Here is a 240,406-nt window from a genome sequence, read left to right on the forward strand (position 1 = left end):
ACCCCCTCCTCCTGCAGGCACACAGAACCGTGGGGCTCCCTCATTTGTCCAGCTCCCCCTTCTCCAGCCCCATCCACCTGGTAATGATTTCCTAGAGAGTCTCCCAGGGGTCTCCATGGGGACGTTTCCTGCTCCGATCTCCATGGCAACTCTTCAGGTTGCCATGGTGACACTTAAGTGATTATCTGGAGACCCTTAAATAAATCACCCGCCGTGGTATATGCTGGAAGTGCTTGGCTCCGGCTCTCCGGTTTGGGGCCGGGCTTGGGGCCCAGGCCTACAGGCGGGAGCGGGAGGGGAGGGGGGTGGCTGGAGGCGGGAGGCGCTCCGCCCGGGCCCCTGGTTCTAGTGCCGCCAGGGGCCCCAAAGATGGGGAGGCTTTGGGGAAGGGGGGGCAGTCGCCGTCCTTGAACAGAGGCGGCCAGGAGGGCATCCGAGGGCCGCCCTCCCCGCTGCTGAACACCAAGAGGGAACCGAGAGGGAATCCGGTTCACTGTGCGCCCCGCGGCTCTGGGGCTCCGGCTGTGATGGGTGCAAAGCCAACCACCCCCTCACGGAGCTTCCGTTCCGTTCCACGCGAGACACGGTCCATGAAGTCCCCACGATAGGCAGGCCGGACTTGGCCCTGGGGCTAGGAAGGGGACAGCGACAGCGGGCAGCGCGCTCCCGCCAGGCAGGGTGGCTACCTTGAGTCTGGGCGCCCGGCCGCCTCCCCCGGACCAGCGGACCAGCGGTCTCCAGCAGCAACCCGAACCCCGGTGCTGGCGGGTGCTGGCGGGGTCTCTGGCAGAGCGGGGAGTCTGTCGGGGGTTCTGGTGTATTGCATTCCTAAGGCCAGCCTCGGGTGGCTAGGGTATGCAGCCTGACTCGGATTTTTTTTCAGGATTTTATTTATTCGAGACCCGGAGAGAGAGGCAGAGACACGGGCAGAGGGAGAAGCAGGCTCTGTGCGGGGACCCCAACGCGGGACTCGATCCCAGGACCCAGGGGGGTCGCACCCTGAGCCAAAGGCCGGCGCTCAACTGCTGAGCCCCCGGCGCCCCTGCAACCTCAGTTGTTTGTGGAGAGTTGGTCAGACCTGTTGTTTGGTGGTGGAGCCGCCTGGAAGGGGCAGGGCCGTGACCCTCCTCACCTCGGGCTCACCCCGGACAAGGATCCCTCCTGCAGGAATGGAGTCTGGAAGCGCGCCCGCAGGCACGCGGCCTACGCAGCAGCTCCTACTCCAAGCCAAAGAGCTGCTGGAGGCCAGACTCTGTCTACACTAGGCTCTCTCTGCCTAGTGGGGATCAGAGTGCAGATCATCTACTTTTCAATAGGCCTGGGATTTGGAGCCAGGTGACAGGGCCACAGAACACGACTCCTGGACAGTCCAAGCCCCCGAGGTGTTCCCGGGGAAGTTCCTTGGACGGTGAGTGGGGGAGGCGGGTGGCCAGCCCCAGACGCTCCCTGAGCCCGGGCTTAGCAACCGTGGCAGTTGGAGGTGTCTGAGATGTGTCCTTTGGTGGCCCCTTCCACAGGGGCTCCCCGTGTCCCAGTCCCTCTGCCTGGAGCACCCTTGCTCTGGCCGTCCTCAGGTGTACCCTCCTCTGATGCCCGCTCCACGTCCTCAGGTGTACCCTCCTCTGATGCCCGCTCCAGGCCAGCCTCTAAAGTCTTCTCCACCACCCTAGCTCTTCCCTGGCTCAGCACCGGGTCTGATGGCCTAGTTAGGGCGCTCTCCCCCTAACCTGTGCTTTCCAATGTCAGCAACAGCCACTGGCCACATGTGCCTACTGCACTCACGGAACCTGGGACGTGGCGTGCAGTATAAAACATACACAGGATTTTGAATACTCCACGTCAAGCATGTAAAATATCTTTTTGATAATTCTTATACTGATTACACGCTGAGATCATATTTCGGATGTGTTGAGTTAAATAAAACATTGTTAACATTAAGTTTACCATTTTTTAAAAAAATGTGTGCATGCCAGAAAATTTAAAAGGATGCACATTTGTGCTGGACAGGGCTGTGCCTCGATGAAGTCCACAGGGTAAGGGGCCATGGACATTTTGTCCACACTTAATACCCGGCGCCTGGTGGTATAGGTGAGCAACAATCAGGGTTATCGGACGCGTGTTTGACAGTTACACTCTCCATCAGCCCAGAAGCATTCGGCACAGCCTGCTACAGGAATGCGTAATTTAAATGTCAGTTTATTAAAAAACAAAAAAAAAACAAGCCAAAAATAGATAAATAAAAACAAAGAAGAACACAACCACCAAGCCAAAACAAAAAGTCTCAGGCCTAAAATTTGCCAGAAAGGGAAAAAAGTGGGAATGAAGGGGTCAGGGTCTCAGCCTTTCTTCTGAGGGGCTGGGGTGGGGAGTAGATATTCAGACCTTTGTCAATCAGAACAAGGAATTAACAAAAAGAAACCCCAGGGCTTCCAGGTGGCTCACTGGTTGAGCATCTGCCTTCAGCTCAGGGTGTGACCCCGGGGTCCTGGGATCGAGTCCTGCTTGGGGCTTCTAGCTTCCCTGATGGGAAGCCCATGGTGGAGGCCTCGGGAGCTCTCCTGCTGGGCAGCAGAGCGGGGGCAGGCCGGGCCCAGAGCCGGCCCAGGGGAGGCTGGGAGCAACGCGCCTGCCTCGAGGCGCCCACGCAGGACTCGATCCCAGGACCCCGGGATCACCTCTCTTAGGCAGAGAAAGTCTGGACATTTCTGGCCACGTGGGCAGGAGGCCCTGTGGTCACCTCATCCCAGTAGGACATCCTCACTGCCGCACACCCGGTTTGTGCAGCCGAAGGGCCGCCGGCTCGGCTACCTGGGGACGCGGTGCTTGAGCGCTTGGAGGCCAAAGGCAGCTTCGCGACCGTCCGGCCGGGCGATTCCCCTGGGAGGACGACATCAGGCCCAGCGCACACGGCCGGGAAACACCTCTGTCCTCGAATGGGGTCTGTTGCTGGAGGCGACCATTATGACCAGGTTATTTTTTTTTTTTAAATAAATTTATTTTTTATTGGTGTTCAATTTGTCAACATACAGAATAACGCCCAGTGCTCATCCTGTCAAGTGCCCCCCTCAGTGCCCATCACCCAGACACCCCCACCCCCCGCCCACTTCCCCTTCCACCACCGCTAGTTCGTTTCCCAGAGTTAGGAGTCTTCCATGTTCTGTATGACCAGGTTCTTAAGAGTCTTTATGGACAACTTTTAAATGGTAACCTCTCTTATTTTTTTAAAGATTGAGAGACAGCGCGGAGAGGGGGAGGGGCAGGGGGAGGAGCAGACTCCCTGCGGAGTGGGGTGCCCGCTGCGAGGCTGGATCCCGGGGCTCAAGGATCACAGCCTGAGCCCAAGGCAGATGCCAGACCCAAGTGCCATAATCTCTTTTATGTATGTATGTATTGGCTTTTAAAGATTTTATGTATTTATTCATGAGGGACACAAAGAGAGGCAGAGACACAGGCAGAGGGAGAAGCAGGCTCCCTGTGGGGAGCCCGATGTGGGACTCCATCCCAGGACCCCAGGTTCACAACCTGAGCCGAAGACAGACACTCAACCGCTGAGCCACCCAGGCACCTGTAACCTCTCTTTTAAAGAGAAAAAAGGCCCAGCCATGGGATGGACACCTTATTATTTAATAAACGCATATAAGTAAATACACCAATATCCACCTCTCTAAAGACGCTGAGCCACCTTGGTCTTACTACCCACAACTTACAAGGTCACATTTACTTTATGGCTCAAATTAAAACGTTCAGGACCTCTGCCACACGACTGCCAACCGTCAGTCCCTTTCCCTAGCCTTTTCTCCCTGCTCTTTTAGTACCCAGAACACAGCAGGCCCGTATTAGCTGAATGAGCTGAAGAACAGTTAAGCAAGGCACTGGATGCTACTAGCTGGGTGGCACTTCTATCGCAGGCTTAGGAGACACTGCACTATGTCCCACTGGGTTTGCATCAGCTACACAGCAGGGGTGGGGCAGGCACTCACTGTTGACCCTCCAGCGCCCAACAGGCGGGCTGGTGGCAGGGGACATTATTCTAGCAGAGCCCATACGTACACCAGCCGCCTTGTTTCACAACCCACAAGGATGAACTGCTACCCCTATATATAAAGTAAGTTCTCCTCTTTTCAGTTTTCCTAAAAAAAAGCAGAGTTCTGTCAAGTGGCAGCAAAAACTCAAGAAAAATCATTATATGGTTTCAGATTCAATCAGGCATAAGCCAATGTGAATACACATGGATAAACCCTGAAACAGAAACACAGTGCCATGATTTGACTCCAACACAGACACCGAGAGACTCCAGAACGTCTCCCCCTCCAAAGTGAACAAGCAGGGGCTGTAACTGTGTCAATTGCTATTTTAATCTCCTTGTACACAAAGATGTAGAAAAGGCAAAGCACTGGAGAGATCACTGGTCAGAAATACAAATTTGCTAATGGATGAGACAATTTAAATGTATTTTTCTTATTTCTTCCCCCAACAGGCCCAGAGTGAAGTCCCAACCTGTACTGAGCTTACTCTGGAGACACTGCTCTCTGCGTCTCGTGTGTGAGTTCTGGGTTTGCACAAAGCCCGATGCCAGGGGTGCCTGGGCGGCTCAGTTAAGTGTCTGCCTTTGGGTCAGGTCGTCATCCTGGGATCCTGGGATCGAGCCTGGCGTTGGGCTCCCTGCTGCTTCCTCCCCCTCTGCCCTTCCCCACTGCTCATGCTTTACTCTCAAAATAAATAATATATTTTTAAAATATTTTATTTTATTATTTATTCATGGAACACAGAGAGAGAGAGAGACAGAGGAGACACAGGCAAAGGGAGAAGCAGGCTCCCCGTAGGGAGCCCGACATGGGACTCGATCCCAGGTCTCCAGGATCAGGCCCTGGGCTGAAGGTGGCACTAAACTGCTGAGCAACCTGGGCTGCCCACAAAATAAATAATATATTAAAAAAAATCAAAAAAAGCCCAATTCCAGGGCAGATTATCCCATTGGGGGGCATTTTATTAAAAGATTTTATTTATTTATTCATGAGAGACACAGAGAGAGGGGCAGAGACACAGGCAGAGGGAGAAGCAGGCTCCACGCAGGGAGCCCGATGTGGGACTCAATCCTGGGTCTCCAGGACTAGGCCCTGGGCTGAAGGCAGCACTAAACCGCTGAGCCACCTGGGCTGCCCTGGGGCGGGGGGGGGGGGGGGGGGGGGGCAGGCATTTTAATACCCTCCGACGGAACACACAGTAAGGTCTACCAGCCAAAGCTGCCCCCAGTGGTCCCAGCAGGGCTGCCAGTACTATGAGGACCCTTTCAGCAGGACACCTGGTCACAGGCTGGGTGGTACGCTCCTTCACATGACCCTTCTGTTCCCAGAATGCCACCCGCTGATCTACACGTGCCCCATGCCTGCACGCTGCACAATCACACCACCTCACCTGGGCTCGCTCAAGCGGGATGAGGCTCCTGGCGGGACCATCTTTATTACTCTCAGCAGCGCACACCAGCTCTCCTCCCCACTTCCAATATGTGTCACAGAGAGGAAGGTGGGCGCTGGTGCTCCCTCCTGTCGGAGCCCACCCTCACACAGCTCTCATGTGTGTTCTAGCAGTTACTTCCCAGGCAGGTTTTCAGGATGGCAGCTATGACATTCTGGTCCTCGGCAGGTTGTAGGAGAAAAGTGAGGCCCATGGTGAGGTTCCAGGTGGCAACCCTGAAGAGGTCTGTTAACAGGCTTAACCTTGGTTGCAAACCAGGCTAGCTCAGTTCAAAAATACTGGGTGGCGGTGGTGGTGGTGCAACGTGAAAAGTGACACTTTTTCACCCTAAGAGAAGTTTTTAAGTCAACCTTATGTATGCAGGGAGATCACAGGACCAAACTAACTTTAATAGAATTTTAAACCAGAGAATGGCCAAAGACTGAGGTCAGGAATTCTGAATTCAGAATCACAGCAGTAAGGGAGAGAAAGTATTCATTCTAACACAGACCCCAGGGCCAACGGTTACACGAATCTTAGCAGCTGTAACTCAGAACTTTGGAAATCAGCTAGAGAACGTCGGAAGAATCAAAGGGTGGTTCTATGCACTACAACTTGAGTGCCTCCCTACTCCCCCCAGCACCCACATCCTCCTCTTTACTCAGCCAAACCATCTTCTCCCTCAACAATAAACTCATATCTCTTCATTTGGGGCTGATGTTTCTCCCAGGGGCTGGACTGGGTGAGAGAAATCAGTGATGTCATTTCAGAAGTAGCACTTCTCAGGTGCATGGAGCCAGAAAATAGGGTCAAAACCCCACTTTCACTATAATCTCATTCCCAACTAAAAAGCCTTGGTTCTCCAGGGCTCCCTGGTGAAGAGGAAAGAGCCAGAGCGGTGGGACTTGGCCCTGGGTAGGGAAGGGAGGGGCAGGCTTCACGGAACATTCTCCAAAGGGAGTACAGGGGGCAGCCACACCAGTTCTCCATGGCCCAGGCCCAATCTTACAGAGCAAATTCAGTACAAAGAATCACAATCTCCAGCAGCACACCCCTTCCTTCCACTCTCTAGGATGAGCTATGCACATCTCCTTCCTCCGATGCACAGAGCCCCATCACATGCCCTGTGGGTCATCCTGGGATACCTGCTGGCTCTCCTCCTAGCCTGATAGGTGCTTTCGACTGTTATAGGAGAGCTACTCTTTCAGGAGCCTGCTCTTCCCCAGCGGGCACACTGCCAGCTCCAGGGGATTCTCCATCCTGTGGGCCTCCTCCCTTCCTGTCCTGCTGGCCCTTTCAACCCTTACAACTGGTGGCTGGCTGCCTGTGTGCTGGAAGGCCCCCACCCCACCACTGCCCCCAGGGCACTTTTTAGGCCATAGTTCAGCACCTGCAGATACCTCAGGGGCGTGTGGTCACCGCCCAGGCAGTGCAGGGGCCTGGACCAGCCTCACCCATCACCTCCACGCACACTGCCAGTCCCCTGCCGTGGGCTCCAAACTCCGGCAAGGCTTCTATCGGCCAGGAAGAATGGGACCCCTCTTGTCACAAGGCATGGTCCCCCACATGGAGGTCAGAGGTAGACAGAAAACAACGGGGTGGCCAGACATGTCTGTAAAAGATGTTTCAGAGCAGCTTGGGCTCGTGACGGTTTCAGCTCCGTTACAAATCCTAGGTGGTAGCATCTGCTTAACCAGTTTTTCCAGTGATACTTCAATGCTGGCTTTCTCGGTTTCTATAGCTTCTTGCTTTCAAAGTAAAGCCAAAATAATAACAACTCCAAATTCTTCAAAACGAACAAATAAATAATAGTGACAATATTTACATGAGTAGGCCATGTTTAGAGATTCTAACCTGACTGAGGAACAGAAAAACCAAGGCTATGCCCTGGTCTTGGGGCTTATAGCTGGCTCTGGGTCATGGTGTGATCCTCCTGAAAGCGGATGGTTGGAAGGGTGAAGTGAGAATGAGTAAAGATGCCTGGCCAGGGTCTCCTTATAAGGCTAGGGTTTCAAACAGACAAACCTCAGTCCTCCCAACCAGGGCCTGTGGTGTGATCAGGGGCCCGGGCGAGCTGCTCTCAGGGACACGGAGGCCTCCGCCAGCACAATGGGGATGTCAGGCCTTGTCGTGGGGAACACAAGCTCTCTATGTCAGATGTCAGTCTCGGCCTCTTTCCAGACGGGACAAGCTGCCGAGGTCAGGAATGGTCTCCTCTTCCCTGGACTATGTGACAAGAGGGATGTGGAATTCGTTTGTGTCGAAGATCAGGGGTCTCCTGGGAGGGCTTGGGTCCCTGTCAGCCTTGTGCAGCAGCTTGAAGAGCCCAGTTCCAATGTTCATGGGGATCCCCATGATGATGCACTCAGACACCCCTGAAACCAACCAAGCAGGGTATTAGATGGCTTTTCAACACACGGGGGGCTACCGGCCCAGCAGCTTCCTCTTAGTCTGAGCACAGCTGCTCTGTAGGCTCGCCTTCAAGAGCACTAAACGTAGCCAGCAAGGACACCAAGTGATGCTCAGGAAGCCCTAACTTCACTACCCAACGTTTAGGGCCCAGAAGAGAAGCAAACAGGCTGACTAGTAGAGGCCAATTCCCCCTTGGAAACAGCGGTAGAAACTTGTTCCCTGTGTTCAGGGGTCAAGGCTGGGTCAGGCTTAACAGCACGCCTGTGCCTTGGAAACCCACAGCCCTGAGGGAAGGCAAGGCCCCTGCACAGAGACTGGAGTATGGTGATGCGGAAGATTGTTTCTCCCAACTCCACTCCAGCTTTGGATCAGACTCACGGCTCCCAATAAGCAAGAGCTTGCCTATTACGTTCTGGGCTTTGTGCATCAGGAGACCAGAGACAAAGCACCAAGCTAAAGACCAACACCTACCGAGGGCTGACACGGAGTTAACAACACTGTAAAGGGACAAGAAGATTTCTGAGTGACTGTGCCAGGCCCCCGGGGAGCTCAGCAGTGGACACAGGGGGCAGCGGCTGTGGCTGTGGGGCTGGCTGTTGGTCCCACTGTCAAGGACACTCACTCTTACTTTTGCCTTGTCCTGTTATCCTGTCCTAATCTGTTCCCTTTTCTTTCCTCTGACCCTCATTATCTTAAAAGTGGCAGACCAATTTCTCTTTCCCTCTATTTGCAATCTGTGTCCCTTCTGGAAGGATAGTTAATCTTAGAACCTTAGAACAAAGTGGAGGTTCGTGCCCTGACGGGGGCTCCACCTGACCACCGCCTGGTGGGCAAGTCCATGTAAGACTCAGGGAGGAGGCAGGAAATGGCCGCTAGGAAGCAGAGCTCTGGTGGTGGGGACGGCGGTCAGGCTGGGAATCCCTACGGGGGCCTGATGAGAATGTAACCTGGGATGGGCTGCTGAGCACCCCATGGACCCCCACCTCAGGCCCGCAGGGTCTTGCATGAGAAAGGGTAGGACAGTGGGCATTCAGCTCGGGACCCAAGGAAGAGCTGGCCGGGCAGCAGCACCACTCTTGTCTCCCAGGCCGGTGTCCCAGATGTGCTGTGTGCTGTGGGGAGGAGGCCGGTGTGGGGCGAGACTCGTCCACAAGCCAGCCAGTCCTGTGTTCTACTCGTGCAAGGGTTTAAACCTGTCCCTTACAGATGTGCAGAGGTAAGTGTATGCACGGTGCTGGGCCCGGCGGCTCTTTCTTGGGGGTCACAGCAGCAGGGGCACTGGATGCTGTCCCTCTGCTGTCAGCCCTGGCACCATACAGCAGGGGCAGGATCTGAGCGGCTGTCAACTCCAAGGTTCAGAAACACTCCTTGATGCCCAGGGGTGATCTTTTCTTCGTGGCCCCAAAGCTGCCTGTACTGACAGAGAAGCCTCCTCACGGAGGAGGGGGTGCAGGGAGCCACAGCCAGGCTCTGGAGGGAAAAGATCACTTGCTTCCAATCCCATCATCTGTGACTTTATTCCTAAAACATAAGAGCTGTACCTATTCAGCGTCCTCACCTCCTGGGAAACCCTAGCCATGGTCTCAGCTGTGAAACACAAAGGCCCTGTAGTGAAGCTCCAAGAAACAGGCAACCTACCACACACGGAGTCCTTCTGCCCAAAGTAGGCGGCATCGAAGAGATGGTCAGCTGTCTTCTCAAAGGAGGCCAGCATGAGCACGCTCTCCTTCATCTTGGCCAGGCCGAACCTCGTAATGCCCAAGACTTCACCCTGCATCGGGGAGGGAGGAGTCAGGGGGTACTCACACTCCCCAGAGGCCCAGAGCTACGCACACCCCCTGCAGCCCCTCCACAGAATAAGCACAGATGGGCGAAGCAGCTGTTCAAGTCAGCCTCAGGTCTGGAGAGGACCCCAACAGCGGCCTGTCCCCCTGGGACGGCGGCTCCAGGGAGCCTCACACTTCCAGCCACATGCTGGCAGAAGGAAGAGTCACAAAATCAGAGCTAAAATAAAGAACCTAAGTTTTAAAAAAGAGAATACTTCTGAAGATGTTTATTACAGCTCCAAGAACTCCACACTCAAATAATTTAAAAGCCTCAGAGTAGGGAAAGAGTTAAGTAAATGTAGGTGCTTTCTTTCAAGCAAACGCTGCACCATCATTTAAAAAAGTATACCTATGGGACGCCTGGGTGGCTCAGCAGTTGAGTGTGGGGACTTTGGCTCAGGGCGTGATCCCGGGGTTCTGGGATTGAGTCCCGCATTGGGCTCCCCGCAGGGAGCCTGCTTCTCCCTCTGCCTCTCTCATGAATAAATAAAATCTTTTAAAAACAAAAACACCAAAACAAAAAAAAAAAGTATTCTTATAAAAACCATGTGACACGGGAAATAGTCATAATGTTAAATGAAACAGGATAAAACCCGCATGCCCACTACTCACTGTCGCTGCGTCACATGATACATGTGAAAAGACTAAGACCAGAAAGCCAGACTTAAAAGTGCCAGGCTTTACTACAGGGCAGAGGAAACGGGTCACTGTCCCACACGGTTCTGATCCGTCCGTCCTCAGGTACAGGTGCCTATGGGGCGGCCTCGTGAAAACCTTACGGCACTACTACGGGGAATGGGTTCGTTTCGTGGGAAAAGAGAACGAGCAGCCTCACTTCCCAGCTAGCTTCCCCTTCAGATCACGGTAACTTATCCTTCACCTGGAAATGGCTACAGAAGCGTGACGAATGGGTTCAATAGGAAATACACACCTAGGTTTGCCATGGACCTCCCTGGGCTTTTGGCAATGGCCAGATTGCCTCTAGGATGATATTTCTAATAAGGACAAAAATAATATCCCACCTCCTGCCATGAGGTTACAAGTGTCATACTGGAATGTCACCAGAACACCTGGCCCGACCCGACCACATGCTGGGTGGTCAAAAATCAAAGTTTTTGAGCGATGGTGACATCCAATGCCATTTTAGTGGTGGTTATCACAGCCGTGTGTGCTCCAGGCAGGTGGGAGACAGCCCAGCACGCTGCACCCTCCCCACGAACCTTGTAGGTCATCAGGTCAGACAGCAGCATCACGTGCCTCCTGTCAATGCTCATGCCGTGGTTGACCATTGTGTACTGGATTTCGTTGATGATAGTTGTCCGGGCAGCTTCGATGCCCAGAGTTTTCTCCACCTACAGAGAGCCAGGGTGAGTGGAAGCAGCCTCTTCCGGCTTGTCGCCCCAAGTCCTCCCTATGTCCTCCTCTGCCCAATCGCGATGTGACCCTGGCCATGAGCTGTACCTCATAGGTATTATTGGAGGTGGTGCGGGTGCCCTTCACACCGTGGGTGGCCATGACGGCCCGCAGGTTATCACCCTCCACCAGGAGTTTGTACTTCTCCTTTCCGCTCTGCTCGTCGATGTGGATGACAGCTCTGGAAACCTCTGGGATGCCCTGTACCACCACCTGGACTTGGAGACAGAGGAGTCTCAAGGCCCTGCAGGGCCCACAGCCCCCACCACCATGGTAGCTAGCCTCAGAAACCACACGGGCTGTGAGAACTGGGAACGTCATGCCTGGGTTGTCACCTTAACCATCCTGCTTCTCAGTGGGGTTTATCAGGAACAAACCAAACCTAAATAAGTGCCCGTGTGCCATTGGGGTTAGGGAGAAAGCACAACATCAGGGGACTGTGACACATTCGACCTCAGTTTTCCGACAGAACGGACAAGAATCTAAGAGGCAGAGTTGGTGCGTCAAGGCGAAGATGGGAAAAACCCGACTGATTCCAGAGGGATGTGGCAAAACAGAAGTCCCCATAGTGACATAGTCCTTAGGCCACCTGACACCTGGGTATTCAGTGGGGCGAGAGGTAAACGCAATCTTTCCCTCTACAAACCTCCAGGCAGTAGACTGGGTGGGGCCTCCAAGAGGGGACTTTGGTCTCACCTTGGGGAGATCCTCTTTCAGGAACTGCAGCACGTAGTACATGGAGCTCTTGCTGTTCTCTCTGGGGGTGACACACACCACAGCCTCGCCGTGAACAGCCACATCGCCAGGCTTCACGCGGAGCTTGGACATGCAGATGGAATACCGCACCGTCTCAGCGTTCACCTGCAAGGTGGCCAGACATGGGCCAAGTGCCCAGGACATTACTGACAGGTACGAAGGCTTTGATTCCAGTGTTTCTTGGCCTTTTTCCATCATTGCCCCCTGACAAGCCTCATTTTTTCCCCTAATCGCATTCCTCACCATAAAAATTTAATACGAAGATATTTTGTGTATTTGCTTATGTACCGCATATGTACACCTACCTCACTTACCAACAGAAGAGATGTTCTTCACAACCTCCCCTTACCCCAACGGTCTGCCCCCACTGAAAATGCATGTTCCATGCATAGCTACACATGCAGGGGCCGAGGTGGTTCCAGGAGGCGGGGAGGCTGGAGAGCAGGACAATTTAAAGTGTCAGCAAAGCCTCCTCTTTACCTGACCTCACCGCCAACTGCTCATATGCCACGTTCCTTGATACAACCTGGTCCTTCTGGTACAAGAGCCACAAGGCAGACGGCCAGAGCTGGGCTACAGAAGCCCCCAACCTGGAGACTTGGCTGCTCAATTCTAGACTCACAGTCTACGGGCAACACAAGCTTGGTACGTGAGGGAATGGGCTGAGACACAATGTGGCCAGGATGGGTGTCAACTGCCTGAGAGGAAGAGGAAGATGCCAGGAAGTTACTCAGTTTGCATCCTTGCCTCAGCTAGTCTGTGACAATGGCTGACAATCTTTGAATCTTTACCTGTCTGTGAACACCAGTAATACTAAGCCAGACTAGTCCACCTGGCCAACAACATTCATGCTGGGCGCTCACAGATGAGCAAGACACAGGCGGCCCTACGCTCCTGCCAGACCCTCTAATGTTGTGTCATAGCAAATGGGTATCACGGCCTCACAAAACTACAACAATTTTCCGTGTCTTTATTTATTTTATTTAAAAAATTTTTTTAAATTTTTTTTAAAAATTTTTATTTATTTATGATAGTCACAGAGAGAGAGAGAGAGAGAGAGGCGCAGAGACACAGGCAGAGGGAGAAGCAGAGTCCATGCACCGGGAGCCCGATGTGGGATTCGATCCCGGGTCTCCAGGATCGCGCCCTGGGCCAAAGGCAGGCGCCAAACCGCTGCGCCACCCAGGGATCCCTAAAATTTTATTTATTTGAGAAAGCATAAAAAGGGGGAGGAACAGAGGAAGAGGGAGAAGTAGACTTCCCGCTGAGCAGGGAGCCCAGGCCGTGGGATCACGGCCTGAGCTGAAGGCAGCCACTTAGACTGAGCCACCCAGGTGCCCCTCCTTGTGTCTTTAGATGGGAGTCTGTATGTCAGGGTCAGGTTCAGAAAGAGAATGGGAAGCGACGACAGACCCTTATAAAACAGAAACCCAGTGAAGCCTCTGCAATGCTTCTCATGCCCCACTTAGCTCCTGCCCCAGGTTATCAGTGACCATCTTGGGACTCAGAGAGGATGATCTCCTGCCCACATTTAATTACATGACTCACTTCTAGTCTCAGAAGTCTGATCCGTTCCAGGGAGAGCTTGACGAGGATAAAGCAATCATCTGGAAGAAATACTTCTTCAATATACTCCGAAATCTGTCATGTCAAAAGATCAGAATGTTACATAGTTGATCTCGCCTTTCCAAAGAGCACAGGCTACGTGGCCCTCCTGCCCGGTAAGCTCTCCACAGCTGGCGTGTACGAGCGCGTGCCTGACAGCTGCTGCTCCAGTGTTCGCGTCACCAAGAGGATTTCTCCTTACCTCTCCCAAGAGGGTTTTCTCAATTCTGCCCTTCACGAGGCGGGCGTAGTCCGCGTCGTCATCCTTATCCAGCTGTGCCGTGATGATCGGAGTGCTGAGAAAGGACAGGGGCAGTGCTTATAGCCCCGAGCCTGCTGGGAGGCCACTGCTGGGGGAAGTCCAGGCACTACTGGAATCCGAACATGCATAGCGACTGCCATTCCCAGCACATGTACTGGGGGCTTCGCAGACACTCTTAGCCAGACTATATTTAGAACTCATGAAGCAACCCACTCATCAGTGAAGGAGACAACTTTCACCCTGGATCCCTACAGTTGCTGCTCTAGATCCAAGCACCATGTTCCTTCATTGAACGCTATATGTAATCACTCTGGTGGATTCAGATCACAGGTGGTTCACAATTAGGTCACAGAATGCACTGTAATGTATTTTTATCTTTTCTAGTCTCAGACGACCTACAAACCCTACCACGAAATCACTAGGCAGTCACAGACTATGGCCACAGACTATGGCCAAGTGACAGACTCTCCAGTCAGGCTTCGGCTGGGAATGATAACATCTGAAGTTTAAATCTATGCAGACGTATTGATATGGCCTTTCCAGTCATTTTTTATGTTTCTTTCATGTTACCTGTAGCCATAAAGAACCACTGCCTCACTTCTGACGGTACCCAGTTTTGACTTATCTTTAAAACCCCAGATCTGATTAAGGCGAGCATGCCACCAGAGTTTAGAGGACTGCCCAGCAGAGTAGCGTCGTAAGAGAATCCCACGACAGGCGGCACAGGAACAAAAGGGAGATGGAGATGGGCACCTGATGGCCTTGGAAGCATTGATGATCTCTTTGATCCGGGGCACACCCAGGGTGATGTTCATGGAGGCCACACCTGCAAAGTGGAAAGTCTTCAGGGTCATCTGGGTGCCCGGCTCGCCAATGCTCTGGGCACACAGCGCGCCCACCGCAGAACCTGGCTCCATCTGTGCCCTAGAAGGTAAGCGTACAGAAGAATAGTTCTGCAAGACTGTCGGGAAGAGGCTGTTGGTTCTCTCCTTGCCAAAGAAAAAAACGCAGGTGTCATCAGAGTCAAGAGGGAATACGCTCTGAGGCAGGCTGTGCTTGTGACAGGAAAAACCTGGCACAGAACAGCCAGAGGTGCAGACGGGGGTGGGGGGGCGCAACAGTCGATGGGTCCAACAACAAACATTGATGCGCTACTTGTGGTCTGGGCTTAAACATCGACTGCCTGGAGACGCTCCAGAGCTCTGCTAACAAATGGTGCTGACGGAGCAGCTGGCACTGGCCAAATATACTGGTGGTCACTCCATGAGGGGAGGACACTCAGAAGTGTCCTCGCACTTGTTTCCACATCCCCGAGCCTCCAGCCTGCCTCCCCACTGGAGCCCTAAGCAGAGGTGAAAGACCCTGCTTAAATGCTGGCAGTGGCTGGCGGTGCTGGGGCAGGACCGCATTCCAGTGGGGAAGGGGAAGGACAGGAGCCCCCTGCGACCACCTGGCAGTCTAAGAAAATTGGCATCTGTACCTCATGTACTTGTCCCTGCAGGTCTCCAGGAACTTTTCGATTTGGGTGGGGGTGATCCTGTCCAACTGGTACAACACACGGGGCTGGAAGGACAGAAACCAAGTGCAGAGTCAGGCCGAGGTACCCGAGCCCAGGAGGGCACCTGAGCCGGTCAGGGAAGACAAGCGTTACCTCTGTTGTGCCGTTGTCATTGATGCCGTATTTATCTCTGGTCTTCTTGATCTTCTCAGAAATGCCCTTAACGAAATTTTTTATTTCCTGCAAGATTACACAGCAAACATCAGTTGTGTATTTCTTAGGGGTGTGGGTGGCTGTTTGTTTTACAAACTTTGGGAATGTGGTGAGCCTGCCAGTTTTGAGATGGCTGGTGACAGCCCTGCCCGTTCCGTGTAGCCCCCTGCACAGCCAGCAGGAGCGCCGCCAGGAGCCCGACACAGCCGCCTTCTCCACTGCTCTCTGAGCACCCGACACCCGCATTCACCCAGCTCGGAACAGCTGCAACTGTACACTTACAAACCTGCCGTCTCTAAACAGGCTTACCTTTGAGGCTTTCTTCTGAAGTTATGGTCAATTTAAGTGTAAGCTAAAGCATAGCTTTGTACAGAATATATACAAATGTATGGTTTCAGGATGCCTGGGTGGCTCAGTGGTTGAGCGTCTGCCTTCAGCTCAGGGTGTGATCCCAGAGTCCCAGGATTGAGTCCCATACTGGGCTCCCTGTGGGGAGCCTGCTTCTCCCTCTGCCTGTGTCTCTCATGAATAAATAAATAAATCTTAAAAAACAAAACTAAACAAAACAACAGAAAAACCCCGTGGTTTCAGCTTGCCTTCATTTCAGAGAAGACACTCCCAAATCCCTGCTTCTTGTTGTCTCTCTGACCCTCAACCTCTGCATCACCCCAACCCCCCGGTCTCACTTTCACTTCCCAACAATTCATAAGAATTCCTGGAAACCAGGCTGGGAAGAAGAAACCAGTGTGTCTGTGGTCCTCTCTGTATTTCAGAGTAGCACTCTAAGACCAGGATGGTAGCAAGGAAGGTGACAAGGACATCATGTGGAGGAAGCACAGGGCAAGGTTGGAGGCCACAGACCTATGTTTTCTGGCAACCGTTCAAAGGGGGAAAATCTATTTGTTATATAATTTGTGATGTATCTCTGCCTAAAAGCAGGCCTATGGGCACCGTTAGAACCAGGATCTAGAACCAGATTAACCAGCACTCACGGAGAACTTACAGAAGGGGTGATGGCCTTTAGTGAGCTATGCCCATCAAAGCCTTGCTCCCAGGGGCTCACACGTCAAGCGCTGTGATACTGACTCTAAGTGTACTTCCAGGTGAGTGGATGGCACACGCTATACAGTGACAGCAGGTCTTTGGAGGCCACTGTGACAGAGGCCTGGGGGCTGGCAATCTGCCACTCTAGTTTGATCCAGGATTATTTTTGAGAATATGGGAAAGAGTGATTAGACCCCACTTCGCCTCAACCGCTATCCTGGGAATATAAATTTTCCTCATTGACTTTGGGCAAATAGCAGGGGCAGTGAGCTTAACTGTCACTCTTGAATGCCGTTGCAGGCACCCAGCTGCCCTATGTGGCTGGCTGAGGGCAGATCTACATACGCAGACAGCCCAAGGGTGGAGGGCATATTGTGGTGGCTGTAAAGCTTCACGAAGTCCTGTTTCTTGATTCCAAGGCAGGCTGAGTGACCCCGAAAAGAAGACCAACATGTCCCCTACCCAAAGTCTACTCAGTCTATATCACAGAGCTGAAAATGTGTTTTGTCTGAAACAAATATTTTAAAGCAGATGGAATCAGAAGCCCATGCTTACAAAAGTAAAATCTGATGGACACCCAGAGAGCTTAAAACTTAGGAGAGTCCAGTTCTATCTTAACCTTGCAAAAATAAGTCTCTTTAGCCTCCCACAGACCACCTAGCAATTTCTAGCTACTATATTTTCTGAAAGCAAAAAAACCCTAATACTTAATGTTCTTATTTTAAATAGCCTTAGCATTATCCACATGGTCCCTGGCTCAGGGGCCCTTCCCAGTCAGCTGCTGCCTGGCAGAGTGAGGCCTCTCTGTGAGGAGGCGTGGCATTAACCCCATTGCTCTAGAGCAGCGGGCACTGAGGGGCTCAGGGAGGTCACGGGCTTGGCCAAGGCAATGGGCCTCTCCGTGAAGTCAGATGCTTTCTCTGAGGACTGCTCCTGGGCAGGGGTTTATGCAATGTCATCTTTGCCGCCCACTGGCACTTTCTGTCTCCTTGGAGCCCAGATAACCAAGGGCTGCTCGAGGTCCATCATACTCTGGCTATCTCTTGTGCATGAACGTGGCTCTCTCATGATGACTGCTCGTGGGCCAACTCTCTTCCTTCTCCTTGAGAAAGTCTGGATTACGTGTGAGGGGTACTATGCCCTTTAGTCATCAATCTACACAGAAAGGACTTTTTATTAATTTACGAGATCTTAAAAGTTTTCAAGAAACTCTTCTCAAAGAGAAGCTAAGCTCTCCGGGTTTACTTACTGATTGTGAGGTTGAGAGTACACTTTTAGTCAGTGACTGCAAACCAGAGGTGGGAACCAGACCGCAGAAGGCAGTGCAACAATCTCTCCTGGCACGGCTCTGCTCAACAGCAGGAATGCTCAAAGGCACTCGTACCTGCGGCCACCTCATTTTCCCTCTGCATCATTCAGTGCAAAGAGCCTCTTTCACATGAGTGATTTCCTCCCCCAGCCTACTCGTCTGGCTGCAGTTGTGTCCTTCAGGGCCAGCTGCTGACTGCCAGCTGTGAAAGGCTGCCCCACTGCTGGCCCAGCGGAACCAGAGTGAGAGCCTGTGGCGGTGTGGACCCAGGGGATTTTCATCCGAGGAACTCCACAGGCAAGAGTCAAAGACCACGCACCTAAAACCATTCCCCAGCTCAGGCACTGGAAATGAGGTCATTTAGCTACCACCCTAATGGACATGCTTCTAGTGGCTTTGCTGAAAGGAACAACTTTCCCTACACAAAAGTTAGGGCTGATTTTCTGAAAACTAGGTTAAAAAAAAACCAAACTCACTGTATAGAAATAAAAACTGAAATAAGCTACTAAGAATTCAGTTGAATAAACCCATGCATACTGAAAAGAACTCACAACATAGCAACTGGCAGGCTATTAATCACACGGTTAACCAGCAGTTAAGTTCTCACACTCACTCCACAGCACATCTGTGAGCATGGGCAGTGGCCTCTGGCGGGCCTCGGCTCTGGCACAGGCTGGGGATGGAGAACACAGAAGGGGCTCAGACAAATCTGTTCTGGCCACTGGATTTTGGACCTGAGTTCATTAGATTGTGAGCCCCTGGAAGGCATGGAAACATTTAGTCATCTTTATGTCCCTAGGACCCATGAGGCGTGTGACCTGTATTGAGGGCTAGAAGGAGTGCTTGCTAAGGAAGCACACGCTGCTGGTCAGGGGGGTACTCGTTAAACCCTGTCAAAGGCAAGAAAGGAGCCAGAATGACGAATAGGAAAGCCACGTGTGCCAGAAGTGGGACAGAGCCTGTGGAGTCTGGGGCTGGCCAACAGCCGGACTGCTGCACAATTCACCCCTATGCTCAGCATTCCCAGCATGCTCAGGGCGGTACCTCGTTATATTTCTCATAGCCTGTCTCAGTTAAGGTCTTTGAGGATAAACAGAAAAGTAAATAAGTGAATATAATCATGTATAAAAACCAAATCACAATTCTCATTTGTTTAAAAAGAAAAGAGTAAGAAAATCTGTAAAAACAAAACAGAGGCACTCAGCCCAGTCATAGTGTGGATTTTAAACTTAATAAAATCCGGAAAAGTCTCTTTCCCCTTTCATACTTCAACTTATGAAAAGAATCATGAGCTTCCTTAACTAAAACATTTTTACTGAAGTCTCACTTTACTGCTGTCATTTTTGATGTATGAAAGGGACAGATTCCTGCCGATTTTGTGCTGCACTGAGTCACTGATCGGTACACAAAGGCAACCATTGACTGGTTTCTGTATTCCTCTGCTTTTGATCATAACCATGATTATAAACAGGAAAGAGCTGCTTGAGTAGGTCAGCAAAATTCAAAAAACAAAAAACCAACAATCTAAAAAACCTTCAGAGACTATCAAGGTAACAGCTCCCTGGAAGGAGGCGGCGGTCTGGCTGACTCCATGAACTTCCGATCCACACTATGATCACAGGGAGAGCTATTTAAAGCACCACCACTAGGGGCGCCTGGTTGGCTCTGTGGGTAGAGCACATGATGCTTCATCTCTGGGTTATGAGTTTTGAGCCTTGTGTTGGTGTCGAGATTACTTACAAATAAAATCTTTAAAAACTAAAACTAGAAATAAAATACCATCACTAGAAAAAAAACACTAGGATTCACAATGACTGTGGGAAGGACTGGTCCCTCGAGATGGGGAAGTGGGTAAAGGGGCTGATAGGGACAAGGTTAAAAAAAAATTCAGTTCTCTAAAGCAATTATTTTTCTTCTAGCAGGGAGACGCTTGGGTGAGAGACATACACTGGGAAGGACATGACATAAATTCTTCATGTTGGCTGGTTGACATTTTGCCTGGGCCAGTCCTGAAATTGTTTTTTTTCAGTCCTGAAATTTTTAACGAAAAAACACCCTTAACACCCTCTCTCTCCCACCTCTTGCTCATAAAATCCACCTGCTGGCATTTGGCAACAATCTCTTGGTGATGGCCAGGCTGGGTGCACCCACCAGGGGCAGAACTCACCTGCAGGAAGCTATCCTGGCAGCAGAGGAACTCAGTCTTCTTCATGATTGATTCAGTGGTCAGGACCAGTTCATTTTTACTTAGTGCAGGTTCGCTCTGACACGGGAAGACTGCCTCGAGTATCAAAAACAGACAGTGTGATGTGTATGGCGGCGACCAAGTGAAATAATTTATAAGAAAATCATTTTTCTAAGAGCAAGCTCTTACTAACCCATGATTTTTTTTCTTTCAAAACGTCTTTTACATTCTACCTTTAGTATGGAGGTGGAAACAGGATAAACCCACTTCATCTCACACAAAGACTTGTGGAACAGTGGGTATTGTTCCATTACTCCTCAGCCTTCACCTCACCCCAGATTTGCATTAAAAGTTTGTATTGTTGTTTTTAAAAACACCCAAACATTTCGGGAGTGAAAATACTCTCCCACCCCCAAGCTCATGGGATTTTTCTCAAAGTTTTAATGGCTGCATATTACCCTAATATATGGTCAAACCACTATGTATCTGACCTATACTCTACTGATGGTTTGCCTTTACTATAAATGATGCTGGAAAAACGTTCTTGGCACATTTAGATAATTTCTGTAATGCAAATTTTTGTAAGTGGAACTACTGGGTCAAAAGACACACATTTAAATTCAGATCAGTATTGTCAAGCTACCTTCTGAAAAGGTTGTTCTAAATTATATCCCTAGTTAAGTATGTGCTTTAGTAAAAGTTTAAAGTAAAGCTTGCTTTTCAATACCCATGATTTTTAACACTGGACTGTAACATGCTTCACTAGACAGAGAGAAACCCAAAGCCCTCTTCTGTGCATTCAGTCACTACCAATGCTAGTCTTTGAAACTGAAAAAATACCTTCCCTTAATATTTGGGAAAATTACATAGAATAACACAAGAAGAAAAATACTAACCCAGTGCCTAGGTAGATACAACTGAGGCATTAACTGTGTCTGAAGCTCCAAAGGACACCTCCATTCTAAACACACGTCTTCAGAAACACTCTAACCCCAGATATAATGCTAAATCTTACTTTGATGTTGTCCAGAACTCTTTTGAACTCTAACGGTTCATCTTTTCCCTCCATTGCTGCAGGATCCAAGCCATCTCCCCCATAAATGAACTGGATAATATCACCCGTAGAGCTTCGGACTGTCAGGTCATACTGTGAGCAAAGATCTTCAAGGGACTTGACAAGCCTTCTCTAAAGGAAAAGAAGGAGAGGAAACAAATGCTCAGCCTCTTTGAGAAGACTAGTCATATGCAGAGGATGGGATCTGCAATGCTATAACATTCAAGGTTATTACACCTATTCAAAGTATTTTCAAGGTACCTTCGCCTATTAAAACATTTTATTAGAAATTTCTTTAAAAAGAGTCCCCTGACACACAAAACAACAAGCCCAAAAGTGGCCAGACAGCCTGTGCAGGGGGGTCTAGAATATGTTCCAACATCTTGCACTTTAGTACATTTAAAAAAAAATTTAAATTCCATTTGTCAACATATAACACCCAGTGCTCATCCCATCAAGTGCCCTCCTCAGTGCCTGTCATCCAGCTACCTCCCTCTGCCCACCGCCCCTTCCACACACTTTAGTGTATTTTAGAGTACATGCTATTTAAGCCCCATCACCCCCAAAGGACTCTGCAAATACTAGCTGTTATCCTAGGTTGTTTTGCCTTCCCTCTTTCTCCCTACAGTATAAATTAATGCAATGGCTTTGCATTTCTAAACACAACTTAATCCAGGACCCCTGTGGACTTCAATATGAATTACAGAGGATCAGGTGCAGGCCCTCTTCTGGGACACAGGGGGAAGAAGAGAGAACAGGGACAGCATTGTGTCTGAACCAGCAGGCAGCAGCCATTCCTCAAATCTGCTTAGGGAGAACCTTCCACTAGCAGAACACTCCAGCCAGCAATGGTGGTTCAGTGAATTAGAGAGAGAAATCTTCCTCTAGGCAACTTCAAAACAAAAATCCCTCATGCCAGAACAAATTTGTTCTAGGTTAACACACTGCTCTGGGAAAGTCATACTCTCTACTTCAAATAGGTAAAGTAAAAAAAATGAAGTCAAGACATTCTGGCAAGAGTGGTAAAAAGCACTTCACAGTCTGTTGGGTTTCTGACAAAAGCAGCACACTCCAAAATTGAAGGGCAATTTCCCATCCCAAGATAATGAAAAGAGAAGTATCGATGAAAATACACACGTACAGAAGAGATTATGGAAATCGCAGTCTACTGACTCAAGTCCGCTCCCACCCTCATCAACCTTGTTTGTTCTGGCTCACTCACTCACATCTCTGGTTTATCAGTCCTGCTCTCCCAGCCTGCAAAGGGCTGTGCTTTTCAAACTGGGGTCCAGTGAGGAGAAAGGGGACACAAACCTGCAGTAAGTGCATGGCCCAGCAACTGCGAGATTTAACTTCACCTCGTGTTATAAGACAAAAACATTGAAAAAATGTAAAAGCAAACACAGACCATAGAGAACAGTAGAAAATGATAGAGAAAGAAAAGAAATCCTTTGCTTGTGGTCTTATGGAAGAACAAAGTCAGGATGTGTTCTCACTCCTCTGCCATTAGGGGTATTTTTATGGCGGTTGGAGAAGCATAGGCATTGGGAAGCCCTCTGGTTTCATTCTGGCTGCCTGAGCCTATTATCCTGGAACTGTGCAAACAATAGAGAAAGAGCCATTCCTCCAAGTGGCCAAGCCCTCCTGTGGGCACTGGAGTAAGTTCTTGGTGTCAGTTAAAATTATACTAATAGTGGGTCACACAAAGAGCTGCCTAGTGAGAAGCAGAGTCCTCTCAGTGTCATCCCCATCTTCATGTATGAGGACACAGAGGCCCAGTGAGGCTCAATGACGTGTCCCTGAATGCACTTCCAGTCCATGTTCTCAGTAGAGCTTTGGTGTGTGTGGTTCTGGCCCGAGGCACATGAGATGAAGCGAACATGTTACCTTTTTATGTTGCTTATTTCTAGGGCACCCACCTCTCTCAATTTTCCCTTTTAAATACTAAGACCCGATACATTACAGCTCAAGTACAAAATATGTAAACACTCTGCAGTCAAAATCCTCAGAACCCTGTCCTGCTCCATTGTGAATGGCCTACATTTTCTCCAATTACCTGCATGTACCCTGTTTCTGCTGTCTTTACAGCTGTGTCGACGAGACCTTCCCGGCCAGCCATTGTGTGGAAGAAAAACTCTGTTGGTGTCAAGCCGGAATAAAAGCTATTTGCCACAAAGCCTTTGGCAGCTGGGAGCTAAAGCGGGGTGGGGGAAAAAGAGAAAAATCAGACAAAAAAAGAAACCCCTTTAACGCCCACAACCTCAAACCCCATTCAAATCAAAGAATGCCCCACCTTTAGGCTATAAATATCTGGTCAACGTGCTCTAGTGAAAGGGCAGACTTTACATGCCCTGTCCTAAATGAGAACAGCTTGGCATATGCTATCCTGCCCAGAGACAAGCGAGGGTGGGGTCCCAGTCAAGGCTGTTGCTGGTGGTGGCAGCAGGCAAGTGGACTAAGAAGTCTGGATGCCCCCAGCCTCTCCCCTACACCAGTCAGGCTCCCTTAGACCTGTGAGCCTGACAGGCACGGCAGGCACCATTCCAGTGACCACTTGGTTGTCTGACTTCTAGTGAATTCTGATCTTGGGCAGAGACCATAAAATGTTCCTGAGGCTGTGTGGATATAGAGAGTACCTATTCACTCTCAGTATAGCAGTCCTGTCTCCCCGGGAGGGGCTGGACGGAAACCCCGCAGTGCCATGGGACAGGGGCAGCTGGGGCATCTGTGCTTTAATGGGAATAAGAACTCCCAATCCAGAATCTGAGTGACCAAACCTACTTTAAGTTCCTCAACTAGAATAGCTGTTTGCCCCTGAGTTCCAGAGAAAGCCCAGCACAGATGTGTCGATCTTTGTCTGTCTGCTTACACTAGTGCTCAAGCCCCCAGAGCCAATGAAACCCAGAGGTCATTTAAAAACTGAATTTGAGGGGTACCTGGGTGGCTCAGTTGATTAAGTGTCTTCCTCTTGATTTCGGCCTAGATCATGATCTCAGGGTTGTGAGATCGAGCCCTGAATCAGGCTCTGTGCTGCATGCAGAGCCTGCTTAAGATTCTCCCTCTCCCCGTGCCCCCCCACTCTGCTCGCATGTGCTCCCTCCACCCCCCACCCTACAAACAAACAAACAAACAAACAAACAAACAAACAAACAAAACAACTGAGTTTGAGAAGTTGAGAGGAGAATCTGGAATTTCTTGGTGGTTTTAGGGTGGTTTCTCTTATCGTTATTTTTAAATCCCCAAACTTTGATGTCAGTGCCCCCTAAATAAGCATACAGACTGATCATGCATGAGATAACCTTACATTTTAATTACTGAATGTAAGGTGGCTAGGACCCTGAAATCTTCCTCCTTGGAGAGAAAACTCAGAAGTGGGCACTGATCCAGTTTTATAGCTGCAGGTCTACCAAGGCTCCTACGTGACTCAGTCTGGGATGACGAGGGAAGACCCCTGAGCAGCCCTGCCCTGACACACCCCCTCTAGGAGCGGCTCAGTTGGGGGCACCGGCTCTGGTCACTCTCGTGTGCCGTTGGTCGCCCTTCAAAGTTCTGTATGAGCCACTACACTTACCTTTGAGTGTTTCTCAAAGTGAGGCAACGACCTGTTTTCAAAGCCATCTGGCACTCGAGAGCCACTGATGGCCTGCTGTCCCACACAGGCAATCATCTGTGATATGTTAATGAAAGAACCTGGGGAAACAGTTCAGGAATGTAATGTTCATTAACCAAAGTAACATTAACCCAAGTATGAGCAGGTCTGTAGGATAAAGCAGAAACACAATATAGCAGGCTCACAGTCTAGGGACAGGAAAGGCCAGAATGAGAACACCACGGGCTAGGGCCCTCCATAACAGAACAAAGGCTGGAGGAGGGCTGGTGGTGCTCAGCCGGGAGCCAGCACTTGGGGGGTAAGGGGGTTGGAGGAAATACCGCAGGGCAGGGCAGCCCACAACCAGGCTGACCTTTTGGAAGGCACTCCGATTTGGACATAAAAGGGGCTGGAGAGGAATTCCAAAGTAAGTGGAAGAGGGGGAAGGAAGGACACAGGAATGAGGAGGGATATACGTATACCAGGAGCAGGAAGAATATTGGGGGGAAAAGCAGCAAACCTGGACATTATTTGGCGAAAAAAATTTACAGAGAGAGAAGCATGGAGGTTCTGAATCTGAGAGCAGTACCACCAAGCCTAGTGCCTTTAGGTCCTAAATAACTATGAAATTAAACTGTTTTGCCACATCACTAAATAAATATACTAATTAATTCAGAAAGTTTTTAAAAAATAAGATCAAGTTTGCCTGAAGCACCCTTGAGCTCAGAAATCCACATATATTATGCAAATTCCTCCAAATGAGTTAAATTACTAAAATGCAAATAATTAAGTCTTTTTCGATACATGTGATTTAAAAAGATATGCTTGGGCAGCCCCGGTGGCTTTAGCGCCGCCTGCAGCCCAGGGTGTGATCCTGGAGACCCAGGATCCAGTCCCACATCATGCTTCCTGCATGGATGGAGCCTGCTTCTCCCTCTGCCTGTGTCTCTGCCTCTCTTCGCTCTCTCTGAATGAATAAATAAATCTTAAAAAAAAAAAAAAGATACGCTCTTATAAACGACAGGTCTGAAGTTCTGATGCCTGCCACTTCCTGGAACAAAACCGGCCAGCCCCCTCAGCGCAGCCAGAGAAGCACTCACCTTTGGAGCCGCACAGAGCCATGGTGAGCGGGCTGTTGCTCTTATCCAGTTCCCGGAGGCAGGCGCTGCCAGCATGGTCTCTTATCACAGATAGCTCCTTCAGGATCAGAGCCTGGCAGGGGGGCAGTGTGTGGGGGGGGGAGAGGTGCATGGGGACTCTGCCACTTATCCATGGTTAAGCTGACATTTAATGAAATTTGAAAAAATTTAAGCCAGATGTCAGATTTCCAAAAGACAGATTTTTGAGCCTCTGAAGACCAATATGGCTTATCTATAAAGACCCATATCTTCCACAAGGTTCTAAAACCAGTGTTTAAGGTAAAAAAAAAAAAAAGGTTTTATTAGTAATAAAACCTTGAAACATCCTTGTTTTTAAAATCCTTTAAATGACCCATGAGGAAAAAATAAAAATAAATAAATGACCCATGAGATAGAACGCAAATGGTTTTGTATATAGTGCCCTATACCACAATACATGTGTACGTGTATCACTTTATAGACAAACATCTGCCTAAATCCGCGCATGAAGTAAGGTAATGTGTAGCACATGATAAAGCAGAATGGCTTGAACTATATATAACATTTACCGCTTGTTTTTTACTTTTCAAGCACACACGTGAATTCCCATAAATTGAGCATGTGATAAGGAGACTCTACAAGAATATTCTAGTCCATGAGCTCTTCCACAGGCTGTCCTTTCTCAACTCACAATTTAAGATGCTGAATCAGTGAAGGGCCACAGTTCCATTAAAACCAAATGCTGCTGGAGCCCCAAGTAACTTTCCAGGTAGTACCAGTGAGAAACCTTCATTTCTTTCTCTAAGACACAGTGAGATTAAGAATGAGCTAAGGGTGAATAGCGCTTACAACTCTGCTTTCTTTCTAGTTCACAAAAAGCCCTTTCATCAGAAAACTTCTGACTGCTAAGCTGTTCTTCCACACTTAGGTAAGTGAAAGCCCTGGGCCAGGGGCTGCAGGGAAGACAGAAGAGAGCCAGGAAAGATCCTGGTACGATCAGACCGCTGACCCAGGCTGAGAGAGAGCGTAGGGCTTCAGAGGCTGGTGGCCGTTCCCATTCTGACACTTGCTGGTCAAGTTCTCAGCTGACCTAGTTTCAAACGTGACAGGGGCAGCGGACAGGCAAGGGACTCTCAGGCATGAATCTTCCCTCTTCTGTGTCCAAGTTTCTTTCAAAGACCACCTGCTGATGTTTGTTTTGTTTTTTGAAGATTTTAAAGTAATCTCTATATCCAACGTGGAGCTTGAACCTACAACCCTATGATCAAGAGTGGTATGTTCTACCAACTGAGCCAGCCAGGGGTCCCATCAAAGATCATCCATTTAAAGAGCTGTGGCTGCTGGTCTATCCTCGAAAGATGCTAGAAACAGAAAGGGCAGAAGTGCTGGAGTACCAGTTACAGAAGGGTCTAAGTGTGATGGCGGAACAAGAGCAGCCCCGTGTGGTCGAGTGAACAGGTGGCCATGTTTCGCTACCTAGAACATGAGAGCTGCTGGGATGTAAAGGATCTGATTGAAGATCCTCCCCTAGGGCTAAAGCCATTGCATTTACTTCCCCCTCCCCTCTGTTACCTCCTCCTCAGGCTTGCAGCACAACCCCATGCATAGAAAGTGGCTAACCCACCTACAGGGCCCGACTCACCTCCAGAGTCTCCTCAGCGGTGCAACCAGGCTGCTGTTGCAGCTTGCCTGTGTTTAGGGCTTCGATGTACTCATCACATTTTTTATAGCCAGCATTCAGCAGCTCATACTTGGCCTTGAGCAGTCCTTGACCAGGTGTGACATCACCAATCCCAATTGAGAATCCACGGTTTGCTGCAGAATAGTTGGCAGGTAGAGCAGAAAGGATCGTGAGTGTTAGTCAACCTATTCTGTGGAAACAAGTTTACATCTTCAGAAAACATGTCATGGGATCCCTGGGTGGCGCAGCTGTTTGGCACCTGCCTTTGGCCCAGGGCATGATCCTGGAGACCCGGGATCGAATCCCACATCGGGCTCCGGGTGCATGGAGCCTGCTTCTCCCTCTGCCTGTGTCTCTGCCTCTCTCTCTCTCTCTGACTATCATAAATAAAAATTAAAAAAAAAAAAAAAAAGAAAAGAAAACATGTCATGACCCACTTAAATAATAACGTATCATGTCAGTCCCCACTGAATTATATAAAAATGACCAAGACTCACTGAAACTGGCCAGAGACCTTACAACCCAGTGGGGAGCAAGTAATGGCTCCAATTAACTACAATATAAAGTGGACTGATATTAATATAATACTGAAAAGCAGCCGGAGAAAGCAATAGAAAGTGAGTCACCTGACTTCTTGTTCTAGGACACCATCTCAGAGACCTTTCTGCCCACACCTTTTTCCCTCTTCAGAAATCATTCCAAAACACAGAAAAACCCCACCACTGAGGGAACTATATACCACCAATAATCCTACCCCTAATATGTAGAAAGAGAGTGGACGAGAGGCACCTTGCTTGGCAGTGTGAGGAAACGATGCCTAAGACTTGCTGTGGAAATAAGGACTCACAAGCCTGGAAAGGCTCAGAAATGGTACCACAAGCTTCTGCAGATGCTTGGAGATGGAGATACTTTGTGTGTTGGCAATAAAGAAACCTGGTGGAAAATCAGTATTTTCCTGTGAGAGATGGCAGTTTACTAATGGAATTAGAGAGCCCTGGACTGGGGATACTAGGTGCAGGCAGATGGGGATGACTGGAAAGCAGGGCATGAGGCAAAGTATATTTCATGGCTGTGATCCCTAAGCCCCTTTCCCTGTCCAGCTCTCAGAATCCTAGCAAGCAGGTCTCAAATACTGGGGGTTGGGAGGAGAAGCAGAGATTAGAAGATATGTTCCTGGAGAAACCAAGCTTCCTTGAGAAAAGCATTACTGATAGGGATATTTGGCAAGTTCCTCAATAAAAATGTTGACTTGAAGCTCAATCAAGGAACAGAGAAGCCTGTCAACCAATAGGCTCTACTTCCTATCAGTGTTTGGGGTCTCACTCCTAAAAGTAAGAATGGATAGCCAGAGACCACCAGATATTTGAGGAAAGCCTTCAACATGAAAGACTGAAGATAACAAATGCACAGAAAAATGAAACCAATGAGAAAACAAGAAAATTTAGGGAGCAATTAAAACTATGAAAAATATTGTGTCTGACAGAGAAGATATATCTGGAAATCTAGAAAAGGAAGCCTTAAAAAAAAAAGAGAGAGAGAGAGAGAGAAACAAAACAACCCAGAAAAGCAGAAAACTACCTGCAAGTAAGAATAATGGAGGGGCAGCCCAGGTGGCTCAGCGGTTTAGCGCCGCCTTCAGCCCAGGGCCTGATCCTGGAGACCAGGGATCAAGTCCCACGTCGGGCTCCCTGTATGGAGCCTGCTTCTCCCTTGACTCTGTCTCTGCCTCTCTGTGTGTCTCTCATGAATTAAAAAAAAAAAAAAAAAAAAGAATAATGGAGACTATGGTTAGAAGCTAAATAAATGATAGTTAGAAAAAAATCAATAGAATTACTTTAAAAGATAAAGGAATCAAAAAACAAAGAGACAACAGGGAAAAGAAGATAAGGAAATTAGAGAGTCAATCTAGAAGATCTACTTATACAATGAACAGGAATTCCAAGAATAAAGAACAGAAAATTGAGGTTAGAAAATTACCAGTAACCACCACCAACAAAAACCCCAAAACCAAATTGAACCAAAAATGAGAAAATTTCCACAACTGAAGGACACATGGCAGCATATTAAGAGAGCTCCCAGAGCTCCCAGCACAATAAATGAAAAAGACCCATACTAAGGGTCTACCACTGTGGACCTCCAGAACACCAAAAACAGAGGATTCTCAAAGCTTCCAGAATGAAAAGATAGATACAACAATGTGAAAATAAGAATAGAAATCCACTTTGACAGCAGCTTTGAAGGCTAGAGTAGGGCAGGACCTTCAAAATTCCAAGGAAAGATAAAATTCAATCCAGAATTCCATACCCAGCCAAAGAATCGATCAAGTATAGGAGTTGAATGCGAATGTTTTTGGGCATGTAAAAACCTGGAGCTAGAGCATGCACAAACACAAGCTAACTAAGGGAACAGAACAGTGCAAGGCGAGAGGGGAAAGACTTGAGGGACCTGGCAGAGCTGAGTCTCGAGGGCCCAGAGGGCTGCACCCAGAGCACGGGCACCTGGGAAGCAGCCCGTGAATGACCCTTGGTCTAATGACCCTGTCTGATGGCCAAGAGGGAGCTACCGTGCATGTAAAACAAGAAATCAAGAGCAAATTCAAATCTGAACCGGACCAGTCAGTACTGAGCTAATTTCGTGGAGCAAAGAACAGATGATTTAGCCTGGAGGAAGTCTCCTTTCCCGTGTGCAGGTATGTGTGTGGTGTGTGGGAGTGGGGGGCTTAAGGGAAAGAAGAAAACAGCACAAAGCCCCTAAGACCTCAGCAAGTACAACACAACAGTAAAGCGAGGATGCAGAAATACTCACAGAGGTAGACAGGAGCCAGCCTGGCAAGCCGCGACATTGCATCGGCCGCTTCGTTCTGCCCCCAGTCTCGCAGCAAAATGTAAAAAATGTTGTTCTTGGATCCTGACCCCAGTGTTCCCTTGTCCATGCTGCCACTCATCAACTCACTGTTCTGGATAGTAACATCTGCAAGGATAACGATGACCGTGCACTTAAACAATTACTTAATACTTAGCCTCGTTCCAAAACCAGTGTGAGGGCAGTTGAGAAAAACACATTCTCATATTGAAAATTATAGCAGAGTGAATAAAAATTCTCTTAAAAATGTTTGAGGAGGGATCCCTGGGTGGCCCAGTGGTTTGGCGCCTGCCTTTGGCCCAGGGCGTGATCCTGGAGTCCCGGGATCAAGTCCTGCGTCGGGCTCCCGGTATGGAGCCTGCTTCTCCCTCTGCCTGTGTCTCTCTCTCTCTCTCTCTCTCTCTCAATGTCTATTATGAATAAATAAATCAATCTTAAAAAAAAAATGTTTGAGGAGAAAAAAGAAAAATCTAGGGACTTTTAAAAAGCATGAAAAGCCCAGTTAGTTACCTTACAATCCTAACTCCAAAATGTACAACTTGACCCTCATTTTCAACTGTGAACTGAGAATGACAGTATTAACCACTTGTCATCTTTATGTCACAAGGATATTTTGAGCATCTGATGATATCATTTTCAACAAAGTACCCTATAAACTGTAAAGCACTTTGTTATTCACCCAAGAGAATGAAAACTAACGTCACCGTGAAGAGCCTATACAACAAAATGAAATTCACATCTAGGTAGAAACAAAATACAATCTAAAACAAGAAGCCAAAACATTTAAAAGGCCAGAGAGTGTATTTTCAAAGTAATGGTCAGAAACCTGAGATAAATCAGTGCCCTTCAAAACATTTACTCCTCATGACAGAACAACAGATATCTTGATCTTCTTGGCCTTCAGAGACTCTGCAGTTCAGTTCTTCAGTGCAGAGTCCTGGAGATCCATTTCTTGTCACAAGGCCTCGTTAGCAAAGCCCATTCCAAGTCCGTGCCGTTCAGACTAGCCTGCTGGGAACTGCTTATTAGTAGTAGTCTGGGGGGAGCAGAGGAGCTCACGCCACAAACAAAACGCTGCCTGAATGGCATTGGTCTCTGGACCATACTTTAAGTTGAGTTAGTCTGGATGACTCAAATGGTTTAACATTTAAATTCTCTCATTCATGGTTACACCTGATCTTCATGTTATAAAGAACTCGAGAGGCAGTAAACAGACCTACTAGTTATATTTTTAAGCCATGAACACATCTGGGGATGTAAAGTGACTAAATTATATTCCTTAAATACATTCCTTGCTGATGGCAAAAACAAACAAACAAACAAACTGCATTGATTTACAGAAACTAGTCACATCTAGAGCTCTGGAAAACATTCTAATCACTGGATCCCGTATCTACATGATCTCTATCTTTTAGAGAAATGGAGTCACATCTGAGAGGAAAAATATCAACTACATTTCCCCAAAGGATAAACTTCCTAAGAGAAACCTTGGATTTGCTTGCTATGTGAATATGTGAAGGTGGTCATTGGCCACCTGTTTTCCGCCCCTTCCCACTCTGCTGTCTTAACTCACAGGAATCATTGACACAGAGATCTTCTCCTTTGCCACAGTACTGCTTGCCCTTGGTTCGGAGGTTGGCCCTCACTGGATTGTCATCGCTAGGTCTGAGGATGACACTGAAGATCTGCTTTCCCGTCCACAGGGTGACAGGCTACAGGACAAAGGAAGCAACAGCATCAGTTGGCTGAGCCTGGTCTCAAGACTGCAGAGTGCTCATGGGCTAATCTGTCACCAGCACCTCCAGTTCCCACACAAACCTTTAATATCGTAGGGGGTGGGAGATGAACTTTAATTTTCTCATCCTTGCCAACCAGTATCGAAGCAATGATTTGGCAAGCCTTGGCACGGTCAAAGAAAGTGTCCTTAAGGGTGAGGAGATAGGCACCTACGAATGTTGGAAACAACACAAAACAAAGAAATGGAATGAAATTATGAGAGAATCACAAGGTTTCAATTTTAAAATGGATTTGGACTATTACTAAGAGTGATTTAAAACATACCACTGCTTGCTGGCTCCCTGTTCCCACTGGAATTGAAGGTCCACAAGGAGAGGGACCTTTCTGCCTCACTGCCGTATCTCTAGTGCTTAGAAAAATGTCTAGTGTACCTTACAAGCTCAACACATGCTTACTGATCCCACGCATAACCAGCCAATACTAAATCTCTCAAGTCAGTTCACGGTCACACTTGGCACACAAACAACAGAATTAAGTGCAGGAAATTAAACGGCATTTTAAATTGTGACATGATTCACCGTGAATGAGAATCCTGGTGTTCCAGTCTCCTTTCAAGTAAATTCATCAACACACCTGTTAGAAAATCCTGAATAGCAGCAATCAGTGGTTCTCCATTCCTCGGTGTTACCAGATTTGCTTTGGTCTGAAGGCAAAACAAACACAATATGTTAGCCATTCCTGGACGTTCTTCGGCTTGCGTGATGCAAGCCACAGAACTGTACCATAAAGACTCAGAACTGGTGTAAATAAATAAAGAATGGCCGGTGAGCAGAAAAAAAAGAGGCTGAGAAAGGTAAGCCAGGGGGTTCAATCCCAGCTTTGTCACCAGCATCCTCGTTCCTTTATCTGTTGAGGGGAAATAAGCAATGGGCCTCATATGTTCCTACCAACACTGAAATAAATACCGAGTGAAGTTGTTTTGGATTCCTTTTCTTTAAAGATTTATTTGTTCATGAGAGACAGAGAGAGGCAAAGACATAGGCAAAGGGAGAAGCAGGCTCCCTGCGGGAAGCCTGATGTGGGACTCGATCCCAGGTCCCTGGGATCACACCGAGTTGAAGGCAGATGCTCAACCACTGAGCCACCCAGGCATCCCTTGTTTTGGATTCCTACAAGAATTCCATATATGTAAGACTTCATAGTTATTAATAAATTCATTTCTCCAAAAAAAATTCACTTCTATGAATGATGAGTAGTAGCACTGTCATCTTTGAAGTCAATCAATTTCATACCTCTCCAAAATGATGGCAGAACTGCTGAACTTCTCTTGGCTTTCTAATAATAATAATTAACAACAGGATTTAATCAAAATTTAATGAGTGCCTACACTGAGCAAAAAGGGGGGCTGGGTGTTCAGGGCATAATTAACAAGTTTAAACATTCTGTGCATCAGAGTGCATTTGCTCAATTTTTGCTATTGTTGAGACATAACTGACATATAAATTTGCTCAAATCTTGATGTGAAGATACTTGTGTTATTTATGGGTTGTCTGGGCAATCTCACCTGGAGTGAAAGGCTATCCAAGGGAGAGACCTGCTCTCTCAGCACAGCAGTGATCCTCCAACTAGGGCTGGAAGACAGCTATTCATGCTTGCTTTCGAGAATCTCTGTGGTAAGATAAGGAGGTGGTCTGGGGGCTGAGCACATGAAGCGGAGATCTGCATATTTTGCAAGTCTCCAGGGTAACTTGGGACTACACTCAGGCTAGAACCATACCCACTCCATTGAGTCAGAACTGCTGAGTCAAGATAATTTTCTTACATGAAATTGAGGGGATTTGTCCTGATGGTAACTAAATATCCTTCCATCCCAATATCCTTGGAGCCTGTGTCTTATTGTCATTTGTAACCAATAAGGTATGTTATTTTGACAAAAGTCAATGCTAAAGTCCAACTGGTTGGTGACAGGATGTTATCACTAGCTATCAGTTACAGAGCTGTTATCACTAGCAACATTCTAAACATTACTTTTTATTACCAAAATAGTATGTTCTATATATAAAAAAAATAAACACACAAAAAAGGTGAAAAAATAAAAAAAATCCCAAAAAACATCTCTGCATGAACTGCCAAACCAAAAGAACCACTGTTATAGGATTTTGGTTTATAAGCCTTCCAACTTCCGGCTATAAACGTTTTTACAGAGAAGCTTCTCTTTACCAAACAAAGTAGGATCATGTCATATACACAGCCTGTTCTTTTAAATAAAAGATAAATCATAAATAGCTTTCATGTGAATAACTCTACAAACTGTATCATCATTTCTAAGGGCTGCACGGGATTCTGTGGTATGAATGGGACATAATTTAATCTTACTTTTTATTGGTGGACATCGCCTGTTTCTAATGCTTTACAACTCTTGATTATGTCCTCTGGAGAGCTTACCAGCAATGAGAGCACGAGACCAGAAAGAGCATCAACGCACCATTTGACAGTGGGAGCGCAGAACTGGATGGTGGCCACCCACTCTCCATCATCTTCTCTCTTGCTGTCCACCAGCACCCAACACAGCGCTCATCACAACTGCTACAATACTGAGGCTTAGGAGGAGACAGGCTAGCCTCTTGTCCTGCTGGGGAATGATCATACCACAGGGTCTTTGCACCTATTGTTCCTCTGCTTGGACTGTTCTTTTGCTGACAGCCATGCTACTCAATTTTTCACTTCCTTCAGAAGTTGGTTCAAGTGTTATCATTCCAACAGCCCTCCCTGACCAACCTCTATGGAATAGAACCCCTCTCATTTTCTTTCCTCCTTCTGTGCTTTGTTCCTTTCTTCTCAGCACTTACTGCCACCTAACCTACTTTATATTTATTCTCCACCTCTCCCTACTTGAAAAGGAAGGAGAACAAGAACTTTGATTTCCTTATTCTATGCTACATTCCTAGAAGAATACTTGGCACCCAGGCACTCAATACACATCAAACAAAATAATTTTAAAAGGCTGAGAAATAGTTCAGAAGAAAGACTCCAAATGCACAAAGATGGCCCTTGAGGGATTCATCCTCGTATTGAAATAGGGAAAATACCCTAAATTTTCAACAGAAGGGGGACACCTGGGTGGCTCAGTGTTTGAATGTCTGCCTTTGGCTCAGGATGTGATCCCGGTCTGGGGATTGAGTCCTGCATTGGGCACCCTGTGAGGAGCCTGCTTCTCTCTCTGCCTGTGTCTCTGCCTCTGTCTCTCATGAATAAAAGAAAAAAAAAAGTTCAACAGAAGGTAGACGAATCTTGGTGTGTTAACTTGGTGAAATACTGTGAAGCCATTTTAATGGATAATCATGAAGACTTTACAACAAATGGGGGCATTTTTAATTTTTTAAAAAAATATCTTATTTATTCATGAGAGAGAGAGAAAGAGAGAGGCAGAGACACAGGCAGAGGGAGAAGCAGGCTCCATGCAGGGAGCCCGATGTGGGACTCGATCCCAGATCTCCAGGATCACACCCTGGGCCGAAGGTGACACTAAACCACTCGGCCACCGGGGCTGCCCGCATTTTTAATTTTTAAATTTATATTATTAATCTTTTTAAAGCGGGGGGAGGGGCTGAGGGAGAGAATCTTAATTTTTTTTTTTTTTGAGAGAGAATCTTAAGCAGGCTCCATGTCCCATGTGGGGCTTGATCTCACAATCCTGAGATCACGATCTGAGCCGAAACCAAGAGTCATACACTCAACTGACTGAGCCACCCAGACACCCACAAGGGGGCATTTGTAATACATTAAGTAGTAAAAAAGGAAAACAGGCTATCACAAATCATGACCATAACAAATATCTACGTTCATGGATAAGGAACAAACAGATAAAAAGAGCTGGAGATAAAACAGAGTTGGGGGGGATCCCTGGGTGGCTCAGTGGTTTGGCTCAGGGCGTGACCCTGGAGTCCCAGGATCGAGTCCCACGTCAGGCTCCCTGCATGGGGCCTGCTTCTCCCTCTGCCTGTGTCTCTGCCTCTCTCCCTCTCTCTCTGTCTCTCATGAATAAATAAATAAAATCTTAAAAAAAAAAAAGTAAACCTCTTATGTTATTTAAGTAACTCCACTATGCTGGAACATTTGAATAAGTAAGAATCAGTGTTTTAAAAAAACTGAAGACCACAGTGTACTTCAGCCACGTGAATTTCTTAGTAGTTAAGTCCGTACACAAAATATGTACCACAGTACATACTCTGCTTTACCAGAAAAGCTGTATCAACTTCAGGCATAAAGAACCCAGGCAGAGGCCAAGAATGCAGCCCCTCCTGCCTGTCCCCGCTGAATACTCCTGTAGTGTAATAGATTTGCTTGTAGAACTTAATTGCCTTCACTTTAGAATCAATACTAACACCCTAAACTAAAACAGATTTAAAAAGAATGAATCAGAAATGGTGAAAAGTGTTTTGAACGTAGGAGCACTGACAGCTACAGACAAATCAGCCCGTAGCACAGAAAACCAGAATACTGGGGAAAAGGGAAGACCTAACCTCTACAAAATGATTTTGTGTCCTTAAGATTACCAGCAATCATGAAATATACTGTAGGAAGGTTTTCACTCAGAACATTCAGTAAAACATATCTGTACTTAAAAGAACCTTCAGGGCAGCCCCGGTGGCGCAGCGGTTTAGCGCCGCCTGCAGCCCAGGGCGTGATCTGGAGACCCTGGATCAAGTCCCACGTCAGGCTCTCTGCATGGAGTCTGCTTCTCCCTCTGCCTGTGTCTCTGCCTCTCTCTCTCTCTCTCTCTCTCTCTGCATCTCTATGAATAAATAAATAAAATCTTTAAAAAAAAAAAAAAAAAAAGAACCTTCAGCTACCAAAAAAAATCCACCTGTGTAGAACATCTACTTTTCCCACGCCACCCAACAGTCAAGATACTAGGTACACCCTTGTCTTATCTTTTCACAGCTGGTGCTTGGGTAGGTACTTTCCCTTAGAGATGCACATTATAGGTCAGAAAATACTCGACTCTCCACCAGTCGCAGACACTTCCTTACATGCTACAGGGTGCTTTCAAACAGGATCCACCCCCCTTCCCCTCCTTTTGGGCTGTTATATAAAAGTGAGGCTGCCATCCTACCTACCCCCATCAAAACAAGGGCCTCTGCTTTAGCTTCCTCTGTTTGAGGAAGATGAAGGTTCATCTCATCACCATCGAAATCTGCATTGTAGGGTGTACAGACACACTCGTTAAACCTGAAGGTCCGATGGGGCTTGACCTTGGCCTGTGGAATACCAAAAAAGAGAGAGAGAACGACTTAGTCATTTATCCAAAAACTTCATAGTTTTGAAACATTAATAAATGGCTTCCTGGAGAACTAGACACTTTTGGTGAAGGAAATAAATTTCTAGTATGTTCTGTCAAGTGATAATACGTCACTTGTGGATTTATTCAAGTAGCTTTATTAGATCGCAACAATGCAATGAGTTTAACACAAAGCAAACACCAACCTAGGAGCCACAAGAAAGGGCTCTGCTGGCCAATGATGTCACGGTTTGATATCAAACAGATTAATGGCAGAAGCTGATTAAAACACATTGACTAAATAAAAGTGCATGAGTTTATAATGACACTGAAAAAAGGAAAGCAAAACCAAACAAAAAACCCAAACCAACTCAACCGGAAGAAACTGAACACCAACTTTCTCCTCCTCAAAAAAACTGATAATAAAGGAAAAAGAATCAGGCATTTATGCTGCCTTTCCTTCAGGAATTGTATTTTCGGGTAAGCAAAAAAGTTCATAAGAAAAAATTCTTCATTATACAAATGGTAGATATTAAACATGAAAGAATAAATTAGGGCAGCTCCGGTGGCACAGCGGTTTAGCGCCGCCTGCAGCCTGGGGTGTGATCCTGGAGACCCGGGATCAAGTTCCACATCGGGCTCCCTGCATGGAGCCTGCTTCTCCCTCTGCCTGTCTCTCTCTCTCTCTGAATAAATAAATAAAATCTTAAAAAAAAAAAAAAGAAAGAAAAAAAGAATTAGAAAAAAGGTTGATAAAGAAACTTTCAAGGGAGGCACCAGGCTGAAGTATCTGATACCCTAACCTCAGCATAAATAAGAACGGGGCAGCCAACAGCATGTGCCTCCTGAAATATGACAAGAGGAAGGGGTGCCTGGGTGGTTCAGTGGGTTAAGCATCTGCCTTCGGCTCAGGTCATGATACCAGGGTCCTGGGATCCAGCCCCACATCAGGCTCCCTGCTCAGCGGGGAGCCTGCCTCTCCCTCTCCCTCTGCAGCAACCCCTCTCTCACACTCTCTCTGTCATATAAATAAGTAAAATATTTAAAAAAGCAGGCAAGCAAGCAGGCAAGAGGAAATAGCCAGCATCACCTGGGAGCTATTCTTGCCAGAAGTTGAACATGAATCTGATCCTGCCTTGAGAGCTACTGTCCGGTTTATAGGAATAAAAGGAAGAATGAAGAAACTCTTAATGCCATGTGTATACATATAGAGAACACGGGACATTCTTTAGGACAAATGACCTGAGTTTTTCAATAACAATGAAATCAAAGCAAGGGGCTGTTCTAGATCAAGAGTGAAGACATGTTATCAACGAAATGACATGTGCAGACTTTGCATCGGACAAACTAGCTGTGAAAAGACTGTTGAGATATGTGGGGGAATGTGAACATGGACTGGGTGCCAGACAATACCAAGCACTGAGCATTCATTTTGTGTGGTGCGGTCTTGCACTGTGGTTATGTGTGTCTTACTGAAGTAAACTGAATACACACGGAGACAAGACACGGCATCTGGGGTCATCAAAGACAAAAGGGAGAGAAAATAGCTGTGGCAAAATCTTGAAAATTATTAAACACAAAGAATGAGAATATATGACTTCCTCATATACTTTTTCCACTTTTGTATATATTTGAAAATTTTCAAACAAAAACATTTTTGAGAATGCCCCAAAGCCAAGCAAAGGTTTCCAGAAAGGGAACACTTTTCTTCATCTCCCCAGATCCCCGTAATTGTAACCCCCATTATCATAAATTGCTTCTTTGGTATTTCTACACTTAAGTAAAGAAACCGATGAAATGTGTTCATAGGGACGTCTACAGGAGTCAGTGGTTGAGTGTCTGCCTTCAGCTGTCGTGATCCTAGGACTCTGGGATCATGACCTGAGCTGAAGGCAGATGCTTAACCCACTGAGCCACCCAGGCACCCCTTCCTCTCATCGTATTTCAGGAGGCACATGCTGTTGGCTGCCCCACTCTTAGTTATAATGAGGTTAGGGCATCAGATACTTCAGCCTGGTGCCTCCCTTGAAAGTTTATCAACCTTTTTTCTAATTTATTCTCTTATATTTCTCTCCCCTGCGGGGAGCCTGCTTCTCCCTCTGCCTGTGTCTCTGCTTCTTTGTCTCTCTCATGAATAAATAAATAAAATCTTAAAAAAAAAAAAGACACGGGTTCTTAAAGTGAAAAACTGAATTCTAGAAAAACTATCCAAAAAGCCTGTTTAAACACTGTGAATGCTCATGGATTTAATGGCTTTAGAGATAGAATTTATGAATATTTAGCGAATTAAAGTTGCATCTCATTTCCATTTTAAATCTCCAGAAAAAGGAACTGCTACTGTTCCAAAACTACACCACTGAAGAAAATATGCTTGAAGGTTTTCGTTGGAGGGCCACTGCGACAAAAAACCTCCTAAGCGGTTTAGTTCCATAGTTAATATGCTAAGTTAAACCTGAAATCAACTTCCTGCCATATCTATTTTACATAAATCTGTGCACACACATATGTATATATTTTTGTTTGCAAGTGGAATCATGCCAGTCACTTTGATGCTAATTTCCAATTAGCTCCTTTCTGTTTCACTGTTGTGTGTGGATTTTGTAAGTATTAAAAACACTGAAGGGAAGCTTGAAATGTAAAAGTTGCACTCCAACTAAAAAGTGAGAGAAAAGAAAAATCAGAAGTCACAAAATTTTGAGATTACTGGCAATCTGAATTTTAAGGGTCGGGAATTTAGCATCACACACCCAGCAAATTCCCACCCGACAGAAGATAAAAACAGAAATCTCACACTCACCAGATGCGCCATAATGCTCAGTTTGTGCAGTGAGGGCTGCCGGTTGAACAGCACCACGTCTCCGTCTATGAGGTGTCTCTCCACAATGTCCCCGTACTTGAGCTCCTGAGCCATCTTTTCCCTATTTCCATACTTCAAAAACCTAAATGTGTGATAACAAACATGACTGGTGAGAACAGAGCCTCCTTACTAAGTCACTCTGTCTTCACATCAGGATTCAGACTCAAAAATGATCACATTTTACTAAATCAAAGGTGCCTCCACAAGCCTGTCCGTTAAACTATAACATGGTGTTAGATAAGTTTTCAGCTCATAAATGTTAAAATACGAAAAACGCTGTAACTTAGAATTACAGAAACGCAGTAGCAAGTCAGCTTCTCCCACAGTGCTATTGATATGATTTTACCTTATGTTTATCTCAAGAGATAAAAAGGCACCAGTGATCAGTGAAAAGCCAGCGCCAGCAGCGAGGTTGTAAGGACATTGAGGTAACCCCAGAGAGCTCATGCGACATAGAAAATGACTGGTTTTCATAACTCCATGCATTGTCTACCTAAGTCCAATAATAAATGCTAGAGAACAAATGGACATTTTGTGTATATGCAATGTGCAAACACAGCAAATGATGTACCTAGGATCATTGTGATTTAAACAGTATTTTCTAGAGGCTAAAATGTCACAAACGTATTTTGGACTGCATTCTGTGGCTGAGTATTGCGATCTTGGTCTAGAAAAGGTCGTTACATATAGATCAGGACAGCATTTACCTTTTCATCTGTGTATGTCTCTGCTGAATGAAATTGGCTCCTGGGTGAACTTCAGGGCCATTTCGAACCAGTTTCCTCAAAAAGTTGATGTTTGCTTTATTCACCTGCATGAACGCAAAAGAGGACACAAGGAGATACCGTTAGGTTTCTGTAAGCTAGTACGTTATCCTGAATTTCGCCTCAACCTTCACTTTCCTTGGGTGATTCCAGGAGAAAGAAAGGCAACTGCAGGCATCCTGCTGCCTAGGGTCTTGAGTTTAATGATAATAGGGGACTGGCACACAGGAGTTCAGGTTCCAATCTGAACTCACCACTGACAGAGTGAAACAGCAAAGTCCTTTACATTAGTAAAATGAGTGGACTACACTGAGCTATAGGGACCTTCTATACCCCAATTACTATAATTACCATTTTACACTCATGAGGAGTGTGAGTTAACTATAACGTGCTGCAGCCTTTATGGCTGTGCATCAGTAGCCTTAAAATATTCAAAGTATTTGACTCAGTGATTAAAAGGTTTTAAAAAATAATAATCCATCCCAAGAAAATTAACTGGGTGTGGTGCTTATCATTTAGTTACTTTAAAAACATAAGTTCCAAATCAACTTGGAAAAAAAAGTTGCAGAAGAGTGTATCAACTATATATATGAATATACGCATACAAAGCCAGACACACCTGTGGCTGTGCATGTTACAGATGTTGTATGTGGTGGCATATCTATGAAACCGGAAGATAACACATATACCAAATTGTGGGCTGTGTGGGTTACTGGGGATTTTCCAATCGCCTAGCGTTTGGAATTCAAAAATAAGAGACTAGATTTGAAATACAGAATTGATAGGAAAAAAAAAAAAAAAGAAACACAGAATTGAGTGGCTAAATGGTACTTACCTTTTCAGGAAAAGTAAGAATTTTGGCCACGTGAACTGGCACAGCTACCTCATCAATCCTGAGATTGGGGTCAGGTGAGATGACTGTTCTCCCAGAAAAATCCACTCTTTTTCCTGAGAGATTGCCTCTAAATCGACCTAAATCGATAAAGACACATCATAGGTCTCCACAGCACACACATGTGCTATTTGGCGATAGCAGGACCACAAAGAACTAGGAAAGTCCGTGATTTCCATTTAGATAAGCCAAACACTCCAGAAAAAGATAACAAAGGCAGCAGACTGTCTCCTGTACATTTTGTTGGAAACGTACCCTGCTTTCCCTTCAGGCGCTGGACAAATCCTCTAGTCCATTTCTTGGGTGCCATGTTGAGGGGAATGCCCGAGAGCTCGCTGTTGATATAGAGGGCACACTGCAGCTGTAGGAAGTCCCAGTCTTCCATGATCATCTGGGTCTTCGCTCCTGATATTCGATGCTAAAGTTGAGGAGAATGAAGAAAAAAAAAGAACCTGGGTCAACCTGACCTTGATGAAGAGTGTTTGCACAGATACACTCCTAAGAGGGCTTGGAAGTTCTGACCTTTTTGATAACGTCATTTAAGAAAATGATTTCTGTCAATTTCATTGTCAGATCATCTTCATTGGTGCCAGACTTCAAATCACTCACGACGGAGGGTCTGATACACAAAGGGGGCACTAAAAGTCGTGTGAGAATCAAATCAGACGGCTTTCCGGCTTCTGGGTTCATTAGAAGTAGAGGGACATCTTCGGCCGGGATCCGTTTAAATAAATTCAGTACTACTAAGGGGTTTAAGTTTTCCTATGGAGAGAAGAAAAGAAGAATGGAGAAGTGTTAACTTTCAACAGCTTTGGCAAAGGTTTACTTACCTCTCCATGCTCTCTACCCTACCCACCACTTACTTCAGAGTTAAGTATAAGCACTGACAGAAATTTCTGTTGGAAACATGCTATCATGCTATGCTAGCAGAGCCCTAAACATGTACATACCTTTTATTCCAATTAATCCAACTACTTGAAACAGTAATTCCACTTCTCCTAATTATTATTCCAAAGGGTAGGACTTCAGGAATCAACACAAAGATTCAGCTACAGGAATGTTCCCTACAGCTGTTGATAGTGAAGAGTTGTAAACAGCCTGATAGGTTGCTGGCTAGATAACATCATAGTAGATCTGCACGTGAGCAATTATTAATGTTTAAAAAATGATACTACACAAACGTACCTACGGTCGTGAAAGATGTTCATAAAATATTGGTAAATGAAAGAAGTGTGTATACAATATTATCTCATTTAGGGGAAAATGTACAGCTAAACAGAAAAGAGGAAACGTACATTTAGCAAGGTGTTAATATACTGTCTACAGGTGAATGGACTGTGTAAATTTTTAAGATTTTAAAGATTTTATTTATTTATTCATGAGAGACACAGAGAGAAAAAGGCAAAGACACAGGCAGAGAGAGAAGCAGGCTCCGTGCAGGGAGCCCGATGCAGGACTTAATCCCGGGACTCCAGGATCACAGCCTGGGTGGAAGGCAGACCCTCTATTGCTGAGTCATCTGGGTGTACCTGGACCGTATAATCTTTTCACTTCTTTGCTTACATGTAAATTTTCTGCAGTGAACAGACATTGTTTTTGTCTTTTAAAAAGATTTTAGGGCACTCTGGGTGGCTCAGCAGTTTAGTGCCGCCTTCATCCCAGGGCTGAAGGGCAGAGGGAGAAGCAGGTCTCATGTAGGGAGCCTGACGTGGGACTCAATCCCAGGATTCCAGGATCATGCCCTGGGATGAAGACGGTGCTAAACTGCTGAGCCACCCAGGCTGCCCAATAAAAAGATTTTAATATTCATTTATTTGAGAGAAAAAGAGCACGTGCATGCACGTGCACATGAGCGGGGAAGAGGCAGAGGGAGAAGCAGACTCCCTGTTGAGCAGGGAGCCAGGAGAGGGGCTCCATCCCAGGATCCTCAGATCATGACCTGAGCTGAAGGCAGACACTTGACTGAGCCACCTAGGCACCATAATATTGTCTTTGTATTAACTTTATTTTATAGAAGTGCTATACTATAACAACTTACTTATAAGAACTACACACATGATCAGAAATACTCAAAAGATAAAAAGTAAGAATGGCCAGCTTGTATCTTGGTGCTAAAAATTACATTTCTTCGGGCAGCCCCGGTGGCTCAGTGGTTTACCGCTGGCTTCAGCCCAGGGCGTGATCCTGGAGACCCAGAATCGAGTCCCCCATTGGGCTCCCTGCAGGGAGCCTGCTTCTCCCTCTGCCTGTGTGTCTGTCTCTCTCTATGTGTCTTTCAAGAATAAATAAAATCTTAGAAAACAAATTACATTTTCTTGAGATCAATGACTGTGTGACAAAAAATACATGTCACAAGCAGAACTTGCTATGCATAACTTAATGAGATAGGGAAAAAAATTAAAAAGAAATGTTTGAACAGCCACTGCCCTTAGGATACCGTCACAAGAGGTTTCTGTGGGCCTGCCCTGGAGATGGCAGTGGGGTTGGGGAGAAAGAAAGAATCCTGCTCGAAATTTTGCAGTCAGGGTCCCTGCCCACAGAATTACCTTGCTCAGCTTCCCTGCCTCCCAGCAAGGAACACCTCAGGGCCACCTGAAGCAGTCGAAGAAAATCTAAAACTAAGAGTTCTAGGGACAAGATGATGGCCAGACATTACTTCCAGCACCAAGATCAGTGTCATACAAGAATATCACTGAACTGAAGGCCATTGCAGGAGGACAGGAGGACTGACAGAGTATAGAAACCAGTTCCTGGACAGAGCTGTCACTCAAGAGTGAGGTAAATCAGCCTCCCAAAGGGCACAGGGGAGAGAGCCCTGACTTACTGGTATGTACTAGGAAACAGAAGTCAGGGACTGCTGGACAGATAGAAGGAAGGGCTGTTTGGTCCGAGGCACAATATCCAAATAGCCGAGGCTCCTCGGGGGACCATGGGCTGTCCTGGGTGGCAGAGAGCTCAGCCTGCCGCTCACTCTGTCCAGGGATGCTGTGGAAAGCATTTCTATCTGGGGGTGGGGGTGGGGCAAGACTGATGCCATTTATAGAGACACTTTTTTTTTTTTTGCTTTTTAAAAAATTTTAATATATCAAAAGGCCAGTTTTAGTGACATGCTAGTCCCATCAGAAAATAATCCCAATAACCCCTTGTCAGTAACATGCAAGTTGACCAGCCAACTCTTTATTTCTAAACCTCTGTGTAGAGACACTTTTTTAAAAGCAGGCTCCATGCCCAGCATGGAGCCCAATGCAGGGCTTGAACTCATGACCCTGAGATTAAGACCTGAGCTGATGTTTAGAGACAGACACCAAAGGGACTGAACCACCCAGGCATACCACTAAGGAGAGTCTCTTCCCTGCAGGTCCACCAACTCCTGGATTTGCATTTAAATGGGCAGCAGAGGGGCATCTGGGTGGCTCAGTGGTTGAGCGTCTACTTTGCCTCAGTTTGTGATCCCAGCGTCCTGGGATAAAGGCCCACGTTGTGCTCCTTGCATGGAGCCTGCTTCTCTTCTCCCTCTGCCTGTGTTTCTGCCTCTCTGTGTGTGTCTCATGAATAAATAAATAAATAGGGAATGGATATACACTAGTCCTCTGGAGATAGAGTCCAGAGTTTTTGTTCAGTGCCTAAAGAGATCTGTGACCCAGAAAAGGTCAAGAACCACTGCTCTAAGGTCTCCTCCAACTCAAGGATGATATGCTGCCCATAAAGGTACATGAGGTTCCATGTTCCTGGAAATTAAACGGGTAGGTAAACGTGTCAGGATGTGGACCATCCTGAGATTAATGAGCTTCAAGCCAGTATACCCACCTGCATGACACCCCTCTCCACAAAAGATAAAAGTTACTCACTGTTGCTTCGTTCACTAAGATGACTAAGGGGCCCTCTCTAAGGAAGGGCCATTCGGAATCAGGCAATAGTGAATTCCTGTTTCACCCCCTCCCTTCTTTGCAGCTGGTCTAAGAATCAGGATGAGCTGATGGTCTCTGATGATTTTGGAGGCCCTGCCACTGTTCCAAGCCTGTTTGAAAGGCCTCAAATAGGACCTCAGAAAAACGGATCTCGTTACAGACCACACTTAAGGAGAAGCCAGCAGAAATACAAGATGGAACACAGGTATTACATGAGGCACAGACAATAGACCCATGGCTGAGGAAAGGGTAAGATCAAAGGGTTGGGAGGGCGGAGGCTGCAGGAAAGAAGCTTAAGCAAGGGGGCGTCTGGTGAGGAAGGGGAGGTAGCAGAGTTGGTAAGCCAAATGGACAGATTCCCAGCATACATGTGGAGAGAAGAAACCTCATCTGTCTTTACTCTGACTGTGGTTCCTTATTTTTTTTTTTTTATAATTTTACTGTTGTAAACTAAATCATATAGTTTCACTAAAGAAATTTGTTTTTATTTATTTTTAAAGGTTATTTTTAAGTTATCTCTACACCCAACATGGGAAGTGAACTCACAAACCCAAGATCAAGAGTCCCGTGCTTTTCTAAGCCAGCCAGTGCTCCTGTCATTATTAAACCTTTTCTATTCTTTCTTTTGTTTTTAATATTTTATTTATTTGACAGAGAGAATAAGAACGGGGAGCTGCAGAGGGAGAAGGAGAAGCAGGCCCCCTGCTAAGCAAGAAGCTGAATACATGGCTCGATCCCAGGACCCTGGGATCATGACCTGAGCTAAAGGCAGATGCTTCACCGACTGAGCCACCCAGACGTCCCATCCTGTCATTATGATGATGTCAGCAGCAGTGCTAGCTACTGCAACTGGGTAATGGCGCCCTAAGCACTTGCTCTGCACCAGGCACTTTATCTGGAATTCATCTCTTAATCCTTACAATAGCCTTAAAGCAGATACTCTTGTAATTCCTGTTGATAGTTGAGGAAACTCACGACCAGGTTGGGTCACGTGTCTAAAGTCCTAGAATAAGTGGCAGAGCTGGGCTCCAATCTCTGATGGGACCACAAAATCAAAGCTTTTCACTACCTTGAACCACCCCTAGGGTGTAAATCTGGGTAGGGTGGTATGGGCTACACAGGGAAGTAGTGGCAGTGGGGGAATGCCTAGGATGCTCCAGACTCATGACTCTTAAACAGGAGGGGGTTACCTCCAGAGACGAGGCATTTAGGAGACTTATCCCAAACAAGATGCCTCCCAGGCCATATGGGAGTATTGTGCTATTGTGGACAGGGTGTGGACAGACAGTGGATGCTGGTCCTGGGCAGAGAGCTGGCAGGGAGTAGTGGTGGTGGGGTGTCATGGAGGCTGATCAGGAGCAGCAGAGTGCATGCAAGGGGCTAGCAAGTAAGGCCGCCCCTCGGAGAACCTGGGCACCCCTCAAGCTCACAACTGCGGCTGCTCCCCAGGCTTATTTATTTATTTATTATTTATGATAGTCACAGAGAGAGAGAGAGAGAGGCAGAGACATAGGCAGAGGAAGAAGCAGGCTCCATGCACTGGGAGCCCGACGTGGGATTCGATCCTGGATCTCCAGGATCGCGCCCTGGGCCAAAGGCAGGCGCTAAACCCGCTGCGCCACCCAGGGTTCCCCCCTTTTTTTTTTTTTTAATTTATTTATTATTTATGATAGTCACAGAGAGAGAGAGAGAGAGAGAGAGAGAGAGAGGCAGAGACACAGGCAGAGGAAGAAGCAATGCTCCCCAGGCTTCTGACAGCTTTCTGCACAGCCACCAGCCTGGAAAGTGGCCTTCTCATGGCTGTACAAGGGCAAGATCATCTTCCCCAGCCCACACTTTCACTTCCTCTGCAGGAGCTTCGCCCTACTTGCCCTGAAGACATTTCTGCTTGAATCAGTCACAGACACCTCTCTTCCCATTTCCAGGATCACTCCCATTTTCACATCTGTGCAGGCACTTGCTCACCCACTGCTGACTACTTCTCCTCCCACCTATCTACCTGGTGGTTGATCGTCAACTCCTATTCTTTCCTTTTTGAAGATTTATTGGGGGGGTGGGGTGGAGATGGATCACAAATGGGGGTAAGAGCAGAGGGAGAAGCAGACTCCCTACTGAGCAGGGAGCCTGATGTGGGACTCAATCCCAGGAGGCTGGGATCATGAGCTGAGCTGAAGAGAGACGCTTAACCAACTGAGCCACCCAGGTGCCTAACTCCTGTCCATTCTTACTGCACACAGGGACTCTGGTCTCTGGCTCCTTTTTTTTTTTTTTTTTTAATTTTTTTTTTAATTTTTATTTATTTATGATAGTCACACCACAGAGAGAGAGAGAGAGGCAGAGACACAGGCAGAGGGAGAAGCAGGCTCCATGCACCGGGAGCCCGACGTGGGACTCGATCCCGGATCTCCAGGATCGCGCCCTGGGCCAAAGGCAGGCACTGAACCGCTGCGCCACCCAGGGATCCCTGGTCTCTGGCTCCTTTATCACCTCCCAGGCTCAGCGTTTTCCTTGTAACTCTGCCTCCACCCTCCCTGCATTGAGGCAGAATTCACATATAGTAAATTCTGTAAATCCTAGAGAGACTGACGCATTTTTACACATACACAATAGTATTCAGATCAAAATATGGAATATCTTCATCTCTTCCTACAAGGACCCGGGTACTTCTTTTTAGTCTGGACCAAGCTCTCACCCCAGGGGTAACTGCTCTCCTGACATCTATCACCACAGATCACCTGGACTGTTCTTGGACTTGATTTACATGGAATTGTAAGCTACATATCCTCCTGTATAGAGTTCCTTGTTCTCAGCAGAATTTTGACATGTGACCAGGTTGTGTGTGTCAAGAGTTTACTTCTTTCACTGCAGGACAGTATTCCAACATGTGAATCTATGACAATTTGTTTATTCTCCTGTTGACAGGCATCTAGGCTGTTTCTAATTGTGGCTTTTCGTCATAAAGTTGTGACAAACGCTCTTGTACAAATGCACTCATTTCCCCTGGGTATATACTGAAGAGCAACACTGCTACATCACATGGTGAGTGTGGATGTCGTTATAAGAAATCATCAAATTGCTGTTCAGAGTGGTGATAACTTTTCACACTGCCACTGTCAACGTATGAGTGCCAGCTGCTTCCCATCCTTGCCAGCACATGGTCTTCAGTTTTTTTTAGATTTTAATTTTGCTAGGTGTGCACGTGTATAGTTTTAACTAGCATTTTCCTGATGACTAATAACATCGAGCAGTTTTTTATTAGCTGTTTGAATATATCCTTTTGTGACGTGCTAACTGAAGTTTTGCTCCCACTGTTTAAAATCAGGTTGTGGGGGCAGCCCTGGTGGCTCAATGGTTTAGCACCGCCTTCAGCCCAGGGCGTGATCTTGGAGACCCATGATCAAGTCCCACATCAGGCTCCCTGCATGGAGCCTGCTTCTCCCTCTGCCTGTGTCTCTGCCTCTCTCTCTTTCTGTGTCTCTCATGAATAAATAAAATTTTAAAAAATAAAAATAAAATCAGGTTATATTCTTCACACGGATTTTTAAGGACTGTTTCTTATATTCTGGATACGAGATTCCTTTGTCAGATCCAGACTCTGGATCCACTGTCAGATCCAGTCCAAGTAGTGACTGCTTTCTCCCAGCCCATGGCCTATCTTTTCACTCTGGTAATGGGGTCTCTAGAAGAGCAGCCAGGCGATTCCAGGATTTTGTCATCTATTCACCATGAACTTTCCTGCTCAAAGCCTTCCCTGGCTTTGCTCTGGGGAGTGCAGGACACGCTCTACAGTGACCTCTCAGTTGTCTTGTGTCCAGCTCTCCAGTTGCCTTGGCTAGAGTCCTCTCTGTCATCTGAGGCAAGGCGGTCTCAAGTGCTCCTGAGAACTAACTAGGAAGCAATCCATGTGGTGAGCTTGGACAGTGACTGTCCCTAACAGCAGTCGCCGAAGGCAGGGTGCTTTTATTTGCACTCCCTGGTCTTTCAGAGCCTCAGCTTTAGAAACAGTCTAGACACTGCTGCCTAGACATGCTGAGATCCCTGCCCTTGACTCGTAAACCCTGCTCATGTTAAAGACTAGATCACACCACACCTTTCTTCAGTCTTCCCTAAGTCCAAAGTGCCATCTTCCTCCTGATTTCCCAGTGAACTGTCTCTGCCCCTTGTGTGATGGTCAACACCCTGTCCTAGGATATCAGTTATGTTTTCACAGACCTATTGTCTTGCAGGTCCTGATGCTCCCCACAGCTGATTTGTCACTGTGGGAATTAAATACTAATAAAAATTGGAACAACGTAGAGAAGAATACCTCACAAAATTCTACTTATGTCTGTGCCAAGTAAAGAAATGGGAGTCACCTACAATTTCTAAGATCTCAGTACCCAAGTGAGAAACGGCATCTCTCAGCTTATGCTCGACACAGCCAGTCTCTTACGATAAAACTAAACACATTACCCACACAATTAAAAATGCATTAGTTACAAGGCCAGTCTATGTTAAACACTGCGTAACATAAGCACTGGTCCTGAAGTATCCCTAGAAATCTAACTTAAGTGAATTTCTCATTTTGAAAGATGTGTCTATGAGAGAGAGGAAAGGGTGAGAATGGGTGTGGGTGAAATCAGGGGGAGGCAGGCATGTGCTCTCAGGCTCACCTGTGCTCTTCCCAGCAGTGGTTCTACTTCTTTGTTATGCTCGATGGCTGTTTCAAAAGACTGAAGAAAATTCGATACGATAGGATCCACCACTTTTTTGTTGGTCTTGTATTTCTCGTGAATTATCTTTAGCAATCCACATTTCTTTACGGTACCTGTGAGGAGGGAATTTATTTACCAAGGTTGGACTATTGAGGTACTTGGTCAGGCTGGCCTGAGGTTGCAGTCCTGATAATGAGGTCACTGAAAATGCATCTGCTAACAGGACATGTTGCTAGGCTCTAAAGCCTAGTTTGCAAGAAAAAAACCTGACTTCCCAACACTACATAACAACTCATAAGCTAAATGGACCAGAGCGAATGGAAACGGCTTTCACTAAGCCTTTCACGTCTTCTGCTCACCATTAAAAGCGCCACAGTAATGGCAGATGTTCTTCTTTCGGCATTTATCAGAGATTTTCTTCTTTAGTCCACGTTTCTGGAGGTAGGTCAGGCCGGGCCTCTTCAGATAATCCAGAAACTGCTTCTTCTCCTCCTGGGACAGCATGATGTGGCAGCAGGTTTTACAGATCATCTTTTAAAAATTAAAACAGATAAAAGGATGAGAGAAAGAAAGAAAAAAAAAAGTCACCCCTACTTCTTGCCCAGGACACTGAAACTGAGTCACATGCCCAAAGATGCATGGACATGTTCACCAGAATGCTAGCTGCAGTCATAGCTGCCTGGTAGGATTTTGCTGATTTTTTAACTCTGTGCTGTTTTGTCCTGCTTGATTTATGGTTATTTCTCACAATGCTTATCTATCACCCATTCAAGGAAAATTAAAGAACAAACAATCCTGATGCAATTGAATTTACTGCAAGATGCAATATTCCATATGTAAGTAACATAAAAATTCTCCCTAGGTTTATCTCCAACCACTCACAATTGCTAAGCTCACCCCAATGTCCCTGACTAGTAATTCCTAAGTTTACGCCTTAGCACAAATATGTCTGTGCCCACCTGTAAGATGCCGATAACTGCTCTGAAGTAGCCCACGTGGAAGCATGGCAACTCCAAGTCGATATACCCGTAGTGGCCCAGACAGTCAGCCAAGTTCTTCCCACAGGTTTCACAAGGACGGTCCTTCTCACTTGTACCCTTTGGATAAAAGCACACCCAATTATTAATGGAGACCACTGGACAGGGAAGTGGGACCAGGTGACTCTGAGTCAGAATCACCTGGGAAGATGCAGAGTCTTCACATCCAACTGACCAAGGCTGGAGTCTCTGAGATGTGCTGGGGAAATCAGGGAGATTGAAAGAAGCTCTTGCTTCTTCCAATCTGACAAGTCACTGGTTTCATCAGTAAGTCAAAACACATGGAACTGGGAAGGGGTGGGGGTCTTACCATCCTATGGTCAAGCACACCGTACAGCAAGGGAGCATGGTTGTTGTCCTGGCTGTACAGGTTCTTACTCACAACCTGGATGTGGGCCTGCTGGCGCATCTCTTCAGGTGACTTCATTCCAAAACAGATGTGGCTTCTGGAATAAAAAGAAATAGGGTAGTTGGGGCGCCTGACTGGCTCAGTCCTAGAGCATGTGATTCTTGATCTCAGGGTTGGGAGTTCAAACCCTACGCTGGGCGTAGAGCTTACTTAATTAAAAACAACAAAAACCAGGGAAACAGTTACATCAAAACCACTTACCAAAAATAGAGATTACGCAGTGACCCACCATAACCAACCTTACTCTTCCAACTGTCTACATGCTCTGCTCCCCTATCACTAATGTTCAAATCTCTCCCATTTTTCCTTGGGATATTTAACATCCCTTCATCCTGCTGAAGTCATTTTCATTTTTACTATCAAATGAATGGTGTTCACCAAGGTCACCAATTCGACAAAATTGGTGCTTGTGGCTAAATTCGATAAAAATGTTCTCATTTCACCTCTCTGCAGTGCTATATGTTAACTCCCCCTTCCTTCTTATCTTGAAATATTTTCTTATAGCCTTAGTGACACCACAGACTCTTGGAGTGCCCCCACTCCGTGCCAGCTCTTCCCTCTTACATCTTCTTTTGTGGTGGTTTCTTCTACACCATCCCTTAAATATTCTGATCTCTCCTCACCTAGGGATGCAACCTTCAGGCCCTTCTGTTTGTCCTACACATCCCTCCTGAGTGACTGTATCGCTCAGGTACACATTAATGTCCATCTGTAGGCCAGCTACTGCTACTCAGAGGGAGACCGTAGAGACACCTGTTCTGCACAGCTGTACAGGCATCTCAAACTTGACACATCTAAAACAGAATCCAGCACTTTCTTCCTCAGATCTCTTCTTTCAGTCATTTGACCAACAAATTGGGGATTCACCATGTGCCAGGTACCATTCCGAGGGGCTGAGGATACAGATTAGGTGAGATAGACACGGGTCACTGCCAACATGGAGCTCACAGTTCTGGACTTATCGTCAAGATTGACAGTAAGCAGGTTCATACAGAAACATAAACAGATGTGGAGAATGAAAACGATGTGAAGTGGTGGAGAGTCTGAGGAAACTACATTGTGGGGTCAGAAAGCCCTTCTGTAAAACCGACATGGGAGCTGAATTCTGAGTAAGAGGGAGACAGCTATAAGACGGGAGGGAGGGGCGCCTGCGTGGCTCAGTTGGTTGAGTGTTTGCCTTTGGCTCAGGTCAAGATCCCAGAGTTCTAGGATGGAGCCCCGTGTCAGTGGGGAGTCTGCTTCTCCCTCTGCCCCTCCCCCCACTCGTGCTTTCTTTCTGTCCGAAATAAAATCTTAAAAAAAACAACAGGAGAGAGATGTGGTATTTATAGAATCATTAGGGCAAGGGTCCCAGAGGCAGCACAAGCTTGGCATTCAAAACCCAAACAAACCAAGCCAACAGGACCGAGTGTAGAAAACTATGGTACAAGGTGCAATCAGTGCAGTGTATGGGGGCCAGGTCATGCTGGGCTTCAAAACGCGGGTAGAGAATTTACATGCATGCTGGTGCAACGGAAAGGGGCTGGAAGGGTTTAAACTGAAGTGTCAGAAATCTGTTTTGCACCTTCATGGGTCTCTTAGGCTGCTTTGTGAGAATAGATTCCATCTGAACATGGGTGGGGTTTGGGGTGCACATGAGGGGCCAGGGTGAATGTGGAGAGACTGCTTGCAAGGACTTCTCCTAGTAAGACACTTGTTCCCCACGAATAGCAACCATCCAAGCAAGAAATCCTGTGTGTCACTCTCATCCCCACCACTGCTGTCAATGTTACATCCTAAATCCCTCTAAAATCCATCTCTCCGGGCAGCGGGCGGGGGTCAGCGGTTTGGCGCCTGCCTTCAGCCCAGGGTGCGACCCCAGGGCCGCGGGACCGAGTCCCATGTCGGGCTCCCTGCATGGAGCCTGCTTCTCCCTCTGCCTGGGTCTCTGTCTCTCTCTCTCTCTGTGTCTCTCATGAGTAAGTAAATAAAATCTTAAAAAAATAAAATAGAATCCATGTCTCCAACGACTCTACCACCCTCGTGCAGGACATCATCATGCCCCGCCCAGACCCCTGCAGTAGGGCTCAAGGTCTCCCTCTTACTCTGTTCCCCAAGAATCAACAGATCTCCCAGAAAGAGAACTCTTTTATCAAGATCTTCCCCAGCCTGGGCAGCCCGGGGGGCTCAGCGGCTTAGCGCCCGCCTTCGGCCCAGGGCGTGGTCCTGGGGTCCTGGGGTCGAGTCCCGCGTCGGGCTGCCTGCACGGAGCCTGCTTCTCCCTCTGCCTGTGTCTTTCTCTCTCTCATAAATAAATAAAATCTTAAAGAAAAAGAAAAGATATTCCCCCACTTGGGACGCTTCAGCCGGTCCCGGAGCAGAGCTCCGGGCGTCCTGGTCCTTCCCCTGCGGGTCGGCATTCCTCTGCTTCGAGTCCTGCGGGTTCGGCGCCCTCCGCGCCGCCGCACGAGCCCCCGCACGAGCCCCTGCTCCCCGCCGTCCCGCGCCTGCCTGCGCCGGCCCGTCCGCCTCCGCCTCCGCCTCCGCCTCCCGCCCGACCGCCAGGACGCGACGCCCCCTCCGAGGCGTCGGCTGCGAGAAGGGTGGGTCGCTTCCTCCCCGTGGAGACTCCTCGGTCCCGAGGCTGCTCCCGACACCAGGAACAGCTTCCCGCGGGCCATGCTCTCAGGGCGGCGGGGGCGCCTCCGCGCCCCACTCCCTCCGCGCCGCGGCCCGGGTCGCCGAGAGGTCCCCGCGCGGGCTGCGGAGGCCTCGCCGCCCGCCCCGCTCCACCTGCGCCCCATCGCGGCCCCCTCGGCGCCCCCCCTTCTCCGCCCTTTGGCCGTTCTTGCTGCTCCTCACATTTTCTTGGCCACGTCCGTCTCTCGGAACTGTTCCTTCACCATGGTGACGGCAGCGGGGCCCCCTCCCCGGGACGCGGGAGCCGGGCCGCAGAGACGCCGCCCCCGCGCCGCCCGGAGGAGCTCGCACCGCGGAGGCCCCGCGTCGGCCGCCGTCCAGCGCGCCCCACGTGGTCGCTTCCGCTTCCGCTTCCGCTACTCGCCGGCGTGCCTGTCAGTCAAGAGAGGCCTCCGACGGGCCGCTCTGTGCCCTCCGCCTGCACCGCCACCTGGCGGCACCTCCTGAAACTGCACCGGGGCGTCGGCTGGCTGGCGTTTCAAAAAAGTCCCTTTCCAGTCCAATTTTTCCGGCCGTCTGATCCCTGCGGAGACGTTGCAACAGCTTCCCGCAGAACGTTGAGGCCGACAGGCTAAAACTGCATACAATGGAAAATCGTCATTATCAACATCGATACCATCGATACCATCTTCATTATCTTCATTAAGATCCTTTAATTTTTTTTAAGATTTTATTTTTTATATTTATTTATTTTACTTATACTTATTTATTGTTTATTTATATATTTTATACTTATATATTTATATATTTTATGTATTTATATATTAATATTTATTATTTATTATTTATTTATTATTATCCACGCAGGGAGCCCGACGTGGGACTCGATCTTGGTCTCCAGGACCAGGCCCTGGGCTGAAGGCAGCGCTAAACCGTTGAGTCACCAAGGGATCCCAAGATCCTTTAATTTTTTAATTAAAAGTGGAGACTAAAATGAGTCCGCCATGGAGCAGACTGGACAGACACCAAAGGAATAAATAGGTCGGAAAACAGGGCTGTGTGTGCACCTCCAGTTTCCAAAGTTACTTTGAAAAGGAAATGAGGGATCCCTGGGTGGCGCAGCGGTTTAGCACCTGCCTTTGGCCCAGGGCGCAATCCTGGAGACCCGGGATCGAATCCCATGTCAGGTTCCCGGTGCATAGAGCCTGCTTCTCCCTCTGTCTGTGTCTTTGCCTCTCTCTCTCTCTCTCTCTGTGACTATCATAAAAAAAAAAAGGAAATGAATTGCACTTATTATTATTATTTTATTTATTTATGAGAGACACAGAGAGAGGCAGAGACATAGGCCGTTAATATGGGACTCAATCCCAGGACCCTGGGATCATGCCCTGAGCCAAAGGCCCACTGAGCCACTGAACCACCTAGGTGCCCCTAAACTTATACTATATTATTTATAAAAACATAAGTTATAAATCGATGAGAAGTTAGTCCTGGTGAGCAAAGGAATCAAGATGAGGGGAAAACAGGAACTAAAGATCATTTTTGAATTGAGGAAGCACACTGCTTGCCCATAGTCTGTGCCAGCCTGTGGGAGGGGATCCTAGTGTGACATCTCAGCACATGGGACTGCCAAGGAAACCACCACTGTAGGATTTAGTGCTGCAGAGCCTGAAACTTCTTTTTTTTTTTCCTAGATTTTATTTATTTATTCATGAGAGATACAGAGAGAGGCAGAGACCCAGGCAGAGGGAGAAGCAGGCTCCACGCAGGGAGCCCAATGCAGGACTCGATCCCAGGTCTCCAGGATCACGCCCTGGGCTGAAGGCCATGGCGCTAAACCACTGAGCTACCCGGGCTGCCCAAGCGTGAAACACCTTGACTATTTGCAAGAAACTCCAGATACAACCCAACCAAGTGATTCAACACCTTTGTTTTAATATTTTTTTAAAAAGATTTTATTTACCTTTTTCACACAGAGAGCATACAAGCAGGGGTGGCGGCAGGCATAGGGAGAGGAAGATGCAGGCTCTCCACCGAGCAGGGAGCCTGATGCAGAGCTCGGTCCCAGGACCCCGGAATCATGATCTGAACTGAAGGCAGATACTTAAACTGCTTAACCAACTGAGCCACTCAGGCGCCTCCTTTTTTGTTTTAAGAAGGAATGCGGGATCCCTGGGTGGCACAGCAGTTTGGTGCCTGCCTTTGGCCCAGGGCATGATTCTGGAGACCCGGGATCGAATCCCACGTCGGGCTCCTGGTGCATGGAGCCTGCTTCTCCCTCTGCCTGTGTCTCTGCCTCTCTCTCCCTCTCTGTGTGACTATCATAAATAAATAAAATTAAAAAAAAAAAAAAAGAAGGAATGCTATTCAGGGGCACCTGGGTGGCTCAGGTCGAGTTTTGGGGATCCTGGGATCGAGTCCTGCATTGGGCTCCCGCAAGAAGCCTGCTTCTTCTTCTGCCTATGTCTCTCTCTCTCATGAATTTAAAAATTAAAAAAAAAAAATCTTAAAAAAGGGGGGATGTGCAGCCCTGGTGGCCTAGTGGTTTAGTGCCTGCTTTGGGCCCAGGGGTTGATCCTAGTCCCCTGTCCTGCTCCCTGCAGGGAGCCTGCTCCCTCTGCCTGTGTGTCTGCCTCTGTCTCCCTCTCTCTGTCTCTCATGAATAAATAAATAAAATCTTTTTAAAAAAGTGGGGGGGATGCTGTTCAGACTCCATGGATCCTCACTAGCAAAAACACAAATGTAGCAAACACAAAAAAGCAAAGCAAATCTGACTTTACTCATTTCAGCAGTTAATCCCTTAAAATCCGGTTGGAATAACATAGACCGTACTAGGCTAACAAGATTTGATGAGTGATTTTTATCATGCAGAGATGAAAAACAAAAGTTCTGGAACAACCATGCCTCCGTGGGTACCACCACCTGAAAGTTGGGTGACTTTGGGAAAGGTATTTAGCCTCCCTGGGTTTTAGCTACCTCCAAGTTCTAAAAGGGGGTGTCTAATAAGTACCCTACTTCTTAGCGTTGGAGGGAAGGTCAAATGGCCCAAATGAATGTGAAGGCCATTAATAGGCGTATAGCAGTCACGAAATGAATATTAACTATTATTATTCTGAAAAATGTAGGAAAGCTGTCTTCAAAGCCTGTACCCTTGTCTCCTCGTCCACACTGACCTTTAGAAAGTTCTTTTCCTAGTGTCTCTCTCTCTCTTTTTTAAAGATCTTTAAGTTTTATTTATTCCTGAGACACACACACACAGAGAGAGAGAGAGAGAGAGACAGAGAGAGAGAGAGAGGCAGAGACACAGGCAGAGGGAGAAGCAGGCTCCATGCAGGGAGCCCGATGCGGGACTCGATCCTCTGACCCGGGGGTCACGACCTGAGCTGAGAGCAGATGCTCAGCCACTGAGCCCCAGGTGCCCTCCTAATGTCCCTTTTTGAACACGCAGGTATGTTCTTTATTTCTGTATGACCACGTCCCTTTAAACAACTAACAAATTTATGGAGCAAACAGAAAAAAAAAGGTCTTTTTCTTTTTCTTTCTTTCTTTCTTTCTTTTTTTCTTTTTGGTTATAAGGCCTAAGATTTTTCAGAAAAGCACAGAGTTTTTTTTCTTTTCTTTTCTTTGAGTTTATTTTCAATTCAGAAAAATCCCCGGAGAATCTCAGAAAAACGACCCTTAGAAATGAACTAAAAGGGTCCGTTTTCGGGTATTTGAAACAACCAAGTTTTGAGCTGGGTTCCCGCAGTTTCCTGCGCTATAACAAGAGGACGCTGGGCGCCAGGATCTCCCGCGACGGCTTCCAGCTTTACGAACCGTTTCACTCTCACTGAGACGATTTAAGCTGTAATTCGCTTTACCGTAATTCCAAGTACCGTAAATTCAAGACCATGCATCAAACTAAAATTGAAGATGCGCTTGCGGCGGTCAAGTCGGCCGAAGAGCCAGGGGGCGGGCCTCGGGCACTTTTAGTCCGGCACCGGCGGGGCCACCCCCGCGGGCCTGGCCACGCCCCCACGCCGGCGGCGCTCGGGGTCCTTCCGTACGCATTGATATGATTGGACGGCGCCTGGCGGCTCTCTTTTCCTCCCCGGCTGCTTGAAGCTCGGCCGCCATCATGGTGAGTCTCCACAGACCCGTGCCGCCATCCGGCGGGTATCCGAGCCATCCTTGGTCCCCGGGTCCTGCCGTGGCTGCCACGGCCGCCCGAAGCCCCGTCGCCCGTTTCCGGCTGTGTCTGACGGACGCTGGTCGCCGGGAGCCCCGGAGCCGTCGGCGGGGAGTCCAGGCTGCGCCGCCGCCCCAGACGCGCCGGGCTTCGGAGGCCGGGGCCCGGGGACTGCGGGAGCGCCCGCCGCGTTCGTCGGCGTCGCCCAGCCGCGCGGGTGGGGCGGGAGAGGCGGCTTGGCGGGGGGATGGCCGCCCGGCGGGGAAGCGGAGCCCGTGTGCGTGTCCTAAGGCCTCGTCCGCCGGATGGGACGTCTTGTGCCGTGGGGGGGGACACGGGGGCCCTGGGAGGGCTTAGGTCGGGCCCCGTGAGCCCCGTCCGCGCCGGTTCCTGGTTCGACGTTACGTGCGAGTCCCCTCCCCCCGCCCGCCCGCCCGCGGCCTTCTCCTGAGAGGACCGCGGTTCCAGTCAGCTTCCTCAGCTGTGGTTTTCCAAACCGAGATGGAGATCTAGCAACCAGTCGTTGCCACGAAAAAAGCCTCTCTTTCGGGTAAAGTTTCTATTCTGAGTGTAAGCGTGCAGCGTGCCCACGTTCCCGGGGCGGTTACCTGTGTAGAGGGGGGGGGTTCTGGTGGGGTGTGACGGGCAGTTCACGTGCAGGTAGTGGCGGCGTGTGTCACTCTCGTGCAGCACGTTACGAACGCGGTTGAGATGATGGAAGTTTGCACGAGTCCAAGGAGTTTTATTCCACAGAAACGGTTGTTGTGTGAAGGTGGTGGCGGCGTTTGTTTGTTTGTCTTTTTTTTTTTTAATTCTTTTTTGTCTGTGTGTCCCCCAAGGGGACATTTATTCATGAGACACCGGCCGAGGGAGAAGCAGGCGCCCTGCGCGGAGCCCGATGTGGCACTGGATCCCAGATCCCCCCCGGGTCACGACCTGAGCTGAAGGGAGATGCGCAATCCCTGAGCCACCCAGGTGTCCCCTCTGGAGACATTTGCAATCACGTCTGGAGAGTTGGGGGGGGTGCCCCTGGCCTCTAGTAGTTAAGAGACCCAGGGTGCTACCAAATATCCTAAAACGCACAGGACAGTCCCCACAGGGAACTAGCAGGACCAAAGTAGTGTTGAAATCGAGAAGCCCTGCCTTAAAGTGATTCCCATAGCAAAGTGAAGTAAGATTCCAGAAAGCTGTGGGGTGGGTTCTCTTGGTACTGACTGTGCTACACGAGTCCTAGGAATTAGGCCCTCGGTTTTTTTTTTTTTCTTTCCCTTTTCATTAAAAGTATTCCCGCTGCTACTAGCTCATGTGGCTCTTGCACATTTGAAATGTGGCTCCTGCACCTGTGGAATTGCATATTAAATGTGACTTAATGTGAATCATCCACCTGTGGCCAGTGGGTGCCCACTGGCAGTTCTAGGTCTTGGAAGATCTCCACAGGTCACAGAAGGCGGAGTGCTATTATTAACTAGTGTGTTATGTATGTTTTCAGAATGACACAGTAACCATCCGGACCAGGAAGTTCATGACCAACCGACTGCTTCAGCGGAAACAGATGGTAAGGAAGGGTACATCAGAGTTTCATTGTTTATTGCTTTAAAAGATATATTTTTTAATAATGAACACTAAAATTTGTTACTTCTTTTTAGGTCATTGATGTTCTTCACCCCGGGAAGGCAACAGTACCTAAGACAGAAATACGGGAAAAACTAGCCAAAATGTACAAGACCACACCAGATGTCATATTTGTATTTGGATTCAGAACCCATTTTGGTGGTGGCAAGACAACTGGCTTTGGCATGATTTATGATTCCTTGGATTATGCAAAGAAAAATGAACCCAAACATAGACTTGCAAGAGTAGGTATTCTTGTTTGTTCAACAGCTGCTGAAAACTGAATTTTTCTTTTTTTTTTTTTCTTTTAAAGATTTTATTTGTTCACTAGAGATGCAGAGAGGCAGAGAAGCAGGCTCCATGCAGGGAGCCCGATGTAGGACTCTATCCCAGGGCTCCAGGATAACGCCCTGGGCTGAAGGCAGGCACTAAACCGCTGAGCCACCCAGGGATTGAATTTTTCAATAGCAGTGTGTTGTGGGTGCAGTGGAATGAGCAACAGTGAGCAGTCTGGGGAGGGACGACCCTCAGACCTAAGGAACTAAAGGAGTTAAGAGAGGAGGTTCTTTGATAAATGTACCCATAGAGCACAGTACTTGAATAATGGGGTCTGCAGCTTTTGAGGAGGTGGCATTTGAGCTGAGTCTAGAAGGGCAAATAATGTAGTACTTGGGGAGATAGGAGTTGGGAATGGGATGAGTGAGTTTGGAGAGGTTGAGGAGGTTCTTTGATAAATGTACAGAGAGTACAGCACTTGAATAATGGGCTCTGCAGCTTTTGAGGAGGTGCTGCCTAACTTGGTCATAGTCCCTACCGGATTAGTTAATGCTGAATTGGTTGCTTGCAAGTCACTTAATAAGGTATGCCCTTCTCCTTTAGCATGGCCTGTATGAGAAGAAAAAGACTTCAAGAAAACAGCGCAAAGAACGTAAAAACAGAATGAAGAAAGTCAGGGGGACTGCAAAAGCCAACGTTGGTGCTGGCAAAAAGGTATTGTTCATCAAGGAGAATACAGAGATGTCAGTTGCAGGTCTTTAGTTTCTAGAAAGGAGGGATTTATTTCCTTAATAACCTTTTTTTAATGTTTTTTCTTTTCCCACTTCTTCTGGATTACAGAAGGTAACGTGTTTTGAGACGCTACATGATGTAGTATCTTAACACTTCACTAGATTAGCTTTGCCCACCCTTTGTCAGCTCACAGATCAGCACAATACAGGGGCCACATCGGTTCAGTGATCCTGGTGGGCTCGTTGCATGCCCTGTCAGGAAGTTTCCATTTTACTGCTGATTGGTTTGGACTGTAAAAAGGGAAGCAGGTCTACTTTCCTGAGATTAAATTTACTTGCTTAAAATGGATAACTGGTTTAAGAAGCAGTTGAATCAATGTGGCCCATGTTTTCCTGGCATGCTGGAGAGGCAGCTGAGATCTCACTTGCTTTCCTCTCCAGTTAGCCAAGACAAGTGATTTTAATGATAAGCAGCTTTTTACCAGCTTTGCTAGCTAACCGTAAATAATAGTTGAATGGAATTAAGGTGTTGGGTTGTCAAATTAACAAATAATCAAGTGTTCTGTGAACTTTTTTTTTTGGCCTTTTCCCTCTACTTGGATTTCTTGTTCATCAGAAATGAAGTGTCTAGCAGGTACTGAGATTGTGAGCACGGTGTGGGGATGCATCACCTTCACTGAGTTTGCTTTGATGCTTTTGCATGTTGGCTTTCAGACAACAAAAATTTTACATAGTATGATCTCTAATTTAAATGCTGTGTTTTAAAATGGTATATTATGAGGAAGGGAGAGAAGGTTTTAATTACATTTGTTTTGGAAACTAAAAAATGCATGTTGCAAAGTGACCTGGTGGAGGAAGATGGGTACTCTACTAAGTAGGCACCTTATAACTTGTATTTGGGAAACGCTGTGTCCCAGAGAGTTTCTTTTTTTTTTTTTTTTTTTTTTTTTTCTTTTTTTTTTTTTTTAAGATTTTATTTATTTATTCATGATAGTCGCACAGAGAGAGAGAGAGAGGCAGAGACACAGGCAGAGGGAGAAGCAGGCTCCATGCAGGGAGCCCGATGTGGGATTCAATCCCGGGTCTCCAGGATCGCGCCCTGGGCCAAAGGCAGGCGCCAAACCGCTGCGCCACCCAGGGATCCCTCCCAGAGAGTTTCGTACCCAGGGAAGCTTTAGTTAACACAGGGCTTGGGTCCTCTCATTTTGTCATCAGCAGTCTTCTTCCCTTGGGGACCCTGGGACTGGAACAGTTTTTGGCAGCTCTGGTAATAAACTGGTCTGAGAAAACTGGCAAAGCCTCTTATTCAGGAACCAACTCAAAGCTGCCTTTTACTGTTCCATTGTTTTTTACGGATTCCTAATTTTTCATCTGATGACTGTCTCTTAATTAAAAAAATTCTAACGTGATCGTATATTCATATCAAAGCCTTTGATAAGTATGTTTTTTTCCACACGTTTTTAGTTGGAATGGTCCACTATGCCATATTAAACACGGTTTTGCACACTTGAGCAGCTTAAATCGGCTTGTGAGGTGGGCCTAGAGGGGGTTGGGGTAGTAGGTTTTTGAAGCACTGGTCCCTGCCCCTGTGTGCTTCCTCTAACAGTGACTCCCCTGCCAAACAGCAAAGCTGGTAGACCTGCCCAGGCCTCTAACCACATTGTCTTTCCAGCCATGGAGTTAGAGCAGTGGATGAACTGCCAGAGGAACTACTTGCTGCTTAGAACTGTAGCCTGTTTGTGAGGCTTATACTATCAACAGAAGTTGCCGAGATTGCAAAAAGATTCAGTCGGTGGACTGATCTAGATCTGAAGGACGTTTAACTCATTCTTGTCTTCATTCAGCCTTTGAACCCCGTGTGTTAGTGCTCGGCGGTGACGTGCAGAAGGGCTCCCCATGGGGACCTGAGCCATCACTATCCCTGCTTCAGGTTGCACTGGTGCATTTCACTAGTATAGCTCTGGAAAAGTGGTGGGGAAATGAATGTGTAAATAAGCGTATGTGTTCTTTGGTTCAAACTAGCCAGGCTTACTAATATTACTTAAGGTTATTAGAAAGTGTGTGCGCACATACATGCACAAGCGTTGGGGAAGAGCAAGAGGAAAGGGATAAGCAAGGACCCTGCTTGGAGCCATTGCAGGGACTGGATCCTAGGACCCTGGGATCATGAACTGAGCTGAAGGTAGACGGTTAACCAACTGAGCCACCCAGGGGCCCACTAATGTTACTTTTAATTGTTTTTGTTTGGATGTCGGAATTGGTATGTGCTCTTACATTTTGGGTACAGTAGATTTTTTTTAAAGGCTTTATTTGAGAGTGAGCACGCGCTCTGGTTGGGATGAGGGGAGAGAGCACAAGAGAGCGGACTCCCCACTGAGCCAGTGAGCCTGACGCAGGTTTCCTGGATCATGACCTGAGCCGAAGATAGACGCTTAACTAACTGCCATCCAGGTGCCCCTACGATAGAGTTGATTTAGAGAATGGGTTTTTTTTTTTTTCTCTGTTTTTTAGATTTATTTATTCATGAGAGAGAGGCAGAGACATAGAGGGAAAAGCAGGCTCCATGCAGGGAGCCTAATATGGGACTTGATCCTGGGATTCCAGGATCACGCCCTGGGCTGAAGGCAGATGCTTAACTGCTGAGCCACTGAGCCAACTGCTGAGTGTCCCTAAATTAAGGAAATAGTCTTGTGTTTGAAGAATATATGAAGCATTTTCATTTTAGCCCAGTTCTGCCTTTTTAACTAATTTGCACTACTTGTGGTGGCAGTGAACAGTAGCTTTTAAAGTATTGAGCTGAGACAGGTTTTAAAAGACTTGTTTGATCCTTTAGAACTCTTTCTTTGAGGTAAAATTAGATTCTATTGTGGGATGGTTCCTGGGTCTGTTGATGGTGCTTATGTGCCTAGCATCATGTTACTGAGCAGAGCAGGAAGGCTGAGGCTCAGGTATGTGTACTTGATGTATGTGTAGGCAGTGGCAGCCTGGAATGGCACTGCTGTTGGCATGATCTCTTCATTGTGAAATCGTGCCACTTTGTTTACACATAAGAACCATAGTGATTACATGAGGTTTTTAGAATTGGGAAGCATAAAAATGAGTGTGTCTAAGGAGTGCTCTGTACACAATTAAAAAGAAAAGTTATTAAGGTATCTGATTGCATGCATGAAAATGCAGATTATTTTGGAGTTTTAAAAGGGACTATTAATGAAATGTTTGTTTTCCTTCTTCCCTCCTTTCTCCCTACCCTGCCACTGATTCAGTGAGCTGGAGATTGGACAACAGGTATAATTCAAGCTTTTCACGTGGATCATTAGGCTTTACTGATAACAGTAATTTAAAAGTCTAGAGCATGTGAAATGGTTTCGTTTTTCTGTGTTTTTTCTTTGCATGTGAAATAGTCTTAGACGTTGATTTACAAATGCTTTCAAGATTCGTGGCTTTTTAAATACTGATTGTGACGTTTTGTTTTTAAGACTAATATTTAACTCTGTTTTATTTCTAATGTGAATGTTTGCAAGTTTTATTTCTTGATGCTTTCATTGTGTCATCACAAATTTTAGGTTAATACTTGTTCTGCATGAGTGTGATTAATTTTGGAGTTTGCTGAAGATTTTGAACTTAAAAATTTTTAAGAGTTTTAAAAGTGGTTAACTAACTAAGTTTTTCTTTTTTGTTTCACAGAAGGAGTAAAGATTCTGCAGTGGCTTTATCTGTGGTGATTGTGCAGATTTTTCATGAGAGGATTAATAAACTAAGAACGTTAATGTGTCTGGTTGTTTGAAATGTATTTGAAGTTTACTGGGACTGTTACGAGATTACTCTGCTATTAGAGCAGATTAAGATTGCTGCCCCTAAGTTCACCTGTTCCAGTATGCTTTTAGTGAAAACTTGGTATGATTGTCATTCCCTTCAATAGCACAAAGATGTGGGTGTAGGGTATCAGTACCATGAGAACATATCGGGCCAGTCTAGTGTGATTTGCCATCAGTCTAGTTGGTCAGTCTCTGAAAGGCACACTTGAAATCTGAATTCCTTTTGGTCTTCCTAGAACCTACCATTGTTCTTATTACTGAAAAATTATTTGCTGATCTCAGTAGAGAATTACTAGATGATATTTTCATCACTTTATGAAGTATATAGCATCTGCCAAAATCATCTGCACTGTAGCTTTGTGCTTGAGGGTGAATGGGGTGTTATGAGTAGGGAATTTGAAAGAAGCTAATGAATATTTAGATGCAGTGTAGAATTGTTTGGTAAATCTGTACATGGTTTTGGTAAACATGGAGGGTTATGCAGTGTCACTTTATCTTTGCCGATGTCAGTTCGGAGTTTGGCTTTTTTTAGGCATCCAAGATTGAGGACTTGAGCTGTGGTTATCGGTCAGTTGTGTGGCCTTAAGAGATTTGAAGAACAGCTGTTTTAGGGTTACTGTGGGGGTTGGGTACCTTTTGATGACAGGGTAGGAAGTGTAGGAGTTGGGGGGCCTTGGGTATTTGGAATGGGGTGTAGAGATACTAATGGCTTAAGGGCTTGGGATGCTATTTTTCTCTGAAGTTGGGTGTAGAATTGGTTTGCACCCTATGTGGGTCCATCTGGGATTCAAGCTTATAAATACTGTTAGGAACCCTGTAAGTGGGTGGAAAGCACCAGAGAAACCTCAGGAGGTGGTAAAGGAGTGAAAGACCTGCTTGGTTGAGTAGGCGGAGGGATTTGGGAAGCAAGAATTGTGGTAGCAGAAGGCATGAAAGGGTACTGGAAGGAATGGTTGTGTGTTTCAGAGAACATGGTAAAAGGCCTTTCCTGAAGAAGGACCTGCAGACCCAGGGGCAAGGATGTTAGGCTGGACCTGCTGACTGAGGCCTGCTCATGTTGGATATAGTTGTTCTGCATGGAGTTAAGGTCAGACCGTGCTTTTGGGTTTTTTGGAGCAGCCCATGGCCCTGTGGGTTCCTTTGCTGGGTCAAAGGCATAAGTACTGGCAGGAGAGTGTGAAGGAGTGAGGGATTCAGGACTGCCAAGTGTCAGTTTTCTTCAAAACAGCTAACAGGTGATGTGTAGTGGATTTTAAACTAGCCGTGCAGAGGTCATTTGTGCCTGGCGGCAAATGTAGAGATGGGGTTCCTGTGGCAGTGAGAGGGAGGTAGCAGAGAACTGGTGAGCAGCAAGGTGCTGAAGAGAAGGGAGAGCACCTGGGCTGGCCTGGGAGGGGGCACCAGGTGAACTGGAGCTGGGAGAGGTGAGTAAGCCAGCGGTCAGTGGTTGAAAAGTTCAGGAGCACAGCTAGTGGAAGCAAACTGAAGGGTGGGTAGCTTTCATATTGAGGTGCTGAGACTGATATAAAGAGGGCACAGCTGCTGGGAGCCTGAGTGGAGGTGAAGGTTGATAGTCACAAGATGAAGCTTTTCTGTTGGGATGTGCTCAGGGAGGGCAGAGTTGGCAGTCATTCGGCCAGCGGAGCCTCTGGGGAAGGGAGTTAAGACTAACTCTGGCCCAGCTTGGTTTTCTAGAGGAGCTTCCTGGGCTGTACTATTTCAGAAGTCACTAACTGCTAGTCTTGTCTGTGAGCTCTTTCACAGGCACAACGTTTTGAAACTGGACAGATTACATGCAAAGATGAGATTTCCAGCCTCTTGAAATCCCAGGCACCAACAGCACTTCACTTTCCTGTGCAATGGTAGTTGGCAAGTCCACTCTGGCCTCCAGCACGGCCTTTGCTCTGTAGCTAGCTTGCACCCTTTACCTGTTCTTTGGTTTTGTTTCCATTCTGCAGTATCCTTCCATTTAGTCTAGGGGTGTCTGGGCAAGTCACTTGGTGAACTGATAGGTTAACTGGTTAAGTTGAAGAGTACTGAGTGCATGCACAAGGCGGGGCACGGGAGGCAAAGGGGGAGGGAGAGAATCTTAAGCAGACTCCTTGCTGAGTGAGGAGCTCAACAGATCATGACCTGAGCCCAAAACCAGGAGTTGGACCTCCTAACTGACAGAGCCACCCAGGTTGCCCATGGGTTAACTTTCTCTTTAAATTGGAGTATCCAAGGGGACCTGCTCTGCTGACCTGACTCAAAAGGCTATTTTGAGGCTCAAATGATGTGACATCTGAGAACAGTTTGGGAACTGCAGTGCTAAGCAATGTGTGATAAGAGGGAAGGACTTCCAGGAACTTTTAAGTTGTGGATAGTATGTGCTCTCGAACTTGAGGATTCTTAGAGATCCAACGTTGTCAGCCCTGACAGTAACCAGACCATGCTCTGCTGTCAACAGTTTTTCAAAGAGCTTTTGTAAAAATGCACAGTTGACTTAACTAAGAGCACCTTCCTTTTCTTCAATTTGGCTCTGGTGAGAGGCTGTGGCTTTCTGAGGGGTAGCAGGGATCTTTGAAGAGTGGTGAAAAGAAGCTAGAGGTGATTCTGAAGGGGGTGGTTTTCCAGTCCCCAATGAATGCTGGGGTGCTTGGGTGCTTATCGCTGCACCCAGGTTCCATTTTTAGCCAGCTGCGTGTGTCCAAGCAGTCAGCTTTTTACCAGTGCTTTGCTCTTCCTTTCTTTGTTCCCTGGCACGTTACTTTGGGTTCTTAAAAGACAGCATCTTAATAGGTCATACTTTTGGAACTAAGGCAAGTGCTGTTCTGATTCTCTAGAACATTTATCTCCTTTAACCTGTACGATAACCCTAAGCAGCAGATCTCGCTGGACCCACAGAGGAGCGTTAGAGCAGTTAAGAACTGCCAGTAGTGGAGCTGGGAGTAGGGCACAGTATCGGACTCCAGAGTCTTACTGCTGTGCCTTTATTCAGTCGAATACTAATTGAGCAGCTGTTGTCTGCAGGACATGTATGGGTTAAAGGTGAAAAAGGCTCCTGAATCGTATAAGCACTGTGCTCAACAAGGTGCCTATTGCCATGGGGTAATTGAAGTGATAAAATGCCAACTGAATTCCCTGTTGACTGAGCTGCTGTACACCCTGGTCCCTGTGGAGGAGAGGTGAATGAAGAAACTGTTCCTTCACTCAAAGCTCAGGAGGTTAAACAACTCCCCATAGTCTCATGGCCTGGTTTCTCACTGTGAAGCGGCAGACAGTGCATAATTGTGTTAAATTACATGATAGGCATCCAAAGGTGAGAGAATCTGCAGGATGACTGGGTCTTGCAAGGTTTATGACGGAATACTGTTAATGGACAGTCTGATCCAGATGCACAGGAGCAGGGTTTTCTGTTCTAGGGCTTTGAAAACCAGAAAAGAGCACAGGGAGGTGGGGACAAGTAGTAGCTGTGGGGTGAAGTGAGCCCAGTCCTTCTGCTGGGGTACAAGTGGGGATGAGTTGGGAGCAGAGTGCTTGTAGGTGAGTGGAAGATCCTGTGGTGACTTCAGTGGCTTCCAGCAGTTTTGCACAATGCATTTCTGGTCCCAGAAACTCCATTTCAAAAATAGGCTTCAGGTTGGCTCTCAGGACACAGAGGAGGTATGATGCTTGATATTCATTTGTGCTGGCAAAGCCCTGAGTTGTAGAGCTCTGTAGTGTGGGTCCAGGGTGTGAACACACCTCTACACTTTGATTTGTCCTTCCCCACCCACTACCCATTGACCTGGTAGGCCAGATATGGAAGTGAGATCCCCCCACGATAACTCTACGGTCTGGCTGGGGGTTAGGGTACAAGTGAGGTTCTGAGGGAAATGAGACTAGAGAGGCCAGCAGGGAGCAGGTTACAGAGGATCTTGTATGCCATGCTAAGGGTTTTTCTTGTTCAATATTTTGGTTAAATAAAAACTGCTTGATTGAGTGTCCTTGTCACATGCTGAATTCTTCTGCATGGGGGATACTTAAGCTGTTGGACTGTTCATCATGCATGTTGGAGAGGGGATTTGTGCCGCAGGCTAGGGGTTGAAGAGATGGCATCCACAATGTCTGGCTTGATGGAAAAGGACTAGACCAGAATCCAGAGACCTGGTTTCTTTGGATTCTCGCTCAGCCTCTAGCCACCTGGGGCTATGGAAGGCAAAGGAGTTTTCTGAGCCTCCATTTCCGTGTGTGTAGTTGAGATACAGGGCTGGATATGAGTAGTTCCCAAACTTGGCACCTGGGGCCTTGTTAAGAATACAGAAGTCCAGACCTTCTGCCCATTTTCTGAACCAGCATCTGAAGTGACAAATTTGTGGATGCTCCTCCTAGTGAACTGCATGAGGGGTATATTGGACTCCTAGGTCCCTTCTGCTTCTGAGAACTGTTGAGTAGGCAAAATGGTCCCTGTTCTCAAGAAGCTGGCAGCTAAAGAATAATACTACTATTGCTACTGCCAATAGAGTAATGTCAGAACTGACATTTGTTTTCTGCCAGAAAGCCTGTTACAGGAATTCTAAGTTTTCCCAGCTATCTGAAAGTAGAGTGATCCTGTGAAACCTTTCAGATCTTGAGAAGGTGTAAGGTGAAGAACAAAGTTATCCACTTTAAAAAAGATTTTATTCATTCATGATAGACATGGGGGGGGGCGGGGCGGTAGCAGAGACACAGGCAGAGGGAGAAGCAGACTCCATGCTGGGAGCCCGACATGGGACTCTATCCCGGGTCTCCAGGATCACGCCCTGGGCCAACGGTAGGCGCTAAACCGCTGAGCCACCTAGGGATCCCCAAAATTAAGTTTATATGGGAAGATTTTGAGTGTTCTCAGGCCAGAAAATGGCCTCTCAGACTTAGGACACACATCTCTAGGACTCCTCTTGCTAATGGATGCACGAAGTACATTGAGATAAAGCACGGGTGCTCAACGCTGTTCACAGCTATGGCATCTTGATGCTGAGTGTATTTTGGGGTCAGGGGTTTGGTGGTGCCTCTCGTTCCTCAGGGAGCATTGCAAAACAAACTCAATGCTATTTTTGCCTTTTCTGCAAAAGTGAAAATCCTCTGGATTTCTTTTGGTTAGCAGAAACGGGAGCTAACGTAGGTTTTTTGAGGGGTTAACTGTGTATCTCATTTACCCTTTATTCTGTGAGGGAACTAATATCCACATTTTATAGATGAGACAGGCTCAAAGAGCTTAAGGAACTTGATCAAAGTTACATAGCTTTGACATTGTATGATAGGCCTGGGGACATTCGTGGAACATCTCCAGGAGCTGGAATTTGTGCTGAGCCTTGATTGGTGCAGAGAGATTAGTGAAGGCAATGGTCTGAACAGGCTGTATCAGCATCACTGGAGAACTTGTTCTAAATGTGAAATCTTTTGGTCCCACCCCAGAGCTGCTGAATCAGAAATCTTTGGCCCCACCCCAGAGCTACTGAATCAGAAATCTTTGGCCCCACCCCAGAACTACTGAATCAGAAACTCGGTAGGTTCCCAGCAAACTGTTTTAACGAGTCCTCAAGGCCATTCTGATTGCAGGCTGAAGTTTGAGAAACCGATTTAGGGAAAGGGGAGGACATTACTGGGGTCAGCTGTGGAGACTAGGAAGGGTGTAGATAGGGACACTTCCAATCACTGGCCTTTCCCTTCTGTTGAACGAAGAAGTCTGATGAGCCACGCAGACTCCCACGAGGTGGCACTGTGGGCACAGGTTTGGATGCTGCCTGCTTTATTGTCCTGGCTGCTATCCTTGCGGAAGCATGAAAAAAGCTTGATGCCACATCAACTGGAGAGGTCACTCTTTCTTCTCGGAGAAGGTCTAATGGGGGTGGTAATCTTGTTTATAGGATTCGGCCCTCGTAGGGAAGCTGAACCTGCAGGGCTTTCTGCTGTTCACATGCGCATGGCGATGTCTACCCATCCGTGCTGCAGTGTCTCTGCAGATCTAGTGCAAATAACAGTCCTCCTTTGTAAGCTGTTCCAGCCACGGGGCTTGCGATTTCTTTGGGGAAAAGAACACTCAAACCCTAGTGGCCAGATTCTGGTTCACTGTTCTCCCCATAGGGCATCGCCTCCAACCAGTTCTTGATTGGTTTGGGTGGGGTGCCAGAGTACTGGGTCCTGAGACCTGTCTTCAAGCTTTAGCTCCCTCTCAACTGTACTTCCTGACCTCAGGCAAGTCCCTTTTCTCCTCTGGTCCTCAGTTCCCTACTCTGCAGATGAGGGAGTGGCACTGAGATTGGTGGCTTTCAGCCCCTTTCACAACATTATGCCTTGGGGAATTGAGATGGACTTGTCCTACTCAAGGAACTTGGGTTGCAGGGCAGCTGTTAAGCCCTGCTGTAAAACATCCATCTCCTGTATCCATTTAAATAAGCCTTGCCAGGGACTTGATGCAAGGCAGTAAGGTGGAACTTATCAAATTGGATTTTTTAAAAAGTAGAGATCTCTAGACATTAAGGATTTGCTATAGATTTCTATTCTGCGTTTCTTGGAAAGATTTACATCCTGTTCTCAGCTGCAGTGTGTACTCTGAATATACATTGCCTCAGAGGGAGGGGCTGGGACAGTGGAAGGGGCTTCAGGATTCACCTTATTAATCCAGGGACTGGCATACTTCAGCTCACTGTGCTGAGCTGCTGTGCCGGGGCAGTTAGTTCCTGGAATTGTGTTTTTGGAGGGCTGTAGACATGCACATCACAGAGACGTGGGGGGAGTCAAGAGGCTCTGGGTCTAGCCCTCTGCTGGCTCCCACTCTACGATGATATTCAGAGAGCTTGGTTAGAAATTGTTTTGACTCCTATGCAAACACCATTGAACTGCAGTTCTTGTTGGTGGAGGAGAGGTGTAAACAAGATGGATCTTTCCCCAGGCTTTCTTGGAGAAAGAAACTTCTTTAGTTGATCTGGCACCTCCATTTTGTAGGCAGAAAGCGCTGCATTTTCTTCTGTTCATGAATGAGGCCATGGAGGCACAGAGTGACTGTCCCCAAGTCCCACAGCTCATCAGTGGTGCCCAGAGGACTGAGCTTGGGCCTTTTCACCTTCAGCTCATTCCCCTCCCAACAGCAGAATGAGCTGTTTGCTACTCAGGAGTCATTTCTTTCTCCTCTAAGGAAAAGAAAAATTCCCTTCTTAGGTGGTTCCCACTTACCCATTTTATTGAGATGCTGACATCTAACATAGGATTAGTTTAAGGTGTACAGCACTATATTTGATATATATATGTATATTGTGAAGTGATCACCACAGTGAGTCGAGCTAAAATCCTTCACCTCCAGTTTATAAGTTTTCTTTTTCTTGTGATGAGAACTTTTAAGACCTCTCTTACTAATTTTCAATTACACATTACAGTATTGTTAATTATAGTCTCCATGCTGTCCATGACATCCCCAGGGCGTATTTCTTTTATAACTGGAAGTTTATACCTTTTGACTACCTTCACCAGTTTCCTCTACTCCCTACCCCTGCCTCTGGCAACCACCAATCTGTTTCATTTCTGTGAGTTTTGGTTTTTTTTTTTTTTAGATTCCACATATAAGTGAGATCATACAGTATTTTCTGGCTTTAATGTCACCATAGTCCCCTCAAGCTCCATCCATGTTGTCACAAATGGCAAGATTTCTTTTTTAAACGGCTGAATAACATTCCACTGTGTATGTGTATTGTGTCTTCCACACTTTCTTTATCCATTCATCTCTCTATGGACACTAGGTTGTTCCCATCTTAGTTACTATAAATAATGCTGCAGTGGACATGGGTACGCAGATACTGCTTCAAGAAAGTAATTTCATTTCCTTTGGATGCATACCCAGGAGTGGGAGTGCTGGATCATAGGTTAGTTCTATTTTTAGTTTTTGAAGGAACCTCCATACTTTTTTCCAGAGTGGCTGCACCAATTTGCATTCCCACCAGGAGTGCACAGAGTTCCCTTTTCTCCACATCCTTGCCAACACTTACCTCTTGTTTTTTTGATGATAGCCATTCTGCGAGGTGATCTGTCATTGTGGTTTGGTTTTGATTTGCATTTCCTTGGTGATTAGTGAGTTGAACACCTTTTCATGCATTGGCCATTTATGTCTTTTGGAAGAGTGTCTATTCAGTTCCTTTGTCCATTTTTAAATTGGATTTCTTTTTTTTTTCTTTTTTTTCTTTTTTTTTGCTGTTGAGTTGTATGAGTTCTTTATATATTTTGGACATTAACCTTATCCAATATGTGGTTTGTAAATATTTTCTCCCACCCCATAGGTTGTTCATAGCTGGGCAGAGCTTTTTTTTTTTTTTTTTTTTTTTAAGACTTTATTTATTCATTCATGAGAGAGAGAGGCAGAGACATAGAGGGAGAAGCAGGCTAGGCTCCCCGAGGGGAGCCCCGGGCGGGACTTGATCCTCAGACCAGGGACCATACCCCAGCCAAAGGCAAGATGCTCAACCACTGAGCCACCCAGGCGTCCCATGGGCAGAGCTTTTTAATTTGATGTAGTTGAACTTCTTTATTTTTGCTTTTGTTAATTTTGCTTTTGGTGTCAAGTCCAAAAAATCATTGTCAAGACCATTGTTGAGGAGCTTACTTACCCCCTATGTTTTCTTCTAGGAATTTTATGGTTTCAAGTCTTAGCATCAAATCTTTAATTCATTTTGAATTGATTTTTGTATAAGTGCATAGTGTAAGAGGTCCAGTTTTATTCTTTTGCAAGTGGCTGTCTAATTTTCTCAAGACCATTTTCCTATCTTTAAGGTTACAAAGCCCTGCAGTGTCATCTGGGGCACTTTTCCATGCTGTTCATCTTGTTACCCTCTGCTGTCTTGCAGAGTATCACTGGTACACAAGTGTTCCCTGAGAAGCTAAGAGTTGAGATGTCTACTACTGCTGCTCCCTGAGCTGGTTTTGTCTTTGATTTAGATGGTGTATAGGTAAGAGGCCTTCAGCTGCAAAACACCAAGAGCTCCACTTAAACTGCCTTGAACAATGAGGACATTTATTTGCTTACATAAGGAGCCATCTAGATGCAGAGAAGTGTTCAAGGTTGATTGATGCAGCAGATCAACAGTGTCATGAAGACCTAGACATTTCCTCTGCTTTGTTATTCACAGTGTTGGCTCCATTCTGTAAATGGTTGCCAATTAGGGTGGGGGTATTCCTGGTCAGCAGGAAGCTCTCCTCTGCAGGTGGTGCTTCAAGAACCCAGGCCCCTCCTATTTAGTGCATTTGTCATCTTTGGGGCCTCATGGTCACCTGCATCTGCCTGGCAGAATGGGGAAAAGGTGGCGGAGAGGGAGTCATTCTCCACAAAGTCCTGACCAGAAGCCACCCCCGTCATCTTTGTTCCTGTTGTATTGGCTGGGACTCAGTCTCCTGGCACACCTAATTGCAAGAGAGCTGGGAAATGTAGGCTAGCTCTAGCCTAGGCAAATGTGGGGAGAATGGTTTTAGGGGACAACTATCAGTCTCTGCCATGTCAGGAAGAAGAAAATGGATGCTTCATGGGGACTCTGAGCAGAAGCCTCTCAAGCAAAAGGAATTTACTGGAAAGCTAAGAGGTGTTTAACAAATCATGGTGTAGGCAGTGCTGGTGGCCTCCCTGGGATGGAGACTGGGAAAGTATTCCAGTACAAATCAGCCCTTCCCTCCTCCTTCCTTCCCCTTCTTTGAGTCCACTCCCTCTCTCTCTTGGCAGGCAGCTTTTTATGCTCTCCTGCCTTTCTCACAGCTGGCCTTCCCATTGTTTCCCATGCCAGGCAACCAGCACCATTAATTAGACCCTGTATCTTACTTACCCCTTCCCAGGAATGTGACACTGATTGGCGCAAGTCAGGATAGGGGTCTCTCGCTGGTCCTGCCAGCTCATGGATCCCAGTCTCCACTTAACTGGGGCAGAAGGGAGCACTTGGTGAGAGGGGGTAAGGACAGAGGGCTCCTGATGTGTCCATAGCAGCCACCCCTCATGTTGCCAAGACTTCTGCCTTTTTTCTGCATCACTCTCAGATCACCCTATGTTGCCACTTAAAAAAAAAAAAAAAAACAAAAACCAACTTTCTTTTTAAAAACTTATTTATTCATAATTCATATACCATAGTAGTCATCCTTTTAAAGTGTATAATTTGGGAGCGCCGGTGGCTCAGCGGTTTAGAGCCACCTTCAGCCCAGGGTGTGATCCTGGGGACCCGGGATCGAGTCCCACGTCGGGCGCTCTGCATGGAGCCTGCTTCTCCCTCTGCCTGTGTCTCTGCCTCTCTCTGTCTCTGTCTCTGTGTATCTCATGAAGAAATGAATGAAATCTTAAGAAAAAAATAAAGTGTATAATTCAGTGGGCTTCAGTATATTCACAGAATGTAGCACCTAATCACCGCTACCTAGATTTTGAATACTTTCATCATGCCAGAAAGAAAACCTTGTGTTCCTCAGCAATCACTCACTGTTCCTCCCAGCCTCTAGTCCCCAACCCTGGGCAACTACTTCTCTACTTTCTCTCTTTTTAGATTTGCCTGTTATGGACATTTTTCCTTCCTATAGATGGAATTATGTAATACATGATCTTTTGTGACTGGTTCTTTTTTTTTTTTTTTTCCACAGCACAACTCTGTATTCCTAAAATTCGGTGGTATGATGAATGTCAACAAGACTTAACAACAACAAAAAATATGGGATGCTTCGCGAATTTGCGTGTCATCCTTGCGCAGGGGCCTCTAATCTTCTCTGTATCATTCCAATTTTAGTATATGTGCTGCCGAAGTGATCACTGTGACTGGTTCTTAACATATTTTCAGGTTTCATATCGTAGCATGTGGCAGTACTTCATACCTTTTTAAAAACAAACACAGGTTTATTGAGATAATTTACATGCCTTATCAAGTGTACAACTCAGTTATTTTTAGTATATTCACAGAGAATATTTTCATTACTCCAAGAAAAAAGAAATCTATTATCCATTAGCAGTCTCTCCCCATTCTCTCTCTCCCAGTCCCTGACAACTACTCATGTGCTTTAAAGTTTCTGTGGATGAGACTATTCTGGACATTTTATGTAAATGGAATCGTGCATGATTTTGTGACTGGCTTCTCTCAGCATGATGTTCTCAAGGTTCACCCATGTGGTAGCATGTAGCAGTACTTCATTCTTTTTCATTGTCAGATACTAGTCCATTGGGTGGCTGTACTATATTTTGTCCTTTAGTTAAAGAACATTTGAATTGTTTCTACTTTTTGGCTGTTATGAATAATTCTGGTGCTGTGGCCATGCATGTGCAAATTTTTGCATGGACACACATTTTCATTTCTCTGGAGGTATACTTAGGAGTGGAATTGCTGGGTCACATGGTAATTCTGTGTTTAACATTTTGAGGTACTCCCAAACTATTTTCCACAGAGGCAGCACCATTTTATATTCTTCCCAGCAGTGTATGAAAGTTCTAATTTCGGGGGATCCCTGGGTGGCTCAGTGGTTTAGTGCTGCCTTCGGCCCAGGGCGTGATCCTGGAGTCCTGGGATCGAGTCCCACATCAGGCTCCCTGCATGGAGCCTGCTTCTCCCTCTGCCTGTGTCTCTCATGAATAAATAAAATCTTTAAAAGAAAGTTCTGATTCCTCTGTAACCTTGTCAGCACTTACTATTATCTGTACCTTTGACTTTAGCCATCCAAATCGGTGTGAAGTGGTATCTCATTATGGTTCTGATTTGCATTTCCTAGTAACTAGTGGTGTTGAGCATCTTTTCATGTGCTTATTGGCTGTTTATATATATCTTTAGAAAGTCTTTAGCTCATTTTAAAATTGGATTGTGTTTTTATTATGGTAAGCATTCTTCATGTATTCTAGATATAAGTCTTATCAGGTATATGGTTTACCAATATTTTTTCTCATTCTGTGGGTTGTCTCTTCACTTTCTTGATGGTATTCTTTATTATCTTTTTTAATTAAAATATTTTTAAGTAAACTCTACACCCAATGTGGGTTTCAAACTTAAGACCCTGAGATCAAGAGCTGCCCCGTTATACTAACTGCACCAGCCAAGTGCTCCTTGATGGTACCTTTTAAAATGCAGATGCTTTATATTTTGATGGTTATCCATTTTTTGTCACTTCTGCTTTTGCTGTTAAGTCTAACCATTGCTTAACCCAAAGGTCATGAAGATTTACTCCGATGGTTTCTTCTAAAAGTCTAATAGTTTTAGCTTTTACATTTAGATCTGTGATATATTTGGAGTTAATTTTTACAGATGGTGTGAGGTTGGGGCCTGACTTCATTCTTTTTCATGTGACTACTCATTTGTCCTAGCACCACTTGTTGAAAAGATTATTTTTTCCTCATTGAATTGTATGAGTTTCAGTCCACTGAAACTCAGTGGACTATGCTGTCACTTCCTGGGTTTTCTGTCCTTGGAAACTTCTATCAGGGGTCCCATGAGACTTTGAATATAACAATAATGCCTTTTATTGAGTACTTAATATTGAGTGTGCTAGGCACATTGTATATATTCTCTTGTGTCCTCACCAGACTTCTGCAAGGTGAACATTATTTTTCTCATCTCAGAGAGAAACAAATTGAAACTCAGGATTTTGGTCATTTGCTGAAGGTTGTTCAGTAAGTGGCAGAGCTGGGCCTTGAATTTACGTCAGTCTTGGGTCCCAAGGCTGCGTTCATGTGGTTCTCTGCTCCCAGGAGGCCCACCCACCCAGCTTGTGTATCATTTCTGGGGTCCTTTGGGGCCATCACTAGCCAGATATATGTATGTGTGGCAGAGATGATGGCCTGAAACCTAAATGGAGATTATATGACTTCATGGTGTGATTTGGATGCTAAAAAAAGCACAAATTGTTGCCTCCAGCTGCTCCATAGGAAGTAGGCACCTAGAGTGAAGTGAGTCCTCTTTTGCCCTGTCCTGTTGCACTGCTCCTTAGGGTTATGTTATTTTTGGAAGCTGTGAAGTGGAGCTTGTTCAGAAAAGAGTATCAGGATGGTAGCCTGCCTTCAAATGATGGCTTATGAGGCCTGTTTGAAAGGCCTGGAGGTATTTAGCTAGAAACAAGCAGAGATAGATAGGTTTTATTGGTCAGAGGTTATCACGTGGGAAAAGGGTGAGATTTGTCCGAGAGTGTGGAAAATATGGCACAATGGTTTGGCTGGACAGGAGGAAGTTTTTGAAACCCAGAGCTAATGGAAGAGGGCAGGAGCTGACTTGTGGAGTCATGAGCTTGCTATATCACTGGTGGTGTCCAGGCAGAGTCTAGCTGCTTACTTTATGGGATTGCTATAGAGGCTCTTTGGGCCTTCTGCAAGGTATAGACCTGGTGGATTTTTTAGGGTTTTCTTTGACCTCTAACGCCTGTATATTGGGGCTTCTGATTTTGTGGGGACTTCCTGTCCATACAGCTGGGATTGCTCCCAGCCCAGATCTGTCATGTCTCACTGATCCCGAGGGCTAAATTTGGAATTTAATAACAACACTTTGGATTTATGTAGCCCGTTTACTTGGAGGTACTTCATCTGTTATCCCATTAATTCTCATAACATCCCTGGGCGGAAGGTGAGGGCGGGCGAGAGAGAAGGAGTCTCTGGCTTTTCAGCATCCTGAAGGTGAGAGGAGATAGCCGGGTTCGGTGCAGGCCATGAAGCTGGGGACGTGGCCTGGATCACAGTCCCTCTGGCTGGTTCCCCACACAAAGACCAGGTTCCCTACTGGACAAAGGATGTTTTGCCCCGGCAGGAAACTCACATCTTGTGCAGACTATATTGGTGATATGTTTCCAAGAAAGGTTTAAGATACACCTGTGGTGTGTGAGGCTCCAAGTCGACTCTGTCAGGAACGGGAATGGGTGGGCCTAGAGGTGAGAGGGAAGAAGACTGTTGTGTCCACCACTAACTGGCTTGCAGAGGGGAGGGTCCAGAGTCAGCAGGGAGGTTTCCTCAGGGGATTTGAGCTGAGTTATACCAGGGGCTATGAAGGATGAGCAGGGGTGGAAGGGAAGGGTGTGGTGCCCCAGGGGGAGGGGCTCTGCTCGTGCCAGGGCAGGTTGGCTTTGGAATTCTTAACTACTTCAGACCATGTTGTTTGTTACTCCTACTTCTACCCAGGCTCTTCCACAGCCTTTCTATGTCCTTGCCCTTCAAGCCTTGGTGTCTGTACTTCAGACTGGCCCTTGGTGAATACCCCAGCCTGCCCTGGGAACACTCTTGGCTGGCTTCTGTTGCTGATCTTCCTGGGCCCAGGCGAGGGAGGGCACGGAAACTCAGGACCACAGACTGCAGCTTGTTGCAGCTGGCAGGTCCCTTGCAAGTCATCAGGTACTATACTCTCCTCCCTTTTGCAGATGAGGCAGTTGGGGCCTGGAATTGTAAACAGGTGAGGAAATTTTCAGGCAGAGAGAGGCGAGAGAAGGTGGGCGGGTTTGTAGAAGGAAGAAGAGCCAAGACTGGGGAGCGTATAGAAATGTGGCCAGAAGGGCGGGAGGGGTTGGCCCATGCGGGGACTGTAGCAGATGTTTACAGGTTGGACTTTACTTAGAGGGCAGGGAGAAGCCACTGGAAGATTTTAGGCAGAAGACTGGTGCATCAGCTGTGCCTTTTACAAAGGGCACTGGCCAGAAAGCCTCTACTTTAAGTCCTGTGTCCAGTTCATCTACACATCTGGCTTTTCTTTCAAATGATCTATCCAGAACCTGTTTGTTTCTTACCACTTCTGTGGCCCCTGTGGTCCAAGCCTGATTTCTCACCTTGTTACTGCTGTGGCCTCTTCACCGCATGCCTGATTATACCTTCACCCCTTAGATTTATTCTCCACGCAGCAACTGGAGTGTGCTGTGAGGAGGAGAGTCAAATGAGGTCCTTCTTCCGTCCAGAACACCCCCAGGGGCTGTCCATGTCACTTAAAGAGATGCTTAAAGGTTCTCCATGATCCACATGACCTGTGACCTGGCCTCCCATCACCCTCCCAGCTGCTAGCTCTGCTCCTCCAGCCTGTCAGCCCTGTTACTGCTCCAGGACCTTTGCACATGTTATCCCCTCAGCCTGGACCACACTTGCCCCAGCCAACCTTGTGGGTCATTCATGTTCTCCCTTTCATCTGGTCTTCGTTCAAGTTGTTACCTTCTCTGAGATACCTTCTCTGACCACTTTATCAAAGATTGTAGCCTTCCTCAAGTTTTCTTTCTGGCTTTGATGTTTTCTCCTCAGTGTTCACTTCTATTTTCTCATTTCTTGACTGTATTCTGTCTAGAAAGGAAGCTTCATTAAGGCAGGGGTTTTGTGTGTGTGTGTCTTCACAAAAAAATTTTTTTTATATGTACATCATTGCTATAACCCCTGTGACTAGACCAATGGCTGGTACCCAGCAGGATAGGTACATACTTGCTGAGTGACTGACTGAATGGTGGCTGTTTAGGGAGCACACTGGTCTCAGGGGTGGGACTGGAGTGGAGTAGGGAAACCAGCTGGGAGGCTGTAGCAGAATTTGACAGGAGATGATGGGGGCTCTTGGGTGTACAAACACCAAGGTTTAGGTGCTCTTCCCTTCACTATAATGCATGAACTGCCAGTTGGGAAGCGCTTTTAGGTTTTTTTCGTCCGATTCCCTTTTTGACAGTGTGGGGAAACTGAGGCCCGCGAAAGGAATTCCCCAGCCTTCCTGTCTTCCAGACAATATTTTATTAAAGAACTCTGGTCTCTGGGAGAGGGGAGCCCTCTCAGGTTGTGTGGCTGCGGGTGCTGTTAGCGTACTCAGTGGCAGGCTGAGGGCCTGTCATGGGAATTTGACACCTGTGATGTGCTTTTCTCAGTGGTTACCTTGGGGTTGGTAAATGATGGCTCCTGCCCCAGCACTGCTAGTTTGGTTGGAAGCTGAGATGCTTGCTAGCTGTTCATCTAGGAGGATCTTCTAGTCACCTCTCCAGCCATCCATTTTATCTCCCTGCCACTCTCTCCATTTGTTTTTCTTGGGGGCGGGTAGGTCTTGACTGGTCTAAGCTAATAAAAGTGTGGCGTTGGCTCCTGGCCTAGTAATGGCTTGGTGATGGGCAGTGACCCAGACCTAAACTGATCAGTGTACGGAACTGCCCCTGGCTAAAGCAGCAGATTGAGGTTAGGCCAATTGCAGTTGGTGGGAAGGCTTCCCCTTGATGGCTGGGAAGAGATCGCTCCTGTTCCACGTGATGTGATGTGCAGACGTGAGGCTTAGAACCACTGTACAGGGGATCCCTGGGTGGTGCAGCGGTTTGGCGCCTGCCTTTGGCCCAGGGCGCAATCCTGGAGACACGGGATCGAATCCCACGTCGGGCTCCCTACATGGAGCCTGCTTCTCCCTCTGTCTGTCTGTCTGTCTGTCTGTCTCTCTCTCTGTGTGACTATCATAAAAAAAAGAAAAAGAAAAAAAGAACCACTGTACACATTTCATTACCATGAAGAAAGCCAGCTTGAGGACATAGTTGGGATTTGGAGCAGGCCAGAGCCCTGCTCAAACCTACCTGAAGCACCTGTTGTCCTGGACTCTAGTTATGGAGGCTAATGAATGCTGTCTCTTATTTAAGGTATTTTGAATTGGCTCTTCTGTCTTGGTCATTGAAGAAAGCCTGACATTTGGGTGGATAGGCAGTGACAAGGAGGCATGAATGGGGTTGGTGAGCCTGGTGTGGCTTTGACTGGGAGCATGCTCCACAGCCTTGTCCATGTCCTGGCCCCCCTGAGAAGCCTATCCCATAGTCTTGGAGGGCAGGTGCCAAGGAGATGCCAGGTTGGGCTGTCTGCATAGTTTCTAGCATGATTGGGACCATGGGGAGATGGCTGTCTTTTTATAGGGTTACTGGTTTTTTTGCCCCTCTTCTGTGGACATGGACACATACCCTTTGGGGAGGGTCTCCCTCAAAGGGGAAGGTACTGGTTCCACCTTGCCAGGGTTCTGCACACTTGTCCATCTGGTGTCTTGTGAATGCTTGCTGGGCCACAGGTGGCTCCTTTCATCTCCACACATGGAGTCCTTTACCTTTTGTTTGCTCCTGTAGGCTGTTGACCAACAGGCTCCTTCCTGGAATATTTCTAAGTGCAAGAAAAACATCAACTTACTAAGAAAACCAATTTTGTTCAAGTATGCTTAGCGAAATATTAAATAATTTGTGATGAAGTATCCTATATGCTTCTTTATTAATGTGATAATTGTATCTTGTGGCAGATCTGATAACTTCTAATTCAAAGTAGTGATCAAGAGCATAAAGGACATTTTGAGTTCTGCAACATCTGTGGTATTATATGAAAATATTTCTGTTGGTGACACAATTATTGGAACTCATCAGGCTGTTGAGGTTTGTTGTTTATATTCATGATGGAAAAAAGTTAGAAGTTAGTGAAATAAAGATGTCTTTTTTTTTCCCATCCAAGTTCATGTCCTCCCCTCCCGCCCTACCCCACATGGATGCCATGGGAGATGTCTGCGGGCCCCAAGTTAGGAACCAGAGTGACAGTTGTTGTTGTTTTAAGAAAACCCTTAAACACACATACTCTCACTGTCACACACACACATTGTGTGGATGTATGTACCTACACACCTACTGGGATTTTTATACCTTCGCGGTTACAGAGGACACCTCGTACCTCTCCAGATGAACCTGTTGTGCACATGCACACACATGCACACCTGCAGGCACACTGAGAGAGACACTGCATCCATGGGCACATGCACACACATACAACCAGTACATGGGGCCATCTGTATACACCCCTCCACAAAAGTTTACACACAGGCTCATACATATGCTCATGTACATCTTGCTGTATCCAGAGCCTTCTGTATAAATGTGCACAATCCTAAACTCCAGGCTGAGTGGGCAGAGCTGTGGGGCCTGGCATGACTGCTGCATGGCAGCCCTGCACAGGCAGAGGAGGTCAGGCTCATGCCATCTGGATGCTGCTGCCTAGCCCCCAGGCGCCAAGGAGGCCCAATCTAGGGGGATGAGAATTCTGCTAATCCTCTTTCCTAAGGTGTAAATCAAGGAGCCAGGAGGCCTTCAGAGTCTCCTCTCTTTCCTTTATGAAATCCTAATCTGCCCCCAAAGGGTGATGGGGATTTGGTTGATGTCACTGTGCCACCGCCACGAGTGGGCTCGACCGAGCCTGTGGGGGCAGTGGGCCAGTGGGCCCAGTACAGTGCAGGGGTGTCCTCAAAGGGAGGCATTCTTCATTGGTAATGAACATTATGTCTGCAGAAACGAATGGCCCAACCTCCTATTCAGTTTATGTAAAATAAAACAGGCCATATGCTGCTGCTTTCAGAGTTTGGGTGTTTAAATTAAATGTTGTTTAATGAATATTCAAACCCATTTGCTCCAAAGTTGTGCTCAATGTGGCGGCGGCTTTCATCCCCCCTCCTTCCTTGCAGCCCCCTCCCTGCTCCAGTACCCAGGGTATTAAGCCATTAGAACGGGGTGTGAACATCCAGGCATCTGTCTTCCAACGGAAAGTTGGATATTAAAATGCTGGAGCAGATGACAGTATAAATAAAGACATACAGTGAGAAGCTTGTCTGGTTATTTTTTTGTTTGGTAATTAAGACTGAGGAGGTTTTGACTTAAGTTCTATCTTACTGAGAAACAGAGGTAGGGGGCCGAGAGCTCCCACCTCTTCCCTCTTTCCTTTATTCATCAGTTTAAAGAGGGGCTTCCACATTGGCCTCTGTGTAACTGGTTTATTGACAAGTGTCAACTTGGTGACTTAGAGATGTGAAATGGTTTTATGTTTCTCTAGTCACTGCTTTCTGCTGAACTCTGTCAAATTACCCTTAACATTAGCTGGAGTGGAGTCCATAGCTTTATGGTCAGAACTACCAGTGTCTCTGAACGAAACTCTCCCCTTGGCCTACTGTAGGTGAGGCCTGTACTCAGTGATGGAAGGCGGGAGGGGGTAGTGTTTGCTTTCTCACTCCTCTTCCTACTCCGGAGCTTTGGGGCCCATCCCCAGGGGTCAGGTACAGGGATAATGGGCTGTGGAGGCAGGCTTCTTAGAGAAGTGGTCCCCATATGTGGTGGGAGGCATCTCTGCTTTTGTTTCCTGCTATGCTTGACTTGGTGGTCTCTGTGTAGATGGCAAGCTGGTGTCCTTGGGGCAGAGTCTAGCTCTTGCCAGCACCATCAATCTGTGAGGATGCCCTTAGAGGCAGCAGGTGTCTTCAGCCCCGTGAATGGTGCACACTTGCCTTCTTTGTGTGTGTGTGTGTGTGTGTGTGTGTGTGTGTGTTGCAGGGTGGGGCGGGGGGCAGGTGGGTGTCAAAGGGCACTGCTTCCTGGGCTGTCCTGCTGCTCTGGCCCATCCTCTCTTCTCTATACCTCTTTGCAGCTGCGCAGGAGCAACTAAGGCCCTACTGTACCTTCAGGGGTCCATGGGATCAGGGGTGTGGGTACCCTCTTTTTTCCTACGCATTCTACCCTACTGTCCACCTTATGGCTCCTTCAAGCTTTCTGCCTTGAAAGAACCCCTGGGGAAAGTGGACGCCATGTTCCATGCTTATATAAATCCCCAAACTCCAGGGGACCCGTGTCAGCTTTACCTGGCATTATTACCTTCCTAGGTTTGGTTCCTCTGTCCTGGAAGTACAAGGTGGGGCTGCAGATAATGCAGCTCAGCAAGCACCCAGCTGGGAAGGGAAATGCCAGCTTCCCTTCTTATGGGCAAGCCCCCCCATTTCTATGAGTGGTTCTTTTGAGCCCTTTTCATTGAAACAATATGTTCTCTCTGATACCGATTTCCCCAGTGATCCTCTGTTTTTCTTCCCCTGTCCCTTACATAGAGCATGTGTGTGTCTGTGTCTGTTACCCTGTATGTGTGTCTGTCTGTCATGGTTTGTGCTGGGGCCTGGTGTTAGAGGGGCTGTTTCAGTTTCTTGATGAAACCTTTGCAGAGGTGTCTGCTACCAGTGGCTTTGTAGATGTGTGATAGTGACACTTTGCTTTTAGCTATGTCCCCATAACTAGTCTGGGGCAATAGTAAAAATCCCAGCTGACATCCTGCACACGCCTTGAGTGAGAGGATTGATGTATAACAGGAACAGTTTTAGGAGCATCATGAGGGTTTCTAAACTCCCCTCCAAGCTACTTCTTGAACCAAAGAGCTCAAATTGCTCCCATGCCTTTAGTTATCACCTCCGTGTGGGAGACCCCCACACACGTCACCAGCCCCAAGCTCTCTCTGTGGCTATCTCCACTTGGACATCCCACAAATTTCAAATTTCAGCCCCTGTGCCCTGACCCTGCCCTTCCTCTGGGCTCAGCTCTTGGTCTGAATTTTGAATTTCCTTGACCCTTGACTTCCTTTGCTTTCTTGGAATCTGGCTTCCAGATTCTAGATTCACTTGAATAGGCAGCCTAGTTGGATCTGTCTCTGTCGGTGTTAGCATTTTGCACGTGATAGGATATGTCCTCAGGGAAAAGGACACAACTGAGGGCTCCAAGGTATTCCCTATAGGACTTGATTCCCCCACCCCCCGCCTCCTGGCCTCCACCCAGCTGTCTGGGAGGATTGGGACCTTCTAGGTGAGCCCAGTTTGGAAATGTTCTTCCCTGGTCTGCTTGTATATGTGTGTGTTTGTGTGTGTGTGTAGAAAGAGATTGGTATGGAGCCAGTGTCCCCATTGAGAATCTGTTCCCAGGGCTCACAGGAAGCTGGGCATCCTTGCCCACTGATAGTGGCTCTCAATCATACACACATGTATTATCCATGGTGGGAGTGTCCCATCTTAGGTGGATAGGAGGCCTGGTCCAAGTCCATGCCTAGGTATGACTCTCCTAGTCCACAGGTATGGACTCAGAGAATGCATTTTTATGATAATCATAGCTGAACCATTCCAGAGCTGGATGTGCTGTAAGGAACTTGTTTGTTTCTTCACTCTTCCAATCTGTACTAAAGCTGGTACTGGGAATTGGGGGATGTCAGGATGAATAAGGTACGGCTCCTCTTCTTCAGGGGTTCATGGTCTAGTGTACCTGGGAGTGGATTCTGTGACATGTGTTTGGTGGCACTGGACATCCCAGCCAGCCACTGTCATAGGATGAGAGGGGCTCAGCCATCATAATACACTTATTTAATACCTACTTGTTGCCAGCCGCTTATGATGAAGGAAAGGCAGGCAGATAACCTCTTCCAGTATTTAAAATTAGATGCATTATCTCACTGAGTCCTTTCTAAACTATGCCAGTCAGAGACTATTTCCATAGGAGATGATAAATTTGAACAACAGAGAGGTTAAGTTTTTGACTTTGGTTACAGAGCTAGTGAATAATGGAGCCAGAACTTGAACTCAAGTCTTTTGACTCCAGATGATTGCCTGGCTAATGATGCATGCTTCGAAGAGTTATATCTTTCATTTGGTGGGGAAGACTTTCAGTTCTAGGGGACCCAAACACTGGATCTGCACTGAACTTTCCTTATTGAAAGGCAGTAACTCCAGGAGTATTTTATAGATGCCTCCTCTTATCTCTAGACAGCTGAGCCATGATGCCCTGAATTCTGTGACAGCCTAATCTGCATACTGCCAAGGAACTAGGGGAAGTCCTTGCAAGATATGGGGCTTGTGACCCTAGGAAGGATGGAGAGAAGGACATTAGGACAAGAGGGGCCAGGGACGCCTGGGTGGCTCCGTGGTTGAGCATCTGCCTTTGGCTCAGGGTGTGATCCCGGGATCCAGGATCGAGTCCCACATCGGGCTCCCTGCATGGAGCCTGCTTCTCCCTCTGCCTGTGTCTCTGCCTCTCTCTCTCTCTCTCTCTCTGTGTCTCTCATGAATAAATGAAATCTTAAAAAAAAAAAAAAGGGGGGGGGCCAAGAGGCACCCCTGCCTCTTGGGAAGCACCATGCCCATTGTTGTAGGTGGGGATTGTTGGGTTGCATGGACTACAATCCATGTGAGCCTGCTCATGTACTAGGCTAGGCATAGTGGTTAGAACAGGGCAGGGGTCTGTAGATGGGGAGTGAGGCCAGTGGGGCTCATGGCAGTTGGATCTGGGAGGCCATCAGAGAGGGAGGCAGCTCCCCCCTCTCTCTCTCTCTAGTCTTTCATCTGTCTTAGGCTGTGTGGCCTTTGTCCTTTGCCCATCTCTGAGAAGCCTCTTTATCTTCTTCTCTGTAGGCAGGACCCCTTTGTTTACTCATGGCTTCTCTGCTCTGTACACCCTCTCCTTTAGCTTGTTGGCAGATGGCTTGGTTTGCTATGCGGCCAACTGTGGCCATGACTCTACACAACCCCCGAGACCTATCCCTGTCTAACTTGGTCCAAATTCTTGAGAGGAATCTGACCGATCACTGGTTAGCCAGCCTTGATGTTTTTAGGTCAGATATCCATCTCTGAGTCAGAGGAGAACATGTGGTACAAGCAGGGCCACTTAGGGCTGCCCCTTCAGCTGGGGCTGTGGGCAGGGCAAATATACCAGTGCATCTGCCACGCACCAAAGGTCAGTTGAAGCTGTTTGTCTTACCCTAGACCTTGCAGAAGAGCAGAACCTGCCAGTTCCCAGGATCTGATTTTCTCCTAATGGGCAGCTGGCTGCCTCCTTGAGGCTTTGGAAGGGAGATTGTACCCTGTGGGAAGCCTTAAAGACCAGTTTGTGATAGGTTCTTCCTGAATTCAAATCACCTTGAGCCCATAAGGAGGGAGGGCATTGTGAGACACATATCCACCTGGAATTCCATTTAATTCTCATAACCCTGCCAGGAAAAATGGGCCTGATTATTGCTATTGCACAAATGATGGAATGTTCATTTGTTCATTAGGTATTTACTGAGTATTTACTAGGTACCAAGGCAGTACTGGCTCTTGAAGATACGGTGGTATGCAGTGGCTGACATTACTGCAAGCTAACTGTAGAGACTGTGGGAAGGAAGAGGGTGATATATATTTATTCCTTTCAATCCTCAGAACAACCCTATGAGAGAATTCTGTTTTTAACGCATTATACAGATAGGGAAAATGAAGTCCAGAGAGGTTAACTTTTAACTTTTCATAGAAGGTCACACAGCTAGTAAGTGGCACTATCTGAATATGAACCTAGGCCTGATGGCCTCTTATCATTTAATCCAGGAATTCTGGGTAGAGACAGAATTTGCTGGCCAAGGGGTGCTTGAGAAGTAGTGTTCTCATAATCTTCATCCCAGCTGCTCCTCCATTCCTTTTTTTTTTTTTTTTTTTTTTTTAAGATCCTATTCATTTATTCACGAGAGACACAGAGAAACAGAGACATAGGCAAAGGGAGAAACAGGCTCCCTGTGGGGAGCCCAATGCGGGACTTGATCCCAGACTCCAGTATCACACCCTGAGCCAAAGGAAGATGCTCAACCACTGGGCCATCCAGGCGTCCCTGCTCCTTCCATTCCTGAAGGAGTGGTGGGCAGTAGGGGTCCTACATATGCATCACCCACCTTCCCCCTTCATTTCAGAGCTTCATTTCTGCTTTCTCCCTATGTTCCTGCTCCTTATGTGGTTTTCCTCATCCCAAGGTCACAAAGACTCTTGGCATTCTTGTAGGCCATCTCGTCACATTGTGTGCTGTGATCTGAAGGTGTGTAGCCCCCAAAATTTGTGTATTGAAATTGCAATCTCCCAGGTGGTGTACTATGTGGGGCCTTTGCAAGATGTTTAGTATACAAGGGTGGAGCCCTCATGAATAGGATTTGTGACCTCACGAAGGAAGCCAGAGAAAGCTCCCTCATCCCTTCCACCAGGTCTGTGGTGAGAAGTATGTGACCCAGAAGAGGGTCCTCACTTGACAGTGCTGCTTGATCTTAGATTTCCAGCCTCCAGAAAGATGAGAAATAAATTTCTGTTGTTTATAAGCCACCTAGGCTGTAATGTTTTGTTAAACTAGCTTGAGTGGACTAGGATGCTGTGTGTGTGAGAGCCCTGCTGACCCACTGGCTGAGTGGGGCCATGGTTCTCCATGGCTGCCCCTGCCAGCCACTTCCTCTGTGTTCCTGTGGATCTCCACTGGGGTCATGTCTTCACTGAGGAAATAAGCTGTGTGTGTGAGGGAGAGAGGGTTAGACCTCAAAGCAGGCCTTGGCATCAGGGCTTTTAATGGGCAAAGTGATAAGGTACTGGTCCTTAATTGGCTAGCACAAGAGCCAACTGGGTCCTGCTACATCCATACAGCCCTCCTGCTTCCTTCAAGGGCAGCTGTGTTGGGGGCCATGGGGCAGCCAGCTCACAGAGCTCAGCCGGAATCAGGCGGGGCTAGAGAATAAGGAGCAGCCTTCCATCTGGCTTCGGGAACATTCTGGGATGAGGGCCTTCTCCCTTATGTTTGATGGCCTTCATCACTACTTGGAGAAGGAAATTCTGGCCAAATGTGTTTAACTCCTAGGCTGTTCTAATGCCTTACGTTATAAAGACCCCAGAAATTGCCAGTAGTGTGTTGATGAAGAAACAGTGTTAGCCGGATAAGTTGGGAGAATGGGAGACCTTGAGGTCCCTGTGGGGTCAGGACTTCCATGTTAGCTGTGGAGAGAAGACATGGCAATGTCAGAGCACTGACCTGGCAGAAAGACATGATTTGATGTCATGGGAAGAGCCTAAGTACAGGATCCAGGAGGCTTGGAGCCAAGCAGTAGGAAGGTAGTAGTTAGTAATAGCACAGTCTTAATATGGGCTGGGTACCTCATATAAGTGCTTTACATATTTTAATTCATTTAGTGTTCATGACAACCTTTGAAATAGGTTCATTATTGCCTCTATTTTAGAGTCGATGAAATTGAGGCACAGAGAGGGTAAGTGACTTGCCTAAGGTCACAATAGCCACTTAGTGGCTGAGCAGACAGTCAGGGGCTGTGCTAGCTGGCTGTGTGACCTAGGGCAGGCCTCTGGGCCTCTTCTTACAGGGTAGCTGGTCTTGTAGCACCATGCCCGTTGTTGTCAGCTACACTTTGACATGGCAGTCTAGCCGTGGGCTCTCCCAAGGGTATAAGATGGCGAGGGGTGGAGCTCTCTTCCCAGGGACAAAGAAGCTGCCCAGATGATGTCATCGTGAAGCTGCCAGAGCCAGCCTTTCCCGGTTGATCACACTAGTCATTAATCCCCATGTAAAACACAGTTTGGGACCAGGCTGCAGACCCTGTAGTTACTCTCATGTTTTCATGCGCCTGATAAATGATTCTGCTGGAAGAGGCGTGAAGGGCATCTGTGGAAAGTGGTTCTGAGCAAGATTCTTTAAGACCTTTTTACACATTCCTATCCATTCTGAGGCTGCCCTGGGACTGAGAAATGAGAATGCTTGTAGTACCAGGAAGGCCTTTGGTCTGGAGTCAGGAAGCCTGTACTGTCTTCTTGCTGGAAATTGGAGAGGGAGAGCTTGCTTGCAGAGCTGCTGAGCCCATCTTTTTCACTGGACTTTGAGGAGCTGGGGGAGTGGAGGAGAGGCGAGAGGCCTTGGGTCCAGACAGGGGAAGGAGCAGCTTGAGGTTGACCAGCGTTAGTTCTAGCATTAGGACCTTAGGGCCACGCCTGGCCTTCCTCCCTGCCCAACCTACACAAATGGAACACTGTTACTGTGCTTCGCCTGCATTGTCTCCACTCAATGTCCACGTCCCCCCAAGGAGCTTAAGACTACTTACAGATAAAGAAACTGAGGCCCAAGTGGCAGAACTGGAATTTGGCTCCAAATGCTTTCTTACTTATATTCTTTGTGTTTCCTTTTAATATTAAGACCTCTTTATATCTTCCAGAGCACTTTCTCTTCATGCACAGGCTTTGGTAGAAATAATTCCTGAATCAAAATCAGGATGGCCAGTTCCTCTCCTGCCATTCCAAGTTCAATTCCCAGCTCCATCATGTACTAACTGTGGCCTTGAGCAAATTGTGTAATGGTTGAAGCTGCAGTTACTACTTTGTAAATTGGAGATAATAATGTCTAAATTACAGGGACTTTTTCAGGATGAAATGAAATCCTTAGAAGGCATTTATTATGACAAGTATGCAGGTAAAAGCCACTAAATTAGTATCGGTAAGGAGTACCAGTATTTGATATTGAGTCTTATCCTGAAAATCTGGAATTAAGTTCATGCTAAAGCATTTTGCTATTTTTTAAAGAGGGAATGACTATTATGATTTCATTTATTAAGGTCTGTGGTAGGCTGAATAATGAGCTTCCAAAAGTCCATGTCCTAATTCTGGACCTTGTGACTATGTGAACTTACATGGCTAAAGGGGCTTTGTAGATGTGGTTAAATGAAGATTCTGGAGATGGGAAGATTACCCTAGATTGCCTGGGTGGGCCCATTGGGTCCTCTTAGGAAGGCAACGGGAAGGTCAGAGTTAGAGAAGCAGATTTGTTGATGGAAGTAATGAAGTTCAGAGAGAGATTTAAAGATGGTTTGCTGCTAGCTCTGAAGTCGGAAGAAAAGGCCACAAACCAAGAAGTGTGGGCAGCTTCTAGAAGCTTGACAAGCCGAGAAGCAGATTCTCTCCTAGGGCTTCCATAAAGAATGCAGCCCTGCCAACCCATTCTGGACTTCTGGCCTTTAGAACTGTAAGGTAGTAGATCTGTGTTGTTTTAAGCCACCAAGTTTGTGTTAATTTGTTTATAGTAGCAGTAGGAAATCAATACAAGATCCATATTTAGTATATTCTATTCAAATTCCTTAGGCATTTATAAGCACCTCGTCTAGGCCAGGCACTGTGCTAGGTACCTCACCTAAATGTGTGTCTAGAAACAGTGTGATGAGTGGGTACAGAAAGCATGAGCTTTGATGCAGAAGAGGCAAGCAGGAATCTCAGTTTTACTCTTCATTAGTGGTGTGACCTTGGGCCAGTCACTTGACCTCTTAGAGCTTCAGTTTTCATGTCTGTAAAGGAGAGAGTTTTATACATGAAAAATACATGATGTGGCCAGGTACTCAGTAACTTCTAACCTAATTCATGTTGCTGCCTACTTCTCCAGACTCAGATGCACCACACCTCACTTCCCCAAGAGAGCCCTTGTCTGGTGAAAGCACACTGTGGGGTTGTGTTCAGTGCCTCTTGTCTCCGGGGCTCTTCTGGGGAATGAGTAGCCGGCCTGCCCAGCAGTGCCCAGGACAGATTTAGGTCCAGATGTGGGGAAGAATTCACTTTTAGCCAGCACTCTCCATAGGTGGAACTGGCAACTTGCCACCTTGTTTTCAGGGAACCCAGGTGTTATGGCTGCCCTCCCCTCGGGTTTCAGATGTGGACATTTGATGTTGCCCCCTATGGTCACACGTAGTTCTAGAGCTCATTGGTGGGACTGAAAGAAAGATGGGCGTCTTGCAGTCTGGAATTTGTGTCTCTCTCCTGGCCTTCCATGCCGGTGGGCTCCGTACTCTTCAGGAATACAGGCTTTATTTCATGACTAGCAAAATCTCATGGATTGTACTTTGTTTTGGGTTGGTGGGTTAGAACAATATTTTGGTAAATGTACACATTGAAAATTGCCCAATTCTTTTTCATTCTGTTTTGGCAATTCTTCATTTTTCACTCCACTCAGAGCTCCCAGATAGAAGTAGCCTGAGTTGATGTTAACATCATGAGGGCTTTGCCTCCAGCCAGTATCTGTCTGTATTTGAAGAGTTGGATTCCCCCTTTGAATCCCTCTTCCATTCAGTATCTCCTGTAATGATCTCAGCAGCTCTCTGAGGTATGCATTCTCATTCTGCTGCTCTGATGTTCAAGCAGGATGAACAGGGGAGGGTACTGGGTGTGAAGACCATACCACTGTGTCCATGGCTCTGGTCATTTACCGCCAGCATTCATTCCAATTGCTCTGGGCTTGTGGTGCGCTGATGGTCACTTATTTGAATAGTATCCCTGGTTATCCCCATTTTACAGATGAGAAAACCCAGGTAGGTGAAGGACGTGTGCCAGGCCATGCTGCTGAACCCAGGGCCCTTGACTCTGAGAACTCATAAGCTTTTCCCGCCCAAGCTGCCCCTCTTTATGGGAGGTTAAATCATGCTGGCTTTAAAGACCCCATTACAATACCTTGGTTTCTTTTCTTTTTACCACCTCGAAGCGGCTGTAAAAATATTAAAACCAATTGCCGTCATCTTTCAGACCGCTGCGTTTATGAGATGTAGCTTTCAAATGAATGGAAATAATCGGAAACTCCCTCCCCGTTCCATTCTATGGGGGCATTTCAGATTTATACAATATTTCTGAAAGCTCTTATAATAGGGCATATGCACTTAGGGCATTAATGAAGTCGGCTCAGTGCTGGCTGGTCTCATTTCATGGAGCTAATTGTTAAGTGTTTTGCATACTTACAATTGAACTAAATTATTCCAAGCTAGCTGGTTTCAGGAAGTGTTAATTATATTTCAGTAAAGGAAAATCAAGGCTAAAAAATCATCCACTTAGAGCTTATCTATTTATGAACATCTCATTCTGGAGATCTCAAACATATATTTTAACGCCATGTGAATATTGAGATTAATATTTCTTCACTAAAGAAACCTTTCTTCCTTCTTTGAATAGTCCCCCTCCCCCCATCCCATCCTTCCAGCTTTATTCAGCAGCCTAGTCTGGAAGTTGAAAGAAGCCTTCCTTTGTATTTCTGGCGCCTTGAATCTTTAAGTTGGATGCCAGGAACAGCATTAGCTCCATTCATCTTGAGACCAACTGGCCTTCTGTAAATGATATTAAGTAATTAATTTATGGGTCCTGCACAGGCCATTTAGGACCCAGTGCTCCCTTGCTCCTGGGTTCCTTTTTGAGGAACTTAGGCATTTTCACCTGGGACATGGGTTGGAGAGGGGGGTGAATGACCAAGAACTGCCACTCAGGTCTCAGTACAAGGGTGGGGGCCATGGGGGGGATGGGAGAGGAGCAGGTCCGGGGGGTCTACAATGCATGTATCGTCTATTCACACTTCTCTTCCTACTCATTGGACCAGAAGGTCTGAATGAATGCCTAACAAGAAGTTATTCTAGTTTCTTTTGCATCTGTTGCTCAATTTCTTTTCTATTTGTTTTTAACTTTCTGTTCATCCACTCATGCATGCATTCATTTTCTCATTCAGTACACACATATCGACCTATGTAAGGCTTATCACATGTGAACACTGGACTAGGGGCTGGGCATGGAGAGCTGAGAGGGGCAGAACACTCCCACTCAGGAGCTCTCATAATACAAAAATAGACCACGGTGTCAGAACCACCTGGAGAGCTTGTTAAAGCACAGGGTGCTGGGCCGTACCCCAGAGTTCCCAATTTAGCAAGACGAGGGAGAGCTCATGATTTACATATTGAAAAGACTCCCAGGTGACGCATCAGCCTCTCTACTTCCCTGGTCCAGGGATCATCCTCTGAGAAACACTGGGAGACTCATGGGATTTACAGATTATATCCCAAGACCGTCTTGATTTTTCCAAAGAAGACATACAGATGGCCAACAGACATCATCAGGGAAATGCAAATTTAACCACAATGAGATATCACTTTACACATGTCAGAATGGCCAAAATAAAAAACAAGAAATAACTGTTGGCGAGGATGTGGAGAAAAGGGAACCCTCGTGCATTGTTGCTGGGAATGCAGATTGGTGCAGCCGCTATGGAAAACAGTATGGAGGTTCCTCCAAAAATTAAAAATAGAATTGCCATACGATCCAGTAATTACGCTACTGGTTGTTTACCCAAAGCAAAGGAAAACACTAATTTGAAAAGATACATGTACCCCTATGTTTACTGCAGCATTGTTGACAATAGCCAAGATATGCAAGCAGCTCAGGTGTCCATTGATAGATGAATGGATAAAGAATACACACACACAGAGGAATATTATTCAGCCATAAAAAGATAAAATTTTGCCATTTGCAACAACATGAATGGAACTAGAGAGTATTATGCTAAGTGAAATAAGTCAGCTAGAGAAAGACATACAATATGATTTCATTCATGTGGATTCTAAAACAAAGAGACAAAAACAGACTTAACTACAGAGAACAAACTGATGGCTACCGTGGGGATGGGTGAAATAGGTGAAGGGGATTAAGAGTGCACTTGTCTTGAGCACTGAGAAGTGTACAGAGTTGTTGAATCTTTATATTGTACACATGAAACTAACACTGTAGATTAATTATATCTCAATAAAAAATAAAAAGATGTGTAACTACATTTATATGCACACTATCACAGAGCTTTTTAGAGCTTTTTTGGCTAGGAGATGAGAGAGGCATTTTTTTCACAAAGTTTTTTTCCATTAAAAAGTCACTTTTATCTCATAAATAATGAATGGAAAATAGGCAATATGTGTCGAGAAATGGATGTCGAGAAATGGATGTCGAGTGGCTAGTCAGGCTCATGAAGCAGCTGTACAGTCCCCCTGTACACTAGCCTTCCAGAATGAGATTCAAGTCCACACTTGTGCAAAATGACAAATTACCCCTTTGTAGAGGCTTCCAGGGATGCTCACATGTATAGAGGACCGTGGGTGGAATTAATATTTAAATAGCAGTGATATGAATGTCATCTCAGTGTTAAACCTACACATGCTCTGGTCTACCCAAAGTTTATGTAGGCCTGACCTTGGTATGTGGGGACGGAAGAAGCACAGCACATTAACTTGGAGAGAGAAGAGTCTCTGGGAATGTCAGTCCACCTGGGGCTTGCAGGATGAATAAGAGTTTGCTAGCACTGCAGTGAAGGTGGGGTGGAGAACATTTGGGGCAGAAAGAATGGTCTGCAGGGCACAGAAGGGAGAAAAGTCAAGGCTTGTTCAAAGAGCATAAAGAAGGAGTGCAGATATTGCTGTATGGCTTTGCAGGGGGAGAGGAGGGAGGAAGGGTTGTAGGTGAAGTGGGATTACAAAAACCTTGACTATTAGGCTGAAAAGCCAGACTTTGTTCTGAAATGTAGGTGACAGAGTCAGAGTGACTCAGGGCTGCTGTTAGGTGGGGGTGGGATTAGAAAAGAAGTCTGGCAGGGCTAGGAGATTTGTGAGAGGTACAGTTAATGAAAATAAGATAAAAAATGATCAATAAATGAATTAAACTTTAGTTCCTCAGCAGTAGTTGCTATGTTTCCAGGACTCATTTGCTGTCGCTCATAGCTAGTGGCTGCCACTGGACAGTGCATGTAGAACTTTATCGTCGGAGAATGTTCTATTGGACATCGCTAGTCTAGAACGGAACCATGCAGTCTGGGGCGGGGCGGGGGGGCGGGGAGGTCCGTGCACTTCTCACTGCAGGGAGAGACGGGTGTGGCAGGAGGGGCCAGAGTGGAGCCAAGTTCAGGGATAGCAGGTGGGTGGAGTAGAGGCAGTGCTCTGAGGCCCTTAACATGGTCAAAATGATGGGAGTGGCTGAAAAAGGCCTAATTAGAAGTTGGACGAAAGATGGCACCAGCTGAGTCCTAGAAGCCAATCCAAGTTTCAATAAGTAGAAGCCACTGGTGAGCCTAGCAAAGGGCAAAAATGGTGGAGAGAGATGCAGCTTGGGCCGGTCAGCTCCTTTCTCCTGGAAATTTGAAGTGGCACACAGTGACTGAGGGCATTAACTGTGGCACCTGAGGCTGCTGTGTTTGGGAGGCTGGCTACAAAGGCTTTGCACAGGAAGATGAGCAGCCTGTGTGTGGAGAGAAAGAGGTCCATGCCCCTGAAAGTAACAGTATGGCTTGATCACCTTCCAGGTCCCTTGAGGCTCCTCTCCTTTCCCTGTGACACCTGAGCATCTTCACAACGGTACTGTCTCTACTTCTAACCAAGGGTAGGGTGGTAGGTGGAGGGGGGTGGTTTTCAGTGAATTTCCCTTTCTTACAACCCAGCAATCTCTAAACACACTGACTCCCTATGTGGCATATACCAAATGCTCAAAGCTTGTCGAATTGTCGAATTCGTGTGAGATTTGAACGATGGACAAGATTGAGACAAGCAGAGGGAAAGAGGAGGCCAAGGGCTGCCTCTTCATCCTCCTGCCCGCCCCTTTGAATGCACAAAGAAATACTACTGGCGGGCCGCTGAAAGATTTCCTTCTTCCCTCACCCCTTTGGCACCTGGAATATGGCATCCCCCTCCTTCCTCCTTCCTGAAGCTACACGTGTGGCTGGCACTGTTTCTGATGTCTTGCCTTGCATCGCTACACTCCCACATCAATTCAGGTGGCGGTTTAGAGCCAATTAAAATTTATAAGCCACAGGTAGTGAGTGAAATCCCAAGGATTAATTTGCTCAGTGGAGTATTAATCTGTGTAATGTCATAGGCGCTCCTTCAACAAACGTGGCAAGATGGAGACGGGGAGGTACATCCCCTCCTGTGTTTTACTGTAAATGCTTTAATTGGTCCCACTGGGCTGAGGGTGGGGTGTGGCTCCGCCTCTGAGCACAGTGAAAGGGCAGAGTCAGCTATTTGGGTCCCCAGCTGAGCTGCCCAGAACTCAGCCCCCCTCCCCTGCTACCTAGCAGAGCCCACAGCCCCCTCCCTCAGCTGGTAGAGACACGCCCTCTCTGACCAGCACTCCCTCTGCTCTGTGCTCCCTTTCCGCACTGCCCCCGAGGCAAGACAAGGGAAGGCGCAGTAATGGGCTGATTCCCGTCAGCTCCCAGGACCTGCCACTTTCCAGGGTTTTGTAATTAGAATCCTTCTCAATTAGGAGGTGGGGTGAATCAGCATCCAAATTAATAATGTGGCAATGCTCACCTGTCCAGCCAGCTACCTTGCGCAACATCACCAAAGAGCAGGAGAGAGGATTTACTAATGCTGAGATTGCAAAATTATGGCTCCATTGTTGGCTGGATGTGAGCCTGTCCAGTAGGCTTTGATGCTGGGGTTTGAGACACCTGGGTTCTAATTAAATCCCTTCCCCCAGCAGAGCTTGGCTGAAGGGAACCTTGTCTCAAGGGCACTCGGTTTCTTCCTGGAGAATGTAAACCTCAGTGTTGCAGTTACTGGAGCTGGTGACCCTGGAGCTCAGAGGGGATTAAGTGGTCTGTCAGAAAGGTAGGCAGACGCAGAACCACAGAACCGTGGGGAGCCATTTAATATAATAACTAAGAATTCTGGCTTTGGACCCAGATTCAAGTCCAAGTTCTCTACTGAGTAAGTGGATGCTTTCAGGCAAATTAACTAACTTCTCTGAGCTTGTTTCCTTATTACTAGAATGCACATTGAAACATCTACCTCATAGGGTTGCATGATGTATAATGAAGTATTTGGCCTACTGCTTGCAAATAGCCAACATTTAACAAATAGTGGCTTTTATTATTGTCATTAATAGTAGTGATAACAGTAAAAAAAAAAAAAGCCCCAAACCCTCAGGTGTCCTGAGTCCCAGGCTCCCTCTGCCTTCCTGTCCCTTGGCCTCTCTCAACCTCACCTGTGCTTATTAGGATGGTGAACACGATAGTGGAGGGGACAGCTTTGAATAGGGCATAATTGCCACTTAAGCATAAGGGAATATTTATTACCAACAAGCTAAGTCGAGGGCTGCAGATCCCTGCAAGGATGGACGGCTTGCTCTGATGACATAGAGAAGAAAGTTCTGGACAAAAGTTCCTCTCGGTTTCAGAGGATTCTGAAGTTAGAGTGTTAGTCTAAGTTCACTGTTGCTTGCAACAGAAATGACTTCTGGCTAAAGTGGCAAAGGAATTTGTTGAAAGAGAATGTGACCTATCAGAGCACCAGCAGGGTAGCTAGGGAAGCAGGATAAGGGTAGCACCAGGACCACAGTCTGAACTGAGCTGAGCGAAGGCTTGGTGTGGAGCTGGTGCTACTTCCACCCCACTGTGATACCCTAGGGACCTGGGAGCTGCCTCTACTTTTGGGACACATTTCCTCCTGACCCAGGCCTCTTTAAGTCATGGGTCCACTTTGATGACACACTGGGCTTTAGCTGCAAAGAGGAGAATGGAAATATGAAACAACTCTCAGGCCTGCATTGTTTTCTGACTTAGGAAGACTCACGCAGTAGGGTATTCCATAGTAGGAAGACTCAGCCACAGTGATGATCGTCAGTGACAAATGCCAGCAGTCTTCCAAATCCCCATCCACTGGACCATGAGGATGTTGCAACCTCACCTGGCACATTTCTGGCATATTTCTGCATTGACTGGTACTTCTGTGTCTTCTACTGTGTTGAGAAAGGGACCTATGCTCCTGGCAGTTGAGGCCCAGATCTTGAGATGGTATTGACAGGTTGCTTGGGAACTCTGGGGTGGGGGCAGAGAGTGAGCAAATCAGTGATAGCTGGACTTTTCCCTGTTTTCAAAGGCAGCTGCTCAGAAAGTTAGGCCAAATGCAGAGTCTAGTTCTCCAGAGAACCAGTGAATCAGAGCCAAGGTTTCAGAGCAGAGGGAAAGCCAGCAGTGCAGCCATGGTGGGGAGCTTCCTTTCTGGGGACACACTTGGGTTGTGATGCCCCTCCTCACCAGGCCCTACTCTATGATATAGTGTGTCCAGTGGGGAGGAGATTGGCTAGGAAGGCCCCTTTTCTGCTCTGATGGCACAGCTCTTGTCCCAGGGTCGTCCCCCTACCCATGCCCCCCCATGGCGGGGGTGGGGTGGGGATGACCACTGTGCTCCAGGGAAATGAAAGGTAGCTTCCCACCGCCAAACAATGCCAGATGACATTGACACTGTTGATACAGAGACCACACTTTGAGGACCAATGTCCTAAGGGTTCCTGGTGTTTCAGATGAGGTAAGGGAGGCCATGTGGGTTTTGACTCCCTGGCCAGCCAGCTACCCACTGATGGTTTGAAGAGAACAGCACTACTTTTTTTCTGTGGAACCGATAAGATTAGCTTTCATTTTATACTGGTGTTTGACTGTTTTGGTGCTGTTTTGGGAAAACGGCTGGAATATATCAGTACTTTGGCAGTGGGAAGCTACCTCTCAGAGTCAGGAGAATGTATATGTACTGATTTAGGCTAATCTCTCAGATACAGTATGTGAAAAAAAACCAAGGTGGAGAACAATATGTGTAATATGCTAAAATTTGTGTAAAAATATAGAAATACGTTTGAATTTACATAAGATCTCTCTAGTAATAGCAGATACCTCTTGGAAAGGGCACTTTATGGACTGGGGTTGGAGGTGATAGGTAGGAGACTCACTTGCCACTAAATCTCCTTGGTACCGTTTGAGTTTTTAAAGTCTACACAGTTGAGTCTTGAACAACATGGGTTTGAACTATACAGGTCTACTTATATGTGGATTTTTTTTTGATACAGTACAGGACTATAAATGTATTTTATCGTTTTCTTAGTAACATTTTCTTTTCTCTAGCTTACTTTATTGTAAGAATACGGTATATGATGCATATACAAAATATGTGTTAATCGACTGTTTATGTTATTGGTAAGATGATAGTAGGCTCTTAGGTAAATTTTGGGGGAGCCAAAAGTTGTACGTGCAGTTTCAACTGTGCAGGGGGTAGGTCGCCCTAACCCTCCTGCGTTGTTCAAGGGCCAGCTGTAGGTGTACTGGTCAAAAAATGAAAATGTAACAAAAAGCACTGGCAATAGAGAGCCACAGTCCTGTCTGGCTCTCTGATGTTTTGATCTTGGAGCAGTGGTAACCAAGTCTGCAAGTCAAAGATGAACAAGGCTCATGTGGTGCCCTGAGAGCGAGGAGGAGAGGAAAGCATGGCAGCAGGTGTCGGCAGAGTTCACTGTGACACACATAGAGACGGCCCCCTCTCTAGGCCTCTGTCTGTACTATGCAAGGAAAGGGAGAGGTGGAGGTGCACAGGGCCTCTGCTCGTAGACTGTGGACTGGGCCAAGCACCGGAGGAGCTCTGGAGGGCAGAGCTGTGCTTGCCAGGCAGTTAGGACACTGAGCTCACAGTAGACTCCAGCTGGGCATTTGCATGACGGAGTCCAGGACCGCAAAGGCGCCGGGGGTTGGGGGTGTGAGGCCGTGACGGAGCATGGCGCCTCACTGACAGGGCTTCCCATTCTCCCTACCTGATGTCCTGTGTGCCTGCGAGGGGCATTATTGTTAACCCCTTTCTGCACATGAAGAAATGGAGGCTCATTTTTTCCAAGGAAGCTGCCCAAGATTGCACTGCTGGTTAATGGCTGAGCCAGGATTGGAACTCAGGTTCCTGGCTCCAAATTCTGCTCAATAAGTGGGGGAGATAGGAAAGAATTCAGGGTCCCAGATTTGAGAAGTGGATTTAGTAGAGCTGGTGGTTCACAGGGAGCTGCTGACCCGGAGGAGCTCCCTCAGGCTGGGGCCTCAGCTCCTTCTTCACAGGGAGGATAGAGATGCCCCTGGAACCCTGTGAGACATTGTCCCATGTCTGGTCCCATTTCCCCCTTTCATTGCCAGTGCCAGTCAGGCCAGATAAATTAATAAGATGAACACTACTGTCTGCCTATTGAAATCCTGTTATTCCTTGGAGGTCCAGCTCAAATGCCTGGCTTCCATGAAGATTCTCTGACCAGCCCCAGTGAGCTGGATAGCTCTCTTCTGACCTTGTGGGAGCCCCAGGCCGAGTGAGACAGTCACTTCAGAGCCCTTCTCTGAGCAGAGGGCCAAGATTGGATTCCTTGCAGTTGCCCATCCTATGGCAAATGATAGGTGGTGCACAGTAATGTTTTGTGAAGGCTGAAAGGTCTCCTGCCCTCATTTCTCCTCTCTCCAGACAGAAATCATTCATGATGAGGAGTCTCATCTAGTTACAACAGAGGGTGTGTGGTAGGGAGTGGCCAGGGACTAGTGATCCGAGTTGGGGCTGGTTGTGAATGCCTTTGTCCTGCAGGCTGCAGGTAGACCTCATCCTGGGGGCCTTGGGAGCCATCAGAAGTGCAGTCTCTCTGGCAGCAGTAAGGTGGGAAGCCTGGGGGCTACAGGGAGAGCCTGCATGTAGACAACCAGGGACTCAGCAAGCCTAGGGACCTGGCATGGATCTGAATTAGGCAGTGGGGGAGGGCTGATGGGGGAGGGCAGCCAGCACTGGGGTCAGCAGTTGGGGGGAGGGGAGGAGGAAGGAAGAAAGGACGATAGGGGACTCCCAGTGCCTGGTGGCTTCTAATGGGCTTGGCAGTGGGTAATAAAGAATTTCAAGTGACAAGAGGGGTCAGAGGAAGTCTCAACGTTGGAGAGGCACACTCTTACAAAGGAGGGGTAATGGCCAACTTCACAGGCTTCAGAGATCAGTCTGTGGAGACAGGCTAGGGGAGAGGTGGCTGGAGCCAGCAGGTGGGAGGCCACTGGCGGTCCCGTGTGATTGCTTTCTGGGGTGTGACAGTGGCAAAGCCGGACAGCAATGGGAGGCTGGCAGCTGAGGCATGGCTCATGGGCTAGGAGTGGGCGCTCAGCACAGGTTCCCTGCTTGATTGATTCTGCTGCTTGAACAACACAAATAGCCGGAAATGTAAACACCGCTGGATCCGGCACAGCGCCCCTTGGCATTGCTAATTAGCCCAGAGATTATTCCTTGCAAGGGAGCAACTACATCACGCCTCGGTTCTGGCTGAACAAGCTGAGCAGGGAGGCAGGGCTGGTCAACGGCTCCCGTCGACACCTCTTTCCCTGCCCCGGTTCTCTTTTAGAGATGCCAGAAACAGTCACCCAGTCCCTGATCTCCTGGTCCTACCCTTCCAAGGTACCATTGCTTAGGTGTTATTAGTAAAGAGAAGGGCTAATTTGTGTAACGGAAAAGTCACGGAGAGAGAATGTGGTATAAATGTTAATCGCTTTTTTAACTTCACATTATGTGATCCGTTAACATTAATATTTAATTTAATGCAGTCAAAAGATTAATGCTTGTGTTTATTTCTAAAAAAGGCAAGGATGCTTCAGGCTGCTTTTCAGCTTGGTTGAGCTTTGGGGAAAAAAAAACCCAAAAAACAAAAAACCAACCAACCCACCCAGAACAGAAGAAATGTATTCATGCTGTAATAAGACAAATACTCTCTCCCCCACCCGCTCTCCCTCCTCCATTCCTAAAAATAAGCCGCGGGGTTCTAATGGGGACACTGATTAAATATTCGGCTCTGTAATTTATGCCCAAGTGAATCCCAACAGGAACCAGGGGCTCTGGAAATCTGTTGTGAAATAATTATCCTGAATGACATTGTCGAGATGGTCTGCAAGGGTGCTGTCAATAATGCATTAGCCCAAATCTGTTTGAAATACAGCAAGGAAATTACACGATATTCATGGGAACCTGAAAGAATTATCAGTAAACAAATTTAATCAACTTGATGTTATGCATACCACTCAACCTCTTATTATCTGATCATCTAGGTTTAGAACACGCAGGGGAATTGAATGACGCGGGACGCGAGGCTGAGCGTGTGTGTGTGTGTGTGTGTGTGTGTGCGCGCGCGCGCGCGCGCGCACGCGTGCGCATGCATGCTTGGTGGAACCAGCCTCAGGTCTCTGCATTTCTCCTCCTTGGCTGTGTTTCATTTGCATTTTTCTCTAGGCTTGATTGTTGGCTGCCAGCTTTCACCTCAGCCTAGCTCTTGAACTCTCTTCTTTCCCCCAGAGTCAGAGCCCTGCTTAGAAAAGTCAGCTGACTGCCTACCTTTCCTCCAGATGCCTCTTTCTCCTCTTCTGCCTTTCAAAGAAGCAGTAGTTGCCCCTACTATGGAAGTCAGGAGAAAAGAGGTAGGAAGGAGAGGAGGTGAGTGCCATCATCGGGGGAGACACTTCCTGGCATAGAAGAAAGAACCCTAAGTAAAGATCTGCTGATCTTACATGAGTCCCTTCCCACCTCTGGGCCTTAGTTTTCCCATCTGAAAAATGAGTTTAGTGGTCGGTGTGATGTTATGAAATCTTGGTAGAAGCTCAGCTTGGATTTTGCTCCTTACCTTCTAGATGGGGACCCCAAAGGGAAAGGGCTTTCTCAAGACCAAATGGGAAATTGGAGGCAGACCAAACATAACTTTCAGGCCCACTCCTCATGACCCCTCCATCCCCCAAGTCAGAACATTACTTTTTGTCTTCACTCAAAGCCATGGGGAGCATTTCAGGGTTTTTAGTCCAGAACAGAGCCCTGGTTCTCTGCTGGGGGATTGGGGTGTCTTCTTGGCTTTGCAAGTCCCTTTCCATTTCCAGGCCTCAGCCTCCACGTCTGTACAACAAAGGGGCTGGATGAGATGACCTTTCAGATCCCCCTTATTTTGGCTTTGACATTCCACATTGTCATCCACTTTCTAAGTTCCTCAATTGGCTATAGCTTTATATTTTGGGGAAGGAGGTCTAGCTCCTGTTTCCAAACTGTAACAATCTCTTCTAACTCCTTTGTGCTCAGTAAGATGCTCTTACTGAGCATCTGCCATGATCAGTGCCCAGGACTGGGCCCTATTGGGGAATATGTATGGAATATACTTATTGAATCCACTATGTGCCTGGTCCTGGGCTTGGTATTGGCATAACTTCATGGAACTTGGAAATAATACTTGGGGAATAAATAAAATAAATAAAAGCCAATTCATTCAACAGCTTCTTCTGGGGTACCTACTGTGTGTCTGTCCCTATACTCAGCATTATGTAGGATAGTAGTAACACATATGAATACAAACTATGTACTGAGCCCTTCAGGGTTTAAGTGCATGGTGAATGAGACTTTCCCATTGCGTGGGAATAGCCCATCATGAAGTAAAAGGATAGGCAGAAAGGACCTGTGTTATAAAGAATACCAAAGGCAAAGAGTATAGACACGTAGAAGATGCTACGGAATGGGCTCTTCTTTTTTTTAAGGATTTATTTATTTACTCAGAGAGAAAGAGAGAGAGGCAGAGACACAGGCAGAGGAAGAAGCAGGCTCCATGCAGGAAGCCCGATGTGGGACTCGATCCCAGGTCTCCAGGATCACACCCCAGGCTGCAGGAGGTGCTAAACCGCTGAGCCACCAGGGCTGCCCGGAATGGGCTCTTCTAACCTCTGTTCATTATTGCAGCCCAGACCCTGGCCCCACATTGTCCCAGCATATACAGACGAAAGTCTAGGTGTGGCACTGTTCAGTATGGTAGCCACTAGCCCCAGATGGCTATTTTTTTTTTTTTTTTAAGATTTAATTCATTTATTCTTGAGAGACACATAGAGAGAGGCAGAGACACAGGCATAGGGAGAAGCAGGCTCTATGCAGGGAGCCCAATGTGGGACTCAATCCCAGGACCCCAAGACCACAGCCCGAGCCAAAGGTAGACTCTCAACCGCTGAGCCACCCAGGTGCCCCCCAAGATGGCTATTAAACACTTGGAATGTGGCTAGTCCAGATTGAGATGTGCTGTAAATGTAAAATACACACTGGATTCCAAAGTCTTAGTACAATAAAAGGTTGTAAAGTATCTCAATTTTTTATATGATTACATGTTGAAATCACATTTTGGATATATTGAGTTGATGAAGTAGAATATTAAAATTATTTCACATTTCTTTTGGCTCATTTTGAAAAGTTTCATTTATTTAAGTAATCTCTATACCCAATATGGAGCTCAAACTCAAAACCCTGAGATTAGGGATCCCTGGGTGGCGCAGCGGTTTGGCGCCTGCCTTTGGCCCAGGGCGCGATCCTGGAGACCCGGGATCGAATCCCACGTCGGGCTCCCGGTGCATGGAGCCTGCTTCTCCCTCTGCCTGTGTCTCTGCGCCTCTCTCTCTCTCTCTCTGTGACTATCATAAATAAATAAAAATTAAAAAAAAAAAAAAAAAAAAAAAAAAGACTTTAAAAAAAAAAAAAAAAAAAAAAAAAAAAAAAAAAAAAACCCTGAGATTAGGAGTTGCACACTTTTCTGACTGAGCCAGCCAGGCACCCCTCTTTTGGCTTATTTTTATGTGACTAGTAGGAAATTTAAAGTTATGTATGTCTTACATTATATTTCTGTGGGAAATAAAAATATATAAATTATTTCAAAGAATATTTAAATCTTCAAATAATTTTTCTGGTGGGAGTAGGAGGGGGTACTAGGAGGGTGGTGATATGGCTTTCTTGTTCTCATTTCTCATGGGGGAGGTTAGAGGGACATTTGTTCCCCACTCCGTGTAAGAGATTCTAAGAGAATCACTAACAGAGATGGAGGAGTGCTGGATAAAGAAAGATTGACATTTTAGTTCTTGGCTTAATTTCTCTTTAAGGGGGTTGTTGATCTGCTCCCTGTGCTTATTTAGACAGGGGTGAAAGATAATTGGAGAGTGTGGTAGGCAGAAAAATACCCCTGACTTCACCCCAAGATGTCTATATTCTATTCCCAGCAACCTATTAATACCTTGTGAATACCTAATCTCAGCAACCTGTGAATTACCTTACATGGTGAAAGGGGCTTTGCAGATGTGATGAAGGTTAAGTAAGGAAGGACCTTGAGATAGGGAGATTATTCTAAATTATCCAGTTGGACCTAATCTAATCACATGAGTTCTTGCACTTGGAGGCTTTCCTGGCTGCCATTAGAGAGAGATGGGATGACTAGGAAGATGGAGGAAGAGGCAGGAAAAAGTGAAGGGGGCTTGGTTTGCCATTGCTGGCTTTGAATATGGAGGAAGGGGTCAGCATACAGGTGGCTTCTAAATGCTGGGAACAGCAAGGCAACAGATTCTCCCCTAGAGCCTCTAGAAAGGGCACAGCCCTACTGATACCTTCATTTTAGCCCAGGAGATCTGTGCTGGATGTCTGACCTACAGAAGCACAAGACAACACATCTATGTTGTGTTAAGCCACTCTTTGTGGCAATCTATTATGGCAGCAATAGGAAACAAATACAGAGAGACACTGGGTTGGAGAGAGGGTACAGCATTTGGGCACAATAAAACTGCTTGAGCTGCTTATGAATGGAATGGACATTTTGGAATACTGCCAGACTTAAGCCATTCTGTCAAGACCCTGGAAGCAGAGGGAGGAAGCTTAGCAGCAAGAGGCCTTTGGATAGACCACCAAGGGTCGTAGTAGAAGGGAAGCAGAGGAGGTCAGCTTGGAGCAGCTCTTGGGGATGTGTAGTGGAAAGTTCTCCTTCCTGTAGGGCCTCCTGAAGAACTCATCATGTATTCCAAGATCAGTTTGGGGATCTACCATATAGAGATTGAAGAATAGGCCATGGATGAGCCAGTAGCCACCTATATCAGTTAGACATGCTAGGCCATGCTAAGTATCACACAGCCCCCACATCTTAGAGCTTTATGACAACAGAGATATATTCCCTGTTCATTCCCATGTCTGTCTCTACTCATCCTAGTGGAATCTATCTTCAAGTGTCATTTGCTAAAGCAAGCCACATGACTCCACCTAACTTCAAGGGGGCAGGAAAGGGTAATCCAACCATGTGCTGGGGTTAGAGCTGTGGATATTTATTGATTGACTCTAATGTCTACCAGTCCTCTTTTCTTTTTTATCCTTTCCTAGCCCAAAAGCTCCGAAGGAGAAAGAGTTCCAGGAAGTAAGGGGGAAGAGGACAGAAGAGCAGGGCATATGCCTTTCTTTATAGCAGGACTGTCAGGTTGATACCTGGCTGAATATGGGAAGGGTGTGATGCTTAATGAGATAAGTGATTGAGATTTTTTTTTTTTTTAGATTTTATTTATTTGAGAGAGAGAATGAAAGAGAGCAAGCATGAATGGGGGGCAGAAGGAGAGGGAAAAGCAGACTTCTTGCTGAGTATGGAGCCCATTGTGGGGCTTGATCCCAGGACCCCGTGATCATGACGTGAGCTGAAGGCAGATGTTTAACTGACTGAGCCACCCAGGTGCCCCAAGATTGAGCTTGGAATTTCCATTTACAGATACTTAAAATGAAAGGAGACTGAAGGGGTCTTCCTGTGATGTCATTACAAAATAGGAGTGTGCAGTTCATCAGGCATGGATGAAGGCAATACTTTGAAAGCCATTTTTTATGTGTGGCTGGTTTCAGACTCTACTGAGTCCAACTACACCTGCATTTAACCCTCAAAATGATCCTTTGAGTCAGATGGTCTCCCTGAGAGTGAATGTATTTTTTAATTATTTATTTATTTTAAAGATTTTGTTTATTTATTCATGAGCAATACACAGAGAGAGGCAGAGACACAGGCAGAGGGAGAAACAAGGCTCCTCGCAGGGAGCCCGATGCAGGACTTGATCCCGGGGCTAGTATCATACCCTGAGCCAAAGGCAGATGCTCAACTGCTGAGCCACCCGGGCATTCCCCTGAGAATGAATTTAAAACAGGGGGGAAGAGTTGAAAGATGGGGAGGTGGGAAGAAGAGAGAGAGAAAGAGAGAGAGCTCTGAAGAAAAAAATCTGAGCTCCTATATTCCATTTTGGCTGAAGCCAGTTCTACCCTGGATGTTACTGAAGACAATAAATTTATTTATTTTTGGTGAAGTCATTTTGAGCTAGATTCCTGTCACTTGCAACTGAAGGAGTTCTGACTAATTCAATGACTGACTTGGCCCAGCCTTGCAGACTAGTGTGTAGCTGGGGATGAGTTCCATGCCAATGAAGGAAAGACATGACACAGGTCACCAATTTATTCTCTCTTCCCATGAGTGAGAGGTATGGGGCTGTGGGTTTCCTCACAAAATGAGGAACTATTAAGTGAGCCCACTATTTGATTCTTTCCTCTTCTTTTCTTTTCTCTTTTTCTCCCACTTTCTCCCTCACTTCTTTCTTTCCTTCCAAAGCACGGTCTAAACCTATACAGAAGAATTTGAAAACCTCTGTTAGCTGGTCTGTGGTCCTGCCATTTGAGATACAACAGATTGCCTCAGTTTTGCTGAGGAACGTGGGATTTATTTTTGTCCCTCCTGGGGCCTGTGGCATCACAAAAAGCACACTGGCTTTTGAGGGATGCTTTCTCTGTGACTCAGGGAATGTCACTGCCTCTCATTAAATTCTTTCAGTTTAGACTCTCCCTCTAGTGGTGGGGGAAGGACTTGGGGGTAGGAGTGGGGAACGTGTGTATGGGGAAGCACTTGCTGTTTTTGCCACCAGTTTAGCCATCCATCCACTGAGTCATCCATTTTCTTAGCAGGGAACGTTTATTGGAAAGAAAGATAAAACAGGCACTGGGTGTGTCCCATACACATTTCTTATTGGATTCCTATTGCAATCCTTTGAGGTGGACATTATTATTATTACCCTCATTTTTCAGATGAGGAAGCTGAAGTTTAGAGCATGTAAGCCATATATTAAGTCCAGACAATGAGAAGGTGACAGAGCTGACATTCAAGCCCCCAATGCCCCTGCTCTTTGTATTCTGAGAAACTGTCTTGGTTTCCTATGTGTGAGGTCCATGCTAAGCAGTGCAGGAGAGATGATGAACACTGACCGGGTAGGAATCTTGTCATCCAACCCAGCAGTCCATTAGAGAACTGACAGTGAGTAAATAATTGTAATGCAGAGGAGAAGGTAGGAACATCTAAATGTAACAACGTGAATCTTTGGGATATAGGGACCAAAAAAATGAGCATTTCTGGGACTTTTCAAAATCCTAAGTTATTCTGAAGACTTCCAGTGTTCTTCATTTTCTTTACTCATTTTTATGTATAACTAAACTTTTTGATGAAGAAATAAGAAATATTAAGTTAGTAGAGTAGAACTATAGCCAATAGTGTATATTAAAACACGGGGAAATGTCAGTGAACATAATTGGGTAGTGTCTGAATAATGTCACATTGAGATCTCCCAGCAAGGTTAACAGCACTAAGGAATTCCTTGTTTTCCAAAACTTGTTATTTCTTGGAACACCACTCAAGATTTATGTAAAATATACTGTGCATATAAACTTATTAATATTTATTTTTTTGCAAGAATAACTCACCATTAGTAGCAAACAGGGCATAAACACATACTGAAAACACAACAGCCATGAGCAAGACTGACTCATGTCAACCTTAACCTTCAACTATGCCTGTCAGCCTTTCCTGCTCTTGCTTTGACTTGACATTGGCAGATTCCTTCAAACCAGCAATGCCTCTATATTGATAAGCTTTGATTCTCATAGGAGAATATGATACTTTTTTTCCTGGTTTTCTTAGTTGCCTTTTCTCAGGAGTTGAGATTTGGAAGAATATTTACATTTCCTGAGAAAGAATAGGAAGGAGTTTCTGATTGGAGACCCTGGTCTTGAGGGAGGTACAGACATAAGCTAGTGGGTTTGGGGAAAGTAAATAGAATGGGTCAGTGTAGGACTCCCAGCAGACATCCTATAGGAACAGGTATGTGAGCTGGGATGTGAAGGGTGGGCAAGATTTAGAGATTGAGGTGGGCATAAGAGTAGGGTGAAAGGCATTCCAGGTGGATGGCAGAGCTTGTGCAAGGTAAGATTGAGAAGTTGGAACCTGGGGATACACCAGGCAATTAGCCTGACCTTGAGCAGAGGGTTTGTGAAAGGGGGTGGTTAACAATATGACTGGGGTAGAGTGGGGCTAATTCCACAGGAGGGGGGCTTCATGCATCATTTACATCTCCCCATCCTATAAAGTAGGTACTCCAGGGTTATTTATTTCTGTTATGATGAGGAGACTGAGGCTTATGACTTGCTTACAGTCACGTGGGTATTAAGTGGTAGAAGTTGGGGGGAAGACAAACTCCATAGAACACATAGTCCAATGTCTTGCCCATCACTGGCATGCACTAGAAGCCTCTGGAATGGAACGGTCCTTGGGATTTCTTAAATGTCTGTTGAGCTGAACTGATGTGTAGAAATTGAAGGGAAATTAGATTTTGGTTAAATATGAGCAGATGCTTTCAGGAAAAACAGACTTCTGTAACAAGTTGTTTTAACCTATTTTTTTTTTTTTTTGCGATCTATTTGTCTCTCTGTCATTGATCTATCTCTTACTGATGTGTGTATTTATAACTGATCATGGTTCCTCTCTTAGTTTTGAGCACAGGAAGCCTAATGTCAATTTCGTGGCTCTGTAAAATGGGATGGTTTGCCTTTCTGCATGCTAATCTTAGCCCTTGCTTTGTTTTTTCCTGCCTTTTTGTCCCTCTGCTGTTCATTTCCTCTTTCAGCATTTGACATATTCATTCAAGCTGCCTCAAATTTGGATATAATTAACTAATCTGTAACTAATTGGGCACAGACTAAGAAATTCTAAGTCAGATGTGCAGAACAATGTAACATGCTGCCTTGTGAGCTCATGAGCTCACTGCCATCAAAGAGGTATGTAAGAAAAGACTGAAGAACCCCTTGGCTCAAAGATCCCTCCAGTTCTGAGATTTTCTTTCTTTTTTTAAAAATATTTATTTGAGAGAGCGTGCATGCCCACGTGCACACACATGGGTGGGGAGGGAGCAGAGAGAGAGAATCTCAAGCAGACTGCATGCTGAGTACAGAACCCAATGTGGGGCTTGAACTCACGACCCTGAGATCATGACCTGAGCCACCCAGGTGCCCCAGTTCTGAGATTTCCTAATGATAAGAGTTGGAATAGGTCATTTTTTCACTGCACCCACAGCCACACCCTCCCTACCCCCCATCAAGTGGCACTTGGGTGCCCATAGTAAAATCCTCATCCTCTTGCCTTCCTGAGGTCCTTTGGCCACACATCCTAGTGAGACTTGGGGACTGGGGATGCAGGCTGCCTGGCATCGGGGCAACAGTACAAATGACATTAATAGCATGTGACTAGCAGTGGATTGATCGAGTAAGCAGATGTTAAGGTTTTGGCTGATAATGATTCATTACTATTTGGGAAGAACCTGATAGGGATGCTCTTGCTCTAAGAATTAATTAGTTTATGCTTCATCAGTCGTATTGAGCAGAGTGTAAATGGCCCTTCTGAGTACAGAGCTCCGGTTAGAGGAATTAGCATTCCTTCCACCCAGCAAGACATGGCAACAGTGAGCTTGCTTCCGTGGAAGAACAGGCAGAGGGAGAGGGGAGGAACAGGGAGACGGAGAAACCTGCATACCTGAGGTCAGTCTGCCTTTCCAGCCTCTATCCCTCTTTCTCTGCAGATCATCATTTGGAGATGTTCCCCTTTGCCACTCCCAGTCTACGTTAGGGTGGGGCTCCTCTCTAGTTCAAGTTGGGAGGGAGGCCATGTGACCAAAGCTGGGCCAATCAGTATACTGCATCGCCTGGGTCACAGTGATTGGCTCATGGATGTACCTGTGTGATCCAGTCAGATGCCCTGAGACTCAAGGAGACATTTGCTGGGAATATTGGGAAGGCCAGTCTCTCTCTCTTTTCACAAAGGAGTGTGAGGTAGGTGCTGCAGCAGCCATTTTGTGATTCCAGCCCGCAAGCCATTGAATCATTCTCAGCGTTGGAGCCTCCCCAGCCGGTGCAACGTGGAGCAGAGACAGCTGTCCTCACTGAAATCTATCTAAATTACAGATTCGTGAGCAAAAAGAAGAGCACTATTGTTTTGAGCTACTAAATTAGGGGTGATTTGTTACATACCAATTGATCAGAATAGCGTATCTTGCATATTTTGGACTGTAGACTAATCTTCCCTTATTGTAAACCTGACCATCTTACCTTTCATCTTAAAAAGTCCTCAAAAGCCTTCTGATTAAAGACCAAACACCTCTGTGTGGTATTCAGGGCCTTTCTGGTGGTACCTCTGCAATATCATCTCCCTGCCCTTCCTCCCATGGATCCTGTCCTTCTTAGGAACTGCTTGCTTGTGGTTCCCTTAAATAGCTCATACTGTCTTGGGCCTCTGCTTCTTGTGGATGCTGTTTTCTCTGCCCTGAACGCCTCTCTGGTGCCTACCAGATGAGACCTCTGTGGAGGATTCCCTCACTTCTCTCTTTTTCAAAATCTTATTGGTCAAATGTTGGAGCCGGTAGATTCAGCACTGTATTCTCTAATTCAACTATTTTTATTTGTTTATTTTGAAAGAGATTTTATTTATTTATTCATGAGAGATACAGAGAGGCAGAGACACAGGCAGAGGGAGAAGCAGGCTCCCTATGGGGAGCCTGATGCAGGTCTCAAGCCCAGGACTCTGGGATCATGACCCTCAGGTCATCCAAAGGTGGATGCTCAACTACCCTGAGCCACCCAGGTGCCCCTCTAATTCAAATATTTTTGTACCTTTTTGTTGATTTACCACATGGAGAATTTCCTTGAGTTTATCTTCCAACCATTTTTTTTAAATTGTTTTTTTTTAAAGATTTTATTTACATATTAGAGAGAGAGAGAGAGAGAGAGAATGCATGCACAAGCCTAGGGAGGGCAGAGAGAGAGGGAGAAGCAGACTCCAGGTTGAGCAGGATCGCAGGATCATGACCTGAGCCAAAGGCAGATGCTTAACTAACTGAGCCACATAGGCACCCCTCTTCCAAACCTTACTATGGAAAATTTTATTTTGATAATCCCATTTTAAATTTCCAACAATTCTCTCATGCTCTGTTTTCCATAGTCTTTATATTGGTTTCATGTTTTATGTTTTTTTTGCTTCTCAAATGAAAAAGCTTCTTGAATCTCTCTGCTCTTCTGTGTCTTCCTCATAGATTCCTCATGGGTATATATGTATTTTTTAATATTTTTTGGTTACTCAACTGTGTTGGTAAAGTTTGTCTCAAAAGTCTGATGATCCCAAATTGTCCAAGTTTAAGAAAGAGTAGGTTGGGAGCTTTGAAGACATAGGGCTTGTATGGTTCCCATTGAGGGAGGGTGGGGTAAACAGGAGATTGCTATTACCCTGAGAGAGCCTAAATGCTGTGAGGTGGAGGCTGCAACATCCCATGAGCTGTCTTTGGTCTTCCCAGATAGTTTATTCCAACTCCTGAGAGTGCGGTCTTCACTGGGTGATACATGCTTTGATATAGGGGCCACCGCCCATGGGGTTCGATGGAAGCAGGGTGGGGTTGAATGTTCTTTACAAAGACTTTGGATTAACCTCTCGTCTTTTCATTCCCTATTCTGCCTTCCTAACCCTTTCTTACCTGGAAACTTTGCATCTTAATTTCTCTGTGGATGGGCATGGCAGAGTAGCTTCCTTCTTGGCTGTAACCCCATTCTCCTATGTTCTAGGCTGCCTCATTTTCCATCCTACTTCCTCAATTTCCAGTCAGTCTCTGTGTTCTTGAAATGCATGAAATCACTGCTACATTGATGCCCCACCCCATTCTCTTCATTGTATTGGGTTTATACCTTTTAAATTCCTTCACTGTCATTTTACAGGGATCTCATCAGGCAAGGGAGAGAGATTGCTAGTTCACCACCAAGAACCATAGGTTCAAACTATGCTCTTCTATCTTCCTGTCCTGGAAAGGACTTTAGAGACAACTGAGCTAGTTTGAAGTGGACAAACCAGTTAGAATGGGTTTCGCCACTGGCCAAGGATGGAAGGCCCAATAGGGAGGTGGTAGGGTTTTAGCTTAGGGCATAGACTCAGAGATCAGACAGCCTGGGTTTGAACTCTGGCTCTATCACTAACTAGCCATCAGAACTTAAGAGAGATAGTTAACTTTACTTGCCTCTTTTCCCACCAGTAAATTTGGGATAAAAAAACTGACTTCACAGGGTTGTGAGAATTAAGTGAATTAATGTATACAAAGTGCTTATATAGGGCCCATAACAAAGAATTGTCTATGATTGGAGAAACAGGCTGGATCTCAGATCTCAGCTAACCTCAGGCCCTGTACAGTCGTTTTTATGAACGTCTACATATGAAGGTTCTAAACAAATGGAAACACAGCCATTGCTAAACGAAAGGTTTGTTCTGGTAGCACAACCCTCCCTTAGCTTTTCTTACTGTTGCCTCAGACCCCTCCTCCTCTTGCTCTACCAAGCCACACCCTTATAGGCTGGTCCCCCAATCCTGGACATAGGCCCCAGGCCCATCATTGATAATTATGTTATAAAAATAATACCCTAAAGCACATAGGGAATCCTTCTCTGTCTCTTCTGTTGCTCTCATTGCTGGGCTTTAAATCCTTTTAAGAAAGTAGACCTTTTTCTATTTGTGGCTCAACTCCCACCAAACTCGTGAACTCCTGGAAGGCAGAGAAGAGACTGTGGCTTAGTCATCTCTGCTCCCTCCAAAAGGCTGGTGGGGTAATTTACACTGCTAAGCTGGATGGAACAACGTGGAGATGGGTAGACCTAGTTGAGGTCTCAGCTCCTCCAGTTGATGGCTAGTGTCCTTGGGTAACTAAATTAACTGCTCTGGGCCATCACTTCCTTTTGTGCATTTTGTGACTCAAATAGGATATACTAAACCCTATACAAACCTAAGGCTCCGTGAAAGTAAATTTTCATTGAGGACATGTTGCTGATGAGGCAAGTCGAGCATTAGTGTGATGATAGGAATTTCCTGAAGGAAGGATGAGTTATGAGATTCCCAAACCCCAGGGATCTACCAGAGAGGCTTTCGCAGTTGCAGGTATTGACGGAATTGGCAGGAGGGTGTGGAGCGGTAGGCAAGTGACCAAGGTGATGGGAATTTTGAGTGTAGCTTACTTGGAGGATGGTGGTGAGTAACCAGGATGAGAAGTTGCAAGAAGAGCATATTTGGGCACCAGATGAGGCAATAAAATTGGGAAAATGTGAAGTTTGAAGGGTGGAGGCTCCCATACAGATGTTTCACCAGGCAGTTAGAAGTGTGAAAGTCCTGGCTGAGAGCAAATCTGGGCTGTCTCCTGTGTTGAGCTGATTTTTGGTACTCTAGAAATGGATGAGATGCCTGAGGGGATGTGGGGACAGATCAGAGAGCTGAGAACAGAGTCTCTGGGGAAGAGAGGAAAGTTCAGGAGGTTTAGGCTAGAGTAGCCCTTGAGAAAGGAGAGTGCTTTGAGATATAACAGGAGACCAGGAGGGCACCATGTCCAGAAGTCCATGAGGGTGGAAGTTGAGAATAAATGCCGATTGCTGATTGAGCATTTTGATGATATTAGGAGGCTTTAGGTGTGATAATGATATTGTGAAATGATATCATATTTGGTATTTACTTATAAAAAGCTGGTGGGCTGTCTTAAAAGAGATACTCTTTAGATTCAAAAATACACATAGATTGAAAGCAAAGAATGGAAAAATATACCCAATGCAAACAGTAACCAAAAGGCAGCTGGATTAACCATACTGTTATTATACAAAAGAGACTTGAAGATGGAAATTGTTGGGGACAAAGAAGGACATTTAATACTGTTAAAAGGGTCAATCCACCAGGAAGACTGAAATAGAAATAGACAATTCAACAGTAATTGTTGGAGACTCCAATATCCCACTTTCAATAATGGATAGAATGAGGCAGAGATCAATAAGGAACTATTTACAGAACACTCCATTCAACAAAAGCAAAATACATGTTCTTCTCAAGTGCACATGACACATTTTCCAGTTTAGAATATTTGCTGGACCATGAAACAAATCTCAGTAAGCTTAATAGAAAGAATAGAAAAATAGAGAAAGTCAATGAAATGAAAAGTTGGTTCTTTGAAAAGATCAACAAAATTGACAAACTTAGCTAGACTGAGCAAAAAGGGGAAGAATCAAGTGCCTATAGTAAAAAATGAAAAAGGGATATCACTATTGATCTTACAGAAATAAATGGATTATCGGAGAATAAGATCATGATTGATTTTTCAGAAATAAAACAGATTATAACTGTGTTATGAATAGCTGTGCATCAACAAATTTGATAACCTAGATGAAATGTACAAATTCCTAGAAAGACACAAATTACCAAACCTGACTCAAGAGAAATAGAAAATCTGAACAGATATATAACAAGTAAAAAGATTGATTTAGCAATTAAATTTCCAGGACACCTGGTGGCTTAGCAGTTGAACATCTGCCTTCAGCTTGGGTTGTGATCCTGCAGTCCTGGGATCAAATCCCACATTGAGCTGCCTGCATGGAGCTTATTTCTCTGCCTGCCTCTATCTCTGCCTCTGTCTCTCTGTCTCTTATGAATAAATAAATAAAATTTTTATAAAAGTAATCAAATTTCCCCACAGAGAAAATAGTCCCAGATGGCATCACTACTGAATTCTACCAAATATTTGAAGGTATTGGAAGGTATTTAATACCTATCATAATCTCCTTCAAATAGCAGGAGAGGAGGGCATACCCCTGACACATTCTATAAACCCAGGTACCATATTATGTGGATACAAAAACCAGGCAAAGACATCACATCAAAATAAAACTACGTAACAGCATCCTTTATAAATATAGATGCAAAAATCTTCAACAGAATTCTAGTATATTAATCCAGCCACACATAAAAAGGATCATATACATGATCAAGTGGGATTTATCCCAGGAATGCAAGGTTGGTTAATTATCTGAAAACTAACCAGTGTATTTTATCAATAGAATAAAAAGACAAAAACCATGTGATCAGCTTAGAAGACATAGAAAAAGCACTTGACAAAAGTCTAACACACTGTTATAAATTAAAATCACCCAGCAAACTAGGAATAGAAGATATAGGGGATTGAGGGGCACCTGGATGTCCAACTCTTGGGTTTAGCTCAGCTCATGGTCTCAGAGTCCTGGGATTGAGCCCTGCATTGGGCTTTGTGCTGGTCGTGGAGTCTGCTTGGGATTTTCTCTCTCCCTTCCTCTGCTCCTCCCACTGGTGGCCTCTCTCTCAAATAAATAAATCTTAAAAAAAAGGAAAATGTACAGGGTTGAATGGTGCCCCCTCCTATGTCCATATTCTAGAACTTGTAAATATTTCCCTATATGGGAAAAGTTCTTTTGCAGATGTAATTAAGATCTAGAGATGAGATCATCCTAGATTACCCAAGTGGACCCCAAATCCAATGTCCTGCTAAGAGACAGAAAAGACATGGGAACACAAGGAAGAAGGCCATGTGAAGATGGAGGCAGAAATAGGAGTGGTGCAACCACAAGCCACAGAGTACTTGTGGTCAGCAAAAGTGGGAAGAGACAAGAAAGGTTCTCTTGCCTTTAGCAAGATTGAAAGATATAAGATCAAAAAACAAAAATCAGTTGAATTTTTATACACCAGCAGTGGATAATCTGAAAGTGAAATTAAGAAAGCAATTCCATTTATAATAGAATCAAAATGAACAAAATATTTAGGAATAATTTAATCAAAGAAATGTGAGTTTTGTACAACTAAAACTATAAGATGTTGTAGGAAGAAATTAAATAAATGGACACTTCCCGTGTTTAAGGTTTAGAATAATTAAAGTGGCAGTCCCAAAGTGACCCACAGCTTCTACATAATCCCTGTCAAAATCCCAGCCGGCTTCCCCTCCCCACCAATTGACAAATTTATTTTCAAATTCATGTGCAAATGCCAGGAACCTAGCATAGACAAAAAAGGTCTTGAGAAAGAAGGACAAAGTTAAGGGACTCACAGACTTACTTGTACTACAGACTTACAGTAATCAAGACTGTGGTACTAGCACAGACATATAGATCAATGGAAAAGGATTGAGAGTCCAGAAATAAACCCTCACATTTACAGTCAATTGATTTTTGACAAAGGTGCTAAAATAATTCGATTGGGGGAAGAATATTATTTTCAACAAATGGTTCTGGGAAACAATATTCCCATGCAGAAGAATGAAGTCAGACCCCTACCTCATAACATTTACAAAAGTTAAGAGTTAAAAAATACAAGTCTTAGAAGAAAACAGAATTAAATATTTGTGGCATTAAGTTAGGCAATAGTTACTTGGGTAGGATGCTAAAACACAAGCAACAGATATATTTGCCATAATAAAAAATAAAACAATTTTATGTTTCCAAGAGCATAAATAAGTAAATGAAAGGAACCCACAGAATGGGAGGAAATATTTATAAATTGTAGATCTGATAAAGGACTTGTGTCCAGAATATTGAAAGAACTATCATAACTCAATGATAAAAAGATAAATAACCTGGTTAAAAATGGGCAAAAGATATGCATAGACATTTCTCCAAAGAAGATATACAAATGTCCAGTAAGCACATGAAAAGACACTCAACATCATTCATCCTTGAGGAAAAGTAAATTGAAACCATGAGACACCACTTCACACCCAATAGGATGACTGTAATAAAAAAAAAAAAACATACAATAACAAACGTCTGCAAGATCTGGAGAAGTTGGAACCTTCATATGTTGCTAGTGGGATTGTAAAATGGCACAGCTGCTTTGGAAAACAATTGTACACTTCCTCAAAAATGTTATACATGGAATTACTATATGACCATGAAATTCTACTTCTAGGTATAAATCCAAGACCAATGACAACCTACGTCCTTTTGAAACTGTTCATAGTGGCAGAATTATTTGTAATAGCTAAAAAGTGGAAGCATCCCAAATGTCCATTATTGAACAAAAGTGGTATATCCATATGACGGCATGTTATTCAGTTAAAGGGAATGAGATATGCTACCACATGGATGAATCTTGAAAACATTATGCTAAATGAAAGAAGCATTATGCTAAATGAAAGAAGTTTGTTACTAAAGATCACAAATTGTATGATGTCATTTATATTAAATGTCCAGATAGACAAATCCATAGAGATGGAAAGTAGATTAGTGGTTGTCAAGGGCTAGGTGGAGGGAAGAATGGGGGAATGACTGGGAATGGGTACAGGGTTTCTTTTGGGGCAGTGATGAAAATGTTAAAAAATTAAAGAGTGGTAGGGTAGCTGGCTGGCTGGCTGAATTGGTAGAGTGTGTGACTCTTGATCTCAGAGTGGTGAGTTCAAGCCCCATGTGGGGTATAGAGCTTTCTAAAAAAAAAAAAAAATTAAAAATATAATTAGATAGTGGTGATAATTATAGAACCATGTGAATAAACTAAAGCCTACTGATTGTAGACTTTAAAAGGTTGAATGTTATGGTAGGTCAATAAAGCTTTTAAACATTCCAAATTATTTAAAACTAAATAAAATGAACAGTTTGGTTACTCAGTCACACGAACCACATTGTAAGGATGGCCACATGTGGCTAATGGCTACCATTTTGTACAGTGCATATCATTGCAGAAAGTTCTGTTGGACAGCCCTGCCACCACAGAATGGCAGCTGCAGAGAGCCTGGGCAGGCACTGCACACCCCTCCTAGACCTCTCCCTGTGAGGACTGTAAGTGCTGTATCAGTGTAATGTTTACTTCCTGTGATGAAGCTGATGAAAATTCAGCTGTGTCTGTATTGCCACCTTAGAGGATGCAATACTTGGCTTGGTTGAAAATCCGCATGTGAGCAGGGTAAAATGTGCATGGGAAGGAGATGAAACAAATGTCCCCAAACATCAGATATAATTATTTTGAGTAAGGGGAATATAGGCTATCGTCTTGCTTCTGGTTATTTGTAGTAGATGATGCAGTTAGGATTCTTGTCTATAGGCTACCACTAGCCCACATCACCTCCTTCATGGTCCAGGTGACTTTGAATTCCTAGAAACAGCCATGCCTCTGAAGCTGTGGTGCTCTGTTTGGATTTCCTCATCCCATGAACTGGTTAAGATGATTTGAGGTGGGTTTGTGTATGTCAATGAATGGTGCTCACTGGGGTCTAGGTTCAGGGGCTTCATTATACTAGTGTCACTACTTAAAAAAAATCCCATTGAAACAGTGAATGGTGATTAGCAGTATTATCTGATGTAGAAGTTCAGAAATGTGTCGGTTAACTTGGCAATGTTCTGGGGGGGCTTTTTAAGAGAATGTTGTGGAGAAAATCCAGAAAGCCAAGGGGAGAAATGTGGGGGTGTTAGGAGTGAGGAAGGTGGAGACATCAGTACAGATGTATGTTCTTGAAAATTTTGGGGCACTTAGGAAATAAAGAATAGTAATTTAAAGGAGTTTTGATTAAGTAAATTGTCTATCTTATATATATTTGAAATATTTTTCACTTAAAAGTAATACAAATTGAAAGTTGGAAAAATAAAGAAGAGTGGAAAGACAAAAACAAACCATCACCCATTGTTCTATTGAGAAAGGACACCTGTTATTAGTGTTTTTGTGGGGTTTCTGTCAGTCTTTATTCTTTACCTGTTTATATCTACACATCAGAATCTACTTCATGCACAACTCTGTTGTCTGCTTTTTACACTGCCTATTATTTCCTTGTGTTGATAGCGTCATATAATAATGATAGCATTTTATAATTAGAGTATCTCATTGTAGCTGTCTCATTGTATACAAAGCCATTTTTTCATTGGGATAATTAAGCTGAGGGAGTGAGATCCCAGGGAAGGGGACGGTAGAGAGAGGGACAAGGACCCCAGTCCAGGTTAGCACTGGAAGGGAGGAGTGAGGCCAGGCCTCACTTGAGGAGTTGTGTTGGAGGACGAGTGAAGGATAACTGGAGACAAATTTTGAATTTGAGAAGGTTGCTGTTGAAGAAATCATGTCAGAGGGCCTCTGTAAAGGGAAGAGAAAATTTAGAACAGCTGAGATGGGGAATTTGGTTGGGAGTTGACAAGAAGTGGGTTGAAAGGGTTTTCTGAGGAGCAGTGAGGGAATACAGCTGAGCCTGGGATTACTTGAGGCCAACTTTTCCTGAATTAATCAGGCACTGAACTCCTTCCTGATTAAGGGTAGGATTGGGTGCAGTATTTGGGATGAGTCTGCTACACTGGTTAGAATCCTTAATGATGGAGGTAAACGGCTTGGTGGTTAAGAAGGTGGTCTCAGGGACAACTGCCTGGATCTGAATCCTGGGTCTGCCATTTACTGGTTGTGTGGACTTTGGCAAATTCCTCATTTCCTTCTGTGTTGATTTCTTCACCTGTGTTATATACAGTGATATTAATATCTGTTTCTTGATATTTGTTAGGGTTAAATGAGAAAATCTATGTTAAGCATTTGCAACAGTGCATGGAACATAATAAATATTAAATAAATATTATTATGATTGAGTTGGTTGCAGGTAACAGAAACTCAGTACAACTAGATTAAGGAAAAGGAATTTATTGACTTACAACTGAAGAGTATAAGAAACCAGGCATTGCTCCATCCATTTTATTCTCTGAAATGTCTTGAGACTTCACTTTCTTCTGTGTTGGTTTAGTTCTTAGGCGGGCTGTCTGGAAGATGACCACCAGCTTCTCTGTACTTACATCCTATTAGCTGGGCAATGCCAGCAGGAGACAGAGTACCTTTTCCCTGAAAACTCCAGCAAAGACTTTGGAGATATTCTTATTGACCTGAGTGGTGTTCCCAGCCCATCAGTGATATGACTACTGTGGCCAGGGGAATTCAGTGCTGTCATTGGCCAGGTCTGAGTCATACTTAACCTTTAGAGCTGAATCACATGGTCTGAGGGTAGGATGGTCTCAAAAGAAAATGAGGTGCTTTTATTAGAAGAAGGATAAAGGATACTGGGCAAGCAGGAAGTCATTTCCACTCTACCAGTGGAATGGGCAAAGTGGAGAAGGACTGTGGAGAAGGCAGGCAAGCAGAAAGAGAAACTGTGCTGGGTGGTGAGGCTCCTAGGTTAGTGAGAGAAGGTGGAGGGTGGTAGGGTAGGGTCATGGAGGGTAGTAGAACTGATTCCCAAAGTATGTTCCATTGATTGCCAATTCAAGCGAATTTTTTTTTTCTTTAAAGGTTTTATATACTTATTCATGAGAGACACAGAGAGAGGCAGAGACACAGGCAGAGGGAGAAGCAGGCTCCCTCTTGGGAGCCTGATGTGGGACTCAATCCCGGGACCTTGGGATCACATCCTGAGCTGAAGGCAGGCGATGCTCAAACACTGAGCCACCCAGGCGTCCCTCAAGCAAATGTTAACGGGTTTTTGTGACAAGAGTTCCATGGAGGAGGAAGTCTGGAAAATGCCAGTATCTGTACTACAAGATTTTTCTTACTTTTAACACACTTTTGTATCTGGTGATTCTTAGGACAGAGGTATAGGATCTGTGATTCCCAAACATGCAGGCTTCTGGGGCCCTTAATCAATGGAGCATTTTGTGGGGTTAGTATCTGTGGACCACATTTTGAGAAACATGGTAGAAGAGGATGGTGGTGAGGTTGGGGAGTGGAAGAAGAGATTTTTGGATTGTTTGCAGGGGGACAGTGGTCTGCAGGTGGCTGTGGGCACTGAGGAATGGACCCCTTCTCCTTAAGTATGGAGTCAGAGGTGTAAGAGAAGGTAGGGAGGGTAGGGTGTTGAGGAGTGCAGGAACTGGCAAAGGTATATATTGGCAAGAGTGACGGGGCTTGTATGGAGGGAGCCCTGGAGCTGGGGGGAGGGCAAGATCTCAGGTGGGACAAAACTAGAGTTGTGGGGGACCCCTGTCTCTTAGGAAGCTTGGAGCTCTTTTAGCCTTTTTAGGTCTAGCATTTTTTAAGCCTATTTATTATTTTTTAAAAATTTATTTATTCATAGAGACACAGAGAGAGGCAGAGACACAGGCAAAGGGAGAAGCAGGCACCATGCAGGGAGCCTGACGTAGGACTCGATCCAAGGTCTCCAGGATCATGCCCTGGGCTGTAGGCAGGGCTAAATCGCTGTGCCACCTGGGCTGCCCCAGGTCTAGCATTTAATCAGAACGTGGTCACTGAGCTGGATTTGGGAAAATTGGCTTCTCAAGAAAAGTGCGGGTAAGTCATTTAACTGACTGTGGGTGAAGCTGAATATGGAGACTTTGGGGCCAGGAGAGCCTGAGGAGTTGATGGCACTATGTTTGGGGAATTACCAACAGAGCTGAGCTGTAGAAAGGACTGACTCTTAACATCCACAGCATAGCAGGGATTCTGGATGCACAGACTTGCTCCACCTTTCCCTCCTCTCCCTGTGTCTTCTGATTTTTGTTTGTTATATTAGATTTGACATTGTCACGACCTATACTGTTTTAACCTCAGTTTCTCACATGTCCTAGATTCTGCTCTGTAGTTAACTGCATTCAGTTTTTACTGCCAGGTCTTGTACAGCACAGCCCTTATACTCACGAGTTTTTCTTTCTTTTTCTTTTTCTTTCTTTTTTTTTTTTTACCTCTTTTGGATTCATTTACTAGGAAGGGTTTGATGGGAGCTATCTTTCTGAGACCTTCTCTGTTGTCTTATATGTGATGACACCTCACCTGGGTTAATAAACATTTTGGGTCACATTCTGCTCACCCCCACTCCCTAAATTCTCTAAGAGTTGTTTTTCCATCTTTCTTTTTAAAAATTTTTTTTTTAAAGATTTTATTTATTTATTCATGATAGTCACAGAGAGAGAGAGAGGCAGAGACACAGGCAGAGGGAGAAGCAGGCTCCATGCACCGGGAGCCCGACGTGGGATTCGATCCCGGGTCTCCAGGATCGTGCCCTGGGCCAAAGGCAGGCGCCAAACCGCTGCGCCACCCAGGGATCCCTGTTTTTCCATCTTTCGGCGTTGATTGTTGCAGAGAGGAGCATGCAGGCAGCCTGACTGTGCCCCCCTGTAGCTGACTCGATTTCTCTGCCCATTGGAGTCTTGACTTCTTGAGTGAATTGTTCTGAGAGGAGAAATTACCCTTTGTAATTCAATTTCAGATATATCTTTATTTTAGAATATTGTCTTCTCTTATATCTTTGACTACTTCTCTGCGTTCTGACTCATTCTGTTGCTGTTGTTCTTAAAGAGTTGGGGTGTATTCAGAGTCTTGGTTCCCCAGAGTCTCATCATATTCTTTGTGTAGATTTCCTTTGGGAACCAGGAGCCATGGGCTTGAAGCTGCTCCTGCCACTTCAGCTCTTAACTTGCCATAGGGGTCAGGTGTAAAACGGCAGAGTGCTCTGTGCATTGCTACATGGGCTCTGAGCAAAGCTGGCCACCCCATCATCTCATTGTCATGTTTGTTGGGGTACCTAATAATTGGTACTGTTTGTTGAATACTCCTGTGTGTTCCTTTTTCAGGAGAGAAATTTTTGTTGTAAAAGGAGAGAAGTGAGGTGGTCTCTGGAGGGAAAAATGGGGTTAGGGAAGGCTACTTTTTTTTTTTTTTTTTTAAGAGTTTGCTCATATGTTGATAGGAGTGATCCTGTTGAGAGGAGGAACATGATTCGTGGGAGAGAGAGGAAAGAGAGCTGAAGCCATATCCTCAACTAGGCAAGAAGGTGTAGACTTAAAGCACAACTGGGAAGATAGGCTATAATTAGACATTTTGCTGAAATCTGTATATCCTGTACTTGCAGGACCCTCCAGACCCCACCCCTTAGGAGGGTGGCAGCAGGTATGGGGGAAGAACCTGAGGCTTTACCATTTACCAGCAAGAGACTAGATCCTCCATGGCCCTGTGCTTCTTGCAGAGGAGCCTAGGACAGACTGGGTAACCTCTCTGAGACTGGATTTCAGTCTCTTGTAAAATGCCAGTGATCCCGTGCTTGCTTTGGCAGCACATTTACTAAAATTGGGATGATACAGAAATGATTAGTGTGGTCCCTACACAAGGATGATATGCAAATTTGTGAAGTATCCCATATTTTAAAAAATAAAATAAAATAAAATGCCAATAATCCCAAGTATTAAACAAGTAAGTGTTAAATCAGACAATGTAAGCAGAACATAAAGAAAACAAAAGTGACTTCAGTTCCACCATTGAGAGATAACCACCTTTACCATACATACTTGAAAATAATATTCTTTATATACTGTTAGGTTACATGCTTTTAGCACTTAAATACATTAAGGACAATGTTCCATGTCATTTAATGTTTTCCTATAACACCATTTGAAAAAAAGTGTGTGTAGGTCACTCCAGCAGAAGGACTTAGCAGTTTTTTTTAACATTTTAATTTATTTATTCATTCATGAGACACACAGAGAGAGAGGCAGAGACACAGGCAGAGGGAGAAGCAGGCTCCATGCAGGGAGCCTGATGCGGGACTTGATCCCGGGACTCCAGGATCACACCCTGGGCTGAAGGTGGCGCTAAACCACTGAGCCACCCGGGCTGCCCCAGGACTTACCAGTTTTAAACAGTTCCTGAGTATTGACAGCATGTAAGTTGCTCCTTACTACTTTCTATTCTAAGTGGCACTGTCTTGAACTTCCTTGTGGTTGTGTTTTCACATGCATACATGCTTATTTCCCCAGGGCAGTTTTCTGGCAATGGAAATTTAGCTGAGTGGTAGACAAACTGACACTGTCCTGCAGATTTGGGGTGGGTGATATTCTCAGATAGGCAGAGTGCCGTCAAGCACCCACAGGGTGCTGATAAATGGGCTGCTGTCACCCTGGAAGCAGGACTCTGGGGGGCCAGCGATTAGTCTCTAGATGTGGCCTGTCCCCTTCAACGATTTAATTGCTGTCCCTGTTGAAGTCACAAGGGCAAGCTAATCAAACACGAGGAAGCTGTGAGGTTGAGAGAGAGACAGAGAGATGTTGAATGATGGAGTTGAGATGCAGGGGAGACCCTGACTGGTAGGAGGAATGGGCTGAAACAAGCAGGAGAAACTGACTAGGGCAAACTGTCCTGTCAGAAGAATGGTAACTGCTCACCAGCCTAGACCACCCATGGGACATTAGGGGAGAGCTGACGAGTATCAGGTGACAAAAAAAGAATGCGATTGATGGTATGTGGTTGCCCCTCAAACTCATGTAAAACAACCCAATAACCTCAGGATGTGTCAGTGTGAGTATAGCGTCCAGACCATGGGGAATGTGGATAGCTGGAGCTCAGACAAACAAAAGATGTTCAGGCTGGTGAATGATCTAGACCACCGTTGTTCAGTAGAAATATGATGTAAGCTCTCTCACTCACTCACTCTATCATCTATTTAAAATTTAAAAATTTCTGGTAGCCAATAATAGATTTTAGGTAACCCGATATATTCAAAACATGTTCATTTCAGTATTAATATAAGCAAATTACTTTAAAAAAATATTTTATTTATTTATTCATGAGAGACACAAAGAGAGAGAGAGGCAGAGACACAGAGGGAGAAACAGGCTCCATACAGGGAGCCCGACGTGGGACTTGATCCCCGGTCTCCAGGATCACACCCTGGGCTGAAGGTGGCGCTTAAACCACTGAGCCACCTGGGCTGCCCAATAAATTACTTTTTAAAAAAGATTTTAGGGATCCCTGGGTGGCGCAGCGGTTTGGCGCCTGCCTTTGGCCCAGGGTGCGATCCTGGAGACCCAGGATCGAGTCCCACGTCGGGCTCCCGGTTCATGGAGCCTGCTTCTCCCTCTGCCTGTGTCTCTGCCTTTCTCTCTCTCTCTGTGACTATCATGAATAAATAAAAATAAAAAAAAAATTTAAAAAAGATTTTATTTATTCATGAGAGATCCAGAGAGAGAGGCAGAGACATAGGCAGAGGGAGATGCGGGCTCCCTGCGGGGACCCTGATCTGGGACTCAATCCCAGGACCTCGGGTTCACGCCCTGAGCCAAAGGCAGATGCTCAACCACTGAGCCACCCAGGCGTCCCTATAAATAAATTTTAATGAGGTATTGCAATCTTTTTTCCCCAAGTACTGTCTTTGAAATCCAATATATATTTTACACTTCCAGCCTATCTCAATTCATATGCTAAATTTCACTGGTTAAAATACAATAGAGGCCCACCAAAACAATAAATTGTGTTTAATGGAAAAATGTTTAATACTTTAATTTTAATTAAGTTTAATTAAATTTAATTATAATGCTTTATTTTTTTAAATTTACATTTAAATAATTAAAATTAAATGAATAAAAACTGAGTTCCTCACTGGCATGAGCAACATCTCAAATGCTCTATAGTCACATGTGGCCGGTGGATATCGGGCAGCACAGGTCTGTGCTCTGAGGTTCCTACTCTAAATGTGGTCTATGTATCAGCAGCATCCAAACTCCCTGGGGGAACTGGTTAGAGATGCGAGTCTCAGGCCCCATCCAGACCTTCTGAGCTGAAGCTTGCATTTCAGCAAGTTCTCTGAATGATTTCTGTGTTCACTACAGTTTGAGAAGCAGTGGTTAGATGTTGGGCCATGATTTGGGGAATGTGTGAAGCAAATGAGTATTATTTTGCATGGAAAATGAAGCCTCCAGGAAGTTGTATAATGACCTTCACATGTTTGAAGACCTGTGTATAGAAGGTGAGGGAGATGTAGAGAGGTAGCCCCAAGTGGAAGAACAAGGACTACAGGTGGAGGTGGGGCTGGAGTGGGAGAAAGGAAACCAAAGTTTTTATTTTATTTTTTATTTTATTTTATTTTTTATTTATGATAGTCACACAGAGAGAGAGAGAGAGGCAGACACAGGCAGAGGGAGAAGCAGGCTCCATGCACCGGGAGCCTGACGTGGGATTCGATCCCGGGTCTCCAGGATCGCGCCCTGGGCCAAAGGCAGGAGCTAAACCGCTGCGCCACCCAGGGATCCCGGAAACCAAGCTTTTAAAGCTTCAATAGTTAACTATTCCACTGAATCCTTTTTTTTTTTTTTAAGATTTTATTTATTTGTTCATGAGAGACACACAGAGAGGGAGAGAGGCAGAGACACAGGCAGAGGGAGAAGCAGGCTCCATGCAGGGAGCCCGACATGGGACTCGACCCTGGGTCCCCAGGATCACACCGTGGGCTGAAGGTGGTGCTAAACCAATGAGCCACCCAGGCTACTCTGTTTTTTTTTTTTTTTTTTTCTTTTAAAGATTTTATTTATTCATGAGACACACACACACACACACACACACACACACACACACAGGCAGAGGGAGAAGCAGGCTCCATGCAGGGAGCCCAACGTGGGACTTGACCCTGGGTCCCCAGTATCACACCTTGGGCTGCAGGCGGCGCTAAATCGCTGTGCCCCCAGGGGCTGCCCTGTTTTTTGTTTTTTTTTTTTAACATTTTATTTATTTATTTATTTGAAAGAGAGAGAGGGGGGTGGAGGGGAGAGGGAGAGTGTCTCAAGCAGACTCTGTGCTGAGCACAGAGCCCCACTGAGGGCTTGATTTCATGACCCTTAGATCATGACCTAAGCTGAAAGCAAGAGTCAGATGCTTAACCGACTGAGCCACCCAAATAAGTACAGCTTTCACTGAATCCCTATAATAACATAACTGAACGGAGAGGTAAGTCAGATCTTCCAAGTCTACTAAGTCACCCCTCCCCTAATTGCTGTGCATCCTGGAGGAAGAATTATTTGGCCACTAGGAGCCTCAGCTTACTGTCTATAAGATAGGGAAAATAATAACACCCCTCCAGGGATCATGTGAAGACCATGGAGGCAAGGACCATATTTGCCATGTTTACTACACCATTTCTGGGCTTTGCATAGACCTGGCACGGACTCAGCCCGCAGTAACGATTTCTTTGTCAACTGGCAAAGCTCTGACTTGTGAACAATGGCCATTACTACTACTAGCAGGCTTGTGGTTTGAGGTGACAGGTTGTGTTTTTCAGTAGACACAAATGAACCCAGCCCTTGAAAGCTTGTTTTTTTATTTACAGTCTCGATTGATCTGGATCGATCTATATCCTCAAACCTTTTCATCAAGAGAGTGAAAACAGAAAAGCAAGGAGGGGAGTGGTTCTGGATTCCTCCACCTTCTCTTGCTCAGTGGGCAGTGATGGGCCTCTGGCCACTTTTATGCTATAGGCACAAAATATCTCCAAACGTGGTACCGGGTCACTCCGAAGAGGGAGGGTAACCTAGCCCATCAAAGCATTTCTCTGCAAAAGACCTCATCACAGATTCACTAAGCCACATCTGTGCTTCTGTCAAGTAAACAAAGAATATCTACTGCTCTCAGGCAGGCACTAACATTAGCCGAGTGAGGGCTCTTTGGGGACCAGGGAAAGGAGGTTCGCATTTGAAAATGAACCACTGTACATGGATTTATAGCTCTGCTTTTCCGATGGAGAGGGGGAAATATTTTTCTCTGGGAGATTGGAATTTACTAGTGGATTCAAGTGTAACTTTGGAGAGTGGCAGAGGTATTAGACGTGGCAGTATCACAGTATTGTTTTATTGGCAATTAGATTTCAAACTGGCACAAATGTATGAAAATAAGTCTCAATTATGGGCCTGTGAAGTTTCTCCACCATCTGTCAACAGTTTGCTCCTTATGCCGTAACATGTGTACCTTTGGAGGGGAAATGATTTAATAGCCCAAGTGAAGAGGTACAGCTCACCAAATTATATTGGAGTTTATAGCCAATGCCTGCATTTGTGATTTCTGATGCAGAGAAGGCAAATTTAAACTTGTGCGAATGCACATGCGTGCACACATACACCTCCTTTCAGGGGTCTTACAGATTCACAGCTGTCAGAGAGGCAGGTACTTCGAAAGGAGTGAGCCCAACTTCCCCACTTTACAGTTGTGAAAAGTCCAGTCCCAGAGAGGTCCACGGACTTGTCCAAGTGACACTATGACGTGGGGCAGAGCTAGAACTGTAACTAGCAAGCATCAGAGTTAGGGGCAGTGCTGTGATGGTAAATGCAGGACAACTGGCTCACTGGGGAAATGAAAACCCTGATGTGCCCTGCCTGCCTATTCCTTTGGTATAGACACTCCCACAATGGCTGATTTATTATCACCAATGTGATGTCACTGAATGTGGAGTTTGGAAGAGATGTGTATGATCATCTCTCGTGAACCAGTGGGAGCCAGCTTCAGTGTAGCACTGGTAAGGGCAATTGCTGGTTTGCCTGTCTGGAATCTGTTTTCCATTCTGGTAAGAGTCCTCTGATTTTTCTTGAAGGTATCCACCTCCTACTCTCTTCTTGGCCCACAGGGTTTGGGTAGAGTGACCTCCTCACCAGCTCCAGGGGTGGCATGTGACCCAGGCCTGGACCAATCAGTGTGTCCCATCTCCCTGGACATTGATTGGTTCAAGGATGGGCTTGTGGGCCAATCTGGCTCTGGGAGTCAGGACCCAGGACTTGGATTGAATTGGTGGTCTTAGAGCTAGGGAGGTGTAGCCTAGATCGACTGGTGTCTGAGCACTGGGACAAACCCAGAGGAAAACAGTAAAGAGAGAAAGAATGAGAGAGAGAGAGAGAGAGAGAGAGAGAAAGAGAGAGAATGGGCCCTAATAATAATTTTTGCTCCTGGATCCATCTCTACTTCAGGTTTAAATCCTGGACTTCTGTATATGAAAATCCACAAATTTCTATATTTCTCTATCAAGTGCACCCTGTCTGACAGAAGGAGTCTTAACTGAGGAGTTTGCTGTTGGGAGTTATACACGAAAATCTTGAGGGACCTTTGGGACCTTCTGCCTGTGTAGTGTGAACCCCAGGAGGCCATGACCTTGTTTATCTTGGCCATCATTGCTTTCACAGAACCCAGCACTGTGCCTGGCATGTGAGAGATGCTCAGTAAATTTTCATTGAATTTCTTGTGTCAGGCAGGTTTTGCTGTATTATGATGCAGTAACAAACAGCCCCCAAATTAAGTGGCTTATAACAGTGGTTTATTTCTTCCTTATAACTTTTGTCACCTAGAATGACTACAGCTCTATTCTATGTATCTTTATCCAAGGGTCCAGAGTGGTGGAACAGCCCCCCTCTAAGACATGATAATCTCATGGCAGAGCGGGGGAAAAAGAACAAAGGCAGAACCTTGTGGTGGCTCTTAAAGTTGCTGCTTAGATAAGGTACTCATCACTTCTTTTCATGTTCCCTTGGTCAATGCAAGTCTCTTGACAGGGAGGCATACTCCATCCACAGCAAGACACTGCATGCCACAGGCGGGAGTACCAATTTATTATCAATCCTTTTAAACATTGAGGAGCAAGTAATGGGGTGCTATAATACTGGTAACCACATACTTAATGAGAGAATGTGGGAACACAATTAGATATTTTCTTCTGAAGTTGAACATTTGAATATTCACTGACCCAGGCATGCCCTTTCCAGGTAAAGACCCCAGAGAGCCTCTTGCATATGGGCATCACATGTGTGCTGACATGTGCAGAAATGTTCATAGCAGCATGTTTAGAATGGCACAAAGTCCTCAACAACTCAGACAACTTCAATGTCTGTAGACAGGCGAATGGATATATAAACCAGGATACACTTTTACACAGAGAAATAACATGCAGCAATTAAATGGACAAACTCAGCTATTTGGAACATGAACGCACCTTAGAAACATAGTATTAAGTGAAATATTCAAGTCTATAGAAGACTATGCAGAGTATAACTCGAATTGTAGAATTTGTTTATGGTTTTTTGCATAAAGGAATGATAAACACAAAAACGCAAGATGTGGCTATTTTGTGGAGGAAGGATGGAGTAGGTGAATACAAGTTATTGGTGATGTTCTAGCTCTTAGTTGGCTGGTGAGTTGAGGGGTGGTCATTTTAATATGCATTTTAACTTATATTTGTTACATTTATCCTTTTTATTCTATCAAATATGCTCAAAATACAATTAGAATGCAAAAAATAACAACTAGGAAAGGAAATAATTTGAAAATAGACAAAAATGGGCAGCCCAGGTGGCTCAGCAGTTTAGTGCTGACTTTGGCCCAGGGTGTGATCCTGGAGTCCCGGGATCAAGTCCCATGTCCCTGCATGGAGCCTGCTTCTCGCTCTCTCTGTCTCTGCCTCTCTCTCTCTCTCTGTGTGTGTGTGTGTCTCCCATGAATAAATAAAATCTTAAAAAAAATAGACAAAAGTGATTATGGAAAAGAGCTGTTTTAGAAAAAGCAGGGTTCCTAGAGATGAATTTGGCAAAATACACTTTGGGGTAGAGTTCAGGGGCCTGGAAGAGAAGGGACAGGCGGCGAATGAGCAGTAGTAGCTCAGATCACCAGGTGCCCCCATGCCTGAGGGAGGATCTGAGTCCTCATTGGCTCCGGTATCATGCTCATTAGGCCACTTCAGGGACTGAGGTACCAGGAGGGATCCTGCATATGAGCATGAACATTACAGGTCTACAAAGAGCAGGCTATCACTGTGGATGAATGCATTGGCTATTGGGTTTGTTCAACTGGTATTCTGACTTAATGGTCTGTCACTGAGAATTTGGTCCTCTCTGGGTGTATAGAGAAGGTCCCATTTTGGCCTGATCAAGTTGAAGAGGCCATATCCAGATGGTTGGGTGAAACTGGCCTCCACTCTTGACCACCCCCATTGAGGCTGCATTCTGCTGGAAGATTCCCTGATAGGCTTTCTGACCTTAGGGCAGGAGAAGGGACTTTCAGACTGGAGATTCTGGATCTTTACTGAAACAATCCAAAAGTACCTACCTCCAGGTGTCTTACCATCTTCCTGAGCAGATGCGTCATGATACTGAGGGAAGCCTGTCTTGCTGTGGGGATTCCAAGGGACTCAGTGGTATTTGAGTCTATTCCCTCAGAGGGGGAGAGAAAGAGAGAGAAGGGAGCTGTGGGGAGACTGGAGATGAGTCACAGCAGAAATCAGAGCACAGGTGATACCCTACTCACTCTCTGAGGGAGGGGAAGCCTGATGGCACTGGCCTTCCCTGAACTTCCCTGACCACCTTAGGAGTCACATGAAAAATCTGCTCTGTGTCCTCTACTTGGGGGCATGCTTGAGCTCTCTACACATTCAGGCTTAGTTAGCTCATTTAGTTTGATTTATTTTGTTTGCAAGTAACAGAAACCCAGAAAAAAAAATAAGATTTTTGTTCAATACATTTAAACAGGAGTAGGTTTGGCTTTATGTGAAATTTGATCCTGAATTCAAAAAACAGTCATGGAGCCCTCTTCCTGTCTCTGCTGACTTCTTGGCTCTGCTTCCTAATGTTGGCTTTATTCTGGGGATGGTGGTGGTGGTGGTGCTTCCTGCAGGTCCCAGCATTCTCCCAGAAGCTCCTGAGGCTCTACTAAGGTCCATGGGGGAAAGAAAGAGCTTCTTTGTCCCTGATCTCAGAAACTCTGAGATTGATTCTGTTGGGGCTGGCTTGGTCACATGCCACTTTCTCAGTCCATTACAATGGCTGGGAATGGGATGCACTGATTAGGGTAGCCAAGGCACATGATCTCCTTAGGGTAGGGAATGAAGTCAGCCTCCCCAGAACCTTGTGGATCTTTCAGTGGAAATCACAGGCCATGAGGAAGCAGAAAGGGGGATTGGATATGAAGGGGTAATCCACTAATGGTCACTTCTTATCTACTGATGCTTTAGTGAATATTAGTCATTTGGAGGAGCTCTTTGCACCTCAAAGGTAATAGTGCTATATTTCCATATTGCTCTATTGCTATAAAGATAATAATGCTATATCATATGCTATATTGGTATTATTTGCCTTTTAAATTTATGTTAATTTTTTGAACTTTTAAATAATTTTTAACCATGGACTTTTTTTTTTTTAAACTGAAGTAGAGCTGACACACAGCATTTACGTTAGTTTCTAACGTACAATATAGTGATTTGACAACTCTACACACCTTGCTATGGTCACCAAAAGTATAGCTACCACCTGTCACCATAAAATGCTATAACAATGTCACTGACTATATTCCCTATGTTGTGTCTTTCATCCCTGTGACTTATTCATTCCATAACTGGAAGCCTTTACCTCCTCCTCCCCTTCACCCATTTTGCCCATGCCCCCTACACACCGCCCCTCTGTCAATCATCTCTTTGTTCTCTGTATTTATGGATCTGTTTCTGCTTTTTTGTGTTTGTTCATTTGTTTTGTTTTTTACATTCAACACATAAGTGAAATCATTTGGCGTTTGTCTTTCCCTGTCTGACTATTTCACTTACATAGTACTCTTCAGGTCTACCCATGTTGTTGCAAATGGCAAGTTCCCATTCTTTTTTATGGCTATGTAATATTCCATTACAGATAAAAAAATATATATTCCTATATCTATCTATCTATCTATCTATCTATCTATCTATCTATCTATCTATCATCTCACATCTTCTTTATAACCATAGACATTTTTAAACATAAACAAAAGCAGAGCAGATAGAGTAATGAAACCCCCACCCCATACCCATCACCCAGCTTCAACCATAGTCATATATTAATTTTTGATGTTCAGAAGTTTCAAATTTGTACATAGTTCAGTCTTGCTCTTTTCCATTGTAGTTCATCCCAATGTTTATGTTTGTACTTAGAGAGACACCAGATAGATATTCAATTACATTTTCTCTTAGTGGTTATTCTTTTTTTTTTTTTCTTTTTAAGATATACTATGAGGTGAGGCTCTAACAGAATTTTTTCCCCAAGTATGCAATTTTTCAACTATTCTTATTTTTTTTTCAAGAGATTTTACTTATTTGAGGGGATCCCTTTAGTGCCTGCCTTCGGCCCAGGGTGTGATCCTGGGGTCCTGGGATCAAGTCCCACATCAGGCTCCCTGCATGGAGCTTGCTTCTCCCTCTGCCTGTGTCTCTGCCTCTATCTCTCTGTGTCTCTCATGAATAAATAAATAAATAATCTTAAAAAGATAAGATTTTATTTATTTGAGGGCAAGAGAAAGAGCGCAAAAGCAGGGGAAGGGGCAGAGGAAGAGGAGAAACAGACCCCCCACTGATGCAAGAAACAGACCCCCCAGCGAGCCAGATGCGGGCTCAATCCCAGGAACCTGGGATCAGGACCCGAGCTGAAGGCAGACTCAAATGACTGAACCACCCAGGCACCCCTCAAATTTGTTTATCGAATGATCCATCCTGTTCTCAGTGGTTTGGGAAGCCTCTTTGATTTGGTAGTAAGTTCTTGCATTGCCAGCATCTGTTTCTGGATGCATATTCCATTGTATTGACCTGTGTGTTGTTTCACCGATACCCACATTGAGCTTTGAACATGTATAAATAGTTTTCATATCCAATATGCTTAGTTCTGTCGCTGTGTTTCTTTTTTTTTCAATATTTTTTTGCCCAACTCTTTTCATTCCTCCAGGTGAAATTTGGAATCATTTTTACAAGTTCTAAAGAAAATCCCCTTAGGATTTTGATCAGAATTGGTTAAAGTCATGCCTTAAATTGGAAAAATGAACATTTTCTCAAATGGTGGTCTTCAAATATCGAAATATGGTGGCTTTTTTTTTTTTTTTCAGGTCTTGTGTGCCTCTCTGAAAATGCCATATTATTTCCTGTGAGGGTCACTCCTGGATCGTTTATGTATTTTGCTGTGTTTATGGATGGGAGTTTCAAAACTTCGCATTTGATCTTCGTTAGTCATTCTCTTAAGCCTTCTTGTTTGGTCAAGTTTGAGCCCCTCAAGGGTTTATTTAGACCACACTTTCTAGGAACTCACCAACCAATCTGCCAGAGTTTCTATTTGCTCTAAAAATCGAGCCCCCTGAGCTCTTATGTTTGGTGGGAAGAGCATTAAATTTGGCATCAGGACACACCTGAGTTGCAGGCCCTCTTCTGCCCTTTATCAGCTGGGTACCTCGGGCAACTGATTTTGCTTCTCTGAGTCTCATTTTCCTTATTTGTGTGTGGGCATGGATCATTTTATTCATTTTTCATCTACTTCCTTATATTGTGTTTCTCTGTAAACTTTTCTTCTTCTCTAGGAGAATCTAAACTCCTTGAGAACAGGGGCTATGCTGCCTCCTTGGTTACATGTGGGGAACGTAATTAGCTAACAGTGGGAGTTCAGGACTGCTAACAGAGTCCAGCCAGTGGACAACATGTTAGTTCATTCAAAGTAGAATATATTTTGAAATAATCTGGAGTCCTCACTTGGACCATGATTCTTTTTTTTTTAAGATTTAATTTTTTTTATGAGAGAGAGAGAGAGGTGCAGAGACACAGGCAGAGGGAGAAGCAAGCTTCAGGCAGGGAGCCCGATGTGGGACTCCATCCTGGGACTCCAGGATCATGCCCTGGGCTGAAGGCAGACACTCAACTGCTGAGCCACCCAGGCGTCCTGGACCATGATTCTTTTTTTTTTTTTGTTAATTATTTATTTATTTATTCATAGAGACACACACACACACAGAGGCAGAGACACAGTCAAAGGGAGAAGCAGGCTCCATGCAGGGAACCCCATGTGGGACTCGATCCTGGGTCTCCAGGATCACACCCCGGGCTGCAGGTGGCGCTAAACCGCTGCGCCACCGGGGCTGCCCTGGACCACGATTCTTTAATAAAACTTTGAAATATGGATGATAGTTAACAAGATTGAAATAGCCCAGGTGTATTGAGTTCATAGGGTGTTCCAGCACCAGGTGATCATATTCCAGGTATGACCCCATCAGACCCCACTGTACACTTCAAAGAAGCTAAGACAGTAAGATCACATAACTGGGACATGGTGTGGCTAGAACTTAAACCAATTTGGTGCTCTGAACCCACATCCTCTTCTATCTTCCCTACAATATCAAGTCTGTCTTCACAATGGCTCTGGCCTAGGAAGCAGTCAGAAATACTGGTCTTGTCCCCTTCTTCTCTTTTGTCTAGGTCTTGCTTTTAGTAAAGTAGTAAAATCAGAGATCCATTGATCAGTATTGGTTGCCTTCTCTTCCTCCTCCATTAGAAGCATTTCCAAAATAGGACTGAAATCACCTACTTCTCAGTATGGTGTTAAACTCTTACTCATCAAGTTGCGACACCCCTTGTCCTCCTGACAAAAGTAGCAGGCTACCCTGGCTGTGAAGGACCTCTGAGTGGAGGGGAAGGGGTGCAGAGTATGAAGAGGGCACAGAGAACAGAGGTGGAAGATTCAAAGCCTGGCAGGATGTCAATGGAGAAAGAACTCTGGATGTGGAGCCAGACACATCTGCTGCTTGATAAATATGTGACCCAAAATTGCTAAGCTCTCTGTGGCTCTGCTTTCTCAACACAAAAGTGGGGACTGGATACCTCTGACACATCAGAGTGATGGTAGACCTGGATGGTGGGAGCCCGCTTTAGATTGTGTAGCCTTTGGCATTTGTAGGAAGATGTCTTTGTTGTTATTGTACTAAAAAAAAATAAGAGGGAGAGAAAACAATAAGCATGGAAAGGGTGATGTATAATCCCTCAGGCTGACTCCTGGGTGGTGGAAGCACCAATGCGCTGTTGGTACTGCAGGGGAAATGGGTCAGAAGGAGGTTGACCAAATGGGTTTTGGGTCATACAGATTTTCAGGGTTATTTTTGTTTTTTAAAATTTTGGATTCAACATTTTTCAAGAACATACTGTGGTAGTATAAAACTGGTGATAATAACAATAGCTAACATTTATGCACTCTTACTATAGGCTAGATAGTGTGTGATTTGGATGGGTTATCTAATTTAATCCATAAAACAACTTATAAAATAGGCATTATTATTTCTTCCATTTTAGAGATGGAGAAAGTAATTTCTGCTTAAGTTCTCTAAAGTTATGGAGCTGACAAGGTGATTTATGCCAGAGAGGTTGTAGAACTTAAAAATCCCTGCTCAATACCCAGGTCCCACCTCAGATCAACTGAATCAGGGTCCCAGGGTCAGTATAGATGGACAGTGCCCAAGTGATCCTAATATGTGGCCAGGCTTGAGAACACTGGACTAGATGTCTCCCTGGGGGACAGCAGATGGTGCCAAGGTGGTTAAGTGCAGGGGAGGGTAAATGCAGGTTCATGTTGGGGATAGTGGGGAATGGTGGCAGCTGTTCTCACTCCTGCAGACTTAGTGGTGTGACCCCACTGGAGCCTCTTGCATATTGGCAGTGAATGCGATTTTTCTTAATGGGAAGAAAAGATGGCCAGCAGGCTGTCTATGTATGTGTATGAGAGAGAGAGAGAGAAAGAGAGAGAGAGAGAGGGAGAGAAGAGGCATATATATGTGTATGTGCATGTGATTGAGTACTTGTATGCTCATGCGTATGCACTTATGTAATTGTAGAAATGTGTATACGGACATATGTGCACGTGTGAGGAAGTACATATGTATATCTGTATCTCTGTGTATTTCATGAATGTTTGCATGAGTATATATGTCTGTGTATTTATGAGCACATGTATATGCACATGTATGTGTATGTCTGAATGTGAGTGTGTATGTGTGGGTACGGGATTGTGTGAATGTGCACATGTTTTGATTATATATATGAATTTTCGTGTTAATATAAACATGAAAACGTGAATGCATGACTGCATACGTAGGTACAAGTGTGCATGTATGTTTGTGTGTGTGCATATACACTATGGACTGGATGTATTCCTGCCTCCCAAATTCGTATACTGAAGCCCTAACCCCCAGTCTGATGGTATTTGGAGGTGGGATCTTTGTGAGGTAGAGTGAGATGAAGTCATGAGAGTGAGGTGCTCATGATGGCATGAACACCCTTATTTAAAAAAAAAAAAAAAAAAGGGGGATCCCTGGGTGGCGCAGCGGTTTGGCGCCTGCCTTTGGCCCAGGTCGCGATTCTGGAGACCCGGGATCGAATCCCACGTCGGGCTCCCTGCATGGAGCCTGCTTCTCCCTCTGCCTGTGTCTCTGCCCCTCTCTCTCTCTCTGTGACCATCATAAATAAATAAAAATTAAAAAAAAAAAGAGAGAGGGAGAGACTTTAGAGAGCACTCCCTCTCTGCCAGGTGGGGATGTAGCTAGCGGGCGACTGTTCACAAGCCACGAGACAGTCGTCCCCAGACACCTACTTGGCTGGCACCTTGATCTTGGACTTCCCAGTTTCCAGAGCTGTGAGGAACAAATGCTTAATGTTTAAGCCACCCAGTCTGTGACATTTGATTAAAGTAGCCTGAGCTCCCTAGCACAACATAGTTGTGTATTCATGTACGTGTGTATGCAAGCATTTGTGTACATGTGTAAATGTGTACAGGGGTATGTATGTGAGATTATATCTGTGGATATGAATGTATCTGTACTATGTGGGGGAGTGAGAGTATGGGCAGGAGTATATATATGTGTGTGTGCATTTGTGCATGAGTACTGTGTATCTGTGGGTGTGTGTATGTGGACACATGTATTTATGCCTGGTGTGTATGGATGTATGTGAGAGAGAATGGATGAGTGTTGGAGAATGTGATCATGTGTGTAAATATGTTCATGTATGTTTGACTACATATGGATATTTAATATGTATACATATGGCTGTGTCTTTCTGTGTGCATGGGTTTATGCTTGTGTATATGTGTGTGGTGCCTATTTGTGTACCTTCATGTGTGCACATGTAGAAGAGGATGTATGTTTGAATGTATCTTTATGTGTGTGGATTCTCTGGGTATGTGTGCACGTGTGCGTGTCTATATGTGTGTACATGTGGTTATATATGTATGTGTGTGTGGGCATGTGCATGTGTGGGTGTATGTGAGTGTGCAGGAGGGTCCTGGGTTGTGAAGCTGGGTGCCTGTCCTTTGCTTCTGACAGATGGTCCAGCAAATGAAGCCCTCTCTGCCACCTGCCCACTTACCCCCACCCCCGCTCAGGGCCTTGCTTGCCCCACAGTCTAGCTGCTTCCTCCTTTGCACTCTGACATTTGTACCCCTTTGAATGGTGTGTGGGGAAGTTGGGATCAGGACAGAGGTGGCAGGCCTGGCCTGAGTGCACTGTGCAGAGCCATGAAGCAGGCAGGGCTGAGAGTGTTAGTGTTAGAGCGTGTGCGTGTGCGTGTCTGTGTGTGTGTGTGTGTGTGTGTGTGTGTGTGTGTGTGTGTACCCAGCAGGGAGGCAAAGCCCAGGCAGTCCCCGCCAGCGCCTGGCCTCCATCCGCAGAGTGGGCAGGCAGCCCAGGGTAGAAAGGCCTGTGCTTTGCAGACAAAAATGCCAGATGGTGGGGATTTGGGGGGGCTCTCCATGGCCTGGCTGCCAAGGGCAAGGAGGTTTCTGGGGCTCTGGAGAATGAGCTGGGGAGTTGCATGTGTGCTGCTGTGTTGTTTGTTTTTTTTTTAATAGAGAGTAGGGAGGCTTGTTTTGCATATTCCACGATATTTTTCCCCTTTGGATTTCTATCTGTTCACTAAATTCACTAAAAAAATTTGATCATAATGCTTTAGATTTTTCTGGTATAAGGAGAGTACATATTCCTGCAAGGAAGTCAAAACATTTTTTTTTTAACTGAAAATATTTATTGACAAGCTACAAAAGAAGCACCAAATAAAACAGATATTTAGATTGGGTGTTTCAGTTGTGAATGAGCTGTAGGGACACAGGGAGTGGCTGGGTTCTGTTTATTTCAGGAATGGGTTTCACCTCCTGATGATGGGGTTTCTAGGCTTTGTTTTTAGTTCAGGGAGTTTTTCTGAGCTGACCCACTTCTGGGGAAGGTGCTTTGCCATGTTCTGTCGGGAAGTGCCAAGCTTGCCCAGGTGTGGGCTCAGACAGGTGTCCAGATGGTTCTGTCCTTCCGCTCCTGACCAACAGAGCCTCTCCGTGGAGACCACTTCAGCGAGCCTTTGTCTCACCGAGCCTTTGTCTCACCGGTATGGATGTTGCAAGTGGTACAACTGTGGGCAGAGACCAAAGGCATTTTTTTTTCCATATTGGAAAAGGGAAACAATGAAGAGAAGGATGATCTTATGTGAGGAAAGTGTTTCTTGGCCCTCGCACAGCCCAAATGCAAATGTCTGCCCAGGAGAGCAGGCCGCTCTTTAGGGGCCTAGGAATAATGAGGGGAACATGGAGCTGTCTTGGAAAACAGGTGGCCGTCTTCACAGCCTTCCTGCTCCTGCCTTCTATTCCTTCATCTCCGGGCTCAGAAACCTTCAATGGCTTCATATTGAATCAAGTCCAAATTCCTTAACAGGGTACTGGTGGGCCATAGGAATGGCCGAGAAATACTTCCCTTTTTGTGGTTCATCTATCCCTATCACTTCTCTAACTTGCTCCATGCTCTAAAAGCCATTTTTTTAAGGAGAAAATATTTATTAAGGAGTCGCAAAAGCAGTACTAAATAAAACAGAAAGTCGGATGGGCTATCAGTCACACCAGGGTTCCTCCCAGGATGCCCTTCTTGCTCATTTCTCTGTCCAAATCCCATCTCTCCTGTGTTCAGCTGAAATGCCACTGCCTCCTTTCCTTCTCTATGCTCCTATGACATGTCATAGACCAAGAACATCTCACATGATTCCTGACTTGAAATGACCACTTTCTTTCCTTGAGGTCAGAGGGACTGTGTTTAATCCTGGCACGGAGCACAGCTCCCAGCACACAGCTCAGTTTGCTGAATGAATAGATGAAAACCCAAGTGCTGGCTTCCTTTTGGAGCTTGTATCAGTGGGCACAGTAGTATGATTCTTCCCTTGGAAATGACCGCTGGCCTACTCCTATCATCATCATCGTTTTCATCAGTATTGTCCTTAAGGATGTGTGAGTGTGTGTTTGTGGGTGCATGTAACTGTGTGTGTGGTGACACTGACATTGGGCATGGGGGCTACATGTAAATAGAGCATGTACAGGTTTCACTCAGGAAATAAGAGGGAATGAACCAGAAGATGTTAGCCATATACTCAGCTGCCATAGTTTCATCTCCTGCCACTTTCTGTCTTGAATGTCACCTTCGCTGGTAGCATCTTGCTTGTGGCCTCTCCCCCATCTTGTTTTATTATTAGCCTTTTTCAACTATGGTGGTTGAATACATTTATATCCTAGTGGGAAAGACAGATTGGACAATGATTCTGGGCCCAACATATGTTGGGTGCTGAGGATTCAGCGATGGAAGAGCAAGGTCCCTCTAGCAAGGAACTCATACCTTTAGAGAGAGAGAGATGGGCATAAATAGATACTGACAAAGTTTTGCTAATGATTCAGTAGTTAGGAATTGACTCGCTATTGAAGCACAGAGAAGCGAGACCTTCACACCAGAAAACTCCTACTTATCCTTTAAAGCCCAGCTCAATTACCCTTAATGTTACAAAGCCTTCCTTGATTCCCCCAAGAGCAAAAGTGGGAGAAGGGCTTTGGGCAGAGTGCCCAGCATATGCCAGGGCATGGAAGGCTGAGGGAGTGTGCTATGTCTGGGTTAAAAGGAGTGGGTTGTGGCTGGTGCATGTATTTGGGAGTCTTCGCACAGGGGAAGGGAGTACTGGGAGACGATGCTCAAAGGCAGGTGGGGGAATGTCATAAAGAACCTTGAATTTAATCTTCTCCTAAAGCAACAAGAGCTGGGCTTCTCATTGATCTATGTTTTAGGAAAACTCCTTTGGTGTCCCTGTAAAGGACTTGGACTGCAGTGGAGAGCAGCTGCTTAAAGGGAGATGTGCACAAGAGGTGGAGGGAATTGAACTTGGTGAATCATTTGGATATATGAGAAGGGGAGTGGACCACTTAGGATGAGTTCAGGTGCAATACTGCTTTTAGCTTACATAAACAGAGTTTATTTTCTCATGTCAGAGTATCTCTGAGTCTTGGTGGTTGTAGGCAGGGGTTCAGCTGTCAGAGCCTACAATGATGGTGATGCTCTTTGGCTTTCTCACTGTGGTCATGAGATGGCTAGTAGGATTCCAGAGATCTCACTTATATCACCCCCAGAAGAAGAGGAAGGCAGTGCCCTGTCAGTTCCACATATCAGAAGAGCCAACTAAATGCTCGGAGTCATCCTCAGACTTCTGGGGAGGCCATGTTGGTCAGGCCTGGCTCATTGGCCACCTTTGGACGCAAGTGAGGCAGGGAATATGAGGAATGGGATTGTCACAATTGGCTCAAACCAATTGCGATCCATTTTCCAGGACTGGGCACATTGTCCCTAAACCAAGTTATGGCTCTGTTAGCTGTGAGGAAATGGGGAATGGATATTGGGAAGGTATCTAAGAGTATTGGCCACCAGTAGTGAGGGCACAGGTCAAGGATGACTCCAGGATTTGGCCCTCCTGGCTTGGGGTGGCATTCAGCCACATAGTCACTTTGGATTAAAATGACTGTTCAGACTTGAATATTTTCTTGGACCAAGTTTCCTTGAACCTTGAAGGGATTTGTTAGAGGCAAAAGTGACCCCAAGAGTTTAAAAAATCCCTGGGTTTCTCATGGTCATCTCTGGCTTTGAGCTTCTGCTGAATTAGTTTAGTTGAGTGATGACTTAGGGACCCTTATGTGCTGTTCTTGTCCAGAAGTGTGGGGGATCAGATGTAGACTTCAGCCCTTTCCCAACACTCTCCACTGTGCTACATCACACACAGACATACACACATACTCCATTCTCTCAGGCACTTGTGTGTAGAAACATCCACTGAAAGCTTATGAAGGAGTGATTTATATTACAAAAACACAAACACTTAAAATTTAAGGCTAGACATATTAATTTTTTAAAGGCCCCTTGGCTATTTCTAGGATTTGGGTTCTAGCTTTTTGCCATATTACTTGGTCTTCCTCTCTCTTTGCTTGCTCTTTCTCTTTCGGGATCAACACCTCAACCCTTTGTAATTTCTTGGGAAGAGAAAATACTCTGTTTATAGCTGACAGCCCCTGGGATGTGCCTGGGTAGCATTATGGTAGTTTATGGCAGGAGTCTGTCTGACAGGTTGGTGTGCATGCCACACTTTATTGCTAGCTGTTTCGAATATTGCTCTGGCTTAGCTTCAGACTCAGTTCTGGTTCCCCCACTGCATGTCAAGGACTTGGCTTGGCAGCAGCTGCCTTTTGGGATCCCTTCCCAGGTTCTGTCTGCCTGTTGAAAGAGGAGGGTCTCTTGCATTTTGTTAGGTGTGGGTGTGTTGAGTTTGAGGAGCCCCCAGAAATTGCATCCACTTTTCCCCCCTTACCCAGCCACTCCAAGGAGTAATCTGATTGTGGTGCTGGGACACAATACTGGGCCAACACTTGAGGCTGCTAAATGCAAGTAGTTTAGAGCACGCCTGCTCTTCAGATGGGGTGGGGGTGGAGAGGAGCACCACAAATCTTCCCGTGGAAAATAAAAAGGTCAAATGGTATTAATTCATCTGCACAACTCACTGGGCTTAAAAGCACAGCCTGAAATGGCTTCTTGATTGAGAGAAAATGCTTCATTAATCTTGGTTCTCTCATTTGAGAGTGCAGAGAATGGAGACTAATGGCTGACATTCCAGTGTCTCAGGGGTGGGGCATAAACCTTCAGACACTATAATTGCAGAGAAGTCACAAGGAGAGGAGGAGCAAGTGGGCTGGGAAGATGAGAGGGGGACTCAGTGTCCCCTCTCTGATGGGTGATGGAGGTAGGGAGGCAAGGGGTTATAAGTTCCTTGCTAGAAATATTACTCATTAGTTCAAGATCATAAATTGTGCTGGAAATAGTCTTCTGCATCCTCAGAGTGAGAGCTGTGGCCTGGGAGTCAGGAATTCTGCGTTTGAGCCTAGCTCTTTCATTGCCTGGCTGGGTGACTGGGGCAGATTTTTGCCCCTCTCTGTAAAATGCAGGGAGGAGATGGGAGTGTTTGCTAACCCCTCAGCTCTCTCAGAGCTAGGATGCTTGACTCTTTATTGAGTACCAGACACATTTGGGCTCAGGATTGTAGCCTGAGGTTTAAGGCAATGCCTCTGCCTCTGAGGGCAGCCATACCTGCTTGTAAGATCAAATATGCAGAGACATACAAAAAAATAACAGGAATCAACATGCCAAAGGGATGTCATATGTGGGTAATATTCTACCTGGGAGAGGGAGACCTCCTTGTGGTTGGGTTTAGGAAGGATCACAGAAGACTTCCTGGGACAAAGGGACCTCATGGCATGGGACAGGCTTTGATAAGCAGAGAGGACATAAGTGGAAAGCTTCTACTTCCAAAGATCAGGTATTTATCTTGGGACCCAAGGAGAAGCATTCATTTTCTATAGCTTTCTGGGATGAGAGAAGAGAAAGAGCATGGTCACATCATCTAGAAGGCAACCCCAGGAAGCTTTGAGCAGCACCAAACCTTGTTTTGCATGCCTGAGACTCCACCATCAGACAACCGTTCCCAGTTGCTTAACCACATGGTGATGCTGGGACAGTGGCATGATTGCTCTGAGCTTCGTTTCTACTTAGATAGAGAATAATAACACAGGTCGGCAGGTAGGTAATAGTTGGGAATCAGTGATATAATGGCTACAAAGTGTTTGACATAGTATCTGGCACATGTTAGTGCTCAATACACATTAGCTGCTATCATATTGTTATTCCTGATGACATCATTCCTGAGTACTTACTGTCCTTAGGCACTGTGCGTTGCATTCTAATCACAACTAATAAGTTGTAATAACTCTATGATGGAAGTACTGTTATTAGGAATAGACAATTTTAGAGAAACTTGAGATTGAATAACTTGCTCAAGGCCATGTAGGTGGTGAGTAGTAGAGGTACAGTTTGGTTTCAGTCATCAAGCTCTTATCCATCCTGCTATCACCTCTCTTGGGATTAGTATTGTTATTTCTTTTCAAAAATGGGGCTGTAAGTCCACCTGACCAGTGGAAGGAGAGGGGTGAGTGGAGGGGCACTCCAGGATAGTTTCCCTGTTTTTGGCTAATCTAAGGAACCCAGAAGGAAGTAGGGACTCCAGGGGGTTAAGAATGTGATAGACTTGCTGTAGCAGGAGTTTAATGTATAAGTGTGAGGTCAGGCTGGGATGGTTGGATCAGAGCTTAGGTCAGGGGGCAGGATTTCAGAAGTGGGGCAGAATGTTTTGAATGATGAACTGGAGCAGATCAGAGGCAAACTTGCCTGATTTCTATGAAAATTCATCTGTCCAGCTTTTGGGAGGTGATGAGCAAACATGACTCTTCAGCCATTTCTTACGAGGTCATTGCCTCAGTCTCATTGAGCTGCTCATCCCTTGAAGAGCTCCTACCTTGATGTTTCCATGGACTCTTCCATGGACCATGAGTCCCAGAAGCTGCTCTCTAAAGAGTCTCATGATCAATAAGCCTTGGAAAGGGCAGCTCTCTCCCCCATCCTGTAGCAGATGCTGTCTGGGTCTCACCTGCCTCTCCAAGGCCCTGCTAGGCTAATGCACTGGGCTGGACTTCCAACGGCCAGCTCTGCCTGAGGTCTTTCTGCTCCTGCCTGGGAAGCAACAGGAAGTGCCAGACAATTGATGAGGATTACTGACACCCTTCCCCAGCTGGGCAAGAACAGCTCTTGACAGATAACTCGTCACAGTTGGCATATGGCGGGATAACTCTGAGACTTGCATCCCATGTCATCTCCCAGAGAGCCCCTCGGGACAAAGCTCCTGTTGCCCACAGAAGTGACTTGCTTGATAAATCCTCCTTCATGACCACCCTCCTTTCCCTGCCTCTCTTCTTATTTCCCTACTGGGGTTCCCCGGGATCACCTTCCAAATCAACTACTTGCACTTGAACTCTTGTATCATAGCTTGCTTCTGGGGGGACCCAAGTCAAGCTGCTCAGAGATTCCTATAGCACATTAAAGCATGAAAGGCTCTGAGAAATCTCACTGGGGAGGCCTATTTAACTTTAACCCAGTGCTTTCCAAAACTGTTTGACCAGAGAATTCTTTTTTACTAAGCGCCTAGTAACTTCCTGTGAAACACTGTTCCATGGTACACACTGGGGGAAGTCATGGCCCAACCCTACTTTGCGGCTGATTGCCAAGTTGTCTGAATCCAAAGAGGGAAGTGAGTGGCTGAGCCCACTCTTGGCAGATGAGACTCATGCCCCTTCCACTCCTTGTACAGGTGCATTTTCCAACCACCATATTCTTCCCCTCCTCATCTATGACATGTGAGAAATTATATTTACTGCATAAGAGATAATGTAACATGTGTGGGAATCCTAAACTGAAGAGGATTAGGCAAATCTGCAGAATGATTATTCTGACAGTGGAAGGAAGGGTGAGGGGTACCAGACTCAAGAACGGGGGAGCTTACTGTCTGGGGGGACTGAGTCATGACTGGAGGGGAAAATGTGACTAGAATTGTCTCACCACCCACCCCCTCTCCGGGCCCCTCCTCCCACTGCACTGCTGATGTAAAATATTAGCGCAGAGGAAAGTTAGCAAGCGGTTTGAAGAGGGTCGGCATGCGTCTCGGAAGGTACTTATCTCATTTTCATAGTCACCGGAGACAGCCAGGGAAGATAACCAGATGTTCGAGCATCTCTTCCTTGCTCTCGCTCACTTACTCACTCTCTCTATCTTTTTTGTAAATTGAATTTAAAGGGCCTGTTTCTTAGCAACAGCAGCAGTCAGTGGTTACAAAATCCTCCTTGGCCCTTTTAATGCCCAGGGATTCAGTAGGCAAATGAACCTCTCAGCTCAGGCTGGGGACTGGGGACAGATAGCAGGGCCACAGTAGAAGCCAGCACATTGGGTGCTATATTCTTGGAGCTGGGGAGCTTCCCAGAGGACCCAAGGTGTGGGCAGGAAGGCCAGCAGGACCGTCTGTGGCTCCCAGGCATACGTGGTATAGAATGCTGGCCGGACGGCTGTATGTGGCTGCTCCAGCTCTGTACAGGGGCATCTGTTGTCTTGGGTGGTGTGGCTGTGTGAAAAGAGCCCTAGGGAAAAAAAAAAATCAGGAAGCTCAAACTCTGGCCCCAGCAACATTGTTGTGTTACCTTGGGCAAACTGTTGAATTTTCCTGAGCCTTGGCTTCTGTCCCTGTCAGATAGGTAACAACACCCACCGTGCCAAGCTAATGGGCAGAAGAGACCAGAGCATGTGGAAGTTTGAAAGGCTTTGGGAACAATGATAGCGTCAGGGTTTAGGAGTCTTTCCTCCTTCTGGCTGTAATGCTCTGCCCCGACCTTCCTTGGAGAAAACAAAACTAAATCCTTGAAGTTCTGAGATAACTCGCCCGCCCCAAAGGCTTGGAGTGTCTCCAGGCAGGTGGACACAGAAATTATGAGGTTGGAGGAGGTCCTGCCTGGGGCAGAGGACGAGAAGGCCTCTCCCTATAGAGGAGACCTGGTGGTCAGAGCAGTGATGGGCTCTTTGGAGCCACAGGATGGCAGGATGCCTGGTATGAAGGACCCAAAGGGGTTTTATTCTAATATCTCTTGATGCTTGGATCCTTGATCGCTGAGGTTGAAAACTGATGGCCTATGGGTTGTATATGGCCCTGACATGCACTTTGTTAGACCCTCACAGGGTTTTCTGATTTGTTGAATTAGTTGTTAGCAGTTACCAACGAGGAGACTTTTCCCAAAAGCTGTGATCTCTAGCGCCTTTTGAACGATCAGCAGGAGAAATTTTCACCTCATCAGTTGGTTGCTGAGCAGAGGCTGCTTCATTTCGATGGGACACACACCCTCCAGTTGTCACCATCCCCACTTCTCCAGGCTGCCTGTGACTGGGGCCCCTTTGCTCATTTTATACCTATTGGTCCTGTAGGCACCTGATTCTGAGATCCCTGCTTACCAGCAGCCTCTTGAGCATCTGTTCAGTGGGGATGTTAGTAAAATCTATCCAAGAGAATTATGACGATGAAATAGTGTGATGCACATAGTGTCTAGCACATGGCAATTGTTCAAAAGTACTGGTTTCTGTTTCCCTTTAAAAGCTTTCAAGACTTAGAGTCATTTGTATTAGTTGGTCAGTCATAAGGACCCAATGAACCTGAAATGATTCTTTTTAGGTCACAGCCTTTGTTGAAGCATAAACTCCTCCTATTTACTCATTTCTTCAGACACTACTGTGCCAGGATTTGACCTCAAAAGATACAAGTTCAAGGCTTGGCTGCTTCTGACGTGGATGATGTTGGCCAAGGCTTTCATTTTTGGGCTGCTTCAGTTCCATTCATTCATGCATTTATTATTGTGGTAGGCGTCACTGTACTGAGTGTTGAGACTTCAGTGATACAGAAGACACAACCAAAAGAAAGTCTCCGTCCCAAGGTGCAAGATACAATAACTTACTATTTATTTTGGAAGGATGTCCCAACATCTCCCAAGACAATGAAATCTCTAAAAACAATGATGCTGGCAGGCTTTTTTTCTGATTCTTCATAGCATTTATATCCCTCTTGTACACTTGTATCTTACTTGTTGTCATACTTGTTACCGTTTACTCATAAAGGTCTGATTTACAAAGTGGTGTTTATATAGTAGTGAACAAAATATTCTGTGGAATATCTAAATGGTCCAGTCCCCTTTGGATATATTATGACTGAATGAAGGAGAATGAACCAGGGTCCTGTGGCAGATTGAACAGAGGCTGTGAATGAATACTGCTGTTTGTCCTGCTGTGTTGGTTCCTCCTCTGTGCTGGTTATGGAAAAGAAGTCATTTGCTAGATCAATAGCCACATACTACTTACTTGGAACTATGTTAACTTGTTCTGGTTAAGATACCACATCTGGGGGTGCCTGGGTGGCTCAGTTGGTTAAGTGATTGACTCTTGATTTCGGCTCAGGTCATGATTTCAGGGGTATGAGATGTGGCCCTGTGTCGGGCTCCGTGCTCAGCACAGAGTCTGCGTGAGATTCTCTCTCTCCCACCCCTTGTGCCCCTTCCTCCCTGCTCACATGCATGCATACTCTCTCTCAAATAAGTAAATAAAATCTTTTTTTTTTTTTTAAGATACTACATACAGCTCAGAAGCTGCAAATGGAACTTCTATTTGATTAAGTCTGTCATAGTTCATTGTGAACCGCCATGAGAGAGGCCAGACTAGCATATTAAATGGAAGGCAGGACAGAGGGACTAACTCTACTGCATTTTTTAAGTCTTTGAGGATGATGCTTATCTCTGCCTTTCCGCAGGAAGTGATAATATTTTTGGTTTACCATCTTGGTCCAGGGATGGGGGCAGCTACAACTCCACTTGGCTTTTTGTACTAGAAGAGCTCATTCTATTAGACAAGGAATCATTGTGAAGTTTTGCCTCATTGCTAAGCAGGTATACTCCAACTATGTATTCGGGAACTGAGAAATGGCCTCTGATCCTGGGCCATGACTCCATTTTTAGCTGACCCCTGTATGCCATGATGAGACTTTGGGTCTTAGGGTATCCACACTAGTTTATATCCTCTATGATCCCTTAAAAGGTCTGCACACTCCATCTCCACATTGTAATTCCCTTTTCCCCTTGAGTTAATGAAAGTAGTCCCAGTTGGGAATGACTACTGCCTGCATTTGACTATACTGTTGCAAGGTACTGTCTTATGGGGACCTGTCCTCTTTTGCAGCTGGGGTTCTGGGTCTGAGAACTGGCTTTAAGTCTAGAAATTGGGCAAAGGACTGATTTTCCATTGGGATATCTAATCTCAGCCTTCTGCTCATGTTTCATCTTGTTTGATTCTATACATAGATCATGCCTTTGTTGGCTCTTGAGGATATTAGGTTATTTAAAAAAAAGAGTATTTATTTATTTATTTTTTAGTAATCTCAACACCCAATGCAGGGCCTGAACTCACAACCTCAAAATCCAGTTACATGCTCTTCTGGCTGAGCCAGTCAAGTGCCCCTGAGGACACTATGTTGGTATTAGTCATGTCCATCCATCAGGGGTCAGCAGAGTTTTTCTGTAAAGGGCCAGCCACTAAAATATTTTAGGCCTCAAGGGCCATATGGTCCTTCAGCATTAGCTGAATAGAAGTTTTTGATTTGACTCTTTGGACCCCTTTCCTCATATTCTTTGACAGCAGCTTCCAGCAGCCATACCAGCCGTGTAGAGGGCCACCCTCCAGGGCTCTTTGCCAGGGTGTTAAATCCTGCAATATGGGGGAGGAGTACCTCCATATTGATAGACGTTTCTTGACCCAGTTTTCTATTCTGCTTCCCTCTTTCAGCATCCACTTCCATATATGCTCTCCTGGTTCCTATGAGTTGGATCTTAACAGCTCCTTTGGTGCACGACATCTCTCTCCCCTAGCAGGCTGAGCACTTGCTAGTGAATCCGTGCTGTACTTTGGTTCTGGTTATGGCTCTGGTGGCCAGGAAAGGAGGTGGGGTGCATGATGAAGAGGGCCAGCATTGTCCTCTAAGGCACCTGCCTCAGGTGAGGCTTCTATTCAGACTTAAAGCAAGGGGGAGGGGATTGGGCCTCTTCAGCAGGCCTGGGGGTACAGGGGAATTAGGGTTCAAGTGTATCTACTTGGATATCTATCCCAGATCACAGGGCCCTACTTCTTCCTCTCGGGGACTTGACCTGGTATATCTGAATTGCGGGGGCTGAGAAGACATCTTTTTGTGAGGTTCTGCTTCTCTTATAGTTCCATCCTGGGTTTACCTTCCACTGTGTCCACTAACTGCAGGGGTGAGGCTCTCTTTAAATGCCATTGCAGAAGTTCCCTGCCTCTCACAGTTGCTTTAAATTAATAATTGTCCCACGCTTGTCATTTTTTTCTCTTCAAAGCATCATTGTTGAGCAGAAGCCACCAGTTTGCTAGTCCTTATACTTTTTCTCTTATATCTCTCAAACCCCAGAGATAATGCATGAGTATGCGGCCCTCCCCCTACATCCCACCCCAGTCACCACTGGGGAAAAGCAATTGTACTGCCACCACTTGCTCTGGACTGCCACTGGGCTCGTGGTGGATCTGCTCCAGAATCTTATCCTTGGATCTGCTGCCTGGGGCACTCCGGGCACCAACTGTCTTAGGTTGGGTTCCCAGAACCTGGGAAAGGTTTCAGATATGTGGGTTATCGAGGGAGTACCCTTTAGGAAAAATCTATGGTAAGGGGTGCGCCTGGGTGCAGCCAAGCCTCTGATTCTTGATCTCAGCTCAGGTCTTGATCTCAGGGTTGTGAGTTCAAGCCCTTCACTGGGCTCCACATTGGGCTCGATACTGAGCATGGAACCTTCTTAAAACAACAACAAAAAAATCTATGAGGGAATAAATTAAGATAGGGAAGGGAAAGGAGCCAAGCAAGGATGTGGTTGCAGATGAAGTCTAGGTTTGGCCTGACCCATAATGGCAGGATTCTGGAGTATAAATCACACTGCAAAGCTATCTGCTTTTGAAGCAAGGGGACTAGACTTTTGTACCCTACATCAGCCAGCTAGCTACTGGCTGTTGGTGTCCCTGGGATGGGGGTATAACCTCCCTAGCAAGGTGGCTTCTGTCAGCCAAGAGCAATGCTCTGGAGGAGGGGCAGCTGTGAATTGCTATGGGCCAACTAGCAGAGCAGCTGGGGGCGGGTGGAGCCAGCAAGCAGGAACTGCAGCATCTATCACAGAGACCATGGGATATTCTGGTTCAGGAGAAATTTCAGCGAGGCTGAGTTGTACAGAGTGAGACATCCAGGTGGTGGTAGCGCTTGGACCAGGGTGTTAGCAGTGAGCGTGGTGAAAAAATGGTTGGATTTTGGGTACTTTTTTTTTTTTTTTTTTTTTTTTTTAGGAAAAACAGCTTACTGGAATATACATACACTGCATGTACAGTGTACAACTTGATATGTCTTAACAGTTGTATACCTCCCTGAAACCACCTAATAACCAAGATAATGAACGTATCCCTCATGCCTAAAAGTTTCATCCTGGCCCTTGATGACCTTCCCTCCTGCTCATTTTCACTGTCCCTTGACCCACCACACCTCACATCCCAGATAACCACTCATCCTTCTGCCACTACAGGTTGATTTGAACTTTCTAGAATTTTGTAGAGATGAAATCACACAAAAAATATGCACTCTTTTCTCTGTTTTTACTGTTTTCACTCATCGTAATTATTTTGAGATTCATTCTTGTTGTTGCATGTTCATTCCCTCTCCTTGCTGAGTCGGACTCATGGACATTTGCACTGCTTCTAGTTTTTGGCTGTCACAAGTAAAGCTGCTGTGAACATGTGTGTATAAATCTTTGTATGGACAAATGTTTCCTTTTCTCTTGGGTAAGTGGCTAGTTATGGACTACCTGGACCCTATGGTAGGTGTATGTTTAATTTTGTAAGAAACGGCCAAACTGTTTTCATTTTACCTTTCCACTAGAAGTGTATGAGAGTTTCAATTCCGTATGTCTTCACCAGTGCTTGCTATGGTCAGTCTTTTTCACTTTAACTATTCAAATAAATATTCTGTATATGCTCTGGAAATGTGGAGCCTATGGAATTTTAATGAATCAGACCTGGGCCCTGGGAAAAAGAAAAGGACTATTTATTCAACAAATATAAACTGAGTGCCTTCTCTATCCTGCATTATTCTAGAGGCTGAAGGAATGGTAAAGTATAGAATGGTTATGATCCCATCCCTCATGGATCTTACACTTGACACTCTTTTTTGCCCGTTTCGGGAAGACTGGGGTGGCACATTGGGCTCTGGTCGGGGTGGGATGGGAAGGTGAAGGAGGGACAAGTGCAATTGATGGAGGCAGTGAAGAGAGAGGGGGCTGAGGGTGAAACCAGTTCCATATTAGTGGGTTTGATGTACAAAGATGCTATGATATCCTCATTTTACTGTTGACTATTCTTGTGACCGTGGTCCAGTCATGTTCCCTCTTTGAGTGGTCTTGGTTTCTTCATATGTAAAGTGGGAATAATGAATACTTTGGATGAGCTGAGATACCTTGCCAGCATTAGCCAAATTACTTACTGAAGTCAGTGATGTCGGTTAATTCATCAGTTGTGCTCTTTAGAGAGGACCACATGTTCCAGGTGTGGGTTCCAGAAGGGTCTCAGGGACTTTGAAGTCAGCCCACGGCCCACTGCGTCATTTCCACCCTCTCTTTCAGTGCTTTAGGTGCAGACACCCAACCTGTGAGCCCTGAGCAACCAAGGGGAGCAGAAGGCCTGTTTGCAGCTTTATTTTTAGAGCCACCAATGGAAGATGGCTTAGGCTCCTGGCTCCACAGGGAGCTGAAGTCAGGCTATATTTAGGAGACACAACTGTGTCCTACTGTCCCTCCCATGTCACTGGGTTTTAGTCATCATGGTGTTGGGAACCATGGTGTTGGGAACACACCACTGTGTTGGTTGTCTGTGGGTCCCCCAGGAGGAGCAGGCCCTCCTTACTCAACCTTTGTCTTGAGCTCCCAGGAGGGGGCAAGCTGCCTTCCTTGGAGCAACAAGGGTTTCTGCCTCATTGTGATGCTTATGGCTAGGAGTGTGGCTTCCCTGGGTGCCCTGTGTGTAGCTATAGCAACAACGATGCTCCACTTTTGTTCAGCATTTCCCTGTTTGCCCACTGCTTTTACAACTGTCATCTATGGTGTCCCCTAGGTGGGTTTGGGGTGTGGCATCATTGTCAGTATCCCGATGTACTAGATCAGGAAACTAAGGCTCTAAGAACACTGAAAGTTGCTTTAAGTTACTGTGTGAGTGAGGATGTGAAACCAGGCTGTGGGCTTCCAAGATTGGGATTCTTTATTAAGCCATCATTGTCCTGATTTTGCAATCTAATGGCCCCTGCTCTATTCTGCCCATTATCTGCCCGTACAAATCGTATTTCTTCTTTGAGGCCCAGCGCTTGACTCAGATGCCTCCTTTTCTGGGAAACCCTCTCTTATTCCTCCAGGTGAGTGGAGCCCATGGACATTTCATGATGCTGTGCAGAATGCAGTGGGGATAGGATGTGGTTTGGCACAGCTCGTAAGGGCCCCATCTTACCTCCTTTGCTGGATCACAGCTCCTTTAGGACAGGAATCACGACTCATCATTTCCATATTCCCCACATCACATAGTATAGACTGCAGGAGGTCATACATAGTAGGTGCCTAAGAAGTACTGATTGAATTAAATTGCAATCAAATTCTATAGCTGGACATTTCTCAGAGCCTGACCAATGTTTGACTTCAAACTTAGACCTTTGAGCTTATAGCCTGGCTCTGTCCTTTGCAAGCTGGATGAGCTAGGCTGTTCTCATAACCAATGTTAGGCCTCAGTTTGCTCAATATGTAATGTCAGAATAATCATAGGAATAACATATCATAGGAATAAAGTATCATAGGAATGATAACCATGAGAATAATCGTAATGTAGGAATAATCTATTTCATAAGTCTGTTTAAGGATCAAAAGAGCTAAATGAAAATAAAGACCATGTGTATCATGCGTTCTGGTGAGTAAGGAATGCTAAAAAAATATTAGGGGAGGAGTTTCTTGTTCTTTACCCAGCAATCTTGTCTAATTCTCTTGGAAAGACCAAGGATCTGCTGCCATGTGACATCAGCTGACACTATGGAGAATAAATGAATGGATATTCATTAAGCACTTGCCATGTGGCATTCTTTCATTCATCCTACTCATTCTCTTATCCATTCATAGTTGACATGATTCACTTGGGGGCATCAGAAAAGGGTGGGAGCTACCCCATGTCTTCCCTGTCTTATGATCAAAGCTGTCCTCTCGTTGTAGAAGTGGGGCGGGGGAGACGTCTCTACTTTATTGATGAAGTCAGTCATTTCCCTTCAGCCTTTCTTTATTGTGAACTTGATGAATGTGGCCTCCAGATGGACCAGCAAAGTAGGAAAAATAAAAATACATTCAAAATTTCCCTCTAAACACTGATGGGCTCTGAATGTGCCCCTCTCTCCAGCCATTCCCTGCCACACCAGCACTGTGGGCCGAAGACGGGATTACACATGAGGGAGGGCCTTGGTGGCCTTTGAGGAGGATCTGTCCTAAGAGGCAGGGGGATGGCCGGTGTGGCCTGGGAGGCACAAAGCCCCACAGTGGGCAGAGACTGGCTGCTGGCAGGGATAGTAGGGGCTGGAGGAGTGGACTGGCTGGGATAGCTCTTTGTAACAGGGTGACTTGGTCAGCCCAGGAGCAGAGAAGGCTCAGCTGGGCCTAACCACATCAGTCCCATGGCTGCTCTGGAGCCTGGGGATGGCTGGGTTGGCTTAGTTTTGAATTGGCACCAACCAGACTCTTTTTGCCCCAGGGAGAGGGCTTCTTTGGCCTATGACAAGGGCTGGCAACACTGGCCCTGTGGTTGGGGACACTGCTTCCTTATGGAGGACAATTTTATGAAGAAGAGTCTGGATGTACCAAGTAGATGGAAGAGCAGGAGTGGAGAGTGTCTTAGAAATGTCGCAGAGACAGTGGTGGTCATATCACTGAGGGTCTATCTGCTCCCCCAGGACCATGTGACTACTCTGGCCAATGGCTGTGAACAGGAGTGAGGGGCATCACTTCTGGGATGACGCATAGAAGATCTGATGTGCAACCTGACAGTTGTCTCCTTGTTGCAGTGATGGGAAGGCCAGGGGTTTTAGGTGGTGCAGATTTAAGGTGGAGGAAACTGTCAGCCAGGGCCCCTGAGTGACTATGTGGAGCAGAGCCCTCTTCAGACTCAAGTTGGCTGTTTAGGCAAGCAGTAAGCCTTTGTTGTGTTGAGCCACAGAAATTTTGGGGTTGTATGCACAGCAAAGTGAACATTTGAGATGCCTGAAAGTTGGTGGCAGTGATGTGAAGATACTCATGTTTCACAGGCTCAGTCAAATATTCTTGTTCAAGTTCCATTTATATTGTGTTCTAGGGATAAATTCCTCTGGTAGACCTCAGCTCCCATACCAACCCTCTTGAACTCACTCACTAGATGGGGAAATTGAGGACCAGAGAGGTTAAGTAATAAGCTTAAGGTCACTGGTTTAGTAGCAATGCTATACTTTACAACCTTTGCTTTCACAAATTGTGTGTACATGGATGTCTTTTTCACAAAGAGAATTCCATTTGCCCACTGGCTTTACTCAGTCCTCTCAGCTATGCTTCATCATCATTTTGACTATCCTTAGGTGACGTTCCAGGAGCCACAGCCAACAGAAGCTTCGCTACATTTATAGTCAAGCAGATAGTGTTAATGAGCTAACATTCAGATATGGTGAGACAGTCTGCTCTGAAAGGGACGCTCTGGGATGCTTCCTTAAGTGAAGGAAGAAGGCAAACACTGGCTTTCTCTTTAACATTCTTGGGGAGCTAGAACTTTTGTATGTTAGAGATAAAAAATAGTGATGCCATGTGTATTTGTGAATACACATGTTTATGTGCATATGTGTATTCTGGTGTACCTTGTGGATATGTGTGTGCCGACTGCATGCAAGAGACTGGATTTATAGAGGATACATTCTTGATCAACATATATCCAATTAATTGAGCTTTTTAAAAAATTAGTTTCAGAGGTAGAATTCAGTGATTCATCACTTATATATAACACCCAGTGCTCATTCCATCAAGAGCCATCCTTAATGACCATCACCCAGTTACCCAACCCTCCACCTACCACTCCTCCAGCAACCTTCTGTTTGTTTCCTAGAATTCAACATCTCTTATAGTTTGCCTCTCTTTCCATTTTCATCTTATTTTATTTTTCCTTCCTTTCCCCTACGTTCATCTGTTTTGTTTCTTAAATTCCACATATTAGTGAAATTTTATATTTGTCTTTTTCTGACTTATTTCACTTAGCATAAATAAGTCTCATTCCATCCACATAATTACAAATGGCAAGATTTCATTCTTTTTGATGGCTGAGTAATATTCCATTGTGTATACATATACATAAATAAGGAAAAGCAAGATTTTTTTTAAACTATAAAATTTTCAGTATTCTAGAGGTCTTGAATTTTGATTCATCCCAGTCTCCTAAGCCTTTAGGTTACATTAATTCATTTGTTTAACAACCAGCTATCATGTACCTGCTGTTTCCTGGATCTTAGGCTTTTAGCACCAGGGTTTCAGAAGCAAGTCCCTTACAATGACCTGCTGGAGTCTGGAAATTCTTAGGGGAAGGATAGGAAGTGTGTTTTGTAAGGGGAGGCCCCAGAGGGCTAGGACAATTCAGGAGGGAAATTTTCTCCACGTTAGGCTTGGAATCAGAGAAAGCCTCACAGAGGAGGCAGTGTTTGAATTGTCATGGGTCAGAAAGAATTGGTAGGATTTTGATTGACAGGGAATGGGGGGCGGATAGGCCATTCCTTACACAGACAATGGGTGGAGCTCAGGCACAAGGGTGAGGGTGAAATTAGACTAATGTACTTCAACAGGGAGGCTGAAATAAAAAAGGATTGCAGGTTAACCTCTAATTAACTTGAAAAATGCTAGTAACTGGAACCACTTATGGAAGATTGTTCCATTAATTAAGATTTTCCTCTGTGTGTGCATGGTATGTGTGAGACCACACAGTCACAGATATACTCACACACCTGTTCAACCCCAACTCCCCTAAGGACCCTCCCTCCACATCCAGTGGATGCTGGTCTTCGCACCCCTCCGTGGCAGGGAGGGGAGCTGCCTATCAGCCTGGAAGACACATTTTCAGCACGCTGTGCTGTGGCCCCACGGAGACCCTGTTCCGAGAGGATTGGAAATGTAATCACAACAGTTTTTATTAGCAAAAGAACAGCAGGAGCCCTTCTGCTGTCCATATGGACAGATCCCGATGGGTATTCATGAAGCAGTTTGCCACGGGAACAGCGGTGCTTAAAATTCCTTGTCCAATTACCTTTGAACTTGCCTTTTTGCTGCAGTGGCTGCTGCTGCTGCATTGTCAAACACCTCGTGCCCTCATATCTCCCTAGAAAAGTGGAGTCTGTTTTACACTGTTTGGGGTTCCTTGGCCCCAGGGGGCCAGACATCTGTGGGCCAGAGGAGACCTAGGAGCTCAGGGCCAAGTCACGTATCCTGGATGTTTTGGCGGGCAACTCGATCTCATCTGTCCTGTGTTAGATGGTCCAGTTAATTGGAGCCAACAATAGCTTTTGGAGTAGCCCCTCTGTCCTACTGGGACCCGAGGCAAAGTGTCATTCTGCAAGGGCACCCCATGAGAGGGTAGAGTTGCCAGCCCAAGCGTCCTTTCCTGGCCTCGTCCACATGCTGCTTGGTAGAGGACAGTGGGTATGGTGACCATACAGCCCAGGTGCTTGGGGACATTTCCACTTCCACATGCCCTTTTCATTGTCCTTAGTGGTGCGTATTGGATTACAGACCCAGATTCTGAGGAAGAACATGCAGGAAAGTTATAAATCTGAAAGATGGTCACTGGTAAAGCAGAAAGAAGCCCATGCTTTCAGCAGGCTGCTGGTGCCAGGCCTGGAGGTTCACTGGCAACAGAGGACAAAGGAGGAGGAGCCAGCCGGTGGAAGCAGGCACATGTCCCTGAGTTTGTGAGGATCAACACCAGAGGAGTGTGATGAGAAGACAGCTGTTTTGAGTTGCTTCCTAGGCATTTGGTAGTAGGACAACCCTGCTCACACCCCGAGTCTGGACATTTTGGTATGGATCAGAGCTGAGGATTTTCACCCCACGTTCCTGCTTTGTTTTTCTCAGGGGGCACCTTTTAAAACAACAGCTTAGAGTTGAGCCCATGAAAAGTTCTCACTCTTGCCCTGGGATGGAGGACTGGCCTTCCCCCCGGCCTCTTTCACCTCCCCGTTTCTGGGATTTGTAAGTAATATATCTTGTGACTTTGCTTCCTTTGTGAGTGCACTGAGACCTTCTCTACGGCTGGAGCTCGGATGCTGAGGGAGCTACCTGCTGTCCCCATGTAAATGGCTTGTGCCTCCTCTTTCAGCAGGACATCATCTGCATATTCTTAATTTCATACACCAGCTGTGGGCCCCTAACACAGAGCGTGACAAAGCAAACAAGGCATTATTGTTAATGCTTTGTGGACTGGATGGTTCTGCCCTGCATATCCGAGTCAGAGAGAACTCAGAGCTCCTCTGTTGTTCCGCTTCCTGAACTGTCCATTTCCTTCAGGGAATCTATCACTCTCCTGCTCTCTGGCAGGGGTAGTTCATTGGGCCAGCTTCCGTCCTCTGACTCCAGGAGAGACGTGGAACTCAGGTCTGGCCCAGTAGTCTCACGATGGATTCTGGAATGGCCTACTTGACACAGTAAGAGTCTGGCTTGGGATTTTTGCTGGAACTCTTTTTTTTTTTTTTTTTTAATATTTAGTTTATTCATGAGAGACACAGAGAGAGAGAGAGAGGCAGAGACACAGGCAGAGGGAGAAGCAGGCTCCCTGCAGGGAGCCCGATGTGGGACTCCATTCCGGAACTTCAGGATCAAACCGTGAACCGAAGGCACTCAACTGCTGAGCCACCCAGGTGTCCCACTGGAACTCTCTTTAAGGAAGTTTTAAGTAGGAGAAATGTAACTCTGGAAGTGTGGGTGGTTATAAAGTTACCACCTAGACAGAACCTGCTGAGAATGACTCCCATTGGCCTCAGTCCTCCACCATCTCTGGCTGCTTGGTACCGGAGCCCATAAATTCTCTTTTGTGCTTAAGCCAGTTCTAGAAGCCTCTAAGAGTTAAGATTCTTCCAGGTGACCCTCTTCCCACAGAAACTGGCATTCCTAGGTCTTTCTATTGTCAAATCCATCACCGGAAGCCTCCTCCTTCTTGTCAGGGTGTGGCTTCCCAAGCTGGCGAGAGGAGAGTCAGGCATCTTCCTTGAGTGTCACATGACATAAGGCTATGTGATGGGCCCTCGGCCTGGTCCTGGCTCATACCAGCAGCTTATGAAGTCGTGTAGATAATCTGCCCATATTTATGGGGCTTTTCCACTTCCCATCCCTAAAGGCAGAATCATCCTGGGGCTCGTTGTAGAGTGTGGGCTTTGGAATTTAGACAAAGCTGGATTCTTGTTCTAGTTCTGCCACTTGCTGCCAATGAACTGGGCCAGGTCATCCAACCTCCGTAGGTCTCAATTCATCTGGAAAATGGGTATAATTATACTCCTCCCTCGCTGGATGCTTTTGAGGACTGAATGAGAAAATTCACACAGAAGAAAGCTTAGCACACAGCCTAGCATGTCTATATGGAAGCTATTATTATTTCTAGAAAACCCACCAAACAGCCCTTAAAGCTACAAAGCAATGCCCACCAATTGTTATTTCATTGGCTTTCCCAGTGTGCATGCCTATTTCCTTTTCTTTCTATCTGCCCCACCCTGGGACCTACTGAAGGCTGACTTTTTCTGTTCTGGACTCTGTGGTTACCCAGACAGAAGATACAGATATAGTAGGGGAGCTCCTTATGGCAGGAACTACACCCAGTGGCCGAGAAAGAGCAGAGCAGAAGGGAGTGTGTTCCTAATGGAGGAAAACGAGGCAATGGTCCATGCCCACAGTTAGGGGACAGGCTTGCTGAGGGCTTATGTATTCATCACCTTTGACCCTGGGATGCTTTGTTAGAAGCACAAAACCACCCTTGTTCCATCCTGGAGGTGGAGATGAATTCCTTCAATTCAGTTCAGTCTTCCTGAGTACTTACTTTGTTCAGAGTTGCGGTACCAACCCCAGCTCCGATTTTCCCTATTTGTTTTCTTGTCAAATGCTCCAAGTAGAAAGAGGAGAGGGGGTGTGCAGCAGCATGGAAATTGTAGAAATTGGCAAGCTGATTCCACAATTCATATGGAAATGAAAGGGACCTAGAATAACCAAAACAATTTTGAAAACGAACAAAGTTGGAGGACTAATGCTGCCTGATTTTAAGGCTTACTGTTAAGCTACAGTAATCGAGACAGTGTGGCATTGGCATCATGATAGACAAAGAGACCCATGGAATGGATTCAGGGGTGCAGAAGTAGACCTACGCATACACGGGCAACTGATTTTTGATAAAGGTGCAGAGAGAATTCAGCGCAGAAAGGATAGTCTTTTTTTAAACAAATGGCATGGAACAGTGGGATAGTCATATGCCCAAAAAAATAAACTTGGATCCAAAACTTGTGCCATATAAAAAAAATTAGCTCAAAATGGATGGTAAAATCTAAATGTAAAATGTAAAACTATGACTTCTAGAAGAAAACAGAAGAAAATCTTTGTGACCTTGGTTTAGGCAGAGTTCCTAACTATGACCCCAAAAGCATAATCCAGAGAAGAGGAGAAAATATAAATAGGACTTCACAAAAATATAAGACTTCTCCTTTTTGAATGATATGTCAAGGGAATTAAAAAGGCAAACCTCCAGGGCTCCTGGGTGGTTCAGTGGTTAAGCATCTCCCTTGGGTTGAGGGCGTGATCCTGATCCTGGGATTGATTGAGTCCTGCATTAGGCTCCCCCCGCAGGGAGCCTGCTTCTCTCTCTGGCTATGTCTCTGCCTCTTTCTCTCTCTCTCTCTCATGAATAAATAAAATCTTAAAACAAAATAAATAAAAATAAAAAGGCAAGCCTCCAATGGAGAAAATGGTGCACACTGTTTATCTGAGGAAGGACTTGTATCCAAAAATATCAGGAGCTTGCAATGATCATAAGACAAACCAATCAAAAGTGGACAAAAGGGGCACCTGGGTGGCTCAGTGGCTGAGCATCTGCCTTCGGCTCAGGGTGTGATCCTGGGGTCCTGGGATTGAGTTCTGCATTGGGCTCCCGCAGAGAGCCTGCTTCTCCCTCTGCCTGTGTCTCTGCCTTTCTCTGTCTTTCTCATGAATAAATAAATAAATAAAATAAAAAACCCTTTTATTAAAAAAATGGACAAAAGATTTAAGTAGACATTTCACTAAATAAGGCACACAAATAGTGATAAGCTCATGAAAAGGTGCTCAACATATTCATTACCAGGGGAAATACGTATTAAAATTATAGTGAGATCCTGTTACACATCCTCTTAGAGTGGCTAAAATGAAAGGCTGACCATACCACATGAGGTAGAGCACCTGGAACTCTCTGTGGGTGGGAAGTAAATTGCTACAGCCCCATGGAAAACAGTTGGGCGGTTTCTTAGAAAGTTCCTTACACACCTCCCATATGATCCAGCAGCCCACAGCCAGCTCTTTCCCCAAGAGGAAAGAAAACATATGTCCATATAAAGACATGTACACAAATGTTCATAGCAGCTTTATTTGTCATAGCCCCAAGCTGGACACAGCCCCAAGGTTTTTCAGCAGGTGAATGGGTAAATGAACTGTAGTTATATCCATACAATGGAATATTACTCAGTAATAGGAATTACTGAGACCTGCTCTAACATGGATGCATCTCAAAATAATGATCTCAAATGAAAGGAGCCAGGAAAAAAAAAAAAAAAAGTAATGCTTTATGATTGCATTTAACATAAAGTTCTAGAAAATGCAAGCTGGTGCATAGTGACAGCAGATCAGTGGTTGTTGGGGGGTGAAGGCAGGGGGTTTTCAGGGAGGGGCAGGAGGAAGTTTCTGGAGGTGATGGATATGGTTCATTATCTTATTTGCAGTGATGGTTTCATGGGTGTCTATCAGAACTTAGTAAAGTGTACCCTTTAATTATTTGCAGTTTATTGTATGTCAATTATATCTTAACAATGCTGTTTTAAAAAGGAAAAGGAGGCTGTAGCTCTACCAGCAACTCTTGGACCAGCTGAGGTGCCACAAGAAAGCCGCTGTCCTGTCCAGGGGAGGGGAGAGCTGGAATAGACTACCGGCTCCAGTGTCTCCCTGTATTTGTGTTTGTCCACCTTTGCCCCCATTTGCCCCTCCTGTTTGGGTGTGCCTTCCCGATTCTCCCCCTGGTTGAGATTCTACTGGTCTTTCTTAATCCAGAGGAGAAATCACCTCCTCCACGAAGCGTCCCAGGACCACACCTGGGTCCTGGGTACTTTCTTCACCTCACATATTTGTGCAGCATTTATTTTGTATGTTGCTACTCACACAGACCATCAACTGTGTGTCTTGCTTATTAGGGGACAAAAAAGTTAAGAAGGTTTCAGTCCAGCCTCAGTACTTGCTCCCTCAGGCTCTTTTGAGGCTTCCATAAGCGGTGCCTCTCATCCTGGCGCTTGGGTGAGACAGGGGTATGCATGTGCTAGTGTCTCTATTGTTAACCGCACCTCCACTTACCCAAGTGCATTGCCCATGAAAGCACCCTCCCCTCCACCCCCAGTCACAACACACTCTTGACTCTGTCCAGATCCCAAATCAGTCTACTCTCTCCTTCTCCATGGCCTGGCCCTAGGCCAGCTGGTACCATTCCCTGCCTGGATCACTCAAATAGCCTTGTCGCTGGTTTCCCTACGTCTCTCTTCCCACCATTGCCAACTGGTCTGTTCTCAACCCGGCGTCCAGAGGGACTCTTCTAAGACCTATGTCAGCATATGTCATTTCCCTGCATGAAAGTGTTATACAACGTTTCCCACTTGAGCTCACATTAGAGCCAAACCCAGTTGCTATGGCCTACGTGGCTGTGCCTGGACTGAGTTATGCTGACCTCACCGACCTGGTTTTGTGCTTTGCTTCCTTTGTACCCTCTGTGCCCACTGGGCTGGCTGCCTTCCCCTCTCCCTGGAGCACCTTCCCTCCCCTACCCACCTCTGTAGAGGGGCTTCTTCAGGGAGGACTCCCAACCACCTGTTTAAAGAGAGTCCCTCCTCCCTAGCTGCTGCAGCAGGTGCTCCTGTTTGTAAGTGTGCACCTATTTGCTTCACTAAAGTAATGACTATCTCTTCTACTCAGCTTCGCGCTCTAGGAGAGCAGGGAGCAAGTCTGCACTTAGGCTCTGTGCCATGTCTCCAGCGCTGGTTTCTCAATGCCTGTTTGTTGAATGACTGAATGACTCACTGACTCTCAGGGGAAGCTTTGAAGGGACTGGCTCTTTGCTGTATCCCTTGTCCTAGTGACCTTGGGACACAAGCCTCTATCTTTCTGCCTTATAACACACATTTCTGAGATCAGGATGGCTCCCTTACAATTTTGCCTATTTTATGCAGCAGTGTTTTTCCTCCGGAAAACTGCTAACTTGGTGATTCAGTCTTAACAATGGCACACACTACGTCTGGGGATTGTAGGGATGGGAAAATCTTTGTGTTGTCCAATAGATGGCATGCCTTACAGATGAGGGCATCTCTCTTGGCTTTGGAGGCCATCTCTCAGCCACGACACCTGCTTTGTGACCTCATCTGTGTTACGTTAATCAAATATTCCATGTTTATATTGATCATATGTACTTGCGGCCTCTCCTTAGCTCAGATTGTAAGCTTCCTGAGGAGAGACATAGTGGTTTACGCTTCCCTGTTCATGGGCCCAGATTGGGCACAGAAAGGAAAGGGGAGGAGAAGGGAGGGCCCCCATGATGTCTAGAGGCTCAGCTGTGAGAACTCTTGAACCACCTCATTTTGAGAGCTCAGGAGTTCTGGGCTGCATCTCAGTGCTGCTGCCCGCAAAATATCTTTGCTCTTGGGCCCTCCTCGGTGTGCTGTCCAGCTCTAGCACCCAGGGCTTGCCTTGCTCATGACACAAGCCCAACAGTTGTGCTAAGTGGGCCCTTCTCATCCTGCTAACCTGAGCAGATGCCTTACCCCGCCCTCTTTATCTCCCAGGGCTTAGAGCCCAGCCCCTGCCACTAGCCCTCAGATCTCTCCAGGCCACTGAGAAATGGTTTGGCCCCATGACTGGGGACACTGGCTGGGCTCAGGCCAATGGGGTTCATCCTGGTTAATTTATTTATTTATGTATTTATTTATTTGTGAGTTATGTGACTCTGGTGAGTTTTTTTTTTTTTTTTTCCCTTCAGAGCCTCAGTTTCCTTATCCATAAGATGGGGATGATAATAACATGTAACTTGTAGTATAGTTGTAAACAGAGGTTAGGGTACAAATATCGACAATGTGTACTGCATGAACCCTGGCCATCTGCAGGCTCAGGCACTAGCCTTTGGCGGCATTGGGGGAAGGGCTGCGTGGCTAGAGAAAGGATGTGCTTCTCACCGTGGGCTTGGAGCTTGGAGCAGCTATTTCCCAACCCAAATGGGAGTGAATCAGGTGCCCCTCCTGCACACCTTTGGAAGAGAATCAACATGATGGCTGCCAATCTACCTGCCAGATCTCTGCCTATTTCCCTTTCCAAGACTTCGGGTCACCCTCTTGCTTATTACCTGTAGCTGGTCCTACTGATGCCCGTGGCTGGCCATCCTCACTTCCTGCCATACCCACTTACCTGTGAGTTTTCTAGTCCTGGTAGCTGGGCTAAGCCGGTGCCCCCTGTTGGGGACATGTCTAGTCCCCAGGACCATTCTCTTTTCCACCTGGTCACCCTACCACCTCCTTGACCCTCAGCTTCACTCCTGAGCTGGATTCTGATGGGACAGTGCTCATTGTGGGAGGGGGAGACAGTGCCTTCTGGGATGTGAAAGCAGAGAAATGTTGCATTTCTTCTCAAGGTTGGAGAGAGCCACCCACAGAAGAGAGTTGGCTCGTGATTGCCAGACTGCCTGCACCCCCTCCGCACTTGGCTGCTGTCCTTAGAATTTCTGCTGGGGAAGGTGCTTGGCAAATTAATCCCCCAAATGCACAGAAATCTCTCCTGCCAAATTCAATTCTCCAACCAGCGATAAGTGCTTACCACTGGCTTGTGCAAGCAAAAACAAAGCACAAACCCAGCAGCAGGAGCTGTGGCATCAGGCTGGAGAATTTACAGCTCTTTGAAACCCTGCAGATCTGCACTTCACAAAGTTATCAAATGAATTAAAGGGCCAAGTAAAAGATGGGACTTGCAAGCGGAGGAATAGATGCTGCCGAGGAAGGGCTGCCCGCTTGGTTTCAGACCTTGTCAACAGACAGATCTGTCGTTAAGCCTTTATCTCAGGGAAACCTGCTCAAGAGTCCGGTGTCTGAGAGACTGATTTGGGATGGGGGTGGGGAGGGGGGGTGATGGTGTTAGCACACAGCCTGTCCCTTGTTTTGTGGGTCCAGGATGAGGAGAAAGGAGGGAGGAGAGGAGAAGCAGGGCCTGGATGACAGTGGGACACGGTGGAAAGAGCCCAGGCTTTGGAGGCAAACGGACTTGGGTCACAACCTCCACCACTTCTTACTTGCGTGAACTTGGCCTCATGGGTCCCACCTCGGAGCCTCGGGGGCCTCCTCTCTGAAAATAGGAACAGTGGTATTGTGCTAGCTGGTGCTGGTGCTTTGTCGGGTCTCTGGGCACTGATGGTTCTTGTGGCATCTGAAGTAAGCACCTGGGGATATTTGTTGCAGGGCTTTCTGGTTGACCTGAGAGCACACGTGGCAGGTAGGGAGTTAATGCTCTGGTTGTAGCCCTCAGCCTATGGCAGGTGGGCGCTCCCTGAGTTGTGCTCTGTAAAGTTCCGGTGCCCCCGCGGGGTGGGACCTGCCTGTCCACAGTGACAGTGTGCTCCACGATGTGCATCCTGTGTGGCCTTCTGTCCCTCCCTTGTCTCTCTTTCCCCTCCCTGACTGGTGCTCCCTGGGATCGCATCCTCAAAACGCTGCTTGACCTTGAATCCTTGAATCCTTGTCTCAGGGGCTCCTCCTGGGGGAATCCGACTTAAGACAAGGATAGTTTTGGGGGCAAAATGAGTAGTTACTAAAAATGATCAGTGAAAACCAGAGCGTGCAGTGAGGCAGCACCTGACCTGGCTGGGTGGGTGTCAGTCTCCTGTCCCTCACCCCACCTTCCCGAAGTCTCTTTCCCAGGAAACATCCACACAGTGAAGGCCTTTCTTGCAGGCTCCCTTGCTGGTGGCCTGTAGTCTTGGGATCCCTCTGGGGAGGGAGCGGGCGAGTGACTATCTCCAAGGCGGTCACCCCGATGCTTGGTACCCTGAGCCTCAGGAGGGTGTGAATCTCTTGCACAGGGGGTACAAGTGCAGCCTCTGGGAGTTCTTTTTGGGGCTAAACAGACTCAAGGATTAATTAGCTAATGCCTGTGGAGTGCCTCGGAAATGTCAAGTGCCGAGTGTGAAGTGCCATCACTTGAGACGGTTTTCCTCCTTAAGCCCGCCACGAAAGATGTGTCAATTACCGCAGTGGAGATGCTGTTGCTGAGGCTCCAGCCCCCAGTTGGGGCTCTTAACCAGGCAAATATTTATGGTCCCCGTAAGGCACCCGGGGCCTCCCGGGACCTAGGGGCTGAAGCTCACAGCCCAGCCTCTGGCCAAGTGCATGGGGGTTTGGGGAGGGTTGGTGGGCTCGTGGCTCCTCTGCAGCACCTCCTTGGGAACTTGGCTGCCCAGTATCCCCCCAATCCAGACCCCCCCACCTGTTCCAGGGCCATCCAGCCCACATGGCCAAGCCCAGAGGTTGCTCGTCAGTCCTTGACTGGTCATCCATTCAGAGCATGGGTCTGAGACCATCTTTTTCCCTCCCCAGCCTGTTCCTCCTCCTTCTGAGGGTGGCACCGTAATCCTCCCTACGCTGAAGGAGGCTTCCATCATTACCCCTGGTACCTAACCCCTGACCAAGCTGTTTAGACTCTTTCTCTATACTGATTAGGATGTCTGTCTCCTCTGTGCCCCCCATCGCCCCTGCCCTGGTTCAGGCTGTCATCCCCACTCTGCTCCCATTATTCCCATCACCTGATGGCTCTCCTAGCCTCCAGTCTTGATCTACATGTAGCCAGTGGAGGCTCATTCTGAAACTGTTTCAGTGGGATCCCTCTCTCAGTGAACATCCAGTGGCTCTCTATTGCTTATAAAATAAAGCTCAAACTCTTTGGTCTCCCTGGGGCTCATCGTGATAGGCCTCTAATCAACTTCTCTTGTCTTTTTTCCGACTGTCTCCTCCCACGTCTCCTCTGCTGCGGCCAGCCTGAACGTCCCCAGAGTTGGGGACCACTCGCCCACATGACTCACTCTCCAGTCCTCCCACTTCCTGTGTACTCCCCCATCTTTGCTGTCACTGGTACCCTTCCTTCTCCTTTATTTGGAGGGGAGGGACACCCTTCCTGTACCTGCACATCTGTGTTTATTTTTTAAAAAAGATTTTATATATTTATTTGACAGAGATAGCAAGAGAGAGAGAGAGAAAGAACACGAGCAGGGAGGCAGAGGGAGAAGCAGACTCCCCACAGAGCAGGGAGCCTGACTCAGGGCTCGATCCCAGGACCCCAGGACCATGACCTGAGCTGAAGGTAGATGCTTTACCCACCGAGCCACCCAGGTGCCCCTACATGTAGTTTTAGGGGACAGATCAAATATCACCTCCTTCTCCTCTCGCCTGCTGTGGCAATCTGATCTATGTCTCTACGTCCTCCAGCGATTTTGATTTTGTATTACAGTGATGAGCAGGGAGTTGGCCTCATGCCTCCTATATTAATGCTGTGTCTGTGAAGATGTTTTTGACAGCAAGTCTGGTGCTAAAATATAGCGATCCCTCAATCAGAGCAAAAGATGGTTGCTGTTAGCCCCAGATTGCCTATTGCCTGGTTTTTATCTAACTGAACGTGTATACGAGTATGTCCTGTCTCCTGGCCCTCAAGAGCTCCTCATACCTAATATTTTCCCTCCCTGCTGGCAAATATTAGTTGTTCAGTACTTGTTGCAATAATATGAACTTGTGGCTTCAGAGACTTGCAGGTATGTTATTAAGATGTGGCATCTCTCTTCTTTAGGACATATTTTTATAAGCTGGGTTGATGGGACGTTGCAGCTGGTTTCGGATTCTGTGGACAGAGGTCTGCTTGAAGTTCTGCTGATTTTCCGGGGTCTTCATGTCCAGTGCCTGGAAATGCTCTCTGCTGGGAGGGCTTGCATCAGGAAGGCAGGATTTGGAGACTGAGGCCCGAAGTGCAGGGAGCCAGGGTCAGGGTGGACAGGCGGTAATTTAAGTGTGGTTGAATCACTTTCTCAGCCACATGGGGCTGGGGGAGCTGGGAGTCTAGGTGTGTCATCTGACCCTACTTGGTCAGGCGGCAGGGACAGTGAGGAGGTGAGATCCAGCAGGCTCCATGGAAATATTTCTCTTCCTCCTGGAGAGGGAGGCATCCAGTTAGCCCAGACATTGGGCTTGGCTTGGGTTTCTCTCTCCCTTCCCCTCCTTTCTTCTTCTCTTCTTAAAGCATAATGGGGCGCCCTTGCCCTGTAGGATTTGTCTGGTCCCAGGAGAACCCTTTACTCAGCAGTAGGCTTCTATATGATGGTGCCCCTGGAATCAAGATACCTGGTATCCCTGTCAGGTCCTGACTCAATAATCTGAAAGCCTGTGGAGCAGATAAGGTCCCTGATTGGTTTTCACTTGCCAGTGTTTACAGGATATTGAGCGAACAGTTTAAAATTGTGAGACTTGGCATAAAATCTCACATTTCCGGGTTTGTTTATTTTATTATTATTTTTAAAGAATTGGAGGACCTCACAAAACTGCACTTCCTAGTCCTACAGGGCACTGCAGGCTGCAGCAGAGCAGTGGCTGCACCAGCGTGCCATGGGTATCGCCTGACGCTTACGCTCCTGACCTGTGGCCTGGCCTTAGGTTGCATTCAAGGTGACTATCATCAGTAGACCAGAGGGCCTACGCTATCAAAAAGTGAGGCCAGCACTGAGCTGTTTGTATCCAGATTATAAAATGTCAGAGTTGGAGAGACCCTTCTGGGACTTGGTTCTCATCTCTCATTTGCAGACAAGACCTGGAACTCAGAGCTGGGAAGGGACTGGCTAAGGCCACCCGGTGAGTTGATGGCCAGGTCTCCTTCCCCATAGCCAGAGTCTTTCCCGGTTACAGAGCACTCTTGTCTCCCCTTGCCTTTGTGTCCCTCATTTCATGGCCATCAGCTCCATTGCAGACCTGTGTAGGGAGGCTTGTGATGGGGAGGGCTGGGGAATAAAGGGTAGGGGAGGCCCGGGGCTGCTCGGGATAAAGGCTGAATGCAGGGGCGTTCAAAAGCCACTGGGCACTGAGCGAATTAAGCCATGCCTGTCTCCGTTGCCCGGGTACTCTTTATGCATTGCATAATGCCATTGTTCATTCAGAGCCAGGGGCCAGAATGAGCACTGCCTTTGCAGGTAGGCAGCCAGCGCCGGCTCTGCAGACAGGGAGCAGGAGAGGCTAGAATATTCCAGCTTGAAAACAGCAGCTGTATAATAAAGCCAGGCTGGTTCGTCTCCGGGCCCCGCTGTCCCTTCTCCCTGCCTCAAAGTAGCAGCATGAATCAGTTCACTGCGGCAATGGTCCAGGCGATGTGACTTGCATCCCCATCAGCTACCTGATTGCGGTCCCTGGATGCACGAGGCGCTGGATGTGCCTGGCATACCAAACCACCCGCCCCTGCGCCGCAGCTGCCAGTAGCGAAGATCGCGGGCCCCACCCGGGCCCGTGAACAGAGCTGGGCATCCTGCAAGGCCACCACTGGCCCTTTATCTTGTCCAGGGCTCTGGGACAGTCACCGAGATTCTGGGGCTGCTTTTGACAGGGGGCCGCCAGCCTGTCTCAAAGATGCCCTGACAAGCCCCTCTGGTCCCGGGCAGACAAAAGCTTGAAAGGAGAGGAATTGCACATGGTCCAATGCTGCTGTTACTAATATGTTATTTTGACACACAATTAATTGCAATTTTGCTCTAAGCAAAGAGCTCGGGCCCTCGCAGGGGCTGCATGGCACAGTTCCGGCGGAATTTGGTCCTATGCAAACCTCATCCTTCCCAAAGGGCCGGGGGTCACCCGCTACCCACGACGATGCCACCTCTCTCAGGACTGGGTGTGGATTCCCAATCGGAAAGCATGCATGAGCCCACGCGGGGCCCAGCACGGGGCCAGGGAAACCACGGCGCCAACGGGGTAGAGCCCGCACAAAACCTTCCAACAGAGCCTGCGGAACAACGACCCTTCCTAAAATGGTGGCGCTGATCCTCCACTGACAAAAGACTGATTTGAGCTCTCCCCGGAGGTGGGATGAAGCGAACACACTGCCTTTTATCTCCTCGTCGCTTTGAGAGGGGAGACAACTGGTGCAGAGCGTGGTGGGGAGCCCTGGAGAAGGCGCTCTTGAATGAAAGGCATAATCTCCGGCTCCCCGAACCAAGAAGGGGGGTGACTTTTATCCCCCCACCACTCCCGGGCTGGCTCCCCCCATCCTGGAGGCATCTGAATGGGAGCGGGAGCTGCAAGGAGAGGCTCTGTTGCACAATGCCACACTATATTGCTTCTCCCCGGGAGCCCGGAGGAGGCCATGGGCATACGGCGCCTCACTTTGAAACCAATCCTCCAATCAGCTATTTAAATAAGAAATATAATCTCATTGAACACTGAGAGCTGTCGGTCTGAGACGCTTCCATTTACAAGGCACTTGAAGAAAGTCCCCAAAGCCCCAGTTTATCAGGACAGTCAGCTCACGGCTATTTACTGGGTGGGGGGGTAGGGGGAGAGGTGCTGGAGAAGGAGGGAGGAGAACTGAAGCTGGCTGTTGGAAATCCAGGCTGTCGGCAGCTCGAGGAGTGAGCCTATACCCCGCACACTGGCAGTGTGCACAGAGGAGGCAGGACGGTCCATGGGTTCTCAGAGACCCATCCAGGGTGATGCTCTGTGAATGGGCTGTGGCCTGGGGGGTGCCTGCCTGCGCCCGGGAGCCCAAGGCTAGCCTGCCACCCATTTGGAAACGTCCCCTTGAGTGCCTACTGAGTTCATCCCTGTGGCAGTGTCTGTCGGACGCCCTGGGGTTGTCAAGACCCAGTGAGGGAATTTCCCTAATAAGACTGGCCCTAGCGAGGAGCAGGATACGGTGATGTGATGACGCCTGCCCCGCGGGGACTCAGGGCTCCCCCTCCAGGACCAGCTGTGTTCCTGAGCTCCAGCCTTGCCTCCCGGTGGATTCTGGCCACAGCCCTGTCTGGAGAGGGAGTCTGAGAAGCCTGTGACTGGGTTAATGGTGTGCTCCCTGGGCTTGATGGCTAGGACCCACGGGAATCCTGGTTCTGACACGCGCGGACTTTCTAATCCACATGTGACTTACTCACCTGGAGCCTTAGTTTTCCTCATCTGCATGATGGGTCCTAAGGAATAATGCCTGGCAGCTAGACTGTACCCCATACAGGATGGCTATCATTCTGTGCTAATGGAGGCCCCTGCCTCTGCTCATGGCTCTGGTCCTCGCATGGCATTTCTGTCAACAGCTCTGCCCCTTTTGCCTCATCTTGTTCGGCTCAATCTGTTCTTTCGAAGATCTATGATGTTGATGGTCTGTCCTGCGAGGGGCCAGGAAGGGGAGCTGGAAGGCTGCCTGGAGGAGGTGTGGATTGAACTGGGCTTGAGGGGTGGGAAGGATTAGAGGAGCAGAGGAATGAGGGGAGTAAAGAAAAGGCCTGGAGGGGCACCTGGGTGGCTCAGTGGTTGAGCTAAGCAGATGCCTTTGGCCCAGGGCATGATCCCGGGGTCCTGGGATCGAGTCCTGCATGGGGCTCCCCCACAGGGAGCCTGCTTCTCCCTCTGCCTGTGTCTCTGCCTCTCTCTCTGTGTCTCTCATGAATAAATAAACAAAATCTTAAAAAAAAAAAAAAAAGGACAAAAAGGCTTGGAGGTGAGGATGAGCAGAAACGGAAGGTCAAGGGAGCCAGCCTGTGGGGAGCTGCCTGCTGGAGAAAGGAAGGAGAGTGGGCAGGAGCTGATGGCAGCCAGCCCCTCCTGTCTGTGTTGCTTCCAACCATCTGGGCGTCATTGCTCATCTCAGGATGGATTTGGCTTTGAGGCGCCCGGCATGGAGAAGCCTCTCTGGGGAAGCCACCCTGAGCTCGTGTGGGAGTCCCTCTCAGTCATGGGCAAGCGTGGCCCTGACGGTGTGCAAAGAGGAGCCTGGCAGCCCTGGACGGGCCCTGGGGGCAGCATGGAGACCAGAGCCCTCAGTCCACAGTAAGGAGACCAGAGCCCAGACTGGGCAGGGAGCTTCCTTGGGGTCACACAGCAAGGCAGCAGTGGGGCAGGCGGCAGCCCAGAGAGCCTCACACCTGTTACCATGGCCAGTCCTGACCGAGCACCTACTGTGTACCCGGCACCGTTCTAGCTCTTTGGATGTACGCATTTCCCTGTTTGATGTTACGACAGCCCTATAAAGTAGGCATTATTATCATCATCACCCGTATTTTGGGGGTGAAGAAGCTGAGGCCTGGAGTCGTTTGCCATCTGGCCGAGGTCATACAGCTGGGAAAAGGCGAGGCCTGGCCTCTGGCCCTGGAGGCTCTTCTGCCTCCTTGCCTTTGAGGGCGCTTGGCCCACTTCCCTCTCCTTTCCTGAAAGAACGTGTCCTTGTCAGAGACGAGGAAAGGAGGTCTCAGCCTCGGTAGGTATTCTCCTCCTTCCCCGCAAAGCACCTCAGTGCCCTCGGCGCTCCCCTCCCAGGGCATCAGGGAGCACCAGAAGGCGGGAGAAGGTGGCCGTGCCCTGCACCCCACTTGGCTGACTTCCGCTAAGCGTTTGATGCATTGGAGAAGAGCCGAGAGCCATTGTCCATGGAGGTCGCCACCCCCCCTCCCCCAAGGCCTTCCTGACTTGCACCTGAGTGGGGCCTCTGCCTGTGCTCGCCGCCCTGGGGAAGTGGGGGGCACAACAGGGGATGACACTGCTGAGCTGCCTGCCTGGGGCCGCTCCCCGCCTTCCCCGGGACGGGGGTCTGGAAGGAGCCACAGGCCCGGCTGGGTCATCCCAGGAGCACCACTCGCCGAATGCGAGGAAGTCCTTGCAGGTCTGATCTCGTTGACTCCTTGACCACTGACAGGTCTGTTGAGCTATGGTTTGATGGACGTGGAGCCCGGCATTCGAGAAAGTTTGGTCGCTTGCCACTCTGAGGGTGCTAGAGCCACACTCAGCTCAGGTGTGTGAGGTCAGGGCCCCCTCACCCCTTCTCCACTCTGGGGTGGGCTGGGGGAGGACAGGTGGGGTCAGGACCCCCTCATCCCTTCTCTACTCCGGGGTGGGGTTGGGGAGGACAGGTGCTCAGCAGGGAGGTGGAGGTGCAGTGCCTCAGGAAGATGGCCCTGGCCAGGGCAGGTCTGAGGGCTCCAGAGCAGGATGAGACACAGGACAGCTGTCCGTGGGGGGTGGACCCCGTCCTGTGAGAACCTGACTCCTCCTGGCATCTTCCACCACCTGTTTCCCGTTCCCTGAGTGGCCAGTCTCTTAGCTCTCCCTGTTGACTGTTGTCAAATCCCCAATCCCCCTCTGCTGTCGTGGCCTGCTTGCAGTAGACTGCTCCAGCTCCTTGTCCCAGAGCCCACATCCGCTTGCTCGCTCCTCTCCTGAAAAACCTTACCTCCTCACGTGGGGTAAAGCCCACAGGTCTTATGTGGTCGGTCTCACAGGGCTCCTGCCCTCTATAGGCCGTGCTTGCCCCTCACCCCCGTGCTTGCCCCTCCCTCCCTGCTCAGGCTGCTGTCTCTGCTCCTGCTTTGCTCTCAGCAGAGGCACCGTCTCACACCTCACTTGGGCTAACTCCTGTTAATCATTCAGACCCCAGCTTAGATGTGAGCCCTTCCAGGGAGCCTTCCCTGATATGCCAGGCCGGGCTTAGGAGTATTTGTGCTTCCCTATTTGTGTTTCCCTCCCTCACGGCACAAACCACACTGTCCCCAGTTGCTTCCCTACTTGTCACCCTCTAGGGCCTGTCAGCTCCAGGAGTGTGTCCTCCTGACCCCTGTTCCTCCAGGACTTAGCCCGGGACTTGTTCTGGAGCAGGCACTGTATGAATGAATGACTGATGTGATGAATGAATGACACCTAATAAGGCTAAGAACGAGGCCCCGAAGGTATGACAGGGGTCAGGGGCTCCAATCTGGGTGACATCCCTGCAGGAGGAAGTGGTGTGGTCTTTGGGGTTTGAACACCTAGATTTAAAACCAGACCCTGTTGCTCACAAGCCGTGTGTCCTTTGGTTTGGCCTCTTTGAGCCTCGGTTTGTTCACATGCAACACAGTGGTGATAGTGCCTCCTTTGTGGAGACAGGCCCTGGAGATTGCGTGTGTAGCACCTAGCCCCATGCTGGGCCTGGAAGAGCATAAGGTAGGGCCCCCTCTGGGGACTGAGCAGGGTGCCCAGGCCTACCTGCTGGGCATGAGGCTGGGGCCAGGCTGGATGGCTTCTCTGAGACCAGGAGATGCAGCTGGAGGGCCTGCGCTCTGCAGTCAGGAGGGCCTTGAGGCCTGGATCCAGAAGGAGAGGCCAAGAGGGAGACACAGGCATGCAGCTCCCCTCCCTGCACCAAGGCTGGCCTGCTGAGGCTGGGCTCTCACTATGTAGCCCAGGTTAGAACTGGCTGGACACGGAGGTGTCCCAGTGAGGGGAAGCCGAGGCCCAGGGAGTGGGGTATCTCGCCCAGAGCGTTTGGAATAGCAGAGTGTGCAGGAAGGGGAGGCTAATAAATGAACCAGCACTTATTATCACTATTGTGAGGCAGGCACTTTGTTGTTGTTGTTTAGAGAGGGAGAGGAGGGAGGGGCACAGGGAAAGGAAGAGAGAATTTTTTTCTTTTTTAAAGATTTTATTTTAGAGAGAAAGAGAGCAAGGGGGAGGGGCAGAGGGGGAAGGAAAGATATGGGGCTGGATCTCACAACCTTGAGATCATGACCTGAGCTGAAACCAAGACACAGACACTTAACCAGCTGAGCTACCCAGGTGTCCCAAGGGAGAGAGAGAAAGAGAGAGAGAGAGAGAGAGAGAGAGAGAGACTTTTAAGCAGGCTCTATGCCCACTACAGAGGTCAACACAGGGCTTGATCTCATGACCCTGAGATCATGACCTGAGCTGAAATCAAGACTTGGACACTTGATGGCCTGAGCCACCCAGGTACCCCGTGAGGCAGAGACTTTTAGTCTTACTTAATAGAGTGATTCTGGGTCGGAGGTGGGGGGGTGGTTTCCTGCGTGGCTCAGTTGGTTATCTGCTTGGCTCATGATCTCAGGGTCCTGGGGTGGAGCCCTGTGTTGGGCTCTGTGCTCAGCATGGTGTCTGCTTGTCCCTCTCCCTCCCTCCCTCCCTCTCTCTCTCTGCACCTCCCCCTGCTTGTGCTCTCTCTCAAGTAAATAAATAAAATCTTTAAAAAATATATGGTGATTCAGTGCCATGGCTTTAATGTCAGGCGCCCCTGATTCTGGGGGGAGATGACTGTCCATATGTTGTGTAAAATGGGTGTGCAATGGTCCCCCCTCAGCTATGGCAGAGAGGTCGGGGGACGTGTTGTGCAAAAAACTCCCAGCGCCGCCAAATATAAGCCTACTGTGGAAGGCTGGGGCAGATCTTATTGTCCCCATCTCCAGATGATGACATTAAGCCTGGGGAGGTGAAGCGGGGAGCCTAGACCACTGTGGGCCAGAGGAACAAATGACCTGGTCCAGCTACAAGCCAGGGAGTCAGGCCTCCAGAGCCACCAGCGTCCTGCACATGGTGGGGGAGTATTTTTCTCATCACCTTCACATTGCATTTCTTAAAGTGGGAAATTCCACATCGGGTGCCTCATCAATCATTTCTGTGAGCTCAGCTCCGTGGAAAGCATGGAAAACATTTATATTTGCGGCTCAAACTGTCGAAAATGTAAAACAATTTAAATAATATTAACATTTTAACAGCCTCCACTCAGGGCTCTGTGAAATTAACCATTATCTCTTGGAGTGTTTGTTAAAATCCAGCAGCGGGTGAGTGGCGAGGCCCTGTGCGCAGCTGGGTGGTTCTCAGGGCATGGGCGCAAAGGCCTTTCAATTGGGCTGGGTGCTGGAGGCAGAGATGACGTGCCCTCTGCCCTCCCGTGGTGGAGGAGGTACTCGGGAAGATGTACACCGGACTGGGGAATGTGCTATACGCGAGAAGGGAGTGCTGGTGTCCTGGGAACACTGAAGAGGGAATCAGGAGCAGTTCCTGGAGGAGGAAGCATCTGTGCTGACCCTTGGCACCAGGCAGTCACCTGAACATGGGGGCAGGTCATCTCCAAGGCCCAGCCTTGCATTAAACCTTAAGAGCCAACCTGGCAGTGAGGAAGAAGGGGCTCCCGAGTGGTGGTGGCTCTGTCTGGTGCTGTCCAAGCCCTGCACACTGATCTGGGAGACAGATGAGAGGATGATTGGAGTAGACGCTTGCTGGGCAGTTGGGTGGCTGGGTGAGAAGGCCAGAAAAGCCAAGATGGAGTGGAAGGATGATGTTGTTTTCAAATAATGGGGTTTAGGGATGGATTCTTTGATGATTTAAGTAGGAGCAACTGGGCTTTGTAGGTAGGTGTTAGGACTTTTAACTTGTTATCTCCTTCCCTAAGAATGCATGGTGAGCAACCTGTTCTGGGGGTGTCAATCAGATGGTGGGTAACACACCCGGGACTTGCATAAGGGGTTCATTCCTGCAGGGGACATCTGTCCAGCCCTGCTGTGGAGCAGGCCTGGCTAGACACTGTCCCATTGAAAGAGAGCCAGACCTGCTGGTCGTCCTTTAATGGACTGAGCTGTGTCTCCTCAAATTCATATGTTAATCCCTGAAGTGACTGTATTTGGAGCTGGGGCCTCTAAGATGGTAATTAAGGTTAACCAAGGGTGTCAGCACGGGCCCTAATCCAATAGGACTGGCGTCCTTATAAAAAGAGGCATAGACACCAGAGATCTCTCCCTCCCCAAGGATACACGGAGAAGAGGCCACGTGAGGAGAGAGAAGCTGGTGACCTACAAGCAGGGAAGATAGCCCTCGAGTGGAACTTGATCTTGGACTTCAAGCCCCCAGAACTGGGAGCAAAGAAACTTCTCTCATTGGAGCCACTTGCTCTGTGATACTTTGTCAGGTCAGCCTGAGTGGACTAACGCGGTGGCTTATAGTTTGGTGCCAGAGATGCTAAGGTTGCTAATTATAATGCAGCACAATACAGGCCGGGGCGGGGTGTGTGTGCGGTGGTAGACATAGGGAGGAAGCACCTGCTTCTGCCAGGTGGGCATCAGGGGAGGCTCCCTGGAGGAGGCAGAGGGTGCTGGAGGTAGTTGTAGAAGGACTAGAAGGCGTGAGTCCTAAGGACGAAGGAGAGGGCACAGGGAGGGATGAGGCAGGTGGAGGGGACAGGATGTGCATGGGCACGGAAATGTTAAAAGGGTGGCGGATTTGGAGAGGAGTCCTGTGTGACTAGAGTGCAGGTGGGGAGGGAATGTGAGGAGGGAGGAGGTGGGGGCAGGCGGAGGCCCTTCTGTGTCTTTCGGGGAAGGCCGTTTAGAATTCAGCGCTCTCCAGACTCCCTGCCTGCCCGAGGACTCCGCGCTTAGTGACTAACTTGCCGTATGACCTTAGGTGAGTCATTTAACCCCCTCCACATAGCAATTTTCTTATTTGTAATCTGAGGAGAAGGATCCCTGCCCTGCCCACCTCCCGGATACTTTGTGGGCTCAAAAGCTAATGCCTGTGAAAGCACTTTGGCAAAAAGCCCACAATAGCGCCAGAGAGATGGAAGGTGTTATTATTATGTAACCACACTGACTCCCATCTGAGAAGCGCGGAGTCAATTGGAGTCTTGAGGGATGTCAGGGAATTGGCTGCTCTCTGAAGCTTGTCATAGAGACCCGTCTTTTCATTGTACTCCTTTCATATCACTGTTGGCTCGATGAAAGAAGGGGAAAGAATCTTTGATATGTCTAAATATTCCGCTCCCACCAAGACGGGAGGGATTCCGAGGAAGAGCTATTATTAGAGGCTGAGCTGGAAGCAGGCGCCTTTGGTGGATCAGAGCTGTCAGTTTGCATAAACAGCCTCGTGCGCTCCGGAGCCGGCCTGGCTGCTTCAGGCCCCGGGCACAGAGCAGGTGCTCCCACCCCGCTGGCTCAACTGCTCTGGGCTGGGCTCGGCTGGGAGAAAGGAGGCCGGGTCCCGGGTCCCAACTCTGCATCTACTTTGCTGGACAAGTCGCTCATGTTCTCTGAGCCAGGTGAAGACAGCCTAGTCCTTACTGACCGAGAGGGGGCTTTTATGTGCGGGGGGGGGGGGGTGGAAATAAGACGCTGCGCCACGGGGAGGTTTGTCCAGGCCGCCAACGCCCTGGGTATGTTGAGGCCCAAAGATGTTTTCTTTGGGAAAGGTGTATTAGGGTTTGGTTCTTCTTGAACCTTGTATCAGAAGCACCTGAGAATTCAAAAAGCCAGATTCCCGGGCATCACTTCAGGCCTATAGAATCCGAATTTCTGGGGGTGAGGCCAGGGACTGTTTTTAGTAAGCTCCCAGGTGATACCAATGCGGGTGGCTCAGCGTCTGGTGCTCCACGCTCCTGCATGTATGGGATTGGGTCATCTTTCTGGTTCTAAGATGCTGTGATTCCATGAAAACCAGGGCACTGCCTGGCTAATCCAGCCCTGTCTTCGTTTCCCTCCAGGCACACTTAGCCCTCTGGGAGCCTGTGGGTCCTGATGCCTCTGGTCCATGCACTGGGCAGATACTGGCCAAACACTGGCTCCTGGCTGGCTCTGGGTGAGGACGTGGTCTTCCCTGTCATTTTTGGGATTGGTATGTCACCTGCCCCTGAGCCTCATAGAGGCCAAATGGGGAGGGCTGCTAGCTGCTGAAGAATGGGTCACACTGGACTCATTTGACTAGTCAAAGTGCCTTCATTTACTTAGAGCCTCAGAGGGACAAGCCCAGGAAGACCTGGGATGTCACCTAAATCATGTTCAGCCTCTTGTTTCAAAGGTGAAGAAATGGTCTGAGCAGAGCCAAGCTGCTTACTTTGACCAGAACCCCTGTCCTGTTGGGTTAACTCTGGTTCATCTGGGAAATGGGTTAGCTGAAAGAAAGCAGAGCCTGGTCATTGCACACGGTCCTAGGGTACTCGGTGTTCTAACGAGGCTGACATCCTGGGGGCAGATTAGCCTATCCCTGGCCTGGCTCTCACGGGTCCATTGCACCGCTAGCTTGGAGAACCAACTCTCTTTTCCAGAGCAGCACTGCACAGCTCCCCGGTTGCTGCCTTCTCTCCCATCACTGTAACCACCGGCGTCCCAGTGAGAGTCAGAGTGTGGTTCTCCACCCTGGCTGCCCATTAGGATCTGCTCAGGAGGGTTTGTAAATCCCCATGCCAGACTGAAGTTCATGTCTTCGGGGTGGAGGGTGGGGGATATCCCAGGCACGAGTGTATAGTTTTGAAAGCTCTCCAGCTGATTTCATTGTGCAGCCGAGGGGAGTAGTGCTACTCCAGAGCGGTGGGTCTCAGGCCCCAGGGCACTTTAACTGCCCCCCCCCCCCCCCCGCCCCGGGGACATGTGACTGTGTCTGGAGGCGTATTTAATTGTTACAACAAGGGAGGTGCTACTGGCATTCAGTGAGTAGCAGCTGGGGATGCTGCTAACCGCCCTACGATGCACAGGAAGGCCCTCACAGGAAGGAGCAGTCACCCTGAGTGACAGGTGCCAAGATGCAGACATCTTGCATGGAGGAACCAGGGGGTTAGGGGGGCGGGGGGGAGGAGGTGACACTGCCCACGGTGCAGCCTCACAACCCCCTGGGCATTGCTCTCAGCCCCCTCCCAGAATCCAAAGTTTTCCTGCAGTTGTGAGCCGTACTCAGCACGTTGGTTACCTGGGTTTTTTGCATGTCCAACACCAGGCATTGAGATAACCCACAAAGGCCAGGTGGCCGGCTCCCCTCCGACCCCAGGGCTCAGTCTATGCTGTCCCCTCTGCCTGGAGTGCTTTGCCCCCTCCTGGCCTGGCGCCTTCTTCTGTCACTGCCTCGCCAATTAGCCCGGGAGCAGCACGTGCCCTCCTCGTCCTTGCATATCTCAGCCACTTGCTGGTTTCCTTCATTGTCACCCTTCCCAATTTTGCATCTTTGTCCGATCGCTGCGCGGTTCCAGGCCTGTCTGTCTCATGAGCTCTGACCCAGGCCGGCCGCGTCAGCTTCACTAGGGAACTTATCAGAGATGCAGACCCCTCAGTTCCACTCAACTCTACTCAGGCCTGCTGAGTCAGAAAAATAGGGAAATTGTGTCCTAAGGGAGGAATGCGGGGGGGTCCGGGCCCTCAGTGGATCTCTGCGGTGCTGTGTGTCCCACGGTGGCCCGTGCAGTGCCTCTGTGTCCCACGGTGGCCTGTGCAGTGCCTCTGTGTCCTATGGTGGCCCGTGCGGTGCCTCTGTGTCCCACGGTGGCCTGTGCAGTGCTTCTGTGTCCCACAGTGGCCCATGGGGTGCTGCGGTGTCCCATGGTGGCCTGCTCCATAGTGAGCAACATGGAGATGGTGAGTGGGGTGAGGGGCCAGTGGGGGAACTGTCACAGAGTTGGGGGTTGGGGAAAGACCGACTGACCCACAGGGGGTGCATGGAGGCCACCCAACACAGGGTGCCATGGAGTGTTAAGAGGGGTGGAAGAGAGTGGCTGGGGAGCACCGAGAGGCCTCCAACACCTGCTCAGCAGAATCAGGTGAAGTGCTGGGCAGTGCAGGGCAACCCTCTCTTCTGGCCTCAGTTGACATATCTCTAAAATGGGTGATGGTGATGCTTCACAGCCTTTCTGGGCCAAATGAAACCATGTGTGAAGAACTAGAAGCACGAGGCTCCTAACAGTACATTTTATTGAGCACCTACTATCTGCCAGGCCTGGGCCAGGTACTGTGCATCCGCTGTACGACTTCATCTTCACACCAGCTCGAAAGTATCTAACTTATCCCCCATCCGTGGATGAGAAAGCTGAGGCACAGAGCTTGTAGGACACCTGACCGTGAGGGGTGACACCTGTCGGTGAGGCTGAGTGGAGGCGAAGGGACAGTGGTGCTCTTATTCTAACCGTGGTCCATGTTCTGTCCCCGCAGTGCTGGGGCCGCAGTGGGAGGCGGCTGCGTGGGCTTCGTCATGCCTGTTCCTTGGCCCTGCCAGGGCTAACGTGGGATGTGGGCCTGTCAGGCGGGATAGAACCGACCTGGGAGAGAGGCTTCTTCACATTGGCCTCGCAGGGAGGTCATTCTGCACAAAGGAGGGGGAGTGGCTCTGTCACCACCAGGCCTGGTCCCACCTGCCTCAGCACGTCGGTCAGACATGTGGGCCTGGATGTGCGGTGCCCACCGCAGCCAGGTGTCCGGAGGGGCAAGCAGGGCTCTTGCCTTTTGTAGATGCTCCACTTGGAATTGATTCTGCCATTCAATTGGTTCACTGCCATTCATTCACCTGTGCTGTCCTCCGTGCGCTTACAGGCCCATGGTTAAAGACAATGTGGGTGTGTGGGGCTGTAGGGAGGCTTCAAGGAGGAGGTGACACTTAGCATCTTAAAGAAGCATCTTACCTGCCCCCCCCCCCCCCACACACCTCACCTGTTCTCATCTAAGCCTTGCAGTCTTCCCCACACATAAATGCCCACACTCCCTGCAGCCCACACTCCCTGCACCGAAACCATCAGTCCAGCTCCCTTCCGGGGCCGGGAGGCTCACCTGTACCAGGTGCTTCCTTAGTCTTCACAGAGGCTGTCAGGAGAAGTCCTGGATCAAACCCAACCCCAGCTAGATTTTGTTTGGCTCACAGCATTAAAAGAACTCTGAGCTAGCTACCAGCAATTTAAAAGTCAGAAAGTTGCATATTATAAAAATGCCATATTTTTGCCCTTAGAAAAATGGGAAGTCCCTCCAGCAAATAGCCGGTGGCCTGGGGCAGAGTGGTGGTCGTCCCCTGTGTAGACGTGTGTCCTCCAGTCCACGGATGCATTTAGAATCTGCCCGGACCCTGGAGATGCTTGACTTTGACACCTCTGGGACTCTGTCACCGGGTCCTGTGGGAGTTCCCGCGAGTGGCTGTAGAACACTGCTCAGCCTTCCCCTCCGGCTCAGGAGCAGGGACGCGAGAGCGCTATTTGTGAAGGGGGTGAATCGTGGACTAACGTTGGCACGTATCGTAAAGTGACGGCGACTCACATTGCACCTGCGTGGGACGCCCCTGGACATGTGACGCAGGGGCTTGGAGCCCAGAGCATTACCACACACCGCGTTTGGTTCTGGGCCTCAGTGGCATTTTGGGGAGAGTTAAGGCTCTGCCCAGACAAGCCCTGGCCTTCACCGGAACCGAGTTTCTCGGGTTCTCTGAGGCTGTATAGCGTAGTCCCCGATATACATGCTTTCCCTCCCTCCGGATCGGGTCACAGCTCTGGGCTTTCTGCCTTCCGGAGTCGCTGGGGCCAGGAGGGAAGAGAAACGGTCTGGAACATGATTCTATCAGGCTTCCCTTTTTCTTTTTTTCTATTTAGTTTTTAAATATTGTATTATTTTTTAAATTTAATTTAATTTTTTAAAATTTAAATTCAGTTTGCCAACATAGATTGTCACACCCAGTGTTCTCATCTGCTCTCATCTCATTGCGTGCGCTGCTTCATGCCCGTCACCCAGTTACCCCATCCCAGTTACACCCAGTTACCCCTTCAAGCTCTATTGCAAAGCTGTGATCACTAGGACGGTACGGTAATGGCACAAAAACAGACACACAGATCAGTGGGACAGAAGAGAGAACCCAGGCTTTCCTCTCTAAGCCACCCTGAGGCAGCGGTGATGGGAGGTGGGAGGAGGAGGGTAGGAGAGGCCCAAGAGGAACAGGGAAAGAAAGTAAGAGTAAGGGAGCCTCCCCCGGTCCCCAGGGGGTGTCTGGTGGTCCTCCAAGTCTCTCTGGTGTCTCCAGAGTAGAGGGTGGCTGCTGATTTTGCAGGCAGTGGGGCCTCTCCCTGCAGAGGCCCCGGGAGGAACGGCTGGGGTGCTTTTCAGCCTTCCCAAGGGTTCCAGTCCCAGTGTGGGACAGAGGCAGAAGGCTGGACACCGGAAGGAACTGAAGCTGGGGACAGGGGCTGGGGACAGGAGCTCTAGCTGTAGCCTGAAGAGCTGCTCAGGCCTGGGGCTGTTCCCCGAGCCCACACCCCATGTAAGATCCCGGAACTCCTGTTAACTTTTTGCCTGGGAGGAAGAGCTCCTGGCCATGTGTGACTGGGGTCGTCACATTTCTAGCCAGCAGGATCAGGGCTCCAGGATTCAAAATGAAAATAATCCATAGAAGGAGTTAAGTGGGATTTTTGCTGTAAGCCTGAGTTTGGGGACCGAGGCGCTTGTCCTCAAAACAGAGAGTACGGAAGGCCGGTGCCAGGATCACATCGCAGGTGGGGCAGGAGAGCTAATGTGTATCACCCGGAGGGCTGGCCTGTCTAGGGCTCTGTGGAGAAGGATTCGGAGGCAGTCTTTGATCAGGGCCAAAGCCAGCCTTCATTGCTTAGCAAGCTGAAGCATATTTAAAATCTGGTTTAACACTTCATTTTATAAGCAAGGACACTGAGGCCCAGAGGTTTAAGCCTTTTGCCTAAAGCTGGGGCAGAGCTAGAGCCAAGGACAGTTAATGTCAGTGCTCTTTAAATGAAACAATTCAGTGTGTGTGTGTTGTTTCCTTACTTGTGCCAAGCTCTGTGTTAGGTGGTAGAGCAGTGAGAAAGAGTGTAATGCTATTAAAACTTACTATTAACTTCGTACCATCATGTTTCTAATCCTCATGAAATGCCATGGGACCAGTTGTTCCCTGGGTCAGGGTAGGGTAGCTGCATGCAAACCACCTCAACATTTCCTATACTCCACATTTAATGCGTGTTCCAAGGTTTTGCCTCCTGACAGTCAGTCAGGGACTCGGTGGCTCTGAGTCTAGGGAACAAACAGGGTTGCTGGAGTGGGTGGTGGGATGGAGGGATGGGGCAACTGGGTGATGGGCATTAAGGGAGGACATGTGATGTGATGAGCTAGGTGCCCACCAAATGTGAAACTAAGTATGTACTTTATGTTGGCTAACTGAATTTTTAAAAAATATTTTATTTATTTATTCATGAGAAACTCAGAGATTGAGAGAGAGGGGCAGAGACACAGGCAGAGGGAGAAGCAGGCTCCATGCAGGGAGCCCGACGTGGGACTCGATCCCAGGACCCTGGGATCACGCCTTAAGCTGGAGGCAGGCGCTCAACCACTGAGCCATCCAGGCATCCCTGGCTAATTGAATTTAAATTAAAAAATAAAAAATAAACGGAAGACACGGAGACTCAGGTTTAACCAGCTTGCCTGAGGCCAACCAGCTAGTGAGAGGCTGAGTCTCAGTTTGCGTGGGTTTGCTGGGGCTGCCCTAACAAAGTCCTACAAACTGGATGGCTTATACCATAGGAATCTATTGTTTCATAGTCTGGAGGCTGGAAGTCCGAAATCGAGGCTGGCCTCCAGGGCTGTGAGACGATATACCTTTGTCGTTGGCAGGATGGGTCCCTTCTGGGGGCCAGGAGAGAGAAGCTGCCATCTTCTGGCTTTGGATGCTCGGGTGCTCCTTGGCCTGCAGGTAGCGTTCTTGTTGTGTGTTCACATGGCCTCCCCTCTGTGCATGTCTGTCTCTGTGTCCAAGTTTCCCCTTTCCATAAGGACCCCCGTCCTATGGGAGTAGGGTCCACCCCAATGACCTCATCTCACCTCGTTCATCCGCGGGACCCTATTTCCAAATAAGGTCACGCTCACAGGGCCTGGGGACTAGGACTTCAGCAACTTTTTTGGGGGAATGCAACTCAAGCCATAATAGTTCAAACCCAGGTATATCTGAAGGTTGTGAGAAGGGCATGATGCACCTGCCCCGAGACTCCCAGAGAGAGTAATGTTTAGGCTGGGCATGGAAGATTGTTGGGGGGTTCTCCAGGTGGAGGAGCAGAATGGGAATTTTGGCCAGAGGCCGATGTTCATGCTCTACCATGTGTGGTACAGTAAAGGCATGGCCTGCATTTTCTTTGTATCCTGGAACCCAGATGGGGCACTGACTCGATCTTCCTCCTTTGAGTCTATATTGCCAAGAGCTGACTGCCCAGTTAGAGGCAAACAACCAATGTGCATGGAGAACTACCTTGTGATGGGCAATAAGCTATCCCCGGGGGACTCAGAGATCCTTAAAGGAGCCCCTACTTCCTGCGAGCTCATAGCTCAGGTAATCACACTTTGGACCTGTTTCAGTTATGAAAACATAACTGGTGAAATTAGTATAAGAAGTTTGTAAGTATGAAGTGAGTGGAAGAGAACGGAACCGTATAGCCATTTGTGAGAGTTGGCCCGGGGGACTGAGGAAATCTTGGAAGGCCTCCTGGTAGAGGGGGACTCTGGGTTGGGATTTGACAGAGTGCTTGGGTATACAGAGAAAGGAGAGGGGAATGGGATTTTAGATGTGGGGAAGGGCATAGCCAGGGGAGCCGGAAGCCAGGCTGCTATTGGAGAAGAGTGGAGCCTTGAGCGCCAGCCTGAGAGGTTGGGTCTCAGGCCATCTGAGGGCCTGGATGCTTGTGTTCTTCTGGAGGCAACTGTTCTTGACACAAAGGGCATCCCGGGAGGGGTGGCCCTGCTGAGCTCTCAGCCCACTGGTCTCCCTGAGGGGGCCCAGGGAGGGTGACAGTGCCAGCCACTGTCCCAAGTTGACAGGCCCACCTCCACAGGGTGTGGGGCAGCACCAACCTGCAGTCACTTCTCAGAGCTCTCTAGGGGCTCAGCTTTTATGCCTGGCTCCACTCGCCTTCCTCCCTGGTCTTGGGAAGGTGGAGGGGTGTTTCCCCACCATCTGCAGGGGGACAGGAAGGGCTGTCCTGTAGGACTCCTGCCCACAGCAAGGGTAACCCGCCCGGGAGGGAGGCCCAGAGGCTGTAGGCAGATGGTGGCCTGGGTGTGGTAGCCAGGGTCCCTACCCGGCCTGGCCCCGAGTCTCTGAGGGAGCTCGGGCCCAGCTCAGGTCGCAGCTGGGTCCTCCGTTTTCTTCCCTAACAAACAGGGAAAGTGACATTTATTGTGGTAATCAAATATCTTGATATTGGATAAGAAAGAGCTTTCAAGACCGATGTTCTGTCTTTTGAGTGTTTTGGAAAATCCATAAGCAATAAAATTCTAGTCTGTCCAAACAAACTAAGGATGGAGGGGATAATGGATGCCAGGTACCCTCCTCCCCACATCAAGGAGCCCCTGAAATAGGAGGCTGCTGATCTCAGCCCATTTGTGTATTGGGTCACAGACCTTTAATTATATGATCAGGAACTGGGAACAGATCAACCAAAAGTCAGCCGTTGCCCATTAAAGGAGTCATCATAGATCAGGCCTCAGGCCTGGTAGGCTGGCATAGATGCCGGTGGGGATGCTGGCCCCTTGAGCCTTTCCAGGAACACACTCATCAAACAAGTGTTCCCACTCAGGCAAGAAGGGCGGCCCCTGTACGACCCAGCTCCTCCAGGAAGGCCCCCGAATTCTCCAGGCGCTGCCCTCCGCGGATGCCTCTGCAAGGGAGGTATTTGCTTGTGTATCTGTGTGCTTCCCGGACTGAGGGTGCCTCTGGCTTGGGAACCATGTCGTTGCACGGGGCCGGGTGGGAATAGGTGCCCCTCAAATAAGCAGTGACTCAGTCTGTGGGGAGCCCGTGTTGTGTGGCCTGTGGTGTCAGGCGCTGTGAGAATCCTGAGGCCGGGTCTGGTCATTGCCCCAAGCGTGTGGCCAGGAGGAGAACCAGGAGTGGCCAGTAGGGAGGAGCCTTGTGGCAGGAGGGTGGGCCACACGAGGGGCTCGGGGCACCTGGCCTGCGCCGTGGGGACAGGCAGGAGCTAGGCAGGCAGCGGGGAGGAGTGAGGACGTTCCAGAGGGAATGACAGCTGCTCCTCCGCGCCTGGGGAATACAGGGTCTCCGGGAAGCATATCTCATTCTGTCGTCCCGCCAGTGGTTTGTACACATCATCATCACCATTTTATAGGTGAGGAAATCCCGGCTTTGCCAGGTTAGGTGATCTTCCATGGTCACACACGGGGCTGAGTTTGAGCTCCGGCATGTCTAAGTGGCAGGGCCATGCTCCTGGGTGGGCCAGGGGGACTGCGGGTCACGGGCAGAGGAGGGGGTGGGCACGGCCAGTGAGCAGCAGGGAGACCAGGGAAGAAGGGACAGGCCGGGGGCACTGCACCCCACAGCCAAAGGTCGTTTCCTAGTCCTCGCTTGCCACCGGACTTCGGGGCTAGTGGACCAGGTCTTGCTCCCCACTGGGCAGGTGAGAAGACTGAGGCTTGGGACGAGTGCGCTTCGCTGCTCTGTGCCGATCCCTTAGGATGGACACTGGCAGGGTGGGGTGCCTCCAGCAGGTCGTCCGCTCAGAGGGCCTGGACGCAGGGCCAGCTCACTTTCTGCCGTAACTCTGGGCCGGGACAGCGCCTGGCTCACAGCAAGGGCCCAGTCAACGTCTGCAGGGTGCAGGATGGACGAATGAATGAATAAAAGAACTAACAACTGAATGAGTGCGGGAGCTGCCCAAGCCTTGTGTGGGTGTGCGTGTGTGAGGTTGGCAGTGCTGCCCTTAGATCAAGGCCGAGATGACCCTGGCAGTTCTAGGAAGGGCACTGTCTTCACCCACAGCACTCAGAGGGCTCCCGGGAGTGAATTTGCTGAGGCCGTGTTCTGTCTCAGGAGCCGTGCCAGGCTCTGGGACACTTGCTTATCCAACAAGCAGTGGGAACCGGGCAGCAGCATCCTGGGCCTTGGGGCTGCATCAGTGAGCCAGACCGTCAGGGTCCCTGTCCTCAGGGAGCTTGCTTCCTAGTTGAGGAACGTGGACTAAATCAGAAAGCAAAACCAACCCTGAAACAGGAAGCGAGAGGACTTTTGCTAATAATTGCTGTGAAAACAATGAAGGAGGGGTGAGATCGGTCTGTCTGGGGGTGTTTTGGTCTGTCTGGGGGTGTTTTGGAAAGGGGGGTAAGGGAAAGGCTCTCTCGAAAGGGGCTGTCTCTTTTTTTCTCTCTCTCTCTCTTTTTTTTTTTTTTTCCCCTGAGGGGGGCCATCAGCGCAGTGGGGAGATGGAAGCAGGGCACGCTGGCCGGGGACCAGGCTGGGGTCATTGTGGGTAAGTGGAGGGGCCCTGTCGCCGCACGTGGGGGGACTGCCCACTGAAGCCGTAGGGAGGAAGGCTGAGGTTGAGGTGCTGGAACCTCCTCCCCTCCCCTGGGTGCTCCTTGATCCCGGAATGAGGCACGAGGTGGCCAGGGTGGTGGTGGTGGTGGGGTTCCCATCTCAGCACGGAGGTCCTGCTGCAGGGTAGTCACAGTGGTGAGGATAGGGTGGCCGCTCCAAGGGGTGCCATAAGGAGAAGTCTTCCTGCATGAAGCAGGGTGGGAAGTGGTTGAAGCTGTGGGGGTGTGACGACTGATCGGGCTACAGGGACCGCTGAGGGGGCGGGACGGGCCCCCAGAAGGGTGGTGGCTGCTGCGTGTGGAGGGGTGGCTTGTGCTGGCCTCTGCCCCACGGTGGCTGCTCCTGTGGGCTGTTCCAGGGGCCCTTGAGCTAACTGTGCCAGTTGGCTGGTTGTTCCAGGGTGCATCACACTGACCGTTCCAGCCAGGGTCCTCACGCTGCTCGCCCCACCCACAGTCATGGCTGTTGTTCCAGGGTGGGCAGTGGAGTGGTCCACCCTGATGGTATGGATAGGGGGCCTGCTCATGAGGCAGCTGTTGGCCCCAAGGGGCAATGGGACGAGGCTGGTCAAACCACAGGGGCTTGCTAGGAGGGATCTGATTGTGGGGCCCAGAGCCCTGGGTGGCTGGCAGTGACAGGATCCAGAGCTGCTCCAGACGCACCACACTCAGAGGAGCCAGGCATTTGGATGGGAGTCTTGCCATCATCAGGCTGGGCGGTAGGTGGGGTGATGCGGGAGCGTATGGGGGCCGGAGGTGGGGCAGGTGGTGGTCAGATGGCCTTGGCGTTGGCTTCCTTTTGTGGCATTTGGAGTTGCTGCTACTGCTGGGCCAGGTTATTTATTATTATTATTTTTTAAAGGTTATTGACAAATTCCTGGTACTGCGTCCTGAGGGTCTGGATCTGCTGCTGGCAGGCCAGCGCCACTGCTGGGCCCCTGGGGAGTACTTGTTGCTGAGCATCACCTGGTACTGGCCGAGCCCCAGGCCTGGGCTCTGTGGCTGCCAGCTGATGGCGCCGTCAGAGTTCCAGAGCTGCAGGGGCTGTGCTCCTCCACAGCCAAGAAGCAGGTGCAATAGGTGGGCACCATGATGTTCTGCAGGGAGGCCAGCAGCTCCCTGGCCTGCTTGTGCTGGCTATGAGGGAGAGACTTTCCTCGTGTCAGGACACAGGGGCACAGCATGTCACCCATCAGGCAGGTGAGGGGCAGCCACAGCTCGAAGTGCACGCCTTCAGCCGTGATGTGTTCTAGAGGTGGGCCGTCAACCACTCACAGTGGGTGGCGGCGGCTGGGGGGGTGTGCACTTGGTGTTGCTAAACATCCAGTTCTTCCCGGCTGAGATGCCATCTTTGGTGCATGTGTTGTTGATGAGCTCAGCAGGTGGACAACTCATTCATGTGCAGCTGGGTCTCCTCCAGGAGCTTGTGCGTCTGCTGCTCCACTGCATGGGCCACAGCAACCTGACAGGTGCCTTTTGAATTGGGTCCTGCTTGGTGCAAGTGGGGCAGATCAAAGAAGGCCTGGAAAAAGTTTATCTCAGGTAGAATATGTGCAAAGGTCCTGAGGCAAGCGGGGGATTGCATTCTGGAGGAACAGAAGGGGGCTGCTAGGGCTGGAGCCCAGTGAGTCAGGGGAAGGAAGGCAAACAGTAGGTGGGACCCATCATGTAGGGCTGAATGTGGTTGGAGTTTTTGTAAATGCTACGGGAGAACTTTGGGGCAGGCCAATCACAACATTTGCATGTTGAAGTGTTGAAAAGGTAAGAAGATCCACTAATAAATAATGTAAGTGTGCTGACTGCCAAGGAGAAGTACAGGATGTCATGGCAGTGATTGTGGGGACTTGGCTCTGTCAGAGGAGGCGGCATTGGGTGGAGATCTTCAGGGGTGCATCATTCCAGCTGGAAGTGGGACAGTGTTATCTAAACCCACCCAGAAGGGATGCATCCTGTGAGGAAGGTTGGCAGGATGATCAGAAGGCAGATCAGCAGGGCTTCCGGACCATGACAAGGAGACCTGTTGACCCGGGGGCGCCTCTGAGGGCCAAGAGGAGGAGTGATGGGGTCAGCAGGGCTCTTTAGAGGGACTGCTCTGGCTGCTGGTTGGGAACCCACAGGAGGGGGTGGGCATGGCAGCTGGGTCCCAGCTCAGGGCCCCGGGAGGGTGGGTGGCTGTTGGAGAGCATCGCTATGGACAGATCACACAGCTTCCTGGGATCCAGTAGGATCTGCAGGTCGGGTTGGTCTTGTGACCTTCCTAAGGAGAGAGGGGGCACCTGGGGAGGGGGGACGAGACCTGTAGCAGATTGAAAGGGGTCCTGCTACAAAAGACAGGGAGGTCTGCCTGGAACCATAGGTTGTGATCGTTTTTGGAATAAGGGTCTTTGTAGATGTAGTTAAGGTAAAGGGTCTCCAGGTGGGGCCGTTCTGAATCAGACTGGGCCCTAAATCCAATGACAAGTGTCCGCATAAGAGACAGAATGACCCAGAAACCCACCATGTGAAGACGGAGGCAGAGACTGGAGGGATGCGGCCACGAGCCAAGGAATGCTAGGAGCCTCCAGAAGCTGGAAGAGGCGAGGCCGAGGTGCCCTCTAGAGACTTCAGAGCAGGCGTGGCCCTGCCATCATCTTGGTTTATGACCTTTGGCTTCCAGAACTGTGGGAGATGCATCTCCTCTGGGTTAAGCCACCCAGTTTGTGGTCATTTGCTGGTCATTTGCTGCGGCAGCCCCAGGAAACGAATCCAGTGCCGCCCCTCCCCTGAGAAAGCCCAGCTGATATTGCTGCGGTGGTTACAACCCACAGGGTGGATGCCTTTGAGGAGCTGTGCTCTGTTCCCATTTGGCTGGGCTCCCCCTGCACCCCCCCCCCCACACCTATATTAGAATAAGATTGAATTTTCTAGCTTGGGTTACTAAGCTTTCAGATCTGGAAACTGTGGCCATTAATCAGCTGTCACGGGATGTCGTAAACAAGGGGCTTTAAAAACCATGTTTGCTTTTTAGGCTGATAATACTTGGAGGTGAAGCCGGGAGAGTTATACATAATGCATGCATTTTAATGGGCCGCGCACTACAGCCCTCTTTAGTCGGAATGATTCGTTTTAATGTTCAAAATAAATATCAGAGACAATTTGCCAACAAAGCTGATTTTCTCCGCCCGCCATTAACTTAATCTTTATACCTCAGCCTAATGACAGAGGGGCTGGGGGGCGGGAGGGGCTTTGTGTTACAAGTAAGTGTGGTCACGAGCTGTGGGGTGACTGACGGTGTGCCCCCGTTTGCTCAGGATAGTCCTTTGTGCCCAGTGTCCTGGAATCATTATTCTGAATTTGGATCAAGAGGCATTTGCCAATATCCAACTATTTTTGACCTGATAGCAATTTCAAGTGGTTCAATCGAAACACATACAGTGTCCCGGTTTGTCTGGTATATGATACGCCCTTTACTCCGTAGGTGGGGAAGCTGAGGCCTGTAGAAGTCAAGCTCCAGGTACCCCGTGCCCCCGTTTCCAGTCCGGGTGTTTTTTCGGAATGTGTCCCAATGCTACCCACCTCTTCTCAGCCTCAGCTTGTCTAGCTCCTGCCTTGTCTTGTGACTTCAGCCCCTAGAGCTTCTGGGTGCCTGTTAGAGAGGCAGATCTTGGGATGGGGGACACACCTTGCTCCTGTCCCCTGCTTCCGGGCGTGGTGACTCCTGCGGAAGGGTCGGCAAAGCCGTCCATCGCCCACCCTGGCCATGGCACCACTGTCCCCTCATTGGTCTTCATCACCCATGACGTGTACATTGAGATCAGGAACACGCAGCCACCACTCAGTCTTACTGGCCGAGACACAGTTGGAGTGAGCTGTGATCCCCGCCTTCTTGAAGCGTACTGAAGGTAGCATGGGAGAGAGGGTGGCTGTCCCGCTCAACACACAGTGGCTGATTCCTTCAATTCACTTATTTAAGTCTCTGTGCCATTGCAGGGTTGGTGGTGCAGGAATTCAGAAAGGCAGGAGGTCAAGCATGGGCAGGGCAGGGCAGGCAGGGCAGGGCTTTGCTGAACAAAGCTGATTTTAAACCCAATTGTTACCTTGCAAAACGGGGAAGACTTGCTCCCCCTGCAGCCCCCTGCAGCATGTCTACTTGGGTGGGAGGGATGTGCCCGGGTCGGGGCGGGTGGGGATGGTTGCTGGAGGGCCCCGCTCTGGGAGCTGTGGCCGCTAGAGACGCCCAGGGCAGGAAGCTTGGGCCTTGCCCTGCCCACATGTCCAGAGAGAGGCCAGGGCCTTGCCACGTCCTACTGGAGAGGCGGGTCCCTCTTCCAGACTGAGCTGCAGAAGAAAGAAGACAAACTTCAGAATCATTCATTCTTTTCCTTATTCACTTAAGAAATATGAAATCCTCAAGGGCCAGGTGTTCTGCTCAGCGTCAGGGCAAATTCACCCGGAAGTCCAGGTTTCTGGCTTTCTGGAAAAACTGTAAGATCTAGCTCACGGCCTTCCCTGGCATCGCCTTCACCTAGCTCAGGTCCCTGCTCTACGTGGCCTGCCTGGCCCCTGCAGGCATTCGACTCTGAGAACCTTGGCTGGTCTCTGTTTCCTGAGCCCAAACAGAGCATACAGTAGGTGCCAAAGAAGTGCTTACCATTTGTTGAATGAAGCAGACTCCAAATGGTTTTGCAGAACCATCCTGGGCAACCACAGCTTGGCACAGGTCTGCCCTCACCCCCTCGCTGTCCCCCGCCCCTCACTAAGGGAACCCACATTGGGGAGGGACCCCGATGGACCAACACCCCCCACTCAGGTATGCCAGGAGAAGTGGACACACAGCACCCTGGACGTGACCGCCTTGGCGAGAGCGTTACCTTGCCCAACCATCTGCAGGGCGACGTGGCCACATCTACCAGCATTTGGAAAGCCCTTTGGTCCAGCTGTCCCGGGGCCACGTGCCCCAGACGCATTTGCAAAAGTGCATGGAGCTGGGAGCAAGCCTGAGTATGTAGCCGCTGCTAGAGCCCAACAACTTGTCCATCAGGGGCCGAGGGTGGAAGAGATGGTGCTTCCGTGCCAGGGAGAGAATGGAGGGGCTGTTTTTGTGCTGATACGGGGAGATTCGGAGGTGCATTTTCAGCAAAATAAAGCAAGGAGCAGAGCAATATATGCATGAACACATTTGTGTGTATAAAAAAGGGCGGTCGAAAGTGTGGCCTGTGGCACAGCCCCCGGAGTGTGAGTTCCAGCTCTGCCACTCGCCGACTGTGGGACTTGGAAAGTCACTTAACCTCTCTGGGTTAGTTTCTGTGGCTGTAAGTCGGAGCTAGACGTAAAGCACGAGCAGGACTGGGCCCAGGGTAAGTCCTCATTAGCTAGTACTATTATGCTTATGTAATTTTTTTTTCCTGGACAAACACACAAAATGTTAGCAGGGGCTAGTTTGGGTATTGAGGGTGGGGTGGGGGTGTGGGAGATAAAACTTCCTTTTTATTTCCTACCTTTATGGACAGTTCAAAATTTTTATAGAGGCATTTTTACTTTTATTTCAATATCAGTTAAGCACACACACACATACCCTACAAAGGAGGCAGCTGTTTCTGTCTGGAGTAAAGTAGGAGCTGGGAAAGTTAACTGAGGAGGTTATAAGGGATCATCCAGGGCAGCCTGGTGGCTCAGTGGGTTTAGTGCTGCTTTCAGCCCAGGGTGTAATCCTGGAGTCATGGGATCAAGTCCCATGTTGGGCTCCCTGCGTGGAGCCTGCTTCTCCCTCTGCCTGTGTCTCTGCCTCTCTCTGTCTCTCTCTGTGTCTCATGAATAAATAAATAAAATCTCTAAAAAAAAAAAAAAAAAAAAAAAAAAAAAGGATCATCCAGACAAAGAAAAGGGACAGGGCTGGTAACTCTGGGTGGAAGCACCAGCCTGTGCAAATGTCCTGAGGCAGGAAAGCTGATTGATAAGTGAGTAGTGCAGGGTCAGATTGTAGAGCCTCAGAGGAGCGGAGGGTCCTTAGAAAGGGCTTATGTGGGCCCAGACCTTGTGCATTCAGACTCATGCATGTTCTCAGGTGATAAAGAACAGGTGATCTATATTTTTTTTTGCTGGGTATGAGATTGCAACATTTCTGTTTCCCAGATTAGAAAACAGAGATGCAGCGACATGAAGTGACTTGCCCAAGGCCACACTCCACGGTAGGAGCACAGATGACCTCTTAACTTCTGGTGTCCTCTTGGTCGGCTACATAGGACCTGCTTTGTCGGTTCCAGCACATTGTGTCTCCGTGTAATGTTTGGGAGACTGAGGCTCCCACTTGGCCACCGGCTTGAGGAGGGCAGGTGCCTCGGTGCTCAGGACAGTTTCTGGTACATGCTAGGTACGCAGTCAATGTTAGTTGACTGCCTAAATAAGTGAGGTCGCGTGGGAAGCAAGGGACAGCTGGAGTGGGAACCCAGGTCTCTGGACCCCCAGCCTGCGCTCCACCCCTCACACCAGGGAAGCCAGACTCTTGGGGCCAGGGTGAAGCCTGAGTGTTGTCATTGGTTGAATTGTTTCCCTTCACCTCCTCAAAAAAAAAAAAAGGGGGGGGGGAGCTATAGGGGAATCCTAACCCCTGGGTACCAGGCTATGTGGAAATCAGGGTCTTTGGAGATGTAATCAAATTAAGATGAAGTCATTCTGGATTGGGTGAGGCCGTATTGGACTAGGATGGGCCCCAAACCCCATGCCCGGTGTCGTCATAAGGCGAGAGAGATTTGAAGGCCCGGGGGGTGCACAGGGATGAATTCCATGCGAGGCTGGAGGCAGATGTCGTAGCTGCACTGCCAGAAGCCACAGAGGGCCAGGGCTTGTTGGCCACCGCCAGAGGCTAGCAGAAGCAAAGATTCTTCCTTAGAGCCTTGGAGGGACAAAGCCCTGCTGACACCTTGATTTCAGACTTCTGGCCTCCCAAACTATACGAGAGAACGAGAGAATAAATTTCTGTGGTTTTAAAACCACCTGGTTAGGGCAGCCCGGGTGGCTCAGTGGTTTAGCACCGCCTTCAGCCCAGGGCGTGATCCTGGAGACCCGGGATCAAGTCCCACATCGGGCACCCTGCATGGAGACTGCTTCTCCCTCTGCCTGTGTGTCTGTCTCTCTCTCTATGTCTCTCATGAATAAATAAATAAAATCTTTAAAAGACAAACAAAAAACCACCTGGTTAGTGATCCTTTGTTCCAGCGTCCCGGATGCTTGTGCGGGCATTGCAGGACGACGGCACGGACCCAGAGAGCAGGGCCTGGGTCTTGTGATCTGGATCGCCCTCCCTGAGTGATGGGCTGCACGCACGTAGAGGAGGGCATCCTGGGCACAGGCGTTGGACGTCCTGCATCGTGGGATTTCCATCCCTAGCACAGACCTCGCTCCACACTAGTGGAACTGCCCCGACATGAGGAAACTGGAGGCGATTCTGGACGGTGGTGGGATCAGGGTATTTTCCTGGGGGGCCAGGGGGGAGTGGAAGAGGCCGACCCACGGGGGCTGCGGGTGTGGTCTCAGCCGAGACACAGCAGGTGTCCAGCCTCACTGGTTTGCCCTGCTTCTCAGAAACCCCTCGGGCTGCGAGCTCGTTCCTCCGGGCATCCCCGAGGGCCCTGTGGTGCCCTGTGGTGCCCTGTGGTACAAAGAGTTGGTCTGGCTCAGCCCTTTCACGAAGACCAGAGGAGGTGGTGCAGGGACTGGGCCGCGCAGCTGGTGGCTGACAGCCAGCCAAGAGCAGAGCATCAGACGTCGCCAGCTGGACGAATGTTCCGGTCGCCCTGCCCTCCCCGGGGCTCTGGGCCAGCCCCCCTCCGCGGGACCTCTTCTTTCCCCACCAGGCCAAGAGGTGCTGGCAGGGGTGGAGCATCCAGCGGGGGATATAGCACCTCGCTTTTGCAGGGATGGGTCATCTTTCCAAACCTCTGCCTCTGGGGCCTGGGGCAGGCGACCTCCTATCTCTGAGCCTTGGCGTCCTCTTCTGCGCAATGGGGACAGTACCAGCAGCACCTGCCTGGCAGGGCTGTGGGGTTCAGGTGTGTAGCTGCCAGAAGGCAGCTTCTCGGCTGGGGGTCTGCTGCTGTTCCCGTCCTACTCCTGACCCCCAGGCCGCATGGCACGGAGAAGCGGGGCCTCCTGGCTGCCATGGGTCGCCTGATGCCCGAGTTCTGCCAGTTTGCCTGGGAGGGTCTCCCCCCACCTCTGAGGTGGGCTCTGCAGCCAGTTTGCAAATGGGTCATGTGTTGGGATTTCCCGAGGGAAAAGGGGACCCCAGTGCGAGTTGGCGGTGCCCTTCCATCCTCTGGGGGTGGCTGTGGAGAAGGGGGGCAGGCGAGTGGGGGTGATGTGGGCCCAGCAGAGCCTCCTGTTGCCCCGAGGGACCTTAATATGGTGACTGGCTTCTCTGCTTCCCTGTGTCTCACCAGGTGCTCCTTGGGGATCTCGCAGGACTGGCCGGGTCCCTTGAGTTGCCATCCCTCAGGGGAGCTCCTGGGAGCGGGTCCAGTGGGTGGGGGGTGGAGTGGACCTCTTCTCCCTCCACAGGCCTCTCTCTACCTTCCTCGAGGCGACGCCCGGCTGGAGAAGGGCGTAGCTCAGGTCACACAACATGGGGCTGAGGAGCTGGCCTGGCAGCTGGGAGCACCTCTGGCCACCCGCACCCCCACCCCCACCCCCACCCCACCAGCTGGCTGTGCAAGCTCAGGCGTAGCACCTCACCCTTCTGAGCTTCAGTCTCCTCACTCAGAAATAAGGGGCTTGGACTCCTGCTCCAAGGAACCATGAACATTCTCTTCCTCTTCATCAGGAAGGCGAGATGGAGTCTCTCATTCAGAGCCGTTGCCATTACCACCACGTGTGGGTTGGCCTAGAATGCCACCTTCCCTTTGCTCTGGGAGGGCTTGCTTCAGGTGTGTCTTCTTCCTCCAGGAAGACCACCTTCCTGGCCAGGTTGGGGCTTCTCCTCTGGGTACCCATAACCCCGGGGCTCTCCTCTGTCCAAAGCACGCATCTCTCTGCAGGAGGACCGGCTTGGGCCGCGCTGGGAGCATCCTGGGCACAGGCGTTGGACGTCCTGCATCATGGGATTTCCATCCCTGGCACAGACCTCCCACACTAGTGGAACTGCCCCGACATGAGGCAACTGGAGGCAATTCTGGACGGTGGTGGGATCAGGGTATTTTCCTGGGGGGTCAGGGGGGAGTGGAAGACCCTGCTCTCTGGCTCTGCGAGGCCCCTCCTTGAAGAATCGTTGGATGACAGAGCAGGGTGGGTGTCCAGGAGAAGGGGGACGGGCTGCTCCCTGTCTGAGTGGTGAGACTTAACTTGCGTTCCCCAGCCTGGTTTTGTCTGTGTGTCTTGCCGGAGGCCTGGGGATGCCCTGCCGAGTCCTGCTCTGTGTTCTGGGCCCAGGGGAGCGTGGCCCGCCCAGGCTGGGGCAGCAGGCACGTCCTCCCTGATCCTCCCTTTCATTCGGGCCTCTGTGAACATGCTGCCCTGCGCCCTTGGCCCTCCACGCTCAAAGCTTCACAGAAGCAGCTCAGCAGGAGCAGGAGCTGCTCTGACCCCTCTAGTCTCTTAAACTCTCGTAAAGGAGAAACACTATGACGGGACTGTCTTCTGTCAGATTTACATTTTTTTTAAATGCCAACTACTGCTCCACGGGTTTCAAAATGAGAAACCCAGGCTCCACAGTGAGGATCAAGGGCAGGGAGCAACTCGAGTGCCCACTTCTTTCCCCACTCCCTGCTCTGGGCTGAGGGCCACTGCCTGCCCAGCTGCCCAGGGACAGTAGCCACAGGGCCAGCCTGGGGGATGCTCATGTCCCCCCTCCCCACCTGCTCTGGCTCCCCCATAGTCCTTGTCCCACTCCCCAACTCTCCAGGCCCTGGATCCTGGGGGGCCTGCCTCCTGCCTAGCATCCCTCCCCTCTCCTAGCTCCTGACAGTGTCTCTACCCAGCATCCTTCCCTGGCCTAGCTGGGAGTATTGCTCTGCCCCACCCTCAGAGGCCATCTCTGGAGCCCCCGGTCACACAAATACAAAGACTTGGAGCCTGATGGATCTGGATGTTAAAGCTTCACTTTCTAACTGCTGTTACCTTTGGAAATTGGGCAACTCACTAACCCTCCCTGGGCCACAGGTTCCCCCTCTGGACTGTAGGGATAGAAGCATCCATCTCAGAGAATATCTGGAGGGAAGAGGGGTTTAGCATGTGTGACTTGCCTTGTGGGGATTCCAAGGGCAGTTCTGCTCCAAGCCTGGCCTAGGACCAGCACCGTCCCCATACTATTGATTATAGAAATTGAGAGGAAGAATTAGAAATTTGCACAGCATTGTGGCATTACCCTGACATTTTAACTGGTTTTATAAAAGTATTTTTAACAGACTAGAAAATGAATTAATTGGAAATGAAAACTGTGGTGTTTTCACACTGAGAGTTTGAGAAGTTTTGTCTCAGAATGGAAGAAATCTCAAGAAACAATGTCTATTTTTATTTATTTGTTTGTCTGTCCATTCATCCTTCCATCCTTCTGTCCATGCATGCCTCCATTCACCCTTGCAACTATCCATCCATCAACCATCCATCCATCCATTCATCCAATCATCCAATCATCCATCCATCCAATCATCCATCCATCCATCCATCCATCCATCCATCCATCCATCCATCCATCATGAATTAAGCCCTTCCTATGATGATCAGAAGAGGTAAATTGGCTCCTGGCTATGACTCCTCATTTATTGAATCTCTTTAGGGCAAGAGAGAGAGGTGGATATATCCCCTGAATTCCTTCAGGGGGTGGGTAGAGGCAAGTTTGCTTAACAAAGCTCAGGTGATTAGACTCACATTATCTTTTATTTGGGGGTGAGTGGGGTGGGCCAGGAGAAGCCCCCACCTCAATTCCTATCACTTGGCCTGGCTTGGCATTTGCCTTCTTTTGTGATAGGAAAACCTGGGTAGGACTTAACTTTAAAGTCTGTCCTTCATCTTCTCAAAAGTCAAAGTCAGGAGTTTGCTCCCTCCCCCTCACCAGCACCCCCCAGCCTAATTTCCTTTTATTATGGAAACTGGGAAAATGACAAGTAATTGCTTGAAGATGCTAGAAAGATTGCATTTTGTTTTGTAACTATCAGCTTGAAAATAATGTTTAAGAGATTATGAATGGGTGATTAACTATTTTTTCCATTACTTCCCTCTCGAAATCAAAACCACAACAATTGTGATATGCACAGTAAAATGGAGGCCCTCGTCTCTAAAACCAGGCGAGACGAGGAGCAGGGGTCCCTTCTGGGGAGAAATCTTAGCTCTCAGGCCTTGGAGAAGACTGGGCCGGGAGAGGTGCTGCACAGAGACAGAACTGGTCTCCTCATGCCAGCTTCTCTGCATCGCCCCCTCCCTCCTCACTCCTTAGATCAACAGCAGTGATGGGGTCTGCAGTCAAATTTGCTATTTACTGCCTTTCCTGAGTCAGTTTGTTTTGGGTAAAAACAGTCTCTGATGTGGCTCTATTGCGCCATTTCAGCGGGTGTTTATCATTTAAAAGGAACAATTTTAATACCTACATTTGCCTTACAGTATGAGCCATAAATGTGATTTAGACTTCCCTTTATAATAGACTCTCACAAGCGGTTGCCTAGACTCCAGAAAACCATTCCTCCAAGTGGTGGCCATGAAAATGAACAGGCTTTTTCCTTCTTTTACGAAAGTTTCCCTTTTTAATACCTCTCGAAATTATTGAACGAAAGCTGGGTAAATGGGCTGATTTGTGCGTCTTCCTTGCTGGAAATCTGGAGCTCCGGCAGTGCCCTGGGAGAGAGCGCTTCTGTGGTGGGGCTGCTGCACTGGTGTCCGGGGGCTGTTTGTGCTCCCCTCTGCGTCTTGCCTTCTGGGCCCAGACTTCCCTGTCTGCAGCAGATTGGTGGTGTTGACGATAATACGGATCCCTTACATCAGTGCCACTAAGAGTGAGGTTTGTGGGCTGACGGCATCGGTGCACCTGAGAGCTTGCTAGAAATGCAGATTCCCTGGCTCCGTCCAGACATACTGACTTGGAATCTCTAGGGGGGTGAGGGCCCAGCACTCTGTTTTACTAGCCCTTCCAGATGGTTCTGATGTGTGCTGAAGTTTGAGAAGCTCTGTCTCCTCAGGAGTGGAGCCCGGGACCCCCCTCTCATGCTCAGGGTAAGCCGCTAAAACAATTCATGGGCTCCCCTTAGCCCAACGGAGATGTACCAGAAGCTGAAGGTCCACCGTGTGCCTAGGACCCAAACTGGATTAAGGCAAAAATAGCAAGTGTAGTCTTGGACACCACAAACCAACGGGGGATGTTGACAGACTGGGGTCTGTGTCCTGAGATGACAAGGAGGATGGTGACAAGTGTTGAACTGAGATGTTGTCCTGTTCCTTCAGAAGGACCCACTAGATACCCACTGGTGTCTGAGACCCTCTGGCACACCGCACCACCTTGGGTGTGGGCATGAGCATGTGCGGCCTAGGGAGAAGGAGAAGCTGCATGGGAGCAGCGGAGACCTGGGACCATCTTCCCGTTACTGGAGGGCTGGACCGTGGAGACTGGAGTTGACATTTCCGCAGTTTCAGAGCTGTCCCCACCTGACCCCTGGGGGGAAGAAGGCATGTGGGAGAGCGAGAGCTCCTTCCCCAGAGGCATCATGCAGGCGCAAGTGGAGAACGGAGATCCTGCTTGCCATCCAGGGTGCTCCTCCACCCGGAGGGGTCCCTTTCCATCCCAGTATTCCAGGACTTGTGCCTTTTGTTGCAGCCACAGCTGACCTTTCTGTGGCCCTCCTTCCGCAGTGTGGGAAGACCATAACCTTGTGACTGAGGAAAGCCCTCCTGCATGGAGATGCTACTTCCTGCTGAGAAATGCCTCCATTTGGGGGAAAAATGGGATTAATTTTTAGCGGAAGCAGCAGTGGCTGATCACGCAGTTTTCAAATTGTTGACTATGATATTAAGTAAAAGGCAGACTCCTGTCCAATGGATGTTATTAAAATTAACTGTTTTAGCACTACATTTAGAATCAAAACCAATCTGTCACTCCTAAATTGGTTTCTTTCAACTGCTATTTGCGGGTAAAATGAACAGTTTTAACAATTACATCTCCAGTGCAAATCATAAACTTGATTTACAGGAAAACACTTAATTTACTGCATTTGACTATGCACCGGAGCTGCCAATTATCTGACTGTAAATTTCCCTGCTTGGTTATTTGCTTCTTAAACAGCAGCCTTGGTGCCCTTGCCTCACTTACCTGTGGGCCCAAGGCTCTCGACCTGGTGCCGTCCATCCTGATTTGGGGTTTTGTCTGTGATGAGCTAGGTGCATCGCAGGAGACAGGGCCCTACACAGAGCAGGGTCTCTGAGGACCCCCTGTTCTGTGCTCTGTTTCATGTTATAAAATCCTGAGCGGGGTATCACCACTATTTAATGCAATCCAGGCTAGGCATTACGGAGGGGACATCACCGTGTGTTTGAACGAGGAGCTGTAGGTGTGCAGTGGCGGCTGCATCTCCCACAGTTCCTGCCCTCAACGAGTTCACAGTCTAACAGGAAAGATGTGTGCTGGATGACACCTCTTTGTAATATAATAAATCATCCCCTTAATTGTTGGCTGTTAATGAGCTAAAGTGCTGGGACCCACTGAGTGGCAATAATTCTGCTCGGTGGCCTTGAGGTAGGAAAGATTACATGCAGGAGCTTTGTTGAGGTTCCATTTGAACTGAGTCTGGAAGGTAAAAGGTTTTGCAGGTAGAGGAGAGGGCATCCCAGGTCCAGGGAATAGCATCGGCCAGCTCCTGTTGAGGTGGAAGACCAGGGTGCTTTCAGTGAGGGGCTGTGTGGTCTGGCTGAACAGGAGGGGAAGGGGCAGCAAAAGTGCGTGGGTGACATGACCCTTTGGAAAAGTAGGTTGGGGCCAGGACTCACCTTTCAAGGCGTTTAGAGTCTCTCTGGTTCCCAGGTGAACCCCTTTTCTAGCTAAGCACGTGGAAGTCCACAGCCCTGAAGCAATTCTTGTGAAGTCGGGAGGGATTCTGAATGTCGAGAAGTTATAGGATGGAGGAGGGTTTCCTGGTATTTTGAGAAGTCAGGAAGCATATGCAAACCATATGCAAATTAGATGCCAGCCAGCACCTGCTCTGTGCTGTGCTTCAGAGGCTTTCTGCTGCAGGGAAGGTCCTGTGTGTCTTAACAAAGGTGAGAGAGACGTCTCCTGGTAGCCTGGGCTGAGCTGCGGGGACACATATGAGGCCGCTTAACAGGAAAACTGCCCCGAGACTCCCCGCCAGGGGCCTTTCTGTTGGAGGGAGTGTCCCACCAGGAGAGGGAAGCACGTAGGGCCTCAAAAGGTGGGAGGAAGCCCCCCAAGATTGCCACCTGCGGGGAGCCCAGGCCTTAGGATTTGGAGGATTTGCACGGGTTGGGATTCTCATCCCTCCTGCACACCCTTCCTCTGTGCAGTGTCCCCTCAGGAAGGGCCCAGTGGGACTTAGCCTCATCCAGAACTAATGTCCTAATGTTTGAGGGTCTGTGGTTTTCTGCTGATGGTTCAGCTCTGACCCCACTTAAGCCCCAGAGTGGTGATTACTGACTTGGTGGTGGTGAGGCTGAGTCTCCTCACAGGGGACTTGGGGCTCAGCCGCCTGCCCCGCTACCCCTGAGCTGTGCTGGGGAGCTGCCGTGGGGGCGGTCCTGGACCCACTGAGCACAATGAGTCGGAGCTGGGGGCATGACTCCAGGGCACTGTCTATCCAAAGGTCTGTGTTTCCTTAGGGGTTGTCTTTGCCTTACACGACGTGGGGGGTGGAGGTCAGTGCCTGGCCCCAGGAAGCTTCCAGAGGGCTGACTCTTCCCACAGTGCCGTGTGACCTTGGACAAGTCCCCTCAACAGTGTTCCTTGTACCTCAGAACCAGCCCAGATATTCCATGTGAGAAGCCCTCCCTGTTGAGGGTCATCCCATCCTGACCCAGGGGCTGCTGGACAAGCATTTTGGAGGGCTGGGGGAGGCATGGGCGTCCCAGCCTCCAGAGCAAGAGCGCAGCCTCAGGTCTCTGCTGTCCTCTAGAGGGGGGATGGCCAGGGCTTGTGGCGAGGCCCCGAGGGGCCCCAGGGGATGGCTCACAGCTTGCTCTGCATGTCCTGGTGGCCCACCCCTCTGTCTCCTTCCTCAGGTGTCCCTGTCCCTGTCTCTCCGTCTCTCCCCGACCCCCTCCCTATCTGTTTTCCTGGTGTGGCATGCCCAACTCGTCCTCCAGGTCTGGTTCTTTCTGTGCTCAGTGTCTTGAATTGTCTGCGCCCCAGGTCCTCCTCCCTGGGCTCCTGCCTGCCTTGTCTGGCTCCCTGCGGGGCTGCTCTCCCTCCATCTTCCTCTCCTTGTCTGGGGCTGGGAGTCGGCTTCCGTCTCGCCTTCTCCAGGTTCCTCTCTGTCTCAGCACCTCCTCTTTCCCCATCTGCATTCACTCCCCACCCTCCTCTCCCCGGCTCCCCCCACGCAGCTCCCTGCGGCCCTGAGCACCTTGGGGGAAACTGAGGAAGGGTCTCCTCTGAGGGCAGGAAGGGCACAAGGGGACAGGGCCGGGAGTAGCCGGCCTTCAGCAGGTGGCACTGTTGGGCGACTTTTGCTTGTGAAATCTTTTAATACTGAAAAAACACACTGGAATCTATTGGCATTTGAGAGGCTTCTTTCTTCCTTTTTTTTTTTTTTTTTTTTTAAAATAAAAATAATGACTCTCATTTCCCGGGCATCATTAAACAAGGTGCAGTGTGTGTGTGTGTGTGTGTGTGTGTTATGAGGATGTATGAATGCAGATCTCTGCACATGAGTCTGTGAGGCCAGCAGTATAGGTGTGTGTGTGTGTGTGTATGTGTGTGTGGGATGCCTGTGTCTATGTGTAAGAACGATGTAACGTGCGCCTGGGGGAGTGTGCGTGCCACCGGGTGAACGTGGGGTTTCAGCTATGGACCAGTGTGTACCAGTGTCAGGTGTGCCTACACCTGTGCACCTGTCAGTCCCGACCCGCCGGTCTGTGCCTCTGCACGTGTGTAACTAACTGCATGTTTGTTGAACATGTAGAGGTAGGTTGTTGGGGGAGCACAGCGTAACGTAGTTGTGTGTTCATGCGTGCTAGCGGGCAGCAGCTTGGTACAGTGGACAAGAGGGAGTGCCTGGGAATCAGGGCCTCCAGGTTTATATTCTGTGTGACTTTACGGCCGTGTGATTTTGCCCTCATCACTCACCATCCCTGAGCCTCAGATTCTTCACCTGAAAAGTGAGCCGATGGCACTGTCTTCCTCTCTGGGTGCCCGGGAGGATGACACAGGATCATCCATGCCTAGGGCCCGTCGTGGCCCAGGGCACGGTGGGCCCAGGAGGCACAGAGCCCCGAGGCGCCGGCGGGAGGGCTGCTAGGGCGCGGCTCCTGGGTCTCCTGGAGCCAGGGGCTTGCAGCGGCTCTCTTCCTGGGGCCCTGGGGGCTCAGGGCCAGGCCAGGCGCATCCTGGGGGCGTCGGACGTCTGAGCGGCACACGGTGTGGCTCTGCTGCACAGCCCGGGCCGCAGTGAGCCCCGTGGTGGAAGTGGAGCGGCAGGACGAGCGGAGGCTGGGAGGGACCTCAGAGGGTGGCGCCCTTCCTGCCCATGGGTGGGCCCCTGACTGCTCCGTCCAACGGAACGTGGCAAACCAGCACTTCCAGCTCCAGGAGTGGCCCGGCCCCTAACTAGTCCAGTCGCCCCACTTTCTGTGTCCTGGGAGCCAGCTGCCAGGTGACAAGTGCAACCAGCCTGAGCCCACCATGCCGGGAGGGCCCCAGGGGAGGAGACGCTGCCCAGACAGAGGACCCTGAGGGGCCGGGCACGGGAGGCCGGTGGCCGTCCGTCGGGTGACTCCCAGCCCAGCTCGCGGCGTGAGCCCCCAAGCGCAGCCCGCCCAGCAGAGCCCAGTCGGCCCACAGGCCTGAAGCCACAGGAACACATCGCTGCAGCCCCTGCGCTGGGGCATGATTATCACACACCTGCAGGGTCAGAATAGATGCCCGGCTCCCGCCTCTCTCGAGGCACGGGCATCAGGGCCACGAGCAGCTGAGGCACCCGGCTCCCCTCTGCTCCGCCTTGGGCCCCAGCCAGGGGTCAGCCTGGGTTAGTGCCCTCACACGCTGGCCAAGAGTCCCTGCTGCTGGGTGAGGAGACCCAGCGCCACCCTCATGGAGGAGAGCAGGTCACGTCAAGGAGCCTGGGGTGGGGATGGTGGAGCGGCATCTTCGAAAGTACACCTGCCGCAGCATCCTAATCACATGGGAAGACGACCAGCAAGGTCGAGAGCAGTTCTTTTCTACCATTTTCGATCCTCGCGAGCTCTTCTTCGGCAGGCCTCTCCTGGCTTCTCCGCTGGCTGTGCGGCCTTGGGCAGCTTCCTTGACTTCTCTGTGTCAGTTTGCATGTGTGAAATGGGATGGTCGTCGCAGAGCTTCCCCCCAAGGAGTCGTTAAGCATGAAGAATGTGGCCTGGCATGCATGCACGCGGGAAGATCTCAGATGTGTATTGTCGTCATCCTTCTCGTCCCCTCACCGATGAGGACACAGGCTCAGAGGCATGAAGAGACTCATCCAGGGCCACGCAGTTTGGAGGTGCCAGAGCCGGGCCTGGAGCACCTGCATGCTCCCTCTCAGGTCCGCACTCGGTTCCCCTGGAGGCTCTGTGTCATCAGGAGAAGGGGCTGAGGGGCTGGGGAGGCGGAAATGATGCAAGGATGAGAGGTTGGAGGGACGCGGTCGTCGCATCTCTGCATCTCAGTTCTATGGTTGGGACTCCCGGCCTCCTTTTGCTCTCCGCTGGCTTCATCCTTGCGATTTCTGTTCCAGTGGTACCGCTCTGACTCCTGCTCCTGCTCCTGCGGGAGCTCCAGACACCTCCCAGCTGCCCTGCAAAGGCTGCCACCCCATTCTGCAGGAGAGGAAACTGAGGCTCAGGGGAGGTCACCTGGCCCGTCGAGCTCCCAGAGGGCCGTGTGGCTGCCATGGTTTCTCCCCTGGGGCTGCCCACCCCCTGCTGGGTCTACACATCCCACACATCATACCTTCTCTTTCACAAAATCACTTTTCAACATGCCTCCCCCCCCCCGCCCCCCTGCCATTTGGAATACTCTTCAAGAAACTTAGCCTCAGGAGTGAAGTCCCAATCTCTGCTCTTGTCGTTCAAAGCTAGGGCTTCATTGTGGGATCTCAATCCCATTTTCAGGTTTATCTCCTTTGAATCCCAGAGAGTCCTTCTCCTTAGCATTCTCGGGGGTCCACAGGACTGGTGGCCTCAGGCCTCCCTGCTTCTGCACTTAGTCCTCTGGGGAGACCCCCCCCCCGCCCTGGGCATGCTCTGATGGCCATGCCTCCCCTCTGCCAGTGGGTTAGATGCAGTGTTAGCTGCCTCTTTGTGCACCTGTCTGGAGCCCTGAACTAAACAGATGCTCTTCAAGGGCCCAAGTGTCCTCAAGGTCCCCTGATCCTCCCCTGGGCTGGGCGTGGGTGCATGCATGCCCCGTGGGTCCTCACGGCTGGACAGGGCACCAGGGATGGTTGAGTGGGGGGAAGGCCCTTTTGTATCTTGCGACCAGCGGGGTGGCTGGAGTGACCCCTAGGTGGGGGGGGGGAGGAGAGTAGACGACACCACTGCTCCGTGCCTCTGCCCCTGTGTTCACTTTGATTCGGACCTGGAACCAGTACTTCTTTCTTAACTCCCTCTGGGGGGCAGGGGGCGGGGGGAAACAGTAGGAGCTGGCCTCTGTAGGAGCAGCAGAGGTCCCAGCCGGGCTCGGGAAATATTTTTCCACGAAGTGAAGCCTGTGGGCCGTTTGACAGATGCGATTTCAGGGAACTGCCTTAGATCTAAGGGTCTTCTCTGCCGTCCCGAAGGACTTCTAGGGGTGACTGTGTTCCTCCCAGGCGGTGGAAGAGAGACGATCTCTTTGGGAATTTTCCATCCCTGATTTCTGGGCTGCCCGGGGCCCTAGGCAGGAGATGAAGTCATGGGCCACGGACTGAGGGTGGGTGAGGAGAGCTCCCCGGAGCCGGGGCATGTCCTGCCCAGGTGAAGGGAGGCTGCTGGGCCCAGCCAGCTCCAATGGCCGTGGGAGCCACCCAGGCCTCCCCCACCCCAACTCACACGCCACAGTTATTTTTAGCACCGGGATGTGCAGAACATGCTACGGAGAAATAGAGTGGAAAATCTGACACTCAGAGCCCTGCTTTGAGGGCGACACAGCTCCTCCAGCCCGGAGCCGCTCACGTGCCTCATTTGCCCCTTTCACGTTTCCACGTGCAACCTGACTTTGAATTCCAGTGGGGCCCCGGAGCTGACCCAGAGCATCCCCGCCAGGGCCTGCGGTCCTGGGACTCAGCTGGTGGGGGTGACTTCTGCTCAGACTCCTCCTTCTGTGAGCTGCACACAAGCAGGGCGTTCGACACAAGACACGCCCGACTATCATCTCCCGGGCCTCCCAGCCGCAGGTGAAGGTGGTTTGGATTCTAGAATTCCCGTCGGCAGAGGACGACACAGGCCCAGAGAGGGTGTGCGTGCGTGGCTCGAGGTTGCACAGTCAGAGAATCACAGAGATGATCAGGAAAGCCAGCACCTCGGTCCTCGGATGGTCCCACCCAGGATGCAATGTCTAGGATGCCTGGAGTGGGAACCTCGAGTGGCTCGGAGGGGGGGGATGCGAGGAAAGAAACGGCAGGCGCAGACCCTCCTGGGAGGCGGAGGGGGGACAGCTTCCTATGGGGAGGGGGAAGGGGGTGGTGCAGCGGGCACTTAATTAAACATTACTTCAGGTTTTCTTTCTCTTATTACAAAAACGTGCATGCTCTTTGTAGAAAATTTAAAAAATGCAGATAAGCAAACAGAAGAAAATTAAAAACACCCCTAATCCCAGCCCTCAGAGATAAACCCTGTAAATATTTTGGTGTTTTGGTGGCTATATGGCTAGGCTCTCCCTTTTCCTTCTTTTAACACATTTTCATTTATTTAATTGCACACCAGGCACAGGGGAAGGCATTCTCGTCGGCAGGAGACAGACTGCGCTACGGTCCTGTGGGCCTCTCCCGCCAGCAGGGCCCCGGCTGCGGCTGTGACGTGCACCCCTCTTGATCCGAGGGCACACACGCATTTATATCTGTGCACGTGGGGATCCATGGGTGTATTGTTAGTGTGTTCGGATGTGTTTTTCTTCAGCAGAAACGGTATCACACAGTATGTATTGTTCTGTCCTTGGATTTTGTCACCTAACTATTAGTCTTGGGGTTTTCTCCACGTTGGTACTGATAGCTGTACGTCGTTCGTTCTTACTGCCGGGCGGTATTCCTGAGCGTGGATCTATCAGCTTTTATTTAGTCATTCCCCATGTGATGGGCTTTTAGATTGCTTCTGGATTTGCTTTTTTTTTTTTTTTTTTTTTTTGTGCAGCAGTATCGCAGTGCTGCCTTCAGTGACCTCGGACAGGCCTCTCCTGGGGTGATGGGGTGAGGACACTTTTCCCAGAGGAAAGCTGGTCAGTTTCTTTTCGCACACATTAAGAACATGGGGGCATTTTGCACCCATGACCCTGGGAATCTGCCTCTCCATTTCCCCATGTTCCTAAGGACACCACTGTGACGGCATTTCCCCGGCTCTGTTCTGGAAGGCACCGATGTCTCCAGAGCCACTAACGGGTGTGCCTCGGGAGGACAAAACCAGGGCAGGTGCACAGTCAAGGGCTTGGGGATTCACCCAGTGCACATCAGTACATCAACGGGCATCCCGAAGCGAAGAAATAAGCTTGTCTTCCATGAGCCGGGCTTTTTCTAGTTCAGATGAAACACAGAAGTGACAGGGCTGCCCCTGCCTGCACGCCCGTGACCCTGCCCCTTTAGCCCACTGCTGCTGCCCATCCCACCTGTTGGCACCTGCGTTTTGTTTCTCGGGGGCTCTCGCTGCAGGAGGCTGGTGGCAGACTGGAGGTGCCTGGGGGTCAACACTGGCGTCTCCGGCCTCCCACAGCCCTCGATCGAGGACTGAAGCAAGCTGGTACTTAGGTACCCCGGCTGCCTCCCCCGAGGGCAGGTGTTACACCCACCCTGGAGTTTACCCAGAGGAATCAGCCTCCCATCACCTCCCTCGGTAGCTGGTTTGAAAACTCAGCTAATACTGCCTGCCTTCCCGCGTGGCCTCCCCACTCGCCTGCTTCACCTTCCGCGCCTTTGCATATACCTGCATCTGAGTCCTGAGCCTGCTCCAGGGAGAACCGCAGCCAAGGCTCCGATCCATGATTACTTCTCAGTGGCTTCACGAGAAGGTCCTGAGTATTTCTTTCAACCGATCCTGCATTGTTGGACATTGAAGGTTGCTTGCAATCCTTTGCTGGCACAAACAGTCCTGTGGTGGGCATCCCGAGTGCTCAAGACCCGTACACATTCCCGATTATTTCCTTAGGGACTATTCCTAGGCACAAATCCACCGTTTCAAAGGGTCTGCACTTTTTTTTTTTTAAGGCTTTCATAAATATTCGCGACATGTGCATCCTCCCCTTTTCTTTTTCTGCCACCACCTTCCCGCTGGCCCTTCCGGGCACAGAATGGTCGGCCGTGGGTGTGCTTTGGTGATCCTGAGGCAGAGTGAGGCTCTCTTGGAGGGTCTGGGAAGGACAAACCAAAGGAAATGCCTGGCAGGATCTGGAAGACTACTGGATCTGCCCCTGGGAGTTCACAGAGAGGGGTCTGGAGCTTGGTGGTTAGGGGTGCTTCTCCCCAGGCTTGCATTCCAAACCCTCCTCATCCTGCGAGGCCTGTATGAACTCTTACCTTTTCCAGGAAGCCTGCCTTGATTTTCCCGGCCCTTGTGAGCCTCTTCTCAAGGCTGCCCATGATTCAGGACTAATTCTGTAGGGTCTATGCCGTCTCTGTGGATAGGAATTCTGTCTATAGGAGTCGATGTCATACACAGGACAGATTTACATACTCGGGGTTTAATACATGCTCATGGTGAGAGCTCTGGCTTGGGAGCCAGGGAACCTAGATGTGCTGCTGAGCCCTGTGGGGACCTGTGGGGCTCGGGGCAAAGACCCTGAGATGGTGTTGAGTGGAAATCAGCAAAACGTGGGTCCACTCCCTACCTTCCCAGCCTCCTGTTTGGCCCCCTTTCCCAGGAGTCTCTGTGCCAGGAGCCCCAGAAGCTGCGCGGTCTGCGTTTTGCACGGGGCTGTGAATATCAGCGTGCTTTACTTCTTATCCTTTGCAGGTGCAGGTTTCCGGAGACAAATATACCCTCCATTCCCAGCCCCTCGATCTGTCTAAACACAATTTGACATGCGTTGCTATTAGCTTAGCACCTTATCAAATAATGCGGCCTGATCGAGATAAAAGGTTTTACAACCCTTGCTGCCTTTGTTTCTGCCTGCATTCACCCGCCGAGACAGCTAATAATTACCACCAAAGACAAAGAGAAATCTATACGCTCAGCGTTGAGGTTCCCGTGTGCATGTTAAGCAGCAGCCTGAGGACAGAGCATGGGGAGGAGGCGGCCCCAAATGCAGCCCAGGCAGGCCCAGGCTGGGCCTTGCTCCTCGCCCGAGAAAGCAGCCCCCGTGGATTCTGGGGCCTCAGGCCCCACGGGTTGCTGACGTGACCCTCGAGGTCTGATGTTGGGGGTGGAGAGAGAGGTGGCAGGCAGGCTCCAGAGCCCTGCCGTGGACATGGAAAGGCCTAGTTAGGTAAGCCGAGGGTGATGCTGGGAGCGAAGTGAAGGGAGAGGCAGGGGGGGTTGGTGTAGAGAGCACGGCCCCCCCTTGGGATGCTGGGGACCTGGGTGTCTGTGCTGACTCCCCTACAGGGTCACGCTGGGAGCTTGGTTCTAGACCTCTGTGGGCCTCAGTCTCTGCATCCATGAACTGGACTCCTAAGGCAGTGTGCAGGCCATCTGGAGGCCTGGGTTCTAGAGCTCGGCTGCAGATAGGCTGCTCCGTGCTGTTTGGAGTCTCAGTTTCCCCACCTGGGATATAGGATTCTGATTGGGGTGATGGTTACAGGCGTTTTGGGGCTCTGTCCCAGGCAGTGGATGACTCAGCTGGTATCTCCCTAGACGTCTGTTCCATGACTAGGCCTATGTGGAACCCTGACTGTGGGGATGAAGAAGGAGGAGACGTAGCCTCTGAACCTTTTCCAGGAAGACAGTTTGCATCCCAGAACCAACAAACACAGAAAGTGAAATGAGAGCTGAGGGTGGTGGTTGGGGGGGGGGGGGGGGAGGGGGGCAGGGTCATCACTGCAAACTCAAGCAGTCTGAGAAGGCTTCCTGGAGGAGGACGGCATGACTGGTGCCAAGGCAGATTGGGTGGGGCCCCGAATGGGGCTGCATGCAGCAAAAGCAATGCTACAGACTAAATGTTTGTATTTCCCCAAAATTCTTATGTTGCACCCTCCTCCCCAGTGTGAAGGCATGAGGAGGAGGGGCCTTTGGGAGGTGATCTGGTCATGAGACCCCGGAGGGCTCCCTCGCCCCTTGCACCACGTGAGGATACAGAGAGAAGGTGGCCGTCCATGAGCCCGCAAGCCGCCTTCACTGGACATTGAATTCGCTGGTGCCTTGAGATCTTGAACTTCCAGCTTCCAGAACTGTAAGATATAAATACCTGTTTTTTTCTCTTTTTATAAGCCACCCGGTCTGTGATATTCTGTTACAGGAGCCTGAACGGACTGAGGCAGAAGGTGTGAGGATCCAGAACAAGGTGCGGTTCAGAGATGACGAGTCTCTGACAGAATGGATCGGATTCTAGCATCAGTGGGCACCGGCCACTTGCCAGGGGCCAACGGCTCCCAGTGGATCCCAGGATGGGGGGCTGCCTGGATTCCCTTCTTCCCGTGCCCTGGCCTGTGAACCAGTAAAACCCTGCTCTGTGGCATTTGCTGGTTTCCATGGCATAAACACTTACGCTGTGGCTGCCTTTCGGCTCTGTGCACCGTGACGTCACTGACCGCGGAGCTCGGAAGAGATGCACAGCGAGCTCTTATGACGGGGATGAGCTCATCCCAGCCCACAAGTTGGAGCCCACGTTAAGCCCCAGAAGTCAGCTTGCAGACTCGCAGAGCATCAGGACTCAAGAGGCAAGGGACGGTAAGTAGCGCACGTGCCACCGCTGCCCCTGCCTGTGCCTGGTTCCTTCTCATTAGAGTGTCCCAAGAAGCCATCACCAGTCCACTGAGCTGGACTAACCACCGTTGATCTAGAGTAACCTCCTCCATGTACAGATGGGGAAACTGAGGCCTAGGTCGGACAGCAGTTTCTCCCAAGGTCACCTAAACAGTCTGGAAAAGCTGAGGCTGGAAGCCCAACGGCCTGCTTCTCAAGCCTGCCCCTCCTGCTCCCCGACACCATCATGTCCCTCTCTCTTCGAAGGCAGCAACAAGGGAAAACCGCCCTCAGGAAGGCAGCTCCGAGCCTGGGCTGGACCTGTCTTCTCCCAGAGGCCTCCGCTTGGACAGCGACGAGTCCCGTCCTAATCACGGATTCTTGCAAGCACCCAGCTGCGGCAACCTGCTATTTTTGCTCTGCGCCCTTGCTTGGGGTCCGTGTGTGTGAGCGTGTGTGTTCGTGCCTGTGGAGGCAGACTGAGACGTCTCCGCACACACAAACGGATGTGTTTTTACTCCCTATTAGCTGGTGACAAACTTGGAGCCCTCCCCAGGGAGCGGCGGTCCCTCCAGAGAGCCGCCTGTCTGTCTCCCAGATTTACAGCTGGAGCCAGGCACTGAGTCATGATTCATCCAGGGACTGGCCCCGGGCCAGCCTGCTTGTGGCCGTGAAGCGCCCGGTTTGCTCTTTTTCCTTCTCTTTCCTCTGCTTTTTCACGGAGCTGCACTTAGACACCGTCCCTCTGGGGAGCCCTTCCTGAGCCCAGACGCACTGTCTCCCATGCCTTGTGCTTGCTCCCTCTGCCTCAACTCCTGTCACCCTGCATTGGGCTTATTGGCATCATGCCTGTGTCCCTCCCTGGACTGAGTGCTCCCTGAAGACAGGACCGTGGCTTTCTTTTCGGAGAGGAGCCCTGGGTCGCGGTGGGAGGGACCCCAGCACCCCTCCCTTCTCCCCGCCTCTCTCGGCCGGCCGTCCCATTCATCGTTATCCTCACCTTCCCAGGATTCAGGGTCCAGGCTTGTCGGGCTGGAGAAGAGGCCCGGGGGCCTTGTGCATCTACCAGCTAGGCGTTTTGTTCTAGGCCACAGGAATAGACTCGGGCTGCTATAGGCGGGAAGGACAATTTGTGGAAAGGGTAGCAGGTATTCGCTGAATTGTAGGAAGTGCCAAGAACGGGGTTCAGGCAGTAGGCAGGGGGCCCAGGATCACAGCCCCTGGCCTGCCCTGGCCTGCCAGCCCCGGGGCGCTGGGCAGCTCTGTGGGCACGTTGGCCACGGCGCGCTGGGAAGCAGGATGTTTGTGCAGCTGCGGCCACAGAATGGAGACTCTGTGCCTTTGGTGCATGTGTCCCGGCCCAGATTCAAAATCCCCGGCAGCTGCTTCTAACCCATTGAGCCAGGTCACCGCTCCCCCCCCCCCAACTCCAGGCCCCTAGGACAGGGTGTGGAAAGCACACAGGAGTCACCCCACTGGGGACAAGGGAGCTGAGGCGTGTGTCCGCCATTTCTGGGCTCTGGCAAAGGTCGGTCCCGGGGCCCCGTCAGCCCCCTGGCTCCCTGCCCCGCCCGGCGCACAGGCCCGACCACCCGGGAGTGGAGAAGCCGGGAGGCCTTGGCATGACTGGCAAGTGTGTGCAGGTGGCCTGCAGAGTGGGCTGGAGGTACTGCGGTGGGTGCTGACCGGTCTGTCAAGCCCCTCCCAGATGTCCCCACCTGGGGGAAGGGCTCAGGGCTGCAGATTCTAGGGGGCGTGCTACAGGGGTGTCCCCGAGGGGGGTGAGGGTGGGCTCGGAGGCTCTGCTCCCCCGTTTTAGCTCCGGCTCTGCCCTGGTCACTACTCTCCGTGTGGGAGCTTGTCGAACCCGCTCTGATACTGAATGTTGACGCTCGCTGGACCCAGGCCTCCTTTACCCGCGTCTACCTTCTTGTCCTTGTCAGGAGCCCGCCTCACCGTGGGTCCAGATTGGGGGACTAATCTGGAAACAGGACTTGGGGCTGGGCTGCCCACGCACGGGGGTCATCAGACCCTCAGACGGTTAGCTCTGGGAGGAGCCTTAGCCATCCTTGCCCCATCCCCACGTGTGCAGATAGGGAGGTGGGGCCCCCTCCCTCGGGATGGCAGATAGGGAGGTGGGGCCCCCTCCCTCGGCATCCCGAGTGACTTCTGAAAGGCATTCAGCATTGTGTTCCTGACTCCCCAGTTTTGCAAAGAGGGGTGATCCTGCACGGTGCTACCGGCCCAGCCCTACTGGGGAGTGTGCGTACCCATGGGAGCCCCCGATTCGCTGCTGGTTGTAAGCAGTTTCTGGGCTGTGCTCCAGGCGGGCTATCCTGGGGGGGGGCCTGAGCATGGGCGTCCAGAGCACCCCCCCTCCGAGTGGAGCAGGGGGCCGTGGCTTCAGCTCCCTGGGAGGGAAGCTTCTCCACGGCCGGGGACTGCAGCCGGGGTGGGTATGGCCTGCCCATCTCCACGTCCACCCCACAGCATCCGTGGGGCACACGGTTGAGCCACCCGACTAGGAGCTCCGATCAGAAGGAGTCTTTGCAGGCGTGGGGGGTGCCCCGCCAGGGAGCTGAGACGTGGAGAGGTGCGTGAGGTGGGGCAGATGGACGGGGAGCCTGTGGGGCCCTCACTGGGAGGCGGCACACGCTCCTCTGGGCCAGGGGTAAGTTCTTGGGCACCGGCTCAGAAGAGGGGGCCGTGCTCAGTGTCACTGTCACAGCACTGCCTTTCCCACCTGCTGCTGCAGCCCTGCCCTGGCCCCTCCTTTGTCCTTCCTCCGCCCGAGAAGCTGCCCGCAGCCCCGGGGGCTCCCACACTGCAGGAGTCCTGCCTCTGTGGGGGGGCGGTGTCACCTCCATCCAGCCAGCATCGACCCCCCCTGCCAGCTGCCCTTCTCCTCGTGGGGCAGGAACGGAGCTGTGGCCCGGCCCGTGGGAAGGAAGCGGCCGTTCATTACTGAGCGCCAGCTGTGTACTTTGCACTGTGCCAGGCGCTCGCACGCCTTATTTCCTTTCACCCTTGCGGTGGTGGGATAATGCGGTCGTGTATCCTCGTTCCAAAGGTGACCGCCCGGAGGTGAGACACGCCTGTCCAGAGTGACACAGCCAGTGAGAGGCAGCACCGGGGACCCCCCCCCGCCCCCCCGCCCTGGGTCTTTCTGTGTCTGTGATGCCCTCTGGCGGGAGAGAGTGCAGAGGCCAAGGGTAAGCCAGCCCCCCTCGAGGTGTCACTTTCCTGGGTGAGTCCGGGAAACCGTTTGTGAGCACGAAGAGCACGAAGGACGGACCAGACCCTGCATGTGTGTGGGAGAGTGGGGACCCCGTGATTCCCCATTTCCTGGGATGCATTCTCAGAAGCCAGGGAGGAACTCCTTCCTTCCTGAGGGCTGGGACCCACGTGGCAACCCTGCTTAGACCCCCGCCCCCCACTTCCTCCACTCCGAAACTGGAAGGGACCTTAGGGAGGTCCTTCTTATAGACCCATTTTACAGAGCAGAAAACTGCGGCTGGAATAGAGCCTTGCCTCAAATCCGCACCGCTCCCCCCCCCACCCCGGGGGATACAGCTAAGCTGTAGGTGGCTCTGCCTGTCCCCGAACAGCCCTCACAAGCCCGAAGGCCCAGGCACGGTTGAGGGGGGCTTTCTAGAAATTCTGCAGGCTGGTATTGAAACGGTAAATGTTAAATGATTCCTGGACTCCTGGGCCAGTGCTCCTTCTGTGGTTTCCCCTTACAGTCAGCAGGAAACACACAGGTTCTGAGGTCTCCGTTGGCTTTGGAGAGTTTGGACATGCGGCTATAGAATTCTAGAATACTGAAGTCCCCGACGTGTGGAGATGGATGGGAACACTCCATTACCCACGGCACAGGTCCTCACTTGCCTCTGTTTGAACACTCCTGGTCACGGGGAGCTCACCCCTCCCCGCTGCTGGCAGGTCCAGGGGACAGCTTCTTCATTTCTCCTCAGAGTTAAGAGCTGTCATGTGGATTCAGGGCCACTCGGGCTCCTGCTGGCCACGGCTCCCCACATCTTGGTTGCCAGGGGCTGGCTCTGTGGGTGCGCCTTCTTTCTTCTACAGATTGAGTTGGATTCATAGCTCTCCCTATCATCTTGGGACCATGGACCTGATACTTCGCTTCTCTGAGCCTTGGTTGCCTCTTTTGTAAAATGATGCTCACTTGATTGGATTATTGCGGAGATTTCATGAGAAAAGGCCCGGAGAGCTCTTGGCGTGGGGGCTGGCACAGGAGAGGAACTCGGTACACACCAGGGAGTAGTACTGGGGCTCCTGATTTGTGAGCTGGGGGTGGGGGGGTGGCACCTGCCTTGCAGAGTCATGTCAAGAGCCTACATTCGTGCTGAGCGCAGATGTGGGCTTCCAGTAAAGCCGGCCTGACGGTGACAGTAGTCCTTCATCATGTCGCCATTGCGAGGGGAGGCTCTTCCAGGGGAGTATGTACATGAGACGTCGTTTCCAGCCACTGCCCTCCTGGCACACGTCTGAGACTTAGCCATGCCCCTTAATTTAAAATTAAATTCCCTTTTTCCCTTCACCCCCCTTCCGTCTTTCTTTCCTTCCCTTTTCCTTTCTTCCCTCCTTCCCCCCTCCCTTCTTCCCTCCCCCTTCCCTCCTTCCCTCCCTCCCTCCATCCTTCCCTTCTCTCCTTCCTTCCTTCATTCCCTCCCTCCCTCTGTCCCTCCCCCTTCTCTCCTTCCCTCCCTCCCTCCCTTCCTCCATCCCTCCCTCTCTCCCTCCCTCCTTCCTTCCTCCTCCCCTCCCTCCCTCCCTTCCTGGCTTATCTCATCACTGAGGTATATCAACTAGGATACTATCAGCTGCGTTTAGCAGAGGAAACAAGTCAAAATGGCTTCAAGGATAGAGGAGATTTATTTTTTTTTATGTTATAAAAATAGTAAAGTGGTAGTAGAGTCCAGTGTAATCAGAAAGAGTTCAGAGCCCAAACCCAGGCTGCCTGAGGTGGAATCATTGCTAACTGTAGGGCCCTGAGCTGGTTGCTTAACCTTTCCAGGCCTCGGTTTTCACATCTGTAAATGGAACGACCAATAATAATGCCTTTCTCACTGGGCTCTTATGAGGATTCAGTGGGTGAGCAAATGCAAAGTGCTTAGAGCAGTGCCTGACACGTGGTGAGTACCACATTAGCACTGACTGTTATTTATACCGGAGCTCGGATGGTTCAGGGGCTTATCAATTTAGGGACCCAGGGATGTGAGCAAGATACTGGATTTTTTTTTCATTGTCTCTTCTGTCACTGTCACTGTGTCGACTACATATTCAGGCGTGGACCCTCATGGTATAAGATGGCTGCAGCTGCACCAAGCATCACTCCTCATACAATACTGTCCAAAGCCGGAGGAGGGAATATTTTCTTTTTTCTCAGAGAAGAAAGCTTTCCCAGTTGTCTTCCTTTGCATCTCACTGGCTAGAAATAGGTCAAATGTCTAATGCAACCCCTGGGGAGGAGGAGGGTGGAATGGCTGTGCCTGGCTGAGCCTAACTCGGATTCATCTTCCTGAAGCCCCTCATATTTTTACCTACTTGCGGGTCTATAGTGAGAAAGAAGAGGGATGCAATGATAAATCAGCCAACAGTGTCTGACTTGGGGTAACGGGCACAGCCACGTGGCCAAGGATTTGCTGTCATGTCAGGTTGGGCTTTGCAGGCCCTGCGATAATTTTCTGGCTGGTCCTGAAAGCCTCTCTGAATTGGGGAGGGCTGCCATGGAGGCTGAGCTGAAGCCTTATCCATTGTCACTCACGATAACGGCAGCTTCCATTTACCCAATCTCACTTCTTCTTCCCCATAATCTATGAGGCAGGTATGACTTTTATCTTCATTTGCAGGTGAGAAAGCGGAGGCAGAGAGAAAGTGACTAATGGGCCTTAGCAGAGACTCTTGGTGCCTGCCTGCGACCCTCTGGTCTTTCTGGGAGGTCACCTGCTGCCTTGGTGGGCAGTGGCCGCACATGCCGATGGCCTGCTTCGAGCTGCCTGTGTGCAGGGCACCCTGGGAGGGTCTCGAAGTTTACGCGACAACCCCCAAGAAGCGGGGGATGAGAGCTGGCCGGTAGATTCCTAGGTTCCTTGGGGACAGTTCTGAGGCGTGTCCTGCAGGGTCTGGAGGTGTGGATGACGATGGTAACCTGCTCATGAAGGCATGAGCCTGCAGCTTCCCTCTTCACTGCCTTTACTTTCTTGCTCCCTCGCCTGGACTTTCTGGGATCACCTCGCCGAAATCTCGGGCTCAGGGGCTGCTTTGCATAAAACCTAACCTGAGAGCCTCATCTACAGGTGCGGAGTGGGTGGACGATGGCCCTGGGGTGCACATCGCCAGGCCGCCGACCTGCGGCCCCGAGCGCCCACCTCTCAGCCCTTCCCTCCTGAATCAAGTGAGAAAGAGCAGCGCTTCCTCCACCTCTGCCCCCTAATCCCACCGTCCCTGGTGAGGTCAGCACCCGCGGTGGCCGGATCTGTGTGGCCGATTCCTGTGCAGGAACCCGGCCCGGTGCTTCCTGTGGGCGCAGGCCTGCGGGGCTCCGACAGCCAGCCGCGGTGCCTCATCAACTGCCTGATGGGCCGGGACCAGTGACCTGTGAACTGACTCTGAGGGACAATTCGGCCTTCCCCAGCTGGCTTCAAAGGAGCGATTACGGACCATCCAGGAAATAATACATTTCATGGAAAAGACCGTAATTATGGAGTATTGAGTAAATAATATGTGCTTTTTAAAAGTCTGCAATTATGTATTTATCCTATCTGTAATTAGGGAATTTTTAAAGGGTGCATTATAGGTAATTTAAAAATAAAATAATGACACCACTCAAAACAAACAGCCCCAAACAAAGACAATTCAGGCCACCCCAAACTCAGCTGAGTGATGATTTCAGGAGAGCCGCTGTCCTTGGCTTCGGGGAAACCATATGGCCCATGTTTTTTTTTTTGTTTTGTTTTGTTTTGGTTTTGGTTTTTTTGGCCTGAGTGAGGTGAGCTTGACCCCAACCATGGTTTGACGTCAGAAGTTCGCCATCACTAAGATTCTCTCCTTGACCGGCCTTTTCCTGGATTGCCTCAATCCTCAGGGATCTCTTCCTTGTAGGACGCAGCCACAGGTGGCAACTCGTGCTGGCAGCCTTTCCTCACCTTGGTTCTCCTAGAAGCGTCAGAGTCCAATGTGGTGGGCCACCTGTCGTGGGTGGCTATTTAAATTTCAACAAGTTAAAATTTAAAACATGGAAATATTCGGTTCCTTAGTTGTCCTCATTGCATTTCAAGCGCTCAATAGCTCCACACAGCTAGCAGCAATTATACGGGGACAGCACAGGGACAGAACATTTCCATCATGGCAGGAAGTTCTCTCGGACCGAGTTGCTGTAGAATCAACCAGGTGCCTGGGTGGTATAGACCTGGTCTGGACAACTGTGGTGAAGGGAGCTTGTATCCTCCCCACTGGCCTGCCTGGTGAGTGTACCCCTGTACATCCTTCTTTCTGGAAGCCTCCTTGATGTCCCCAGTGGTCAACTCCCCATCCTTCCTCTCTTACTTACGACACTCTCTTGCCCTTCTTTTTTCACGCCTGTCTCTTCTACCCTGGGGAGCCCTGTCTCATTCTCCTCCACGACCCTGCATCCCAGGCCAGGATCTAGAATGTTGGTAGAGAGGACCCAGCTCAAAAAATCTCTGTGAAAGCCATCTCCCTTCCTCACATCCTTGTTCCACAGCTCAGCGTCTACGTCTGTCCCATTGCTCTTGGGCACGTAAACTGCAAACCCAAGTGCAGCATGTTGTGGAAGGCTGTGCATACTACCCACGTGTACCTTGTGTTAGTTGGCACTTGTCTTTGCCCGGCATTGAGGGCGGGCAGCGAGGTGAAGGCACGCCAGGCAGGGTCTAGGGGTGCAGGGTCCTCACTGCTGACTCTCTCCTGGTGATGAGGCTCAGGAGCCTGACCTGGGAACGGGATCGGGGGCAGGTCCTGGGGGTGCCATGTAGGGTTGGTGGAGCCCCAGAGGAGCGAGGAGGTGAGATGTGGCCAGGGTGCTGCCAGACAGACAGCTCAGGTGTGTCGAGGGGGGACCTGGACACGAGCCCCAGCAGCAGAACCTCCTTGTCCTGCTCTTCATCCCCTTGATTCCTTAAGTGGAGCTTTGTAGAAAGATAATGCTGGTCTTGGTTGTGTTAAGGGAGGCCAAGGGCCCAGGGCCCCAGGGGGAAGAGGTCCCTTGGGGCGGCAGGGGGACTGGAGGCTAGATTCTGTCGTCCAGGAAGGCAGAGCTCAAGGTCACGGTACCTACAGGCCCCAGCCCTGCCTCTCTCCCTACCAAGGGGCTCTCTGGCCAAGCTCAGCAGGTGCTAAGCTGTAGTTATTTTTCCTTTTCCTTTTTTTTTTTTTAAAGGGAAGCCAGTTTATTTTACCTCGGCCTTCCCGTCTGTGTCCCGGAGCCGGGGATGACACCTTATTTGCTGAGACCCACTGTGTGCCTGGCCCCATGGGGCCCTGGACCAGAAGCCAATGCCTGTGGGATGAGGGGATGACGGGCGGGCGGCTGGGCCCGGTTCCCCTGTGACCAGGGCGTGAGCCACAGCCCCGAACCAGCCCCTCTGCGCTTCCGGCTCCTTCACCGAGAAATGCCCCCTCACGGACGTGCTGCGGGAACCCCCGGGGCGAATGCAGGTGAGCGGATGCTTCAGTTTTTAGTTGAAAACTCTTAGAGTTTTGCCGCATTAGTGTATGTGTGCATCCAGAAGTAAAAGTGAGAGAGGATCCGAGGGTGAAACTCATCCCCAGCGCCTCCCCCTGTCCCCCGCCCCGTCCCCTCCTCCCGCTGAGCTGGACTCGGTGACCTGAGGGCCTCTGCGGATACGGGGACCTTCAGGGCAGCCCAGACCTGGGTCTCTTTCCCTCCGTTGCACGCCAGCTGTAGCCTGCTGAGCGCACTGCTCTGCGCTTGGGGTTTCACGTGGTGTTGGTGCATCTGCAAGAAACTTCGTGTCTTTCGAAGGACAGTCGTCCCGGAGGTGCTCCTGAGGTCCTTGAGGGTGGGATTGGGCGGCCCCCGCTGAGCACAGCATGGCTGAGCCGGGACCCTGGGGCCCAGCGGAGCACGATCTCGGCTGGCGTGGTGGCTTCTGTCCCCACATCTGCAAGCTGGGGACAAGAAGACCTCCTTTCTGGGGGAGGGGGGTGTTGCCAGGATGCAGGAGAGGCCCCGGGCGGACCGTGCCTCGCACATAGCAGGTGCTCAGGGCGGAAGCGGCTGGGTAAGAGCGCGGGGCGCGAGGGCTGCTCTGAGGCTCGGCGCTGCCCTCCAGCTGCGGAGGGGGCAGGGCTGGCGGCCAGGTGCCCGCTCCAGGTCGCCTGCACCTCCTCACTTGTGTCCCGTCGGAGGCCGGGTGAGAGGTAAATCCTGCCCGCGTAGCAGCGGGGCGTCTAGCAGGAACCTGTCAGGTCCGATCCGGATGCCGAGTCGGGTTGTCACGGCGGAGGCTGTGCCAAGGCAGCACGCCGGCCCCCGCCCAGCTCGTGTCCCCGCTGCCGTTTGGACAGGCTTACACGTCCCCGCCAACCCCCGGAGGCCACCAAAGCTGCTCTCAATGTTGGGGAGGCCCCCACGTCCTCTCGCTGCCCCCGTGTGCCCCTGGTGTGGAGACCCAGGCAGGACGTGTGCACATGGACCCCGCTCCCTTCCAGCCTGTCACCTCTGGTGTCGTTGTAGTGCCCTTGCCGCTCCCCTGTCCCCCCTGTCCCCCCGACCCATCTTCCTCCTCGGCTCCGGAGTCACCGACTCACAGACTCCCCTTGATCGTCTCTCCCCTGGCCCACTTCCCCCTCTGCTCCCTCAGACAGGGTGGCTGCCTCTGCCCCAAACTTGCTGGGCTGGGCTGGACTCGTGGGGTGTGGCCCAGAGACGACCTCCAGCCCCTCTGAGAGTTTCGGCGCATCCTTCCTGTCCTTTGCTCCCTAGTGGTAGCCTCACATCCTCCAGCCCTGCTCCCAACTGCCTCTCCCTCCTTCCAGCCCCTTCTTTTACCAGATACCAAGCTCCAGGTGGGCTGCCCAGGACACCAGGGTTCCCCAGGTGTCATTTCCTTCGGGGACCACAGTATAGTCTCACAGCTGGGAGTGGCCGTGGGAGTCCCACTGTGTGCCCTCAGATCCCCCGCTCGCTGTGCACTTCACCTCCCCAGTCTCCGAGTCCTCATCTGAGCACCGGAGGAATTGTACCCACCTCTGCTAGTCAGACGAGCACGTGCTCACCAATGACCTTGCAGGGCACCTGGCGCAGAGTAAGCCGCTGATACGTGCCAGCTTTAGTGTCACGCTGCTGGTCTCCTGATTTGTATCTCAGGAAGAAATCGTCTGACTAGCATCCCACCCATCACGTCGAAGAGAAGGCGGCCTAGTAGGGGACAGCGGAGAAGGTAGTGGCACTTTATTTTCTGTGGGAAAGATCCTATATCTAATTCATTTTACTCCCTCCAGGTCTCCCCACTGCCATCTGGGCCCAACCACCTAATCCCTCCCCCACAAAAGGGATTCCCAGGCTCCCAGAACCCTGACACATAAACCTCGGGCCCTTCAGGCAGGTGCCAGCCACAGGAGTAGTGGGTTTACAAGGTAAGGGTGTATAAGATGTGACAGGCCCGGAATTAGCAATGCAATTCCTCTGTCATTTTTATCATTGGCCCCTGCAGGGAGGAGCTGATTAAATGGATATTCAACTCTTTGCATTAATGTGCATCCAGCTTCAATTTGCATTTCATTAGCTGCACAAAAAGCATAATTTTATTATTTGCCGTTGGAAAGCAGATCTCTGCTAACAAGCAGCTACACGCTGTTACTGAAATATGATGTGACTGACTTGCTCTGCTGTCTCGCTCGCGCTGCCGTCCTTGCCCCTCTGCAGACTCCGGCTCCCTTTTGAGGTGTGGTGCAAGGCGGTCTTGGCCTCATCGTGGCAGGCTGGGTTCCCGTGCTAGCCCCGACCCCTCAGAGGGCTTCTCTGCCTTCCCTGGATGGCCAGCTGGGGACCCATGGGTCGCATTTTCTGAGGCATCTAGGGAGGCAGGGGTCGACTACTACCGTCGCCCCGATAATCATATAACAATGTGACCACTGCGCCGACAGTAATTCCACCATCATTAGACCACCACCAGTATTCACATGGTCGTGGCTGTCACTACCACTTTCATCACCTCCATCACCATCACCTCCTCCAGTTTCACCACGTTGGCCCTTCAGTAGCCACCACCATCACTATCACCCTCTCCTCCTCCTCTGCCACCATCATTTCCACTGCCCTCATCCGTGTATCATTTCCACCTTCTCTACTATCTTTCCTCCTGTCACCCCCACTGTCATCAACTCCATCATTATCACTTCTACTGCTCCTGCCATATTGATATGAGTATGGCCACAACCATTACCATTATCACCATCACCATCTTCACCTCCACTCCTACCTTCTACCCCCCCACCACACAATTGTCACTAACCCCACCACTCTGTCACTACCACCCCAATCATCTCCATCACCACCATGACTGTCATCATCACCAATCCCATCATGACCATCACCATCATCTCCTCCATGCCAGTTTGTTCCTGGTGATGGCCATTACCACTGTCATTGTCATCAACTCCATGGCTACTTCCGCCACTGCCACCACCTCTACTCCTACTACCACAGCCATATTGGACATCACCCTCCACCATCATCACCTCTGCTGCTACTAGAGCCTACCACCTCCATTGCTGTCACCACCACTACTCTCATTGCTTCCTCCATCCCCATACTTTGACCCCCACCACTGATTTTTATCATCAGCACTCTCTCCATTGACACCATTGCTATTATCATGATTACCATCACCGTCCTTGTCATCTCTACCAACACCAGTGTCTCCGTTTCCCCCACGACAATGAGTTTCTTGGCCCTGCGTGATGTTGATGGGGTAAGCAGACTGAATGGAACCCTTGAGGGCCCCCCAGGGTGCCCCAGAGCAGGGCCCACCAATGCCGTGAGGGGATCTGGAGATTGGAGCAAAGAGAGGTGTAGTAAAACCCGTTCAGTGAAAAGATGACTTTGGAGCAGATAGAACTGATCGCTGATTAACCATGGGGCCTTGAGTAAGTCACATTTCCGAGTCTTAGCTTCGTCATCTGCAAAGCAGGGCTCATAATATCCTCTTCACTGAGTTGCATCTGAATTCAATGAGAACGATTCAATGTGGACGCTGAGGATGTGCAGAGTGGACACTGTTCTCCACACAGATCCCTTTGGGTCTCCTTTAATGGGTTTTTCTTGTCACCCAGCCCTGCCCTGGCCCAGCTTCTGCATGCTGCTTTCCTGTAGCTCGCAGTTGCAAGCTTCTTCGCAGGCCCACCTTTAGGTTATCCCAGTCACTTCACCCAGAGGGGCTGAGAGCAGGAAGCATGCCCTGAGTCATCTGTAACCAGTGTCCAGCGAGGCAAGGAGTGTAGAAGTCCAACTTCTTTGCTTTGGGGTGGGGCAACCTTGTTGGGTATGACTCTACCCCAGAGCTCTGTGCAGGGTCAGGCCAGGCCGGGGCTCCCCCTGTGTCTGTATCATTGCGTGGCTACCTTTTCATCTTGCTTCCCCCACTCCCTTAACAGGTTCTCTTATTAATAAGAACAAGTTATTTTTTTTTTAAAGATTTTATTTATTTATTCATGAGAGACACAGAGAGAGAGAGAGAGAGAGAGAGAGGTAGAGATACAGGCAGAGGGAGAAGCAGGCTCCATGCAGGGAACCTGATGGGGGCCTTGATCCCTGGACCCTGGGATCATGACCTGAGCCAAAGGCAGATGGTCAACCACTGAGCCTCCCAGGTGTCCCTCCCAAAAGCAAATTTGTAAGACATCACCTGCACCCAAACCTTCCTCCTGGGGTCTACTTCTGACATGGAACATAGCAGGATTTCAATGCACACCAGCTTCTCCCCTCTGCTCCTCACATTCCTCGAGGGCGCTAGGTCACAGAGGGTTTTCACACGCGTTGTTCATTGGAAGTGTACGCTGACCCTGGCCGTTTCTTACAGCAAGAATTATTATCCCCATTTTGCAGACATAAAACTGAGACCCATATACAAGATCATGGAGCTGGTGAGATGAAAATGTGGGACTTGAAGCCTGTCTTCTGAATTCCAGCCCAGCCCTCTTCCCACGGGGCTCATGGGGGCTCAGGCCTGGGACAGCATCTTTGGACGGTGATAATGGGTCGGTTGCCAGGTAGCAAGTTCTGACTCCATTCCGTTTTCTCACATCTTGAGCACAAAAAGAGTCACCAACCATAATGGGCTCACCACAGAAGAAGGGGTGGCCCAGCTGGCTTAAAAGGAAGACCATGCAGTGAAAGTGACCTGCTTTCTGCCGGCACGCAGTGTGACCTTGGGCAGACTGCTTCATCTGTCTGAGCCCTAGTTTCCCGTCTCGTCCCCCCAGCCCCTTGGTGAGGCAGGGGCTGTTATCATCCCAATTTTTCACATGACTGGAAGTTGTAATAGATGTTCTGAGAAGGGAAGAGAGATCACAACAGACGATGAGATGCTCTTGTCTCCCTCCCCCTGCTCAGGAATCCTCTGTGCCATGTCTCTGACAAAGGACGTCTGGCTTCAGCTCAAGTACTTCTCCACGCCAGGGACTCTTGTCGCACTCTTGCGAGGTGGGCCTTCTTGCCTCCCACAGAGCGACGGACCTTCCTATGATTTTCATTCACTGGGTCGGGTTGAGTTTTAGGGGTTGCTCAGAATGACCATGCCCTTCAGGGATTTGAAGACAACCTCCTATGTCCTTGAGTCTACTCTTTCCGAAACTGGTCCCAGTAGGAGGGGGTAGGACAGTCCCTTCCACATCACTGCCCCCCACCCCCACCCCATTCCCGCATCATTTCATTCTGCACCTGTGCACACCAGCTCTCCATCAAGGAGCTCACGATAGCCTGTCAGTGCTGTTTGTGTCTGACTCCCCCACGGGTGCTTTTTTGAGGGTGGGGACCTCATCTTGGTTCTCTTTAGAATCTATAGGGTCCTGCCCTGGCCCGGAGGAAGTCCATAAAAGTAGCATAATAAAAGTGGTCGTTGGAGTCAGGCCGACTTGCATTCAGATCTCAGCTCTACTGCTTAGTCTTAGGCAAGGCACTTTGCTCCCTGGAGACTCAGTTTCTTCATCTGTGAAATGGGCCTGGTGGTATCACCTACCTCCCAGGGCTGTGTGTGAGGCTCAAATGGCATCATGAGTGGAGAATGTCAAGTCCTGTACCCAGCCCTGTACCCACCCAGCAGTGAAACGCATCTAGAACTGAGAAGTGACCCACTCTGCTTGAACGGGGTAGCTGGAGCTGGACATGATCCTTGGCAGGGCGGGGGAGTGGGGTGGGGGGAGGGTCTCTGAGCAGCCCAAGGTGTTCTGGGCCTTTCACCTGCCTGGTCCCACAGCATTCTCACTCGGCCTGGTGCCCCGAGGTTGGCTGTCTCCCAGGGGAGTCGCCAGGTGGGAGAAGGCCTCGGGCGGCGGAATGCAGATGGAACGGAGTGGGCGAGCTCCAGCGCTGAATGCTGTGGTTTGAATGGATACACGTCTCCAGACTTCAAGGCAAGCATCTCTGGCCAAACCCACTGTGGAGATCCTAAATTGGCACCCTGTGGAGTGAGCTGTCTGATTCTACAAAGGCAGTATTTCTGGTTTTCAAAGGAACTGAATAATTTAAAATGCACAAGACAAAAAGTGGGATTAAAGCGATCTGATAGGCTCTCCAGGCTGGGGTATCAATTATACACACTCAACTCGTAAAGCCTTATTTGTGAGATTCAGAATTTATTATCTGTCTGAAGCACTAATTACCAGGTTTTTCTCTTTTAGTCTTACAGGTCTCTTTTCAAATTTATTTTCTCGCTCCCTCCCGCCTCCCCCACCACCCCACTGGGGCCCAACGAGTCCTGTTCCTAATAGGGATGCCCAGGCACTGCTGACTTGAGGAAAGACAGAGGGAGATGTTTGGGTTTGGCTTGTCCCACTCTGGGCGCTTTGAGGAAGCAGGAAGGAGGGCAGGAGGACTCTGTGGTGTTACAGGTTAAGAAAGGGACTGTCCCATTTTAAGATTTTGTCCAAGTCGTGTATGTGTGTTGACAAAGAAGGCTGGTGTGCTTTGCTTGTCCTTTCCCGTGTAACTCGTCTTCCTCCGAACTAGTAACCACCCTGGTCTTCTGCTTGCCTGCCTACCTGCCTGCCTGCTGCCTGCCTGCCTATCTGCGTGCCTACCTGCGTGCCTACCTGCATGCCCACCGCTCATTCAGCTCCGATGGCAGCTGCCCTCCTACGCCTTCTCACAGAGGTTTCACATGCCTGGGGCACGCTATCGATTTTGTCATCCTGAACAATCCTACCCGAGTCTCCCATCCCAATGGCCCTCAGAGGTGACAGCATTCGATGCCTGGCCCCCATCTCATCCCAGGCCTTCGTTTGTCACCATCCTCAGGACGCCCTTCCCATCTCTCCTCAATCGCCTCCATCTATGGTCTCCCTCTGCGTTGGTTTGCAACTTTGTTTTGGCAGATTACACCCCGAGAGCTTTTAAGGAAGGATCCATGAGAAGCAAAAACTTGCCTTTCTGAAAATCACTCCTGATGATTCAGTCGGATGTGGAATCCAGGGTTGGATGTTTTCTTTCAGAAATGGGAAGAATTTTGAGGCGCCTGGTTGGCTCAGTTGGTTTAGCATCTGTCTCCAGCTCAGGTCATGATCTCAGGGTCCTGGGATGGAGCCCCTGCATCAGGCTCCATGCTCAGTGGGGAGACTGCTTCTCCCTGTCCTTCTGCTCCTCCCCCTGCTCATGCTCTCTCTCTCTCAAATAAATAAATAAAAATCCTTTTAAAAAAAAAGAAATGGGAAGAATTTTCGCTATGATCACTTGGTACCCAATGATGTAAAGACGTCAATGCCATTTTGCCTTCTCCGTCTTTGCATATTACCCGTTCTTGGTTTTCTTGTGAAAGCTTAAGGGAGTTTGGGGTCTCCTCGTCGGAGTGGGAGATTTCAGAGCTGACCTTGCTCTGCTGTGCTGATGCTCTGTTTTATCCATTGTGTGGAGCACTTAATGGAACTTTTACTTTATAAACTCATGCCCTCTAGTTCTGGGAAATTTTCCCAAATTATTTCTTGGATGCCTTCCTTCCCCCTGTTTCTTTGGTTTTATCTTTCTGGGAACTTGTAATGTGTATATCGGACTTCCTGGATTCGTCTTCTAACTTTATCTTTTTTTTTTTTTCCTTTTCCTTTGGTGTCCTTGACCTTCTTTTTGAAATCTTCCTTCTGTTTTATCTTCTAGTGGTTTTACTGAGCTCCACCACTTTCTTTTTTGATACTTTATTCTCAAATCACTCTCCACACAGCCCCCGAGTGGTTGTGTGGAAATGTGGGCACATTGTATTGAAGACCTTCTTGGTTCTCCATGGCCTGAGGAAGAAGTCTCTTGTTCTTGGTACGACTGTAGGCCCTGCCTATTTCTCTTGCCTCATCACATGAAACCTCTCCATGTAACGGAGGCTGCAGCTGCTCCAGCCAACTCACCACACTGGAGACATGAAGCCATCTCTTACCTCCATGCCTTTGCTCAGACTGCTGCTTCTGCCTAGAATTCTCCTGCCCTGGCTTTGGCCTGCCTTCTCCATGGAACTATGAAGTCCTTGAGGGTGGGAGCAGTATTATAGTCATATTTGTTTGTCCCGTTCCCACTAAGCCCCTGGCCCGTGGCATGTAGGCATTCAACTGATATTTGAAGATACTTGATGAACACATGGTGTTTGTTGAGTGGACTTGTAAACCTCTGGACTAGACTCATGGGAGTCCACGGATGAGTCCAACCACAATCCCTGTCTTTGGGTGATTATATAAAGTAGGGTGAGTCCCAATTATGTTTATATATATGTGAGCGCACACATACATACATACATGTTTGAACATGGCAGACTGTGATCAGTGCATTAAGAAAGGGATACACACTATGCAAGGAGAATTATTTGAAAATTTTATTTATTTATTCATGAGAGACACAGAGAGGCTGAGACATAGGCAGAAGGAGAAGTAGGCTCCCTGCGGGAAGCCTGATGTGGGACTTGATCCCAGGACCCTGGGATCACGACCTGAGCCAAAGGCAGACGCTCAACCACTGAGCCACCCAGACATCCAGTGAAAGGAGAATTTTTGAAAAAACAAACTCTTAGCCAATCTATTTATTTTTATTTTTTTATTTTTATTTTTTTTTTAGCCAATCTATTTAAATTAAACTCCAAAACTTTTCTAAGAGGCATGGGAGTGTTTACCCCTTGGAGTAGCACGTAGGCTTGGCCGTTTCTGTCTGAGCCTCTGCCTTTCTGGGTGGACTTCTCCCTTTGGTCCCTGCCTCCATCTTTCTGGGCTGCTCTATCCTTCTCTTAAGGACAAGTTGAAACCATTTTCCATTTGCTTCAACACTGAGCAGCAGACTGCAGTTTCCAAAAATTCCCCTTTTGTAAAGCAGAAGCAAATTGAGAAGAGCTGAATTCTTGAGGTTTCGGCTAACCTTAGTGCCATGGTGGCATGTGTACTCTGTCCAAAGGGAGCTTGTTTTGACAGGAAGCTACCATTTATTCAGTGTGCTCTATGCATTGGGCACTGTGCTAAGTGCCGGAGGTAGGTGATCTCAGATATGAGGTCGCAACCTCACAATGGATCAATGGGCTAGGTACTACCTCCATCATTTCATACACAAGGAAGCCAAAGCCTCAGAGGGATTAAGTGATTAGCACAAGGTCACACAAGCCGAAAAGGCTGAGGCAGCCAGGACTCAAACCCAAGTCTGATGACTCCATCCTTTAGCACAGTAAGGGAGAAACACGAGAGAAAAAAGGAGGGCACACACTTTTGCATTTGGGATTTCTATCCAGGGGTTCCTGGCAAGAGATGCCTGAGGGGAACCAGGACAGTGAGGTGGGGCTGTAGGTGACCCACGTGCCTGTTGTCCCTGGGGCCAAAGCAAGATAGAGATGTGACCTCGGGAAACCACTGTTTTTTCGACTCCACAGCTTGCACGACATGTAGGGGTGAGGAGCAAGGAGGTGGCCCCCAGGGGCTGTCCTGGTGAAGCAGGTACAAAAGCAGTGGGAGATTTAGTTGTGCAGCCTGAAGATGGAAGGGACCTCAGAGACTGTCTAGCCCTATCCCCTTTTTTCATTCCTCAGGAGGAAGGCTGAGCCTCCCAAGGCCGCCCGGTGGGTGAAGTCAGGGACTGGCTTGTGGTCCAGGCCTCCTATTGCCCATCCCAGGGCTCCTCTCATGGCACTTCAGACACACTTCTCTGCTTCTGGAGGACAAAGTACTCTCCCAAGAACATAGCCCAGAGAGCCCGGACAGAACCAAGAACAACTGAAGATGAGTTTGGAGAGCAGAATATGATCCAAATTATTCTAAAACACCACTTGGGTTTTTCAGAAAGGAGGTGCCTTTTTTTTTTTTTTTTATTAGTTTGTGTGCTTGAGAGCAACTCCAACCACCAAGGAAGATGTGCCTTGGGAGGCCTGTCACGACGGAGACAGTCCTCATTTTGAAACTTCTAAATGAATCCCAGTCTTGTCATTGAAAGACTGCTGGGAGAGAGTGAATTGGCACATCATTATGGAAAACAATTAGTCATTATCCTGACAAGCTGAAGATGCTTCCACCCTATGATCCAGAAAGTCTATTCCTCGGAGTAGAACCTAAAAAATCTCTTGGATGTGTGTTCTGGGAGGAACGGATGAGAATGTTCCTGCAGGATTACCAGTGATAGTGAAATAAAAGGACACAGCGCAAATGCCCACCACGTGACAGAGGATGAGTCAATCGTGTGTGTTCACACCATGGGGGATGAGTGAACTGCAGCTTTCCTTTTTTTTTTTTTTTCCTTTAAGGATTTTGTTTATTTACTCATGAGAGAGACACACAGAGAGAGGCAGAGACACAGGCAGAGGGAGAAGCAGGCCCCCTGCGGGGAGCCCAATGGGGGACTCGATTCCAGGACCCTGGGGTCATGACCTGAGCTGAAGACAGACGCTCAACCACTGAGCCACCGGGAGCCCCTGAACTACAGCTTTAAACGATAATGTGGATAAATCTCAGGAACATAATGGTGAGGGAAAAGACCAAGTCTCTGAAGACTACCTAGAGTATGGTCTTATTTATGGGAAATTAAAGAAATTAGCAGCAGAAGTACTCGGTTGGGGCACAAACCTATACAGTGAAGTTATAAAGAAGAGCAAAGGACCGAGAAGAAGGAAGTTCAGGTAGTGGTATGGGGGCAGGCAGGGAGGGGCGCAGAAGGCTGAAAGAGCAGCCAATTGATTGCAGCTGGGTGATGGGTATATGGGGGGGGGGTATGGGGTGTTCTTATTTTACCCTTACACATGTTTCATCATTGTTACTCCGTATTCCAGTACATTTTCAAGATTTAAAGGTGCAGATTTAAGGGGACAATTTAATAAAATACAGGTAAATAAACAAAAAATACAAGTCACTCACTCTCTCACCCCGAGGAGGTAAACACGGGTAACCTTTTGGAGGAGGTTATTCTGGGCTTTCATTTACGCTGTTTGGTCACGCCTCTGGTCTTTACTCATGTGTATGCTCAGGCTGAGACGGAGCTGGGACCCAGCTGCTTCTTCCAGGAGGCAGACCTGGTGATTCTCTTCCCCCGCCCCTGGTGGTGATCTGTGTAGCAGCGGATTTTTGTTTTGGGGGTTGTGATGGAGGAGGTTTCGTTTTATTTATTTATTTATTGAAGATTTTATTTATTTATTTACAAGAGACACGGAGAGAGAGAGGCAGAGGCACAGGCAGAGGGAGAGAAGCAGGCACCCTATAGGGAGACTGATGCAAGGCTTGATCCCAGGACCTCAGGATCACGACCTGTGCCAAAGGCGGATGCTCAGCCATTGAGCCACCCCGGGGGTCCCTGGAGGAGGTTTTAGAATTTTTTTTTTAATTTTCTGAAGCACAGGAGTGGGACAAAAGAAGAGACCCCTGACTGGCCTAAAGAATTGATTTTTGGTCCAGATGGGAGAGGGGATGGGCAGAGTGAATTGAGTGGTGTTAATATATGAGTCGTGATGAGACCTGAATCTCAAGGAGGCTGACTTTGGGGCCAGGACCATGTGAGTTCAGTGCTAAAATTGAGTGGTGGTGTGAGATGGGGCCAGGGAGGTCTGGGGTGGGACAGCCCCTACCAAGCCCGAGAGAGGATCCAGCCTGCCCGGCACCTGCCTGGCCCGTGGTCCTCAGAGGAGAGACGGTCATGCTTTTTCCTGAGGACACGTGAGACACCTGCATTGTCCCCCAGCAACAACAGGGAGGTGATAAGACTTTCAAGTTATGCAGGTGGGAGCATAGGATTTGAATATTAATGATAACGTAACTACATTTACATGCACAGCTGTCCTTAAATGATATTTGATTAAATAATTTTTAATGGTTGCCATAGTATTCTATTGTTTGGATGTAATGTGGTTAATTTATCTGATCCCTTATTGTTGGGAAATGAAATTGTTTCTCTCTACAAGCAACCCTGCAATAAATATTTGTGAACACTCATGACTATTTCCTAAGGAGGCATTCCTGGAAATAGGCTTACTAGCACAATGGGTTTGCAGAATTTTAAGGCTTTTGATACAAATTGCTAAACTGTCCTCCAGGATGAATGTGTGAATTTATACTCCCACAAGCAGTAAATAAAAGTAGCTGCTTCCTCACACTCTTTCCAAGATGAGATATTATTATTTAAACATATATTTTGCAAATTGAAGGCTCAAAAATCATGGTGTCTCATTTTTATTTGCATTTCTTTGGTTTCCAGAGAAGATAAACTTTTTTCATGTTTATTGAACATTTATTTGTTAGACATTATTTGTCCGCATTTTGTCATTTTTTCCCTATCTGGATATTCATAGTTTTCTTTCTTTTTATTTTTTTAAAAGATTTTATTTATTTATCCATGAGAGACACAAAGAGAGAGGCAGAGACATAGGCAGAGGGAGAAGCAAGATCCCTGTGGGGAGTCTGACATGGGGCTCGATCCTGGGACTCTGGGATCACACCCTAAGCCAAAGGCAGACACTCAACCGCTGAGCCACCCAGGCATCCCTCATAGTTTTCTAACACAATTTGAAGCCTTGCTGTACGTTGAGGATGTAATTCTTTCTATCATGTGATTTGCATTCTTTCAGTTTGTCTTTTACATTTTTATATATTTTTATACTTTTATTTTGAAATAATCTCAAGCTTATAGACAAGTTGCGAGTACAAAGACCATTTTTTTTTTCTCCCAGACCCATTTGGGTGACTGATGCCCATCATCCCTGGCAACTGTAGTGTGCATTTCCTACAAACAGGGTCGTTCTCCTACATGACTGCGGTATGACCGTCAAACTCAGGAAGCTGACCTTTTACGTGGTACCAGCTGTTCCTGAGACCCAGTCCAACCTTTGCCAGTTGTCCCAACAATGCCATCTGTAGTGAAAGGATCGAGTTGAGAACCACGTGTTGCACTTGTCATGTCTCTTTATTCTCCTTCAATCTGGAACAGTTCCTTAATCTTTCCTTGACTTTCATGACCTTGACAGTTTTGAAGAGCACAGGCCAGTTTTTTTTTTTTTTTTTTTTTTGGTTGAATGTCTACTGAAGTGTTCCTTCTGATGTTTCCTCATGATTTGCCCCAGCTTATCCATATTTGGCAGGATAGCAGAAGTGACGCTCAGCTCTTCTCCTTGCATCCCACCAGCTCATGTGTGGTTTGGACTGGTCTCATTACGGAGGGCGAAGCTTTAAACACCTGATTAAGGTAGAGCCCGCCAGATTTTTCCACTGTCAAGTTACCTTACTTCTTTGTAATTAATACCTATTTTGTGGGGAGGTACTTTGAGACTATTTAATGAATACCTTGTCCTCTTCAAACTTTCACTTTCTTCATTTCCATATTTTATCTGTATAAGCTCCTAGATTTCTATTTTATTAGATTCCATTAATATCATTATCTATTTTGATGCTTGATTGGCCCTAGGTTTGGTCAGTAGAAGCTCTTTGAGAGGACTTCTGTATCTTTTTGAGCTTGTCCCCATTATTTTTTTGAACACTTCCTTATTTTTTGACAAATCAAGATGTTCCTCCTCAGCTCTGGAATCAGCCACTTCTCCAAGGATCCCTGGTTCCTTTTAGTGAAGAATAGCAGTTAGAAACCAAAATCTGAGTACTAGGTGTGCTCATTGCTCTTGAGGTGTCACTGCTTCCACCCTCTTTGCAGACACACACATATATGCATGCATTCACATGTTTACAACTCTATTCATTCTCTATATATCTAGTTATGTTGAAGGCATATATATGTTTATAAAACTCTGAGTTTTTAATGCTTATTCTAATCATATACCATGCGATATACTCTAGCTTTCTTTCTTTCCATTTGGATAACCATCTTCTATGGCAGTGAAAAACCTGGCTCCCACACCATCATCCATAATATATTTAGTTGTTTGATTAATAACTTGTATATTGTCAACCCATCATCACTGCCAGTGTCCTAGGGACACCCTCCAGGATGAGAAGGATGTGTCCTTCTCATCTTATTCAGGCTCCAAGACCCCATTCTGGGTATCTCTTCTCTCTGCCGAGGTTCTGATACCCTGTTCTGGGCTGTCCCCCGCCCCCCACATGGGCTCCTGCACTCACATATATGCCCTTTCAGTGCACATGGGCTCTGATACCCATACTAGGCCACTTTCTGCCCACATGTATGCTCCCTTTGCCCTGTTCAGGCTCTGACACCCATGTTGCTCCCATCCCAGCCCTGCCTGTCTTGACGGGCCCCACCTAATGGTTTTTGGCCCAGAGTAGACTGGAAGGGAAGGGAAGAATGTATATGGTGTATTTCGATGTAGAGACAGTTTACGTTTTAAAGAAAGTGATTCTATCAGATATTTTTGTATGTTTCCTCAATTTAGTGTTATACTTAGGCCTTACCCAGTCATTGTAGCCTGAGTTCCCTCCAAAGCAGAACCTGTGACAAGGGCTTGTATACAGTTTATTGTGGTGAATGATCCTAGGGAAGAGAAGCAGGGGCTGGGAAGAGTGAAAGAGGGAGGGAGGGGAAGCCACTACAAGAAAAATAGGGTTTAGTCCTGCTGGGGGCCTTATCAGGAGCTGTGCTCAGTGTGCCTCAGAGTCATCTCCCTGACAGATGGAAGAGAGAGATATTCACCCTCCAGCTTTATCTCCTAAGGCTCGGGGTTGTCCTAGGGAGTGTTAAATCCTTGTAGTTTGGCATTTGTGTTCACACCAGAATGGCTGAGTGGGCTACTGCAGATGTGCTATAGAGCTGTGCCAGAGAAGTCAGGAGGAGAGACAGACAGAGAGACAGAGGTGGTGTAACTGGGGCAACAGGTTGGCAGAGCACACCTAGGGCAGTGATTTCTACAGCCATAGCTGGGAGGCCGTATGAAGGGGCATGAAGGTGTCGCATATACAACCTGAAGGTAATACCAATGTTAATCTGCATTTTCTATTAACACATTTTTTTTTATTTTAATATTTGACCTACCAGAATTTTATTTTGAAGTATAGTTTTTAAAAAAAGATTATTTATTTGAGAGGGAGAAAGAGCACAAGCAGGGAGAGGAGCTGGGAGAGCACAAGCAGACCCTGTGCTGAGCATGGAGCCCAACGTGGGGCTCAATCTCATGACCCTGAGGTCATGACGTGAGCTGAAATCAAGAGTCAGACACTTAACCAACTGAGCCACCCAGGCACTCACTCCTTAAGTGTAGTGTGAGGTAGGGATAGAGTTTAAATTTGTTCCCTGGTGGGTTGGGTAGTTATCCCCAAACCATGGTTCACTGAATCTATATTTTTTCCACAACCATATGAAATTATATCTTCAAAGTATATTAACATTTCAATATTGAGTCTGATTTAATCCTCTGCCTGCCAACTTCTTTGCTGGTACCATACTGCTTTAATTATTGCAGATTTAGAATGCATTTTAATATCTGCAAAGCAAATATCCTTTTAGTGAAGTTCTTTTTTTAGAGATGTATCAATGACTGGTAGTAGTTTATTTTTCTAGAGGAACTTTTGAATCATCACATTTTAAAATTCCCTTTCACCTTCCCCTGGGTGGGAGAGCTCTGTGCTTGTATATTCTTCAGTTAGGCGGCAAACCCTTGTTTCACAGATGGCCAGAAGATGTAAAAGCAAAGAGTATAAAGATGCAGATGGTGTATTCTCACTCACTATGCTGCCTGCCTGTTAATTTTACCTTCACAGCAGTCCCATGACTTTAGAAAGGGGTGACCATTCCGTAAACCACAAGTACAAGGCTCAGAAACGTTTTGGCTAAGGTCACACCATGAGTACTAGAACATAACAAAAGCACAGTTTTGTATTCAGAGGGCTCACTAGAAAGAGCATCAGTCCAGGAATCAGGATGGAAGTCCTTGCCTCTTCTTCTTCTTCTTCTTCTTTTTTTTTTTTTTTTGAGATTTTATTTATTTATTTATGGGACACACACAGAGAGAGGCAGAGACACAGGCAGAGGGAGAAGCAGGCTCCCTATGGGGAGCCCAATGCAAGACTCGATCCCAGGACCCTGGGATCACAACCCGATCTGAAGGCAGATGCTCAACTACTAAGACACCCAGTTGCCCCAGAAGTCTTTGCTTCTAATGGGAAATCTTTGGTCCTGGTATGTTTCCATTAAAGCATAATTTTCACTGAGCTCCAGAAAGATCTGCCTAGGAGTGAAATGTATGAGATTATTAGAACAGAAAATAGTGGAGCATCTTCTATGAGGGTCTTTAAATAGAGAGACTGGTTCTAAAGACCGTGTCCCTGACACACACAGCCAGTGCCCCCCTCCCCACTCTTTTAGTCTCCTCTATGGGAGAGAGACTTGGGCTCTGCTGGGCTCTGCTGATGGTGGATGCTCCCTTAGCGGCCACTGCTGGCCTCTGTCATGTTGCCTGCCACTGGCCTGCCTGGGCCTCAGCCCCTTGTGGTCTCCTTAGCCTACTTCCTCTTAGGTTTGTGGCTGGTTCTCTGGTCATCCCTGAGTCAACTTTTCTGTCCTCCCTATCCAGACCCTCCCCAGCTGGGCCAACTCAGCTCTGCAGAAGCATCCCAGGAACAGAGAGATAAAACAAGGAAAGAAATGAGTTTCTTTGGTGAAGTTGCTTCTGGCCCTCAGACACTGCTCTTTTTGGTAAATTTTAACTATTCTAGAGAAACAGGATGCTACTTGTTTCTTGGTGGTGAGAAGGCATAACCGAATACCTCCTCTGCACCAGGCATTCTAGAGGGCACCATATTTCATCTCCCCAGCAATCCTATAGGAAGCGATACTTATGTCCATGGTACAGATAAGGAAACGGAGTCCGCAGGGCTTTCGAAACTTTGAAACATGCGGCATGTTAACTGCGAAGCCAGGGCTACAATCCAAGTCTGTCCTAACTCCAGGTTCAAGTCCATGAATGTGAGGCTGGCGTCCTACTGCGTGCCAGGCATCGAGTTTTGGCTCTGCAGCTGAGTGGATCAGCTGTGGACAATTTTTTTTTTTGGTAGGTCTTTATTTTTCTTAGAGCCGTTCTTCATTTTAAGCACATCGTGTGTTGACTTTTGGAGTCTGAGCCACTGATCTGGGCATATTTGGAAAAGCTGTAGAACAGCGGATGTACAAAGACCGCATGAGATGAAGTCCTATCTGCTGGGCCAGTCAAGCCTCTTGTGTTTGCTTTCATTTTCCTTTGGCTCGGGAAGGGATGGTTTGGTTCTGCAAACGAAGGCTGAGGACGTCTGCCAGCTTGCTAACTGCCTTGCCCCCTGTCAGATGTGTCAGACTCACAGAACATTGCTCCCCAGCTGCAGGTCCGGGGTTCCTGCGAGTGCCTGAACAGAAAACCACTCGTTTCCCTTCGCAAGAGAGGTGCCCAAAGCAGAGATTTCAATATATTCCAATTTAGCCAAGGGAAGCCAGAACATGGATGCTGTTGCCAAGGAAACCACCTCCTTCCTCCCCGTGTGCTGCACATACGTGGATCACTTCATCTCTCCGCTCTCCAAGGTAATATCATAGCCCTGTGCTTGGGGAAGGGTTTTTAAAAAGGCATATAAAACCTCTTAGCATCGAGAAGATTCATTAAATGATCTCACTCCAGAGAAGCTTAAATTATTCTTTTTAGACCCTTTTATGCCGAGGATGGGGAAATGGCTGAGTCAGTGCTATCTCTTGTAGCCTAGCTTGGTG

The 240,406-nt window shown here is 48.4% G+C and overlaps 2 protein-coding genes, 2 long non-coding RNA genes, 2 other non-coding genes and 1 pseudogene across 19 annotated transcripts; 4 read left to right on the forward strand and 3 right to left on the reverse strand.

The window, feature by feature from the left end:
• Positions 1 to 307: 307 nt before the first annotated feature.
• Positions 308 to 2,625, forward strand: LOC112651608 (uncharacterized). 4 transcript variants are annotated; one of them, XR_007410168.1, is made up of 3 exons: positions 308 to 758; positions 884 to 1,408; positions 1,518 to 2,625. It is a non-coding gene; the product is annotated as an uncharacterized LOC112651608 (long non-coding RNA). The 4 variants fall into 4 exon arrangements; XR_007410169.1 differs by having other exon boundaries at positions 309 to 768; positions 1,575 to 2,624; XR_003130921.3 differs by having other exon boundaries at positions 309 to 758; positions 1,575 to 2,623.
• A 1,706-nt stretch (positions 2,626 to 4,331) lies between these two features.
• POLR3A (RNA polymerase III subunit A) lies at positions 4,332 to 54,888 on the reverse strand. Of its 3 annotated transcripts, XM_049109070.1 has the most exons (33): positions 54,702 to 54,888; positions 51,762 to 51,897; positions 51,593 to 51,650; positions 51,374 to 51,511; positions 50,774 to 50,945; positions 50,373 to 50,527; positions 42,335 to 42,574; positions 42,068 to 42,230; positions 41,756 to 41,892; positions 40,864 to 40,967; positions 40,097 to 40,238; positions 37,139 to 37,279; positions 32,652 to 32,721; positions 32,100 to 32,227; positions 31,855 to 31,993; positions 30,225 to 30,389; positions 27,381 to 27,553; positions 25,721 to 25,832; positions 24,603 to 24,721; positions 23,088 to 23,225; positions 20,993 to 21,163; positions 19,960 to 20,073; positions 18,837 to 18,872; positions 15,380 to 15,466; positions 15,209 to 15,291; positions 14,482 to 14,652; positions 13,669 to 13,762; positions 13,410 to 13,502; positions 11,802 to 11,966; positions 11,154 to 11,318; positions 10,913 to 11,044; positions 9,505 to 9,637; positions 4,332 to 7,829 (listed from the first exon to the last, which is right to left on the reverse strand). In XM_049109070.1, the coding sequence occupies exons 2-33, from the start codon at positions 51,797 to 51,799 to the stop codon at positions 7,681 to 7,683; spliced, it is 4,125 nt and encodes a 1,374-aa protein (XP_048965027.1). In that variant the 5' UTR covers positions 51,800 to 51,897; positions 54,702 to 54,888; the 3' UTR covers positions 4,332 to 7,680. The 3 variants fall into 3 exon arrangements, with proteins under 3 accessions (XP_048965027.1, XP_035571155.1, XP_025290065.1); XM_035715262.2 differs by lacking the exon at positions 51,593 to 51,650 and having other exon boundaries at positions 54,702 to 54,887; XM_025434280.3 differs by lacking the exons at positions 18,837 to 18,872; positions 51,593 to 51,650 and having other exon boundaries at positions 54,702 to 54,887.
• A 3,614-nt stretch (positions 54,889 to 58,502) lies between these two features.
• RPS24 (ribosomal protein S24) lies at positions 58,503 to 213,724 on the forward strand. Of its 9 annotated transcripts, XM_025434612.3 has the most exons (6): positions 58,503 to 58,599; positions 60,137 to 60,202; positions 60,294 to 60,503; positions 61,138 to 61,248; positions 64,529 to 64,550; positions 64,950 to 65,032. In XM_025434612.3, the coding sequence occupies exons 1-5, from the start codon at positions 58,597 to 58,599 to the stop codon at positions 64,529 to 64,531; spliced, it is 393 nt and encodes a 130-aa protein (XP_025290397.1). In that variant the 5' UTR covers positions 58,503 to 58,596; the 3' UTR covers positions 64,532 to 64,550; positions 64,950 to 65,032. The 9 variants fall into 9 exon arrangements, with proteins under 9 accessions (XP_025290397.1, XP_048965029.1, XP_048965030.1 ...); XM_049109072.1 differs by lacking the exons at positions 64,529 to 64,550; positions 64,950 to 65,032 and adding an exon at positions 213,617 to 213,724; XM_049109073.1 differs by lacking the exons at positions 64,529 to 64,550; positions 64,950 to 65,032 and adding an exon at positions 178,610 to 178,687.
• LOC112652075 (U6 spliceosomal RNA) lies at positions 75,736 to 75,840 on the reverse strand. The gene has a single exon (XR_003131227.1). It is a non-coding gene; the product is annotated as a U6 spliceosomal RNA (small nuclear RNA).
• On the forward strand, positions 125,155 to 125,261 carry LOC112652084 (U6 spliceosomal RNA). Its single transcript, XR_003131236.1, has one exon. It is a non-coding gene; the product is annotated as a U6 spliceosomal RNA (small nuclear RNA).
• LOC112651538 (calcium homeostasis endoplasmic reticulum protein-like) lies at positions 189,772 to 193,631 on the reverse strand (annotated as a pseudogene).
• A 10,480-nt stretch (positions 213,725 to 224,204) lies between the features above and the next one.
• LOC118354545 (uncharacterized) lies at positions 224,205 to 229,015 on the forward strand. Its single transcript, XR_004815261.2, has 3 exons — positions 224,205 to 224,510; positions 227,177 to 227,773; positions 228,546 to 229,015. It is a non-coding gene; the product is annotated as an uncharacterized LOC118354545 (long non-coding RNA).
• The last annotated feature ends 11,391 nt before the right edge of the window (positions 229,016 to 240,406 follow it).

Source organism: Canis lupus, chromosome 4, assembly GCF_003254725.2.
Source record: "Canis lupus dingo isolate Sandy chromosome 4, ASM325472v2, whole genome shotgun sequence".
In the NCBI taxonomy this organism is placed as follows: Eukaryota; Metazoa; Chordata; class Mammalia; order Carnivora; family Canidae; genus Canis; species Canis lupus.

What these genes read in the sequence shown, in the direction of transcription:
- POLR3A (XM_035715262.2), bottom strand. Translation starts at nt 54,745, where the DNA reads ATGGTGAAGGAACAGTTCCGAGAGACGGACGTGGCCAAGAAAAT. An exon ending in CAGAAACAGGGTACATGCAG is followed by an intron (nt 21,164 to 23,087) that starts GTAATTGGAGAA and finishes CTTTTCCTTTAG; the next exon opens with AGAAGGCTTGTCAAGTCCCT. An exon ending in GCAGAAGGACTCCGTGTGTG is followed by an intron (nt 7,830 to 9,504) that starts GTAGGTTGCCTG and finishes GGTTGGTTTCAG; the next exon opens with GGGTGTCTGAGTGCATCATC.
- RPS24 (XM_049109072.1), top strand. An exon ending in CCAAACATAGACTTGCAAGA is followed by an intron (nt 60,504 to 61,137) that starts GTAGGTATTCTT and finishes CTTCTCCTTTAG; the next exon opens with CATGGCCTGTATGAGAAGAA. An exon ending in ACGTTGGTGCTGGCAAAAAG is followed by an intron (nt 61,249 to 213,616) that starts GTATTGTTCATC and finishes ATTCTGTTACAG; the next exon opens with GAGCCTGAACGGACTGAGGC.